The sequence below is a fragment of the Maylandia zebra genome, linkage group LG14 (genome assembly GCF_041146795.1).
Source record: "Maylandia zebra isolate NMK-2024a linkage group LG14, Mzebra_GT3a, whole genome shotgun sequence".
Lineage (NCBI taxonomy): Eukaryota > Metazoa > Chordata > Actinopteri > Cichliformes > Cichlidae > Maylandia > Maylandia zebra.
In genome coordinates this window covers 38110976-38387149 of record NC_135180.1, presented here as the reverse complement: position 1 = coordinate 38387149, position 276174 = coordinate 38110976, and the positions used below count along the sequence as shown (strand labels likewise).

Below are 276174 nucleotides of genomic sequence, written 5' to 3'. Positions count from 1 at the left end.
AAGGTTTTTTATTTATTTTATTTTATTTTATTTTATTACTGTGATTTTAACCACAGACCAACTTGTTTATGAACCAAGCTGGTGTATCAACAGCAGTATGATAGAGTCAGTCTGCTATCAGATTGCGACTGAATGGGGTCAAGTTGGTCATCTGTTGGTGACGATCCGGTCTTTCAGTGATGATGTATGAATCCTGCTTCTGGGTCCAAACTGCGTTTATTAAGGCTGTTGTGTTTTTAACATGTTTTAATGCTTTGTATCTTGTTCTATTTAATCTGAACAAGCCCCTAAAAACAGTCAGTGATCACTGTTGGCCTCTCTGTTCATTTTAAAGCTCAGTTTTTAAACCTTACGATGTAACTACAGCCCAGCCCATGCAGCAGTATATGAATGACTAACCTCATATTGTGGATGGATTCTCTCAGTTGTTCTCCTGGCTGAAGTTTGGTCTGTTTACAGCATCCTGCCATGCCATTACATTTGTCTCTAACCATCAGGAACCCTCACGTTAACTTTTATCGAGTGGAAAAAAAGTTAGCGTTCATCCTCCAGCGTCACTGTGTTTATGCTATGCTAACATAGCTGTGTAGCTAGCGATCAATCACGTAGCACATCATTATATACCAGCTACACCAACTTCAGTAACCGTACAACGTCACTGCTGTTTAGTTTTCTGTCTCTATGTTGGAAGTGATAGCAGAGCTGTACGTTTTTATTTGTCAGTAATCTCTCAGTCAGAACATGCTATATCATGTTTAGATGGAAGCTAGCGAGCTAACTCCCTGCTAACTTCCAACTCAGTTAAACTTCATGAATCCTGTTTTCTTGGATTTTCATGGAATCATCAAAATCCCAAACCTGTTGGCATCTACATACACAGCCTATGACAGTTTTTATTTTATTATATGTATAAGAATGTAACCAGAATGCAAACAGCTGGAAAGCAGCTGTCCGCTGTTTGAGAGTTGCGTTGCAGATGAGTTGCTCTCGTCAGTTCAGACCGGCTCAGACTGATTGCAACATTTTTAATTTGTAATAATAAATTAGGCAGTCATTGGCAAACTTCACCACTCTTCCTGAAAGTTACTGCAGTCAGTGAAATATGCACATATTACATAGTTCTTTATCTGCAAAGTGCATTTCATGGTCACTGGAACCAGAATATCTCCTGCTTTGTGCTACACCTGAGAAATATCCTCACTTTATCCAGAGTTCATGTGTAAAATCACCCTAATTTTCAACAAATACAACTGAGATGCCTTTATTAAGACTTAGAAATGTGCAGGCATTCATCTAAACTAGAAATAAACAGCAGTGTGCAAAAGTCTTTCTATACTTGCCAATTTCAATAATTCCTGCACATATTTTACAGTTTCTTAGCAAAATATAAAGAATTGAAGGGTGGCCCAAGACTTTTGCACAACATTGTAAACTGCACTAAAGTTAACTCAGCCGAACTGCAGAAACAAACCACGAAAAGGGAAAAGTCTGCGATGGATTCCAGTCGCATTGCAGCTGCGTTCAGGAATGTGAGATATTTCAGAGCATGTTTAGGAAGAGCACACAGGCCATGTTGTTGCATCCACAAACCCTCCTTCAGCCTCCAGGCTATAGATAACTCTGTTCGCAGCTGCTTCCTCGCACTGAGGCCACAGTTTAGCATTTTACCATGCTAACGTTTCTCATTAAAGAATTTTAAACGCCATTCCTTCGGAGCACCAACGGAGCAAATGTAAAGGAAAAAAAAAACTAATTCCTGCACTGATTTGATTTAATTTGTGCTGCGTATGCCAGCTGCTAGCTGCTGTGGCTAATCAGATTTAAAACACACTGAGGTTTTAGTGACGTTTAAAGAAAATTGATGTCAGAGAGAAACATTCCTGATCTAATGGAGATGTAATGGAGTTAGTCTATTAAGTGCTTAAAAACACAAAACCAGAAAAATGCAGCTTTCTTTTTAGGGTGTGTGTGTGTGTGTGTGTGTGTGTGTGTGTGTGTGCGCAGATAAGCCAGTGTGGCTCCAGGCTGGACACACACTCTCCCTGATCTCTAAAACTAATGAACCGTCCAAATTACCATCCTGGACAGCCATCTTCTCGAGGTTTCAGCATCCTTAAGACTCTCTTATCACTTCTGTCCCAAACACATTCTCTGCATTTCAGCATCACAAATACATCCACACAGACGCAGTTTGTTTTTAGTGTATGGAACAGCAGTGGCTGACAGCCAATATTATCATGACTGTGAGAAATATAAACTTTTATCATCTTTTAATTTTTCTACATGAAGAAGCGGAAATGTGAGATTCTTCAGTAATCAAGTCGCCTGATCTGAAGTCAACAGAGCAGCTGTAAAGACAAACCCGCAGCAAAGGAGAAGCAGAGTATCTGACAACGGGAGGAGCTGCACCAGAGCCCTGTACAAGAAAAGGATTGATGCAAAGCTACTCTACTGGAGTAGAGTAGCTTTGCATCAAGAGTTAGTGTGGAGCTGGAAGTGAGCAGAAAAAATCTTTTGGTATGAAAATGTGTGAGAAAGAAATTCAATTAAAAAACCCCCCAAAAAAACCATGAAATCAAGTAGGAGGACGTCATCCTGACCTCCAGCTCAGGCTGTTTAAAGCGCTGCTAATGTTGGCGAGATCACGGGTACGGATCGCTAATAGCGCTAACCATCATCACTCTGCTGCGAGCGTTAATGCAGATAAAAGCATCCAAAGGAGGTTAATCGTAGTCCTGAGCCTGTAAACACACCAATTAACACAGCATTACCTGCACCCATCTGTAGGACAGGTGTGTGTGTGTGTGTTAGTACTGCAGCGCAGGATGAAGTCAGGATGTTCCTCCAGCTAACCGCTTTGGATCAGAGCCTGACAGTGACAGAAGTGACTGACTGACCAACTGGCTGCTGTGGGAAAACATCTGGATCTCTGCCAACTCAACACACACACCAGCTGAGGCAGGAAGCTGGTGGTGGGAAGTGTGTGTGTGTGTGTGTGTGTGTGTGTGTGTGTGTGTGTGTGTGGCAGGAAGCTGATGCTTTTTGGAAATTGAAAGTGACACGCTGGATCCGGAGCATGAAAAGGGGAAGACGTTGGGGTGTTTTTGCTACTTAATTATTTAAAATGAGCCTCTGAAGCAGGGGCGGAGCGTGGGGGTGGCTTACGGGGCTTAAGCCCGGGTTGTTTTGTCAGAAGCCCGGGGTATTTTGGAGTGTAATTTTTTCATAGTTAGATGCCTGGCTGACAACTGTATAAAACAAAAAGTACACACAATATTCGAAGCACATAGTGCACACTGTGGGAATTTACGACTGTGCGTGAATCCCCCCCTGATATTGGTATGATCCAAGCTCAGGCATTAAGCGACTGAGCGAGGGGGCGGGGCAGCTGCTGCCTGTGAGTGCGCTGTTGGAGAGACGGAGCCAGCCATACTAAGGAGAGCTTAAGTTTGACCAGGTACCAAAGCAAATCATTCGTACCGTACAAATAATGTAAATATGACGGTGCATCATGAAAGATTGATATGAAACTGATCACTTGACCAATATTACGTTACTTGCTCTTCAAGTGAATCAACAAATGGCAAAATGAAAAGCCGAACAAATGCTATTTTTTTTAGAGAGTCTTAGCTTACGTGTGTTTATTTCATATTTTCAGTTCTTACCCTCCCCGACTAAATCGGTTTCAGTTATGTACTGAAATATAAGAATGGACATTCGAGGGTTCTTTCAAAGAAAAAACTCAGGTAAATGTTATTTTATATATTATGCTTTGTATGTTGTTCAGTATATTTCTATGCAAAACAAGAGGAATTTCAGTACACAGCAGGATATTCACATTTGTAACCAGATATTTACACTTTAGAGATAAAACATAAAACATTTTTACTGTACAACATCAATTTAGAGTAAATTTTTGTTTTAGATAAATATTGAAATATATTTTGAATTAGTTAAATGTCAGAATAAAGAGAGACAGAGCTATTTTTATCACTTTCATTAAATTTAGGAGTACATGTACACTAAATTTATTGTTAATTAATAAGAAAACTCCAGACGATTCCATTCTGAGCTGAAGAAGCTTCTGATTGGTTCGTAGAGTCCATGTGAGTAAACTGGTGGCACACCTGTGGATGCATATAAGGCAAAACACAGAGCCTGTTTCTTTGACATGGGAAAATCAAGAGATGTCAACCAAAACACCAGGAAAAGAACTGTGGAGCTCCATAAATGTGGCTCAAGTTTGAATACAATTTGGTGCCATTTACAAATACAGATAGTTTCTCTCTTTACTCTTAAAGTTAACAAATATGTTTTTATATTTATCAATCTAAAAAAATAAACATTTAGTCTGATTTGATGTTACAATTATAAAAGTGTTTTTATCTGAAGAGTAAATATCTGGTTTCAACTGTATATTTGATGATTGTCAGCACAAAGAGGGAGAGAGAGGAACAGAGATGAACAAGAGCAGGTGAGACACACATGTTAGTCAAATGGTCGTTTACCAAAAGTATCACCGTATCACAGGTCCTCATGTATCTCGTACCTCGTGTTTCTTTTTAGGTTTGTTATTTTTCAAATTCTATATTTATTAAGTTCTGCAGGCTTGTTTGCACAACAAGGCTAAATAATTATATAAACTTTTCTCAATCTAAATATTGGACTTTGATAGAATTAAATAAATAAGTGTAGTGCAGGTCTATGATGATTTTTAGTGCTATCATCTAGTTCTGATTCTGGTTCTGTCTTGGTTAAGTCCTCAGTAGTCCTGATTTTGAACTGTTGTAGTCCTGTTTTAATTCTGGATCAGTTCTGGGTCTGGTTGAATTGGGGTTTAGTCCTCATGTCTTGATACAGCCCTGACCTTGTTCTGCCTCGCTGCTTAATTAAAAAACTAGTTTAAGGTGTCCTGCATATGTGATATATATTTTTCCCTATATGAAGTCATTCTTTTTTGAACAGAGCCTATTAATCTTTTAGTCATTTCTACACCCCCCCCAAAAAAAAAAAAAAAAAAAAAAAATCCCACATGCATACTACTCTTTGGGCTAAGCCCCGGGTGTTTCAAATGTCTGGCTCCGCCTCTGCTCTGAAGCGATCGACACCAGAGCAGACTGACTGGAATATTTAAGAAGTTGATGCTGTAAGCTTCATGTAGCTGTTTAAACACCTTCAATTTCTCAAAAAGTCTTAGAAAAACAATAATTAAACCAGGTTTACACTGAATATTCCCTGTGTCTGTGCTGGAGCTTCATCAGATGGTCCATTAGTACAATTAATACAACTGATCAGAGAAAATCTACCGGTGAAGCTGAGCAGGCAGCTAGCAGCAACCTCCACCTGCAGTCAAAGAGGCCACGGCCCTAATATTTCAAACTTTATCATCCATACAGGTGAGCTACAAAAAAGGTCTCAGTGAGCAGTTTGAAACTGCAAAATGAGCTGAATGAATTAAATTAATCAAACATTTATTTGTAATCAGATTTTTGTAACACTACACATGTGTCTTTATTATTTAAAGCCAAATATTCAGAGGTTTAAACATCACGGTGGGTGGTCTTCAGTCAGCGTCTCAGGGTTAAAGGTCACTGAGGTTAGAGCCTCAGTAGATTAGTATTGACCTGAGTCAGTGCTCCCTCAGGTCCAATCATCTGTCCGCCTGTTAGAGCCCAGCCCCCCAGAGGAGACAAGTGGAGTGCTGCATGCTCACCTGTGCAAGTACTCAGGTTTATTTCAGCAATCATCAGTTATGTTCATTTTTAGTTTTGTGTTCTTTATGTGAGCAGTTAAAATTCTGAGGTCAGAATAAAGACGGTTGAGACAGCTGAGCTGTGGCGAGCTGTGCGGCTCCGTTCAGGCGATCTAAGACGTTTGTTCTCCACCTGAGCAGCGATGCCTCGCAGGCTGCCAGCTTTTTATTTTTGAATGACTTGACATTTAAGTGATTTTGTACGGAGGTGAGCTGTGTGTGTGTGTGTGTGTGTGTGTGTGTGTGTGTGTGTGTTCACTGTGGAAACACATCACTATCTGCCTCTCTCCATGTCTCTCGTCCCGAGGGTCCACTCAGTACACCAGTCAAACCGCTATGAGTTCACTCAACCACCGCTCCCCTGGGGCATTATGGGTAAACTCACAACATTATGTTCTCTATTGACTAGGTGAGTGTACTCCAGGGACTGTGGACCCAGAGCAGTTACACACACAACTGAATCATGCAGATGTACACAAGTGCGCTGTGCTACATGCATCAGGGGATTGATGCTAAACACACGCACACACACGCACACACGATCAGGTGAAAACATCCTCACACATGGGGCGTTGTCTGTGCTCGACTATCTGAGTGACAGAAAACAGCTACGCCCTCTTCCTCAGTACAGAGTGGTGACACGCTGCGAGCTGTTGAAGACTCGATATGTCTGTAAAAGCTGGACGAAGCCGCCATGACATCACCAGGTGGGTTTGTGAAAAATGAAACACCACGTAGGTTTTTTACTGTTGTTGTTTTTGTATTTAGAAGCTGCATTATTTACATCGGTGTTATCATCGAATGTTAGCCAGCTCACATAGAAAGCTGAACTGCAGAGACTCGGATAACCTGCAGTCAGACTAATGAACTCCTCGTACTTCTTAGATGATCTGTTAGTTCAACCAACCACACAGCAGGCATAACAGGCTCACTCACTGGTGCACCGTTTCCCTTCATTTGTTCAGGTGTGTGCGAAGTCCCCTTGAACTGAACGTTTTCACTGTCACCATGCTGAGGCTTTGGAGCCTACGACGGAGCCTCAGGGCCACATTAGGAAAAAATATTATTGGTCAATTTGAGAATGATTCCAGTTACTGCCAAGGCTGCTATACCCTCTACAAACTGCGTTAGTGAAAGTGCACTTCATCAGTATGAGGATGTTGAAAAGACTGTGCAGAAAACTGCGTCTGGTCAGAAGGAAGAGTTGGCCTGATCTGTGCAATGTGAAATGGTTTGTGACGGACAGATCTGAAACTCAAAGGTCAAACCTCGGAGCAAACCACAGCCTGATCGCTGAGACAGCTGCCCACTACCGCCACCTCTCCAACCTCCTAACATGGACTTTGTGCTTCTCTAAAACAATCCTGTCATCTGTTGGCGGCTCACACATCAATGCACAAATGCCAGAGACAACCTGGTCCGTCTGACAAAATGGCATCATGGGGAGGTGGGGAAGGCACTGACTGTACCCCGAGGCGTGGGGTCAGTAAAGTTTTGGGGCTCACTCCTGCAAGCTCGCAGTGAGTCACAGAGAAAAAACAGAAAGAGGAAAAAACTGTGTTTTTAGGGCAGTCTGGTTAAGATGTGACTGTCCCAGAATATAGAGCTGACACTGTGTGTGTGTGTGTGTGCGGTACACTCAGCAGTAGGTCTGCCTCTCTGGGACAGATCTCACTAGGAGCTGGAGCAACAGTGTAGAATAAATCGGTAGCAGTGAGCCGGGCTCTGTGTCGCGGCTTCTATCAGAGTACGTGACAGAAACTGCTTCCGATAGATTCAGACGTCCATTCATGAAGTGGGTGCAACACAAACAAAGCTCAAATCAGACCACAGCAGGTGAAGCAGAGGAATTTAACACAGGTTGGTGACTTGTGGTCTAACGGTGAGCACAATTTAGTTCACATGCTTACTTATTGTGAGCTAAAGCGATGACTTGTAAATCTGCCCTGTTGTCCACGCATTGGCCAGTTTCAAACCATGTTTACTGCCACCAGATTAGCCTTTAGCCTGACTGTACAGCTGATTGTTGGCAAGCCAGCAGACTGGTTACGCTGCACAGCAACAACTTTCCTGCTGGAGCCATCAGGTGTGTCACAGGTGAGGTGAACACCGACCACTTTGTGCGTATCACATATGCTGCCCTACATTTCCAAATTTTCCAAATTTTAATTCTCAAGAATTATGGATGTGCTTTTTGTTTGGCTGAAACAGTAATCCATGTAAAAAACAATCAAGTTTTGGATGATTTGGCTCAAATCCTCCAGACAGAATTTACTCCCCTATAAAAGTGCACATATTTTATTTTTCTTTCTCTTAAACGTCAAAGTTTAAACGTAATCGCTGCGAGCCAAACCCCTGCAGACCGCTCGAAACCCTCAGCTGATTAATATTTTCTCTGCATGTGCAGAAATCTTGTTTTTCCTATTTGATTTAAAAACAGAAAACATTAATTGCTCTGTGACCTTTTAATAGGTCACAGAGCAATAGCAGAAAAATCAAATATACCTGTTTGAAGATTATTTTACATTTCCGACCTGGTGTTTGCTGCTGCTCGCTCTGAATATTAAGGAATAAAAAAGAGCAATAAAAGGAAAGATCAGTCGATGAGTGAACATTTGTCCCTCTTCACCTCTTTCTGCTTTTCTTAATCTCTTTCTCCTCCTCGTCTTATCTTGTCCTTCACGCTGAGTTTTCTGACTGACCTTTATTCTGTGTTCGCCTCTGTTATCTTGGACTTCCTGTAACAGACTTTTGTTTCTCTCTTTCATGTTTACATTCACTGTGCAGTAGAAAAGTATGTTATAAAGAGTTTCTAATATCAGAGGGAGAAGGAAAGGCCACGTTATTACTTTCCCAAACCTCAGTCACCTTTTGTTTCTCTCATTTTTGGTGAATCCTGTCAGGAAAATCATTTGCATCTCTCATCATTCCTCCAATAGAGATGCTGATCATGATTTCTGATACTGATACGTTTCCCCTGCTCAGCTAGTACATGAGCAAGTCATCATCACAGGTGGTTGAATCTGGCTACTTTGATAAACTGAATAAACCGGATTAGCAAATCCTGGTTGAGCAACTTTATCTTGGATCTATTTATCCAGTGGGTGAAGTTGTGACAGATGTTTACGTCCATAGACAGTGGTGTTTCAGCGAAAACCATCCGGTCCTACACAGCTGTGAAAGATTTAGTCGATCTCAAGAAGAACCAGCGCGTTCAGTTAGTTTCTCCATTCTGCACAAGGCGTCAGGCCTGGTCTCACAGTAAATCATGAAATCATGAAAGAGCAGAAAGAAACAAAAGAAATCAGAGCTTTAAAAGAAGCGACAGCTATTATTTGAACTCAAATTTGAGCTCTTTATAACACATCTCGAGTCAGGCACTTTGAATGATGTGTGAAAGTCTGTGTTTGATGTGAGCGGTGAAACGATTTGCTCCACCACCAAACCCTCCAACCTTCAAGTGTGGACTTTTTCACCTTTTTGAAGTAGAAAACATTCTTTTCATGCACACAGACATGAATCCTGTGAGACCCGACAGGAACACGAACCAGTGATTCGATTTTATTTAGACGACATATTTTATCAGGAAAAGACACAGAAGCATTGCTTTCAGTCAGATTCTGTTTTTTGAATTCTCAAACATAAACCAGACGAGATGGGCAAGAAGCACTGCTCAGACATGACAGTCACAGGGTAACAGGGTGTGTCCTGGTAACGTCCTGGCTCTGTGTTTATGGATTTGTTCTTTTCTATGCTGGTTTAATTATTATTATTTGACTGAGTATTTATCTGGTTCCGGGTCTCTGAGTTGTTTTCTGCTTGTGTTATGTTTGTATGCCTGCTCCCACGTGTCTTAGTCTTTGTCTCCATGGTTATTGTACATCCTGTTTTATTTTGACAGTCTCTCCTGTGTTCAGTGTGTTAGGTCTGTCTCTCGTGTCTGATTAGTTCCCTCTGTGTTCCCTCGTGTTTCCCATGCTCTTGTTATCCTGTGTGGATTTAATTTTATATGTCATTTCTAGGCGTTCATCATCATTCCTGCAACAAACACCAAACAGAGTCTGATCGTATAAATTTGGTGCCAGTTCAACGCAGCACAAAAACCTTTTTTCTAACTCCTGGAAGCAGCACAACTCAAATCTGGATCCTCGTTTCTGCTGCAGCCCGATAAAAACATCCAATATGGCCGCCAGCAGGTGCGTTACATCACCTGAAAATCCTTCTGTTCTTTCCCCCACCCCCACTGCTAGCCCTCCTCCCCTCCCCCCAGAGTGGGTTGGGCTACATAATGAGATCATGCCAGCTAATCAGCAGGGAGGCTTCCCATTGGCCAGTCTGGTTCATGGCGGGAGGTTGGCATGACGAGAACACTGATTGACACTGACAGGTCGTTGCTACACATAATGGGATTATGGAGGGACAAGGGGTGGAGGGATGTGAGAGGGAGGCTTTGTTCCCCCTCTTTGCTCTGACAGGGTTTGTGTCGGTGTGCGTTGGATCCAAAGTTTATCTGCTGTGCTCCAGCGTTTTCGCATCACAGCTAAAGAGGAACACGACTGCCCCAAAGGTTTGTTGCCATAGTGACGGGAAAGCAGACCCCCACCTGAAAAAAAGCCTCCCACCCTCAATAACTGATACAGGTCAGAAACAGCAGTCAGTCCAGAGCATAAGGCCAGCGAGGGCACGACATCACTGTGTTAATGTAACTCACATATAAGGCAGCAGAAACAGCTTCATTCAGCTTCATTTCTTCATTCTTGGACTCTGCTACAGTAGCTTTGTATGATTCAAAGTTGGAATCAGTTATTTTTATTCAGAAAAGAGTAAAACACAAGGTTGAAACAGGATGGCTGACAAACCTGTGACATTTAGTCCAACAAGAACTGAGCCAAGGTGTACAGAAGAAGCAAAGGAGTAGTCGTATGAGGCTGACCTCATAATCAATAGTAACAGTGCTAAATAAGTGTCTCCAGTAACAGAAATAACCGCAGCACTCCTGGCTCATAAACTCAGCGGTTCACACATGCACAGCAGCCCTGAACTGTTCTACGATGTGGGAACACAAATGTCATCAGTCAGACGTGTCCTGCACTCATCACGTCCGCTTTCAAAACACCAACATCATGTAACTTCATGGTGGATATGGCATCTATTTTCTTCACTGTGTGTAATCGCAGTGGCATCAGGCTAAATACGTTAACGTGTTCTTCCTTGGTCTAAGCCAGGGGTGGTGGAGCTCCAGGCCTCGAGGGCCGGTGTCCTGCAGGTTTTAGATGCGTCCTTGATCCAACACAGCTGATTCAAATGGCCAAATGACCTCCTCAACATGTCTTGAAGTTCTCCAGAGGCCTGGTAATGAACTAATCATTTGATTCAGGTATTTTGACCCAGGATCTAAAACCTGCAGGACACCGGGCCTGGAGTTTCCCACTTTTGGTGTAAGCCATTCCCTCCAGCTTATAAACCTCTGTAGCCCGACTCATCATTGGCGCTAACCACAACCGTTAACTATAACAGGCAAAAACAACAATAGTATGAGTGGGGTTTTTTGTTTTGTTTGTTTGTTTTTGTTTGTTTGTTTCCTGACTGCCAAGATTCAGGAGAAGAATTTAATAAAGAATAAAATGACACATTCTGAGTGCTCAGTGTTAGTTTAGGGTTGGGTCTTACAAGGTTAATGAAGAATGGTATTATATTTCTAAGATAGAGCGAGCCTTGAATACCTGTACAGATGTGCCTTTAACCTGCTAACAGCAGGCAGGTTCTGACCTGTCCAGGGTTAGCCAAATGCTGAAATGGCAGTTTTTATACAGCTGAAGATGTGACCATTTAAATAAAGTCACGCACATTAACTTTGGCCTTACAGTTGACTTTAGATTTCAGTGTTTGAAACAGGCAGAAATAATATTAAAAGGGGGAGGAGCTTAACTTGGTTCAATCCAGAACCTTTCCTGGGTGGCTGTTGGTCAGGTTAAAGGTGAGCTCAGTCATCCATCAAAAGGGACGTGTCTTCTTTCTTTATTCACAGCTCATGACCAAAGGTAGGGAGTGAAACTGTAGACTTAAATGTCCTTTTTTTCTTATTAGACCCACTTTCACATCGGGTCAAAGGTCAAGATCTTTGGTAGTAGTAGCCTTCTGATTTCCATTTGTAGTCTGAGTGGAGTCCAAGTCCACCAAAGCAGAGTGGGCTTTGGTTTCATGTTTGAGTTTGGAGAGCAAGCGAAGGACTGAGTTACAGCAGATTACCTACATTCATAAACAATAACTGGAACCCGGACTTGAGGTCTTGGTGTGGATCTTTGTCATGTTGCTGCAGTTAAGCAAACACACATACATGATGTTCATGGCTGTTTTTCTTTCATACAAACATGAAATATGAAGTTATTTTCTTCCTTTCTGTTGAAATTATGCTTCTCTATCAGGATAATATACCCAGTCTCCAACTGTGAAGCAGTCATAACTGTAATGAGATTAAAGTGATAATGCAGCACATTCCTACCAAAATTAAACCCAAGACAAGAACACATCACTATAAAAATGATTGCCAGGTTTCTTAATATTCTGCACAAAACCCAAATATGAGTTTCTGCTATTTTATTATGCTTGCAGCATAAGAATTTTCCAGACAAAACAAGAAAAGGGCAAACTAAATAAACTCAGTTCTTATTTTCTGTCTGCAGCCGTCCTGACCCTGTTTGTCCTCCTGCTGCTGCTGAGGTTTCAGGGCTGTTTGGGGATGTGACCCAAAGAGGTGAAAGACAGCAGACAGCACTAGTCAGCACAGATAACACACACACACACACACGGGCTGAGCAGCCAGTAGGACTTGTGTTTGAGTGCTACCAGCCTGACTGTCATGTCAGCCCCTGCAGCTCTGCCATGAATCAGCAACACAGAGACAGATGGAAACAGGCCACCGAGACACAGAGAAGGACAAACGGATGAAGAGCTGGAAATACTGCATGTAAACAAATCAATTAAGCGACTTCATCATTTTATCTTAAATATGTGCAAAATTACCGCCCACTAAGCACAAGAGCTTCATGGGGGGTAAATTTTGTACCAAATCTGGTATTTAACCCTTTATAAGATTTATTTTCATGTTCAAATTCTATTTAAAAATCCATCCATCTATTCAACCATCATCCATCTTTTCATCCATCCATCATGCATCCATCCACCCATCTATTCAACCATCATCCATCCATCCATGCATCCATTATGCATCCATCCATCTATTCAACCATCAATTTATATAGCACTTACAGAAAACTCCCAACTGAAAACAAAGTGCCATACACTGCGATACATTTAATACATGCATCCATGCATGCATCCATCCATACTTACGCTTATCCAATTCAGGGTCCTGGGGGGGGCCTACCCCCCGTGCCACAGGTTGAGAGGCAGGGTTCGCCCTGAACAGGTTGCTAGTCTGACACAGGACTTGGTTAAAAAGTGAAATGTTTTGAAGACATAAACATCGGCATCAGCTTCAGGTATTGAGCTCATTAGCACACTGATACAGCAAACTACAGCTGTGTCTAAAATCATGTACATACTCACATGCTAACTATTCTGAGGACATGCGTGTCTTCACACCATCGACTACTACCTCATAAAGGGCTCTAAGAGTATGTGACAGGTCAAAAAGCTGGATGCTCACCATCTTGGCTTCGGAGAGGAAACAGAAAGATCACAAAACATTTTTCAGCCAGTGGAAGCAAGAAATGAGGATGTCAAAGAATCCAGCGTGAATGGGGCTCTGTGAAATGTAGACTTTGTGGGGAAAACACTTTTCTTCTGGAAATTTTCATCACATTTTTGACAGAAGGGGCTGAGATAACAGATATAGTGGAATTTTTAGATTGTTTTCGACTGGTTTCTGTTATAGTAAAATACCTTTCTGTGAGTATCAGGAATGTTTGAGCACCACGAGCCGAAGCATTTGGTGAGCAGCAGAAGATTTTTAGCTGCAGCCTCCTGATGGTATCCTCTCCAACCACCACGACCAGCTGCTTCTACACACATGGAAGCTCCTGCTGGGCTTTAATTGCACCTTAACGTGTTCTAGTTATTAAAGTAAAACCTTACCTGGTCAGTACTTATTTTTCACAAAGTTGTCTAATAATTTTTAACTATGGTTTGTTCAGAAGTTGGCATCAACTCATAAACATATAAAAGATGGACCAATCCACTTTGACATCACCCACTGGTGAGTGAATTCACAATGATCCACCTTTCTAACACAATGGCCAAAATGTATTTTAAAAAAATGCTTCATGTTTCATTCAGTAAGACCTGAAACTCGTGACTGAGACCATGAACCCATCAGGGAGGTGTTGACAGGCGTCACGGCTCATGGTTGTTTGTCACACACACGTCTATAGGACTGGAAATCTTTTGCAGCCACAGCTGGTAGTTTCACTTATTTGATTCTGCAGTTTTATGCTGGATGCTCTTCCTCACACAAACCCAAAGGAGATTTAAAAATGTTTAGTAGACATCAAGATCAAACCTCGCCTTTGTTTCAGAAGGTCAAAATAATACCACATTTGACTGACATCTGGGGAGATACGCCGAAATTCGATGTTCTTGTGATGAGTACACACACACACGTATGTAAAGCTTTGAACTTTGTGTGTTCACCATTGGTGTGCTTGTGCTCGGGTCAGTTAGGTAAAAATAGGCCAAACGTTGTGCTGAGCTGCAAACTTGATGTTGAATCAAGTGACACTAATCTCAAACTCACTCCTTTATCCAGGTTAAGGCTTAAGTAGAGGTTATTTGATGCCTCCAGCAAGCAGCTGGTGGCTCCTTACTCCTTTCATCTCAGCTCCACCTGGACTGAACTTTGGGTTTTTTTGTAAAGATGATAGAGCGAACAAACCCGAATTCCAGGATTCACGGCATCCCCTCAGCTTTTCCCTACAGTCTGCAGGATTTAGAGATGTTACAGATAAACAGCTCTCTGCTTCTACTTACAACAGCACAAGCTGATGCATTTATGGAGGCCAATAAGCAGATACTCACATGGAGGATTTTCCTCATCCCTTCATATTTTCCACTATTATGGTAAAATAACAGTACAATGTCACTAAGCTTGGTGTGAGCATCTCTATTCTTCAGCATAGCTTGAAGTCTCTTCTTGTTCTGGTCCCTGTCCGGATGATCCCACACCGCTCCAGTAATGTTGAGGTTCGGGCTCCAGGGACACCGATTCATGACTGATAGTGATCACCTTGTGAAAACTGCCACCTGAGCATACCCGAGACCATTTCTGATGAGTGAACAGTAGATGGATCAGATGCATCTCTCAGGTCCTGTGTCAGGTCTTTGCTGGATGTTTTCCTGGTTCTTAACGACATGACTTTCAGATCCTGTTTATCTGCTGTGGATAGTTTTTTAGGCCCTACACTTTGGTCCTCCACTCGTCCAGTTTCCTCAGCTCCTGCACACCGCGCTGAGATATGTTTTCAGATAACAAGTCTTTAAGAATGGTGCAGAAACGCTATTTTATGTCTGTCAAACGGTCTTATCCTCGATAAAGGAAATGTGACAGGCCATTAGTAACAAAGCGCCTAAATGTAGGCAATTTGTTAAATGATGTGTTATGTGTGAGTCTCTTTTTCATGCCTGAATGATTCATAGGTCAGTATTAAGTGGCTCAACAAGCAAATGACTCCTCTGAAAGCAGTCAGATACAACGACTGGAGTGAAAAAGCAGCCAATGTCAAAAGAAAAAGGAGAACTGTTGCTCAAGACTACTTTAAAACATCGCAAGAAAGCCTTTGATTCAAGATCAGCACTAGACTTCAACCAGAACATGGCTTATCAGGTAACTTCCTGCTGACTTATTCAGTTAACCCTCTTGGATGCCCGGCCACACTGATTGGTTATCACAGCTGAAAGAATTTGGACTGTTTTTAACTCTCAGGGGAGCCTGGACGTTTGTCTGAGGGAGCGTTTGGACCTGGTAATGGATAATGACGTCAGACTTAACGAGCAGATAGGTAGCGCATTGGTTTGTCATTATCATGTTAGCAAGGTGACATTAGTGTTCGACCCAGTGCAGCTTTGTAGAGCTGTGACTGCGGGCTTGTAGTCTTGTTCCTTGTTTCTATCCACCATGAATAATTAAACTCAGTCCTTCCAGGTTCTGTGTGAACGGGGCTCCAGAGATTTAGCCAGGAAAAAGAGAAGCTGGAGTTTGTAGAAAAGCGGAGGAAAAAGGAAGCGAATGATGCAGAAAGAAAAACAAGAGAAGATACAGAGAGGGAACGAATGAGTAGGAAAGGTAATGGAAAATTAAGAGAGAAGAGGAGGAAATGTAGAGGAAGAAGAAAAGGAAACAGAAGAGGAAGGCCAAGGAAAAAGATAAGAGGAGGAAAGGAGGTAAAACAAGCTTCGAACCTAATTACACAGATTAATGTGGCGTGGAGAGAGCAGTTACCCAAATGGACTAAAAAGACAGAATGAGAGAGAGAGCGGGTGAGAGAGAGAGACTATTAGACTCCATGATGCTCCAGACTCTAATGTTAATAGATGACTTCCCAGCTCGCTCGCTCTCTCCGCTTCCTATACCTTTCACCCTCTCTCGCTCGTTCTCGTTAGACAGCATGTGTCAGCACTATACTTTATAATCTCCCTCACTTTTTCTAATTTCTCCTCTCCCTCTTTGTCACTTCACTTCAATTCGATGGGTTTAGTGAAATAAAGCGCAGTTCAGCGTGTGGCATGGCCGAACAAAATAACACCTCGTGGAAATGACTGAGCCCGTCCCGAGTGGGCAGATTTTCAGTGGCTTTTAAGGACAGATTAACACGTTTCCATTACACCGTTTCTGAAACAAATCACTGACATCACCAAGAATTGGAACTAATGAAATTCGAGATCCAGAGAGTCCCGTTTGATGGATTGATGTGTGAGTTTGAAGGCTGCACAGAAACAGTTTTACAACTCCGGAGAGTTATCACAGCGACGGCTGCTTTATCGTCTGTCTCACTGATTCTGAGGTAAACAGTAAATTTGGGAGGTTTCCGCCTCCACTGCTGCAATTTTCACCATTCTTTTACAATCCCTCAACTTTATGTTTATATAAAGTGCAACATTAAATCATTGCAGAACTTTCTGAAATAACTTTTTCCAGTATTTTCTTATTGTTGACAGACAGCAAACACTGGGGAGGGGCTCCACAGACAGAACAGCTGTTCTTTCAACATCAGTAAACTTACAACGTCTGCACAATATGATCATCTTATTAACCTGTTGGCCTGAACACATCATTTATAGTGCATCAACAGGTTATAGTGCAGAACTGGAAACTGCTTATTTTCTGGCACCTTTCCTAACTATATGGTTAAGGAAAGGTGAAGGCGGTTACCCAGGCAACTTATTTCAGGTAGTACATTTGGACTGGGCTAACACCTCGTAGAAATAGTCCTGAGTGGCCTGATTTATGGACAGGTTAACTCACTTCTATTACCCTCTATATTAAACATTTTTTTCTGTTTAAGTTTATTTATATAATGCCAATTTACAACAATATTCACTTTAAAAAAAGGGCTTTATGGTGTGAGGTACAGTAAATGGTAAATGGACTGGTTCTTATATAGCGCTTTTCCACTCTTCTGAGCACTCAAAGCGCTTTACACAACTTGTGCATTCACCCATTCACACAACTGACATTCACACACATTCATACTCCAATGAATGCATCGGAGAGCAATTTCGGGTTAGTATCTTGCCCAAGGATATTTGGCATGCAGACTAGGGGAAGCCGGGAATCGAACCACCAACCTGCCGATCAGTAGATGACCTGCTCGACCACCTGAGCTACAGCCACCCAGTATTGGAGAAAACCTCCTTCCAACATTCAGACAACCCCCTGTGGGCAAGCACTTTTAGATGGTGGGAAGAGAAAACTCCCTTTTAACAGGAAGACACCTCTGATAGCACAAAGCTCAGGAGGGAGGAGCATCCATCTGTCATGACCAGCTGGACGTGAGGGGAAATTACAGACATTAAGAACTGGAACTAAAACCTCCTCGGTTATGTTTAAGTAACAAAACTATTTGATGAGCTTTAGATCAGTGATGGAATATTCCAGATTACTTTGGTTGTGATGATGTGAATTCGTGGTTCTAAAACATCAGGTGGAGTTGTGACCATCATAGCATAAAAAATGTAGCCTGATCTTTTTGAAATCCTATCCGATGAGTCAAAGCCAAACGTCAGGGTGAACCAGAGTGTCCTGGGTAAAACTCTTAACCAATGAGTTTCATTCTTTGTTTGGTGTTACTGTACACTTCCGTCATGGTGTTTTTCACTGTATGGTTGAGTTTAGGCACCAAAGCTGCAGAGTTAGTTTTACAATAGCAAGTGTTTCAAATCCTGGTCAACTAAATCCCAGAAAGATGATTCTGTTTGTCTAGATGGAGAAAAGACTCCGCTGGCTGAAGGGTTCCCCAACCCTATGAAAGTACATCTGTATGATGACCTGCAATCCGTTTATAAGTGATGACGTATGAACAGTGTTGGGAAGGTTACTTTTAAAATGTATTCCACTACAGGTAACAGATTACATGCCCCAAAATGTATTTTGTAACATATTCCGTTACGTTACTCAATGAGAGTAACGTATTCTGAATACTTTGGATTACTTAATATATTATCATGCTTTTTACAACTACATGAATGTGATTTATTACTATTACTGAAGGTCCGCGGCACAGAACCGTACTAAAGGGACCTCTGGCTAATACGTCGGGTTCGTGTTGGCTCGTAGCCGAAAATTAGCTTTACTTTGTTGTCTGGGTCAACTTTGAGACAGAGAGAGGCGTTGAAAGGCTGCTCCAACGGAACTTATTGTTTCAGAGGGAAACACGAACACTGTACAGTCGAGTCTTAATAGCATACTTACAACTGGGCTCATCAGGCTCTCTTCTTGGCTGCAGTGGTTATTATTATGTTTAGACCTTAGTGCAGCATTCGATACTGTCGACCATAATATCCTATTAGAGCGATTAGAACATGCTGTAGGTATTACAGGTACTGCGCTGCAGTGGTTTGTATCATATCTATCTAATAGACTCCAATTTGTTCATGTAAATGGAGAGTCCTCTTCACACACTGAGGTTAATTATGGAGTTCCACAGGGTTCAGTGCTAGGACCAATTCTGTTTACATTATACATGCTTCCCTTAGGCAGCATCATTAGTGCCCGTGGCACTGACCTCCCACATCATGAAGACCCTGGAAAGGCTCATCCTGGACCAGCTGCGACCCATAGTAAGACCACATCTGGATCCCCTTCAGTTCGCTTATCAGCCTCGTCTCGGAACAGAGGACGCCATCATCTACCTGCTCAATCGTGTCTACACCCATCTGGACCAGCCGGCGAGCACTGTGAGGGTCATGTTTTTTGACTTTTCCAGTGCTTTCAACACCATCAGGCCGACCCTCCTGGGTGATAAGTTAGCAGCGATGCAGGTGGATGCTTCTCTGGTGTCCTGGATTGTTGATTACCTGACAGGAAGACCACAATATGTACGTCTCCCACAGTGTGTGTCTGACAAGGTGATTAGCAACACAGGGGCACCACAGGGGACTGTCCTCTCCCCCTTCCTCTTCACCCTCTACACCACAGACTTCAGCCACTGCACAGAGACCTGCCATCTTCAGAAGTTTTCTGATGACTCTGCGGTGGTTGGATGCATCAGCAGGGATGATGAGACAGAGTACCGGGCTGTGGTCGACTCCTTTGTCACGTGGTGTGAGCAGAATCATCTGCAGCTCAACGTGGCAAAGACCAAGGAACTGATCGTGGACTTCAGGAAGACCAGGAAACACTTGACCCCTGTTTCAATCCAGGGGGTCAGTGTTGACATTGTGGAGGACTATAAATACCTTGGAGTACACATTGACAATAAACTGGACTGGGCTAAAAACACCACAGCACTTTACAGGAAGGGCCAGAGTCGTCTCTATTTTTTGAGGCGACTGAGGTCCTTCAACATCTGCCAGAAAATGCTGAGGATTTTCTATGAGTCTGTGGTGGCCAGTGCGATCCTCTATGCTGTTGCATGCTGGGGGAGCAGGCTGAGGGTCGCAGATGCCAACAGACTCAATAAACTGATCCGTAAGGCCAGCAATGTTGTGGGGATGGAGCTGGACTCCCTCAAGGTGGTGTCGGAGAGGCGGATGCTGTCCAAGATAAAGACAATGTTGGATAACACCTCCCACCCACTCCATGACATGTTGGTCAGTCACAGGAGCTCGTTCAGTGAGAGACTGAGATTACCGAAAAGCACCACTGAACGACACAGGAAATCATTCCTGCCTGTGGCCATCTCCCTGTACAACGCATCCACTTAACACACTGTTTGCTGCTACAACTACACATGTTTCTTTTCCAACTATTTATTTATGAGTGACTTATGTATGTATGTATGTATATATATGTATATATTGTACTATTCTTAGTTAGCGTATTGTCTGTCTTGTCTTAATGTTGGTTTAAAATGGAGCACTGTAACAAAAAATAATTTCCCCCAGGGATCAATAAAGTATTCTGATTCTGATTCTGATAGAAGACATAGCATACATTTTCACTGCTATGCTGATGACACCCAGCTCTATCTGTCCATGAAGCCAGATAACACACACCAATGAGTTAAACTGCAGGAATGTCTTAAAGACATAAAGACCTGGATGGCCGCTAACTTTCTGCTTCTTAATTCAGATAAAACTGAGGTTATTGTACTCGGCCCTGAAAAGCCTAGAAATATGGTATCTAACCAGATTCTTACTCTGGATGGCATTACCTTGGCCTCCAGTAACGCTGTGAGGAACCTTGGAGTCATTTTTGACCAGGACATGTGCTTCAACGCACATATTAAAAAAATATGTAAGACTGCTTTCTTCCATTTGTGCAACATCTCTAAAGTTAGAAATATCCTGTCTCAGAGTGACGCTGAAAAACTAGTTCATGCATTTATTACTTCCAGGCTGGACGACTGTAATTCATTATTATCAGGAAGTCCTAAAAACTCCCTGAAAAGCCTTCAGCTGATCCAAAATGCTGCAGCAAGAGTCCTGACAGGGACTAGAAAGAGAGAGCAGATTTCTCCTGTTTTGGCTTCCTGTTAAATCCAGAATTCAAAATCCTGCTCCTCACATACAAGGTCTTAAATAATCAGGCCCCATCTTATCTTAATGACCTTGTAGTACCATATCACCCTATTAGAGCACTTTGCTCTCGCTCTGCAGGCCTACTTGTTGTTCCTAGAGTATTTAAAAGTAGAATGGGAGGCAGAGCCTTCAGTTTTCAGGCCCCTCTTCTGTGGAACCAGCTTCCAGTTTGGATTCAGGAGACAGACACTATCTCTACTTTCAAGATTAGGCTTCAAACTTTCCTTTTTGCTAAAGCATATAGTTAGGGCTGGACCAGGTGACCCTGAATCCTCCCTTAGTTATGCTGCAATAGATGTAGGCTGCCGGGGGATTCCCATGATGCATTGAGTTTTTCCTTTCCAGTCACCTTTCTCGCTCACTATGTATTAACAGACCTCTCTGCATTGAATCATATGTTATTAACCTCTGTCTCTCTTCCACAGCATGTCTTTTATCCTGCCTTCCTTCTCTCACCCCAACCGGTCGCAGCAGATGGCCGCCCCTCCCTGAGCCTGGTTCTGCCGGAGGTTTCTTCCTGTTAAAAGGGAGTTTTTCCTTCCCACTGTTGCCAAAGTGCTTGCTCATAGGGGGTCATATGATTGTTGGGTTTTTCTCTGTATCTATGAAGCGCCTTGAGGCGACTTATGTTGTGATTTGGCGCTATATAAATAAAATTGAATTGAATTGAATTGAATTTACATGCTTCCAGCTCCCGTTTTTGCTCGATGACAGCTCGTACTTTTCCACTCTCATTTTTCTACCTCCTCGCGCTCACAGACACATAACGGGTATGGCAGTCCATTCTCCCTGCAGCACGGACTACACTGCCCATGAGGCTACATTCTTTAGTGTTATGCCTGTAGCATTCTGCCTATTAGCTTAGCACAACAACAACAACAAAAAGGCGCTCTCTCACCCAGGAAACACACAGTCGCAGTTTGTTCCGTTTACAGCATCCTGCCATACGACTGCATTTGTCCGTAACCATCAGGAACCCTCACGTTAACTTTTATCAAGTGGAAAAAAAGTTTGCGTTCATCCTCCAGCTTTACTGTGTTTATGCTATGCTAACATAGCTGTGTAGCTAGCCACCACATAGCACATCATTATATACCAGCTAGCCCAACTTCAGTAACCCTACAAACGTCACTGCTGTTTAGTTTTCTGCTGTTTAGTTTTTCTGTCTTCATTTATGATTTATGATAGGAGAGCTGTACGTTTGAATTTTTCATGAATCCCTCAATCTTTAGATGGAAACTAGCGAGCTAACTTCCTGCTAACTTCTAATGCCGTTAAATCTAATAAATTCTGTTTTCATGGATGCCTGGATGTTAAACTTAATTGTTACACCTGGTAGAGCAGAACGCTGATCCTTTTATTAAAGATGAAAGAATTTAGACAGTTTGTAGCTCTCAGACTTTGACTTTGGGACCTAAAGCGGAGTTTGGAACGGAAAACGGCTAATGACATCAGACTTAAAGAGCGGACGGTTGCAGCAATTCCCCAGCTCTCTGTGAATGCAGTCATGGTCATTGATGAGTCTTCACTACAGTTTGCATGTTAATGATCATGAAACTGACCTCACAGCTGAAGGTTACTCAGTGGTGCCAGTTTTGAATCAACTTTTTGAGACTTTCCTTACCTGGATCATTGAGTGCGATCAAAACACAGACCGACTAAACTTATTCCATGTTGTGCCGTGAGATGCGGTAAGTCTTAAGTGATAACTCTATAGTGCACGTTGTGTGGAGCTAACAGTTCAAAAACTGGTTTACTGCACTATCAGCAAAAACACTCACACTTTACATTTAGCACCTACACATTTGTGCACACAATTTCACACACAGTTAATGAAGCCTTGAGAAAAATGGTTTTATTTTTCACGGTTTTACTAATATCACAAGTTCACAAAGCCCTCTCCATCTGCTGTTCCAGCCCCCAGCCTCTCATTCATTTCATTTTGCTGCCATTACCTCACCTCTGTGTGAGCGTGTGTGTGTGATGAGTCATACTTTTATTTTGTGGCGGTCTTTAGTTCCAGCCGATGGCTTGGACCGCTCAGGGTGACAATGACACACACACACAGCCTTTAATTCATGTGAATGGGGGGGTTGTGGGATATTTGGGGGCGGAGGACGCTGACATGCATCAACGCACAGCCACTGAAAGGAGACCAGCTCCTCCTCATTTTCTTCCTTCGTACCCCCTTCTCTTCTACTCCCTTTCCCATGTCCTCCACCTCTTCCCCCTTCCTGCTTCCCTCTTCTTCTCACTGTTATGCTACCAGTCAACATTGATTAGATATTGAAGTTAATCTCGGCTAAACTCCTACACTTACAGCCTGCACGTTTCAACCAGTCAGAGACCAGCTTGCTGCTGACTGGAAATCTAAACTGCATCCGTATTGGTCCGCAACAGCTGCATCCTGCTGCACGTGCGCACCGCATATCTGAAAATAAGCGAGCATGATAAGCGAGCGGGAAATTAATTTGACGGGTAGCACAAAGAGCTTGATGACACACACACACCCCAACCCTCGACGTATACATGAGCTCACTGATGAGTGCACAGACATGTAGCCGAGCGTGAAGAGGCCATAGGTTTATAATGTACGCTCTCACCGACAGCTCGGTCTCACAGCTGAAAACCTGTTTGCTCATCTCCACAAACACAAATTAAGTGTAACAATGTTTCCGTTACTTTTTCTTAGGACGCATCACCACACCAAGCCAGAAAATACAAAGGTCTGAAAAAGTTTCTGTTATATTTTCACCTAAATTGTGATCTCTGTCTATCGCTGAACTTAGTTTTGATTGATTAACCTGACAGGGAAGTTTTTATTGTCTAAAGCTTCTTCTTCTTGTTTCGGCTGCTCCCTTTAGGGTTCACTACAGCGGATCATGCTCCTCCATTTCACCCTATCCTCTTTGGTCACATCGACCCTTTCCGTGTCCTCCTTCACTTTGAGGTCTTCCTCTTTTCCTCCTGCCTGGCAGCCCCTCTCCCTCCTCTGTCCAAACCATCTCAGCCTTGTCCTTCTAACTTTGTCTCCACACCGCTCAGCCTGAGCTGTTCCTCTGGTGTCCTCATCTCTAGTCCTGTCCATCACTCAGGGTAAAGATCTTCAGTTCAGCTTCCTCCCCTTTTGTTGGTTCCTGTTATGGAAATCTGAAATAGTAGTCCACGCATAGAAAATCCAGAAAGGGTCAACCCTCTTGTCTCTCAACGGTGTGAGATTAGAGGCTGGAAAGCCAGCCTTCCAGGACGATCAGTCACCACCATGTAACCTCTCTTCTACCTGCTTCCTGCTCTCACTGGTCAAGCAAATAGTTTATCTGCCTAAACTTAACTAAGTAGTTATTACCTAAAGCTACCCAATAGCTGGTATCTATTAATGCAACAAGAACCAGACTTTCTCATGAGGTCTCTGTGGTCTTCCTCTTAGTCCCAGTGTTTAAAGTTCCTCCTCTCACTTCCACACTCTGGTGTTCCTTCTCTCTCGTTGCCTCCTAACACACCTTCCTCTTCTCCTCTTCCTTTGTCTTTGGTCATCAGCAGCACAGTTTCCACCCTGCTGGCCACCAGTGAACCCGGGCGGGTGGTTCTGGAATGGAAATCTCACTCTTGATGATCCACATCATTGAACTGGCAAAGATTTTATGCATTTCGCCCTCTCTGACCCAATCCTAGGTTCACCTTGCTTCGTGCCCCCTCTTTTAGTTTGGGACGTGGCGTGTCAGTGCACCTTAAATCTTTTAGATAAACATCAGTGAACAAATCTTGAAACCAAATGTCACTGAAATCACGCCAAAGTGCAGAATTATATCCATCAAAAGATTTGAAGGTTTGCAAGATACTGCATAACTGTTGCTTTTTGCCACCAGTTCAGCTCCACCCACATGACGTGTCATCTCAGCTTGTAAACATAAAAAAGCTCTACGCCAGAACAGTGTGGTGGGAGGGGCTTATCCAATTACTTTTCCTAACAGTTTGCCATCCCTAGGACCACTGACCGTCCCTAACACCGTTTATCAAGCCTGTCTGTCTCTGTGTCTGTCTGTCTGTCTCTCTGCTGTATCCATTTCTTTCCTGACATCCCAATGACTGTTATTTATTACCCGGCAGTGTCGGCTTTACCCGAGCATGCCAAAGCTGGTCGCTCTGTCCTCAGGCAAACTCTCTCCCTCTTTCATTACCCATCTTTCTCACTTTATCGATGCCTCCCTCTCTCCCTCTCTCTCGTTTTATGCCACTGTCTGGCACATTCTGCATCTCATTTCTTCTTCCTCTGTCTTGCCGTCTGTCTGTTGTTATTCGCCTGTCGTGCTCCATCCTCTGTTTGTGTTTTTTTCCCCTCCATTGGCATCACTGTTTGCACACATACAGACACAGACTGCTGTCACCAGAGGCAGGAGGCTCTCTCCAGACACCTCTCTGTCTGGTGACATCCAGACGACATTGGATTGTGTGTTTGCTACGGGTGTGTGTTCACCCCCCTCTCTTTATTGAGATAGATAGATAGATAGATAGATAGATAGATAGATAGATAGATAGATAGATAGATAGATAGATAGATAGATAGATAGATAGATAGATAGATAGATAGATAGATAGATAGATAGATAGATAGATAGATAGAGAGAGATGGTATGTGGTGATGAAGAAATCAAAGAATGGAGTCAGGAGGTGGTGAGTGAGGGGAAGCGAGATGAAGTTCATGAAAGGGGGGATGAATGTGGAGGTGTGTGTAGAGGGGGGGATGAGGGCAAGTAAAAGAGAGAGAGAGAGACTTGAGATGGAATTAAAGATGAAACCATGTTGGCATGTTTGTCAACTTTACCCTAAAGCTGTGTATGAGTGTGTGTACAATTACAGCCACTTACAGCTGTGCAGCCCTAATTAGCCCTCAACACACACTCATTAGTCTACAGTGGAAGACCAAAAGAAGGATAATGTGGGCCAAAGTGGGATGGTCCCCTCACAATCACAAGGTCAAAGTGGGAAAGTCTATTCTCCTCTAGAGGGGAACATCCTAAAGAATGTAGCTTCAATTAGGGAGACTTTCAGTTACGGTGTGCCAACCAATCCAGACACATCAAACATCATCCAGAGGCTTCAGGCTTGACCAAAGGGAAGCTGAATTATTAGGATAACAAGACACTTTTTCCTAAAATCATCTGTTACAACACCAAAATCAGACAACTGCTTGAGGATGACATGAAAAGGACCAAAAGCATCAGCCTTTCAGCCAAAAACCAAAAACTGGTTTCAGTCATTATGCAAATGTACTGTTTATAAGGTTGAAACCTGCAGTCAGCTGAGACTGAAGACGTCACCTGGATGAGTGACGAAACGTTTCTCTCACAAAACGCTACGTCCAGATGAACAGAATCAACTTTTGGAAAAACCGCAGTTCCTCTAATGTCCACATGAGGCTCCATAAATGTCATTCATCATTGCAAATATTCACCACAGTTTTAATCTTCGTTTGTAAGTTGTTCTCCTTCCAGCCCACAATAATACAAGCCCAAACCTCAACAAACCAACTTCATTACAAATACATAAACACCTCGGGGACTTTCTTCGCCCTGAAGTCATTTTCTCAAACACAGTGGAGTGCCAGACTGTGTGTCTCCTCCAGCAAGTTCCAATTTAGCTCTCACCTTATTTACTTTTCTTACCGAACCCCTTTATCGATTGATTTGGCTTCTTGGGAGCCAAAGCATGAAACCACCCAAAAATGTTGATTATTTAAAGTCATTATTTAAGAAATAATCTAATTCTATTTTTTTTCTTTTGCTTTGACATACACTTGAAATCTTCCTGCCGCTACTATAATTGTAAGAACCTTACCTGCGCACCAGTGAGCTTGTTGTGATCATAGACATAATGTACTTTACACAGTAAAGGATTCCCTGTTTTTTTTGTCTATTTAAACACTAATGGAGACCATAACTGAAAACAAAAACATCATGTTGTATTTAATAGGGCTTTAAAATATACACATACCCATGAAGGAAGTGTTTGCTAATGGAATAAATCAGATGAGTTGTTGGGTAATATTTTTTACAGGCTCCTATACATTTTTTTAAACAAGCAGAGGAGTCACCCCCTATTAAAACTCTTAAGAGTAGTTTTAGTTTACTAGTTTTAATACTTAAACTTAAAACCACAGTAGAACAAAAGGCAAAGTCAAAAACAAGAGCAATTAAAAATTCAAATAAGTAAAAAGAAGTGGTCCAGGTGAGAGCTTGAATTCATGCGATTGTGAATTCTTCCACCCAACTTATCTTTTAGTGCTGACACTTTTAGATTATTGTTGTTCCTCACAATTAAAAATCAGCGATGAAAAGACACAAACGCACTTTTTGAAACCAAAGAAGTCGTCCCCTGCTGACCATTACTGAGAAAGGATGTTAACGGTGCTTCTAGCTTGGCTGCATTTTTCAGACCAGAAGCCATCTTAGCCTTTGTACTCAGAGTTTGCTTTTAATGCATATTTTAATTATGAAGCGATGTTTTTGTAATTTTAGTGTCTAAATGTAACCAGACAGACAGAAAATGAAAAATGGTACGTTATAGCCAAAGGAAGATACGATAAAAGGTTATACAAAAAAGGTGATTAGTGATTAGTTTTACTTTGAAGGTTATGTGACACAACCAGCTCTTAACATGTAGATTTTGTTGTGGCTCACATGAGAAATTAATTAAATTCAATTTAATTTTATTTATATAGTGCCAAATCACAACAACAGTTGCCTCAATGTGCTTTGTATTGTAAGGTAAAGACAAGCTTAAGGCTCTGCCTCCAACTGTACTTTTAAAGACCCCAGGAACCACAAGTAAACCTGCAGTCTGAGAGCAGTGCTCTGTTGGGTGATCTATGAGGACTTTCAGATAAAAATGGCCCTGATTATTCAAGATGTTATGAGAGGGATTTTAAATTTGATTCTTGATTTAACAGGAAGCCAAAACAGGAGAAATCTGCTCTCTCTTTCTAGTCCCTGTCAGGACTCTTGCTGCAGCATTTTGGATCAGCTGAAGGCTTTTCAGGGAGTTTTTAGGACATCCTGATAATAATGAATTACAGTCGTCCAGCCTGGAAGTAATAAATGCATGAACTAGTTTTTCAGCGTCACTCTGAGACAGGATATTTCTAATTTTAGAGATGTTGCACAAATGGAAGAACGCAGTCTTACATATTTGTTTAATATGTGCGTTGAAGGACATGTCCTGGTCAAAAATGACTCCAAGGTTCCTCACAGCGTTACTGGAGGCCAAGGTAATGCCATCCAGAGTAAGAATCTGCTTAGATACCATATTTCTAGGCTTTTCAGGGCCGAGTACAATAACCTCAGTTTGATCTGAATTAAGAAGCAGAAAGTTAGCGGCCATCCAGGTCTTTATGTCTTTAAGACATTCCTGCAGTTTAACTCATTGGTGTGTGTTATCTGGCTTCATGGACAGATAGAGCTGGGTGTCATCGGCATAGCAGTGTAAATGTATGCTATGTCTTCTAATGATGCTGCCTAAGGGAAGTCAAAGGAGCTTGCAAAGAAAAGCGTCTGGACTTCTTTAAGTTGCTTGAAGACGTTTCACCTCTCATCCGAGAAGCTTCTTCAGTTCTAAGGTCAAATGGTGGAGAGTCCCAGATATAAACCTAGTGGGAGTTTCCCCCCACAGAGGGACAAAAGGACCCCCTGATGATCCTCTAATCGCCTGAGCCAAGGTGGGAAACTGGGTGTGGGTCCCAATCAGCCAGAGTTTCGGGTGTGTTCATTGTGAAACCTGGCCCCACCTTATCATGCGAATTCCTGAGGTCAGATGGTCCAGGATGTGAGTGGGCGTTAAGGCGTCTGGGAAGGATCTCAAAACTGGATTATAGATGGCAGAGAGTTGGTGTCGTAAACCCCCGCCTCTGTTCAAAGATGGTCGCTCACAGTGGACATAGATGGCTTCTTTCACTCCTCTTTCAAACCATCTGTCCTCTCTGTCCAAAATGTGAACATTGGCATCCTCGAAAGAGTGTCCTTTATCCTTAAGATGCAGATGGACTGCTGAGTCTTGTCCTGTGGAGGTGGCTCTTCCAGACGCTTTTCTTTGCAAGCTCCTTTGACTACGATGACCTGGATGACTGAGAACCTTCACAGACATACTGCCTAAGGGAAGCATGTATAATGTAAACAGAATTGGTCCTAGCACTGAACCCTGTGGAACTCCATAATTAACCTCAGTGTGTGAAGAGGACTCTCCATTTACATGTACAAACTGGAGTCTGTAGCCACTTTTCCATAAGTACCTAGTCACAACACTCGAGTTGGATCGACTGGTTTTCCATTACAATCTGGTACTACCTAACATGTGTGGTTGTCATCATAGCAATGTGTCCAAGCATCATGCAACACGAACGCTACAAAACAGGTGGATGTCGAAGCAAGAATATACCTGCTGCTCGGTCTGTGGCTTTTCATTACACTCGGGGAAAACGGCGTTGTTTCTTGTTCGCCGGGTTTCGAAATGGCCGTTTTAATTTTCATGAATGAGAAACTCTCATGAGTAGTGAAGCTACTGACCAGCCAGTCGGTGGCATGCAGTCTGGCAACATCACATTTTAGTACCTGCTTGGATCGCCTGGAATCCTGGGCGGGTACTAAAAAAGTACCTGGTACCAGGAACTGTGACCTAATGGAAAACTGTGGCCAACTGTGCTGAGTCGATCCGAGTAGGTACTTATGGAAAAGGGGCTTGTTAGACAGATATAATTCTAACCACTGCAGGGCAGTGCCTTTGATACCTACAGGATGTTCAGATCACTGTAATAAAATATTATGGTCTGGTTGCCGTTAGACCGACTGCAGATTTCAGTTGCTTGCTTTGCGTTTTACTTCCCCAAACATAAGACACAAAATCTGTGAGCCCGACACACAGAATCAGACTCTCAGATTTTAAACCAGGTAGACATTTCTGCCATAAACTGTACACGTATAAGTAGGACCTCCACACGTGAAACGAAACGAGCCCATCCCTCTGCTCTGAGGAATCCCACGGAGCAGCTGTGAATGGAATTACACGCTTACCTGAAAGCATCAATGCATATTTATGTGTGTGTCAGTGCTCCTGGTCTCAAAGGCTCATTAGGTGAGCATATGGAGTGATGAGTGAAAAAGGTCTGCCGGTGATGGGGAACAGAAACAAGCCTGACTCAGCACTCCGGCTCTGAATTACAGCTCGACGGTTTTACCTCTCTGCTTTTAATACACCGCGCTGAGTAGAACACACTAAAACTCGCACGACTTACCTTCGAATATCCGAGATTTGTTTTATTGGTCCGCAGAGATTTTATGCAGTCTTTAAAAAGGTAGAAAATGATTTTAATTTGCCTTTTAACCTTTTTTTTAATATACAGACAGGAAGTGTCCTCTGAGAGGGACGGACCTGTTACTGCTGTGCAGGAGCAGTCAGGTGAAAATGATTTTTCCTCGGTTCAGTCGGGGATTTCAGCATGCTGTGACCCTGCAGGCAGTCTGAACCACTGGTAATAAAATGGAGACACATTAATTCCTGAAATGTTTCGAGATATCAGAGCGTGCAGTAGAACATCAATATATCATTACCACTTAAATGTCGAGACAGCAGTGTAATTACTGCAGACGAGAAAGCTGCCAGCCTCTATCAGTTCAGGAGATGTTTATATTCCCTCATGAAGATGCAGGATACTGAGAATGTGCTGCACATTTTAACCCCTTAAATCCAGCCACCGCTGATGATACTGAACCTGTTGTAGAGGTTCTGGACTCCAGATTTGATGCAACAAAAAACAACAATATTGCAAACGTTCCAGTCACAGCGGTGTTAGGTGGTAGAGTGTGCCTCACAGATTAGCTTTTTTGTTTCCTGTCAGGCTATTTGACCGGTAAACCAACATCACACTAATGACTTTCTCATCGGTACACACTAATAAGACAGTGTGTCACTTTGACTGCGAGGTTTATTTCTTGTTAGCCGACATATGAGCCAAAGGAAAAGGCAGCTAACATGATGAGTTGGCTAAACTTTAAAAATGTAAACCAAACTTGCCAATGTAGCTGCCATCACCAGTGTGTGAATGTGTGTGTGAATGGGTGGATGACTGGATATGTAAAGCGCTTTGGGGTCCTTAGGGACTAGTAAAGCGCTGTATAAATACAGGACATTTACCTTTTTTTTTTTTACCAAACTTGCTACCTCAAAAAAGACTGACTGTGTAGGACTTCAAATGGATACGTTAAATACACTTAATATAATGATAATATAATATAATGAATACAAAACGTTACCTGATGAATCGTGCTTTATGCTGAGACATTCAGAATTTGGTGATGTTGTCATGTCAGTATGGACTAAAAAGTTTACTTTGTTAGTCTTTTTCTGAATAATTAAGAACACATCAGATACACTTCATCTCCATCTATCTATCTATCTATCTATCTATCTATCTATCTATCTATCTATCTATCTATCTATCTATCTATCTATCTATCTATCTATCTATCTATCTATCTATCTATCTATCTATCTATCTATCTATCTATCTATCTATCTATCTATCTGTTAACTTATGTAACATTTTTTTAGTAAATAAACTCAGAAATTCAGATGATTAAATGTTTTCTATAAACCTAAGCCTGTGAGTCCACAGTATTTAAATTATGTTCTAACTCTCTATGATCTCACACTTTGCCTCATTCACATGCCCCATAACACCAGTTACAGAAACACTACTTTTAATTAACATTTAATCATTAACCCTGAACACGAGCACTGTTGCTGGTGGCCTGTTGCTGCTCTCGCTCCAAAAAACACTGGAAAGCACTTCTCATCCACTGGAATGACCAGTTAAACACATAAACATGACTAAACTAAGGCAGGTAAATATGAGTATTCTGTACTTTGAAAAACCAAGTACAAGTCACTGACTCAATATGAGTATAAATAAAGTTAAAGGCAGTCCACTGTGTGCATTTACAGTGTGAGGTCCTGTTTGCTCTGCCGGACTTTATATTGCTCACATTATGGCATGTTTGGCATCGTTAAAAAGACTGTCACGTTTTTTATGGTCAGAAGATGTTGTTGTGGGCTGAGACATCTGCAGTCATGTTTTAAGTCTCATTGCTGCCAACGTCCAAAAACTTGGAACATTTTTTAGAACATCTTATCAAAATGGCCAGATGTGCACCCCAGAAAACGGGGCTAGATCAGATTTTATGAGGGATACAATTCATGTGGAAATGTGCAGTCAAATAATACGTCTTCATCTGGTGACTTTTCTTAAACTATGAAAAAACAAGTTTGATTTCATCCACTAGGATCCTCTGTTGAATCTCCTTTGTTCTCTCCTTGGCTCTCCTCCTTTGCCCATCCACTCCTTCCCCATGTCTCCTCTCCTCAGAGGCACAGAGGGGGGATGAGGGCAGAGCAGAGGTAAAGGAGGAGCAGGAGAAAAGGAGGCTGCTGGCTGTCATGTCAAATCATCATCAGCATCAGACTGCAGAGTCAACGGCACGCTGAGTGACACATCCCTTTTCTGCTCGCTCACTCTCTCGTCTTCTTCGTGTCTCTTTTAAGATCCTTTAAGGGGTCGGCGTTGGACCGCGCTGTGTCTGCACGCGACAATTAACCCAGTCCCAGATGCTTTAGGCTTCAGAATAAAACAGCTACATTTCTTCTTTGCTCTTTAATGATCTGCAAACGAATGCACTGCAGTGTTGGGCAGTGGAGCAGACGTTTGTTTTTAAACTGGACTTATTTTTCTCATTTCCAGCTCCTCATTTCAGAGTAGCTTTGCATGATCTTCTGTGGAAAGCAACCCATGTGAAATCTTTTTAGAATGAGCATGAGCGTTTCTGGTGGGTCAATAGAAACTCTAAAAATTCATGCAGGGAAATTAAAAATCTTAATTGACACACAGCAGGGTCACTGAGTTGGGATAAATGGGATCAGTTGTAGTCAGTTCCAGCTCTATATTTTCATGCTCCTGCTAATAGATTTGCTTTGCATGATTCACAGTTCAAAATGATCCTTATTTGAATATACTGGGCCTTGGTGCAGCCCCTCAGTTTATCAGCTGTCTGAAATAAACCGTTTTAGCCCCTCCCACTTTAAGCCAACAGCTTTTTTAATTGGCTGTCCCGCATAAACAACAAGTTTAAACAACAGGTGGGTGGAGCTTTGTGAGATGATCAGATTATGGATGGTCTCACTTTGTGATATCATCCAGAGCTAAGAGCAAAAAAACAAATAAACATAAATCTGTGTTTAGAGCAATGTCCAACAATATTCAGTTATATCTGTTAAGATCCAATGAATGCAGCTTATTGAACAGTTGGCATGGAGTGAATGTTTAGCAGAGACTGTGATTTGGTTTGGTCTGTGCAGAAATTCAGAGTTGTGTTATCAGTTAAGTCTGTGAAGCAGCTTTCTTATGACTCTCCTACATAAAATAAAGCTGGTGTGTCACACTACTGCAGTAGTTACAAGGAGTAAAGTGCAGTTGCTGTTTATTGCTCTACAAACACACTTGAAATGCTGTAAAACCAACCGTATCATCCGTTGCTGCTGGACACTCCCCCAAAATGTCACATCAGGACAGCTTCTTCAGAAGCAGAGCGCAGTTAAAGGATGAAGATTATTAGACTGTGGTTGTGCCAAGTCTGTTCAGGTACATTAAAAACTAGAAATTTCGTGCCCAGAAACAGAAATGTGAATCTTTTGTCCTGTCTTGCTCCCCTAAACCCCAACTGCTGAGGATTCTTCCTGGTAAAGGGGAGTTTTTCCTTCCCACTGTCGCCAAGTTTTTGCTCATGGGGGTCATTTTTCAGTTTTCTACCTTTACTGCTGTTTACTGTAGATGCGATTAACCGCTATCTAAATAAAACTGAACTGCCTTGGATTAGTAAATTAACACTTGTGAATATTTTACAAACTGCTGTGAGACTGTTATTATCATAGTACAGCCAAATATTTTTGACACTGCCCCCTTATGACAGCAGATCCTCTCTGCAGTCCGTAGCTTCCAGCGAGCTACCAATGAGCTGCCTCCACTGAGCTATCATTTCCCCTTAAAGTGGACCTCAGAGCAACTGCAGTTCTGCAGGTTTCCAGTTGTGCTGAAAGAAAAACTGCAGCCATAATGTACACACAGTGAAGATGCAGTGTGGACACAAAAGGAGGAAATCCAGAGAAGATCTGAGCTTTTTGTGCATATTTCAAATTTAGGAGGAAGGGGCCACCTCGCCCTGCACCCTTCTCTCTTTTTCTTCTTTTCTTGCATTGATGCTTTGCCCCCATTGTTCTCCGGCCTACACACACACACACACACACACACACACACACACACACACACACACACACACACACACACACACACACACACACACACAGATGGAAAACAATGCGTGAAGCGTGAATGGAGCAGCCACCACAGGGAGAGTTGTAAGCTGCTGGCGCACAGAGGAGCGCCGCTGACTATCTCACTCCATCTGCTCCCTTTGTCTCTCACTCATCTCTCTCTCTTTTAATTCAAAGTTTGCACGCGCATCCCTCGCACGAGGGATGGAGAGAAAAATCATTTTCACATTTTCTCAGAAACATTTTTTTTGGGCAGTCTAAGGAGGTGGAGTCGGGTGAAGTGATGGTGGTGAGGGTGGAGATGATGGGGCTCCTGGACAAGGGGCGCAGAAGGGGTGGTTGCTAGGGGCAACCAAATAACGTTGAGAGGTGAACGGTGCGTGTGTGTGTGTGTGTGTGTGTGTGTGAGAGAGAGAGAGAGAGAGAGAGAGAGAAGAACCTGCCAACGTCCCGCTGCTCAACCCCTCGCGCCAATTTCATCTCACACAATTGGCTGAGCGAGAGAGAGAGAGAGCGACGACGCAGGCAGACGCGCGAGCGAGCAACAGAGAGAGAGAGAGAGAGAGAGAGAGGATGGCTGGTAGGATTTAGCCCCGGCAGCGTCTTTTCCCGTCCAACACAACAAGCGTATTACCTTTCTGTCCACGCGCCTGGAAACGGATTTACGCACACGAAAGGAGGTTTGTTTGCCTCTTTTATTTCTGCATTTCTCCACTCTGACCATCACTCTGCCGAGTGGCACATCTCTGGCGTCTTATTCATGTTTTCCTGCTCACCTCTTAATGAGCGGAGGCTTTTATTTCGGCTGCAGTTGGAGGCTACAGGTCGCAGGAGTGTGTTTAATGGCGATTAGCCGGCGGGTAATTAGCCTTTAACGGTCATATTAACCTGGTAGTAGTAGTGGTGGAGGAGGTGGTGGTGGCGTGCGGGGCAGTGAGGGTGTGCTGATCTGGGGTCCTCGTGCGAGGGCTTGTTTTTGTCGGCGGTGACGGTTGCGGAGGGGGACAATGAGCGGGGGCTGTTGTTTGGCGACGTCGCGCGCGCTAGTGCCCAAAAAGCCTTTGATCCAATTGCGTCTGTTTGCAAAGAGACACGTTTATATATATTTATTTCCATAGATTTTTTTTTTCTTTAATTGAGTTGGGGGGGGGGGGGGGGGGGGGGTGGAACACAGGATGGTTGCCGTGTTTTTGTGACGTTATGGAGCCTCACAGGAGCTGTGTGTGATAGGTGATGATACTCGCGCGGGGCTTGCGGTTGATACTTTGATGTCACACGGAGCTGTTAATGTCTCTCCGTGCTTCCACGCGGCTCCAAGGGGCGTTTGTTGCTCTCCGGGACGGACGGTTAGGTCGGTCCCTGTGGCTCTGACATGTGTATCTGTCATCACCTACTTGCGCGCGCGCGCGCCTGTGTGTGTTTCTGTTTTGAGCGCGTGCAGTCTGGAGACTATCCTACCACAAAAATAAAATCAGTGAATTAGAACAAATAATAATAATTTAAAAAACAACCCGTCGAGGCGCGTGAGGTTGTTTACGCGCCCGGGCAGCAGCGAGCGCAATAAACACAGAATCTCAGTCTGAATGCGCGCGCAGGAAGAAAAGAGACTGGAAAGGGGGCGGGGAGGGGAGAGGGCGCGTGAGGGTCTTTAAGCCATTTTCGATGAAGTGCGTGTTTAAAAAAAAAAAATGGTGCGCACATGGCGACAGACAGAATCACATCACAATCAGAGCCCAGCGTGCACGTGAGAAACGTAAACGAGGTCAGCGCGAGGAAAGCGGGAAAACTCGTGTATGTAGTGTCACTATCGGCTGTTTCCCGTCCTGTTGGCCCTGATGTGTCGAGGCTGGGGGTTAAAAGTGAGAAGTATGCCACTCTTTTCTTCTTCCAACAATAGACAACGACGTGCTTGTTGGGAATCTGGCGCTTCACTTGTTTTGCTCAGTGATGGATTCTCTGCGAGCCCCCCTCTCTCTGTTGTTGTTGATCGTAAAGCCATGAACCCCTCACTCATTTGCTGCTTATCTTGATTATGATTAAACTACCAGGTGGTGATTAATCGATCATTTAGCGGTTGTTTTGGGGGCCCATGTGCCGTCCATTGTTCCCTGTATAAAGCTTTTCATAAAGACACATTGAACTGTGTCGAGTTGGAGCTGAATGCGAATGTTTGCGCTGATATTTTTCTGTCCTTCCTGCATCGATGTGAAGTGTGTCTGCAGCAGGTGTAGTAAACACTGAAGTCTGCTGACCTTCTGCATCATCATGTTTTTATCGCTTTGTTCATATTTCTGCAGTGTTTCAGCTCTGATTTGGATTTTTTTACTACATAACTTACAGAATTATCCTTTAAAACTGCAACATGGTGGTAGGATTTTAAGCGTTTTCCCCTCCTTTGGTGTGTTTGGGAGGAAAGACGAAGGGGCACACGATTTAAAAACATGTCGCCATATTAGAAGCTTTTTTTGCCCCCCAAAATGGAGGGGGGAGGAGGCTCAGAGAGGAGCTCATTAGCAATGCAAATTAGTTTTTTCCCCCTCTTCATCGGGGGCTCGGGCACCTGCTGTCTCGAGCATGCGCGCGGCTGGCTGGCTGGCTGGCTTCCTCCCCTCGTCGTCCTCCTCGGGCCTCGTGTGCGCGCCTCCCTCCCTCCTTCCCTCTGCCTCCTTCTCATTAGACTTATGTTCCATTTTCCACTGCGCGCACACGCTGCAGGAGCTTTGACGGATAAAGAATAAATAAATAAAATAAGAAGGAGGAGGAGAGCTCGTGCACTCCTCTCTCTCTCATGCAGCTTCTAGCAGAACATGGTGGAAATAAACGGAGGAAAAGAGGGGAAATAAAAATGTGGGAGGACGGTTAGGGTTCAAGTTAAACTAGAAAGGGAAGAAGGACACAGAGCTAGGAGAAAGGAAAAAAGGAAGGAAAAGTGAAGAATGAGAGGTCACCTTATTTTAACTCAAATTTCACATTCACACAGGATAAAATATAGATAGTTGTGGTCTAACGCACATGTAGGGTTGTTTTATCTGCTTGGAAAGTCTGACGTCATACATTTACAGGTCCAAACGCTCCTTCAGGTTCTAAAATCAAACCAACCCTGAGACAGCACTCCAAATCCTTTCAGCTCCCTCTGACTGAAAGATGCTAAAAAAGAAGAAATTAAAGCATACAGCTGTGCTACAACAGTATTTTTATGTGATATAACACTGTTGCCTATTGTTACACCCATTTTTATGTATTTTGGGGTGCCATCAGGTGGTCTGGTGCACTGCTCCTTGCTAAATGGCGCTAGGAGAGCCAAGCGTCTCCTCGTTCAGACGGCTCATGTCTGAAATGACTGATTTGTCACAGCAGCAGATTAAATTTAGAGTTTGGTGTTTAGACTCCGGGCTTGCTGTTTTTTAATGATGGATGTAAACATTGGTGCATGATGAGTAAACGTCTGCCTGGAGGCTACAGGTGGATGCTGGGGTGGTGGAGGGGTTGAAACAAGTCAGAGGAAACTTTCAGTGTGAGTGTTTTTGGAGTTGTGATCAAAGTGAAGTGTGTTGTGACACAGGGCAGTATTTTTTATGTATTTTGTACTAAATTTAGCTTCCATAAGTTTATTAAGTACATTCAGTTTTAGTTTAGTTTTTAATAGATTATTAGAATATATATTGGTATTTATCAGGGAAAAAAATGTAGTAGTTACTTTAGTCTGAATATTAGTCATAAACTGAATTCTCACATAGTTTCTCCTGTTTCTGTTATATTTTTCTTTATATTTCTTATTTAATTTAAATGATACTCTTCTTATGACACATTGTTTAGTTTTATTTTGTTCACCTTTAGTTTAGTTTCAGTTAAATAGATTAATCTTCCTCACACAAATGCGTCAGTATATCCGTCCAACATCTATAGATTTATTGATTTTAGCGCCTGATATTTACCTGATGTTGCCTGGATTTTGTGGCTTTATAATATTTTCACATTACATAAAGAAAGAAGTAGAAGTGGAAAAACTAGAAAACCAAAATAAACATTAAAAATAATCAGAACTCAACAGTCAAAGTCAAAATATCAGCATCCAACCCAAACTCACAGTGTTTACATTTTACAAACAGGTTTAGTTTGCTTTTGCCGATGGGAGGAAACTGTTGTACATACCAGTATGAATAAATCTGCAGAATATTTGTATGTTTGCTGATATGGTTAAAGAATAAAACTGATGTCAGAATCTGACATTTATCACATAAATTTTTCATGAGATAAATGTTTAAAGATCTGAAAAAGCTAAAAGGCTGCAGTTTTTACATAACGATCAAAGGGAGGAAAAATGTCGCCATTAGCTTTGGTTGTTTTAAACATCGATGCTGGGGCAGAATTCATAGTAAACACTGATTCATTGACGCACAGAAGATGGAAATCTGGACTAGAGCCCCGTGTTTTGATCGGTATTGGCCTTGTCCACTGACATCGGCACAGAATAAAACGGCATTTACTGAAGTCAGAGCCGATGTCAGTTGCGTTACATCAGTTTTTCACCAAATTAATGGCATTTAGTAAATATTTATGATTAAGATTTCTCTGTTTGTCTGCAGGAAAGGGGGATAAATAATAATCACTAATAGAGAGAGAGAGATGTCAGCTATTGGTCCAGTTGTGATGTCACACCCAGTTCTGATTTTTCTTACAAAAATCTGTGTATAACATGTCGAACGTTTAGTTTGACCTTTGACCCTAGGCTGCTCATCGTTGCACAGTCAGTATAACGTTTAAAAACATATTTCAAGTTTTGACTCAGTACCAAGACGATATGGTCACCTTCAGCACACACGCAGTCCCAGCTTGTGTCAGAAAGAAGACTAATTAGCTGATAAGCAAAGGTTAATGGGCTGAATGATGAATGGGAGATAAATGAACGAACGCAGGAGACGAGAAGACGGGACGACGAAGATGAACGATAGACAAAAATGACAAATTATTGTTGGGGTTAAAATGGCGAAAGTAAGAAGAGAAATGGGCAGGAAGCAATGACGAGGAGCAAAAGGATGGATGATGGCTTATACGTGGAGGAACATGCATAAAGGAAAGGAGAGAGCGATGCAGAGGATGGCACGGCAAATTAAAGAGACAGAAAAAGAAGAAAAGGGTAAGAATGAGGAGAAGAAATGAGGTTAAGAAGGAGAAAGAAGGCACAAAAGGAAACAGGAAGATGTTAACAATGAAAGATGGAGCAGAAGGATATTAGGAGCCAAAGAGACAGTGAGGAAAGGAGTGAAGAAATAAGAGAAGGGTAATAAATGGAAGGAAGGGAGGAATGAGAAGTGGTGAAGGAGGTCTCATTTAGAGGAAGATTAAAGGAGACAAAATAGTTGAGGGTGATAATGATCAATCAGTGAGTGAAATATAAATGACAGAAGTTTTGTGGGAACCCAGGACGCTGTGTTCAGCATCACGTATCGCAGCTAACCGCGAACAATCAGCGAGGAAAATGCATCTATAGATGCCGAACGCGGCGAGCGCAGAGGAGGGGATTGTTTCCTCTGGTCACGCGTGGATCATGTGGTTGTTTTAAATTCAGTGAAATGCACAACATGTGCAAAGTCTTCGCTTTACTGTCATGCAAGACTACGATGGATCCACGAGTTTCTCCGTATACGCTCATCTTTACCATTAAAAGGTCACCTGTTTAGCATCGATGGGAAATCATTGGGATACGGCTAAACCCTGATTTCTGATTAGCTTAGTCATGCTCATTTTTTAAACTTCTCACCTTACAGCGTATTCTTTTTCAGTATGTTTGATTTATGTAATGCTCTGCATGTCTGCAGCGATGTATCTGCAGCATCGCTCTGGTAGGTCAGGAACAGAGTTTAGGATGTGAAGTGTCTGACCAGCGCTGCGTTTCTGGGTCGGATGCTGATTGATTGATATATTAGCTTATGCATTGCTCATTTTTTGGTATTAGCATTGTGATTGCGAGCTAGTTGGCACATCACATACTCCCCCTGAAAGTGTGACATGATGACAGCTTTCGTCAGACATCACCTGTGGCTTAGCAAAGGTGCCAGCTGACACAGCAGCGTTGGATGCAGGGAGACCTGCAAGGTGCACACTGGAAAGCTGTAGTAGTGGTGAGGAAGTTTTGGCTCTAAAAACTGCCTGGTCAGGTGGAGGAAACAGTACTGGGTTAGATTGTAATGTTGTAGGCTGCATATAAGAATTGGACATAAACATTAGAGGACCTGCATTAGCTTCATTTTTCAGTCAAAAAGGTTGCTGTTTGATTCAGATCTGTCCCTTTGATGAAAAATGATGAGTTTGGAATGACCGCCCTGTCACCTTAACTCCCCAGAACGAGAACGGGCTGGTTAGCAACTTAAGGTGAAGACGCAGCTCGACTCACTGTCGTCTGAGCTGCAGATTCCAGCGTGTGCTGCAGATAAGTTAAAGAGTTAAAAACACTGAAGTGAATGGATGTGGATGTGACAGCGCCATTTCTAAAGCACCCCAGTCATAAGGGTTTTATATTGGCACATACTGGATGACACAGACACTCAGGTGTCTGGATTTGGGCTATAAATAAACTGGATTTTCAAAGCTGAAGAATATATGAGTAAGGAAATATTTAACTTAATTTAACTAAAGTCCAAACACGATGTCTTTAAGGAATGCTCTGCTGCATTTTGTTCACATTCCTCTGAGAATTTAACATTTTAAGAAGAGTTAAAATCTTTTGAAGAGATAACATTAGAAAAGGTGCAGAATTAACCAGAAACTCTCAAACTTTCTTTTAATAATCACCCCCTTGTTTCTTTGAATATTTGTGGTTGTTGAGACTGTTCATCCAACAAAACAAGTGATTTGGGGAAGTTTTGAGATGTTCCAGAACAAACTGGGAATAACTAAAAACAACAGCAACCTGCACCTCCGCAGCAGGTTTTGGCTCGTCGAGGTGGCTGTTTGTGTGTTGATGCTGAATGGCTGATATGAAGAGATTATTTGACCAGAAAATAAAATGTGGCGGAAAAAAAGAAAACCTCTGCTGGAAAGACTTAAGAGATAACATCAAATCGGTATTAAGCTACGCAGACAGATAGCGCTGCCATGGATAAAATATTTAGCTGGATTTCCAAATCAGCCTTTCCCCCCCACATTACTCTGAGAGTGTGTGTGTGTGTGTGTCTCCCCCCAAATCCTACCCAGCATGCCTGCGGAAAACAGGGTCAGGCCGGAGAAAAAAAGAGAACGAGAGCGAGCACATGATGGGCAGATAAAGGCTCGTCTGTGTCAGAGGGAGAAGAGAGCAAGGAGGAGGAGGAGGGCAGGACGATGAAGGGGCCTCTCTGTTGAAGGAGGGAGTTCAGGCTCTATAGAAATCTCCCATGGCGGACAGAAACAAGGCATTTAGTCTGTGAGTCGGCCTCTGGAACGCCATAATAGGCTCTTATAATGATGCCACTATGGACAGGGACGAGAAAACACAGAATGTCCCTTTAAACTGAGCTTTTGGTGAGAAATGCCTGTAGTGTGAAGGAGGTGGATGAGCTGTTGGAGGGCCTGCAGTAACATGGACTCTCTGTTAAAGTCGACTTATCCTACTTTTCCTTACTTCATGGGCAAAGTTTTGAATACTGAGGTCAGAGTATGTACACGTAATCCCTGAAACCGAAGGTCAGACTTCTCTCTGCTCCCAGTGCTCAGTGTTTTACTCTTAGATGTCACAGACAGCAGATTTCCTCAATATGGTCATTCACGCAGAGAAGCCACGCCCACCTGCAGTATAGACTTGCTTACGAGGGGCAGCCAATGAAAGGAAAATATGACAGATTTTTCTCCCAGGATTCAAAGTTTAAAAAAATATGTGAGTTATTAATTATGGGTGCCTAATGAATGGGTTTTAAGAATGCATGGTGAGTAAAAAGTGGATTGAAAGAAATTGATTAAAATCCCCAAAGAGGATACAGTCTGAGGAAAAACATAAATCTACCCAGATTAAATTTATCTGTAAGTGTATCAAAGATTAATTTCATGAGTTGTGCTGAAATAACACTGAGCAAAGAAAAGAAAATCTTCCACTGTGACTATTAAATCATTAAATAGACCGAATATGCTTTTCTCTGTGATTTTTGTGAGGCACAGCCAATCAGAAGACAATCGGCTTAAAGGAGGAGGAGCTAAAACAGCTTGTTTTAAATAGAATGAACTGAGTTCCCTCAGAACTGAGAAGGATTATTTTGAGTTGTGAATCATGCAAAGCTACTCTATTAGGACTTCCAAGCATTGTTTGGGGAATTTGGTTAATGCTCACACGTGAGTTCTCGTATATTCACTTAATGAGCAACTGGTCTCTTTGGAAGAGAACTTAATTGGAAGTTAATAAGTGTTAACTGGAAATGTTATAGGTTTGCAAAAATTACATATTAAGTTTGGATTCCTGTGTTGAACCTTGAATATAAATCATTCTGTCGTTAAAGAAGAGAAGCAGGGCTGATGGTTGGAGAAACTTGCCTATTGTTCAGATAATGTGGGAAGTAGTTTCACAGTTGGAATTACAGTGGATGTTTTTCATTGTCCACGATGCATCTGTGCTTCCAGTCGCCCACGCTTCCTTCACGCCAAGCTTCAAACAGAAGATGCTGTCGTTTTGGTCTTTTCTGCAGCTTCGAATTTGAACGTAAAATAAAAGGCTGACTTCTGAGAGAACGTCACATCTGTACAGCCTGGATTTCATTTTGACTTCTATAAAGAAAAACCTTTATTCTTCTCAGACTGTCAACAAATATCTGACCAGATAGAGGAAAATTCCTTCTTCCCAACTAGTGAATGATATGTTTTATTAGGACGAGCAGACAGCAGCTTCAGATCCAGGTATCCATTTAAATGAAGTCAGGAAATATACCGACTTATTATCAGTCACGTATTTCATATGTGAAATATCGTCAACACTTTTCACAGGATTCTACATTAAATGTGTGTTTGTAACATGGTGAAAAGCTGTTTTCCTATTTAATTCAATTCAGTTCGGTTTAATTTACACGGCACCAAATCACAACAACAGTCGCCTCAAGGCACTTTACATTGTGAGGTAGACCCTACAATAACACATACAGAGAAAAACCCAACAATCATATGACCCCCTATGAGCAAGCACTTCCAGGTGTGCCTCAAGATTTTATGACATATTCATTATAATGCATTTTAAAGATAATGATATATGTATAGAAAACATTGTTTAAATCACTTCTGTCAGAGGGAAGTTTGGTCTGTTGGTTCACTGGTGGATGGTGGGAATTATGGGAGGGTAACACACATGCTCTGAACCACAAATAAGGTGCAGATGATCCACTGCCTAAAGAATAGAAAGGAAGTAAGTCCACTAAAGTGGAATATTAATGCTTTGATTGGACATTTGAATGGGATATCAGTCCGATCCTGTCTTAAAAAGTTGGTTCAATTGACATTATTTGATTTCGTCACCTCGGATCAGCTCCACAACGTGTCTGTGAGGAGCAGTAAAGGAAGATAAACTCCGAGTCAGAGGAGGAAAGTCAATAACAGCAGTTTCCTAATGACTCTCAAAGTTGAAATCAAACTATCAAATTTGTTGAATAACATTAAAATATTTTTGTTCCTAGTCTCTGCTTGACAGTCGGGGTTACAGCTTTTTAATTTGACACCATTATTACAGAACCCAGCATGAGCAGATACCAGAAGCAAAGGTATCAGTATTGGACCTGGAAAAAAATTGGATTGGTGCATCCCTAACTTGGACACCAAACACCCTTTCTATTCATAGGAGGGCTGAATCTGAACCAGACACAGGAAGATTGTTAATTAGACTGTGTCAGAGTGTGAGGTGATGCAGGCAAAGAGGAAGGCATCAAATCTGAATTTTGCATATGTGAGTACTGGTGTGATATGGTCAGAAAAGGTTTCACCTTTGTTGTGTTTAAAATATTGACAAATGATTAACAGCAAAGACGGAAAACACCGGGTCCAAATTCCAAGAGGGTCCATGCAGAGTGTTTGAGTCGGCCTTTCAGCTCTCCTGTGAAGGACTTCATCAGCTTCTAAAGCTGAAGATGCCGTTCAGATGAAACTTTTGCAGAGGACATAAGTTTGTCCAGTTTGTCTTGAGTCAAGCATATTAGCCCATCGTGACCTGCATGGACCTACACACATATGTCTACAAGGAGAACCTCACACAGCTCTAACAGATCAATACAAACAATGAGCCGACAGCTCTGTTTCTTTTTTGTCTCCCAGATTGTGTGTTCATACTCTCCGGGTGTGGTGCAGATAAAATAAAACTCCTGATTTCAGCTTGTAAGAGAACCAGGAAGTAAAAACAGACCTTAAACTCTGACTTCACTGTGCATGGACAGTTTGGCCTCTGAGACTTCCTCCACTTGGCTAAATTAATGAATAACTTTCTCAAACAGAAACCGTCACTGTAGTTCTTCAGTTAAAATGTAAACCGTGCTGTTAATCAAGCTGCAAGTGAAACAGCAGAGTCCAAAGTTACAGCAGTGCCCCGGAGATATAAATTAATCTTAAATACTGTCCTTACTCCTTGCTTGGCATCAGCCCAAATTAGTCTGGATTAGGACTGCTGTCTCCATCCTTCTTAAGATGGTGTGACAGAGACTTCCCCCTTTTAGGTTTTACTGGCTGTCAGAAGATTTTAGTGAGTTCAGACTCTAATGTCTGTGCCGTCTCCAAAAACTGCATTTTTCTTTTAGTGGGTGCATAACAGTAAAGGTAATTATTCAGTTAGCTTTACTGGTATTCAGTTATTCAATTCCATATTTTTATTCATGGACTGTATCAGAGCAGCTTTGCATTATTCACTGTTCAAAATAATCCTTGTGTGTCTTGTACTCGGTCTAAGTGCAACCACCCAATTCATCTTCTGTCTGACAGAAGTTGTTCTAGTCCCTCCCCCCTTTAGGATAACTTTTTTTCTGATGGGCGGTTCCATTCATATCTACATACCTGCCAGTCCAGACGATAGAGTGGTTGAGCTGATGTATCAGTATGTCCCGACAGCTAACATACAACAAAAAGTCATTATGTCCGCTTTTCTTCATCGAGTTCTTCGCCTTTCTCAACAGAACTCCATCTGGAACTGATTTAAACACAGAATGACTACAAGTTGCAGCTTTTTAACCTCTAGTGTCGAATCACTGCAAAACGTAAACGCAGCACGACACAGATTTCTGTGCCATGGGTCTGAGTCTGGACACTGGTGACATTAGTTTGACTCCACTGTGGCCTTTTCTGCTGCTACCAGGGTCACAGCTGCCACAGAGGACTTCACGTTCGTGTCCTCTGAAAGTTTCTGGCAAAGCGAAAATGATCCATCGAGGTTTTTAAAGATGGTGAAACACGATTAAACAAAAGGCATTTTAGTGTTGTCCGCTTTGAAGATGAGCCCCTTCTCACCAACTTTTAACCAACCTGCAGGCCCGAAAAAGCCAACACTGAAGTGCAGTTTCTCTAATGACCACTAGAGGCTGCCTCCAAATCTTCAAAATGCTACCCTTCAGCCTTCTAGTAGTTGCACCTGTGGTATCAATTGAAAGTCCTTGGTAACCTTAACACAGCTGAAGTGCTAAAGTTCAAAGTAATCCTTATTTACCGTCACATTAAAGGCTTTAATGGACCTTCATGAACTGCTGTGAGAGTTTGTTGGAATGAACCTGCTGCACAAATGTTCAAGAAAGCTGAGCAAGAGTCACATGTCAGATGATTTTCGGATACATTTTGGATCAATTGTGTTTGTTAGACTTGATTTTGATTAAACCAGCAGAAACTGCTGGTTCTGCTGCAAATCCATTTAAACAAGTTTTTATGTCAACACTGAAGATGTGTGAGGGAAGTCCTTCACAGGCAAACCCGTGTGAGGACACTGTGTGTGGTCTCTGCTGCTCCTGCAGATGGATCTAACATGCTTAAAGCATGTGCCGTGTCATTTGAAACTTTATGGCTCAGCGAAATCGTCCTGTCTCTTGACCCTCTGCACTCTGTGGTCAGAGATGAAGGTTAGTGTCAGAGCCAGACACCTGCCTGGAGTTGAACTGTTTTACCTTCGGCAGACAGGGTGAAGGTGACGGTGGTCCCGCGGCCCCACCGTGCATCAGGGTAGCATTTTAGATCAGAGAGCTTGTTTCATGGTTTTAATTTTAACGGCAATAAGGTCTGCGCTCAGTGGCTGTAAGGCCGGTGGTGGGGTATAAGAATAAGTCTGTCCTTTCTACTTCAGGTTCACCGGAGGCTTTAAAAAAGATGGTGGTCTGGGTTAAAACAAACCCCGTGTCACAAACCAAATCGTCCATCTGTATACGTGTGGTTACACATGTGCAAAACAGCACTAGTGTAGCTTTTTAAGAGCCAGTGTGCTTCATAGACGTTTCAGTTCAGTTTTATTTACATAGCACCAAATCACAGCAGCAGTCACCTCACGGTGCTTTACACTGTAAGGTAAAGAACCTGCGATAATGCAGAGAAAGCCCCAACAATAAAAAAGGGGCTTCCATTGAGCAAGGCGACAGCGGGACAGAAAAACTCCCTTTTAACGGGATACACCTCTGACTGAACCAGGCTCAGGGACTCATCTGCTGCGGGACAAAGGACACTAAACATATTCTCTCATATCTTCATTTTCTTTGGTAAAACGTTGGCTCTGCTGTGCAAAACTGGCCCTGCCTTCCTGGATTTGATTATTTCTCACTGAGAGGCGTTGCTATCAAATCCAACAACCTTGAGTTTCAGGGCAAACTGTTTAACATGTCAGCATTCGGGGGATATTTACCCTCTTTTGTGGGCTCTTTTAAACTGAAGGATGAATCAGGAGGACAGCGGTGTCTTGTCTTTCTCTGCTCTTGTAGTGGTTGAATGGGTTGCTGTGTTGTTATTGCATTTCTGCAGATGTCACGGCCCTGTGGAGACTTAACACTGTACGTGTGATCTGTTTTTAATCCACAGTAGTAATGTGTTTTCCCCCCTCTCTCTCTTTATCTGCCTTGTAGCTACTCTCCTTTTTGCAGCTCTTTGGCAGATTGAGCTGAATTAAAGGGTTTTTGATTCAGCATTGTGCCCTCATTACCATGCAGACCTATATTTTCAAAATACAATTCCCTAATTATCCGTGCTGTCGTAGTTCTGCATCAGGAGCAGGAGGGGTGCTCTGAAAAGGCTTTCATGTGCAGCGCAGTGAGGGTCCCGTTATTCTCAACTCCTTCATCAAAAAAGAAAGAAAGATTTGTGTGTGCTGGTTCAGATGAGAGCGTTTGTTCCTGGTTATTCAGGGAAAGAAAGGGCAGGAAGTCTTGCATTTTTGGGAGGATTGTTGAAGAACTGCAGCTGTTTGGTTTTTTTTAAAGGACCACCTATGAAAGTACAAATGAACAAGGGCCCAGCCAGCGGTGCATTACATGGATGGATGGCACTAAAAATTGATATTTAGGTTCAAACGGTTAACTCATTGGCCAAGCTTCTTCTTCTGTAAATGCAACACCCTGAGAACTTTTTCATTTTCCTGACACAGGTGGATGCAAGGCTAGAAGATGAGCAGCCAACTGTCCTGCATGGTGGTGTGACCCTTTAAAGTTTACCCAGAATGCATTTTTTGAGGTGAAAACAGATTGAATTGGGTGACAATGCTTGTTTCTATTCCTTTGCAGACATTAGGGGCCAGATTTACTAAACGGGGCAAAGTATCACAAAAAGCCCAAATAGTTGTGATTTTATGGGGGATTTAAAGAAATTGTGCCGTTGTCTAAATCCAGGTACTGTTAGTTCACTTCAAAATCAACAAATAAGTATTTAAATCAGTCTGCACACTGGATTTAAATATTCTTCCCCTGATATTTCGCAGCTTGAGAAAGGAAGTCCCAGAAACACACATCCAATAGGGTCAGCTGCAGAAAGCTCTGAATTCTCAGCTCTTACAGTCTTGTAGCTGCGCTGTCTTTGTAAATACAAACTTCTGCTTTTTGTCCTGGCACAGTACGCTAGGAAATCCTAAACATTGTTCTTGTTTAACTGCGTTGTATAGCACTAAATTTTGAAAGACCAAAACCAACAGTGTGCTCCTCTGGTATTCACAGGAGAAAGCCCTGCAGGTTTTCCTGTTGCTTTTCATTCTTGCTGTTGAATTTACAGACAGGACGTCACCACACATATCCTTACAGTCAAATATTCAAAAACAAAGGGGAGATAAAGACATAAATGGAGGCAACTCTCAGACAGCAGCAGAGAGACTGTGTGGTCCCATGGGCTGAATCCAGTTTAAATTGGCTGCTTTCCTCGCTCAGGATTAGACCTGGACTTAATACCTTTACACTAAAAGGCCTTTCCGTTCTCTCCGAGGGCAATCTGCTGCAGGAACACACCCGGCTTTTAATCCACAACAACAACAAGTGCGTGGCTGAAGCTGGCGGAGGCGAATCGCACCACGACAAGCTCAAAGTCTAGTTTAAAAAATAACAGAAATCTGGGAAATTATTAGACAGAGTAAATCGGTTCTTATGCAAACGAGGAAGCGGTTTCTGTTTCTGGCAGCCATCTTTGTTTTGGTCAAGGAAGGTGCAGCTTATGGGGAGCTTTCAAGTTCTTTAACAACAACCGGACACGGGAGACTGGTGCCAATTAGATAAGTTCATTGACACAGATTGAATCAAGAACTGGTCTAAAAGCAGATTATTTCTTCTTCTATGGTTCTTTAATGTAAAGGTGCTGTTTTCCTCGCTGGTAACCGGAGTATCTTTGGATTTTGGTTGGATAAAATGGAGAATCTGAAGACTCCAGTTTGTTTTTATTTGACTTTATGATTGTGTCATGCAAAAACACCACCATGTCCAACTGTAAACCCCCCAAGACACAATCAAGAAGAAACTGCAGCCATGCTATGAATATTACAGAGTACTCACACAACCTGCATGTTTGTAAATCTGATGATTTTATGGGTAAGAGGAAGGATTCCTGTTACAGACCATTATCTTATTAACAGCTTGCCGTAACGTCATGTTCATGGCTGAAGTTTTACTTGATCCAAGTACGTTTGTTATGTTGTTAAAAAATATTTCAACAAGTTCTCTTAAAACAAGTCAATAACTTTATCCTAATTATGTTTCATTTTAAATTATTAACACACTGTAGCAGAGCAGTAATGTTGCTGCGATTCACGCTCAGCTCCCAGGCGACCTGTGAATCCTCCAAAAAAATAAAGACTTGCTGTTTTTAAATGTTCATATTCATACAGTCGTGGGCAGCAGCCTGCAGTTAATTGCATTAGTGACTAGTGACGTGAACTAGCCTTCGAAACATTTCAGAATCGGTACGAAGCAAGCGAGCTCTGCTGAGCTTAAGTCCGAGTACCGGAGGAAGCAGTGCAGTAAAGCTGCAGCAGTGCAAACTGAAATATGACTGAATTTTTATGTTTTCATTTGATAACTCAGAAAATGCATATTTACACTTTTCTGTTTGGTCCTAATTGGCTGTTAAGCCTGTTTGAACATGGGTTGGAAAATGTGTTTGTCTCTTTCTTGTCCGTTTATCGCAGAGAATATTGAAGCTGCATTTCACGTTGAGCTTGATCTTCTCCATCTTCAGGCTGTCGTCCGAATCGCAGCAACTGAGCTGGTTTTTTGCTGTCATAATTTTAGTGGTTATGATGTCTGTGAAGCGGGCAGCACTCAGTTATTTTGCAGGTGAGCAAAATGATGTGACGTCCTGCTGTTATGTGAGCGTGCTCAGAGCCTGAGCAAAGGTTAGCAAAGGAAGCCGATGCTCATGTTTGGGGTGCCGTCATCTCTGACTGGGTTTTAGATTTCAGCAGCAAACCAGTGTTTGAAATTATTACTGAATATATTACCAAAATTATTCAGACTAATTATCATAAACAAATAGTTTCAAATGTATTAAATTAACCAGTAATGCTAATCCAACCAAAGCACCTTCAGACAGCAGAGGCAGGGTTCACTTTCTGTTCAGACTCACAGGAAACACCTCTGAGGAGCCTCCTTACCTGTCCTTAAACCCTCCCACTGTGAAATCAGCTCCTGGCTTTACAATCAATCAAAATGTGCTGCTTTGCGTTTTGCTTTGATCTGATTGGCTCACAGTCTCACAGTATGGTGGCCAGCAGGGACAAACTTTACAACCAGCAAGGAACAAAGAAGTAATTAGTCTCAATCAAGTAATCAAGGCGATCAGAGCAGCTGATTGAATTTAAATTCTTCTGTCATGTGTTGGGACGCTGTGTGGGATTTTTGGGCTCTGATTAATCCACCAAATGCTCTGATGTTACCTGCCGCCACACGAAACGAGGCAAAATGAACTCCTGAGGTAAAGTCCATGTTTTTGTTCAAATAATCCATTCGAGATTTTGGTTTCAGTTTCCCTGGTTCTGTTGAAATATGGCTCAAGTGTTTGGGTGCAACAGTAAGCTGCGTATTTGTGAAGTGTGATACGTTTGCTGCTCTGAAGCCAGAAATGAAATGACCACATGTGTGCCGGAGCCGGTTTTATACACACTGAAGACGGCCGCTGGTTTAAGCCCAGGTAGCTTCGCTCTGTGGTAGCTTTCAGTCGTTGTGGACTACTTCTATATTTTCTCTCTTGTTTAACAAGTGGACAAAACAACACTTTTATTCTGTTTAATATAATAACAATGAAAAACAGTTTTCAGTTCTTTATCTGTGGTGAAAACACAGAACAGTTTCTTTCTTCCACGTGATCCCAGCATCTTCCTCCGTCACACCAACCCTCAGCACGTCCTTCATCACTACATCCATCAGTCTTCTCTGAGGTCTTCCTCTTCCCTCCTGGCTAGCTGGAGTCCAGTATATCCTCTCTCCCTCCTCCGCACATATCCAAGCCATCTCAGCCTCTCCGACTTTGAGCCGTCCCTGTGATGGACTCATTTCTGATCCCGTCCATCGTGGTCATTCCTAATAAAAATCTGGACATCTTCAGCGCTGCCTCCTGTCTTTCTGTCAGCGCCGCCATCTCCAAACCTTCCCTTTCCTTTTCTCGCTGCCAGTCACAAATCACCCGCTCCACCCTGCCTGCATGCTCTTCTTATCTGAATTTAAAAATTCAGTTTTCCATTATTTAATATTTTATCTACAATGAAAACAGAGGAAACTGTCTGGTGTTTGATGGATGCGTGGTTAAAAACGTACACCTTTTTATTTAATGGAATACTAATACCATTAAATCCCACCTTATCCTTGGGTTTTTAATGGTATGCGTGGAGTGAAAATACAAACCTATACATGCCTGTGACGATACGAGGTTTTTGCATGAGGGACAAATCCACAGCCTTTAATTTTGACTTTACATGTTCCCTCTGTAATCTGTCATCCTCAGGCTGTTGATTCAGCAGGCGCCGGAATCTGTTGTCAAATGAGGTTGAATTGGTTTTGTCTGTACAGCGTTCAGCATATTAAAGACAGAGTTTTCTGTTATCAAGGTTAGTTCCTGATTTTTGCCACTTTCAATGCATCACGCTGTGTAAAGGCTGCTGTCCTGGGAAACCTGATCATCTCTCTGTTGTCGTCGTCCAGCTGTTTGTCTGAAGGCAGTTAAATTGTGAATGCTTTTGCCTTCGTCTCAGCTGCTCGGCCTCCGTCTCAAAGGTCACAGGTTCAATTCCCTCGGCAGCTACTGTGTCCTGGAGGAAGATTTTGGCTCGTTATCGCTGTACTTCTGTCAGCTCTGTAAAGTGGACCTTTTCCTGCAGGCCTGGTTTCATTTAATGGTTTTTATTACAAAGCGCTGCAGACTGCTGGAGTTCAGGGCTCGATATTTCATGAGTGTAACCTCACATCACCTGGAATGTCACCTTCACCGGTACTTTCACACAGTGAAGCTTATCGCTGTTGCATGACTTAACCTGTGAATGTCTGTTTGCTTTGTTATCTGTTATACTGTTACACATCTGGCTCCTCACAAAGTTTCAAGAAATCAAACCGTTTTTTCCCCTGTCCCTGCAACCTGATAACTTAGACAGTGGATTTTACTAATATGGTCATCTGAGACCCAGAAGCCCCGCCCACCTGTTTTCAGACTGGACAGCCAATCAGAAGAAAGCTAGCTTTCACTAAGGGCATGTTTTATAAGAAGCCTCTGCTTTTTTTTTTTATCAGAAAGTTTATTTTTCTACCCCAACACATCCACTGGACAGTAACGAGTCTGCACCACGTGATTCTGAAATGTTTTCCAATGAAGTCACTCTGCTGGCATCAAACTGAGTAAGCAGAGGTTTTTACTTCTAAGTGTGTGCTAACGTCGCGCTGTCAGACTGGGCTTTTGTCACTTTGGACTGAATAGTGTGGTGTTTGTGAGCAGCAGGAATTGTGGCCTTCAGCTGTTGGAGATGTTTGTGTGTTGGACATTTTGCTTCACATGCAGCTTAAACCAAATTAGAGTAATTTAATTTGCTGTAAAACCAGAAATAAAATGAGGTCGGGGTAAAATCTACTCAATTACTAACGGAATTATGTAAATTAGCAGTGTGACGGGTAAAATGGTGGCACATCTTATTTTTGCTGTTGTTGTGCTTCCCTTTAACAACAACTAACCTCCACAAAAGCTTCCAGGTAAAGCGGCGACTGCTGAGTCAGTTATTGGACAGGAACCTGTGTTTCCATGTCATCTGTGACTTACTAAATAGATTACCCACAAATCCTCTCTGATCAGGCGTTGAGCTGTGGACCATCTTTGTCACCGATAACTAAACAATAACCAGACAAATAAGAGCGCGAGCGACGAGCACCTGTATAAATATATTTAAAAATCAAAGTTAGGTTGTAAAGTCTTCAATGATCAGCATGTTATTTGTTGAGATTATACTTTAGAGATTTCCAACATAATGTCCCAGGGACAGAAAATGAATGAATAAAACATTACTTTATGTTAGGGCTGCAGCCTTCAACTATTACAGTAATTCAGTATTATTTATTCTATCAATGAATGAGAAAGCAATAATAACTATTAAAAAGAGAAACACAAGCCTTTTAACATCAATTAAATAGTTTAACTGCACATAATAGATGTTAAAAGCAACTAAACCTTTTGTTGTTACTTAATATTTTTGAAAGGGAACATTTTCATAAATGCAAAAATAATGACAAATGCAGTAAAATGAAATGGCCATTACTTTGTCTTCTTGGAGAGCTTTCTTACTAATGCAGGAAACCATGATGTAGCTCATCAATGGGGGGGGGGGGTGTGTGTGTGTGTGTGTGTGTGTGTGTGTGTGTGTGTGTGTGTGTGTCATGAATATTTTATATTAATCTAAAAATTGCAAATAATGTTACTAAAGCCTTGAAATGAATCCAGTGCCCCCCGTGCCCCCCTTTAGAAGCTCCCCTGATTATTGGAGGTATGACAGCGATGGAAAGTGGGACGGCTGCTGATTTAAACACGTAACAGTTCATCTACATACATGCACTTATATTCTACTGTAGGTTTACTGTAGAGTTTTCACTGTGTAAAACAAACAGTAACGTGTACACAGACTCAGCCTCGACATTAAACTAGTTACAAGGTGACAACTGAGTCGTTTGCATCAAGTTTTTAAAAAAAATTTTTTTAAAATAGCTGAGTAATTCAAGTCACACGACGAGTCATTGGAGCCTTTTTTATATACTCAGCTTTATGTATAACATTACAACATACTGTAGATTTATGTCGCCTGTTTAATCTGTGACACAGCTTTATAATAAATGTGAAGGCTACACCGCGCCCTCTTTAGAGTCCCTGCTGCATGCTGCTGTCTTCTAGAAAAAGAGAGGAAGGACATCTGTATTCTTACGTTTACAAAAAATAAGATCAACTTAAACTAAACCAGCAGTTTATCTGAATAAGCAGAAGTTTAGTTTCAAGTTTTACTTCAGGTTTGCCGTCTCTATAAAAGAAAGCAGTGCTGAATGTGAAGCGGCTCCACCAGAAGCTTCATCTGCACTGCTGCTGTGTTTTCAACCTTTCTGTTGAGCAAAACAAAGACTGCTTGAATCTTAGGATACGTCCTGGTCACACATGTGCCCCTCAATACATGTAACGGTCCATCTGGTTCAAATGTGAGCGACATGCTGTACGGCCCTGAATCATCAGCATCGGCTTCCTGCTGTGTTTTCTGCTTCACTAAGAACAGTCTCTTTATTTCATTAACCTCAGGCATTTCCTTTAATGTGACAGCAGGAAAAATCTACTTGTTAACAATGAAACTCTACTTAAACTTAACGTTGAATTTTAATTTTATATAGTGCCAAATTAGGACAACAGTCACCTTATATTGTAGTGAAAGGTACAGACTAGGTTATGCTGACAAATCAAATCATAATCAGCAATCAAACGACTAAACATTTGGCGACAGTGGGAAGGAAAAAACTCCCTTTTAACAGGAAGCAACCTTTGGCAGAACCAGGCACAGTGGGCGGAGCCATCTCCTGCAACAGGGTGGGTGTGGACTGAGATTGCTATGCCTACTTAGGCGTTGCAGGTTGGAAAATGTCTTGAAAGTAAAAGCTGGTTTAGTCTTTGTGGGCAGTATTTGTGTTGTTGATCATGTTCATACAGATCAGAACAGAATCGGAGTGAATAGCAGCTGCAGTGAACCATACTTTTGTCGTTACTGGAAGTAAAAGTATCCACGAGCGCTTCAGTTCCTCAGAAGGTTTAAATGTGGAGCTTGACAGTGAGTGTGAAACCTGCGAAGGGTTAGGTGAGGAAGCTGAGTGCTGTATTTGTGTGTGGATGCAGCACTGAGTGTTTTTATGTGTCCATGTTGGTATCAGGAAGGTGTGAAGAGGAGGGCTATTATCGCAGTGTGAAGTGGAAAACTGTGATTGGCCATTCTGACGCTTCCCCATTGACCCCCATTATAGCTGCATTAACGGGCGTCCTGCAGGATTAGATTGCCATCACAGAGAGTGAAAACACATGCAGCTGGAAATGCACCCGAGAGACGCCGAAGGCCCTCGCATGATGACAAAGTTATCTGCGCCAGCGACGGTTTACCTCCAGAACTTTCAAACTTTCTAATATGAACAGAGTAAATCTCTGCAGACAGGTGAGAAGGGAGACGATGGTGTTCACTGTAGGGCTGCCACAAACGATTATTTTGATAGTCGACTAGTCACCGATTATTTTTGCGATTAGTCGACTAATCAGATCATCATCCATTGGACGTAAAACTACAGCTTATTGCATCAGCAGCATCTGCTCTTATATAACTATCATTAGCTTACAGCTTTAAGTCTTTAAGGTCTGTGCTAACTAAAAATAAAGACAAGATGATGGTTTATTAAACTTCACCGAAACAATCTGCAAATTTCATTAAAATTTAATAAACTCCTTGCTATCTAAAATATAACAGGACACCGGAGTAAATTCTCGAGCATCTCACACTTCTGATGACCAGCTGTCTGCTTGATGTTTATTCAGCTGTGTAAAACCTATAACTTTAATCTCAGCCAAACAGATTTACTCAGGAACAAATAAAACACTGAAAAAAGCCAAACAATAACATTTTAAGTTATCTAAGTGACTCATATATCATGTTTAACCTGAGTAGCGAAAGACGGCGGTGGGTTTGAAAACGATTAGTCGGGAGTCCGGTGTTCTCACGGCTCTAGTGACCTAGCCCCCGGCTAGCTATTGAGCTGGTGGGTAACAGACGTCTCCGAAAACGTCGGAGCGCTTTTGAAAATATGCGGTGTCTTGATAAACTGAGCAGATATTTGAAGTTTACACAGCTACATTCTCGCCTGAAAATATGTTAAACGTTTATTTTGTGACCCAGAAAGAATAATAAGAGTAATATTAAAACTAACTAGCTGTTGGAAACTGCGCTGGGCCGCGCTATGAATTCTGGGACACAGCTTCTTCTTCTTCGGGGTTTAACGGCAGCTGGCATCCTTGTACATGCAGTGCTGCCATCTTCTGTTTCAGTCCGTTATTACACTCTTAAATCCTGCTATTATTCCTGCGTCTTTTGTGATCTTACAAAGCTTCAAACGACGCGTCGACTATTAAATCAGTCGTCGACGATTTTGATAGTCGATGTAATCGTGACTAGTCGACAAATCGTGGCAGCCCTAATTCACTGGTACATAAATATTAGATTTCTGCTTCAGTTGGCGTAGATGATGGATTAAATGTTCCCTTTCTGTCAGGTAATCTACAAAATGTACATACTGAACATTGACAGAGCCACTGATTAGTAAAGTCCAACCTCTGACTCCTTAACTGAGCATTTTCACAGCCGCCATGTTTGTTTTGTGGTAATCTAAACCAAAATGTGTAAAATGAGGATCATGTTGTTTTAAATAAGACTTGAAACCATAAACCAGGCTTTACATAAACCTTTGGATTATTCATTGATTGGTTAGCGTGAGCGTCTTACTGCTTTCAGTTCGAGTCACATGGTTTTCTCCTTTCCTGCTCTCAGTCTCACTGCGAGCACACCTCCGTGCACAAAGAGTGGAGCAGATTTTAATCACAGTGCAAGAAAAGCTGTTAGCATGTTAGTGTGAAATGCTTTCTAACTGCTGATGCTTTGCTGTTAGCTTCCGTCATGCACTGTTAGCTCTCCTCTCACCTACAGCATAATCATATAAAGCTACAGAGGCAAAATTGATTCCACTTTTGTGTGGACACGTGTTTAAATGTTGCGTCCGGCTATCTTACCTTAACTGTGCATCGAGTTGGCTCTGAAATAATAAAGATGTTTGTTGCAAGTTGCCAAAGACTGATGGAAAACAAATCAAGTAAATTGCTAGTGAACACTACGCAGCTTTCAGATGTATTCATTAAAATGTTTTCTCATTACGTTGATAAAAATGAATTCATTACATCCTCCCAAACTGTATTTGCTGTTCCAAATTGGTAGTTCATGAATTAGAAATATGCTTCAGCTCGCAGCAGTGTTGCTGTGTTTACAGTTACGATACAAAGAGGTTTCGAGTCTCATGCGTCTCACTCAGTCAGTGTTGTGCTTTGACTCCACATATTACACATGTCCTAAGCTCTGACTGTGCAGCTGTGCTTTTGCTTTCCATTGGAATTGAAGTGCAGTTGTGTGCTTTCGATCTTTTGCATGAAGTTAAACTTTGACTCCCGGCCGTACGGTGCTCACAGACAGACTGCATCATAGTGAGTCTGTACCAGCCCGGCACAGAAGGTGACTCATCCCAGCTGCTTCGTGTGCCTAAAATGTATTATTATCGACAACGCTCAACTTAACTCACAGCTGCACAAACGCAACACATCTTGTTGGTCCTTTGAGTCTTCACTTGACCTTGACAAACTACACCACATCCACTCCCTTCGTTTAAACCTTTCCAAGATGCCAGCGTCACGATAGCGGTCGTTGCTCATGTTAAACGAAGATGGTCGTTTTCTCGTACCAGTCAGGAGCAGTGTAATCAAAAGAGATTTTATTTTTTCATATTTCCCCAAGACCTCAGAGCAGAACGAGGCAATGACGGCAGATATTATATTTATAAAGTCAGGAACAATATTTTAAAAAGGGAGGCTGGGGTGAGGTGGGCTGCACAGCTGGTTGCAGATGTGACTGTAGGTTAAATTAACATAAATAGATCCCAACTGTAGCAGGTCTGAACCAACACTGTGGTCGATTCCATTCTCTTTACTTCATTAGACCAAATTTTAATTATTTCTTCAAATACTTTCAGGAGACTCGAGCTTCAGGACTTTTCTCAGTTTCCAGAACTTGTGGTGTTGAGTTTTTACGCAGTAGTGTGGTGGTGGATTGCCAAGCGGCTTGCAGAAGCAAATGTAGGTGGTCTTAAACATCTTGGCTCAGTGTCCTTTATGATATTTGCCATTGATATGTCTAGAAGGAAGTCTGCTAAACCACCAGATGATGTGGGCTGAAACCAGATGAGCTGATCTGCCGAGCTTGACTTCATGACCTACCTGAGTGAAGGTTATGCTTGATTGAATCAATTAGATTTTAAATGTTGCTGAAATGTGTGGCTGACTCCTACTTCCTGTGGCAAACATTGAGGACATCAGCATTTAAATGTATCATTTGACTAGTTATGGGGACATGTGCTCTGTTACAATAAATAAAAATGGTGAATTTGGGTCTAACAATCAGAAAGATGAATATAAAGCTGATAAACCGGGAGAGATGAAGACTGACAAACAGGTTGGAGGAAAAAGATCAAGTCAGAGATGGAGAGACATGGGAAGGTGAACGAGAACAAACGTGATACAAAAGATGCCGAAAGAAGAAGCTGGCATCGCAAAAGACATGAAGGCAAAAACGAGACAGTGACGGCAGGAGAGACGGAAAGAGTGAAATGAATAACTGAATGTGGCTGAGAGGAAAAAGGAAGGAGGATGAATTAAAGTGAAAAGGAAGAGACAGAAGAGAACACAGCATGAAAGGAGAGGCAAAAACACCCAAAGACAAAGATTTAATGAGAGGGAGAGAATAAAGACGAGTGCAAGAGAGAGGAAAACAAACGAGAACGAAAGAGACGGACGAGAAAAAACCAGACAGACGGAGGTGAATGGTAAGAGGCAAACGAACAGAAAGAGCGGATTCACAATCAGCCCATGTCTGCGCCACTCCTCCTCCTCCCCTTCCTCGCTCCCTCCCTCCATTTTGTCGTCGTCCTCTGTCTGATGCTGTTCCAACACCTCGGGGCTTCAGCCTCACATCCACCATCCAACACGCTAATGCTCCTCTGCTGCAGCGTAATCAGACGCCAGCAAGAAACACAACAAAAACACAATCCATCCAAAATAAAGAGCGACTGAAACAAAGCCCCAGCTCGTCTCGTGTGGGCGAACGTGCCTCAAACATCGAGGTAGAACCCAGCAGAAAGTTGGATCAACTGATGCTATAACGTCTGTTTAAAGCTGCAGTGATGAGGATTTCTATTCTCCTGTGTCGCCGTGCGATTAATCCTTAAATCCCGTTTAATGAATCCGTGGTTGAGATGATCAGTCACCTCTAATTCACAGCAGAGCAACTTTTTCTCACCGGTCCTGTTTTATTTGAAGCACTTGTCCGCTCTCTGACGGCCTTGGCTCAATGCTGATGTTCAGTGTTCTTTGAATCAGTTTATTAAAAATGTAAAGAACGGTCTGTTAGGTTATGTCAGTTTTGAAGCTCAGCGTTACGGCAAATGAGGAGCGTGAGACGAGTTTCAGACTTTGTTAGAAGCTTTAAAGACGGGATTGAAACGGCTTTCAGATGCAGACATGAAGGGTTAGGGTTACCCCTCTCTGGTCTGCTTAAGCAATCAATAAATAACAATTAATGTGTGGCCCAGGTGTGCCCCACATCTGCATTTCTGGTAAGTATTGAGACCTTTGTGCCAGACCTCCCTCACACAGGTAGATCCTGTAAAGTCCAGCTCCTGACTTTTTAGGGCTTGTTGGACCCTCGTGATACCTGCTGTATTCCAGCTCATGAAATCTAGGGCAGTGGTCCCCAACCTTTTTTGCGCCACGCACCGGTTTATGCCCAACAATATTTTCATGAACCGGCTTTTAAGGTGTCGTTGATAAATACAAAATAAAGCTAGTACCGGTACCGAAAAAAAGATTTATTCATAACACACGTGAAAAGACCCAGGAAAACAGAGTAAACGATAAAAACGATAACAAAATAACACTAAAAACCGCTAAAACCCCTGAAAACCATACATTTTACACCTGAGCCTCAACTCTCGCAGCCCGGTACCAAACGACTCACGGACCGGTACCGGTCCGAGGCCCGGGGGTTGGGCACGGCTGATCTAGGGTAGGGGTACGTACCATAACCTCATGTCATGTCACAAAACGCATAAATAACCCGGTAGCCTAGAACACAAAACCAGTGGCTGACACTACTACTCTTTGTTTAAAGTCCAGTGGATTTGATTCGATCCAAAGAACATCCCTAAAATCCCACAGGTCTGATTCTTTGGTAGGTTTTGTAAGACTCACTTAAATGATTAATAATGATCAATATTAAAGTGAAAACAGCCAAAACAAAGCAGCCTGCAATGGAAAAACAGATGGTGGTGCCAGTGTCCATCAGTCTGTACGACTTGTTGTACTTTGGCATCAATCAGCGGCACATCAATGAAATTATTCTATTTTTCATCCTGTAAAAACGGAACTGAAATGACATACCGAAGTAAACCCGAGTCGACGTTTGCTTGGGAAGTATTTTGATGAAACCAAGCCCATCGGCGTCTGAATTATTGATAAGCAGAATATTTGATCAAGAGCTTCTTAATCTCTGTCCAAACTCAGCTGCTAATGTGATGTTTCCAAACAGTCTGAGCGAACGCGTCGCCAGATGAAGGAAAGAGGCAAACAAACCAATTATTGGAAGAACGGGACCAAGATGGCTGATATTTGACAAACCGTGATGAAGTCCAGTGAGCTGGAGTTAAATCAGTCAGCGCCAGCTGGGGGGGGGATAGTATAAAGGTGAATGCATGTGCTGAGCGTCATGTGGCTGCTAGCCTAATTTGTGTTTATTTCGGCTAAATGACGCAGTGATTTTAATATTGTGTGATAGTGGCGGTGTATGTGTTTCTATCCCTAGGCTACAACCTTCAGGGGCTCAGAAACCAGCCACATGGTCACATTTATTTCTGCCAATGCTTTTATTTTGTCTCTTGGATTTTAACTCTAATGTTGCTGCTTTTTCCAGTCACTTCATATAATTTGTGTATATTTTTTGTTTTTATTAAATGCTGCCCTTCTTTAAAACGCACCAAATAAATGAATAACAGCCAGTCAGGCCCATTCGTGTGCTTGACATTGGTAAAGGTGAAAAAATATTCACCATTTGAGCTTCCAGATTCAATAACTCAGACATGAAATGATACGAAACCTCTTTCTGACTGCGGTAAAGTCCAGTACAGCATGAAAAACACGAGTAAGAAGTGACCATTGTGGCTAAGGCAGCCACGGCTATAAAAGTATTTATTCAAATATATTTTTGCATAATTCAGGGCAGTATTTATTACCCGACTGTACGGCCCACAGCTGCACACACAGTCTGGTTTCAGGTTTCCTAGCTGGATAATTTTGATGTCGATTGTTACAGCTTGGACATCATAGTCAGACTTCCAGGTCTGAGGCTGGAACAAGGCTGATTGCTCCCTCTTGGTTAAGGAGTTGTTGTCCCAAGCAAGGAGCTGAAGTATCCTGAGTTCTTGTTAATGAGTGATGGGAAGGAAGGTGCAAGACCGGACTGACGTGCCATCCAACGTTCGCAGTCAGTATATTTGTGGCAACGAGAGAACTGAGCTGAGCTCACACGACCACCAGCTGTGGGTCGCGGCCAAAAGAGTATAATCTCAGTTAAGAGTGCAAGAAAGGAGCTTCCTCTGAAGGGCGTGAAGGTGACTCTGATGAAGGAGATGGCGAGAGGAGATCCGGGCATCTCTGCTGAGACTGCTGCAAGCAGCAAAGAAATGATGCATGGATGGAGCACTTCGACGCCGTCCTCTGTCACCACAATCTTTTATTACAACGATTAGTTTAGCAAAAAAAAGGGCTTTTATCACCTGCTCTCACCAAACCTTTGAAGCGTCAACACTGGCAGGCATGAATATATAAATGAGTGAGTCGGTCAGGCCGGGACACAGCAGTTTGGGGCAAAGCCACATAATGTTGGTATCAAATGTCACAGCGAAGGTAGTAAAGATAACACGTCATTTAGATGTGGCACTATGTCGCAGGGAGCTCTTTGCTCTTCCCACAGATTTCCTCCGAGCAATGTCAGCGAGGTCTGTCGCAGGTGTGCAGATGTGCACACATCACTCAGTAACTGCTCTCTGTGATTGCCGTCCATTATATCTGAGAGCCCTCGTGGTTTTTTGCTGCATTGTTTTGTTTCTAGTTATTGTTTCTGCATAATGACGGGGTTTCGCTTTTTGTGTGCGTAGGTATGAAATTGAACTTGATTTGAACTAAAACCAGCAGCAGTTTATGTCATTCACTCCAGAGTAAGATGGTTGTAACAACGTGCAAAGGTAAAAGCAGTGCTGTAAAATTAGTGATTGGGGTGGCCGGGTAAACCAAGCGTCTAACACAAACGCTTCGTATCGTCCTCACCGGGATTTATTTATGCAAATCCAAATCTTTACTACAGAGGTGTTGAACAACAAATCAGACGGCCCGTAAATCTGCCTCTCGCGCCGCTCAGCCATCACGGGATAATGAGCGCAAATCATCCGTCCCATCAGCAAGCCAGAAAGACAGGCAGTCGACCAGTAAGCCATCCAGTTGGCCGGTCAGTCAGTTGTGGCAACAGCATAGTGTGAGATTATCTGGAGCATGTGATGTATGTGTTTACACCTCGCTCCCTCCGTCTGCCTCTCCTCTGTGTGATTGTCTCTCCACCCGAGTGCCTCTCCATCGGCGTCTGACTCACTCTTTTCACCTTCTCCTCTGAGAGTGTGCGACTGTGCACACTAAACGTCTGGACTCTCAGAGCTGAAAATTACTCTGCGTCGGCACTCGTGTGTGTGTGTGTGTGTGTGTGTGTGTGTGTGTGTGTGTGTGAGTCATTGATCTGCTGATTCATTCATTAAACTGTCAAAATGTGTTACAACCGAGGAATGTTTGGAAGCAGCAGTCTGGTCGTGTTTTATAGTTTTCCTCAATGAAAACAAACCACACCAGCAGCACACTGATCTCACCAGCAGGTGTTTTATGTGCGTCTCTCAGAACAAGACGGACAGTGTCTAATTGGTGCCACGTACCAAACATATAAAATACACGATGATTACCCAAAATGTACTTTTGCTGAGTCAGTGCTTGTGTTCTTATACATCATAAAGAACACAATTGGTGTCAATATATGATTGAAGCTAACATCCCGTCCCACTCTCCTGTGATACTGATGGAGTTGTAAAGAAAAAATAAATCGTGCTGAACGACAACAAGCAAAGCAACAAATGCTTTACAAGATCCTGTGAGCGCGACAACGAGGCCTTCCACTTCTGTGTAGGTTTTGCATTTCATCCTTTTCAAGGTGTGTTGCGTGTATTTATATCTTTGTGTGGACCAAAAATTGCAAGTTTACTGTACTTATAGGGACCAAAATCCAAGTCGCACAAGTTGAAGGAATTTTAGAGACAAAATATGTGGTTTTAGTGTCAGGGTTACAGTTAGGCTATGTTTAGGGTAAGGTTAGTGCGTGTGCGTGTGATTAGGAAACATGCCTGTATTTTGTGTCCTGCTGAGATTCCTTATCATGTTACACTTCATTCCTCATTCGGTGCAGACCAGACCAGACTCATTGAGCGCCTATGGTGTTGCTTCAGACTATTAACCATCTGTCTCTCGCTCTCTCTCCCTTTTTTTTCCTCCTGTAGGAGTTTGGAGGTCTAGTAGGATGCTGAGTATCTTTCCTCCTCGCCACTGCTCTCAACCCTGCTCTCCATGACCTGAGAGTGCCACCACAGCGGGAGGAACGAAACACTAGAGAGAGAGAGAGAGGAAGAGGAGGACAGAAGGCCAGGGAAGAAAGGCAGGCCGGAAGGAAGAGACTTTTTTTGTTGTTATTGTTTGGTTTCCCTTTCTGAGATGGCGGCAACGGAGGCCAGCACAGCACCAGTGCTCCAGGAAGATGGAAAAAGCACCGAAAATAAGCCAGCAGAGGTGGAGCAAGCGGCCAAAAACGCCAACACGAGCTCAGAGACTGTCAACGACGAGGCTGTCGATAAAGACGGCACAGCCGTCAACAGCGAGGTTGTCGAAAACAAAGAGACTGTGAATAACGACACAGCGGTGGCGGACACAGTGGGAACTGAGGAGGGGGGAGCCACGGCGGCAGGCGAGGATGCGCCGCCGCCTCAGAGCTGCGAAAACACCACTTCCTCTGAACCCAAGACCTCGTTCCTGGACTCCTTCCTCAACAAGAGTGGCCTGGGAAAGGTGATGGGTGGAAGGAAGAAGAAAGAGCAGAGCGCCCCTGCAGCTGGAGGCGAGGAGGGCGCAGCTGAAGGAGGGGAGAAGGAGGCCGATAAAGGAGGGGAGGAAGCTGCAGCAGCAGCAGCGGAGGGAGGAGCAGAAGGAGGTGCAGAAGGTGAGGCGGCGACAGAGAAGGCTGCGGAAAATGGAGAGAAGGAAGACGAGAAGAAAGCGGAGAAGGGCAAACCAGCGGAGGCGAAATCCACAGTTCGAGATTTGATCAGGAAGCCTGTGGCGAGAATCTTCTCCCATCGCAGCACTGAGAAGAAGGAGGGCGCCGCTGCAGAGCCCCAGAAACCAGTAAAGGTCCGGTCCAAGTCTCTGGACCGGCTGGAAGATCCCGAAGCACTTAACACCACTGCAGACTCCATCGTAGAAGAAGGAGGAGCAGCGGGAGGTGCAGAAGGGGAACAGAAAGCCTCGGCCTCTTCAGCAACCACTAAGCACATGAAGCGCTGGCACTCCTTCAAGAAGCTCATGGCTCAGAAGGCACACAAGAAGACTGGAGGAGGTGAGGATGGGAAAGAGGAAGGAGCAGAGGGAGAAGGAGGTGGCGGAGACTCCTCCACACTTGACTCCAAAGAGTCAGGCCAGAAGAGGTGGAAGCTCAAACGCTCCTGGACCTTCCAGGGCTTGAAGAGGGACACCTCCATGTCCGGCATCAGCGGCAAGGCCAAGGGCTCCGACAAAGACTCCGCTGAAAACGCCAAGCCCGAGGAGCCTGCAGGAGGAGCTGAGGGAGGAGAGGAAGCAGCTAAGGCAGAGGGAGGAGCAGAGGAGGGCAAGACAGAGGGAGGGGAGGAGAAGGAGAAAGCAGAGGGAGGTGAGGAGGAGAAGGCGGCGGCAGCAGGTGGAACGGTGACACAACACGCCAACGAGATCTGGACCTCCTTCAAGAAGCGGGTCATCCCCAAGAGCAAACGCACCAACACGGAGTGCCACCCCGGAGGCGAGGAGGAGGCGCCTGCGGCCTCGGGTGAGTCAGCGCAGAGTCGAGCGCGCGAACATAACTGGTCTTTACGAAGTCTTCATCTGACCTCAGTCACCCTGACGTCAGCCAGCCAAAGCAGTTGCAACCGTCTTTATCCAGGCTGTCAGTGAAGCATGTGCAGGTCCAGTGGCTGCAGGTGTGTAACCGCATTCTGCAGGTATGTGGGCGTTAATGTGGGAGGAGCCAAGGCTGATAATGTTAGCCACACTCGGCAGACTCTTGCTTTAATTTAGGCTTGTTTTACTCATAAATGCAGCCTTTTAACGGCTTCAACTCTGCACATCAAGATGTTCTTCTAAAGGACAGGGTGTGGGCATCCGTGCGTGACGAGTGACCGTGTTGGTGTTACGCTCATCAACTCTTGAAACTTTAGAGGTTCCTCTTTAAAATCCCTCCATCCATCCATTCGCTTCTGCTCATCCAGTTTTTAAAATTATAACCAAATGAAACTCATTTAATATCTCGCCAGTTATCACATGACCTGCACTGGGGGTTTGGCCTTTAGATTGAGAATCGCTGCACTTTGGGCGTCGTCATTTCCAGGTTTCTGCTTCATGATCTTTTGGAGGAAGTTAAAGCGAGCAGAGATGTATTAAGAGTCTGACTGCAGGTCTTAAGCGTTGCTGTGTTTTTTGTCAGCGCCACAGTTGGACACCGTTTAAAAATTCAGCTTCTGAAGCCGGCAGCTTGTTTGCACTCGTTTCAGTCTGTCGCTCTCCACCAAGGACACGCAGGAGTTAAAGGCTTGCTAACTCTGGGGGAGGTAATGTAATTGAACATTGTCCCAAATAAAATATTCAACGGGTGATGTGAAATTCAAATTACAGCATAACTTAGGTCAACAGAAGAGACTAAATTAAGCTTTACTTTCTGCTCTTTCTTCACAAGAACACAGCAGAGTGAAAATGAGAGATTTGTTTCTTTAATGGCTGAGAAAATATTCCACCTTCTTTGGTTCAGAGTTGAAATTTCATGTTTTAATTTTAAAAATAAAAGTTTGTTCTTGTTTTTTTGCTTTAAGATAAGAAAAACTTTATTCATTGGGAAACATGGCAGCTCAAATATTCACCACAACCTGAAAAAAACTTAAATAACATGATGTCATTGTTATCCAAAAGGGCTTATTCCTGTTCCTGCCTTTCACAATAAAAGACCTCAACAGAAACAGTGTAATGATCCTTGGATGATCTGATATCGTCGTGTTTGTGTTCCCAGATCATCATGAAAATGTTGTTCCAGGATCAACATTGCAAGTGACCAATCACATTGTTGTGACGTTATTCTTTTGCGCACCAAGCCATTCGTTCATTTATGAAATTCCAAATTTTGCAAGTACAATATCAGTTCTGCTTACTGTTTACCGTTTATTAAAGGGTTAGGGTCAGGGTCCGTTGATCGGCGGACAGAAGCGGTTTCTCGCAGCTTAAGTACAGTTTTTTGTTTTACGGCAGTTTTTCCCGAAGTCGCAAAAGTATGACGTCACAACATTCTGATTGGTCACTTGCAATGTTGATCCTGGAACAACATTTAATATGATGATCTGGGAACAACACCAACACGACGATATCAGATTGTGCAATGATCCTTAACGTAGAAGAAGGAAAATCTTAAAAAAGAAACCAAACTACAGAAATATGAGAAGCACTTTACAAAATAGACTCGACAGCTTGTCTTTGGTTTTACAACTTATCAACTGTTTTCTTAAAAAGGAAATGAACATTTGTCTTTTTGTTTGAAGAACCTGATTGAATGAATTTCATGAATGTTTGCCAAGTGTAAGAAAGGACCACATTAGCAAAATTAATGAAATCATAAAACAAGAAGAAAGAGAAAACAGGGATGTATTTGATAAGACGTGATATGATAAGGACTTACAGTCTTCAGTGTAATTAGATTAAATGTTGGCACCGCGCTGGGTGAGCAGCGGCGTGAATACGATAACGTGAGAATGAGGATTTTTACATTGATGCCATAGGTGGAGCTACTAAAAATATCAGACAAGTTAGAAGCTTAGAGATCTGGACCTCAAGGACGAGGTCAGACTCTAATATTTTTAATCAATAAATTTGTTTTTAGTAATATAAATATTTGCTAACACTTGATGAACACTTCTTCCACTCACCCGCTGTAATCCTGTGCGACTAATTGATGCACACCCTGATGAACTTTAACCTCAAATGCTTTTTTCCACTCCAGGTGAGGAAGGCGCCACAGAGGACGGCAAAGACGGAAAGTCGGCCAAAGCCAAGCGCTCACATTTTGGCCGTGCGGTTTCCCTGAAGAACTTCATCATGCGGAAGGGCAAGTCCACCAGTGTGGACACGGGCGAGGGCGCCAAGGAGGAGGAGGCCACAGAGGGAGGAGAGGCAGCGGCGGCGACAGAGGAGGGAGGTGCTGACGGCGAAGCTGCCGCAGCGATCGCAGAGGCCAACGACAAAGATGCAGCGACGGCAGCTGAGAAGACACCAGCGGAGGAGAGTGGAGCGGAGGTGGCGAAGGAGCCGGAGAAGGAGCCGGAGAAGACGACGGCCGAAGCTCCGGTGACCAACGGGGAGAACGGCTGCTCCAACGGCACAGAGGAGGAGAACGCCACACATAATCACCAGGAGGAGGAGGAGAAGACGACGGGGAGCAGCCCCATGAAGAAGAGCAAGGAGGCGGGAGGGGTGAAAGATGAGGCCAACGCCAAGATCATCAACGCCACGGCGGCCGTGAACAGCGGTGAGTTAGAGCACGCCGACCGGGACTCTGACGAGCCTCAGAACAGCAGCAGCAGCAAAGATGGAGAAGCTAACGGCAAACGGCAAGAAGCGCTAATAAACGATAGCAATAAACGCGCCGCACACAGGGACCGCCAGACGCAGATAGCATTAGCTGTTAGCGGGGAGAAGGGGGAAGGGCAGGGGGTGGCGGAGTCTCCGCAGAATGGAGGTTGTCACGATGCTGAAGATTCACATGACCAGAGAGAGGGTGAGGAGGAGGAAATGAGGAAGAGGGATCTAAGAGAGGCGGCCGTGGTCATTGTTCAAAACGTGATGTCAGCAGCAACCGACCAATTAGAGAAGGAGCTGTGTGTGGACAATGGGTTAAACGGGTGCTATGATGCTGATGCCAGATACTAGGAACACACGCACGTGATGCAGTGAAATGTGACAATGTAAAGTAACACACACGTTAGCACAGATTAGCACAGACGTGGTGATCATGGAGCTCTGAGGGGAGGAGCCTATCTTTGTGCAACGACTGAAAGCAGGAGGAGGAGCAGTCTCCTCAAATGTCACAAATACAAAAAAATCTGATTCAGAATGAAAACAAATGAAAAGCAGGAAAACAGCTGACGCCTGCAGGCGCTCCAGAGTTTAGCACTGAGATGTAAACTGAACTTTGTCTGCGGCCGAGGTGACTTAACAAACATGCAGTTACTGAATTTGAAACAGGATTTCCTTTGAACTTTGAAATTCAATAAGAAGACACGATTTGAAAGAATTGAATCTAATTTATTTAGTTTAAGTAATACATTTTTTGGTGATTAGACTCAGATGAAGCTCCACAGCAGGTCAGAGTCCTGGTGAAAGATTGGCCTGGAGCAGAGTCATGAAGACTTGGCTGAGTTTAATAGTGTGGTCAGAAGAGACGATGTATAGTCTAGCAGCCCAAACACCTGAGAGCGCAGGTAGATGAGTGAATACAGATGTTTCTTACTGAACCTGTACAATAAGAGGTTAAAGAGCTGAAGGTGGCTGTTTGAAGCCCCAATCCAAGCAGCTGCTGGCCTCCGTGGTGACAGAGACCTGCACCGCAGCCGGGGTAAAATCTAGCTTATGGTCACCGTTTGCGTTACACTCTGATATCACCACAGCCCTGTAACACTGGCGCTCGACTCACTGCAGTCTCCTGCTGAAATACAGGTGCGACGGCAAACTCGAGCTGCTGGGACTGATGGTTCAAAGCTGTTTGAAAGGTTACAGTTTCACCCCGCCTGCATTCAGTCGTTAAGCTAAGCTAGGCTAACCGTGACCAGCTCCATATTCAGCCCACGCACTGACTGACGCTGTTTACTTGTACGTTGAAAGGTGCACGCACAGAACCACGCACTGTATTTATAGGCATGCCAGCTTTTCTGGGCGATTGCTCGGTAAACATAACGCAGTTCTTCCTGAATCCCTTTAAGTAAGTCGTAGAGTAGATGTTTGCTCAGCAGCGAATCACCTGCGAGTGTTCAGCAGAGAGAGAGAGAGTTCATGCACAGATGAGCAGCAAAAAGCCATCAACGGTGACCGGGACTCAGGTGGCGAGCGCGGGAGGAAGCCGGCTGCTCGTGGACTTGTATGAAAATGTAAATATCAGATCATCTGCTCTGCGGCACATCGCGTTAGAGCTAATTTGATGTTGAAGTCGCTTTGGTAGGTTTTGACCCACACACGAGAGGATCGAGGACAGGCACGAGGAAGTGTGACGATGGAGGTGAAATTTAGCATCTCCTGACATTTGGAGCCTTTTCTCTTCTTTACGTGGGGGCGGTCTGCTCCGTGGACTTGCTCTTTTCCTTCCTGTTCCCACCACTTCCCCCGTTCCCACCAGGGAGCCGGCAGGAGCTGCTGGACGCTGATCAGTAGGAGGTGAAGTGCCTGCGAACCAGAAGGTGCTCTGTTTCCTCCTCCATTATTTATCACTTCCAGCCTCCTCTTCATTCAAGCGCTACGTGAGGCTCGGTGTCCAGCGAGCGCCTCGCTTTGATCTCTTGCAGCCCGGCAGATGCTCGCAGAGAGGATCGCAGCTCCTCCTGCTGCTGCTGTGCCGTTCACGGGGAGTCTCTTTGAAGCTCCAAGTCTTTTGCTAAAATGAGCTCGGTTTAACGCCCAGCGTTTAGGACAGTGTGCCGAGCTGTCTGCGACACCAGCAGCTGGGCTCTGCTGAAACGCTCAGTAAAGGGTTTTTATTTGGTGGCACAAAGAACCAGCATGGAAATAAATGCCATACCAAAACAGATGAAAATTTCAGCTCTGATAATTAGTTTAGATTTTTGGATGAAGCATCTAAAATTTCACTCAGCAAAACTGGAGCTCAGACTTCATGGACCGTCTGCTAGCATGAATGACCTCACAGCAGCCGTATTATTGATCACATGATGCCATTAAAAATACTCCAAAAGGCTCAAACATCACAAACGCAACCCAGAGGTCCAGTTCAGGGACTCCAGTTAGCTGAGGTGAAGCCTAGCAGACCACTAGCACCTACAGCCACCTGTGTCACCGTCCACCTGTCAGTCAAAGAGGCCACGCCCCTAACCCCTAATTGGTGGTGAGACCAGTGTCTGTATCAGGCTGTAAACGTGCTTCTTTCTGATGTAAAGTTGCACATTTTAACACCGACTCTGTTTTTGGCACTTCGGCGTTGTGCTTTCAGTTTCCAGCCCGCTAACTGGCTGCTTGGTTGACATACTGGTGGAGCTTCCAACTGAAAATGCTGCAGCAATTTGGCAGCTTTTTAAGGCTCAGTGTGTGATGAGCAGAGAAGGTGAGAGGTTTGGAAACCAAATAAATGATGTGGCACAGCTCTTAGAGAAAGACTCAGATGTCTTTACATCTGTAGTAACAGAATTACCATGTTTGTGCATTTAAACCTCCTTTCTTCTCCGGCCAGTACAGAGTTGGCTTCTGTTATTTCCCATATGGATGCTGTGCAAGTCCAAACTGCCTTCGATAACGCAGGAAGATTAATTTGTGGAAACTCTCAAGTTCAGTGCATGAAGTGTTATTGTAACCGTCACTGCATTGATAATATAAAAACGCATCTTTTGGGTCTGAAGTGAAGCCAGTGCACAAGTGCCTTAAAGCTGCGTTCTTTCTGCAGGGAGCTGCAGCTCACACTTTGGGAATCAGTGATGCAGAAATGTTTTAAAAGCCTTTTAATGTTGGCAAAATAAAGCAAGGAGTTAATTTAGTAAATTACGGCCATGTTGGACTCAGAAAAGGATGTTAATCCAATGAGCTTGCAGTGTGCTTCAGTTTGTGTGCTCACGCATCACATCCGGTCTCAAAACGCAGAGGTGGCGACGGTGAAAAACGTCTCGAGGCGTTAAACAGGACTTGATGTGCTGAGTCCGTCTTTCGGACGTGTGCTGGATTCGGATCAGATTGGATACCGTGCTGACTCGCGGCTCCATCTTGTGGTTCAAACTGGAATTACGTGAAAACGCAGCTCCGTGATCGCACAAGCTCCTGTGCTTCCTGCTGCTAGTTTTACACGAATCACGTTTAAGGCACCGGTTTTGTCACAGCGCTTCGACCTCTGACCTCGATCCTCAGGTGGCTTCTAGCTCTCACTAGCTGTAGCTGAGACAGCAACGGGAGAGAAAAGCTGGGTCTGGACAGACTCTCCTCCCTCACTCGCTCTCGGAGGGTTTTCTGTGTGAGCGAGGCAAAGACAGGCTGCAGTGGGTGGTTGGGTTTATTTACTAGAGGGCAAATCTCCTCCTCAAGGTCAAGAGCACAAAGAGCACAAGCACAGGTAGAGTAGCTGTCACGTGATCCTCCATGCTGTGACGACTCATTGTTGTCCTCGTCAGCTGTCGTTGTGTTGTGTTGTTCTGCTCTGTGTGCGTCCTGTGAGACCAACCTCCTCGTACTAAACCACTGAACACACGTGCAGCATTTAACCCTTTTATGTGACTGTTGCTTCTTCTTTTTTCCAATTTTTTAATCCTTTTTTTCGATCTCTTCTGTTATCATTTACCAGACAAAAAGGCGGGAAACGTGTGAGGCCACACAAAGAGGATTAGAACTGCCCGGGATTCGCTGAGCAAGGAGCTCTGAGCCCCACCCCCACCCCCCAACTCCTCCACTTTCTTGTCCTCTTATTTCCTCCCCGTCCTCCTCCTCTCTCCCTTCATCCCTCCCAATAAATGGAGTAATCACGTATTATCAAACCAACATGAGAGACGGAGAGAAAGATGCAATTCATGTAGATGAGAAGAAAAATGATTACTCGGAAAGCAATAATTCAAGCCCTTCTTTTTGTCCATCCATCCATCATCCATCCATCCTTCATCCATCCATCCTTCATCCATCCACCCCCTCTGTCCGATACAAACATCCAGTCTTTTTCTTTTCTTAATCCTTTCTTTGCTTGTCTGTGAGATTTTATATTGTCTACGAGAGAAAATGAAGAATAAAAAATGAAAATCGAGACATTCCACTTTCCTCCCCCTTCTCTTCCCGAAGCTCTGCCGACTCCTGATTGGTGGATTACATTAAAAAAAAAAGAGAGAGAGAAAAAGACTGTTAGTTTTATATCGACGGCCATTTTGGTTTGTAGTCCCCCCTCTCCTCCTCCTCTTCCTCCTCCTCTTCTTCTTCCTCCCCATCTTTGCCCCCCGTAGATATTTGACAGTACAGCAGGACCATGTTGCTTCCATATATAAACCGCCCCAAGGACTGCCACTTCCCCACCAACACTGCAATGTCTTCAGCTCTGTGTGTTTAATGTTTTTAGACTGTTATATTGTGTACATGAATTTAAAACAAAGGAAAAAAAAAAAAAAAAAAGAAAATCCATCATTGAATATTAAAGTCAAACTGTTTCTTTTTGTTTGTTTTGTTCCCGTTTGGTTTCAATTCTTCTTTTGTTTTTATTTTTTAAAAACATCTTCTCACTATTACCGACGATTATGCTGTAATTAAAATAATAATAATGATGTTTTGTTGGTCCAAGTTTTCACATGTCCGCTAGCAAATTGTCAAGAAAAGAAATAGTACAATAAAGACTAAAATCTAACAACTAAACTGCAGGTTTCTATTTTTATCTGCACGCCTGAAGGCTCCTATGGTTTGAGGGGAGGGCGGGGCGATATGCTGAAATATGATTGGGCGCTCGTTAATCTGCATATCGATAATCTCATCCTTTTACGTAACGGGTGGAATAATACGAGATTTCTTTGTATTAAAGTAGATCTGCGTGTATTATCTGGCAGCAGGCGGCTGCTGCTTCCTGCGGACGGTCCAGGACGTCCGTATGCCGGACGCTGGTGTCGCACAGGTGGCTCAAAACTTTATAAAGGACTCGGCGACCTCTGCAACATCTTCATTTTAAATAAAGCATCATGTTTGTGCAAGTAGAGTGAAAGCAGTCCATGCTGTCAGTAGCCATTTAGCATATTCATTTTAGTTCTAGTTAATGAAGTTGGGCAAAGTTTAACTGTCACGTTCCCTCAGTTACACAGAAGGGCCTCATAGTGGCTGAAATCCAGGAACAACACACATCAAAGACGCAGGATGAAGCAAGAATGCAGATCATAAAATAATGTTTGTTCATGAACAACAGAAGCAGAATGAATGTGTTTTATATAAACTCATCAGGTACCTACACAACAGGTGAGGGCTTGCAGGACCTGATACCATCACACAACAGGAAACAGGCTAGTTCATGATCCTATCATTTGGGGCTTGATACCCATTCTCAGGGTGGGGGTGATGGCGTCTCCCCCCTGACCTGCCGTCCTGGCTCCTCCTTGCCGTAGCGTGATGTCCCTCATCAATCTCTAGCCGTGAGAGTGGTCCCCTCCTCCACACAGCTGGAATTGAACTTGCAACTCCCACTCCAAAGGCATGTAGTCTTACTACTACACTATCCAGTAGGATCCAATCGGTTCACTCTGAGGGAAAACTAAAGGACATAAATGTAATTTTCCATGGATGATAACTGCAATAAAATGCAGGCTTTGGTGTTTTAAAACAGGAAATCATTTTAGCTCCATTCACTCATCATCGAGGATTTGGTCCTGCTGAGTTTCAGCCAATATCTGAGCAACATTTCTAAAAGAAAGTGGAATGTCGGAGCAGCAGTATACATCCCCTTTGTAAGAAAAGCATTTGACTTGCCTGATGTTGTTACTCCTAAATCAAATAGGTCTCAAAGGGTGGAGGGGAGGGGCTAAGAGACGAGGGCCGTGCAGCAGAAAATCGTGTGCTGTATATATGTAGAAGGTTTACTGGTGGAGATTAGAGAGTCGAGCTTCCAGTGTCCGGGTGAAGGTCCGCGGGCCAAACGTTGACGCTCACGGCAGCAGTAATAACACATGTCTCGCCGTCTGTGAAGTGTGTGATGATGATAATTCCCCGCTGTCAGTTAAAATCGGCAGCATACTGTCTCGCTGTCAGGCCAAATCTCTGGGATTATGTTATTATAATGTGGGAGTACAGTAGCCGAGCGTGCGCACACACACACGGAAACACCCTGAGGAAAACTGCTGCTTTGTCATTTAAAGACATCTTAATGGACGGCGTGTGATAATACCGCTCATGTTGGGAACAGCTCTGAATAGCAGATGGAGACGATGTCGGAATAACAGCTCGGTGGTTAAAGTCGTCTTTTTCTGAGTTCAGGTCAAAGACGGAAAAAAACAGGCCGAACAGACGGATTACAAATCGGGATTATAACGCAGAGACACCAGCTGCTAATTACAGAGCAACACCTACATGAACGGGGCCCACAGGCCTCTGCTTTTAGGATTAAAGTAACACCAGCGCACAGACTAACATCCAGGCTCCAGCAGCCGTCCTCAAGTTTGGATGAATTCTATTCTTCATTTCATTAAAGACAGATAACGTAACCCAAATTTGAATGTTTTATTTAAAGAAACCCTTTCTGCTCATGCTCAGTGCCAGTTTTTCATGCTTGGAGTCTGGAGCAGCTTTGCATGATTCACAGTTTGAAACTAATTGAGGCTTTACTGGCTTTTTAAAAGTGTACTTGGACACAAATTCTTTAGCTTTCTTAGTTCAGACTCTGCTAGAGCAGCTTTGCATAAGTCCTTGTTCAAAATAAACCATCTTATTCTGAGGCTCAGTGTAACTTTTTAGTTCATCGTCCAGGTTCTCTGCGCCAACTGTGCCAGAATAAAACAGAAATAGCAGACAGCAGGAATAAATGACATACAGTGTAAATATATACAATCAAGGAGGAAACAAAATAGTTGTACTTGGAGGCGAATAGAGTCTGAGTGGCCTGAGTGATGATTCGTGGGTGGGTGGAGAGGGGTGGGGTTTGTTAGCAGTCTGATGGCCCAGGGGAGGAAGCTGTTAGTGAGTCTGGAGGTGTGGACCTGACTGACCTCAGGTGCATCGGGTCAAACAGGCGGTGGGCGGGGATGCCAGGGCTCTGTGATGGGCCTGCTTTACCTGAAACAGGAAGATGGCAATGGTCCAGGTTAGAGCAGGGGGACATGGCCAAAAATATTTATCACGATATACATTTGAAAATTTGCGATAACGATATAACTGACACGAGACAAAATACTTTACAACGCCACAACTTTATTAGTGCAAAAAAAAACATCAGTGTATTTTCACTTAAACAAGCAGCTGTTTTTTATCTGCATTAAAGTTATATAAAAACATAACAGTGCAAATGCAAACTCCTCGCTGACAGTTTAACCAAAAGGCATTTCCAGTGGAAACTGGCCGACATGTCCTCAGCATAACCATGTATCATATCCACAAAACTTAAAAAGAGGTTATACACACACAATATGGTAATATCAGGGGTAGGCAACCCCGGGCACGCTGCAGCTGGCACACAAAGGGTTAACTGATGGCACGACCATAGCTGGACTGTGATTTTTCGTTTTTATGGGTCAATGATTTTTTTATTTTATTTTATTTTTGTAACGGTATAAACAGTGAGAGGTGGTGGATTGGCCAGATGCTGGTCGATGTGTAACAATAACTCAGTTGTTTGGTGGTGGCTATGGCGGAGCTTCCACTGAGGCAACAGGTGGATGAGGGAAGGGGAGGCAGGAGGAGGAGGAGAGACCCGAGGCGGCCGCCAGTCCGAGTGTCAGGTGAACTGAACTTCGGGTAAGAAGTTATGACCTGCAGTCTATCTGGGTCAGATATAAACCAAGTTTAGGTGGAGTTTATTTTAGTTGTGCTGACTTTTTACCGTCAGTTACAATAACTCGTACTGCGTGAGCTAGCATGACGGAGTTTCTATACAGCTGGGTGGTGCTATGATGTCACTGATAGTGAACTTTATTTTATTCATAAGGTCAGTTAGTAGAGTTGCCAACCGTCCTGTACAAAACGGAATCGTCCCACATTCAGAGAAAATATTACTCGTTTTGTGTTGAGCTGAGAAGGAACAGTTTGTCCCAGGCCAGGTAGGATGGATTCCCAGAACACCGGACTTCAGCTACAATGAAAAAGACACAAAGCTGGATTTATTCTGTGTTTACGCTGCACAGATGCCTCTTCTCCTCTCTCTCCTGTTACTGCGGTCAAGTGAGCCCTCACTTACGAAGTCACAGTCAAGCTAGCCGCTCCGCCAGCCGCACCGAGAATGTGGTTGCACTACTCTTACGTATATTACGGTATGAGTGAAGACTGGCTTAGAAACGCAGTGTTTTGTGTCCTGACACTATTTTACTTCACAATCCACTCCCAGTTTTAGTGTATCTCCACTTTCCCCCCTGTGATCCACAGCCCAAATTACTGTATGATTCAGAGAAAATTAACAATAAAATTTACGCAATTTACTCAACTGTACTTTTATTGTCCTCGTCTTTGACCTCAGATTACAGGAAAACTGTAAGAGGTGACGCAGATATTTCACTGGATTCTGACTCTGGGTGACCCCCACTCTGCACCCTGTGATCCACAGCAACAATTACTGTATGGATTTCTGATAAAATTAAATCCTATTCCATTACCAAACAAAATGAGTTCATTGAAGTATTTGCGTAACTACAAGAAATTTCTTTCCACACACAATTTAAATTTTTCAAAATGTCATTCACACACCACCTCAAGTAGCAACTTTAGTTTTAGACATTATTTATTCAGTGCTTAATCACAACAATAGTCACCTTAAGGCACTTACATAATAAGTTAAACCTTACAATAATACATCATATGACCCCCTATGAGCAACAGTGGGAAGGAAAAACTCCCTTTTAACAGCAAGAAACCACCGGCAGAACCAGGCTCAGGGAGGGGCGGGGCCATCTGCCTCAACCGGTCAGGGTGAGAAATTACATTTCTCAGATTACTGATTTCTCATATTACTACTACACAGTTTAGATATATTGTTATTCATTATCTGTCATCACACAAATCAGTCCAAAAAATCAAAAAGGAAATACTTGAAGTACGAGCACAAAGCAAGAATGTTATACACATTGTGTTTTACACATGTGTTCCTCAAAACACCAATAACAACTCTAAGCAGATTATTCAAGTAGCTTTCACTGCGTGTGGAATTAGGTTACACAAAGCACACACTTCCACTCTGTCTTCTGAGCACTGCTGAGCTGTTCATTTGTCATGTCCAGGCCTTCAGAATGGAACCAGCGGTTGCAGTTATCACACTGGATCTGTAAACAAAAACATGAACTTTCATAAACACATTACGTAAATAATTCTATGTTTTAATCAATTACAATCCTTAAAGACACAGAGTCAAATACTTTGTTGTAGATAACATAAAACTATTTAAAAAAATACTATACCCAGTCAGTGATGGAGGGTCCTGGATTAGGTGGTTTCACCGTTGCACACATGGCACAGTTGTTGTCACTGTCAAATACTAAATATATATATATATATATATATATATATATATATATATATATATATATATATATATATATATATATATATATATATGTGTGTGTGTTAGTGTTCATCAGTTTGACACAAATAAATATGTCCATTTGAAGAAGATATTACACACCGGAGGCCTCAAGTATTGTCTGTGCAAATGTCCTTCGTGCCTGGGCCATCTCTTTTTTTGTCGTCAAAAATGTCATTTCTGGTTTATTTGGGAATGCTTCCATTACTACTTTGACCATCTGAAATAAAAAAAACCCAAAAACAATTAATTGAAAACATCTGCAAACACTTCCTGTTTACACAATTTAACCTTTTAAGATTATTTTAACTTCCCCCACCCCATCTTCTTATCTAATTTCACAGAAAAATATTATTGCGTTAATGTGGTGCCATACCATGATGACCATTACTCCGCAGCTAAAACCATCCCGTTGAAATGGATGTGTCAGTACTCCTCCTCGAAGTCTCACATTCACCCAGTCTGTTTTGTTGTAGCATGTCCTCCTCATTTTGAAGTATTCACTTTGTGAACATAACATATATCACATTTATATAATAATGAAAGATAAAAGTCACACAGAAAAAGACACATATAGTACAAATCACTGTTTTTAATGTGTCAGAAAGCCCTGTGCTCTACATTATGTTAGATGAAGTATCAAACTTATTAACATGTTCTTTTAAATCTACAAATGTTAACTGTCTCAAATGTATCACTGCTTAAACACTGTCAGTGGTTTTTTTATTATTTAAAATTACATATGTGAGTAATTTTGAATTATTTTTTTAAATTCTTTAAAGAACTGATAACCACAGATTTTATTAAACTTTCATCTACAACCATACGTTCACCTTTAGAAAAAGACCTCCTAAGTCCTCCTGTCACTTCTCTAATACTTCATGTTATTATATACATGTAATGACGCATAATTACCGGAATCTTTTGGCTGCACGGTCAGACTCTTCCTGCTCCAAAGAGTTTCTTGAAGGATCGACCAAATACAGACAGCTGTCATCTGCATTTATGTACTGCGATAGATATATAAATTTAAAAAGTACATAAATTTTCAATAATGTGTTATTGAAACAAACTGTTTTCACAGAAATGCTGCTCATACTAACCAGAAACTTCCAGTGTATATTTCCAATGTTCACAAAGGATAAAACGGCTCTGTAGTTGTCAAAGTTCACCTGTGACATATTAGGAATTAATTACAAATTTGCAACAATACCGTTTCCATTTTGAGACATTAATTAACTTTTAAAAAATTAATTCTAGAATATATAAAAAAATTTTTTTACCTTGGACAAGCTTTGTCTCCTGATTAGTTCTCTCTCCATAGAGGATCACACCGCTCGTGTAGTGGTTCATAATGTAGATATTATTCCCCTGATTTAGCCGAATGACCCAGTGGTGCAGGAGACTTTCAATGACCTGAGGAGTATAATAAATAACCTTTTATTACTTTGTAAACATGATAAAGTTTTGGAATACAAAGTTTAATAAAGATTTTTTTTACTTACGTATACTCAGTATTCAGTCATGAGGATATGCCTGGAATGTCGATCTAAAGTAGTACTTACTGAATGTGTAGGGAAAAACTAATGTCCTGCCCCAGCTTTAACGTTAACCTTATGCAATACTTTTTTTTTTTTTAAATAACTAGTTTACATACCTCTCCAACAAGCCAGCTGTGTGGTCTAAGGGTCAGGAACTCACTGTGACGTATGACAAAGTTGTTACCTCTAATCTGAGATGGGACCACAGAAACAACAACTTCCGTTTCCTGTTGTTTCCACAAATATGCGACCTGTGTTTCAACAAGACAATAGTAACTAAATTCAAATAATTCTTCTTATGAGAACATTCATTGTAATCAATTACAACGGTTTTAAATCTAACTCAAAAAAGTATTTAGTCAGCCACCGATTGTGCAAGTTCCCCCACTTAAAATGATGACAGAGGTCAGTAATTTGCACCAGAGGTACACTTCAACTGTGAGAGACAGAATGTGAAAAAAAAATCCATGAATCCACATGGTAGGATTTGTAAAGAATTTATTCGTAAATCAGGGTGGAAAATAAGTATTTGGTCACCTCAAACAAGGAAAATCTCTGGCTCTCACAGACCTGTAACGTCTTCTGTAAGAAGCTTTTCTGTCCCCCACTCGTTACCTGTATGAATGGCACCTGTTTGAACTCATCATCTGTATAAAAGACACCTGTCCACAGCCTCAAACAGTCAGACTCCAAACTCCGCCATGGCCAAGACCAAAGAGCTTTCGAAGGACACCAGGAAAAGTATTGTAGACCTGCACCAGACTGGGAAGAGTGAATCTACAATAGGCAAGCAGCTTGGTGTGAAAAAATCAACTGTGGGAGCAATCATCAGAAAATGGAAGACATACAAGACCACTGATAATCTCCCTCGATCTGGGGCTCCACGCAAGATCTCATCCCGTGGGGTCAAAATGATCATGAGAACGGTGAGCAAAGATCCCAGAACCACACGGGGGGACCTGGTGAATGACCTGCAGAGAGCTGGGACCAAAGTAACAAAGGTCACCATCAGTAACACACTACAACGGCAGGGAATCAAATCCCGCAGTGCCAGACGTGTTCCGCTGCTGAAGCCAGTGCATGTCCAGGCCCGTCTGAAGTTTGCCAGAGAGCACATGGATGATACAGCAGAGGATTGGGAGAATGTCATGTGGTCAGATGAAACCAAAGTAGAACTTTTTGGTATAAACTCAACTCGTCGTGTTTGGAGGAAGAAGAATACTGAGTTGCATCCCAAGAACACCATACCTACTGTGAAGCATGGGGGTGGAAACATCATGCTATGGGGCTGTTTTTCTGCCAAGGGGACAGGACGACTGATCCGTGTTAAGGACAGAATGAATGGGGCCATGTATCGTGAGATTTTGAGCCAAAACCTCCTTCCATCAGTGAGAACTTTGAAGATGAAACGAGGCTGGGTCTTCCAACATGACAATGATCCAAAACACACCGCCCGGGCAACAAAGGAGTGGCTCCGTAAGAAGCATTTGAAAGTCCTGGAGTGGCCTAGCCAGTCTCCAGACCTCAACCCCATAGAAAATCTGTGGCGGGAGTTGAAAGTCCGTGTTGCTCGGCGACAGCCCCAAAACATCACTGCTCTCGAGAAGATCTGCATGGAGGAATGGGCCAAAATACCAGCTACTGTGTGTGCAAACCTGGTAAAGACCTATAGTAAACGTTTGACCTCTGTTATTGCCAACAAAGGTTATGTTACAAAGTATTGAGTTGTATTTTTGTTATTGACCAAATACTTATTTTCCACCCTGATTTACGAATAAATTCTTTACAAATCCTACCATGTGGATTCATGGATTTTTTTTTCACATTCTGTCTCTCACAGTTGAAGTGTACCTCTGGTGCAAATTACTGACCTCTGTCATCATTTTAAGTGGGGGAACTTGCACAATCGGTGGCTGACTAAATACTTTTTTGCCCCACTGTATGTGTCAAGCAGGTACACAGGCCTTTTGTTTTGCATATTATTTTATTTCCACTTTAGGGAAGCTGTTGGCGTCTTTTTGTTTTAGTAATGTCTTTGATCTGGCTCAGCCGCCCGGTTCTCGTCCCCAACATTTTTCTTTTGTTAAGCTTACTGTTATCAGGGCATGGTAAATGAACAGTAAACCTTGCCTTATTACTAATCTTCCCGTTTCCCTCTCATTGATTTATTTGGGTTGTCATGGAAGAAGTATTAAACAATGCCTTTTATTAGAACATAAGCATTGATATGCAGTAATTGTATTTGAATTAGTTAAATATGAGTGGGCAACTCTGACCATGACAAGACTGCATTTACTTTAAGGAAAAAAAATGTAGACATATTGTTGTCATTATTTTTACTCTTCAATTTGATGTGTTTTTTCTTTAAGATGGTATCAGAAGTTGCTCCTCCACCATGAAAAAAAACCAGCTGCATGTATTATTTTACTACATCCATGATTCTCCTCTGTGGTCTTCCTCACTCATCCTGTTTGGAGCTTAATGTTCAACATCCTTTATCTATTAAAATTACAGAAGTAGAAGAAAGTAATTATCAGAGCAGGAATCATGATAAATGATAAATAGATTACCAGTACATGAAAACATAACATTTGCATAATTTCTCTGATAACCCTGCATTGGATGGGTTTATTAACGGTGGGCTGAAATTGTACTACAGTCTGCAGATGAGGAACTTTTTTGAATGTTGAATTAAATGTCCTCCACAATCTGTATATGAATTGTCATTAAAACCATAGAGATTCTTACTTATAACGGAAAGAAAAGTGTGACAATGCCCATCAACATATAGTGTATATTTTTTGAAACATTACAAAAATACATGTAATTCTGAGTTCACCTGAATTACAGATTAGACTGGTGGACAAACAGAGATGCTGTGTACAACTGGTGACAGCATCAGTGACAGGGATGCCAAAAGGAAGAACAAATTAATCAACAAGGCTGGAAGCAGAATTAGGAGGCGTCATAGTCAGCGAGGGTCAGACATCAATGAACAAATTTCCCACTTTCTTGGATAATGCATCACCCTCAAAAGGATTCAAAATTTGGGCCATGAAGAACAGTTCAGGAAACCTCTTTTATTGTTTCGTCTGTGAAACTGTATAAATGAAATGTAAATTATGTTAAAGGCAAACACATTTGTAAGCAATAAGAAACAAACATGCTTTGCATTATGTCTTTAACCCCTGGAGGGTCCTACATTTATTACAATATTTATATTTATAACAATTTACATTTATAACAATATTTATTAACTGAATTTAAAAACATGTCTTACATAGTGGGAGTATTTCTTTTACTGATGATATTACAATGATATGTATTTTCTATGACTAAATAATGCTCTAACACATGGCAATAACAGCAGATGTGGCAATTTTGTAATTTGTTGTATAACTTTGATATTATTTTAGGCATTATTTTTCTTAGCCTTTATCATACTCTGTCAACACAGCAATCTCAGAAACCGTACAGTATATTTGGCTGTGGATCACAGGGTGAAGAGTGGAGATGGCCCAGAGTCATAATCCAGTAAAATATCTGCGTCACCTCTTACAGTTTTCCTGTAATCTGAGCTCAAAGATGAGAATATTAAGAGTACAGTTGAGTAAATTGGGTAAATTTTATTGTTAATTTTCTCTGAATCATACAGTAATTTGGGCTGTGGATCACAGGGGGGAAAGTGGAGATAAACCAAAACTGGGAGTGGATTGTGAAGTAAAATAGTGTCAGGACAGAAAACACTGCGTTTCTAAACCAGTCGGCACCGATACCGTAATATGCGTAAGAGTAGTGCAACCACATTCTCGGTGCGGCTGGCGGGGCGGCTAGCTTGACTGTGACTTCGTAAGTGAGGGCTCACTTGACCGCAGTTCTCCTGTTGCTACTTCAATCATGAAACTGATCAATGATCAGCTGATCGGCTTTTCTCTCTTGTTTGTTTATCGCCCACTTTGCGCCAGAAAGAGGAAACCAGCGGATGTCGCGCTAAACAACAGCAGCACGTTTTAGCTTGATCAGCTGTTGTTAGAATTTATTTAATATTAATTTCTAGTATCAGCTGATGTTTGCTGGAGCCACAGCTGTAAAAACTGCGGGCAATAGCGCACTGCTGGCACGTCTCTGCGCACAGAGAATCTGCGTTGCGCACAAACAAAATCTGACCTGAATTGAAATTAACATTAAAACTTTAACAATCGTGTTTTGCAGTGTTAGTCAGTGAGTGACTGGCTGCTCCTGTATGGGATTAGAAAGATGCCATCTTATCCCACAGACGCAGCTAATCAACGTCGTTGACAGGCTGTGACAGCGTCCTTATGTGCGACACCGGTGTTTTAGCAAAGCGGCTGATGTGGAGTGAAGCCACGTTAATGACAACGTGTACAACCATTGGAGATGTGAGCAGGACAGACGGAACAACTGACGGGAAAAGTGTGGACTTTATACCAGTTTTTAAATTGTGTTGATCGGCCACGTAAAACCAGAGTTATGATAAAATATCTGCAATGTTTGTTTTTCTTCCTGAATACTGTCGCTGTTTATATTTGGAAACCAAACCCCCGCCCAGCCTTTCCTATTGGTGGAAAAATGTACCACGTGGACCAATCAAAAAATGATAAGGCAACATGGTATTTAGTTGTTTAGGGAGGGGGAAGTTTTAGGAGTGACGGCGTGTTTTGAGATGTGAGAGATTTGAGACGTTTAGCACAAATCTTGTGTAGTTAGTGTGTAGTTAGTGTGTAGTTAGTGTGTAGTCAGTGTGTAGTCAGTGTGTAGTTAGTGTGTAGTGTAGTCAGTAGTGTTGTTGTGTGTCAGAACAATGAGGCGCCTGCTGAGTGTTACAGGTGTTACAGCAGTGACACATCTGCTGCTGTCAGGCCTGCAGGTATCAGGCTGTTGTTCTCCTTCATCTCATAGTGGACAGAAATTATTTTTTGGAGCGGCACAAATAATCTGTGTGGCATCAGATTTGATGCAGAACAGCTGATTGTTCTGTAAATAGTTTGAAATGTTTGTTTAAAAAACACCTTGGCTGCATTTTTAGGTAAACAGCTGCAAAACACTTTGTTGTTTGCATGACTCAGTAACTTCTTTGAAGAAGTAACTATATAATTAATTGCCCAACATTGCTCATTATTTACTGTATGTTGCAGACAGAGTTACAGACTCTCTCCCAGACCACAGACTCATACAAGTCAGAGCTTTATTTTTTAAAAAAAGAAAGAAAGTTGTGTTTTCAAAATTGGAGTTCAAGTTATTTTTCCTTCCAGTAGTGTTAACATGCTACAGGTCAGGAACTAGATTTGTTTAAATTGTCATTGTAAAGCAGTTAATTAAAAGTCGTCTAACATAAATGTAAATGCTGTAATGTGATTATTTTAATAAACATGTAACTTGGATGCTGGCGTGACCACAGTGCACACGTCTGCTGTTGCTCACAGTGGTCCAGGGGACGCTCAGGGAGTTTGTGTGTTTGCTCAGACACATGAAACATTAGAGGCAACATTGGTCATGATATGGTTTGGATATCTGGTGAGAGGGAAACATGAAGATGAAACCAGGAGATGTCCTTACTGAACCATCAGAGCTGTGATGGAGAAACAGGTTTACCTTTTAGGTGACATGGATGAGTTGAAGTTATGAACTGTTTCTGAGAGACAAATAACACCAGGATCCTTTTCTAAGTAGCTGACAGCTGGTAACTGTGCAGGGGCGGGTCTAGCAAAGTGTTGCCAGGTAGGGCAGGTAGGGCATTAACAGGGAGAGGGGGGCACAAAGAAATACTTTTCTTTCTTATTCTCATTTAAAATATCTCACTTTTATTAAATAATTATCTGAATCTTACAACCAAAGTTTTTATCTGATGTAAAATGCATAGAAATCATACATATACCAACAAGACTGTACATCACTGTCACAACAGCGTTTGCTTTCATTCAAAGGCTTTATGGCTTTAATGCCTGGTGGGCCGGTCTCTAGTCAAAATGCCCATTTTTTTTGTCCCAGTCCAGCCCTGGGCACGACACGCAGTGAATCAATCTGAGAGGTGCATTAAAAAATAAATGGCCGGGCCAGCGATGCACATCGCAAATCAGCTCGCATAGACACATTAGTTGTGCCGCTTCTTAATGACGATATCTTAGCTAACAACCCCAACTACCAGATTCAACTTGTAATTGGCTAAAAATAACTGAGCGATGAAATTTCCACATTCCAACACTTCAAATGCTTCAGCATCTGTCCGCTCAGCGCAGCATCAGCACCACGGAAACACACGGATACATCCGTAGACTGAGACAGAATTCACAATGTGTTTTCAGGTGTTTGGACCAATGTTTTCTTTTCTGATCAAACCAGAAAGCTTCAATGAGCAGCTGGTTTGTCTCACATTAACTGGCTGAGTTAATGCCAGTTAATGTGACATCGAAATGCAGCTGATTGAACTGAAAAGCTCGACTCTGTGGGGTCAAAGTTTGCAGAACTACAGACGCAGCTGGAATCCACAGCTGTGCGTGTTCATGGAGCTGCATGTTCACCTGCTGGACGTCACTACCTGACAAGTTTAACTGTCTTCAGAACATTGCAGAGGCCTTATTGACAGTATTTGGCTCTACATGTCTGTGTGAGCAGATTTTCTCTCACATGAGTCCTCAGGCAGCCTCTGAATGCTGGACACTCTGAGACCTGTGTCTCTGAGTGGGAGACCAGAGATCACAGTAACATGTGTGTCTCTGTATTAACAAACATGCCATATTGGCTCATTTTATTTTTCTTATCATTGTTGTGAGGAGGCCATAAATAGCATTTGCATTTTCTGTTGTACAGTTCATTTGCTGTTATGGATAAAGTCTTTTTTTGTTGTTTCAAAATAGCTGATAACTATTCGCTGACAGCTGCCAACATCTGCGAACAAATATAATTCTATAAAGTTGTTCTATATAATGTGTAACTGTTAATATAGAGCATTATTAAATTTATTGCTAAAGCAATCATATGGCACACTGACTGCTGAGCAAATTTTAGATGCACTCGTCATCAGAAAGGTTGCCGACCCCTGCGGTAACATTATGTTGAAGCACAGCACGTATCACTCCGCGAGGCTCCGCCTACGATGCCGTAACGCTCCGACAATCCATCAAGCGGTGCGGCTTCGTAGCTCAGCAAAGTCGTACTGAAACATCTGACAGATTTTCGAGCGCCGTGCACATAAAATCGTTTCGAGGTCAGTAAACACAACCAGAGTTCATACATAAGGCACACGGGATTATAAGGGGCTCTGCCGACTTTCAGAAAAATCAAAGGTTCATGGTTTCATTCAACGATCCGCTTTCTCCGCCATGTGCGTATGAAAACAAAGGCACAGCGCATGCGCGTTTTACCCAAATTCTATCGCCATATTTCATTTTCTTATCGTTGCCCAACATTATACCGTGAACGGTATGATATGGCCCAGCCCTACACCAGGTGAGGTCATATTCCACCTGTTCTCCATTTACAGTGAGAGTTGAGTGGACCTGTCTGAGCCTGCTGACACCCATTATGAGACGTCAGCTTCAGGTTATTCTCTTTGCAGCAGCGGGACAAGTTCTCTACCTCCACCCTGTACGCCGTCTCATCTCAGAGGGGGCAGAGAACGCAGCTCTGCAGGGGTCCGGGAGGTGCGGGCCGAGTCGGGCTGATTGAGGCCGGTTTGTTTGGAAGATCCAGGAGCAGATGGTGGTGGTGGTGGCATCCTCCATGGAGGACTACCCGGTTATCCCCCTCGAGGGAGGGGGGTAGACGGGTAGTCTATTCTGTGTAAAAGTCATTAGACAACCAATCAGAACAACCAATAAAGCCAATAAACAATAAATGTCATAAGATGCAAATATCAAACACATAAGAATTGAAATATGTGAGTAAAATCAGAATTTAGGGGCAAAGCTCATAACTTACTTTTTATTAACAACTTCTGATTTTTTTAAAAAGCAAACGGCAAAATAATTTTACAGACTGAAGTGGAAAACAAAGTTTCTCCCCAACATCACAGCTGATACAAAAACACACTTTTCACAGAGACAAACGGTCATCGCCGCAGACGACTGAGCGACTCCTGCGTCCACAGTTCAGCAGGAACAGATGTTTGGTTTTTACTTTTCATCTAAATTTAACGGCCCCGTAATCACACACTGCTGCGCGAACGCTGCGCACATACTCCAGTGTAAAGCTCAAAGCCTGCATTACATGGATTTTATTTATGTGACGCACTTTTCATCTGTAACAGCTGCTGCTCGCTGGATTTAAAATGAGACAATGCTCGCTGTCAGACCCGTCTTATCTGCTCGGGATTTGCTGTAGGTCCACTTTATGAGAGCAGCTGCATTATGTAAGCAAACACAAAACACTGAATATGACTCGGGATCAGCAGCCCTCCAAAATAAAAGTCCAGCCTCAAACCTCACTGAGAAAAAGATGAAAGTGGAGCTGATTTCTGTGAAAGCGAGCGAGCGCTGCAGGCTGATGGGAGCGGGCAGCACACAGGGAGAGTTTTCCTGCAGCTGATCCGGGCGATTCATGGAGCATTTAGTCCATCCAGACAAGTCAGCGTCAACACTTAGACTGAAACACACACACACACACACACACACACACACACACACACACACACACACACACACACACACACACACACAGGGCTGTGTAAAGTGTGTGTGGCTGAGAGAGAAGACACTGCAGGCGGCCGAACAGACAGATAAAAAGATGGTGCAAAGTTTGAATAGGAGACGTTTTCCCGGGGCTGAAGCACAGACTGGATATCTGGAAACAGGAAGAAGCCTCCAGGGTTTCTTCCTGTTAAAAGGGAGTTTTTCCTTCCCACTGTCGCCAAAGTGCTGCTCATAGGGGGTCATATGATTGTTGGGTTTATCTATTTATGTATTATTGTAGGGTCGACCTTTCAATATAAACCACCTTGAGGTGACTGTTGTTGTGATTTGGCGCGGTATAAATAAAACTGAATTGAATATAAAAGATGGATGCAGCCATTGTGACATCATTAACCAAGTCCTCCAAAAGCTGCAGTTCCTCCAGGGTCCACTCGAGGCTCCATAAGTGAGTCAGCGGCAGTTTTGTTTCAAACACTTTGCCTTTAAAAAAAAAAAATTCTCTTATGCAGTGAAGAGTAACCAGAGGTAATTTTACCGGCAAACAAATCAATTTGAAATATACTGAAAGAATCCTCAGAGACCGACTTCCTGCAACTATCCAGGAACAATCTGCTGACAATCTGTGCACCTTCCAGCATGATGGAGCTCCATGTCACAAGACAAACATGATCTGAAGTTTGCAGAAATCTTGAAACTTTGGATTCATGGGCAGGAAAATTCCCGTATCGTAATCTGACCCAGAATCTTTGGTCGGTGGTTGGACGAGGAGAAGCCGACAAAGCGACCAACAGGCTGAAACGCTGATCGGGCAAGAATGGATCTAACAAGTCGTGACAGTGAACCAAGTGTGGCGACTGGACTGGTTCTTAACTGCACACTCAAAGGGCTTCATCCAGCGTCTCACTGACACGAGCACAGTTTCTAACATTCACACTGCCGTGGATGCATCTGAGAGCACTTTGGGGTTCGGTGCCTTTCAGAGGAATACTCTGGCATCCAGACTATCAACCTTCCAGGTAGATGACCATAAATTTGTCGATACAACCCGAGTTTGAAGTATTTGCTACTTTGGTGTGTCTGAGTGTTTGCCAGGTTCTTTTAGACTTGTAAAAAATCGGACAGGGGCTCCGCGGGGCTGTGATTCATACATTCAGTTGGCAGGAGAAAGGTCGCTGGGTCAAGCCAGAGCCACAATTCCCCTGTGAGGTTGCATCAGGAAGGGAATCCAGCGTAAATCTGCAAAATCAAACCACCTGCTGTGAAACCTTTTATGGCAGAGGATCAGCAGAACTAGCTTTAAACTTCTCACAGTCTGACAGAAAACACTGGAAGGAGCCGAAACAAGTAAATCGACAAGTTAAAAACTGCCACAGGCAGCTCCAGCCTGGCACCTCGGGTAATTCCAGTCCCTGAACTGGACCTTGTTTGTACCGTTGGAGCCTTTTTAATGACATCATCTGACCAATTATATGGCTTCTGTGAGGTTACTGTAGTAACCATGAAGTCTGAGTGAAAGTCGAGGACTTTATTTGGATGTGACTCAGCGCTAATTAGCAGGTATCTGTGATGTGAGCGTGTTAGCCATGTTAGCTAATAATGCGGCACCTCAGCTCTCATCCAAATACAGTCCCCGCTGGCGCCAAAGCGCCAACATTTAGGAAAGCATCTTTTATATACAGTCTATGATTTTACCCCCAGCCAGACTCTGAGGTCTGATTTTTGGCGTTATGATCGAATAATAGACCTAAATTATCACCAAAGACAGACCGCGCCGTTTTGTTTTCCTGCTCCTTTCTGTGCAGTAATGAAACCCTGTGCGTCGGGGCCTCGTCGCACGTTTTACGGCATCTGAACCGGAGCCTGCAGAAGGCGTCAAACTCAAACAAGCCGTCTCAGCACAGGAAGGACGTTAAGTTATGAATTAATAATGAGAATTAAACGAGCTCCACGAAAACACAAAACTGGCATGAAAGACAAACTTCAGCTTCATCAGAAATACTCCATGTTTACTCACATTTTACTTTTATGATTCACAATTTAAGTCTCTGCAGGTTGAAGAAATCAAAACACAATTTTTTCATTCAGCTTAAAAAACCAAACAAACCAAAAAAGCCCCCAAAACCCACTGCGGTGAGGAGACAGACACCTGCGCGTGTAAACGTGAAAAATCCAACAAACACAAAACATTTAACGTTAAATCTGTCAAAATATACTGTTTGTGTATGCAGAGTATACAGAGAGGCGTATAAGTACAAACAGGAAATAAAAGGATCTGAGCATCAACTCTGCTCCCAGCGTATGTACAGGTCAAGGCTTACAAAGCTCATAAGTTCAGGGATGAAATCACACGGCGACAGTGAGCTCTCGCTCCCATCGGTTCCCTCCTTCATCTCTCCCTCCTCCTCGTCACGTGGGCGTACCTCTCGGTGATGCCAGTCTCTTGTTTTTTTTAAAAAGCTTCTCTTTTGTGCTTCACTCCATCTTGGACATCTCAAACTTGGTCGTCATCGTTTCCTGCAACAGAAAACACAGCAGCACGTTTATAGTTTCAGGAGCTTTAACCCACAGACTGTTGAAGCGTCCACCTTAGAGCAGACGCACGGCCTCAGAGCTCCTGAAAATCATCTATATCATATCTTACAGAAAGACAGATTTAGGAAGGATTTACATCCTTTTGACTCGACGCTGGAATATCGTCTGCAGGCTGTTCCACTCCTGCACGGCCACACGGGGAATTTTGTGTTTTTGTTAAAATTACTGGAGTTGACCTCACTGAAATTGCACCTTTTGCAGACTCAGCCCGGCGAGCTGAACTGGACCCTCTGGTGGTTCTGGTCCCACGTGACCCCTGCTTTACATTCTCAAGCAGTCAAAATGTTTCCACAGCAGGACAGTGGAGCTCAGCGTGGACGTAAACAGCGATGGTCCTGAGTGGATCTACAGCCTAAACCTTCTGCTCAGAACCGGCCTTTCTGACAGCTCGGTGCACTCTCTGAGCGACAACCTGCAGAGGTCAGCACCATTTACAAATATTAAAAAGCTCTTTTACATCAGGTTATTTCAGGCTCGGGGATTAAGGAAGGTCAGAGAGCAGCTTCTGTCTTCACCTCCGTGTTTTCATGAGAGACACTGAGGAGCGTTTCAAACAAAGCAGGAATCTTCACACGCCGGCTCAGCTGCCAGAATCCAGGTTAACAGGATTTATTCAGGTAGCAAAACAACACAAAGCGTCGGGGTGACGGCAGGTGAGGCAGAATTTCCTCCTCGATCGTGATGAATTTACCATAACAGGCAGGTTGGGTTCAGATTCAGCCCTCGTTTATCTCTTAAATAACAAGAACGCGTTACATAATCTACCAAAAGGAGGTGACGAGCAGGGAGTTAAAGGCATTATTTCCCCTTAATTTAACCCTTTGATGAGCCGGCTTCGTTACGTACACGTCCATTATCCTCGCTGGCAGAACGAAGCCCGCTCGCCCTGCGGGGAACAGAGCGTGTGCACACTTCATATCTTCTGTGGGTTTTAATACCCCTCTGCGTTCATATGGCCGCTTATGTAAGAAATTGATTTTACATAAGAGGCACTTTGTTGATTGCCGGACGCCTTAAAGAGGCTCGGTTTGGAGACGAGAGAGTAAATAATTTGGAAAATGGTTTGAATGAACAGCCAACAGAGGACACGAGGAAAAACACAGACGGATATTAAAACGAGCGCGGCGTCTGCTGGACGTCAGTCTGAGGCCACGGGAGCATTTTTACTGATCACACAAACAATGATGAGAAAAAATACAAATTTGTTTTTATTCAGAGGATCATTAACAGCTGCAGCACACACACACACACACACACACACACACACACACGCATCTGTCGCGTCACATCTTTCTGCTCACCATGACAACACAGAGGACGATAAACAACAGTATGACGTAACCAGCAGCACAGGGTGTCTACTGTGGATCTGCTGCCCCCTGCTGCTCGTAAGCTGTGTGTGTGTGTGTGTGTGTGTGTGTGTGTGTGTGTGTGTGTGTGTGTGTGTGTGTGTGTGTGTGTGTGTGTGTGTGTGTGTGTGTGTGTACCTGTGTAGAGATCTTTGTGGGGACCAACAGTGACTTATGAGGACAAAAGTGGTCATTAAACACATCAGAGCTGCTTTTCCACCATCCCTGGACTCGCACCAGTTTGCATACAGGGAGAACCGGTCAACCGAGGATGCGATCGCCACAGTGCTGCACACATTACTGAAGCACTTGGAACACAGGAACACCTATGCACGGTTCCTCTTTGTAGACTACAGCTCGGCTTTTAATACCATCCGGCCATACAAACTCCGTCCCAAACTCCACCAACTGGGACTTAACTCCTCTCTGTGCAACTGGATTGTGGACTTCCTCACTAACCGTAGACAGAGTGTCAGAGTGGGTAAGAACACCTCTTCCACCCTTGTGGTCAACACCGGTGCCCCTCAGGGGTGTGTTCTGAGCCCTCTGCTATACACTCTCTTCACCCATGACTGTATTTCCTCCTGCGCGTCCAATCTCATTGTTAAGTTTGCAGATGACACTACAGTGCTCGGACTTATATCCAACAATGATGAGACAAACTATAGGACAGAGGTGCAACAACTAGAGTCATGGTGCCACGACAATAACTTGGTCTTAAACACCAAAAAGACCAAGGAGATCATTGTAGATTTCCGGAAGAGGGGTCATAACAACCATCTGCCTCTCTTCATTGGCAGTGAGGCGGTGGAGAGGGTGAGCAGTTTTAAATTCTTGGGGGTAACTGTGACCGAGGACCTGTCCTGGGGCAACCATATCACCTCAGTTGTACGGAAGGCCCAACAGCGCCTCTACTACCTGAGGAGACTGCGGAGCGCACACATTCCCAGATCTCTGATGTTGAACTTCTACAACTGTGCCATCAGCAGCGTTCTGACGTATGGATTTCTAGTGTGGTTCCCCAGCTGCACCAAGGCCGATCAGCAAGCACTCCAGCGGGTGGTGAAAGAAGCTGGCAGAATTATTGGAACAAGTCTGCCAGAGATCAGTAATATCTTCCCCACTCGCTGTCTGAGGAGGGTGCACAGTATCCTGCGGGACCAACATCACCCTGCGCGCCACCTTTTCCATCTGCTGCCCTCAGGGAGAAGGTACAGGTCTATACAGGCCAGAACATCCAGACTGGCCAACAGCCTGTATCCACAGGCTGTGAGGCTCCTGAACTCTCTGCCCCCCTCTCACGGACAATAACCATATCCAACTTCTTAATAGCAATGAACTGGTCTGCATTGGTGCATCATATCTTTATTCTCTTCCCCCTCCTGCCCCCCCCCCACCTCTTTCTTAAATAGATAACTATCATATCTGATATCATATCTCACAGTACAATAATATTGAATGGGTTGCATTGTTGTATTTTGTCATGTTTCTCAGGTCTTTGTCTGAATTTCTACGAACATTATTGCTAAGGATTGTCTTATTGCATTGGAGTCACACTGGGTTAAATATGTACACTTGGGTTTTAAGGGGTATTTATTATTTTCTTCTTTTTTTGGGTTGTATGGAAGCCCCAAACGCAATTTCATTGTTCTTGACAACGACAATAAATAAATAAATACTACATACTACACAAAAGTGGCCGTCCTCACGAGACTGAGGGCATTTTTGAGACTCAAAATGTGGTTTTAGAGTCATGGTTACAGTTAGGTTATAGCTATGGTTCAGGCTGATGGTTAGGGTTAGCAGCTAGGGAAAGCATTATGTAAATTAGATGTCCTCACAAACAAAACATGAAAACGAGAATGTGTGTGTGTGTTTCTCAATAAGTTCGAGTTCGTTCACTGAGCTCTCCGAGTAAACTCAGTAAGACTGCAGGTGCGAACAGTTTGACGCTCTGTGGTCTCCAGAGGGAGATCCATCCAAACCACCACAGCTTTACTTCACAAATGAATATAAAGTGATAATGATGATAACGTGGAGTTTCAGGGTGAATCACAGAAATGAAAACACTATTTAAACCCTGCAGCTTCGTTCCACTGGTTCAGTTTCTCTTTTAAATGCAAATATATTTAATATGTTAAAGTTGATTTTTTCAGCCCTCTATAACAGAAACATAGTTTATAATAGAAACATCTGCTTGACTTTGCACCTGATCCCAGAGGAGTTGGGCACCTTGTCCTCTAAAGCATAAAAGATGTGACCTTTAAAAATGATATATTCCTGTGGATTTCAAAGTTTTACAGACTTCAGAATTTCAATTAACTGGAAAAGAAACAGTTTATTGACATTAAATGAGCTCTGATGGCTCAAATGCGATACCTCGCAGCCCATGAGGGGACCCCACACTCTCTGGGGACCTTTCGGGACTTCTCATGTCCAGAGACACTTCCTGCATTTCTCTTTAACGCAGATAAACAGACTCAGGTGATAAAGCTGCGTGCTGCTTGATTTTGTTGTTGTTACCTGCAGGTTATTGTCAGTAACGATGACGATCTCATTTATTATTTATCTGTTAGCGGCCTCAAACACAATTTTCAAACTGTGATAAAGTTTAAACTTTAATAACTAAACCATCAGCTGGTCAGATCCCACTGAGTCTACTCCGGGTACCATTTGTGCCTTTGTGCTCTAAATTCTCCACAGTGTTTCAAAGTTTCATTTTACGTTTGAAGTGATGTCAATTTTTTCCAGTGAAGTGAAAGTTTACCTCGTCAGAGTCCAGCAGGGGCGGCAGGGCGCTGCGAGGAAGGGAAAACACGTTCAGTGTCACGTTTGTGATTTACAATAATCAGCAGATTCACACTGATTAACGCTCGTCACGACTTACACATCTGCAATAGATGACGGGATGTTCTCCTCAACCCACTTCAGGTCCTCATCCTAAGGAGATTAAACATGAGGGATCATGCTGCATGATGCAAATAGAAGATTTTCCTTTGAACACTAAACATGGGTTCATCAGCTGTTACAGAAACTGTGACTGAATGCAGTAAAATAAGCAGCTACCACGACTGAACAATAATCAGTTTAGTAAAAACTTTAGTGAGTAAAGTTTAAAAAAGGATATAAAAAAAGAAAAATAAGTTTTAGTTTCTAATCCATTCAACGGATCCAAAAAAATTAAGATAACGCTGGAGCACCAAAAGCTGCAGTTCCTCTGACGTCCACCGGAGGCTCCAGCTGCTGACAGTCATGTTAAAACGTTACAGCACAAATGAAGCACGTTTACAGCCTGATACAAAGAAATACGCTTTTGTCTCCGCAGCTAATTTCCTCCTTTATTACTGTAATTTTTTTAAATAAATCATTAGTTCACATTTTATTATTTTATTTTTGTATTTCCTTCATATATCTGTACCTGAGCTGAGGTGACGCAAAAATTTCCCCGTTGTGGGATCAATAAAGTCTTATCTTATCTTATTGAGCAACTTTTCTGGACTGTGTTTGTGCTGTTGGTGCCTTTAGGACCATTTTAATGCCACAATCTGACCAGTAACACGGCTGCTGCGAGGTTCCTGTACAAACCACTAACACGGGCTGATGTCTGGCGGTGTTCAGATTCCTCTGACTCACCACTTTGTTAGCTTTGGCTGAGCCGTTGGCCTCATTCTTCACGCCCCTCATCTTCATCCCCTCTGGAGACACAAAGGAGTGAAAAACAAACAAACCGTGAGAAAAATAATAAAACGTAGATGATCGTTTACCAGAGGTACCTCACACATGTGCAGCATGGCTCCTGTTTCAATGATGGAAACGTATTTAACATCGTTAACGTGTTAAAAATGAGTTTCTAATAATGAGGTCACAGCTGCTCCTCAAAGCTCTTGTTAATGAGGGGCATCCAATCAGAAGAAGGCTGGTTTAAAGGGCTAAAAGCTAAAACGGCTCGCCCTAGACGGAGGATGGACTGAGTATCAGATAACGGATTATTATGAAGAGTGAATCATGGAGCTGAAGAATAAACCGAACGAATCCACTTTAATGGATTCATTTCATCTCAGGCTAAACAGAAAGAGGAGAGAAGTGAGGCGGGTGTGCATTCTGACCAAAAGCCTCGTTCATCATGGGCTCCTTCTCCTCTTCATCGCTCTCTTCATCCACCAGAGGACTGAAGGCGTACCTGTTACAGACACAGAGGACACGGCTTTACTTTACAGACACAAACTGGAGACTGGGGATTAAAAAACCCCAAAACAACATCCCACCTCTGGTTATTGGCTGACGGTCGCCATAGAAACATAATGACCAATAGGATGATGGAGAACAAGAAACGCCAGAAAGCGTCATCTATCCACAGCTCCCTCCAGTCCTGCAGAGAGAGAGAGATTCAGCAGTGAGGTAGAAAAAACAAACTCGGTTCAGAGAATAAATCGAATTAATCGTAATTCTTCTCATTTTTGCACTTAAATATTCTCCAATGAAATTTACCAACCAAATGAAAGCAAGAAATGAAAGAGAGAGAAGCTGGAGAGCAGCTTTAACTGAATCCAAGCGCTGAAGCACTTACAGACTGACATTTGGACATCCTGAAGGTCTTCGTGGTCCAGATGATGAAGATGACCGACGCTGAAAAGCACACAAACATCCTTAAAACAAGGACATGAAAATAAAATGTTAAACACAAAGAGAACTTTGAATACCTATGACAGCAAAGATGAGCGTGTTGGTGAAGTGTCTGTAGAGCAAGAGCTTCACCACGTTCCTCCTGAGGCGCAGCAGCTTCATCGTCTGAATCAGGCTCACAAAGATGTGACGACACGGTCAAGGAACTTCACCAAGAGGAAGGCTGAAACTTGTCATGCAACATTCACTTCACACGCAGGACAATTTAATACTTTAACTCTGTCCCACTCAGCTAACATCCACTCCCTCCCTGCCACTGCACAGGTAGGAACAACCCAACAGCAGACGCACCTGTCGGATTTTCTCTGTGCCGATCATGCTTTGAGTTCTCCTGGTGCTTCAGGGTAACTCTCAAAACGGACCCTCTGATGTTTAAGGACACCTCTGATTCAAGGGTCCATGTATCAGTTAGCTCTGGCTAAATATGTAACAAAGCAGCAAGGTAGAAACAAGTGAAAAAGAAAGGGAGAGAAAGCCAAACTTTCACTAGAAAGGGGGGAAGGTGCAGCGGCGGATATCCACCAGCAGAGGGTAGAGTCGAGCACAGCCAGAGGAATAGCAGCCAGGAGCACTACATCATCTTCAGCCTGGAGACGGAAAGACAGGAGAAGACACGGAGGATGAGGCGAAGGAGACAAAATGAAGAGGAAGAGGAGGGACGCAAGAAAGCAGGAAGGGAAGGAAAAGAACGGAGGAAGTAAACAGAAAAGAGAAGGGTGAGAGGAAGAAGAGAAATGCACACACAGCCCACCCACACGCAGCACAGCGAACAGCTTCTGTTCAGTCTAAAAGGTTTGTTTTGCTCATCAGGGTGCAGCAGGTGGGTGGAGTTTATTCAGCATCCCTCATGTCGCTCCATCATTGGATATTTTAGTGGGTCGGACGCATTTACATCCCCCAGCAGGGAAAAACAAACAGGAAGAGACAAACAAGAGGACCCGGTGTGTTCAGAGATGTATCGCCCTCTGGTGGCTGCAGCTGAAACAGCCGCTTCGTTTGGACTTTAAATTTAGACTTAAATGTGTCATAAAATATTAAGTCAGTTGAATTCTGTGGTTTTTTTGCTTTGCTGAATTTTTTATTATAAATTCAGTTTTTACTTTAATTTATGCTTATTTTAGTTTATTGGATGGTCCATTTTTACCTCATTGATGTTTTCATTTTGCTTATTGTTATTTTTATCTGATTGGACTCGTTTCAGCTATTTCTTATACATCCGGTGTGTTTTACTTCATTTTGACTGCTGTAACTTTCCCCCCCACAGTCGAAGACTTTTGGTGACCTGCCACTGACGAGGGCTCAGGCTTCTAAATAAAATAAAATCTTGTAAGCAATGTGTTTGTCCAAGAAAAGGCATGAAACGGGAAAAAGAAACCTTCACTGCCGATGCTCCCTGGATGCATTTGACACCTAGTTTAGGTCCGTGTAGCTCAAATGTGCAGAGCAGAAACATTTGGGGCTCAGCTTTAAGCCTGCAGAGATTTACAGGACCGAACCAAACCTTTGGCACGGAGCTCGCAGCTTTGAGCCGTCCACTCAAACCAATTATGCACGGACACCTCGCTCTGGCATTTCAAATAAATTAACGCCCCTAATGGAAGCTAACACAGCCACAACAGGTGCAAAAGAGACTCTTGTCTGCATTAAATTAAGAAAAACCCTCGGTATGATTCATTTCAATACTCTCCTCCCAAAACGATGACTCTGAGAGGAAAACCCCTACAAACACAAAAAGATGCCTCCCCACGCCGATGCCTCTTTATTAAATCCTGACAGTGTGGTCATTAATACATTCTTCAGTGATTTATGTGCACTTATGTGTGACGGATTTTATTTAGTTTTCAAAAGATTAATTAAGCGTGAGAGGATGATTCTCTTAATACATGTTAAAGGATATCCACCAGACAATACAGGAATCAGTGAAGGCCAGCACTATGTCACACAAAACTCTACTGCTGGTGTCCCCTCGATCCTGCAGAGAAAAACATGTCAGACACACACACACACACACACACACACACACACACACACACACACACACACACACACACACACACACACACAGTACTGCAGCGCTCTTGGGACTCACAGCGTTGACTCTTAAGAGTCCCTCGATGATGGAGAAGATCAGGTAGAGCAGACCAACGCCAACGACTCTGTGCAGCAGAGCGCCGAGTCTCGGCCTGCGGGAGAGAAACGAGAAACGTCACTCTGTGTGTGTGAACTGTACCTGGAGATAATGACCGCTATATAAAATGAGTTGGATCAGGTGGCAAGGGATGGCGCTGGACAGACCTGTCACGCTAAAATGTATAGTGAGGGTGTGTTGGTAACGCCTAGCAGAGGCCCAGTCCGCGAGATCTTCAGCTTCAACAGCATTCTGAGGGAGACTGGGGACATTGAGTCCGGATGGACCATGTTCAGCATCTCCACTGTCGAAGCCGCTGCACTGAGCTGCGGCCGCAAGGTGGTTGGTGCCTGTCGTGGTGGTAACCCCCGCACCAAATGGTGGACACCAGATGTGAAGGAGCCACCAAGCTCTGATAGGAGTATGAATGCATCGGAGAGCAAGTGGGGAGCAAGTGTATTCGGCATGCAGACAGGAGCCAGGAATCGAACCACCAACCGATCAACAGATGACCTGCTCTACCTCCTGAGCTACCCCAGTTGTATTCCAACTACAGGGGGAATCACACTCCTCGGCCTCCCTGGGAAAGTCTATGCCAGGGTGCTGGAAAGGAGAGTTAGTCCATTAGTCGAACCTCGGATACAGGAGGAACAATGCGGTTTTCATCCTGGTCATAGATCACTGGACCAGCCCTTTACCCTCACAAGGATACTTGCGGGTGCATGGGAGTTTGCCCACCAATCTACATGTGTTTTATGGACTTGGAGAAGGCATTCGACCGTGTCCCTCGGGGGGTCCTGTGGGGGGTGCTCAGGGAGTATGGGGTGTCTGGCCCATTGCTACGGCCATTCAGTCCCTATACAACTATTGCAAGAGATTGGTCCACATATCGGCAATAAGTCAGACTTGATCGGGAGATCGACAGACGGACTGGGCAGCGGCCGCAGTGATGCAGATGCTCAATTTCCCGGTTGATCTACGTCCCTACCCTCAACTATTGTCACGAGCTGTGGGCAGTGACCGAAAGAACGAGGTTGCCGATACAAGTGGCAAATGAGCTTCCTCTGAAGGGTGGCTGGCCTCTCCCTTAGAGATAGGGTGAGTACGGCCATCCAGGAGGGGCTCAGAGTAGAGCCACTGCCCCTTCACATCAAAAGGAGCCAGTTGAGGTGTTTCGAGCATCTGACAGAGATGCCTCCTGGGTGCCTCGTTCCGTGCATGTCCCACCGGGATGAGGCCCCGAGGCAGACCCAGGACACACTGGAGAGATTATATCTCTTGGCTGGCCTGGGAACGCCTTGGTCTTCCCCCACACAAGCTGGAGGAGGTGGCTGGGGAAGGGGAGGTCTGGGCTTCTCTGCTTAGGCTGCTGTGCCCTCGACCCCGTCCCGGATAAGCAGAAGAAGATGGATGGATGGAATCAGAAACACTTTCAGTGGATCTCAAAGTTCTTTCAGTTCGCCGCTTGACTGCATTTCCACAGTGGTGATATTAATAGAAATCTATGGGAGGATTCCCCATCTGCAAACATGGCGGTTATCCCTTAAACCGCGAAACACAAGCAAGTTCTGGGATCTGCTACAGAGACTCTTATCTTCCTCCTTGTTTAAAGCTGGAATCAAACTTTTTTTGTTTAGTGAATGAAATTTAAAAAATGCAAAGAGTATGCTTTTGACATGACATCGATTCTGAGCCAGGTAAACAAACAAAAACCTGTAACCCAATCAGGTAGCCGCACTGATCTGAGGATGGAGTTGTGCGCCATTTCTTTTTGGGTTTTCTAACTTTCCTTGATGAATGATATAAATTTTAATGGAGTCCGTTCAGTCCTCTGGTTGGATCAGCAGAACTGACGATAGCATCAGCGGTCTGCATTTAAAAGTAATGTCATGTGACGCTGCACAGAACAGAAAAGGGAGGAAATCGTATTTTTGAGCAAAGTCAGCAAAATGTTTTGATTATTTTATGAGACTTGACTGGAGACTCGACACAAGCAATTTTTATATCCTATTATTATGTAACTAAAGGTAAGACTTTCTCCTTTATGTCGAGGATTCAAAATAATACGAAGCACTCTGGACCCATCCAGGACTTCATAGATGTAGTTTCAGGGCTGAAAAGTGACACCCCTAAAGACCAGCAGGGGGCTCCTCTGGTTCCAAAGACTTCTGATTACATAGAACAGCGTTTCCCAACGTTTTGGAGCCACAGCCAGTGTTGGGACTAACGCGTTATTAAGTAACGCGTTACAGTAACTACGTTATTATTGTGGTAACGAGCACGGTAACTAGTTATTATGCCAAAATCAGGAACGCGTTAGTCGTTACTGGGATTTAGATAGGCTCGTTACTCGTTACTTCGTGTGGTGGCATCGCAGAGCTTCCACAGATTCAGTAACATTAGCAAGTGGTGGAGGCAGCAGGTGGATGATGGAAAGGGGACGCAGAAGGAAAAGAGACCCGAGGCGGCCGCTGGTCCAAGTGTGAACTGAACTTCAGGTAAGAAGTTATGACCTGCAGTCTCTCTGGGTCAGATATGAACCAAGCTTAGGTGGAGTTTATTTTCGTTATTCTGACTTTTTCCATACTGCGTGCTAGCTAGCATGACGGAGTTTCTATACAGCTGGGTGGTGCTATGATGTTACTGATGTTGAACTTTATTTTGTTCATAAGTTATTAGAGTTGCCAACCGTCCCGTCTGGTATTCAGAGAAAATATTACGCGTTTCTTATTGAGGTGAAAAGGAACAGTTTGTCCCGTAATTCAGCTACAATGAAAAAGACACAAAGCTGGAGTTATTCTGTGTCTTTGCTGCACAGCTGCCTCTTCTTCTCTCATCCTCTCCCCCTCCCTCTCCCGTTTCTACTTCAATCATGAAACTGATCGATGATCAGCTGATCGGCTCTCTTGTTTGTTTATCGCCCACTTTGCGCCGAAAGAGGAAACCAGCGCTAAACAACAGCAGCACGTTTAAGCTTGATCAGCTGTTGTTAGAATTTATTTAATATTAATTTCTAGTATCAGCTGATGTTTGCTGGAGCCACAGCTGTAAAGCTGCTGGTCATGATGTCGGTTTGGATATGTGGTGAGAGGGAAACATGAGGATGAAACCAGGAGATGTCCTTACTGAATCATCAGAGCTGAGCAGGTGATGGAGAAACAGGTTTACCTTTTAGGTGACATGAATGAGTTGAAGGGAAGTTATGAACTGTTTCTGAGAGACAAATAACACCAGGATCCTTTTCTAAGTAGCTGACAGCTGGTAACTGTGCAGGGGCGGATCTAGCAAAGTGTTGCCAGGGGTCCAGGTAGGGCATTAACAGGGAAAGGTGGGCACAAAGAAATACTTTTTTCTTTCTTATTCTCATTTAAAATGTCTAGCTTTTAAAAAATAATTATCTGAATCTTACAACAAACGATTGATAGATTGATGCATATATACCATCAGAACAGTGAACATCACTGTCATAGCAGTGTTTATTATCATTCAAAGGCTTTATGATTTTTCCTATATTGGTGGGCCGCTCTCTAGTCAAAATGCCCGGGACGATTTTCTGTCCCAGTCCAGCCCTGTATGCAGCTCATCTGCAGTCTGGTGTTGCCTACATCTTCCTATTCAGAAGGCAGAATTTCCGAGTTCTGAGTACAATCGAAAGCACCACGACTGCAGTTTTTGTGTTGGATGTAAAAGGCGCACATGACGCTGTGACGTAGGCTAGAATCATGGCAGCAGTCAATGACGGTCCAGGCGTGGGATTTCTCTCGTGGAAATGTGCACATTATCTTTTCCTGTCTATTGGTAGGTGGCACAGTGCACTGTGGCAAGTAAGCAAGCTAGAAGACTGGCAAAGTTATGGAAGCAACACATTAACAAGGGAGAAGTCTGAGTAAAACCAAAGTTACTTTCCCTAGTAACTAGTTACTTTGAAAGTAACGAGTAACTTGAACTGAGTTACTTTTGAGAGAACTAGTAATGTAACTAAGTTACTATTTTAAAGTAACTTACCCAACACTGGCCACAGCACATATTTCACATTAGTAAAATCACATAGGACACCACCAGACAAAAATGTCACAAAAAGCATTTTTGTTTCCCAGTACACCTTTTTTGCAACAACAACAAAACAATTTCCAGGCCTAAATTAACATTTATGGTATTTTTCTACGATGATGCTGGGCTACAGCTCCATCTGGTGGCAAACGGGTGCATAACATTACCGGCACTAGGCTCGTAAATCTGCTAACTGGCTTCAGCTAAGCTGCTGGGTTTTTAACTGCACAGCTGGAGGTTTTCAGACACATCAGCCTCAGAGTCGGTCCTTCCTTCTACTACAGAGGAGGTTCTCACAGTGGAAACATATAAAGCACCTGCCAGCCGTCAGTAACAGCTGTGAAACTCACTTGACGATGCCGTATCCCAGACTGGCGATGATGACCAGCACTCTGGCCAGAGTTCTCTTCACTGCAGAGAGCACCTCAGCAAACACCACCGCCCCGGTGACTGCAGGAGGACACGTGACACAGGATATTCATCACAGCTCTGTCACGAACCACGTGGGCCACCACCTGTGTGCGTCTTTGTCTACCTGACACGCCTTCATATCTGAGGCTCTGGAACTCGGCATAGTAAACGGCTTTCTCCAACATGCCCAGGAAGATGACACCTCCGATCCAGAACTGAATCCGGAGCAGGTCCCTCCAGTAACACGCGGACAGAACCAACCAGAGCACGGCGAGCAGCACGTACACGATGCACATCACCATGTAGAACTGGAAGAAAGGAGCGACAGGAAGTAAATGACTTATTGCTGCATTTTAAATACCAGAGCAAATAAATATCATTTTAATTTCTCTGCGTGCACGTGTTTGCTCTTACCATCATTAGAGGCCATTCGGACGCCGATATAAAGCCATGTGGACCCTTCATACTGATCTCGACTGCAAATGCAAACAGAGTGGGTATCAGACGGTGACTAAAAGCATTATATAAAGTAGCCTCTGCTCACTGAACATCAGAGCAGACCATCCAACTCCTCTCAACATAGCTCCATGTTATAGTCCTCTACTCGACCAATCAGCCTCCTTTAGCAAATGCTAGCTTTAAACACAAACAAACAAACAAACAAAACCCCAAAAAAACAGGCAGAATCAGCCTCACTCTAAAACAAACTGAAGGACATGAAAGTCATTTTATTTCAGTTTGGACGTGTTATGGATGCTGGATTTGAGAAAAACCAAATCAAAGATGTTCTTTTGTTGTACAGAAGCAGGTTTAAATGGTTGTTTTCCACCAGTTTAGTTTCATTTACACCAGGGGTGTCCAACTCCAGGCCTCGAGGGCCGGTGTCCTGCTGGGTTTAGATGCGTCCTTGATCCAGGATGTGGATTTAGATGTGATTCAGGAGTGTTGACCCAGGGTGAGATCTAAAACTTGCAGGACACCGGCCCTTGAGGCCTGGAGTTGGACACCCCTGATTTACGCCTTTGATTGAGGACCAGCTCTCGAGCGCCCCCTGCAGCAACACCAGGTGAACTGCAGTTGATGTTTCTCAAATTCGCTCTGATTAGACTTCACTGACACGCTGGTTGAAATGTTTTATTTAAAAAGCCTGTTATTGTGATTTTGAATGATTTCATTATGAGACACAGACTTAACATATTTTAATTACAATTGTAAATCTCATTGATTGTTAACTAATCCTGAGACTAATGCAGACAGCTGTCTGTGTTTGTGTTTTATGTATGCGCGTGCACTGACGCTTCAGGTTCCATGGATTTTTGGCACTAGACTGCTGGTTCTTGTCTTCGATTTTGAGGATGAACATGTAGGGTCCGTCATCCCAGCTCTGAGCCACCGCATCGAAACCAGGATTCCCAGCCTGAGCAACAGCGGAGAGACAGCAGCTTTTACATCAATTTAAAGAAGCCTCCACCTGGATGTCCTGGGATCACAAGATAATCTTTCAGGAATAGCAGCTGACCTGTTTTTGATCTTTGACGGTGTCGTTCGTCTTTGCTGACTGTGAGACAAAGAAGAACAACATTAGTTAAACTGACTCAAACACTCGACTTCGTCCCATGAAGCGTTTCGTAATTTGGTCCAAAACATGCACAACAATGACATCATTTCCTATTCTTCCATTAACTGAAGACAACAGATAAGCAAACACACAAATCAGAACATCACAAAGCTTTGTTTGCTGCCACAGCAGAGAAAGTAAAGGTACTTTCAGCTGCTCCCACAATTATTTAAATTTATTATCAACATAATTTCCTTAAATGTTAAGGAGCCCTGGTTCCAGACCGGGCGGAGACAGAAGCCCAGGCTCAGAGGGGCACAAACTAGTGTAGCTCTCATACTGATCCTAGATGAGGAACAGGAGCGTGGGGTTATAAAGGGCGTGAGGTAGGGTGCACAATCTGTGGAGGGTGAAGCTGAGAGCAGCAGCTGTTTTTACGAGCGTGGAAAGAGCTTATCTCAGCTTCTGCTGTTCGTTATTTTACACATTAACGCCCTGAAATTCAACTGTTGGTCTGACACTGTGTATTTATGCAGGCATGCAATTACATTTTCTGCATGCTCCCCTTTATGCTCAGTGAATGCGCATTCATATCTTTGTGGGGACCAAAATCCTTGTCCCCACAAGATATGAATACCCAACGCGTGTGCATGATGTGCTCACCTGTGGCTTTGGAGCCTCTCTCTTTCGTCTCCCTGAAGCGTTTCCTGTGCTTGGCTGAAATACAAACAGCAGCTTAAACCAACCGGACAAACCAGAAAAGGTGTGTGAGCAAAGCGGCCATGATGATTCTCATCAGACACGCAGAGCATGTAAAACACGCGCAGTCTGAGACACACCTCTAAGGGTCAAACCGGGAGTACAGTCAGTACACAGAGCTGAAGCTAGCTGCCGAGACAAAGGGCCGTAGTGCTTCGGGTGTTTGGCTTTTTTGATTGTGAAGAACAGAAGGAAAAAGCTCACCTGTGCCTGCTGCAGTGGTTTCAGTGGATGTATCGCCTCCGATTGATTCAGGTTGAACTGAGTCATAAAACAAACACGCCCGTCTTAGCGTTCAATCACCACACAGACACTTCATTCAGTATTTGCACTGTATGTGCGTGTGTGTGTTCACCTTGGGGTTCTGATGGTCACAGTGGATTGTATCATACGTGTGTGAAGAATAGGACCCAGTTCCTCCTTCTCTCTCGACGCTCTCGGACATGGAGTACCCTTTTGCCAGATCTTCCTGCAGATGGCACACATGTGATCATTTGACATGTTGGATCCTGAGACGAGACTCAGTGTTGTCACACTTATAGCAGTCCGAGGATTATGAATTTAAAAAAACAATTAAAACTGTGATTGTTGTTATTGCATTCAGTGGGAAAGCAACTAGATGACAGAAAAAAGAAAATGAAACGTGAAAACTGAATCCTGATTGTTTGGGAACGCTCCTGTGTGGAGTGTAAACAGAAGGAGGACAGACGCAGCGAGGCCCAAAGGTTTGGGGAAGGGCCGCCATCTTTGTAGTCTTTACCCGCAGACCATCAGATTACACGTATATGTGGGGTGTGTGTGTCAACTCAAGCATATCAACATTCTCTGAGGTTTGCAACACTTCCTGTTGGAGAAGTGTTGCATCAACTCGTCTGCAGCAGAGCCAAAGTTTTACTGCCCTTCAAAAAAAGCATTGTGTTTGTATTTTAAAATATTAATGCAAATTAACTAATAGAATATATAATTTCACTTTAAGTCAGAATGTTATGACATCCTGGAAAGAAATATGGTCTTATGCACCCCATGCCCACCTTTAGATTCACCCCTGCTTCTTGCAGGTATCACTGCCGTAGACAGTTTATCATATCAGAAGAAGTTTACAGCTCATCTGCATATTTTAATGCAGCTTCTTTTTTCTCTGTGTGGATGAAGCATCTACAGAGTTCTCCTTCCTTCACGCTGAAGCTTGTGGATCAGGTGCTTTGCTTTAAAGGTGACTAGAGGAACAAGCACCGCTCGCTTGGATCACCTCTGCTTCCTCGCTGTGTTCCTGTGTGTGTGGACAGACTCCACATTAACCTGCTTGCTGATAGGAGGTCATATAATTGGTGGGTTTTTCTCTGTACATATTACTGTAGGGTCGACCTTAAAATATAAAGCGCCTTGAGGCGACTGTTGTTGTGATTTGGTGCTATATGACAACATCATCCTCACTGCTGATGTTGTGTTATCAGTGTTGCTGTTAAGAAACTGGAGCCTGTGTGGTCAGAGCCGTAAATAAAGCACAAAAAATGTGCATTGAAGATCCTTTTTTTTTAAAAGTCAAGTTATACATCACCTCCTTACTGATCCTGTCCCGTTATTTGTATTATTCAATGAATAATGGTTGGAGTTAATACATCTGTTAAACCCTTAAAGCTGAACGTCTGCACTTCACGTGACTGTCTGACTCGGGCTAGTGCACAAAGGCAAAACTGTCCACAAACTTCCAACCCTAACTGTTAATCAGTAATGATGTTCGGACTCTGTGTTTTTGAGCGTCTGTGTGCGACAAAGTTACAGGTTAAAAGAAAATACTCAGATCATCTGTAGAAGTTTGCAGAAGTCCAAAACATGGAAGTAGTGAATACTCCAAATAAGCAGTTTCCAGAGAAGAAAGCAGAGCGTCTTACGTTCAGGTTGAAGACTTCGTCGCTGCAGCGCGAGCTCCTCAGATACCAGGAAATGTTCAGGATCGGGTGAGAGGTGGTGCAGTCTTTTGATACAACTGCACACACAAACAAACCAAATTAACTCACTTCTAGGCCGCAATGCTGTTCCACTTGTTATTTTCTTTATTTCACTTCATAATTTTAACCTGACCCAGTGTTTCTAAACCAATGCTCAAAGTCAGCTTTCTTCTGATTGGCTATCCTTCATTAACAAAACGTTTGAAGAGTGGGTGGGTGGAGCTTCTGTCCTCTCAGACAGACACACAGGTAAACCTGAAAGTGTCTGCCTACATTTAATATGAACACGTGATATGTTCTGTAAAATAAAGTTTAATAAGTCCACTTTAAGTAAGCTTTTTCTTTCAGAATGTGAGACATTAGTTTCTGCTTCTGCCTGCACAGCAAACATAAACTGGACTTTTTGGACAAACCCAAACGTTATTATCCAACTCTGTAAAATAAAGATTTAAGAAAGAAGAAACATCTGCTTACATTTGATACTGATAAAGCTGTTATTGAACAGAGTTTTACTGTAGAAGAAGTACGTGTGGTCCTTCAGGACAGCCTGAAACAAACAAAGAAAATCCATTTTTATTCTCTGACAGTTAATTAAGTCACAACTAGGGCTGCCACAAACGATTATTCTGATAGTCGACTAGTCAGATCATCATCCATTGGACGTACAGCTTATTGCACCAGCAGCATCTGGTCTTATATAACTATCATTAGCTTACAGCTTTAAGTGTTTAAGGTCTGTGCTAACTAACAATAAAGACAAGATGATGGTTTATTAAACTTTTAATGACATTTGCAGATTGTCTCGGTGGAGTTTAATAAATTTGTCCGTCTGTTCTTTCTATCTAAATATAACAGGACACAGGAGTAAACTCTCGACCGTCTCACACTTCTGTTTAATCAGTTTTCTGTTTGACGTTTATTCAGCTGTGTGAAAATTAGAACTTTAATCTCAGCCAAACAATAATATTTTTAAGTTATCTAAGTGACTTCTATATCATGTTTGAGTAGGCACAGATCTGAAAACCATGTGCCGGGATGTCGCTGTTCTCGCCGGCTCTAGTGAGGCTTGAACCTGAGCTAGCTACGAGCTGGTGGCTAACAGACGTCTCCGTGTGTTTCGTGGACGTTGTCGTGTTTGTCGGGGAGAAAACTTACAAACTTACAGTACAGCACTACAGAGTCACACTGCTGGTGATTGATGTACTGTACAGGAGAGACGGCACGGAGGAGATCGACAACGATCTACAGCCGATCGGGACGCACAACACAATGCGCTTTAAAAAAAAAACAAGCATGCAAAACTGCACTAAAATAAAATCAGCGAGACCGCGAAAGGTGAACCGCGTTATAGCGAGCGACTGCTGTAACTGTGAAGATAAGTCACAACATACCCTTCATAAATACTAACATGTAGAGACCCTGACCAGCAATCATTCATGCATTTTTATATTCTGTGGCTTTTAAACACTTTGATCACTTGGTCAGGACCAGATATCTGTTTCATTCTGTTCTGATGTGAAAAACCTCACAGCTAACACAAGGTGGGCTTTGTTTTTACATGACTTGTAAAATGTGTTGATTAATTATGATCTTTACTCATCTCCTGGGAGACTAAAGCCTGTAACCTGCAGGCTTATTGTTTGTAAGCGGTCCCAGTCCGATATTTCCAGCTGCCCACACAAACACAGTGCCCTCCATCTAGCCGTGGTCCCTCCCGAAAGTGAATAAATTCAGGGTTTTTCTGCATACAAGTTCCACCAAAGGAAAATCACCAGGACTGTGATAAAACTATTTCGCTATACTCCTAAAAACACTCATTTGCAGCCCCGTGTGTGAAGCATTAAAGGAAATACAAATTTCAGCCCCTGAGCTGGGAGATGCCTGTTATCGTGTTACTCTGTGTTAACCGATGATCTGAGGCCTTCGCTTTGGCAGTTGATAACAACATCAGTGGTTCATGTTCCTGTTTTTGGAAAGGTGGCTTACAGTGTTCGGGAACTTTGTGTATTTAATTCCACACCACTGCTGGTTGTGCAGATTAAAAACAGTGGTACAGTGTCAAGGCTCGCAAAATTTCTAAATCCCTGGCAGCCCTTTGGGCCGGCACTCTGCAGTTTTTGGTAAAAATAAATTCAAGTAGCCCGAATAAAAAAAGAGCATTTTTTTATGTTTTGTTTCCGTTGTAACAGAAACAAAAATTAATCAAAAAATTGTTACAATATAAATCACAACAACTGTATAAAAATGACAATCATCAACTCAAATACTTGGCTCTCATTGAACAGAAATTTCTATGAACTTGTAAGAACTGCGTAGGACATGAATCTGACATTTCCACTGGAGTCACTGGTAAGAGGCAAGTGGAACCAACATCTAGGACGTTTGCTTTTTGAAGTTTGCTAAATCTGGCCAGTGGTAGGTCACTCTTTGCTACACAGCACGCGGCTCTAAACAGCTTTGTCAGGACTTCTTCTTGTGCTCGGTTCATTTTTAGAATGTTTTTTGCAATTGCTGTTCGTTCTGGGAAAGATACTGCAGACTGGGCAATAATGCATTTGTCATGGGTTCTAATGGGGTCTTTCTTAAAATTACTGGTCCCAGTAACAAAGGCGCTTGTCGACTCACAACACACCTGCAGAACATCATGTTATTTAGCTCGTCATGTTCCAGCCACAGAAATTATTTTGTCCATGAAACCATAAAGCTGCACTTTCTTTTTGCCTTATAGTCTGATTTGTCATAACTTTTCCGTTTTGTGGTAAGCTTTTCTTTGGCTGTCACTTCTTCACCCTGACCTGTCTTATTTGGCTCAGCAGAACTACAATTAATATCCTGATGCTTTTACACACGTACTCACATAAGCTCAGCGATTCTCTGCGCGATCAACCTCTCACATGTTTAAGCTGCGGGAGATTTCACTTGTCATGTTTGCGTAGTAAGCTAATGAGTGATAAGACGATGTCAGAGGAATTGGTGCACAATTAATCGTCACTCACAGATCAGTGCTGTCGCTCTCTACACGCCGTTCGCGCAATCGCAAAGTGAAAGCAAAAAACAAGCGCAAATTCAAACGCGATTTCAATATGTCACATAGTGACAGTGGCTCACCCATGCCAATGACATAATTACTCAGATACATTTTCCAAAGAATGCAAAAGCACTGACATTTTCCTATGATAGGCCGGGACGTCGGGCTAGCGATTTTGCGAGCCCTGACAGTGCTGTCTTTGTGCATCAGCTTTGATATTTAACCCGCAGCATTGATGACTCTGGTTTATCATTAACCTTCATACTGTAAGTCTGGGTTTCCAGTGCACAGTCACAGCTTTACAGTCTTCTGCAGACTAATGCATGTAACAGGTGGACAGACTGTGCTTACAGCCCAACCAATGCAGGATCTCAGACCCACAGCGATTAAAAATCTGATCTATCAGCAGATATTGTTTCCTTTAAGACACACAAAACTTCGTCTCCTCAGACATGTCCAACACCCTCTCATACTTCTCTCACCTCCTCATTCAGGTCTTCTGCATCTGCTTTTCTGGCTCCACAGACTCAAACATCACATGTGTGGAGCTGTTTCTCAGCATGAAGCCATACTGCTGCTCGCTGATTATCACCTCTCTTTAACCTGCTCACGACTCTTTCCCACACTTTTTATTGGTTTGCTCATCAGCTGTATTCCACTGTAGTTACTGCAGCTCTGTACATCGCGCTTGTCCTTGAAAAGTACCAGCACCGCTTCTGCATTGCTCAGGCATCTTCTCATCCTACAGGACTGTGTTGAACAGTCCGGTTAAAAAGCCTGCTGGCCTCCACGTGTGTCATCTGAAGCGTCCACTTGCAGTCTTCAAAGCTGCCGTCACTGTCTTTCTTACCAATCCTCTTCCTGATTCACCAACTGTCCTCCAGTCTCTCTTCATTCACGATAACTCAAAGTACTCCTTCTGTCCTCTCAGCAGTATTTTTTTTGCCTGTCCCGTTTGGCTCTTTTGCCATCAGAATTATTGTCTAAAGGCAAAGAAAGATGCCCAACGGATTTCTCAGCAGAATCTTTAAACAAGGCTTCAGCACCAGACGAGCGGCTGGTATCGGCCTGTTTCACATATACGCGAGTAACTGGTGATTTTATTGATATCAAACGTCTTCATGGCGCAGCTGGTTATCACAGGATCGTTCGTGTTGAGTGACGCGCCACTTGAATACTTTCACTTTAGCTAACGTTAGCCGTTAGCGGCGTAACGATTATGGCGCAGGGCAAACAGAGCGGTATTTTAGCGGCTGCTTCGCAGCTGAAACACGTTTTATCTGCTCAAAGCTCCTCTCCGCTCCAACCCGTCCATCACAGAACCTAAACGAACCATCACAGAATCACAGCGGGAGGTACGAGCAGGAAACTCACGTTATTGATGTCCAGGTCCCACTTCCCCGGTTCCGACACGGCCGCCACCGGCCAGCTCGCTTCCGCCAGCATCAGCAGGACCAGAGCCCAGCACCAGAGTCCCGGACCCGTGAAGCTCGCCATTTGAGCCAACAGGAAGACGAGACCGACAACAGCAGCAAAGCCTCCACGACAACTCACAAGCTCCTGAACACTTCCTGCTTCCGGGTGACGTACACGTAGCGCAATGACTCTTCAGGGGAGACGTAATAAAATAAACTTAAATAAAATAAAATAAAATAAAATACATTTGCATTGTTTCTTTTCAAGAACGCGTTGTTGTTTAGGACAGGGAGAGATATTTTTTTTACTTATCCGAGAACATTATTTATGAAATCGTAATAAAATTAATTAATTAAAAGTTAGAAATTAAGAGAAATGACTACAAGAGAACGTAAAACATCCCAACTAACTGGTAGCGACGAGCACTACAGGGCAGCCTCAGGCATTGTTGCTGTTGCTGTCTTACACGTGCAGTTCTTTACTTTCACCACTGGAGGGCAGTGAAAGCTCTTTCATTACCGTTTTGTTAAACAGCCGATTGGTTCATTTCCCTTACAGACACTGGATTGCCCAATCAGATCTCTATAATTCGCTGTGCGCTCAGCAACTTGTAGACAAAGTTTGGTGTGGAAAAAGTTGTGAGAAGGTGGAGCTGAAAGCTAAGAGCAAACAATACAAAGAAACTAAAAATAGATGCAGTAAAATGTGTCAAATTAACGACACGTTAGCTGTCGGTGCGGCTGCACCCTGAACAGCAGTACCAACAACAACCAGTAACTGATGGCAACCAGGCCTCCCAGTGACAAGAGGCTGGAGCTGCACCGGCTCTGGAGAAGCGAGAAACATCCGGTTATACCGCATGAAGAAATCATTTATGCGAGGTTTACACTTCATGTTATCACCGCCAAAGGATACAGACATAGTTTTAAACGCACAATCATAAAAATGAAGAAAATAAATGTGATAAAACATAATCAATTTATTAATTAAACAGAAAATACAATTAAATAAATAAAATGCTATTTTCTGCTAAACTTCCTCCTTAAAAACCACAAACTTAGATAAAATAAAACAAATGCAATCAACTATCAACAATACAATAATATAAAATAAATATTTATAAAATACAAACACAAAGTAAAATAATACAAAATAATTAAATTATAAATGCATTAAAATTTAATAACTAAAGTCAAATGAAAAGAACAAAAATAAATCAAATCATAAAACCTTATAAAATACATAAACAGCAGAGGATTCATCTAAAGAACTGTAGAATAATTCAGTGCAAGTTATTCCAATCCACACTTCTCTGCTTCAGAGTAAATAATGATAGTGATGCCTTTAATAATGTCTCTGTAAACGTGTGTTTATGAGGAAGTCTTTGTCACGATGTCAGCTGTAGTAACATCAGTAATGATGTGATCTTCAGTTCTCGAAGCTGAGACACAAGCTGAGCTCCACAGAGAGGCTGGAGCTGTCAGAGGAGGCGTTTAAAGGTGGGAGACGTAAAACAGGTCAGCCAGCTCTTTAACAGACACACCCACTGAAACAGGAAAGATGGAACATATCTGAAATATTTCTGGCAGTAATCAGCTGATGGATCAGTGGCTAGAATGTTCCTTTTACGTCCCACCTTGTCCAACATGATCTTTTTCCTGAAATCTGAAAAGTTCCAGGTCTGAAGTCTGTGAGTCAAAAGAAACGCAGACAAAATTTACCAGGTTATCAGAGGATAATAAACCACCCACATCATTTCACATCACGTCGAATATAAAAACATTAACGTGTTCATCTGCCCCGGGCAGGAAAGGCTGACCATGTCCACAGCAACACTCAGGTAAGCTGTGGACGATGCTCAGTTGGACCCAAAGTGTGTCAGGATAATATCCCCCACACCACCACACCACCAGCAGCCTGACGTGCGTTTACAGACAGGCTGAATCCACGCTTCCAAACTCTGATCGTTGAAACTCATCAGAACAGCTAATATGAGGTGAGGTCTCCTCTGTTGGTGATGAGTCATTTGACCTGTGGGCCCCTGAACGCACCACGTATTTGAACTCTAGAGGGCGCTATGATCTGGCGGCCTGCCCGTGCATATGTGCGTGTGTTTGGGGAGGGGTTGATGACGCATTGAAAAAGAACGCTGTCAGTGGGCTCGCCCTGCAGTTCCTCCGTGTCCGTGTTCCCCGCAGTCCGTGATCGTCTCTGTCGCCGGCTCCGCGGTCTCTGCCTCCGTCTGTCCTCAGCTGAAGCTTCTGTAAGTACCACAAAGCTCCTCTGTGTCCTGTGTGCTGGCTTTGCCTCAGCTGTGTAAAAGTGCAGAATTGTGCATGCTGTCCCACCCACCCGGTGGAAATTTACAAAACAAGGTTAAAGTGGAGAAAACAACCCAGCGCGGCCAGAACACGGAGGCATGGAAAGATTACCGAGGGTGGGATAAGACAGGAGCTGTGAGCCTTCAGTACCGACGGAGCCTCCTCCCGCCGCTGACGCTGCGCTTTATTTAAGAAAACATGGCACAAAATGGACAAGTGTGTGTGTGTGTGTGTGTGTGTGTGTGTGTGTGTGTGTGTGTGTGTGTGTGTGTGTGTGTGTGTGTGAGCGTTACTAATATGTTTAATACTCTTGTTTGAATGAATCCAAATACACTTAAAGTACAAGTATAATCGTTACTACTACATAAAAGTTACTACATGAATTACTGATTCATTCATATTTGATTATCGGTTAATTTGGTCAGATTACTCAGACTGGAAAATTGTGAGTTCCCTTTAAAAAGAAGAAAAATGTCTTTTACATTTGATCAATGAGCTGTGAGTTTAATTCGTCTGAGAAAGCTGAATAAAGCGAATCCAGCGGTGGGAGGGATGCTGGGCTGAATGGAACCTGAGAACTGTTCCAGACACAATCATTTCATTTGAATAATAATCGTTGAGTTTGTTGTTTTAATAATCTCTGAGAGCCAAAATGAGCTCAGTGGATAAACTACATTTACTCATGAACTGCTCCAGCTTCACGTATAATAATAATAAGCACTGTGTCTTTGCAAGAGTCAGCAAAATAAGAAGTAACAGAAGCTTTAAAGTAGAATAACATAGAAATACTTGAGTGAAGTACACTAAAATATTAGATCAGTAAAATGCTTGAGTACATGTACTTGGTTAGATTCCAGCACAGGTCGTATTCGTAAGACTGACAGTAGCGTTTCATGTTGAGTTCATATTCATATTTCAGGAGGGGTGGTGCCACCACGTGTCCCCTCTCTGGACACGGCCCTGCCTCTGAATGCAGTTTGGAGCCTGATGAGTTAGTTGAAAATATTTAAAGCATGTAGTTTAATGAATCAGTGTTTGTTCTCTTTATATGATTATTTCTCCATGATGATGTTATTAATATGAAAACGGGCTATTATCAGAAGTATATAATCATATTATCATATTATTATTATTATAATAGTTATTATCTATGACATCATACTGATCAAAGAGTATAAAAACGTTAACTTTAATGAAACGTTCGTTAAACTTCTGCGTGAGTTTGTCTGCAGTCGGCGGTTTCTGTCTCGGCCTTGGTGTTCAGGTCATTTACAGCCAGTATGGTGAAAAACCTCCCGCAGATTTCACGTATCAGTGTCGATTAAATCTTCGGTCTTTTTCAGATCGACGCCAAAATGTTTCTGTTAAAAGGAGTGATCGGGAGCGTCATCAAATCTGTGACGTGAGCACACTTTTTCTATCAGTTTCTACTCGAGTGTTTATGCTGAGCTAGGCTAACCGAGCCTGTGATTTCTTCCCCACAGCGACATCGACCCGTCTCAGTTCATGCCGTCAGACCCTGTAAGTACTCTGTAAAGTCTGTCCTAATGCAGCCTCCAACATTTCTAATGAAAGCACAGGTAGATTTGCGTCAATGAGAAACGGGAAAAATAGATCCCAGATCAAATTTCTGCTTGTGTGCAGCACCTGAATGTCGATGAACAAGTTTTAATATTTAATGTAGCAGAAACAGAAAGATTTTTTGTCTTGTTCCTGTTAACAACTGATGACACACAGTGGATAACTCTGAGCTTATGTGCATCGCTTGAACCTTGAACTGTGTGACTGAAGCGACGCCCTCTCAGTGGAAGATTTTATGTGCAAACAAACACACAAACTGTCCAAACACAGTTGGAGGGAGGATGTGTGTGAGTGTGTGACCTAACAGAAGCTTCTTCTGTGTGCAGCCTCCTCCCCGCAGACCTCTGCAGTTCGCTGAGGCCAATGAGAGCGAAGAGGAGAAACAGTTTCGGAGGGTTTTCAAACAGCTGGCTGGAGATGTGAGTGCACCTGTGTCCTGATGCTCTTCTCTTTAAACCAGGCTTAAAGCATTATTGGGGGCGTGGCCTCTTTCACTAAACTTTTAAAGTCACTGGGGTGTCTGCAGAAAGATCAGCGGCCCCTTAAATCAGCTTGTTCTGGTGGGTAGAAAGTGTATTTAGGCTCATCTGCATAGACTGGGTAACACCTGTGCACTCTGTGTTTGTGCTCTGGTGCCTGTTTGGAGCATTTTTAGTAGAAACGGTGAAGGAGGACCTGCAGAGGGTTGGCGTGACAGAGGAGGACGGTAAAGATGGAGCAGATGCTCTGCTGTGGTGACCCCTCATAGAAGGCGTAGAAAACCTGAAGGGTGAAGTATAAGTAGTCAAGGTGAGAAAATGGACAGGGGACCGGACAGACGGGATGAGGGTTGGAGTATGAAAAGCAGGCAGACAGGTGTGGTGAGGTGTGATGGCTCAGGTGAAGCACAGACACTGACTGAGAGAGAGAGAGAGGGCCTACAGCTGCCGACTGTGCACAGCTGTATGTTTAGCATCTGTGCTAGCAGCATGCTACAGTACGATGCGCTGCTTGCTGTGAACCAGGAAGAGCTCCTGTGTATTTTTACTGGCTTGTAAAGCTGTGAAGCAGCCTTGTTGACAGCGGTGTGAGAAAAAGTGTGACTTTCAGAGCTTGTTCTGTTCATAAATATCTCATAACATTGTAGAAAGGCCTTTTCTGGATATCGGACCTTTAACAGAAAAATAAAAACTGTGCGCAACGAGCTCGAACCAGCTCAGCAGCTCTGGAGTTTCCACAGCAGTGAACTAACTGTCAGTTTGCACTTCTAAACTTCAACCGCCTGTTTTTGACCCGTGAAACGAGAAACTCCTGTAGCAGGGCGCGGCTGTACGCTCAAGTATCATCCCTCACAATAAGGACAGACATGGTTTCTGTGTGCTCTGCAGGTCGTATACAATAGAAGGATGTGTGTAGATGGGTGCATGCTTTATCTGTGCATTTACACTAGAAAATACTAAATGCACTTACAGTGCTTCCATCTGTATTGCTGACTAGAGGGTGCAGTATAGAAGCAGGAAAACTACAATATCAGGAATCAATTGTGTGTCGTGTAAATCTGCAGTCACAGAGTCCAAAGATAAAAACACAGAGCTGGAAATCAGGAGCTTTAAAGAGTCGCAATTTGGTCGTCTCAGGAGCACAAGGGGAAGCCGACTCTGTGCGGTTGGTTGTGTGTGAGTCCCCGAGTCATGTGGGCCCCTGACTGTAAACCAGGCGCAGATGTGCTTGGATGTTACAGCTGCAGGTTGAAGCCCTGAGCCACAGAGTGCAGCACTGAGACGTCCTCGCACCATTACAGCCAACCGGGAAAGATCGTTATTGGTCAGATAATGTCATTAAAAATGCTCCAACAGCACAAACACAGTGCAGCTCAGGGACTCCAACTAGCAGACAGACAGCAGCTACCTGTGCCGCCATCCACCTGTCAGAGGCCACGCCCCTAATAATGCACACTTTAAGCCTTAATACAGTTTAAATGGGTGAACTCTAAATACATTCAGCCCCTGTACCTGAGGGGGAAATTATCTGTGGAGACCAAAACTTCCAAACCAAAGAATCAAAGATGACTGAAAAAATAAAGAGAGCTGGAGGAAACTGAATTACCCTTAACATCAGTGACTTCAACGTGATGAGGTGAAGAGTGTTTCCTACTTTTTTATCGAAGCGAATGTGTGTGTTGGTGTGTTTCCAGCCACTGACCTCACCGTATCCATGTCAGAGAGCCTTAAATATGATTTGGAGGTTTGTAAATGAAGTTAGTGAGAGCAGAGAAAGCTCCAGAGCTGTTCTTATTGTGCACTAGTGATTGTCTTTAATGCGCTTCTTCCTGGCCCTGCTGTACAGTCTACACTTCCACTCTGAGATGTGCTTTCTTTGGTTATCATAATTTTGCTGTATTATATTTTAATCACAGTGGAGTGAAAGCTCCCTCTGGGACTGGATCAGGAAATGCCACCGGTGTAAAATTCAGCCAAATCAAACATGGAGCCGCACTCTGTGGAAGGCCTGGTGAATAAAGGAGCAGCTTTTTCCTGCTTTTTAATTATAGCGTGCGGTTCTGTCGCAGACATAAACAGTGAACTCGTTCGGTGAATCCTCTGACAAACATGTGGAAACTGCAGTTCGCTGCAGGGCGTGTTACACAGAGAACTCCCTCTCTGCATTCCTGCCATTGTCTGGCACAGCCGCAGTCATGCTGTGTGTGTGTGTTTCTTCTACTCATCTGATGGGCGTGCGCACCAGTTAGACCAGAACACAGCCGGTTCTCGGCTAAACCAACAGCAGTGATAACTGCTGTGACAGAGGCTTGTAGTAAAGTATGCTCCTCCCATTTGCTTCAGGCGGGTGGAGTCAGGAGGCTGTGAAAGGTGAGTACTTTGTGGAAATTTCCAGGAGTTTAGTTTACCCTTAACATCACTAAGGGGAGCCCGTCAGGTGACCGGGGCTGATGCTGTCGATGAGTTTGCAAAGCATGAAAACTTTGAGAACAGGCCTGGTTGTATCTGAAGAGGAGGAAGACCTCGACTCAGAAAGGAAACGGAAGAAAGGATTTCTGTTCTGAAGCTTAACGTTGGGCCCAGATGTGATGAACACCTGCAGCTTTGTTAGGTCTGCAGGGCCACCTTATAAGGCCCAGTATACTTGCTGTAACACATACTGGGCCCACCTAGTTATCTTTGGCTCACAGAACAGTTTTTAGTGCCATAAATGCTCCTTATTCAGTACAGTGTTTGTCACGTGTGGCTTCTTCGTACTTTTTTACAGTTAGATGTAAATAGTGGAAAAATGAAGTAAAAAGAAGAAGGAAAAGAGATTGAAGTGACTCAAGTGGCCGTGACTAAGAGTTTAGAGCTTCAGAGAAAGCTCGGGAAACATCCCAGCTCACTGCCGGATGAACATTTGATTCGAAGTCGAGGTTTGTGAGCCGATCGGCCAGCATGTGAAAATAAATCTTTCCCGCTCACCCCGTGGCCTTGGAGCCCAGCTCACAGCTACAGGCTTTCATCGCGTGAAGAAAAAAAAGAGTTTTTGAGGAAGCCGCGTCCGGAACTTTTAGCGCTGCTTCTGTGTTTTGGTTGCGTGTTGTTGGCAACAGTGACTGCAGTGAGTCAGACGCTCGATCGAAGGCTTTGGTTTGAGTCATTCTGTGAGGCTGTGACTAACTCAGGGGACTTCCTGTGTGGAGAACTAATACGCTGTGTGTGTGTGTGTGTGTGTGTGTGTGTGTGTGTGTGTGTCCAGGACATGGAGGTGAGTCCCAATGAACTGATGAACATCTTGAATAAAGTGGTCTGCAAACGTGAGTCCGGTTTCCTTCTGCAGCTCATTAAATCATTCTTATTGTTATTTTCTAGTTTCAGTGTTTTGTGTGTTTGCAGTAAATTTGTATTTTAACTAAGCTGAACTGAAGTTGTGGATCTGTCGTTCAGATGGGAAGCTGAAGACCGACGGCTTCAGCAGTGAGTCCTGCAGGAGTATGGTTGCTGTGATGGACGTATCCTTCCACAAAACATAGTGCAGACTGAACACAGTAATCTCAGTGGTTGCAGAATTAGTAGCAGCAGATCAGAAAATCAACCGTCACGGTTCTCAGTGAGTTCTGCTTGTGTTGCTGAGTTTGACCTTTGACCTGGCTCCCATCAGAGTGACAGCACAGGAAAACTGGGCTTCCACGAGTTCAAGTACCTCTGGAATAACATCAAGAGATGGCAGGTCGGTCGGGAGCAGCCGTGCAGACGCACTCTGACGGTTTCCACGCTGGTTTTATGTTTGTGTTGTTTATTATTTGTTGTCTTGTTTTCAGGGCATCTACATTAACTATGACACCGATAACTCAGGTGTGATCAGCGCTAGCGAGGTGCCTGGTGCCTTCAAGGCTGCAGGTAAGAAATGCTGCTGTGTGTGTGTGTGTGTGTGTGTGTGTGTGTGTGTGTGTTCATACATTTGTTGGGACCAAAACCTGGACGTTCACTGTACTTGTGGGAACCAAAGACGTTTGAGTGTGTGTAGTTTCATACTAAGTGTGTGTGTGTGTGTGTGTGTTTTGCAGGCTTCCCGCTGAATGACCAGCTCTACAAGATGATTATCCGTCGCTATAGTGATGAGAACGGCGATATGGACTTTGACAATTTCATTGGCTGCCTGGTGCGACTGGACGCCATGTGCAGTGAGTCTCTCTTCACCCTGTGATTTCAGATATGCGTGCACTCGGCTGTCCGACCGTCTTATTTTCAGCTTTACGTTTCTGAACACGTAAAGTTTGTATAATGATGTGTTTAACTTTCCTCACCTGTGAACAGCTGTACATGCTGTACATGACGTGTTGTCCCTACTTCTTTGTCTCTCTTATGCATAATAGAAGTAGTTAGTGTATCTCCAGTGTGTTGCCGCGTGGGGTGTGGTGAACCCATTTGCACGAGTCTATTCTCAGAGGAGAGACAAACCCAGCCTCAGGGGGTCAAAGCTATTGTAGCTAGTGGACCAATCCCAAGCCCAGATAAACAGGAGGGCTGTGTTAAAGTTCAAATCTGTGCTACACCAAAACATGTGGATCCGTCCACTGTGGCAATCCCCTGGGAAACAAGGGACCAGCCTGAAGCACCTAGTTCATCTCTAACCTACACCAAACTCCTCCTCCCTCCTCATCCACCCAAGAAACAAAAAGCACAGAAGAAAATTTTTTTTATATCAATTTAAAATGCACAACGTGTGTGTGTGTGTGTGTGTGTGTGTGTGTGTGTGTGTGTGTGTGTGTGTGTGTGTGTGTTGCAGGAGCGTTCAAGACGCTGGATAAGGACAACAGCGGCACCATCGATCTGGACGTCAAGGAGGTAAAACCCAGACTGGTTCACTTCAGAATGTTTTCTAATTCTCTCGATTCTGAAGTTTAGACACTGAGTGGACGAGTGTGGTAAAAGTAGGAACGTGTGTGTCAGCTCACAGGGGAAAAGATCCAAACACAGGAGACGAGGGTGCATCAAATTCATCAAGGGGCAGGCAAGCAAAATGGGTGGGGGTCGGGTCAAAGGCCAAAGACGAGAACGAGATTAGAAATGCACGGAAACAGTCTGAAGTAGGAAAAGAAAACATGATTAATATTTTGCAATGATATGGAGCAGAAAAAACATGAGGTGGAGACGGATTTACTGACTGTGAACCACAGGAAAAAAACAACTAGTGCCTTAAATCTGTATTTTTTCTAATATCCACTAGGGGGCAACATTTCTTCTTCTTCATTGACTGCGTTATGGTCTCAATCCCTAGTTTCAAGTCTTTTTGAGCAAAGCATCCTTTGATTTCGTAATTCTGGCCTGATGATGAGTGCACAGTCTCCCTCAGTCAGAAATGCTCAGCTCGAGGCTCAGCGAGCAGTAATGGCCACATCGTTCTTTTCTATACAGTCTGGTCTGGTTGGAAATGAACTTGAATCGCACAGAAGTCTGTAGGAAAACATCGGTCAGCTCCTGGGGTGACAATCAAACTGAAACTATAAAACCGAGGAGGACAGAGGACGGCTTGTGGTCACATGTAAACACTGACGGTCTCTTTCTTCCTCACAGTGGCTTCAGCTCACGATGTATTCGTGAGGCGACGGAGGGAAGCCTCTCCACAGCTTCTCACTTCTCACACCTTCTCCTTCCTCTCACTGAACCCGCGATGCGCAGTTATCGTCTTCATCTCTGTAACGGGACCAAAACGCCGGCACTGAGCAGACACGAAGGGAAAGCTCGTGCTGCCGTTGCACTCTCCGGCGCTGCGGCATCTCTGTGTTAAAGATTTCTGTTCTTTTGTCTCTAAATGAATTTTATTAGGCTGAAAGTTTGATGACTCTGAATGTTTGAAAGAATAAACTGACACAGCTGATGCTACAGTTGTCCTTTTCTCTGAGTTTTCATGCACGCTTTGTCCTTGTTCATGCACGTGACCACATGTGATGTTACACTCATTCGTCTGATCAGGAATATTTTTTACTGCATCAAATTTCAAAGCTCAACTTCAGCCTGCCGAGGTTCTTCTGCAGCCCCGAACCTTTAGTGGCAGCTCTGCTCGTCTCGCAAGTGAAAGATGAAATATTGCTTTTACGTTTTCATTCATTCATTTTGACTTTTAAAGACACTTTACAACACCTTACTTGTTGAGCTTGATTCTTTTATCTGAATGTGAGACATGAGACAGGCTTAAAATCATGGCTGTTTTATTCTTTCCCTTAAACTGTGAAGATTTTTTGGAAATTTTAAGCGAAGTTACAAAACCTGAGTTGAAATGTCCTTCAGAAAATGTGTTGACGAATCCTAAAAGATTTTATTGTACAGAAACCAAAAGGATGATCGGCTTCTGGATCCTAATGGTGTAACTTATCCTGCAAGTTTAACCTGTGAGATGCAAAACATTCAAAAGGTTTGACATTTTCTCTTCAGCTTATTTGTTACTCAGTGCAGTACCGTCAGAGCCCACCAGGGGGCTTCAGTTCATAAGCGGTCACACCAGGCATGAGCGGCTGAGAGCGCCTCTGGCAGATGTCTGAAAAACAAAAGCTTAATGAAAACTGTTTTTACACAGTCTTCAACTTCAGTTTGAATTTGGTTAAAAGTGGAGGGTCGTCTCTGTCCTCGACACCTGAGGTCCGCACACCTCGTTAGGAAACGATGAATTTGATGTTCAAAGAAACACCATGTGAACCAGACAAAAACTGGTTCACCCAAAAGGCAAAACGCCAAAACACAGACTTAACAATGTGGTGTATGCTGTACAGTGCAGCGAGGAATGCTCAGACCTCTACATTGGAGAGACCAAACAGCCACTTCACAAGCGCATGGCACAACACAGAAGAGCCACCTCCACAGGACAAGACTCAGCAGTCCATCTGCATCTTAAGGATAAAGGACACTCTTTCGAGGATGACAATGTTCACATTTTGGACAGAGAGGACAGATGGTTTGAAAGAGGAGTGAAAGAAGCCATCTATGTCCACTGTGAGCGACCATCTTTGAACAGAGGCGGTGGTTTACGACACCAACTCTCTGCCATCTATAATCCAGTTTTGAGATCCTTCCCAGACGCCTTAACGCCCACTCACATCCTGGGCCATCTGACCTCAGGAATTCGCATGATAAGGTGGGGCCAGGTTTCACAATGAGCTCACCCGAAACTCTGGCTGATTGGGACCCACACCCAGTTTCCCACCTTGGCTCAGGCGATTAGAGGATCATCGGGGGTCCTTTTGTCCCTCTGTGGGGGGTTACTCCCACTGGGTTTATATCTGGGACTCTCCACCATTTGGCCCTTAGAACTGAAGAAGCTTCTCGGATGAGAGGTGAAACGTCTTCAAGCAACTTAAAGAAGTCCAGACGCTTTTCTTTGCAAGCTCCTTTGACTACGATGACCTGGATGACTGAGAACCTTCACAGACACCATGTGACTGACATTTAGACAAGTATAAAGACTTTTTCGGTCATGTTTAAAAAATGATGAGCGCCTGTGTGGCTGTTTGATCACAACTATTTTACAAACATGTCATTTAAAAAAAGTCAAATGTTTGACACACCGCTCAAACCACTGAACGTGATATACGTGTCTGCTAAACTTTCACCTTCTAAACCAACTTCATCCCAGTTTTAGGCTTCAGTCATGTCCAGTGTGCCATTTAGACACCTTTGGACAGGGTTTCTAATGCTTTGTTCAGCGGATAAACGGATAAATGAGAAAAACACCATCACTATGACGTCACTAAGAGAGCATTAACACATGTGTTTGACAAACGCAGGAAAGATGCAGATTTCATGGCGGCAGCTTCAAAACAATCAAAGCAGGATTCAAACTGTTAATTATGAAAATATTTTTTTGTAAAGTTTGCTAAACTGTCAGGATGCGAGCAGAGCTTCCTGCTGACCAGCGCTGAAAACACGCCCATCGTTTACCCTTAAACATGTCGCTGGTTCCTCCACCTTCAGCTGCGTCCTTGGGTGGAGAGAGGCGTTCAAAGCCGCTGCTCTCTGACGTCACGCTCAGGAAGAAAGTTTGGGTTGCTGTTTGTTGGGGGGCGGGGCCTGTGCGGAGGAGGGGAGCGGTGATGCTGAGGAGGAGTAACCGAGGAAGAGCAACAGGTTTCAGTGTGCTGATGGGTTCACGAGGACAGAGCACGAGCGTATGAAGAGGACCGGATGAAAGGTACGGAACACAGGTTCGTATGGACGTCATCTCTGAAAAGAGGCAGCTTCAAAAAAACTGTTTTTATTTCAAATGTAAAAGTTGGTCATCAGAGTGACCCAGAGGTGGGAAGTAACGAAGTAGAATTACCAGGTATCTCTATTTAACTCGAGCGTTTATTTTTCTTGTTACTTTTTACTTTTACTCCCCACATTTTTAAACAAATATCTCTACTTTTACTCTTTACGTTTTAAAACAGACCCGTTACTTTAAGTTCATTCATATTGTGTGTGCTCGGTGTTAAACAGGGCCGGTGTTCCAGATTAACTGGTGTCACAGGTTAACTGGTGACGGTCAAACAGGCAATAAAAAAACAAATATTTCATCTGTGAGACTCCGTCTTTTTGCTCTTGAACAATCAAATACTAAAAACTGTCGCGAGTGTACCTGGTGATATTCTCACGCACGAGTTGACCGCGAAAACGGCAAACAAATATACGTCACCACGCCGATTCACAGGGCAGCACGATGAGGAGAATCCTGTCTTCGTTATCATCCCCATCACTCCGTGTCAGCCTCACAGCTGAGGCTGCAGTTTCACTCGTGTACACGTAAATGAACTGCCATAGCCTGTGACCAGGTGAGCCTGTGACGCACACCTGCACCTGCTGTCACTACAGAACCAGAGGTAGCCAAGAAATCACAATGCGGTCAAAAAACAGTAGAGGAACAAAAGACAGCATGGTACCCGGATGTTTGATTTTAAAAAAAAAATATCCAAAGAGCATTTTTGTGGTAAACTTACAAGAGTGATGTCACTATACGACGGAAGTAGCTGCTCAGAACAGGTTGTACCATATGAAAAGTCTCCTTTTACCTAAATTTGATCCCAGGCTCATCTTCTAAAATAATTTTCTAACGTAGTCGTGAAAAAGATTTTGAATTGATATTAATGCTCTAAACTGACCAGAACAAACAGTCGTAATGAAGAAAAGAAGATTTGGCTTTGTGACACTTGGAGTGGGTGTAAAACAGATTTCAAGTTTTCTACAGATCCTGAAACTGTCACACGACTATCTCATCTACTTAAAAAGTTGTAAATGGTCAAAAATGTTGGGAATAATAATTAAAAAACATTAAATTTCAGCCCGCCTCTGTCCTCTGAAGGCTGTTAATGCAGAAATTATGAAGGTAAAGTCTTTCATGGCTTCATTAAACATGTTAAAGCTGATTGTGACGGGGTGAGGTGGGCAGCACTGAAGAGCCAATATTTAAGGAGGAATAATTAGTTTAGTGTCGAAAACAGATTTTCAGATTCATCTGGAGCCCAGGACAAAAACAGATTTACCACATGAAAAAAGATCTGTGCTAAATTTCAGTTTTCCAAAGTGGTAAAACAAATATTTAGACTCTTTAGTAAAATTCACAATCCCCCTTTAAATAATAGTAAAAAGTTGTAATATGAAAATATGGATCATAGTTGTGGATTTGAGCTGGAGAAGATTTTAATGACTTGTATAGTGCAGGTATCTATCTATAGTAGTACTGTGTAGTACATTAATACATCATATTTTGGGGGATGTGCCATGTGATGCCCCGCCCACTTTTGGGCACTCCTGAACATGAATGCTCATTATTATGCCTGTGATTAGGAAGCAGTGCCAAAGCCTGCATGTTTGTGTGTGTTGGTTATTTGTCTCTGGTCACTCTTAGCTAAGCGTGCATCACTTTAACGTGACAGCTGGAGGAGATACTGGTGATGATGTCAAGCTAAAGGAGGTGACTCTTTTCTATACAGTCTGGTCTGTTACAGAAGTGTTACAGAAAATCTAGTTTACAGTCAACCTGATGAACATCGGCCTTTAAAAGCCGAACACAGTCGTTTTCTTCTCTGTGTTGTGTCCCAGACTGAATACCTCTGTCTATTTTAGCAGTTTCATTTTGTAGACTAAAAGATTTATCAGTTTATGGTGCATAATATTTAAAACTGATTTTTTTAATATCAAGAACATCGTGGCTCATTTGTTCTTTTCTTCTTTCTTGTTGTTCCTCTTCTTTATTCCAACAGGTGGTGATTAGTGGTTGGGGCTAATTATGATGCTGCAGCCTGATCACACAAAGAGAAGTGTGTGTGTGTGTGTGTGTGTGTGTGTGTGTGTGTGTGTGTGTGTGTGTGTGTGTGTGTGTGTGTGTGTGTGTGTGTGAGGACTCAACACCTGGTTAGAAGCTGACATTGTGTGGACTCCTAATTACAGAGGAGGCAGTTGTTGTAAGAGTGAGGAGGGATTCGTTTTAGGCGCTTGTGAGAGCCGACGGCCGCACTGCATTCATGCAGATACTGTAACACTTTATAACTGAATTGTGGTCTTTTCTAAAGAGCCTTTGTGGGAGTTGTACGAAGACCGTGTGTCTTGCCATCACAAGAATAACATCCAGTGAAAGAGGACGAAAATTCCTACCATTTCATATTTGAATGATATATGCAGAGAGAACGATCTGAGCAGGAAACAACGGGAAAGCAGGTTAAAAAGAATATGTGTGTGATGTCATCACTCTGCAGGGCAAACTGAAACTGGAGGTAAAAAACAGAGATTCACTCATATGAGCTTTGTTTTAGATGAAAATAATTTTGACTTGATATTAATGCTCAAACTAAGTCGTGCTTAAGAAAAGCAGATTCAGAGTGGGTGTAAAACTGAGCACTTAAACCTGAAAATGTTGTGTGAATATATCTCCTCTTCTTCAAAAGTTAGAAGAGCTCCAAAGGCTGAAAATATAACTAGAAAGCAGCCAGTTTCACACCCACCCCTGCCCTATAAGGGCCTGTATCTGTGGATATATAAGTGAGTAATGACTCTGATTAACCCCCGGATTAATCGGAGATGGTGGCGGTCTGGGTGTCTCTGCTCAGACCTGCGTGACTTGGACCTGGATCAGCAGCAGAAACTATGGATGAATTTAAGAAGAATGACGACAGGGACAAGAAGGAACCCGACAGTGTGCTTCAGTGCTTTTTACTGGCACACATTAAATGACTTATTCAGACTAAGCTAACCTGAGAGTTCATCCTTCTTCCTGTTTGGCCATTTGAATTGCTTGTGGTTTTAGCTGAAGATGATTTTAGTGTAATTTAGTGTGTTAGGTGTTTATGAAGAGCAGTGAATCACAAATAAGCTAGCCTTTAAGGCTGGAGGAAGGAGCTAAGAGAGCTTGTTTTAGACAAGAGACGCTGTATCAAAGCCCGTGCTAGACAAAGAAGGATTATTCTGAACTGTGGATGTTTCAGAACTATTCTTTTGATAGGAAATGAGTATTATGGGTCCCCTTGACCTTGAAGTATCACATTCATGTGTGCAAAAGGCTGCTGCAGCTGATGTTTTGAGTGCTAACTGGATGACCGTTGACAGTTACAGTAACTGCCATTAAAACGAAACAGTCTGTTGGATATAAAAGTAACTGCTTCTTAAAAAATAAATGTGGTTATCCTGAAGCGTGTTTGTGTAAGAGCCTGTGCTGCGTGTCTGCCTGCCTGGCGTCTATTGTCAGTCATGAAAAATAATCATGGCCTCGCTCTCACCCTCTCCAGCTGTTAAAGACACCTGATGCTGCAGTCTGATCCGCTCACCTGGGATTGAACACACACACAAACAAACATGGCTGCTAACGCACGTTCAGACCCGCCCATCCTCACAGAGCAGGAGGAGTTACAGAGAAGAGCCAATCAGGTCACAGATGAGGTAAGAGGATTATGATGGTAAATAAGTGTTTTATCAATTATTAACAACCACACATAGAAATGGCCGTTTACTTGTTACCCTTGTATCCAGTGCACATTAACCTGATAACAGCCGTTGACTCACCTGTTTGTGTAATTTACCTACTTTTCTCATGCCTAAAACCCTCCTGTGATTTAAACCGTCAACGACGGTCCTTCACCATTTTCAGTCTTAAGCCTTTTCTCCCTGACTGAAAGAAGATTTTTGGTCATCTCACCACGTCCTTAGTTTCCTTTGACTGGACAAAACATGTGCTGCAGACATGAAATATACTTCCCTCTTGTAAACGTTACTTACAAATTTGTGCCATCTCAAAAAAATTTCACAATTCATGTCCATGAGCATGAACAAATAAACAATATATCTCACGACCCGGCTGTAAATCCAGGAGCAGGAAGTCAACAAACGTGACAACATAAATGAAGGTTTGGAGGAAAATGGAAGCGTTTGGAATTCTGGAATTTTGTTGTTTATAAAAAGTGAAATAATTTCTTGATATCTTTTAACCTCTTTTGTCCCAACGTAAAAAGTTGTTGTATAAGAACTAAAGGACCAAACAAAGTTGTTCTAGTTGTGTCTGTGTAGCATATGGCTAAAACACAACCATATCTGTGAAGTGTATAACTCGAGCTGTGGTCTCTCTGTGGAGGCGAAAGGACTTCCTCAGCTCCACTAACCTCTAAATGTGGACACAGATTAGTTCGTATGAGACGGCACATCTGAAACATCAGGTTCAAGGACATGAAATTCATTTCCAGAATCACAAATGAATAAATTGGATGTTTGGAGTATTTCATAGACTGCCTTGAATCAGCAGGGGGATTTAAGTGATTCTACTTAAAAATAAAAACGTATTATTTCTTTTTTATATAGTGAATTTTATCAGGGATGCCAAATATTTCCTTTCAGTGCAGCCCACCATAGGGAGAGCAAAAACTGCGAATAAAGAGGGGCTATAATACACTTTACACTGTATTTTGCTTAAGGAAACATTATGTTGCAAGTCATTAATAATGAATCAGACTGCATACCATGACCAGTTATGGAGTATGGAGCTCCATACTGAGCCTGGGCTGTCTTTGGGCTCTAGGCTGGCTTCAGAAAAAGAAAAAGTTTGAATAATACATACAGAGAAAAACCCAACAATCATATGAACCCTGTGAGCAAGCACTTTGGCGACAGTGGGAAGGAAAAACTCCCTTTTAACAGGAAGAAACGTCCAGCAGAACCAGGCTCAGGCCATAAAAAGACATGGATAAAGACATGCTGTGGAAGAGAGCCTGAGATTAATAACAAGTATGATTCAATGCAGAGAGGTCTGTTAGCACATAGTGAGTGAAGAGCAAACACCCAGTGCATCATGGGAAATTCCCCAGCAGCCTACACCTATCCGGTTGTTCAGTGATGACGTGACGAATCCTACTTCCGGGTCTAAAGTAGTCTGCGTTTAATATGGCTTTTGTGTTGTTAACATGTTTAATGTTATGTATTTTCTTCTATTTGATCTCAAAAAGCTCCTAAAACAGTCAGTGATCCCTGTTGACCTCCCTCGGCTTTTATTACCGCTAATCATTTATTTAAGATCAGTTTTTAAAACCTTAGGATGTAGCTACAGCCCAGCCCATGCAGCAGTATATGAATGACTAACCTCGTATTGTGGATGGATTATCTCAGTTGTTCTCCTGGCTGAAGTTTGGTCCTTTTACAGCATCCTGCCATGCGATTACATTTGTTCCTGACCACCGAGAACACTCACGTTAACTTTTATCGAGTGGAAAAAAAATTAGCTTGTTTATATTATGCTAACATAGCTGTGTCGCTAGCGGTCACGTAGCACATCATTATATAGCAGCTAGCCCAACTTCAGTAACCCTACAAACGTCACTGCTGTTTAGTTTCTGTCTTCATTTATGTTGGAAGTGATAACAGAGCTGTACGTTTTAATTTGTTTCCAAAACCCCGCAGTCAGGACATGCTATATTGTATTTAGATAGAAGCTAGCGAGCTAACTCCCTGCTAACTTCTAACTCCGTTAAATGTCATAAATTCCGTTTTCATGGATGCCTGGATGTTAAACTCAATTGTTACACCTGGTAGAGCAGAACGCTGATCATTTTATTAAAGATGAAAGACTTTAGACAGTTTTTCAACTCAGTAATGCCATAGTGATCGTTTGATATATGGAGCTGCAGCGGAGTTTAGGTCCAGACACGGCTAGTGACGTCAGACTGAACAACTGGATTGCAGCATAACTAAGGGAGGATTCAGGGTCACCTGATTCAGCCCTAACTATATGCTTTAGCAAAAAGGAAAGTTTTAGGTCTAATCCAACACGTTCTCATCCCAAAGCGTAACATTTTACGCTAGGTGACAAATCGTCAACATATTACGTTTTCGGCCACCCAACGCGTTCCTAAATGACGACATTAGCAAAATGAGGAAATATGAGAACTGTTTGGACACAATCTACACATGTTTGTTCATTTTCTTAAAAACGCTTTTCACGTCATTAAACTACTGGTTAAGGTTAGGGAGAAGGTTAGATTTATGGATTTCATCCATAACCCGGCACGTAGCATTAGAACGCGGAAGGTCTCCTTTTGCGTTCCTCAGGAACACCGCAGGATGTGACAAAACGTCGGCATGTTACGCTTCGGGAGTGAAAACGGTCTGTCTAATCTTAAAAGCAGAGATAGTTTTCAACAGTTACCTCACGGAGCATTTTGTTGCACGACCTTCCAATCCTACACTATATCATCATGACTACAAGTAACAGACTCTGAATTCCCAGTTCCAGATGTTATAGCTCCTCCCCTTTAAGGCCATCTTCCCTTTCTTCTGACTGGCTGCTCCTGTAAACAGAAAACGGGAGGAGGATATTGGGCCATATCCACTTATCCCCCGTCTGCAGTAGAAAAATGATGTGAAACTAAGCCAAGCCTGAATGTTCGGCACATGGGAATTACGCGGATTCATCTTCTCCTTTGACACTTTTGCCATGTTTCATATGAACATGGTTTTACATGTGCGTTACCCTTCAGCTAACTCGGCCTAAAGAACGGATTGTGAAAGTGTCAGACCAGAACAGTGTAGTCGGGTATTTCCTTTGCCAACACATTTTTGAGGCTGGCAAGGAGCAGAGAAAAATACAATCTAACAGTGGTGATATGGACGGGAGCGAGTCACAGCAGCATCCTCAGCTTATACCCCGGAGAGCGTGTCACACTCTGTGTGTCAGTCAGAGAAACCTAATGAGGATAATTATAATTAGAGCATCTCAGCAATAAAACCAAGAATTCATAATAAACAAACTGGCAAGAAGAGTGACGCAAACTACTACACAACCTGCTGAGCCACAGAGGACACAGCCCTGCCTGAGGGGAGGGCCTCTTCAAGGGCACCTGGCTCACCTGGTTGCCTTGGAGACAGCTGGTCTCCATGTGCAACTGTCTGGCACAGATGAGCTCACAACACACACAGACACACACACACACACGCGCACACACACACACACACACACACACACACACACACACACACACACACACACACACACACACACACACACACACACACACACTCCCTGGTGTTTAAAGGCTACTGCAGGTCAGAGACATGTGTCACCCCATCATCCCATCAGTGGGGAAATCCCAGAGGACTGATATGATATTTACACAACACACACACACACACACACACACACACACACACACACACACACACACACACACACACACACACACACACAGACCTAGGGGTAGATAAACAGGCAGCTAGCAGTTTCTGCACATAACTGATGTAGACTGTATCCTCCTACTATAACCTATAATAACTCCTTAATGACACAAAGACGATTTTGATGGAAAGTTAAAAGTTCTTTTAACTAGAAATGACTTTCTAAACACATCAGATATCTTACTTGTTCCTGCTCCCATGTGTCACCCTTTACATTTGGAGCTGAAACTATAACACATTCCACAATACTGATGCTCAGAGATGGTTACTGAACAATAGTGAGGAGCGAGAACAAGTTGTAGTTTTAGATTTTCACACTTGGTGCGAGTGTAAAATGAGTTTGACTGCATTTTTGACAGAGCTTAAATGTGTTTTTACACCCTCAAGCTTAATATTAAAATGTAGAATATTAACTTACTACCAGCTGCTGTCATTGTTCAGATGATGATAAGAAATTGCATCAATATCTGGTATAATGGAGGACGAGGTCTATCTCACCCCTGTAGGCGGCCACGGGTGCGCACGGACCGGTTTAGGTCCGACAGTATTTTCACGGACTGGCCTTTAAGGTGTCCCGGATAAATACAACAAAATAAAACCAGTGCTGGTACCAAAAAGAAATAAGATTTAGTCATAACACACGGGAAAAGACCCAGAGAAACGAGTTAACGATAAAAACCTGGTACCAAACGACTCATGGACCGGTACCGGTCTGTGGCCCAGGGGTTGGGGACCACTGCCCTACCAGAGGCCTGGAAGCTTGAGCTTCCTGTGTAGTGTGTGTTTAAGGTGGTGATCCACACCACTGACAGGACCATTAAGACCACCCTCCCCACTTTGCAGGACAGCTACATGAAATGATTCACCTGCATCGTCTGCTGAATGAGGAGCAGCTTCTGACCTCACACCATCACACTGCTAAATCAGACTGAAAGACCTCCAAGACTCAGAGTCACTCTTGCACTTCTGTTACTGTCGCACCGTTTCTTATGTTGGTTGGATGCATTTAATGTATTTCTTTAACTTATGTGTAGCTGCAGAGGGGAATTTAAAGACTTCACTGTAGGTTGTACTAAACTTTAACTGTTTGTATAACTAAGAACAAAATTAAAGCTACAAAAATGACTTAATGGGCACGCAGTTCACAAGCTCATGTAATGTGTTGAATGTTAAATATTGAAGCAGTGATTTTGTGTCTTTCAGTCACTGGAGAGCACGCGGCGGATGGTTCAGTTGGTTGAGGAGGTACACACACACACACACACACACACACACACACACACACACACAATATAATCTAACGAAGACCCCCACAGTGATGGAGTGATAAAGCACAAACCTCACTGTGAACTTTGTCATCATCATCTGTAAATTAGCCTGCTGTGTTTCCACATGAGGAAATGGCCAGAGATCCATGTCAGGATGACTCTAACAAAGACGGATGCAGTGTTATGATTAAGTTTAAGCTCCTGGAAAATGATTTTGGACAAATGACGGCCGGGAGAGCAGAACAGTGAGGAAAGCAGGAAAGGATGTTTTTTCATTACTCCATAATGCACAGCATTCATGTCAAGTGCTCATACGTCCTTTATCCATAACAGCCATTTGTTTACTTTTAGTCACTGTGATCAGGATCGAGGTCATGTGATCTTACTGCAGATAAACAGTTCAGGCAGTCTTACCTTGTTGGCTTTTTACCATAAATCTAAAATAGAAAGAATTTAAAGAAGTGAGCATGAGCTCAGTGGATCGCCACGTGGCGTCTGCAGCAAACGTCTTTAAATCGATTTCCATATGTGCAATAAGAACCTGTTTGGAAACGTCGCTGGGGCTCCTGTCAGTAACGGGTTGTTATGTGTTCCATCCTCCAGAGTAAAGATGTTGGGATCAGGACTGTGGTGATGTTGGATGAACAAGGAGGTAAACAGGTTTTTCTTGGCTTAAATGTAAAGACTTGTCTTGACCATGAAATTTGAAATTTGCTGGGTTTTTTTGTTCCTCAGAAATTTGTGTTTATTCTTAAATTTCTCATTGTATCAAGTTTTTTTCTCATAATTTAGCCTTTTTGTGTAAATATCTCTGATTTGAGCTTTTGGTTTGGAAGCCTTGCCAGTACACATTGTGTAAACATGCCCATCTCTGTATTGATCTCTGCTCCTGCTGTGGCAACACCATAAAACTCCCGTTCAAACAGAGCAGTTGGAGCGTATTGAGGAGGGTATGGACTCCATCAACAGGGACATGAGAGAGGCAGAGAAGAATCTGACAGACATGGCCCAGTGCTGTGGCCTTTGTATCTGGCCACTCAGGAAGTAGGTCCAGGAACCTGCGTCTTTATCCAAACAGGCCCTAAAAAGCCCCGTACTGGTGCCCAGTTCCATTAAATGTGTTGCAGTGTTTATCAAATGTGATTAGATTATCAGACTCCTTCAGCAACGATAATCGTAATCAGTCGTCATCATCATAATAATCAGGGGCTTAAATTACTCGATAAGCCATCCTGACTGAATGATGTCACTCTCTGCTCGTTTCCTTTTGCCCAAGTATTAAACTCAAAGTTTTTTTTAATTTAATAATTAGTTTTAATTGATCCATTAAGAATAAAATAATCCCAAAATACAAAGAATGCATGTTTTTACTAGTAGATGTTCAGTGAATCAAGATCTGAATGATATATATGAACAAACTATTTGGTAAAAGCCTTCAGGATGTGAATAACTACACGTTTGCTGTTTCTGAAGTAGAGATTTTTTGGCTTGAAGGATCAGAAAAATCTAATTTATAGACAAAGGCCTGTAAAAATGAACTCGATATAACAGATAAGCTCTGCATCTCTTGCATCTGATGTCTGTTTATAGCAGAACGGTGACAATGAAGAGTTTTCTAACTGCATGTGACTAAAAATACCTAAATTTGGATTTAGAAGACATATTTGTATAAATGTTCCTTAAAATCTTCTTTAAAAGAAGCACAGATGCAGAAACATCCTTCGTACATAGCCCGAGAGAAGAAAACAGAATGGAAGTGGGCACCGAGGTCAAAGGTCGTTGGCTCTGCACCGTTTGGTCCAGTGTGCTGTTAGCATTTAGTGCAGCGTGGTGGTGTTCTGTTTCACGTTTCTGGTGGCTGGTTTTTCAGTTCATAGTGCAGCCGCGTGGAAATACTTTGTGATTTTTTTCTTTTATTCCACCTCCCTCCTCCTCTTTCTGCCTCCATTCTTCTCGTTACGTTCCTGCTTTCTTTCACCTTTGCTCTTCCTTCATCCTGCTCCGCTGCATCCTCTCATAGAGCAGTTGGAGCGAATAGAGGAGGGCTTGGATCAGATCAACTCTGATATGAAGGAGGCAGAGAAAAACCTGACTGACCTGGGCAAGTGCTGTGGTCTCTGCTCCTGTGATAAGTAGGTGGAGATGTGTGTGGCGTGTGTGTGAGTGTGTGTTTGTCTGTAAACATTATCCAGAGGTAAGTATGTGAGATGTAGTCATAAGAATCTATTTGTAAAAACCTAAATTATACCTGATTCACAGCCCTGGGCCATGTTTACTGCAGCGGCTTCACCACAAACCTCAGATTTATACAAAAGGCACTTTTCCACCATATCAAAGCGATCTGTCAGCTCGGTCCTGTTATTATAATGTTAATAGAGTTGAATTGGTCCTGTAAGGTCAGGCTGCAACATTCAAACACCATCACAATGAGCAGCCATCTTATTCACCAGTTTTTTCTGGCGATTTCACACTTTCAGGGCTCGGCGTTGGTGTTATGGCTGCTGCCGTGTTGGAAGTGACCATATTTGTAGTTTTTGGCACTTCTATGCCCAGACGTTACTCACAAAGACAGAAAACCAAACATAGCAGGAAAGCTAAACTGAGTGTTCTTCTTAAAGAAACCACTCTGAAGTGCAGATCTAAATGTGATATAGTTCTTGTTCTTCCCCAAACGCACTGATCAGGATGATCCCAGTGATACCAGTGAGCACTGGAGGTAAAATAGATGTTTCCAGTAAGGTGCTTTAACATACAGTGCGATGCTGACAAGGAGCAAATAGCCTCGTGAGATTTAAACATGAGAAAACTCTTCAGATTTGGTTCATTAGTTGCTTTTAGCTTTTGCTGTCGGCTTGCTTTGCTGCTCTGATTTGCTCTGAAGTCGTCCAGCGCCATGTTTGTCGTGTTTTATGGTATAAATGGACCCTTGGTGTACCCGTACTGTAGCTGCAGGAGCAGTATGGGTACGCTGTGGTTCTCACGTTTCACGTTTAACAGACTTATTAAATTGACATCCATGGGGTCATCACTCTTTCTCTTCCAGACTAAAGGCTTTTGAGGAGAGTGGGGCATACAAGGCAGTTTGGGGCAGAGCCTCAAGCCAGGATGGCGTTGTAGCCAATCAGCCGCCGTCATCTCGGGTCGTGGATGAGAGAGAACAGATGATTATGAGTGGAGGATACATACGAAGGTAGGGAGAGAGTGACACACAGAGTTTAGTGGAGTGTGTTATTGTGTGAGCTGAGAGACGGCAGCTGCATACACGGTTTGTGTGTGTGTGTGTGTGTGTGTGTGTGTGTGTGTGTGTGTGTGTGTGTGTGTGTGTGTGTGTGTGTCTGTGTTTGCTCTTCTTTACAGCAAACTGACATCTAATACTTAAGCCATCGCACACAGGCAGCTGGTCAAACACAAACACAAAAACTTGCACACATCTTTGCAGCATTAATGTTTTCCTGCTTTATTCCTGCCCGTGTCAGGGCGACCGGCGACGCCCGCGAGGACGAGATGGAGGAGAACCTGGCACATGTGGGCAGCATCGTCGGAAATCTGAAGAGCATGGCCCTGGACATTGGCAACGAGCTGGAAACACAGAATTCCCAAATCGACCGCATACAGGGAAAGGTACCGCCGTCCTGTTCTGCATGTACACCTCAGTGTGTACTAATCAAATAAAATTCATTTCACCAGACTCTGTTAAATGTAACAATTTAAGGGTGCTGGTTTAGCTCGCTGGGATGAACGTGCAACCATATGCCGGGTTTGAATCCGACCTGTAGCCTTTGCCGCATGCCTTCCCCTCTGCTTTCATGTCACTCTTTGATATATCGCTCAAATAAAGCCAGATAAAGAGTAAATAGTCGATGATTACTTTTACAAGATTCTCAAAGCACCTTGTAGTAAACTCAGGTAGGGATTCGGAAGAGTAGGAGGCCAAGGAAGACATTAAGCGCTTAACTCCCACCAGGTCAGGGTTAGAGTTGGATTTTGTTTTAGCCACATGATGAATACACACATTTTACAAAACTGGAGGACTTTACATAAAAGCTTTTCCTTTGACATGTTCTAGACCGGTGAAACTCTGTGAAAACAGCCACACCTAGAACATGCCAGCAAACCTCAGACTCCTGTATCTGGTTTTGCATCCAGTTCTCCAAGAACCCAGTTAAAAAAATAGCATGGAGCTCATGTAAAAGACAGCGTTATAAAGAGAAGAAGCACTAACAATGGTAAACAGTCAAACAAAAGAGCAATAGCTTCTCAAGACTATACCTGAATAAAAGCAACTGAAAATAGGTTCATCTTCAAAGTTGATTTCACAGGTTCTTATGTAGGAGGGCCGACTATTCCAGAGTCTGGAAGCAATGAGAGCGTGGCCTGGTCACCGTTAGGAGAGAATTCCCAGAAGTTGTTGGGATAATGATGGAGGCAAAATAAGCAGTTAACAGACCTGAGCAGCCATAAACAGGAGTGACGTGCTGTCTTTTCTTTGTACCAGTTAAAAGTCAAGCTGCTGTACACTGAACTATGTGAAATAGAGAGTGAGAGTGGAATTAGGCAATCTTATAGACAGAGTTGCAGTAGACCAGCTGAGAGGTAGGTAAGGGGGGGAGAGCTGTTTCCAGATCCTTTAGTCAGACGGAGTTCCGTGAGTTTCACACGGATCCATCTGGGATCTTAGTGAGGAGAGAAATGAGGAATTATGGCAGTTCATCTCAGGCTTGTGCCCAGAGAGGGAGATGAATGAAATCAATAATGTGGCTTCTTACCTGACAGAAGCAGTTTGTGCTCTTCCCTTTGAGTCAGAGATGAAAGCAGCACAGGAACTTGTGCTAACAGCACTAAAGCTAAGAATTCTTATCTATGAACAGTTCCTTCTGAGCAGGAGGTGTTTGATTATATTCACCCTACTGTGTGTTGTTGGACTGTAGAGCTTGCCGAGCTCTACAGCCTTCCTTTGATTAACCAGTGCAATTAAGCAAACCTGAAAGTGAAAGATAGATGGAGAGCACAGCTGTTTGTGCCTGCCTACCACATTCTTGTTAACACTTCCTTGTTCTTTCTTTTTTCCCATCCTCTGCAGGCTAATCTCAACGTTACCCGAATCAGCGCTGCCAACCAGAAGGCTACCAACCTCATGAAACGATAGAAGTGCTCTTCCAATCTTTTTCTATTAAACTGTGCTTTTGCGTGCCGTGCCAATATGCTGACCCTGTTATTTTAAACCTCCCATTTCTCACTTTTGACAGTGAAATGTGCTGTAAAACTCATCTAGAGGCCGTAAGGGGTTTAAAGTGGAGCTCTTTATTCCGTAACCCGTATTTTAACATACCTGTTTGTTCCCCAAATATCATAATAGAAAGTCGTAGTTTTGTTTATTTGTATAAAATGTGACCTATGATTATTATAAGTCAGTTTGCAGTGCAATGTACGCTCTGTTTTACCCCTCAGCGTGGCCTCCTTTAGCTCTTGGGAACCTTTAATGGTCCCTGTGGGGAAAAAAATGGGTCACTCCAGCAGCACCATCACTGCCAGCAGTAGCAGTAGAGAGCACAATCACACAAATACGTCAATTTGTGTGAAGAGCGGCTGTCCCTGCTGTGGTGTTATGAAACATGAGCCCATACATCGCCTTTTCCATCTGCCGGACGGACAGGAGAATAACGGCATCTGTGCAGCAAAATGTTCTGAAAAGCAACCAGTCCAGTCCCAAATTACACAACCCTGTAATTCCACTTTCTCCAAAATCTGCCACTGTGGATGAAACACGTATGTGACGGCGCCCTCTGTCGGCCCAGTCGGGTATTGCCCAGAAGAAGGAAATACGTATTTCCCCACAATGGAGGATCTCTGGCGACACCAAGCGGACGCAAGCGGAACATGCATTCTTCCTGGCCTCTCCCATCTTCCTTCTGTCTCCATGTTGATAGAAAATGGTGGTGACACCAAGTGACGTTGTTGCTGATTTTACGACCCTGTCTCTCAGTCGTGCACATCAAAGGTTTGCTGACAATGCCAAAAGTCACCATATCCTAAATGATTTGTACTTGATGTCTGTGTTTGTAATGTTAGCCAATCAGGGAGATCCTTAAGTAAACTATGCTGTCTTTTTATTAGCTGCTAGGTTTGAAATCGTCCATTGGGTAGAAGCTGTTTTTTGTTTAATTATGTACTGATGAGTAATATAGTACAAATCATAGAAGTGTAGATGATGCTGACCTATGTTGACCTAAAAAGGCCTTCATGTGCGTAACTACAAGGTAACTACTACAGCTGAGGCTCACTTGTGTGTGTTTGCTACGATGAAATGTTGAAATGTGAACGTAATGAATAAAAAAATGTGCGCAGGAATATAGCGTACGTGATTTTGGGACTAATTAATTATGTGAGGCGGGAGGAGGGGCTGTGAGGGTGATGGTGGTCATTAAATATTCACCGTGTGGCTGAACGTGCAGACTTCGTGAGTTTGGTGACTGGTGTGTTGGGAATGGGAGTGACTGGTGCATACGCTTCTGCGGCACATGGGGGCGCGCAGCGGCCTGAAAATGTTGCGCGTTCGAGGAAGAAGGAAAAAAACCACACGCGCTGCGTGAATAGAGTCTGCGCAATTCGCTTGTTCGCGTCACTCCGAACTTTCGGGAGAACCACGAAGGAAGGAGGGGAGAACAACGCCATTTGCCTGGTAATTATTTACAGCATATGCGGCCTTTTAAAAAACACTGCACGTCACGCGGAATCCGCAATAGCAGCCCGCACGGGCGGCGTTTTCGCGCAAAGCGTACGAACGTGCTACAGTGCGAAATAAAAGCGTATCGCCGAGCTAGCAGGCGTCTCCTCCAGCTCTGACACCGACAGTTGGAGCGCAAAGACACTGCACAGCTCCGCTTGTAATGTTCGCGATAATCCGGCTCGTGGTTACGGAAATTCGCAGGATTCGCACGTTTCGTCGTTTTCACGCAGCACCGGTTCAGCCCCGCGTAGCTAACAGACGCGGAGGAGTCTGGTGGGCAGCTCCCCGTGTGAACCATCAGGCACGAGCTCAACAAAGACACAGCACGGTCGCAGCTGATTGGTTCGCGTGGGTCACGTGGCCTGGTAGAACGCAATGTTTATCAGGTATTTAATGAGATCTGGAACATTAGTACGCTCTCGTGGATGTTTACAGCCAGCCAATCAGCGCCGGTCCGAACTCCGTGACGTAAACAGAATTCAACAGATTAACTAAAAGAAACAAAGTAACTAATAAAAGCTGCACTGACATGGTTACTTACTTTGTAACTGCTTGATATATGGATACACACATACATGTGTATGTAGAGGAATTTCCTACACACACGTGTGGGTGTCTTTAGGTTTCCTCAGAAAGTAGAAAAAGAATAATTTCTGAAAGACAGGAAAACAGTCATCTATCAGTGTTCGTGTATGTTAAAGTCCAGCCAGGAGGGGGCAGTATGGGGACACGAGCTGAAGGAAAAACGAGATGTTCTCGTCCACAGCCATGAAAGCGGCCCCTGTCCAACACTGCAGGTGGTTTTCCTGAAATCTGCACTGGCTGTTTATGGTTCAGTCACCCTGAAAACAGTCCACAGTCTGCTACGCATGCAGCACTTTTTGTCTGTGTTGCTAATTAAAATTAAGTTTTCACAACATAAAATCCATTTCTCAGAAGTCTTGTGTGTCAAAGGAGGAGACGTAGGTTCGGTTCAGCTGCACAGCTGTGGCTCAGGTGATAACATCTGTGAAGTCCAGTTTTATATGAATTCGTCGCAGTCGCTAAATTTGTATTTTTTTTTTTGAAAGTATGTAGAAGGATTTTTGAGAACATAATTTTGTAACCTTTAAATTGTGAGCTGCGGGTACATTTAAAAGTGCCAGTGGATGACTGGACTACCTGCTTCTGCAGTCATTTTTAAAATTGGGAACATACTTGAAACATGCATGAAATATTTATGAAACTGTATGAAGAAAGTTTTGTCTCACAACTTGTAAAAAGAAAATGCCAAATTCTATATTCATCACTTCAAATATATTTGTTTCAGTGGATCAGTTAGTGCCGCTGGGACCAGAAAATTGGTCCAGTGAATAAAAATTTTTGATTTTTTTTTCTTTTGTCTGAAGAAATCTAATGGCTTCACAGACTTAGAAGAAACAACAGCTCACAATAGGGGAAAAAAACAATATTGCTCAGATTCCTACAGAAACTACTCACTCCACAGCTTGGTAGCTTGTAATATGAACGTATTAGGTGTACCAGTGCTCTAAATGCTCACTAGAGTGAGCCGATGGCGCGATATGGCAGCCTCGCTTCTGTCAGTCTGCCCCAGGGCAGCTGTGGCTACAACTGTAGCTGCCTCCACCAGTGTATGAATGTGAGAGTGAATGAATAGTGGTATTGTAAAGCGCTTTGGGTGCCTTGAAAAGCGCTATATAAATCCACTCCATTATTATTATTATTATAAACTTGAGTGGGCAGATATACTTGGCTGGCCATTAACATACAAAGCTTGGAGGAATGGGACTGCTATCACTTCCCGTGTTCCAAGACAGTAGTTACGCCTCTTTTCCGCTGGTATCTACTCGTCTTAACTCTGTTGTTAGGTTTTTCTATTAGGTAGTAGTACCTGGTACTGGTTACTTTTTTAGTACCTGTTCAGTGGGGGTTGCAAGTAGGGTTGGGTTTAAAAAATAGATTTTCCGATTCAAATCGATTTCAGTTTGAATAATGCGATATGGATTCATTAAATCCTGAGTCGACTTAAATATAAATGTATTTTTCCAGAAATGCCAGAATCTCAGGTTAAAGCTAACGAAACTATTTCAACAACCACCAACAGCTAAAACCGCAAACGATTAAAAAGCAGGTAATCCGATAAAGATGTGAACCCGACGGCACGCACAATTCACTGAACCAGCAACAAAGGAAGATCAAAACCGCTTCACGTTTAGAAACATCGTCATGGATACACTCTTGTTTTGGCAGTTTTGCTTCCACCACGATAAAATTACACTTCCTGCACAGCTCTCGCTCTCTCTCTCTCTCTCTCTCTCTCTCTCTCTCTCTCTCTCTCTCTCTCTCTCTCTCTCTCTCTCTCTCTCTCTCTCTCTCTGTACTCAGAGACCAGTTTAGCATCAAAAATCTGTTTTCTGGATTATTCGCTAGCTTACTACACACCAGTCTACCGTTGTGTACAGCGCTGTCTGCCACACGTGACCTCCGACAAGAAGCCTCGTTTGTGTTCGATCCTAAAGAAATGTAAACTTTTACAAATGATGTCAAATTGCAAAACCCTCAGTTGTGTCTCTCATCAAACCTCTGTAACTTTGCTCTGCTTCACTTCAGCAGCATCAGGTCATGTTCAGATGTTGATTCATGGTTTTCTTCAGTTTTTTTTTCTACTGCAGAATATTTTAAGGTTTTCTGCTATAAAAAGCCAGGACAGGAAAATCTGCTTCATGTTTTTGTGTTTTATCCTCAGTTACTTTGACACAAAGGCATCTGCTCACACCTTGACGATAACCAGCCCTAGTTGCAAAAATGTGACGTCGACAGACTGCATGCTGGTGACTGGCCAGGCTGTGGCGTTGCTCGCTGAGTCATGAGATTGTCTCCTTCAAAGAAATCAAAACTGCTGTTTTTGAATCTCGGCCACAAATAGCCACACAACATCCAACACTCTGGTCCCCGAGTCTGACAGAAAGCCAGAGACTGAGCAGCAGGTGTAGCATCACCTCGAAATCCTCTTTTTGTGTTTGTGTCATATAAACATGACATCACAAGACTTTCAGCCACGTTACTTTGATGACCACATGCACATTTAGGTGGTGCTCGTTTGCAGTGTAAATCTGATCAGTCAAATCGAGTCATGGAGTCCATCCGACCCAGGCCTGCATCACAGCATGGGAAAATATGAGACAGGAAGCAGCACAACTAGCTGATTAGCAATGACTGAATTTTCAGAATAAGAGCGAGGGTTAGGAGACTGTTGAGTGTAACTCAATGATGTTATTATCTTACATGGATTAAATCTCACATTAGTCAAAATGTACTCATCTGTTTATGCTGAAATTTAAAGTTATTTTGTATAAAATGAAAAGATAAACTTTGATCTGCACAAAAGCTTATTAAGGAGCTTATTTAGAGCAATAATAAGGAATAGTTTTTAAACGGAGGGAAATATTTTGTATGCTTATGAAGCAGAGATGCTATTTCTGCCTGCTTATAATTCATTTTATCCTCCATATTTCTTTTCTTTCATCGTTTTTTCCTTTGTGTTTTTTCTGCAGGTCCTGTGCAGTCAGCCAGGCGTGTCTAGTCCCGACTGGCAGCTGGATCAGGATCAGCTAGTCGTGGAGGGCGGTGAATTTGGACTCGGTCTCTGTTTTAGTGGGCCGTCCGAGGCAGCGGTGGAGCCATGTCAGCCACGTGGCGTGAGGACGATGAGGAACTGAGGGTGGGAGGAGTAAAAGGAGCATTGAAAGCCAAAACGAGGTTCTCCTTCACTGAGGTCAAGCTGCTGCTGGAGGCGGTGAAGAGGAACAGATACATCATCCTCAGTGAGTAGGAATAAAAAAGTAGATTAGTTCTTTTCTATTTAGGAGGAAAGTCTTTGAGGAGCTGTTCGTAATAAAACGTGTGCCGTTGAGGCCATTCTGGTAAGACCTACTGACCGTCCTGTTGGTCGTGTTTATCATGCGAGTGTTGAGCTCCTCAAATCTCTCATCACATAGGCTGATGGATGCCAGCTTCGCCACCTTGGGCTGCATTTGGTGACAGTGATCTGTATTCTGCTGCAAAATGCACTCCAGCCGACTGGCAGCAGGTGGAGAGCTGCTTCTGATGCTGCTCTGTCATCCTGCTCAGAGAGGCTGCAGTCAGAATCCCTCCATCCTTTTGTTTTTGTCATCACGGCGTTTGGGCAGTTAAAACACAGAGGGACATTTTTTAATATTGTTTAGTTCAGGAACCCCTGACACCACTGATACAATCAGTCAGATGTCAGACATAACATTTGATTTTATTGTGAAGTTACAGGATGTTTTACTGGTCAGTCTGCCCTCTCTCTGTTTTTAGTGCACTGTGCTTTTAAAGATCCTTACCAGCAGAGGGAGCACGTGGGTCACCTTTTACAGCACTGCTGTGATTTAATACTTGAGACTGATTCGTTCTCTCTGTAGGGAAGTTTAACCAAGGTGTGTCGGCTGAAACGAAGAAACAGACGTGGGTCGAGATCACCAATCAGATCAACGGTCTGGGAGAGAATCACAGAGAGGTTTGTTTTACATCATTCTCAGCTCCAGAAAGTCCTTCGAAAGATGATTTGTGAAGTTGGCACAGTTCAGAGAAGCCCTGATCTGTCCTTCAACGTTTTGTTTTTCTGCATTACGTTATTAATTTATTCAAAGTCATGTAAAAAGAATCAGTTCTCCCAGATGAGCGAATTAATAGATAAGGCCATTCAGTCCTGCCACACCATGCTGCCCTCTGCTGTTTGAACACAAAGGCTGTATAAAACCTTTGCAGTTATACTCATACCAAACTTAACAATCACATAAGCTGAAAGTCTTCACTTCAGGATGCGATAGATTTATTTTTTTTATCGTTTGTGCTTCATAAACGACCGGCGGATTGTCGACAGTAGTTTAAGAACTTGCAGCAGTTGCAGGCAGTGTGATGGATGCGATATGTCACTCAGCACTCCTCAAAGGTTTTGTTTCCACTCAGGTGCGTCAGATCATGAAGAAATGGGCAGACCTCAAATGTGATGGGAAGCGACGCATTGCAGCGCTGCGGGGTCCCAACGGCACAACCCTGAGGAAGAAGAAACTGGGCCCCGTGGAGAGGATGGTCCATAAGATACTGATGATGAGTCCTAGAGGAGGTGAGGCGAGGCATAGAGCAACACAGGGTTTTTTCAGATTGTCCATTTTCTTTCTTGGGAAGGTTTCTAAGTGAGTGAAGTGACCCAGAAGTATCAGAGTTTCAGCCACAATAACAGCTGTTCAACTCTCCAAATCCGAAGGAAAGGCGCTTCACTGCTGCCTCCTTTCGCAAAGGATGCACTAAAATCCATCCTTTAGGAAAGGAAACAAGATGATGCCATCCAGCCCGTGATGAAAACACGTGTTAGTTTAGTTTCACTTCACTGCTTTATAAATTCTTTAATGTAATAGTCCTTTTTACCTCATAAAAGGCTGATGTTCTTCAGAGATTAGTCTCACCCCAAGCTGCCGTCATGTCACTGCACGCGTTGGCGTTTCAACCAGACCTCATTTTTGTTTGTTTTTCAGACGTTTGTCTCGACTTCACAGGTTTCTCCTGGTTTTTCTCACTGTGCCACTCAGCTGTCAGTGACCCAGCACCTGCTAGTGAGGTGATCTGTTGTTCGACAGCTTCACGGCGCATTAACGCCACCTTCTGGCAGCAGAGATGCTCTGCATCCTGCTAGGTGGCTGTAAAAACTGGTCTAAATTCGTACAGCTGATTTTACAACTAACTCGAGTTACAGCGTCGTGCATCACTGACACTGGTGTATATTTCATATTGCTGTGGCTTCAGTGTGTGTGTTCTGTTGTTTATTTTATTACAGATTTAATGTGCTGTGTACACAAACTGTGGTTAGAAAGTGTTTTTATCAGCCTGCTGGGGGCTGTGTACTTCCTGGGTCAAGTGCTGAAAGTCTAGAGAAGCGTTGTGCTCAGCACTGCCCCTAGAGGCTAAGGAAAACACTGCATGCACAAACTGACTTCCTGAACTAAGTAATCTGTCTGATGTATTCTTTGCTGCTGCAGCTGGAAGCTGATCACATTACTGGCAGCCAATCAGCAGATGCGCTCTGTCCGCTGCCTCTCAAAGGCATTTCACTTTGCAGGATGGTGCTGCATTGTTAGCGTGGTCAGTGTAAAACTGAGAGAGGAGGTTACAGTGATATTTAAAAAAAGGCATCAGATATATCTATGAGGATCCGTCCAGTCAGAGTATCAGAATTTACTCAGATTTCATGTGTTGGTTTTCAGACGGCGACAGCGACCTGGACCTGGGAGAAGACGACGACTTCTCAAAGATGTGCAGTAAAGGGCTACCCTCCAGCAGTTCCCCCTACTCCTACCTCAGTCTGACAGACGGCACTCACACTTTATCAGGAGGACCCTCTTTTGAAATTTCACCTCTCTCCTCACCTGAAAAAGAACTTGGTGGTGAGTAAAGAAAAAGCTCTGGCAGCTCGATCGAGGGTTATTTGGACCAGACTCTGAGGTGTAAACCATGGAGCTTCAGGGTCCTGTTTTCCATTTAATATAAATATGAAACGGTTGGTTGTGAGACTGATCTCCCATCGTCACCGACGTACAAATCGATTGTTTAAGAAGAGAAAAAAAAGTTCTTATATCCAGTTCAGATGTCAAAGCCTTCTTGAGGCCTTCTTGGACATTTTCATGACGTTCTCATGTTTTTGCAGGAGATCCTTTCCACTCCTCGTCTGACTTTGACCTGGGTGACGATGGAGGTAAGGACACTGTTGATACTTATTTTTTAAACCATGCAGTCCAACGTTTGGCTGCAAGTGTTAAAAATCATACATAATGTGCATTAAATGAATATGAATCAGGCATGACGTGGGCGTTTGAAAATGTTGTGAGGTCCTGTAAACTTCCTGCTTTCATTTGGCACAAGCATGAATGTCATACCTGAGCCTCGGCCATAATCTGATGGAGGCAGTGAAGTGAGGAATAAGAAATGAAAACCCTGAACATTCATCTTCTAGATTTGTGCGTTTCTTAGAAATTCCTGTAAAATGTGGAGAAACAAAGATGGTTTACTGCGTGTAGAAACACGATGTAAACATCTCAACGGTGCGGTTTCTTCTGTCCTCGTTTTAATCTGGTGACAGCATCAATGACAGTAATGAGAGTTTGCATCACCCTGCATGTTTCAGTGCTGCTCCTTTAAAGAATAAACTGATCCTCCTGTGGCGTTTGTCCTTCACAGAACAAATGATGGATTTTGATGAAAACGACGACTCCATGTTCTCCTACCCTTCCTCCGTCCGGCCACCCCCCACCTCCCTCGATCCTCTGCCCGATAACGCCCTGATGAGGGTGAAGCCCGTCTACACGTACTCCCGAAGCAGCAACGGCCAGAGCCAAACCATCCAGAACTCCTCCTCCTCCAGCAGACCTCCACCCGGACCTTCCTCCTCCTCAGTGGCTTCCACGTCCTCTGGCTTTCCTTTGGCTTCTGATTCAGAAGCTGCTTCATCCTCTGCTGTCCCCCCACCATCACGGTCCCCCAGCACCTCCAACAGACCTGGCTCCGCCCTCCCTGCTCCCTCTTCATTCCCTCCTCCATCATCTTCCTCTGCACCTGCTGCAGCCAATGGTGCTTCCTCTCACCCTCGACCTTCTACCTCAATTCCACCACCTGAAGCTTCCTCTGCGTTCTCAACAGTCACCTCTGCCACTATTTCCTCTTCTTCTCGAAGCCAGCCTCCTCCCTCCTCCTCCATCTTTCCACGCAGTGCTCCCACCTCAGGCTCAAGCCTATCGGACCCTCTCCCAGCTGGAGCGTCCTCACGCAGGGCACACGAGCAGGTCGCCCAGGTGGCGTCTCAAAGCCTGCAGCAGCAGCGGGCCAGCAGGATGCTCCTGACCTCGGTGTCTCAGTCTCTGGAGACGTTGGCTCAATCGGTCCAGCTGCTCGTGGAGAGCCAGCATGAGTTCGTGCAGGAGTCCCTGCAGCTCCAGCGGGAGACCGTGGACATCCTGAGGGATTTCTCCAACACTGCACTAACCATGCTGAGAGACAAGGCCAGCAGCGGGCAGCTGGCCCACCATCACCACCGACATCATCCCGCCTCGCACTTCTGAAACCCAGAGGGAGAAAGGACAGGTTTGAGCAGTGCGAGGAGCTTCTCATCAGTCGGGAGTCTTTCTGGTGGGTGTTCCTGTTTGCTGCACACAAAAGCTGCTTTCCACTGGTGACTCGAGCACACGCAGATTTAGGCCCAGAGCTCAATTTTATTTATGTGCCTAAATCCTGTTTTGTTGTTTTCCCTTTTTCTAGTTTTATTTGTGTCAAATTCTAAAAGTTTTCCACACTGTAATAATCAGCATTTCTAAAGGTGCTGAGCTGCTGTAGTCTCACAACCGCCGTGAACATTTCCACACAAACCCAGAGTGACCGAGCGCATTTACAGGAGATGATACACTACGTGGTGCAAGGACACGATCTGCAGTTTGATAATTCTGCTTCCTGTGTGGACATGAGAGGAGAACACTAACCCTGCATCTGATCTCCAGAGCCAGGCTCAAGAGTCACGGCGCTCTTAAACTCAGACTGGCTCCATTTCAGTTTCCTGAAACACCAGAGGAGCAACACCTGGGGACAGGTGGGACAGGTGCTTCATGTCTGTAGTAAATTAGGATAAATTGTTGAGCAGAAGGAACCTTTTTTTGGGGGGTTACTGCTGAATTTCGCTGCTGCTGATGAAACTTTAGCTGTAATTGACCAATAGATGAACTGAATCTCTTTCCCTCATTAAAAACAAACAGTTCTCTTTTGGTAATCTGTGTAATCTGCTTACAGAATGCATTCATGCACAAAATCAGATAAACTTCACTGTAGACACAAACAACACACCCAGAGCGTGCAGCATAATAAAGTACCTAAAACAGGAGGCAGCAGATATTAACGACTGATTCACAAACTGGTTCCCTTTAACCCAGTCAGGGTCTAAGCAGCCGTGCAGTTTTCAATAGAAGCTCCGCCTTTTATTGAACAAAGCTATAAAATTGCAAATGTGCAACCCAACAGTATTCAAAGTTTCCTGACTGTAAACCATTACAGGAGGATTAACTGCTGCAGGTGACCGTGACACCGCATCATAATGTAAATGGGAAAAACAAATGTGAGCTGACAGAGTCTCTTATATCTTTATAAATGTACTTTTGCAGCCTGGGCACCTTCTTTGTGTGCTTCCTGAAACTAACATAAATCAGATATTGTAACTCTGTAACTTGTGCTGTGGCTCACACGTGAATCTTTAACTTATTTGCCTGTTTTAAGGACGGAGAAAAGCAAAGTTTCACAAAACGTTAAGAAGTCCAGTCGCTTTTCTTTCGAGGCTCTTTAGAGTACCGTGCCTTGCACTTAGGGAGGAACACCCTTCGACTGGAGTATGAAAATCAAGAATCAAGGAAACTAGCAGATTATAGAAACCATCTCCGTTTCCACCTAAGATGCACACAAAGCAGACTTATTTCCAAGAGTTTGCACCTTGGATCCACGGTGAGGCGACACAGAATGGCGTTGTTTCTGTGGAGAGCACAAAACCAACTTCTAGGTGAAAGGATGGGACGGGTCACTATAGATGCACTCCACAACAAGATCAGATTCTGCAGGAACTCAAACCCATACTCTCTCCTATGTTAGAAGACATTTTTGGGTTTGTGGACAAGGCTAAGCTCACATTTAAGGAAAAGTAAGACAACTCCAAAAATTCCATACTTCCCTAACACAAACTTATATTTCCCAGTCTAGACAATACAAACAAGAACAGGAAGACGTCACAGCCGAGGACAGTCAGGAAAAATGGGTGACGAACTTTTCAGGCAGGACTCTCACTGAAGCTGAACAGGAGATGCCAGCCAAACGACTCAGTTTTTGCCATTTCTCCACAACAGCTGCCCGTAGTGGATGACATCACAGCCACGGAAACCGCCATAAGGATTAATAAAGTAACAACCCGAAGCAGCGAATCAGGGTGAAGGTTTCACCCACCCTCTCCACTACAAAAGTTCCTCCATCTAACCTCACGATACAAGAAAAGAAGGCCGTCGCTGAGCAAAGATCAACTTCAAGAAACTTTAAGAAATCCAGTCACTTTTCTTTCCAAGCTGCTTAAAGTCTGTTTTCTAAATGCTGGGTGTCCCCTCTGTAAACCTGCACCAGGACGTGGCTGTAGTCCATTTATATTTATAACTGCTTATAACAAGCAGAAGTGGGCTGAGGACAGAACCCTGTGGAACACCTGTCAGAGGTTACTTTTCATTATTGGAGAACAACATCACGTTTCCCAATTAGATACGATTTAAACTTATTTTTTCTAATAAAATCCTGCAGTAAGCTTAGAAAGTTCATGTCATGGGTTAATGTGTCAGATGCCTTTTTAAGACGGAGAAAAACCAACACACGATTGAAGTTGTTCAATCAGAAGTGACCGTCTCTGTGGAATAATGAGCTTTCTGATTATTCCACTGATTCCCACTTTAGATGCAAAGGTTAGGAAGTTGCAAAAAGGAAGGCTTTACTTCCTGTGTCAGGGCACGTTAACGCTGTAGAGACGGTGCCCACAGTGTTTTCGCTGTGGGGTGGTTCTCACCTTTACCTGTCATTTAAAAGGTGGAACTGGGAGGCATCAGCAGCACAGCTGCAGCTTAAACAGGGGAGAACTTGAGCCTCCTCGTGCCAAAGCTCACTTCCTGTTAGACGTCTACTATCAACTATTCTTCTAGCCCAGATTTAATTTAGATAACAGCGCAGTGTCAGTCGTGCCCAGTATTTAGATGTTTCCTATGGAGTTATTGTGGATTTAAATCCCAGCTACAAAGATTTAAACGTCTGAATGTCTGCATTTCCAGCCGGTTGTTGGCAGGTGCTGTAAATCTTATTTAATGTAGTTCAAAATCCTGCTTTCTTTAAACTTTGCATTCCCAGGGACTGTTGAAACCTTTACTCGATTTTCTCCTTGACATAAACCAGTGAATAGAGTTGAGTTGATAAACAATATTAATAAACTGTCTTGTAGCAGTATTATTACTCTTCCATTTTCTGGAAAATAAAGACCGAGCTTCCACCTTAACCATCACTTTAAAGGCTCAGTCACACATCAGCACTGAATCAATGCTTGATGAATGTTCCAGGCAGTCAAACATCTCTGCTAAATTTCTCGTCAGCCGTCGTGGCCTTTGCACGAAGAAGTGATTCTCTCTTCTGCAAGAGTTTATTCCACTAACACCAAACTTCTTTGCTTATACTGGTTTTCATTCTCCGTGTGATTATAGTTTATTCTGGTGTCCACTCAGTTTTTCAAACTGCTGCTGTACCAGAACAAAACACCTACTGCGGCTTTTTAAGTGGTATAGATGTAAAATAATGTCGGCCACAAGTAGAGTTGATGGACCAAAAAATCCAAAATGAATGAAAGCAAAGAACAAACAAAACAAGAAATTCAAGAAACATCCAACAGAACCAGGTCAATAAAATAAAATCTATAAATGAGTAAAAAAAATTGCTCGTTAAACGTTAACATGTTAAAATATTTAACTTTACAGCAGAAATAAATATTTACAGCCAACTATAGAAAACAGCTTTTATCTTTTAAATAGGTGACGTACAGCTGGCTCTGCAGAGGAGACCGACTGAGACGTCTGCTTCAGTTTCAGTCGGTGAAATTCTTGCATTTTGTAATTCTGTTGCTCATCACTAATCAGCTGGTGTTTGTCTTTGCATTCTCCAAAACAACAAATCTTGAAAATGTGGAGATCAGAAAGCAGCGAGCGTGGATGTGACTGTCCTGAATATTCAGTCTGTAGCAGGACATCAAACTTGTTTTACACTGTGGGCCACATGAAGCCCAATTTGATCTAATCTGGCTTAATAACCTGTAAAAAAAGATTAAGGATGAAATTTGTAGAACTACAGAAAAATCCCAGTCAGCTCGTTGCCCAAAACACAACTTCTCTCAATTTTTTTTTATAATACTGTGGACCAGCTGCAAGAAATAGAGGCTTTATTATTTAATGAAATATTGTCAATAAAAAAACAAACAAAAGAACTCTATCATATAATGACTTGTCTTTTACTTTAGTGTATGGCAGGCTATCATCTTTGTCAGTAAGACGATTTAAAACTAACCGAACTTTATCACCTTCTTTGGAATTTTAGTTTTTTGGCAGCTTCCAGGCGGGCAGATGAGGCCCTGTGCTGGTCTGGTACTGTGTGTTTGACATCCATGTCTACAGTATGCAGCACAAAGTTCAAGCAAAAAGTTTTTAAGGACGAAGTTGTTGAACTAGAGAAGATTTAACAGATGATCCGGGCAGAGGGAGTGGGAGGAAGAAGAACAGCAGAGAGTCTGAAGCAGAAATAAAAAGAAACACATGGACTCATCACTGAACTACAATAAAACTCGAGCGGTAGTCTTTTAGTTTTCAGGCTGTGTTCAGTACGATCTCACCTGGATGTCACCAGATTACAGACGGCAACAACGTCAGGTGTTTGAAATCAATTATGCTGAACCATTTATTTTGACCTTTGTTTCTTTGCATTATAAGTGTGGACCACTGCTGTCCTTGTATTTATTCATCAGAGATCTGTCTGTTAGAGCCTGAATATTCAAATCAGTTCAGACCCTACAGTAATGCAGAGAAAACTGACCCTCCACGTGTCAACAGTGGGAAGGAAAACCTCCGTCAGAACCAGGATCGAGGCGAGGAGGCCATCTGCAAAAATCTGCCTTGATATAAGAAGGAAATAAGTTCTAACAGTGACCAGAAGAAAACCACTCCTCTCACACTGGAGTTATGCTACACAAGAATTGATCTTTTCCAGGTGGATTAGTGGGCTGGGAGTGGGAAGCCCAGGACACCACGGAGTTATCAGATCAGCTTGGTTATAGACGAGAAAAGGTGGGTCACTCAGAGGAATGACATCATCAGTCTTGCATCTTGTTAAGAAAAAGTTTTCAACCACTGTAACACTCCGCTAACACAAGGCCCAGCGTTAGCGGGGAGAGACCTTCCTCCTGGGAATGTTCCTCCTCTCCAGGTCCTCCATGCTTCCACCAGGCTGGCTGCTTCCTAATTGCACAGTGAGCTTTTCCTTCTGAGACCCACACAGAAACAGGTTCCCAGTGCACACATGACCTGATTAAAAATGGATCCTCCTTCCAATGATGAGTAGATTATTTAAAAAAAACAGAAGCAGTGAGTCTCAACACCGGTTTCCTGTTTCCCCTTTCTAGAGAAGGGCCGCAAACCCACAACATTCATCTACCCCGGTACTCGACTCCAAATAGCTAGCAGCTGGATTAGAGGAGAATTTTAACTCCCACATATCTGAAAACACGGATCCAGTGTTTTGTAGGAGATTGGGAGATGGCTTAGTGGGTCAGCATTCAGCAGTGATGGAGCACTGGTACCAGTACAGACCTTACTGCACGCATCGGTAAATGGCAGATGTGACTGCTGTAACCACAGATTCAGTTTTCAGTCAGTGAACATTCATATATTCTCAAACAGTTTTTAATTTTCAGGGAGGTCCTTACAGAGCGTGTACAGACAAGCAGCACGTTAGCTTCTTTTCCCGATAATAAATCAATGTGCACAAAAGCGCAGGTGAATGATCAATCAGCTTCCTCTGAAACATTTGTAGAAGATTCTACGGAGCTCAATTGGATAATGAAAGGGTTTCTACAGAAGCCAAAAACAGTTGCTGTGAAAATAATTGTTAAAACTGCATCCACTTAAACCTACAGACCAGTCAGTGACCCTGGCAACCACTGGTTGCTGGGTATCAGTAGAGTTAAACTGGCTGTTGACAGGTTGCTGTGCTTTTATGTCTTGTCTGCAAATACTTGCAAACTACTCACCAAGTGTTAGTGAAACTGTGAAAAGTACAACTCAAACAGGAAATGGAGAGTGTGACCTTCAAAGTAAAAGCTGTGTCCTCTGGATCATGTTAGATTAGATTAGATAAAACTTTATTAATCCCTCGGGTGGGTTCCTCTGGGAAATTTGGTTTCCAATAGCACAGCACCGACAGAAGTTACAGAATGTGAGCAGAAATATACCATATATACACATATGTAACTACAGAGACATATATAAATACAGTGTACAAAAAGAAAATAGAATAAATAGGAGTAAGAATACAAGGGAATTGCACATTTCAAGTATTGTGAGTCTATTGCATCGTTAGATATTAACAAAAAGTATTCCACAGTGAAGAGGCACTACAGCTTAGTTGTTCCCCCCTCCTTTGTCCTCCTGTTTCCCCTCCCTCTCCCCTCCAGAGAGGAGTTAAACAGTCTGATGGCGTGTGGGACAAAGGAGTTTTTAAGTCTGTTAGTTCTTGTCTTGGGGAGAAGCAACCTGTCACTGAACAGACTCCTCTGGTTGTTTATGGCTGTGTGCAGAGGATGCCCAGCATTGTTCATAATGTCCAGCAGTTTCTTTAGTGTCCTTTTCTCTGCCACTGTCACCAGAGTGTCCAGCTTCATGCCGACCACAGAGCTAGCCTTCCTGATTAGTTTTTCCAGCCTGGATGAGTCCTTCTTTAGTTTGTTAGTTGTTAGTTTTACATTGAAGGCGAACGCTCTCCATTTCTTGTTTGAATTGTAGTTTCTTGGCGAGCAGTTGGAGAGTGTTTGTAGACAAGTCAACATCTTCCATACAAACCACAGGTGACGATGACTGTTTGCTATTGACCACACCAGTCAAAGAGGGTTTCTGTGTAGCTACCAGTTAAGGTCATTATTCCCTAGTGACCAGTGGTTACCAAGCAGCACCTAGGCTTGTGACACTGAGGCCTTAAATTAGGGGTGAGGGAACTCCAGGCCTCAAGGGCTGGTGTCCTGCAGGTTTCAGATGTGTCCTAATAGTGTGAATGCCTCACAGGCCTGGGGTTCTCCACCCCTGCCTTAGCTGTTGGATTTGGGAGGGAGGATGTAGTTACCATTTTATTTAGTGGATTCGCTGAAAAAATACTAATACCCCCATGGTTGTATTTTAATCTTTTGCCTTAATTACTGCTAAAAGTAGTTGAGCAGTCAAACAAGAGCACTGGGGACCCGACCCTGTAGAATCAGTACCATCAGAGTGGGGCGCCTTTGTTGACCATAATTTCAGAATTTATACAGGAGATAGTTTTAAAGGATGCATCATTGTAAGGAATCCCAAAGGGCATCAGAGAGAAATAACCTTATAAACCCGAGGCTGTACTGGATTAGAACTAGATTCTTTTCCTTTGATGCAAAAACTTGATGTATTACTGATTTGATTGGGGAAAAGTGTAGGAAAGTGGTCCAAGTACGTAGTTCTTCTCTTTAAACTTGGTGACAGATTCTGTTTCTTCTTTGCTCTTTTCTGCAAAGTTGTTCAAATGAGTTCCCTGCAGATGAGTATTTTTGGAAAATTGGGGGGAAATAGGGACCCAGAAGTCAGTACTGGGGATATGAGTGTTGAGGCAGATGAACAGAAAAGTGCTTTAGTAGCAGCTTTTTCCAGTACGAGCGGTTAGATATTACTTTTCCTTCAGGAGGCACACAGCGGTCGAGATAACAAGGCAGATTAATGCTCGTGTAGAAGGGTCAGCATATCTTTCATCATGGGTCCCATTTCAGTGCCCGAGGAAGCTGTCGAGAGCAAAGAGGCGTTAGCCGGGGCTGAGAAGGAAGATTGTTTTATTCCTGAAATGAATAACTCTAATTTGGGTGGTTGGAGCTTCAGAGGAAACCTGCAGTAGGTGTTTATTGAGAAATAAGAGCCCCGAGACACATGGATGCTCCTCCGGCTGTTCGGGAGTGTCAGAGGCAGCAGATGGGGAGTCTCTTTCTTCCAAGTACTGATCCAGTTGGAATGAGGGCTCATCTGGTGGCTCAACCACACCTGCTGAAGTGTGATAGAGCTGTACTGATTAAACATGCATCTACACACATTTCTGTCAGAAATCTGGTTTTGTGTTAACGTAAAAAAGCAAACAGGGCAGGAAACTGTGTGGCTAGGGTTGTGAGGAACATGCATGAGTTTGTGCAGCTTGCTAGCTAACACCAAACCACAGGCTGTAACTTTTAAAAGTTCTTAGCAAGACCGCCGTTATTGTTCTCACACTCGAGATAAAGAACCCAAGCAGAGAAGAAGCACTGTGTGTCCTGTATGTGAGGTCAGCCTCGCCCACCTCCCTGCCTGAACGGGGACCCAGTGTGGGCCGGGCCGTCGGTCTTTAATCCGCAGAAGATTATAAACAAGATGAATCAATGGCTCTGTCTGAAGATGCCCTCTCAGCTACTCAGTGACTGTGTTAAAGTTTTGAACCACACAGGGACAAATCTTACATATCCTCAACCAAATCCTCCCTTTTTAAAATGATCTATCAAATATCTAAGGTTCATATTAAACATGGCCACAGTTTCAAACGATGGTGTCAGTGTATGTTCCAGTAATCCCAGTGAAACGACTGCTCAGGCTGCGGCACTTTTTTCTAGTCTTGGCTCTGTATGACGCAGCAGCCCGTCCACCATGTGCCAAACCTGCTTGTTATGGGCTGATCCAGTGAAAGCTAGCTTACAGAAGCAGCTAATGTTTATATAATAAAGATTACAGCGGGTTTTGTTGGATTTGTAGTGCACATATGTAACATTTTTGCACTCATGTTATAAGGCCCTCACTATGTGCCTGTGATTCTGTTCATGTGGACGTAGCGTTTTCAGTGGGAAAAACGTCACTGACAGAGGCCCCTCCTCCATTCAGAGATGGTCTTTCCCTTTTCATGTAAATGGCCTCCTTGACTCCGCCCTCAAACCAGCGTTCCTCCCTGTCCAGGATGTGTACATCCTCATCATTGAAAGAGTGTCCACTGGCCTGTAGGTGTGAATAGACTGCAGAGTCCTGGCCTCATGAAGTGGCTCTTCCGTGTTGTGTCATCCGCTTCGCCAGAGGTTGATTGGTTTCCCCGATGTATAAAACCTGCCTGTGACACTAACTTTAACTGTGTTATTTATTGTAGGCTGTATTCTCCCAGTGATGAACAGAATCAACGTTCTCGGGCTATTTTTCTTCTGTATCCTGCAGCTCACCTGGTCGTCCACCCGCCGGCGGCTTCAAGTCAAGCTCGCTCACAGAGACTGCAGCCTTTCTTGCCATAAAACTGGATCAGAACCTAAGACTTGAGTTGAATACATCAAAAATTGTTTTGGCTAAAAAAACCAACCCAAACCAAACTTTGGAACATTAAATTTTTATGCAAATTGGAAATGGTCCATCAGAACATTTTCTTTGATTCGCGGTGGAATGACACATCTTTGTCCTTCATGTACACAATGTGTAAAACGTATGTTGGACTAATCTACCCTCGGATCTCTCGCTCTCCCCGTCTCCTGCCTTTCAACCTTTTGTGTTCATTTTCATTTGGAAAATCCGATAAAACCAACAGTCATCGTTTCCCTTCTTCTAAAACACATAACTCAGATTTTGTGAATTTAAGGCATTCATAAACTTGCCTCATCGGACTCTGATAAACCTTTTCTTTCGACAGAAATGCTAATAATCAATCGCTCCACCACTCTCTCCCTCTCAGGGTCTCTCTGCTCCAAACAGTGATAAAGTCTCCTGCTACTTTCCTTTGAAATGTTCAGAAAACCAAATGTTCCTCTTGAATTCTTCACAGGCTCGCTGACAGACTCCATGTTTTAATAATTCACTTTGTTTCTTTATCTTCCTCCAGCCTCCATTTGTTCCTTATTGTCTTCATTTTCTGTATTTGGTGGAGACAGAAAAGACGAAATGAGATTTCTTTTCTTTAAATCTGTCATTTCCGCCTGTGACACCTCCCTCAACAAACCGCTGATAATACAAAATTAAACCAAATTATGATGCTCATTCAAAGCTGGTGAGTAACTTGTGTCCTTTGTGGGTTTCTGATAACACTACTTTACAACATATCAAATAACTATCTGGATTATTTTTCTGTTCAAAGTCAATACGCTGTATGACGTTTACAAAATTGTTCTCCAGCTGGATCTTGAACAGAAGACGCTGAATTTTACAGTCATTCCCAAAAATCTGTCGCAATAACGCACAACTCTCAATGCAGCACCCTGTGCACTAGTGTGGAATAATGAAAATAGCCCAGCATGTCTGCGGTATTATAACTGATCTAACTGACCACTCAGAGACTGAAAGCCACATTCAAGTGTTCTAACCATTCATGGCCAATAACTGGGTTTCCTGGGAGGAGCTGGCTGGAAGTTTTCTGCGTCTATATTCAGACAAACATGAGGTTTTTGTACTAGAAGACCACGTTTTCCCTATAATGACTTTTCTGCATTGGCTCCCTGTTAAATCCAGATTTGGATTCATAATCCTTCTCCTCACATGCAAACGCTTTAATAATCAGGTCCGGTCATAACTTAACATCCATTACCTCGCTGTTGCACTCCCCTGGAGTATTTAAAAGTAGAATGGGAGGCAGAGCCTTCAGTTTTCAGGCCCCTCTTCTGTGGAACCAGCTTCCAGTTTGGATTCAGGAGACAGACACTATCTCTACTTTCAAGATTAGGCTTCAAACTTTCCTTTTTGCTAAAGCATATAGTTAGGGCTGGACCAGGTGACCCTGAATCCTCCCTTAGTTATGCTGCAATAGACGTAGGCTGCCGGGGGATTCCCATGATGCATTGAGTTTTTCCTTTCCAGACACCTTTCTCACTCACTATGTATTAACAGACCTCTCTGCACTGAATCATATCTGTTATTAACCTCTGTCTCTCTTCCACAGCATGTATTTATCCTGCCTTCCTTCTCTCACCCCAACCAATCACAGCAGATGGCCCCGCCCCTCCCTGAGCCTGGTTCTGCCGGAGGTTTCTTCCTGTCTTCCTATTTTTATTACAAATTATATCAGTAAGGAAGCTGACTAAATATTCACTGATAATTTATGGCAAAGGGGTGGGATTAAATAAGTGTATACTTCTTCCCACTCCCTTTCAACATGTAAATTAATCAGAATGTTTTTTTGTATGTAATTTGTATAGTATTTTTTTTCTCTCTTATTTCTTTTCTAAATGTACTTGTATATTGTTCACATGTTGAAATAAATTACCAATCAATCTCAAAAGGGAGTTTTTCCTTCCCACTGTTGCCAAAGTGCTTGCTCATAGGGGTCATGTGATTGTTGGGTTTTTCTCTGTATCTATGAAGCGCCTTGAGGCGACTTGTGTTGTGATTTGGCGCTATATAAATAAAATTGAATTGAATTGTGCAGAAAAAGTGAATGTATTGTCCATATCCACACTGCAGACTGCGCCACTATTTTCCTCTTCCAGGCACACAAACTGAGGAAGGCAAAGAGAGGAGGTGAACCCAACTGGTTTTCCTGGGTCATGGAGAACAAATTACACCCAAACATTCCTGATGATCTGTCCAGGTGCATCAAGATGATGTATGTTCAAAGAAATGAGCACTGATGATGAAAGACACACGCACACAGATTGTGGATATTTATTCAATTCCCTTAGGCTGAATATTTGCATACACAACTTGTCTCTCTCTCCCTGTGTGTGTGTGTGTGTGTGTGTGTGTGTGTGTGTGTGTGTGTGTATGTGTGTGTGTGTGTGTGTGTGTGTGTGTGTGTTGGATTGCCACTAAACAAACAACAATCAGCTAGCAGGTTGTTGCCTGCAGGCAGCTTGTTGTAAAGTCAATACCTGTGAAATTGAGAGTCATCATTTTGCTGCAAGTATTTTATCTCCACTGACACAAAGAAACAAAATGACTTCATAATGTGTGTACAAGGCAAAACACACACACACACACACACACACACACACACACACACACACACACACACACACACACACACACACACGACAAAGTTTGTTGCTTAAAGCTGAATAAAATCAAAAGTATGTGCACTTGTTAAAACTACACACTGGAGTTGTTTATATTTTTTGCCAGCTTCACTGATTGTGTTTTTTTCCTTCTGCTTTACATGGATCTATTATAAGGTTCATTTAACTGAACTTAATTACTTTTGCATTGTTTTACTTGGATTGGAGGCGCGCGTTTCTCTCCTTGTGTTTGTGTTGTTTTTGTTTCAGTCTTATTTCCTAATTTTGTTATGACAGATAGAAATGTAATTATTAGCATTCCGCTTTAAGGAAACACGTGTGCTGCTCTCAAGTATTTGTTGGGAGAGCACATTATAGATGCTTTCACATAAGAAAATATGAGGAGTTAAGCTGAGCCAAATCTGTCCTTTTCCACATGACCCACCGCAGGAGAGTGTTCGTATCAGACGAGGTCACACTAGTGGAAATAAATGAGGATGCTACGTCTGTTGAACTTGCAGAAGGAAGGAACCAGACAGAAACCCTCTGAGCTGAGAAATGAAGCCAGCAGGGAAGTGGCAAAAGCTGCAGTTCTTCTAATGTCCACTTCAACTGAATGCAAGAGTGAGTCCGTCCCTACAGACTCTCGTGCATAAACACCTATAAAAGCAGATTTGGCCTGACGGTTTGCACCTTCGTTACAGCTGAGCAAGGTCAGATGTTTTTATGACTCACCCATGTGACGCTGTAGTTTTGAATGATGGGTTTTCTGAGAAACACCTGAGAGTGTGTTTGTTCTCTTTTTTGATACTTTATTCAATTTTAGTTTCTGTTATGACCATTAGAGCCATTTAGATGTTATTAACACTTACAGTTAGGTCCATATATATCTGGACACTGACACAACTTTTATTTTTTTTGCTTGTTTACTGAAACATATTCCAGTTATAGTTATATAATGGACATGAACGTAATGTGCAGACTCTCAGCTTTTATTTGAGGGTGTCCACACTCAAATAGGATGAAGGGTTAGAAGTTTCAGCTCCTTAACATGTGCCACCATCTTTTTAAAGTGAACAAAAGTAATTAGAAAATTGACTCAAAGACTATTTCATGGGCTTTTGTTATGTTATTATAGATTAAGCAGATAAAAAGCCTCATTTCCACACTAATAAGAAACCCTTTCACAACACCAGGAGGAAGGTGTATCGATATCCAAGTCTACAGGAAATAGAAGACTGCATGAAAGTAGATGCAGAGAGTTCAGTGCAAGATGCAAACCACTCATAAGCCTCAAGAACAGAAAGGCTAGATTGGCTAATAAACATCCAAAGAAGTCGGCATAGTTCTAGTAAAACATGCTTTGGACAGGTGAAACCGAGATCAACCTCTACCAGAAGACAAAGGTATGGTGAAGGCGTGGAACAGCTCATGATCCCAAGCATACACATCATCTGTAAAGCACGGCGGAGGCAGTGTGATGGCTGCCGTGGCACCGGGACACTAGTGTTTATTGATGACACAGGACAGAAGCAGCCGAACGAAGTCAGAGGTGTTTGGAGACATCACATCCAGGTAAACGTACAGTGGTAACATAAAGAACCAAAAAAGAACCAAAATGATGACTCTGTTCCCTCTGCTCTAAATCTCATTCATGCGACCTGAATCCTTTCACATCTCCACCCAATCAAAGACCCTCATCCAAGTCTCCACCTGCTTCATCTCTACAGCCACCAGCCCGTGCTACTTCCTGTCATTGTTGGGGTCCACCTTGATACACAGCGTCGTTGGACCTATCGGGCTAATTGCTGCAGTTATCACTCAAACTGCACTTTAGAGCTCAGGTCTTGCAAATGCTCTCTCTTTAGTGGAATACAGTAGTTACAAAGCTGTGCTGACTGAAAGGAAAGCTATTCGTGCCATGTACCCATAAAAAGGAGGTTATTGATATTTTGCCATGTGAGTGAACTGGGTGCTGTAACAGGTTAGAATAAGCATGATCAAGAAATATATACTTTACATAACCATTTAATGAGTCCTTACTGCACTGCTTCACAGTGTTATACAGCTTCGTGCATGTGGTCCGATGAAGTAAGAGAGGGAAATGAAACTGAGGAAAAAGTGACTCAGATCAGAAAAAAGGGGGAGGAGAGAAAGAGAGGCGCACTCGATCTATAACCAGACACCGTACACATCACTACTGAGCTGTGACTCCACATGAACCTCTGCTTTTCTTCCACATAATTGGCTTCTAAAACAAAGCAGAGGTCTGGAGGTCATCTAAGATCATTTATTATACAAGCAGATGCAGACTCTCTGGATATTCACTTTGTGTTTTCAAACTGGTATTCAAGACATCAGAGAGCAGAGAGAATGAGTTTGCATCTCTCTGCATCTCTCTGCAGGATCTGTTTGTGTGTTGTTGTTTGGGGGGCAGAGTTCCTGCATTATGCAAGAGGTGGGTGATGAACCCTCACGAGAGGGCGGCTGAGACTCCGTGACACGTTTTAGGAGAGCATGCATTATACAGCACCGGTCCTCCGACTTCTTCTCTTGTCTAAGCTGCTGCAGTGCTGAAAACATCTTTTAAAAAAGTGTCTGTCACTGGGGAATCAGTCCAACCCTCAGCTGTTGTACTGCTGTACTCCCCCACTCATGTCCTAAAATACTCACTTCAGTCACAACAACTCATCCAGAAAGCTGTCTCGTCTGCTGCCTCCCCAACATTCTCCTGTGTCTCCCAGTTGTCCTAAACTCCCCTCTCCTGGCTCACTGTAAAACCTCGTGTCAAATCTGAAAAGCTAATGTTGGTCACGCCTCACATACGTTCTGCAGATTCAAGCTTCACCACATTTAATAAGAGTGTCTCTTTTATTCAAAAATGAGAACAGAGGCACAAAAATAAAATGGGAGAAAACCAGAAGTGTTTATATGTAAGAAATCTAGAAGCAAGCACTAACATTTAATTTTAACTTGTTATAACTTAACTTTTTTTAGCTGCTGTTGAGCTGCAGAAGTTCCTGCCCTGGCAAGGTTGGAGTTCGAATTCACTTCGTCAAATTCAAACTTCCAGACTGACAGAACTTTGCTAATGGTTGATTTGTGGAACCACATTTTTGCAGATCAGAATGTAAACTGGGAGCATGTAGCGCGGTAACTTTGAGGCTTTCACTGTGATAAAGGTTCACGTCTTACTGTGGTACATTGCCACGGTAACTCAAAGATGCTGGACTTGCTTTGTAGTTTGGTTGAATAAAGCTGCTGTGCTCACAGGCAGAGCCGTGTACCACAATTAGACACGCCCCCTCCCTACGTATCAAGAGTAGAACAAAAACACCTTAAACTGATATCTACAGCAGGAGTGGGAACTCCAGGCCTCAATGGCCGGCATCCTGCAGGTTTCAGATACGACCCTGGGTCAACACACCTGACAGAATATAAGACAGCATCTTCTGAGTTTCTGGAGGAACTGATTTTGAAGAACACAAAGGTGTCACTGAGGACAAAACACCTCCAGTTTAGGTAACTTGATTAATATTTGGTGAAGCCATAAACATCAGCTAATGCCTGCCTGGCCTTTTTAACCAATCTGACAGAATTTAAAGTGTATCCTGATATAATCCCTTTAGAAATCCTTCCTCGCTGTCACCTTGGCTCTTTTCTAATTTTAAAAGTCGTCTTTGTTGTTACTCCTCTTTCCTAGTTCACTCAGAGGTTGCTCACATCACTGCTGGTTTACTGAGATAATGACTTACTGAATATATTTAGCCTTTGCGTGACCAGACATGCCTTTCTGAGTCTGAGGGTCCATCCATCTCAGCCAGGTTCAATGATATTTTATATGAATATGACTGTGCGATGTCTATTTTGGCCTGTCAGCAACACAGATGCTTTTCCTAAAACACACATAAATCAAACAGGCAGCCAGGAAAAGTTGAAGAGCCCTGCCAGCTTCATACAGTGATGTGTCAAAAGTGCATGTGCCAGGATGAAGATGAGCTGAAATATATTGGCAGCTTTTGGTTTTATGTTTGGATAATACGAAAACGTGTGCCACCCTTAGCTAATAGCATCAGTCCATATCTGCCTGCACACTTCTCACTCTTCCTCAGACCATCGTGATCTCTGAGGGCTCACAGTCGAGGCCTCCCTCCTCATTCATCCAGCATCCTGACATACAGGATGTTACACAGCACTACTGCACGATCCCTTCATCTGATTTACATCACTTTACAACCTAGGTTTAATTTGCAGAAGCTGGGTAACAGAAATCGTACATGTGATTTGGTTTCATAACCTCCAACATTTGAATATTTGGCCATATTTAGATTTTCCTTTTCATGTCTTCTGTTTAAAATGGTCAGACTAAACTGGTAACACGAGCAGCAGGTACACAAGCACTGGCTGAACTTTGAAAGGAAGACCAGAATCCTACCTCTTCTATTATCTTGTATCCTCCGAAGTCATGACACAAATCATCAAGAGAAGATGTCGTTTTTATGTCTTCTAAAGACGTTTGTCGCCTCTTACCACAAGAGAGATTCATGTCAGGGAGGGAAAAGTGACGTTTTCATGATTGACAGATAGACCGTCCTGTGGAGGGATCATCCTCTCCCCAGCCACCACCTTTAGCTCTTCTGAGGTGTATGTAAGGCAGGTATGACTCAGGTTCTCCTCTCAGGCCGGCTGAACTGGCTCCCTTCGATGGACCCTCCTGAATGACTCGAGTTCCTGACCCCATCTCTGAGCCTACACAGCCTTCTGCAGAAGCTCATTTCCTGCACTTGTATTGGTGAGACAGACCCTGAGTCCAATGATGGAATAGCCTGCAACAGTGGTGTCGATACCCAGCACTCACGAAGAGCCAGCCACGGGAGAACCTGCAGCTGAGTCCAAAATGTACCAGAAAGAAAGACTAAACAAGCTGGAGATTAGTCAGATGATCTAAAACAATCCTTACTTTGCTCTCGCTTTATTAATATTTGCAGTTAGCTAGTCTGCCAGCTAAATTACACAATAACAGTTAAATTGAGCAAAAATCTTTGCTCATATTTTAAATGCACGTGTTTTGTCATTTAGCACATCTACTAAAAGCTAAGACTAAAAGAAATTAAGATTTTATTATGATGTCCAATAAAGAATTTTAAATCGAACAAAATTTGAATGCTTCCCTGTTATTTTTTCTTCATCACTTCTTTGGTCAAAGGTCAAAGCAGATAATTGTTAAATTGGTCTGATTATCTCTTTTCCTCCAGCTTGTTCACTTCCTACCAGGCATCAGCTAATGGAGCCCAGAATGAGGTTTTTGTGATACTTTGTAACACACACACAAAATACACAGATCTGTAACAGATTTGGAGAGAAACCGCGCTTTCCTCCAACCAGACTAACTCCTCCATTTATCTCTGTCTGGAGGCCACTCCAGTTAATGATGCAGGACGTTTCCTAACGAGGTGCTTTAATGAGCTGACCTAACAATGAGGCATCCCTTCAGTCTGATGGCCTCGGCTCTGCTCTGTCAGGCCTGACGTCATTTCTCGTCTTCGCGTCAGAAAGCAACATAGCGTGCAGTCCAGTCATCCTTCAGTCTCTGTGGGCAGGACTGATGACTTTTCGTCTCGCTGACCGGCACAGAATCGTTCCAACGTGTCAGCGCTGTGACCTTAGAGCTCAAAGAGGTGTGCATGGGACGGAGCAGTCACTGGTTTAAAGTGGATAAATCTGAGCAACTTTGTGTGTCTGTTGTGTCTCTGCACGAAGCCCCGAGTGAACCCTATGCTTACACTAAAACCTTGCTGCCTTCGACAGAAATACAAGCCTGTTAACCAGTCATATTTTATTAAGGCACTGTTGCAGCTGATGGTTGTAAGCAACCTGGACGAGATGAAGCTGCTCTCTCGTACGGGAAGAGGCAAGGGTATCGTGTTTAGCTCTGCACTGAGGACAGATCTGACAGTTTGGCCAAGTGTGTAATCATCTGTAGATTAGTCACATTCCCATCCCACATTTGAATTTTCTGGACACAGCGGTGTTTCTGTTCAGAGGAATAATAACTGTAAGGGTCTGAGTGTGCGCGTTTGGTCAGGGCAGGGCACTGGAAGCTAAAAAACAGACATCAGTTCAAACCTAACACAGTGAAAGCAATCCCTCTCCTCCTGTCTTAAGGCACCGGTCAACCCACCAGGATGATCGCTTTGCTCACCGCCATCTTGTCTCACAGCCACTTGTGTTTTTTAACGCCATAAAGGTGCAGGAAGCGGCGGCAGTATTCTCCTGAACGATAGGCGTCACCACTCAGAAAACATTACCACATAAGTGCTGATGTAGGAGAAGAAGAAATCAAAACCAAAAGACAAGACTTTGAAATCTCCTTCTGTACATCTGGATGTCTCTGTATTGTACACTTGAATCATACAGTCCTTACTTTGTTATGATGAGGCTATTGTAGACCTGTGTCAACTTAGCTGGGGCAACCACAGCGCACCAGAGCGCACCACACGCCACCAAGGCTGTGCAACACATGATGTGACATGAGAGCATAATGGCTCCATCCTATCAGGCAGCATCATTAGAAGACATAGCATACATTTTCAGCTCTATCTGTCCATGAAGCCAGATAACACACACCAATGAGTTAAACTGCAGGAATGTCTTAAAGACATAAAGACCTGGATGGCCGCTAACTTTCTGCTTCTTAATTCAGATCAAACTGGGGTTATTATACTCGGCCCTGAAAATCTTAGAAATGTGGTATCTAAGCAGATTCTTACTCTGGATGGCATTACCTTGGCCTCCAGTAACGCTGTGAGGAACCTTGGAGTCATTTTTGACCAGGACATGTCCTTCAACGCACATATTAAACAAATATGTAAGACTGCGTTCTTCCATTTGTGCAACATCTCTAAAGTTAGAAATATCCTGTCTCAGAGTGACGCTGAAAAACTAGTTCATGCATTTATTACTTCCAGGCTGGACGACTGTAATTCATTATTATCAGGAAGTCCTAAAAACTCACTGAAAAGCCTTCAGCTAATCCAAAATGCTGCAGCAAGAGTCCTGACAGGGACTAGAAAGAGAGAGCAGATTTCTCCTGTTTTGGCTTCCTGTTAAATCCAGAATTCAAAATCCTGCTCCTCACATACAAGGTCTTAAATAATCAGGCCCCATCTTATCTTAATGACCTTGTAGTACCATATCACCCTATTAGAGCACTTCGCTCTCGCTCTGCAGGCCTACTTGTTGTTCCTAGAGTATTTAAAAGTAGAATGGGAGGCAGAGCCTTCAGTTTTCAGGCCCCTCTTCTGTGGAACCAGCTTCCAGTTTGGATTCAGGAGACAGACACTATCTCTACTTTCAAGATTAGGCTTCAAACTTTCCTTTTTGCTAAAGCATATAGTTAGGGCTGGACCAGGTGACCCTGAATCCTCCCTTAGTTATGCTGCAATAGACGTAGGCTGCCGGGGATTCCCATGATGCAAAGTGCTTGCTCATAGGGGGTCATATGATTGTTGGGTTTTTCTCTGTATGTATTATTGTAGGATATACTGTGCAATATAAAGCGCCTTGAGGTGACTGTTGTTGTGATTTGGCACTGTATAAATAAAATTGAATTGAATGATCAGCATCCTGTCCAGTAACGGCTCTCCTGTTGCTCATTTGCATCATTTTTGTAAATTCTGCCATCTTCTGGCTGCAGGTGGCGCCTGTCTCTGTGAGCGAGCTTGACTTGAATCTACAACTTTTTTTTACTTTCCTTGCTCCATTAACAACAGCTAGACCTGTGAAGCTGAGAGGAAAGCTACTTTCTTTGGTTGTCATTCTCACCGTTAACCCGAGGTCTCTGACCGAACACTGATGGGAGAAGGAGCATGCTGCGGTCACTCTGCAAACATATGACTTTATAAATATGATGCATTACATCAGATTACAGCAGAAATATTCATCTATTTATCACTGATGGACATTTTTCTGAAGAATAATTTGTTTTTAGGTATTTAAATAAACATTGCTACTAGTACGCAGCAGTTAGGTGTACTGCTGGTTTCTTAAAGAAAGGGTTCTAGAAATTCCTCCACTGCTGGCAACGTTTTGATGATGAGATAAAACATCTATGAAACAAATCCAAACAGGAGGGAGAACAGAAAGCTGAAGATGTGCAGGAGACGTGGAAATCATGAAACACCATGTTTCAGTCTCAGACTGAATTATTTCTGCTTGCTCTTCTGAAAAAAATCCAATCATCCATATTACGAGTTCTTGTTAGCACGGCACACTTATTGCTGGCTGTGATCTAGTGTCACTAAATCTACTATAGTTTATAAAATGAACCAATGAGACAGCCCCGTTCTTATCACTTCATTTGAAGTATGAGCTAAAGGTAAATCACGGCATTGTTAGATGTCACTGACAACATAAACAACAGATTAATTTGCCTGCCTTTGTGTTCTGGAGCTGTCCAATGAGCAGTTTTTACAGTCAAATGCTGTTCCTGGCTTTAAGAGCTCCAAGCTCTAAATAACACACTGTCAGAGCACATTACCGAGAGCAAAGCAGATGAGGTGTATAAGAGAGTGCCCGCCCTATGGAAGACATCCTGCATCGTCCCGGTCCCTAAAAGGAACTGGCCCAATGAGCTGAATGACTTCCGACCGGTGGCACTGACGTCACATCTTATGAAGACTCTAGAGCGGCTCTTCCTCAACCTCCTCCGACCACAGGTACAACATGCCCAGGACCCACTACAGTTTGCATACAAGGCGGGTGTCGGAGTGGAGGATGCCATCCTGTACCTCCTACACAGAGCCCACTCACACCTGGATGGGGGAAAAGGCACGGTCAGGATCCTGTTTCTTGACTTTTCCAGTGCCTTTAATACCATCCGGCCCTGTATGCTTCAGGAAAAACTGAACAGGATGGAGGTGGACCCCTGCCTGGTGGCTTGGATCTCCGACTACCTCACCGACAGACCACAGTACGTCAGGCTGAAGGACATCACGTCTGACACTGTGGTCAGCAGCACAGGAGCACCACAGGGAACTGTGCTGTCCCCTCTTCTCTTCACCCTGTACACCTCTGACTTCTGCTACAACTCTGAATTATGCCATATTCAGAAGTTTGCAGATGACACGGCCATCATGGGGTGTATCTGGGATGATCAGGAAGAGGAGTACAGAAGTCTGGTGAGGAACTTTGTCGCATGGAGTCACACAAACCACCTGCAACTCAACACCTCAAAGACTAAGGAACTGGTTGTGGACTTCGGGAGGTCCAGAGAAGGTCCACTGCCGGTTCAGATAGAGGGGGAGGAGGTGGAGGTGGTCAACAAGTACAAGTACCTCGGGCTGTGGGTGGACAATAAACTGGACTGGTCATGCAACACAGAGCACCTGTATAAAAAAGCCCAAAGCCGACTGTACTTCCTCAGGAGGCTGAGGTCTTTTAACATCTGCAGGAAGCTCCTGAGGATGTTTTACCAGTCGGTGGTTGCTGGAGTACTTTTCTATGCTGTGGTGTGCTGGGGGAGCAGCACAGCAAAGAAGGACTCATGCAGGCTGGAGAAACTGATCAGGAAGGCTAGCTCTGTGGTCGGCATGAAGCTGGACACTCTGGTGACAGTGGCAGAGAAAAGGACACTAAAGAAACTGATGGACATTATGGACAATGCTGGGCATCCTCTGCACACGGCCATAAACAACCAGAAGAGTCTGTTCAGTGACAGGTTGCTTCTCCCAAAGACAAGAACTAACAGACTTAAAAACTCCTTTGTCCCACACGCCATCAGACTGTTTAACTCCTCTCTGGAGGGGAGAGGGAGGGGAAACAGGAGGACAAAGGAGGGGGGAACAACTAAGCTGTAGTGCCTCTTCACCTCACTGTACAATACCTTTTGTGCAATACTTTTGTAAATAGTCAACAGTGCAATAGACTCAATACTTGAAATGTGCAATTCACTTGTATTTTTATTTTTTATTCCTATTTATTCTATTTATCCCCTTCGTATATTTTATGTGTGTGTGTGTGTGTGTGTGTGTGTGTGTGTGTGTGTGTGTGTGTGTGTGTGTGTATATATATATATATATATATATATATATATATAACAATTCTGTAACTGTAACTTCGGTCGTTGCTGTGCTTTTTGGAAGTCGAATTTCCCAGAGGAACCCACCCGAGGGATTAATAAAGTTCTATCTTATCTTATCTTATCTTATCTTATCTTATAAGTGAAACAATACCCGGATATGAGGATTTATTAGGAGAAAATGATTTGGAGATGACCGAAAACCAAAGCTGCCATCAACAGTGAAAAAGAATCTGTGACTCTGAGTTAATGGAGCCATTTACAGCACATATGGTCGGTCAATAAAAGCCTCGCAGTAAGCAGCAGAGAGCCAGCACGACATATGGCTTTAAATAGCTGGTTAGCTAGTTAGCCAACAAGGTTGTATTATGACAGATGGTTTGGTTAAAGCACAGTAGCCCTGCGGCTCGTTGGCTGAAGAGAGCTTTACAATTCCAGTTTCTCCACTGAATCTGTTTTTTCTTCACGTTGTGTCTCCTTTGTTTTCCATCTAAGACACATGATGGACATTCCTGAGTGAACGTAAAGAATCAGTCTGTTCATGGTTTTTCTGCTCTTTGTTTACAACAGTCAAACGTTTTTACTCTTTCATTTTTGTCTCTCTTAACTTTCCTCATGAGTACACGCTGCTGCCCTTTGGCCAAGCTCCTGTGGGATTGTACCAAATGGGCTAGGGAAGAGGGGGAAATGTTTGGAAGATTCAAATTCAATTCAATAAAACTTTATTGATCCCGAAGGTTGACTCTGAAGGAAATTGGGTGGGAAGATATGTTTCTTTGAGTAATTTGAGATGGTGTAAACTCTTTTGGATGTATATAACAACCGAGCCATAACAGGAATCCAGCTCTCTCCTTTTTAAGGCGTGGCTGAGCTCACCCTCACTGTGCTACAGCCCTGTCACACACAGATCCAGGTCAAAATGTTTGCTTGTCCCAAAGTAAACAGTTGGTCCAAATACTGCATGAAAAAGTAAGAAAAACTTTTTCATCTTTGAAAATTTCAGCTCAGTAAACTTGACTGAGAAATGCATCACTCGTGTGTGACATCAAGTTTGAGCTTTTGCAGCGCACAGAAGCATTTATATAACACCGCATCCATTTTTCAGTAGTTTGTCTGAGAGGTCATGTGGACGACGTACTCGTGCTGACGTTTTCAGGAGAGTGTCACAAAAAATGGCCGAAAAGCTGAGAGCTGCATTTTTTATAAAGCGAAAGACATTAAATGTTCATTATTGTCACAAACATGTTGCAGCCACAAAATGTTTGGGTAGTCGATTGTTAGAAATTCATTTGAATTAAACATAAAAGCATATATATGTTATATATTTTCTTAAAGGTCAAGTCAAGTGGCTTTACTGTCGTTCCAACCATGTGCAGCGGTACAGTACACAGAGAAACGAGACAACGTACCTCTGAGACCATAGTGCTACATATGACAGACCAACACAGGACTACATGAAGTGCAAGTGTGCAAAAAAAGAAAACAAAGACAAAGCAATACGACATTTTTGGACAGCTTTATAGTTGTGCAGGATAAATGTGTCAAAGCTGTAATGAAAATGCAAACTTAAAGTAGAAAACAATCAGAAATAGTCGGTGAGAGTCACGTGTGGCAAAAGATTTCATTGTTTATACACATTAGTAATGTTGGTCGGCTCGTTTAAACTTATAGTAAAGAGACCAACTAAAATATTTATTAAGTTTATTAAATTATGTATTTAACAAAAAATGAATCAAAATGAAAATTGCGTTCAAAAAACTAAGCACACCCTCGGTGTCAGTAGCAGGCAGGTGCTGCTATAATGAAACTAACACTAACTGTGTGAGCACTTCTATGGAGGTAGAAGAACTCTGGTCTGAAGTTTTTAGGTGAGATTTAACACAAGTCAGGACATCAGCTGAGAAGCAACCGTGCATCAGCCTGGGAAAGGTTATGAGGGCATTTTTCTACAGTGAAAAACATGATTTACACGTAGAAAACATTCAAGAGAACAGCTAATCTTCCCACGAGTGGATGTCCCAACAATTTCTCCCCAAGCTCCCACTCTGGGATGCATCAGCTGCAGCTGTCAGCACGGCAGTGGAGGGGAACACTGCAGTCAGTGATGGGACCATCAAGCTTGGACCAAACTGGGTCATCAACAGGACAACGATCCAAAGCACAGCAGACAACTAATTGGACCATTGCAGCAAATTAATTCTTTCCTTTTTCAGCCAAAGTCCAGACCTCAGGTTAAATAAGATGATGCGATGGGACCTTCAAAGAACTGTGCATAAATCAGTGCATGCAAATGCAATGAACTGAAGGAACGCTGTCAAGAACAGCGGGCCAGAACTCCACCAGAAAGATGTGAGAGGCTGATGAAGTCATTCAGGAAACCATCGCTGCTGCTAAAGGAGGTTCTAAAGATGCTGGTACAGCGGAGTGCATCTTCACTTAGAGTTTGTCATGACACAGTGGACTTCATCATGTTGGTCATCTCAGGTTGTATTTATCTCATTTTAAGACCTGCTGACTCTTTTAATAGAAAAACAACCCCTGAGACTGACCCACAGATGATGCACTTATATTTAACTCAACATCTTCAGGATGCACTGATGTGGTGATAATGAGCTCCACAAATACAGATGATAAGACACGAGGGTGTGAAGCCGATGAATGTATTGTGTGTTTAAAGCCACTGTTGTGTCTTCAGATATGCAACACTGGCACGATGAGCTGTGTTGAGAATAGATTCCTGAATATACATCAGAGTCAAAGAGAATATCGTTTGGGATTGCTTGCAACATTATAATATTGCGGGTGTAAGAATACAAAATAGAAAATAGGTCTGGAATGGGAACAAAGAACTGGGGTGCAGGACAGGAGGGGCAGACAAAGGGCAAACGGACACTACCTTAAAAGGAGATGGGGGGAGGAGACCAGAGGTTCTTTAGATCAGCCTTTAGCATGGACGCAGTGTGCTGATCTCCAGATGCATCTGTAAGAATAATGTGTAATAAAAGGATTGAGTGAAACATGGAAACATCTCAGCGTGATCTCCACCAGGACCAAAAGAATCGCAGAGACCGCCGTTGTCTCTACAGCTGTTTGTCACAGTTTTGATAAAACGTGGATTAGCCTGTCCGCTTAGACAGAAATCCAGTTAGCTTTTTTGTCTTTTTAGACATGTGGTGAAAGTGTCATAAGGAAGTAATCCCTCAAAAGTGTGACAGTGACGTCTTCTAATTTAGGCGGTCATTGGTTGGTTAATTTTAAAACGTGATTTGATGTAATTAAAAGTGGCACATGCTGTAAAGGAAGCTAGGTGAAGACTGCGATATATGCAAACGGCCTATTACAGATATGACAAATTAGACTATTATCCTGATTATCAAGTACACGCGAGGCTTCACAGCACGAGTGTGTATTGTACGAGTACACGAGTGCGCATAAATCAAGTCGTCTTCCGCTTTACTGTGTTTGTGTGTGTCTGTCTTGCTTCTTCCATCCTGTTAGCATCAGTCCCATCAACAGATGATGTGTGTTGTCAATCACACAAAGCTTTTTACACGGTTTACACAAACCCACGTAACTGAGCCGTGTCATCGGCAGTTGTCGCGTGAAGCCATGCGTGCACGTTAATAACATCTGGAAGACAGCCAACACTAAATGTTTCTGTTATGCAAATACCCCACAGAGTACGTTTCATTCGTTTCTAAGACGTGTGAAAGGCTAATCTGGATTTCACGTCATGTTTCTGTGCGATGAATGACGGCACGCGTGTATGCTGCATATGGATCGCTGATTATTTTCACTTCCTCAGACTGTGGGTGACAGACACAGGCATGACACGTCTCTCACCAGGACTTGCTCATTAGTGGCTGATGGAGGGACTCCTCTTCCACGCATGAAGGTTTGGCACATGCGACACACACACACACACACACACACACACCCACACACACACACACACACACACACACACTGCAAAGAGTTCAACCCAATTAGAGTTTCAATTACGATCCGCTTCGGGGTCATCGTCACTTTGTAAATCTCATTACATCTAGCTGCTGTTCACCATCCAAAACAAGTGAGCAGGTACTTCATTTCTGCTGCATGTGGGTGAATAACGTCCCTTTCCTATAAACTCTTGTTTAACTTGCTTCATTCACACTGCAAAATGGCAGCAGGGCTGTCAGCCCAATGTGTTCCCTTTCCTTTTTTCCATTCGAGGTGTTCTTCAGCACAGCGCTGAGGTTTTTCCGTTTTGGTCAGCACTTTTCTCTCCAAGCGGCTGCACTGTGCCAACAGCTTTTCTCATCGTGAAGCTCGAGTTTTTATCACCAAACACCGGGAAGAATCAGCAGCTCGCAGGATTCACCTGCTGCCACCCGCAACCTGGAGACAGCAGGGACATCCGGGACACTTTGACACGTCTGAGGAAAAACAAACTTGGAGTCTTTTTGCGTGGTTAATGTGTTTGAGCAAAGATGAGAACGCAATTATCACACCTACAGGTTACTGCAGCAGTTTCACACACAGGTGTCGCAGCTCTATGTCTTTATCTAATGTGTGAATAGAGCAGAAAATAGGTGGGATGGAGGATGTAAGCACAGGAGACCCCAGCTGGCAGCCGGATACTCAAATCTTATTGGCTTATTTTTAGGAAAAGGTTGTGGTTTGGTTTAAATATTCACAACATGAAGCCTGCACAATGAAAAACGTTTTAAACATGATGCCTTCGGGTCCTTTAAAAATGTCTCATTACCGCCTGACGTGTCCCAGCACTGATGCCAAAGGATACCTTGTGCATATATGAGACATCGGCAGTTTTGACACTTGCAGCATGAGAGGCAGCTGAAGCTCCCTGCAGGAAAAATCAGATCTCAAACTTACCCACAGTTTTTGTGGGAGCTACTTTATTCTCTACATCCCACTTGTAATACATTTGATTATCTTTCATTTTTATGCATTTCTGTTAAACAGAATATTAACGTCAGACAACGCAAACAGATGAAACGCAGCTGCTGCTTGCTGTGCATCCTTCAACACCGTCGAGGTGTGGAGCGCACGGAGGAAAAGCAGAGCAGTACACGACACAGTGGCACACTTTTCTCATATATTCAATAAAACCACGTTTGACTTAATGTTTTATGAAGGCGAGGAGGAGAATCAAGACCTTAATAAATGTTGTATCTGCTGCTCATGATCAGGAAAACACAAGCTGAGTCTTCTTTGCTCTGCTGCTGTGACTACTAGCACTTTTGCATGCTTTGTGCACTCTTTGCCCCTTGAGCTGCTGCATGTGTGGAAGCTGTGGAGGCTCGTGCATCATGGACATGATGGAAACCGCTGTGACTTCATGTGTCTCCTGGTCCACACAGATGTATGGGAGTTTTAGCTCTCTGCTGACTTTATTATGTTCTTGCATGCATTTCATACTCAGCTGATCTTTTCACATTTTCTGTAAAGTCCTACATTAGGCAGCTGTACCAAACATTGCATTGTCTTCAAAAGTGAGTCGCAACAGACAGACCAATCTCCAACTTTACAGCAGAAATAAACATGTTTAGCTTGCCACTAAAAGTTTTGGCCTCTGCAGCTGTTTTTGTCCTTCGTAACAGCTGCACGGGTTCAGGTGGACACTGATGAAGCTTAAAGTTGGGGGTGTGGCAGCTTCAACTAACAGATAGCTTCTAGCCGGGGCTTCACCTCCTCTAACTGGAGCCCCTGAGCTGGACCTCTGGTGCTCCGTGCTGTTGGAGGCTTCTGGAGCATTTTTGATGCAATTATTTGACAAATCCTATGACTGCTGTGTGATTAATTGCACAAACAGACTATCCAATTAGTCTGTGCACCAGTTTTGTTCAGGTAAATGTGCAGATACCTTACACTTAACCCTGCTATGTAATTATGGTGCTTCTTGCTCCAAAAGCAGAAATGGCTGCAGTGAAAATGCTGAGAACCGGTGCTTAAGAATGAGATGCTGTGCTGTTTGTCTAATACATGCAGTGTGTGGTTGTGTGCGTGGCTGCAGCAGTGGACAGAATGTCAACTACGGCTATTTCATTTAGAAAAATGTGTGGTGTAAACCGCAGGGGGCTAACGGTCATCCTCGTGGAGCATCTTTATCAAAATTTTAGACACGTGATTTGCAGTCATCAGTGGCAACAGTTAATGGACTCTAATCATCTCATTAATGACACTCGAGATCAGAATGGCCCCTAACTGTTGCTCACTCATTCACGATGAGCACAGTTCCACCCTTTTCCTCCTCTTTCCATCTTATGCAAACACGACAGAGACGCTTGATTTTTATATAGCTGCATGTTTGCGTAAAACAAGATGAATTATCATTAGGGCTGAATTTGCTGGAGGCAAAATAATAATGAAAATGAACAGAGGAAAGCAACATGACTCTCTGACCTCTGAGAACCACTTTGTTTGTTAGGTTATAGAACAATGAAGACAATATTCAGGATTAACACCCAGGTGTGTATGTGCAGGTTCACTCTGTGCCAGGAAAGACGCCGGTGCCTCAAGATTAAAAACGACCGCGCACACCTCAGGGAGTAAAGACATGTGTGGCTCTCCAGCCTGAGCTTTACTTAAAATGCTTCTCAACAGGACAGTTCTGGGGGCTCTCTAATGATAACCGCCCCCTGGGGTGCTGCCTGGTAATGACATACCTTTAAAGGGAGTGTAATTAGATTTTCTCATGCTGTTAGTACACTTTCCACCACTAGGTGGCAGTGTTTTATCAGAAATTGTCAGTGTAGTTGCCCCTGTAGTTATAAACAGTAAAATGAGATATTTGCCCTGATGCTGGGCAGCGGTTAGCACCCTCTTCTTACTGCAGGAAGCTTCTGATTTTAGACTTCCTGTGCAGGTTGGACGTTCTCCCACAGGACAAAGACATCGTTGTATGTAACTGGAGAGTCTGAGTTGGCCATATGTGTGCCTGTGTGAAGGTCCTTTGATGGACCGGAGCCCAGGCTCTCACTCTGTGACAGCTGGGATAGAGTTCAGCTCTAAAGCGATTAAGAAGATTGATGGTCTAAAATCCTCCAGTGGACAGTTTGGGAGATGGCTAAGAAGTGCTAATCACACACGGCAACTGTATCGTTACTTTTGTACGTTAACCCCGCACAATCTAAGCACTGGGGATCTTTTAATAGACAAGAACTACAACCTTTAATGAAAGGCTACTGTTGAATTTATTACATGGTATTATATTCTTCCCCCCCAAAAATAATAAATATTTGACAAGAATGGAACCTCGTGGAAAATTTACTATAGGCGGTTTTACCCTTTGAGCTGATGTCTGTCCACTTGTGTCCAATAATTAATCACAAGTTAATCAGGGACAAATGATGGAGCATTATTAGCTACCAACTTGTCATTAGCCGATGCTGTATGATATTGTATGACCCAATATGAGTGCATGAGGAAAGTGTTCACTAAGGTCAGGCCCGAGGGGCTTTTTCTTTTTTCCATAGGACCTGAAGTCATGTTGTCACAGGTATCGCCCCCTGGTGACCAAAAAAAAAAGGTAGGATGGAGGTTTAAGGTATCTGGATGCTGACTTGATGTGTCAGACCTGGAAGCTACAGCTGCCCTAACATTTCCTCTACCTCTCCTGATGAACCACTGACTCTCACCATCCAGTGGTACAAAATCCTCTCATAATAATGTCACAGCGGTTGTGTCCTTACATTCTGTTGATAGCATGCTTCATCAGGAAGGCTTTAAACGCTTTATTTACCTTTACAGGCTTTTTTTGGTTAAATTTGCACTGCCAACAGGAACTCTGACCAGCTGGCAGCTTGAATTGCTAATGCCAACATCATGGAGGACGATATGATCAAACTGCTTGTTGCCTGTTGTGCGAGTTGCAAAGGAGAAATGATTGCTATTTTCTTTATACGCCGAGTATACGAGAAACTGCCATCGGCTGACCAACACGTTGTTTATTTCAGCCTCAGACAGTAACAGTGCTGCGAGCACTAAATACTGCATTTCGTACTGAAACTTAACACATACTTTGGCAACAATAGTCTTGCTCTACCAAAGTCACAGGTAAGCTAGAAGTAACCTAGAAGCTGAGGAGGACTGAAGGAGGAGGAAAAGTCAATTTGCAGCTGGTTGATGATTAAATTTAGGTTCCAATAAAGGTAACTGGCTTGAAGATTACTTGATATATGAAATGTCAAACTCCAAACTGAAAAATGTCCGCGTGGATCTGGTGGAAATGATGACAAATTTACCAGCAAACTACTTTTTGGATCTCTGAGTGTGAATAATGATTGCTTTATACTTCTGGACTTATTGCATGATGGATAACTGTGCAAAATCCACACCACCCACACCTTCCCCAAAGTTGGAGAGGCTGTGTCTGTGTCCCACAATCTGATTGGCCAGCTGTGTGAAAGACATTGTTCCTCTCGCACTTTTCTCATTTGCTGCACGTCCCTTTGTGTCACTTGTGTTGGAACATTCTTTGATTTCCAGCATCAATATGTTGTGAAAGCCCATAAACCCGCCCCAGTGCTAACTATAAACCAAAGTGGGGAATAGATGCATGAATCAGCACATGAAAAAAATCTAACTAGAAGAAGTGCACTTCACACAATGACAGCAGAGCACCAAACATGCAGGGCTGTTTGGAGAACTTTTTTAGCAGCCCCCTGAGGAAAATGCCCAGTAGAGAAGTCTCCTGAGAACTACATGCATTTTTATTTTTGCATTTGCATTGTTAATGGTTCAGTCACACCAGGGTCAAAATAGGAAAGAAACCTCCACTTGTCTCCAAACAACTGTGATGTGATTCGGATTAACTGCAGTCGCTCTCAGACGGGCTGGAGGAGGTCTGCAAATAACTGCAGCCTAATCTATAAATACAGACAGATGGGCAACTTGTTGCAATTGTGAGTGCAGTTTGTCTGTGACGCTTCTCTTGGCAGGAGGGGATTGGACTTAACTGGCTGTATTCTGGTTGTATTTTTATAGACAAACAGGGCTATGAGCCCCAGAGTCGCTTTGCAGTGAAATCAGTCCTGTATGTCACGATTTGGGAGGTCAAGGTCAAGTTTATTTATATAGCACATTACCAAAAGTCCATGCTGCACAAGGTGCTTAACAATGTGAAATGCCACTAAAATAAATAAAATGCACAACAATGATCCAGTAAAGACAGTTAAAACTAAAATGTTTAGATCGATGTGTTTTAAAAGCCAGACCAAAAAATGTAACAATTTTAAATGTTCGAGTGTTTGTGCAGATCCAATATTAAGAGGAAGACTAGTGTAGAGTCTGCCACAGAGCGGCTCTGTGGCCACAAGGCTTAAGTTTAGTCCGTGGAGTAGTTAAGGTTAGTTTTGACCTGGACCTCACAATTCTTTCTGGAGCATAAACAAATAGGAGCTCAGACGGGTAAGAAGGGGCTCGACCGTTAAGTCATTTATGAACAAAAAGTAAGATTTTAAACTGGATCCTGTAAGGAACAGGACGCCAGTGTAGAGAAGCCAAGCCTGGGGTAATATGCGCCTTCAGTTTTGTGCCAGCAGCTGCATTTTGGACCAACAGTAGACGATGCAGAGAGGCCTGGTCCAAACCAAAGTACAGACCAGCAGTAGTCCAGTCTGCGAGTCAGGAACAGATGAATGACATGGGAGGAATTTCTGTTTATATAGACATAAACAGATTTGCAGATTTTGTTCATTTCTCACCAACAGGAGTAAGTACAGTAATTGACAACCTGACCCCATAACATGCAGACTGATAGTGTTGTGAGCTGAAAATCTTTAAGGAGGACACTGATTTAATTGTATTTTATTTTTGGGCACAGTGAATTATTAGAGTTTTACTGTTTCCGGGAGGTTAGAGTTCTGACTGGCTCATGATGTCATCAGTAAGCACAAAAAGAAAACAAACAACAAACAGCGCGAGACGAGAGAGTATAGGCATTGATGGGATGCTACGTGTAGTGGCGATTCCTTTTGTTTGACCAACCAAACATCCAAAAATTTAAATTTCACAAGCCACTGCTGCACTGAGATAATATTTTGTACGCAGGTAAAAGAAGTCCACGGTATAGGACCAGCATGCACTGGGGTGGGCCTATGGTTTTTTACCAGATCTTGTTGTTGCTTACCAAACTGGATAAATACACCATAAAGCGCAATTTTCAAGTTTGGACAGTGCTTTATTTATAGAAAAATGGCCTCACAGTTCTTCCTGACTGACTTAACAAGATAAACAACAAAACAAAACAATGAAACAAGTATTACCTACAAATATAACTTGTGAATAACCCCCAAAATATAAGTAAACCAACAACAACAAACTTTAACAAATTTCAAAATAATAAAAAGAAAGAACAAATAGCTCCAACACTGTGCTTCATGTAAACTCCAAACCTGAACTGAGGAAAATAGAAAAAAGTTGCCAAAAGCAGAATGGAGTCCTGTCTCTGAGGGTGCAACAACAGCAGACTGATGGCAAACTAAAACCACCGTTAAACTCACAAAAAGGAATAAAGACTCTGAAAGTAAGACGTGAACGAGCTTCACTGCGTCATGCTACTCACTGATTAATCTTCTTCCCTTTGCAGAACAATTACATGCATGCATAATCTTCAGTGCCACGCGCTGCTATTTTAGAAGTCCCCTAAGGATAGTTTAACGTTGTTGCTATTTCAGATTCAGAGAGAAAGTCTTCATCGTATGCTGATGTTCACCCTCACTTTTGCAGCTCTGCACATTAAAAGGCTCCATGATCCATGTGAAACAAACAAAAACAGCCGTGCCAAGATCGCCCTCTTTCCTCATAAAGAGCCCCAGGAGAGGTTTGGCAGGATTCACAACCCAAAACATGACTCATTTAAACTCTGCACATTCCCGATGGATGTTGGACTTCTAGGTGCAGACGTGGAAAGAAAGCGGCCATATTTGTTGGTCTCAGGATCTCATCAAGCAACGACCTCCAGCTTTCAGAGGCTGGATAGTTGGGTGAGAATGAACAAATAGGCGAGTGTCTGTCCCAGGTTGGCGGATGACTTACTGCCCTGAGTGAAGGAGTTCAAATATCTTATGGTATCTCTTGTTCACAAGTCGGGGGAGAAGAATTGGCAGGCAGGCTGGTGCAGCGTCTGATGTAATGGCTACAGTACAGGTCTGCTGTAGACTCTCCTGGTGATTTTTGTGATCTGTATTCTTATGCTTATCTATGGCCACGAGCTGTTACTGTGACTGAAAGAACGAGATCGCAAAAACAAGAAGCAGAGAGAAGTTTCTGTAAAAGGATGTACCAAAGACACGGTGAGGAGCAGGACCATTCAGGAGAATCTCAGAACAGAGCCACTCCTCTACATGAAAGGAGGTACATCTTGATGGATGCCTCCTGGTTGTGGTGTTTTGTGCTTGTCTGACTGGGGGACACTCCAGGGCAGATGCGGGACATGCTCATGTCTCACAGTTTGCTTGGAGACATCTCGATGTCCCCCAGTCAGAAGCCACTGGTTAGCTCTGCAACCCTAACCCGGATAAACAGGTGAAAATGTACAGATGGAGTATTTTTGGCAGCAGGGATGCTAAAACACCTAAACACGCAGGTGTTCAGTCAATTTAAAGCATGGAACAATATGTACTGATGTACAGATTTGACTAATACATCACTTAGCAGACTGGTGGCTCCAATGAAGCTGAGCAGTAGGACAGATGCCCCCACAGTTTAGATGCTGGTGGGTGAGCAGATGGCAGGTGGAGACTTGAATGAGGGTCTCTGAACATCCAGGATAAACTGGAGAACGTTAAAGAAATGAGAGTCTGAGAGGCAGAACGAAAGCATGGCAGTGAATTTTAAAGAACAGGAGGATGTCTGTGATTGGTTCATAGAGATGATTATTGAATCAGAGTGATGACAGCAGAACTGTGTTTGACAGCAAGGGCAAAAGAATGAACGCAGGAAGGCGAGAGCACACAGAGAGCTCCGCCGAACTTCAGTTCAATTATAGCTTCATAAGAGAGAACATGATGTAAACCCCTCAGCTTTATGACAGAGGAAGAGGAAAATTAAAATCTTACAACTGGCTGCTTTTTACAATCCTTCAGCTGTTTTCCTTATGTTTTTCCTGGCACGGATATCAGAAAGAAAACTGAGCAACCGTTGCTGCCAAAATTTGTGACAAAAAAAAAAATCCAGTCCAATAAGCACCATGTTCACTTAACTTTCTGAAGGAAACCTACCGCCACCTGTGGTCACGAGCTGTGGGTAGACTAAAAGAACGAGATCGCAGATACAAGCAGCAGAAATGAGCTTCCTCCGAAGGGTGGCTGGCCTCTCCCTTAGAGAGAGGGTGAGAAGTTTAGCCATCAGGGAGGGGCTCAGAGTAGAGCAGCTGCTGCTCCACATCCAAAGGAGGCTGACAAGGATGCCTCCTGGGTGAGGTGTTCTGGGCATGTCCCACTGGGAGGAAGCCCCAGGCCAGACCCAGGACACGCTGGAGAGATTATATCTCTCGGCTGGCCTGGGAACGCCTTGGTGTTCCTCTGGACAAGCTGAAGGAGGTGGCTGTGGAGAGGGAGCTCTGGGCTTCTCTGCTTAGGCTGCTGCCCCACGACCCGGCCCTTGAAGAAGATAGATAGATGGATGGATTTCTAAAGGAACATATAGTTTGATAAAGTCTTGCAGGTCCCATCATGGAGACATAACTAAATCAAACTAGGAAGCGGAGACATCAACAGGGTTTCCTCTTACCCATCCTCCGGGCGAGGGCATCAGTGGACACAGCTCTGGACTCTGGCTCAGTGGAAACCAGCTGAGTGAAGGCTCAGAGCAAAATCATGATTTAGCAAACACACGGCTTTCATGTTAGCATGTAAAGCACATCACGTGATATTATCAACGGATTTTGTAAAGACTGATTGAACCTGCAGCTTTCTGCGAGAAGGCTGAATCACGGCATCATTATGTGAGTATTAATCAGTGGAGCTAAACAGGTGGCCCCTGATCAGATTTGTCAGTTTAATTTGCTGATGGCTGCTCATGATGAAGCTGCAGCAATGAGCTCAGATCTGACTCATCAGTGGATAAAACAGGGAACTCTATTTGTGTTTTTATTCCTGGTGACACAGCTGTGGAAAAGCTGCAGGTAGTGGGAGAAACGGGGGTGAGAAGGTGAGATTTTGGTCATTTAAAAAAAGGAGAGGAAGTTAATTAAAGACATAGGGGTGGAGGAAGGGTGAGGGGCATGTGGAGAGGAAAGAGGTGGTGAAGGAGCGGAGATGGAAGGGAGGGGTGCTAATGAAGACAGGGAGGAGAAAAGAATTTTCTAATTAACACTCCTCCAGTTTGATTCAACAGGAATTCTCCCTCCAGGCATCCTGATGTTTCTCCGCATCCACCCCTCTATCATCTCTCCTCGTAGCTTTTAGCTTAGCCTTGATCTTTTTCCCTCCGCATCTGTCCATCTCCTTTTCTCCACCATTTTGCCCTTTCACTAGAATCGCCTCTACTTTGTGACATATTTCCATTCCTACCTTGACTTTTCTAAACCGCCTGCCTCCACCTCTACCTTTTTCTTCCTTCTATTATTCCTCCCTCCAGCCCCCATCTTTTTTGCATCCTTTCATTCTCTCTCCTTTCCTTCCTCCCTCCTGCTCTTTCTCCTCCAGGAGATGACAGGCTGAAGCAGGTTGTTATTAGTCCAGCCCGTTCTCCGTGGGTTTGTACAAGCAGACTGACAGGAGGAGTCTCCAGGAGAAGGCAAACACTCCCAGCACTGACATACTGGGCGAAGAGGAGAGGCAGAGAGAGTTAAGGAAGGAGGAAAGGTGAGGAGGTAGGAAAGAGTTATTTGGATCCCAGGTGGAAAAGGGACAAAGGAGATGAAAGAAGGATAGCAAGAAGGAAGAAAACTGGTAAAAACAAGACCAGGAAAGAATGATGATTGTTCGACAAGTATCTTTAATTTTAGGCATTTATGAGTTTCAGGTATGAAACTAAGCCTTTACTAAACACCGGCAAGCAGAGTATAGCAAGAGCAATGCAAGGTTTCAGCCTCTCTGTTTGCATGTGTAAATCAAAGATTGGTTATGGACACCTGTGCATCACTTCATGTCACACTGATCCTACATTATGGAGTGTACTTGCACTGATATATCACCTTGTACTACTTTAAACGCCGACAGAAAAACTTCTCATGGTGGGCATCAAATAAAGCTGCTGCCCTTTGGGAGATGCACTCAAGACATGCTTTGGTGTCGGAGCTGCAGCGTTATTAGAGAGTGTTATGGCGCTACAAAGGCCCTCTGTGATTTTCCCCTTGTGGGTGTGGCTTTACTAGCAGCTAACTGCATTCATTAGCTAAAGACTACTTAAGGTTGGGGAGCAGAGAGCTCTGAGGCCAGCAGGGAGTGAACCGTGTGTTTGTGGCTACTGGCTCCTTAAGAATAGGAGCATATTTTGGGTTAAGCCCAGTTTATGGTTCCCACATTGGTTGCTGTACATGCAACAAAGGACCTTAACTGTCAATACTTTTGCTTCAGGTGCACCGGACTCACTGAAGTCTTGAACGCTCGGTGTTGCAGCTCATCAGAGCAGAAGAAATCAAAACAGGAAGCAAAGCGTTTGAGGATTTTTATCCAGAATGTCTCGTCTTTTCAGGCTGCAGCGTCTGCCTGTCTGCGATCTGGGAATCTCTGAGCTCCAATTTATCTATCAATTTAGTCACTTTAGTATAGTAAGAGCGCTCCTGTCACCAGTTTGTATGCTTGTGGAATGTGATCACAAGTGGGGCCCAGGTTTTATGGCACCTTCACAGCAGACTCATTTTCCTCTTGAGGGCTCTGGACATCCTGTTGTAAAGGAGGTGACGGTTGGTCGTCTGTGTCTGCGTATATAAGATGTAAGGGCGGTGGCCACAATTCAGAGATCATCCTAGTGTTTGGCTGGAGTCATTTCAAAAATCATTTCAAAACGCTCAGTGGGTGTGTTGCAGGTTATTGTTAAAATTTCCATAACAAAACTCATGCATCAGGTTCCAAAAATCGGGAGTTGCATGACGTGCAAAACGACACCAACGTGCGGTCAGCAGTTGTGACATCACTTTTGGCGTACGGGAAACAAGGGCAGCGTAAACGGGCTGTTTCTCACTTTGGTTTGGTGACCGAGTGTTTCTCTGTCTCTAACGTAATAATAATGGCTTTTTGGTTGCTTTTAGTTCAATTATCTGTAAAAGCCTTTAATGATAAAAATAAAAGTCGACCTGGAAACTTTTACTGTTACTTCCCAGAATCTCCTGATTTTCTGGGAAATGCAAAATGCTTATGTGGGATGAAAAAGGAGGCGAGCGAGGAGGGTAGTATTGCGGCAGGTTGACAGTTTTCTTTGTTTCTTTCCTTTATATTAACTCCATGTGTGGTGAGCTGGAGGTCGTTTCACCAAAGCAACAATGAGTGCAAATAGTGCCGACGTCTCATTTCACCAGGAGCCGACACTCAAACTGCACTTTCACTTCTAAAGTGTTTCCCCGATGAGATTAACACAAAAGAAGGTGATCTCCCATTTCAAGTTACAACTTGCATGTTGAAAATGTATGAAATGATTTGAAATAGAGATCTCAGAAACAGCTTCTCTCTGAAGCAACTCAGCGTTTAGTAAAATCTTTCCAACAGTTTCATTGTTTTCTTCTGCAACATCTGAGTTTCTACATTCTGTCACGTGTTTGGTGTCACGAACTTTCAGTGATACAGACAGTTTGAGTCTCCTCTGTTCTTTTCTTCATTCATGCAGAATCCTCCTTTATTGCTCACAGTGTCAAACATTAGTTAGACTCAAAGCTTAATGCTTTTAAATCCTTCTTTAAAGACCTGGTTTAACCTCTCGAAATAAAAATGTGTTGTGGGCATACCACACAGTCGAAGCCTCTCCAGCTGAAAGGAGTCAGCAATGTGTTTCACGTGGCCTTGTTTTGCTCCGACACCTAAACAAAGCGGAGCACCTTGGTTTTCTTTAAGAATCTATTTGGTTGCTTTCTGAAAAGCGCTCAGATGAATGTTTAAAACACGTCAGAAAATCCATTCTGACAATTTCTGCAGTGAAACTGTCAGAAAGCAAATTTTATTTTCTTTAAGATACTTTTAACGTGGACGTGAAGGTTGCCCTGATCACCTTGTTAGACTTGTCCATGAACTGTTTTCTACTGTCTCTGTCATTATTCCTCAATAGTAAGAATGAGAAGGAAAAAACCCTCATTGGTTATAACCTCTGGCCTTTGGTGCTACTTCCTCTCCTACTGAGCCAACTGTCATCATTGTTGTACTTTTATGAGTGAAGCATTTTGTTAGTTCTGCTACTTTGGTCTGTTTTGATGCAAAGAGAGCTGAGCTGGACGGTGAACCTTTCAGTTTGCGCTGGATAATCTGCTCCCTACTATCACCCAGCACAAGCTGTAGGGACTGAAAGGAAAAGATCACAGATAGAACTGAAGGGTACGGTGGCCCTGAGAGCTCAAACACTCTGCAACTTAGGAAAACACGAGCAAAGAGAAACACAATGCAAAAGATGAATAAAATACAACAAAAGTAGAAAAACACAAATCTCACCAAACACAATGAAAGTCTAACAGCTGCTAACAGTAAACCGCTAATAGTAAAGCTTCTGTTTTGTTCTGGAAGGATCTCTGGGCTGTGCTGAGAGTAGATCCACTGAACCCCAACACTGACAGAAGCCAGCTGAGGGGATCTGGGAAAATGCCTCCTGTGGTTCAGAGGTGAGGAGTGTTGGACATGTCCTGAAGGAGGAGGAGACCGTGGGGTGGACCCAGGAAACACTGGAGAGATGATCTCCTGTGGCTGGCTTGAGAACACCTGTGTGTCACTGGGAGAGCTGGGGGAGGCGGCTCCACCAATTTGTCATCTTTCTTGGTTAGAAACCAGACAGACGGCTGTTTAAGTCCAGTAAAAATAATCCTTTTTACCTCCATTTATCTAAATGTAATTTTTACTATTCATACTCAGGGCTTACCTTTACCTTTAATGGAATGAATATTGTGTCTCATGTTTTTTGATGGTAAGAACAAAAGAAAAGAGGACGAGTTACACTGAAGACGGGCTGTAAACTGTTTCCTTGTGACGCAGAGGAGCCTCGCAGCTCCTCACCCTTTTTCTCCCAAGGCCTCTCTTCTGCTGACACAAACAAAGGGAATGATATGAGGATGGTTAATGGGGTCCAGGTGCCACATGTTGTTATTGGGCTTCTCCTGTCCTGCTGGACACAGAGGTCTCTGGTGTGAAGCTGAGACTATATGAAATAAAACCAGAAGCCAGAGAGTGAAAGGGCTGAATCAAAGCTCTTTATTAGCTCTGACAGTCTTTCAATAATCAGTCTTCCAGTTTCTGGAATAAAAGCACCACATCACCCTCTGTATTCACCTGACAAAGTGAATTTCCTCTTTAAGTCTTTATAAAAAAAACCCCAAACAACAAATGTCTCTGAAGCTGCGTGAGCTGAGCGTGAACCTCGAGGACGTTTCTTTGTACTGTGAATGTGATGGGAAGGAGGGCAACGGCAGAGCAAAGCAGCTCATTCGTTACCTCAAACTTTGGTGCAGGGTGCCAATTTATCTGCTTAATTCAAGATTGAAGACATTTAATAAGCTTTTGTAACTTCTTAGAGGTGCAGATGAGAAGGAGAATCCAAGCAGAGCAACAGAAAAAAAACTACTCAACAAATCAAACGTCCTCCCAAATATCACCGTCAGGTTTTGGAAACTCTCACAGACTTTAGAAAACAAATCTTCCACCACATGGAGCAGAAGTACATATTCATATTGATATACTGTACCTGTACATTGGATCCAAAATGCAAGAACAGATGTGATTACACATCTATTTTGCATTAATTTGTGGATGTAATGCTATTTCATTAGAAATGGTAATATGTAGTAGTCTAATACTCCTTTAATCTCAGGACAAAGTGACAGCATGTTCAGTGTGTCTGAAGGTTCTCAGTCGTCCAGGTCATCGTAGTCTAATGAAACCATCTCGACTTCTTTATGTTTCTTGAAGATGTTTCGTCTGAGAAACTTCTTCAGTTCTAAGAGCAACTGGTGGAGAGTCCCAGATTTTAAGTCCTATGGGAGTGTCCCCAAGAGGGTCATGAACCCCCAGTTGATCCTCTACCTAATCACATGAGCCAAGGTGTGAAAACGGGTGTAGGTCACACTCAGCCAAGGTTTCAGGTGAGCTCATTGTGAACCCTAGCCCCACCCTATCATGTGATTTACGGAGGTCAAGTGGCCCCGGATGTGAGTGGGCGTCTCAGACGGATCTCAAAGCCAGATTAAAGATGGCAGACAGTTGGTGTCGTAAACCACCGCCTCTGTTCAAAGATGGTCGTTCACAATGGACATAAATGGCTTCTTTCACTCCTCTGTCTTCTCTGTCCAAAACGTGAATGCTGGTATCCTCGAAAGAGTGACCTTTGACCTTTAGATGCAGATGGACAGCCGAGTCTCGTCCCGTTGAGGTAGGTTGATGGGGGGTGGGGCTTAGACAGTGTGTTCTGTGCAGAAACCTTTGGCTTCACACCGTTTTGAATGGTGGGAAGTGCAGACAGTCAGCATTGCTTGGTCTTCTGTGATCTTCGGGTAGATTATTATTTAGTTAGTATCATCAATACATAATACAAACAATAGATGCACAGCACACTGGAGTCAGGGCAGAGAAACAGGACAGGAGAACAGAAGAAGAGTTAACAAAAAGAAAAGAACAGCGGTGGGTGGGAATGAAAAAGTGACACTGAGTAGGATGGATAAGTGGCCCAAATGAGTCGAGAGGAATGCGGCCAAGTTTTAGTCAGAGAGCAAATGTTAATTTATGCTGTGTTCAGAGATTCTTTCAGGAGGGCAGAGCTGCTGCAGATTAGACAAAACTCAGTAACAAAGGGAGTATAAGCACTCCATGAAAGATCTCCTTTCAGCAAACAGCCGGCTTTTTAAAAATTAGGACAGTGTTTCAAGAGTAGAGAAGCTTTGTGCTTTCTTTTGTTTAATCCCAAATTGTCAACTCTGTGTTCCTTAAATAAGCTGCTTTACCGTTCACACTTTTCCTCTTCAGTATGAAGATGCTGTTAGAAACGAATGAGTTGCGCACAGCATCACCTACATCAAAATGCAATATGTCTGCCCAGCACCTCACTATTTGCTTTCTTTTGTACCTTTTAAATGTCTTTGCTGCTTCTGAAAACACTTGGCAGGGTCTAGAAATTCATGCATCCAGACGCCCGGACATGCTCGGGGTGGTATGACCACAAGCACACCACTGTGAATTTGCATGATGCTGATATGTGATTGTCCTGATGTCAGGTTGTATTTTGGTGTATTTTAACTCACTCAGCTTAAATTTTATGTAATATTTAATTGCAAATTTTATTCTTATGAATTCTATTTCATTTTTAAATGTTACTTTATTTTATATCTTTGTATGTTTCTTCTTTTTTATATATGTATTTATTTTCTGGTCTTTGCAAAGTTTTAAAACTTTGCAGAGTAATTTTTAATAAAAAATAAAGTCAGAAAGTAGGCTGCTGTATGTGTCTCTGACTGTGCCTTTAAATTTTAATGATGGATTCAGAGCATGAGGGAGCTGACAGGTTCTGCAGGGAGAAGAGGGACGCCTGCTGAGAAGGGCTACGGTGTGTGTGTGTGTGTGTGTGTGTGTGTGTGTGTGTGTGTGTGTGTGTGTGTGTGTGTGTGTGTGTGTGTGTGTGTGTGTGTGTGTGTGTGAGTGAGAGCTGCATGTAGACGTAGACACTCTGGCAAACATACACACGACACTTGGATGCACTCAGAAACAGACTCATACGCAGATACACGACACATAATCTGACATGCCTGAAAGTTAAGCATTAGCTAACCGCCCTACCAGCCTTTCATCTACGCGCATGTTTCAGTCTTGCTTTCTAACTTTTCATCTTTATGTGTCTCCCTCTAAACTAATTAATCTTTATCTCTTTAGATGGCTGTAATTGTGCTGCTTTTTTTTTAAAGTGATCTTCGTTAGCCTGTTAGCACATCAGATCCAAAAGGCGTCTGCTCCTCTGAATGACATCTGTCTGAGAACGACCTGCTGGGTGTTCCTGCGGGCAGGGCGAAAGTCTCAGGCAGGATGTGAGAAAGAGGGAAAATCGCAACATGACATGCTCATTTCACACGTGGTGTGTGTTTAAAACAAATAGCAGGGTGTCTTTTTATCCATACGTTTATGCTCACAGCAAAACTGTCTCAAGCAGAGATCAGTACTCTGAATGAACAGTCACTATGGCAGGAATAAGCAAACAAAAGATGGAAGGTTAATAAAGTCAACCTACAGATTCAGAAATGATGCTGCTGGGAACGTAAACGTTTTCAGGCGTCAGTGTTGAATCTGCACAATGTTTTTAGACTTTAGACACAAACTGAAGACAGTACGTGGCCTTCATGATGACATGCTAGATGTCAGCGGAACATCCATACATCCGTCTAGATATAGATATATCTAATTTTCACAGATAAAAATCACAAAATGCTTCACAATAAAACAAGAAGTATAATGTATCACAACAATGTAAAGCAGCAGAATAAAGTGAGTGGAGTCTGTACAGCGTAAAGAGAAGTTTTTACGAGTGAGTGAGGCCAGTGGCCAGCTTTCTGACCCGATGACCTGCGAGCTCGGGAAGAAGAACGAGGTTTCAGCAGGTGAGAGGTGTACAGGGGAGCCTGACCATGTAGGGCCCTAAAAGTTCAAACTACAATTTTAAAGTGAAACCTAAAATTTACTTGTGAAAGGAGGCTAAAGGGTATGCGATCTTCTGTTGGTGCTAGTTAAGTCTTGCTGCAGTATTCTGCACAGTCTGAAGGCCATCCAAAGCTGGCTTGTTAAAACAAGTCAGAAGATCACAGCAGTAATCCAGACGGGAAACGATAAAAGCATGAATAATCATCTCAGTTCGGCCTTTTGAAATACCTCTATGATTGAAAATGATTTAAAAATCTTCTAGTTCACGTCTATATTTTACCCTGAAGTTTCTCTCAGGTTTTCACAATTTTCTATCCCAGGACAAACGTGAGTCGCCCGGCAGCTGTTAGTAGCTCCAAACACTAGACTGGCTTTTTCAGTCCTTTCTTTCACACTTACAGCTCTGAAACTCTGGGACAGCCTACCTCTCCATCGGGGGCCTGCAGTAACCAGTGAGTTCAACGTACCCACGCTCTCTTTGCACTGTGCACGTACCCCTGAGGACACTGAGGATAAGCAGTCTGATGGTTAACAGCTTGCTGAGCAAACCCAGGGTTCAATTTAGCTACAACTGAGTTCACGTGAAAGGGACAATGTTTGCAACAAAATAAAACTAGACGACGTAAAACACATAATACCGACTGAAGCAACACAGCTGCTGCAGTCAGGGTGTGTGTGAGAGGAAAAGTGCTGCACAGCAGTGCGATATTAAGAGTGCTGTATGAATGTGTGTGTGTGCTTCGTCCGGTGGTTGAGTAAGGGAGAAAAGTGGAGGTGTGAGTGGTGGTCCGAGGTGGTCAGACGGGCAGACTTGGCCAGTGGTCAAAAGTGAGTGGATGCACGCCGGCGCATCATATTTAAAAAGGTAAGACACTACCTGTTGAATTATTTCCAAAGTGTGTCAAATTGGGCTGTGAAAATTAAAAGTCTACTCACTGCAATTACTGGTGCATGTCTGTTTTGATTTTGATGAAAATTTCATGAGTTGAAGCAGTTAGAGTTCTGCTAAGAAGAAATGAAAGCAGTAAAGTCTGCTAAAGCAGTTTGAGTCTGCCAGGAAAAGTTTAAATATTGGGTTGAAGTCCCAAAGAAATTGAGTTAGAGTCTCAAGTAGTTTGGTAGGGAATTGGTTATTGTGTTGGTTAGAGTCCAAATTTGGTCATAAGAGTGGACCTGAGCGGTCATTTTGTGAGTTGGAGTCTCCATTGACCACTAGGTTGTACCTGCCTCAGTTATACACTTGTTTTGGGTGTTGATTGTTGTTTCAAAGTATTATAAATTATTCTAGAACGGCAGTTCGAGTCTGCTAGGAAGCGCAGTTCTCGGAGGTAACGCTCCCTCCCGGCCAAGGACGCTTGGCCCTGACCTATCGGCGAATAGGGTTAGTACGGTTGGCAACCGGGGAGAACTTGGGAACCTCCAAAATAGCTAGGAGTTAGAGTCTCCTTACCGTTTGGAACGGTATCTGCGCTTTTTTGGGTAGCAAAGGTTGGACCTTGGGTGTTGGACACTTTTAAATTGAGTTAGGGATTTTAGAAATGAGGCCAGAAACAGTTAAAGTCTTGATACTGGTTAATTGATCGCAAAAAACTCAGGGAGTTTATCGGTTACACTGTTATGTTAAATTTGTCGAAATTCGATAGGTGTTAAAAGGTTTAAAATCTGTGCAGTTGTAAATATAAGACGTCTCTGTAATGAAAAAAGATCTCTGTGGGTTGAGTCGGCAATGCACTGACTTCCTGCTGCTATTCTTAGATGAAGAGTGTGTGTGCATGCAAATGAGGCAGCTGATGCAGAGCGCATGAGAGGACTATGCTTTCGGTTTTGTGTGCTATTCAGCTCTATAACTATTGTTTGCAAATGTGGATAAATGTCTGCGATTAAAATGCTGGCTTAGTATATAATAACATTGTAAATATATGAATGGTGACAGCGTTTCAAAATAGAATATAAGAATTGTTTGTGTTTAAAACCAACGTTTAGGTAAGAAGATTTAAGGTGGATTTGAAGGCATAAACAAAAAATAAAAGGGTTACAGTCTGCAAGTGTTGTTAATTCATGAGCTGACTGGATGCAGAGTAAGTGGAGTGGTCATCCTGAGAGGATTGAATGATGCTCTAACTCTGTGGTCAAGTCAGACATAGGCTTTAAGCAACCATGAGCCACTAATAAGCGTGACAGATTAATGAGTATGTGTAAATTGAACTTGTTAAATAGCTTTGATAGGAGTAACTCAATGAGCACGCAATAAAGTGGACTTTTTAGGGGTAGTTTACCACTGATACCATAAAAAGCAACTTAATTAGTAGTTCAATAACAAATTTTAAAGATAACCTTTGTTATTTGATAAGAGAGAGAAAATTCAGGTTACATATAGTGAATAAATAAGGAAATGTTAATCTCTGCGTCATTCCACACTGAAATTTCAATTGTAGGGGATCATTTGGAGGTGAATTGTGTAGGACACGGGGAGACAGAAGAATCTCCCCATGAGTTTTCAGTGTGCATAGAAATTGAGGAGGCTGAACTGGAAGCCTGCCTGGGTCGTTGTTTTTGTTTATTTGAGGGTCTGCTGGAAATTTGTGAGAACGACCACCTTGATATGTGGGAGCCTTCTCGGGCAGCGATTTTTTTGTTAAACATGTGGCAGGCTGTGCAAAATGGAGAAAGCTTTGACATAATGACATAAAGGTGATTTCTTGGTTTTAGATTTATTAGTACGGGATGCTTGAGGGTGTGTTGCTGTAAAGTATATAAGGGACGCGCAGCGCCGTTAATGGGTTTAAAATAAATGAAAAAACACTAATCCGAGGAACTATTGGAGAGGTAAGTATACGGAGGTGAGCGCGTTGCGCATAAGGGTTGCTGGTGTCATATATTAACACTTTGAGGGTGAATAATTTTGATTAAGTGTCAACGCTTGAGAACGCGAGGACAGCGTCTAAAGTGCTGGGTTAAACTTTGTGTGTCACCGAGCAGGGGAAGAGGAGCCAGTGGTTGCGAGAACAGCGAGACGAAGACTGAAACCGAAAGTTAAGCGTGTCTGGGTGACCTAGACCAAGAGGGTGGAGTCGACCAACGCTATTGGAAGAGGTAAGTCTGTGTTTCAGAGAATGGCTGACAGCTCGGGTGCGACACCTAGTGGGAAAAGGGGATGCAAACCTCTGAAGGATCAGCTTGAACAGCTTAAGAAAGCTATTCGTTTGGCTTCCCCTGGAGCTTTAAAAGCAGCAGAGAAAGAGTGCCAAGCGATGGAGGTTGAGGTAAGCAAACTTATTACATCCCAACAGAAAGGGCTGGGTGATAAAATAGCTCTGAGCCTGGTGTTAAAAACTGAAGGAGAGAGATGTGAACAGAAATTGAAACAATTTGAAGAAGAGTCCAAGGGACATTCAGTGAACAGGAAAGCCAGAGGAGAAATTAAGGATCTAAAAGAAACTCATGCCAGGTGCTGTAAGTGGCTGCTCCTGTGGAGGGCAGCCTCTTCTTGGATGACTGAGGAGGAGGATGACACAGGAAAATCAGGAGACATGGTGAGTATAATGGAGTCTTTGAAACATCTGAAGGAGGAAAATAAAAAGCTAGAGGCCCAAGTGAAGGACTTGACTCCGAAGGTAGAAGAGGCTAACAGGAATTACACACCGAAACTATATCCTTGGCCTGAATTGGCACGTTGTGCACCACCACCACCATATGTCATGCCTGTAATGACCCTTGGAGGGGGACAAGTTCGTGGTCCTGATGGACAGACTGGAGTTGTCCTTGGCGGAATAGCAGATGTTGAATATACTACTACTCCCCTGAATATCCCCGAAGAAGGGATAAGGGCAGTGGAATGTCAGTCCCAAAATGTGGGAGGGACAATGATAGCCTCAGCTGCAGATGAAGGCTTGACCTCGCCTCCCAGTTTGGTGGATAGTGGAAACATGATACGGGCCGAAGTGTCTACAGTGGAACAGCCAAAGCAGGACGGGGAGGCCAAAAGGACCCCTAGAATGAAGGACAAAATACCACAAGGAGTGATAACCAAGGGAGAACATTGGGAAGGAGAAGTGTATGGACAAATGCATGAGCCCCCACGTGCGTTAATAGAGGCATTAACGGTATTGGAGGTTATAAAGCAGAGAGTAATGCAGGGAGGGCCAGAAGAGGAGAATGAAGACCGTGCGACGTCATCAGAAGAAGAGGACGAGGAGGAGGACAAAGATGGAGGACCTGAGCCCGAACCAAGTACAAGCCTAATTTTGAGGAAAAGAAGTGTGAAGAGAGACCAAGCACAGAGACAGCCCATATTTAGGAGCTCAAAGGGAAAGGGAAAGTCGAGGAAGAGTAGAAAAGTGAGTTTTGAACAAGGAGCTCCTGACCCTGGTTTAAATCTGCCTCTAATAGCAGGTCCAAAGAACGAACCAGTTTATCGCGCCTATAAGGTGAGAGATTTGGAAGCATTGGTTAAACAACTTCCACCAATAACTGAGGGAGGAGCTAGCTGGTTGAGAAGGCTGGGCGCGTTGACCGAAGGAGAAGAATTAGCGCTGGGCGATTTTCGCGCTTTGGCCGGACGTTGTATGCTGGGTGGTGGGTTAGCAGATGTAGAGCAGATAGCTCAAACAACCAGATATGCAAATGACCTGCAATACCATGAGGTGCAGAGTGACTTAGCAGATGCAGTTCGGGAGAAGTACCCAACTCCTAACTCTGGAGCCATTCCAAAAATTATTTGGGATCCCAGAAACACACCCAGAGAGTTTTTAGCTAAAGCAAAGGAACAATGGTTGTTAGAAACAGGAATACATCCGGGGAAGGAGGGTGAAAGTAGAGCGTGGTTTCGTTCGGCAGTGCTGGCAGGGCTGCCCAACCAGGTTGCAGTTGACTTGGAAAAGAACCCAGATTTTGCCGTTGCAGACTCGGTGCAGTGGGAGAGACATGTGACCCACAGACTTCAGCAGGAACAGGATTTCACGAACAAACAAAAGAAAGAGTTAGATGAAGCACAGGCGCAGCTGCTTAGGCTGCAGCTGGGTGAGGCTCGCGAAAAATATAATGCGAAGAAAAAAGAACCGAAAGAACTAAATAAGACTATAATGGTGGCAAGGCCTCAGCCCGATCCTGTGCCTGGCTGGTCAGATCAGGATCCGGGTCTCTACCCTGATGACCGTTGGCCCGCCAATGCACCAAGGCAGCGTCAACCCGTAGGGAATTGGGGGACCGGTGGACTGCAGAGAGGGCGTGGTGGATCCATGAGGGGAGGACAAAGGGCTCGGAATCCAGGGAATCCTAATAATGTGTCTTGGACTGGCTGTTACAGCTGTGGAGCAGAAGGACACTGGTCCCGAGAATGCCCTGAATCGCAGCGAAATTATCAGAGGCGAGGCTATCAACCCCAGGCACGAGGAGGCCCAAGACAAAGAGCTGGTTACAGGGGAGCACATCAAGCTCCAAACCCGAATGCAGCACCAGTCGCCCAGTACCCAGTAGCTGACTGGGGCTGGGAGGGGGAGCAATACTGACGGAGCCCGGAGAAACCAAACAGCGTGGGGTCGGCAGAACCCATGCTGTTAATGACCGTGGAAGGCACTGAATTGCCCTTCCTGGTGGATACTGGAGCAACATACTCAACTTTGAAAGACACACCAGACAGTGCAACACTCTCCTGTCACACAGTTAATGTGGTAGGCTTTTCCGGGATTCCAATGACACTGCCATTGACGGATCCAGCATTGACAAAGCTGGGAAAACAGACTTTGAAACACCAATATGTGGTGTCCTCACAGGTGCCTGCAAATCTCATGGGCAGGGACCTGCTTGTGAAACTGGGAGCTACAATCATGTGCTCACCAGATGGACTGATTGTTACTCTGCCTGGAGGAAAAGAATTCCCTTGTCTGGGATCACCTTCAAAGACTCAATATCTAGTCCAGAACTCTGAACAACCCACTGCCGAAATCTACTGGGGGAGGCTAGTGGAAGAAGGCATTCTGAGACATTATCAGCTATGGAAACCCTGGATAATGAGCCTGGCCGTCTATTCCCCTCCGCGAGATCCTTTCCACGTTACACTCTTTTATGATAGGGAAGATAACGATATCTATCGGGAACAATTCCAGTCTGATCTTGAGGGACAGACGTGGAATGTGCAAACACATAACATTTATGTTGGACCAGAAGGTGTGGCCGCGGCTGTGAAATTTACTGATGAACAACTGCCTTGGTACAATGTGGGAGAGGATTCAGCCCCTCACATTACATTGGCGGTCCACGAGGGTCATGGGCCAAGAGATCTGGGACCGATGGTCAAGCGGGCGCTGGACAACGCATGCTGGCAAAGCACCCAAATTCCAAATGTCTGGTATGCACCAAAATGTAAAATATATCGCATAACTTGTTTGTCCAACGATGCAGTGATTTTAGAACATAAAGAAATCTCGAGAATACATGGCAGGGAAAGAATGGATCATCCTGATGCAGTAGCTGAGCTCTCAAAATTGCCTGATACTTTGTGGTCCGCAGGGCCCACAGATGTAGGTTTAGCTAACTGTTCGCCTGTCCTGTTCCAGCTGAAGTCTGACATACCAATTAACAGACCACAATATAAGCACAAAACTGAAGCAGAAGAAGGTATAGCTGAAACCATTGAAGGGCTGTGGAAGGCAGGAGTGCTTGAGCCCTCATGGTCATTTTGGAACACACCTATTTTGCCAGTGGAAAAACATGGGACAGGGAAGTACCGTATGGCACATGATTTGAGAGCAATAAATGCCATACTGAGGACTGACACTGTGCCTGTACCAAATCCCTACACGGCTCTGACCGAAATTACTGGGGACCAAAAGTGGTTCACATGTATTGACCTAGCGAATGCATTCTTTTGTCTCCCACTGCACGAGTCACTCAGAGACATTTTCTCATTTACATACAGAGGCCGGAAATTTAGGTACACACGCCTACCACAAGGCTTTGCACTCTCACCAGGAATTTTCAACCAGGTGTTGAAAGAGGCATTGTCCCCATGTCAACTGCCAGAGGGCTGTACATTAATACAGTATGTTGATGATCTTCTTATTGCAGCCCCGTCAGCAGCGGCCTGTACGGCAGCATCGCTCGTGGTGTTGAACAGATTGGCAGAGTGTGGCTTCAAAGTGAGTAAAGAAAAACTGCAGTTGGTCCGGCCAGAGGTAACATTCCTGGGCCGGGTGATCGCACACAGATCAGTGGGGTTAATGAACACACACAGAGACCAAATTCTGACACATCCAAAACCAAGAACTGTGAAGGAGTTACTTTCCTTTCTTGGCTTGACAGGTTACAGCAGGCAGTTCATTCCGAACTATGCGGGTAAAACGGCCCCTTTAAGGGACCTGATCAAGAAAGTTGGTGTTCGAAATCTGAAGGCTGAATTGCCTTGGACGCCGGACACAGAGACAGCGTTCATCTCGCTAAAACAGGATTTGTCAAGAGCCACAGATCTGGCCACACCTAACTATGATGAGGCATTTTATCTTGATGTTTCAGAAACAAAGGGAGTTGTGAATGGTGTGTTGTTTCAGAAAAAAGGGGGAGGTAGGGATGTACTTATGTATGTTAGCATACGATTAAATTCAACAGAAGCAAGGCATCCCACATGCACACAACACGCAGCAGGAGTAGCAAAGATAATTCAGAAAACAGCACACATAGTGAGGGAACACCCACTGAAAGTGCTTACCACACACAGTGTAGTGGCCTATGTGAACTCACAGGCATTCACAATGACTCCACTGACGCAACAAAGGTTGAGCAAAATTTTAGAGGCGCCAAATTTGATATTCACACATGAAGGAATAAATATGGCAGACCTAATGGGGTCAGGAGAACCACATGACTGTATTAAGAAAGCCCAAGTTGAAGGAAAAATCAGGGAAGACCTGAAGGCAGAGCCCATATATGGAGCTGAGGATTGGTTCACGGATGGATGCTGCCACAGAGATGAAGAAGGATTGAAAGCGGGCTATGCAGTAGTCTGTAGAGTAGGAACTGAGTTTCAGGTGAAAGAAACAGGAAAAATTGAGGGACAACAGTCGGCCCAGAGAGCTGAAGTGATAGCCCTAACTCGAGCCCTGAGGTTGGCTAAAAACATGAGAGTGAACATCTACACTGACTCAGCATATGCGTTTGGAGCAGCTCATGTGGAACTGGCTCAATGGAAGAGAGCCGGGTTCAGAACGGCCACTAATGCACCCATCTGTCACAAAAAGGAAATGGAGGAACTGGAAAAGGCCCTGGAGGACCCAGACGAGGTAAGTATTATAAAATGCAAGGGCCACTCACAAGCAGACAGTATGGTGGCAAGAGGAAATCAGAAAGCTGATGAAGCCGCAAAGGAAGCAGCAGGCTACAAAGGACAGAGACAGCTGGTGCAGGTAACCCCAGAAGAGGAGGTTAGCACTAACAGCATGGAAGAAGTTAGACAGGCTCAGGAGGAGACATCCCCAGAGGAAAAGGGGGTGTGGGAAAACAAAGGAGCCTGGCAAGATGGCGGTTTGTGGAGGGGGCCAGATGGGCGTCCCGCTTTAACGGCCAAAATGGCGGAACAGAAGGTGAATGAGGCTCACGGGCTTGGTCACGTGGGAGTGAAACAGATGGAGAGAAATTTGTGCCGATGGTGGCATCCTGATTTGAGAAGGATGATACTGGAAAAGGCCAGAACGTGCCTAATTTGTGGGGCACACAACCCAAAGCCGGCAGTAAAACCTGAAGCTGGTAAGTTTCTCATGCCAGAAAGGCCAGGAGAAGAGGTCGTGATTGATTATACCGACATGATTGATACAGGCCCAGGTGGGGTGAGGTATTTGTTGGTGTGTGTTGATGTTCTGACTGGATGGCCCGAAGCGTGGGCGACCAAATGTGAAGACGCGAAAAGCGTGATTAAGTGCTTAATCAATCATTACATCCCAAGGCATGGGTTTCCCAAGAGAATTAGGTCAGACAATGGTACTCACTTCAAGAACAAAGATTTGCAAGAGGTAGAGAGGATGTTGGGAGTGCAACATAAGTTCGGGACGGTCTATCATCCTCAATCTCAAGGAAAGGTAGAGAGGATGAACCTAAATTTGAAAAACAAGTTGGCTAAAATCTGTGCGCAGACAGGGCTAAATTGGGTCGCAGCCCTGCCCATTGCTTTGATGACCATAAGATGTTCTGTTAACCAATCCACAGGTTTCACCCCTTATGAGCTGCTGACTGGGAGACAGTTTCCAGCACCCTGGACAGTGGTCCCGGTGGAGCAGCCCAGGACAAGCAACAGGTCTCATGCAGAATATTTTAATGAGTTGAAGGCTCTTGTGTCCAGCTTTACAAAACAGGTCACTTGTGAGAGACCCACGGGGAACGGAGAGGTCCCGGACGCAAAGGCAGTGTGGCTGAAGGTCATTAAGCGAAAGTGGAAGGAGCCCCGCTGGACTGGTCCGTATGAGGTGACCGCCCGGACGGCTACAGCAGTCCAGCTGAAAGGGAAAGGCGACACCTGGTACCACTGGTCGCAGTGTGCACCCGCACACGAGAGCTTGGTGGAGGAAAATTCAAAGAACGCAGGTGTCAAGAAACAGAGGCAGAATAAACCTCTTCACCTGTGCAACGGGCCGACCAGTAGTCTACCTGGAAGGCCGAAGAAAGAAGAGCAGCCTAGGAGGAGATCGCCGCGCCTACAGAAAGGAGTGGTAACAAATTGAGAGTTTGAAAAGGGGTGGTTCAAATAAAAAGAGTAAAAAGGGAAAGAGGAAAACAGAAACAAAGTTTTAAAATTTATGCTAAGTACAAATATACATACAACATACATACAACACAATGCCATCCCGCGAAGCGGAGATTCGTGAGGAGAAAGGACTGATTAAAATGTTGCTTGTGATTGTTAGTTTGATGACTGTGATGATATTGATAATGGCCCTATGTTTGCTTGTTTATATTTTGCAGGAAGGCCCCCGCGAACTGTCTGAACACTGGGGCCAGTTGAATCCAGCACCAAAAGAGAAACCGTTTATTGAAACAGGGCTAAAAAGGAGATCAAAACGCGAGGTTTCGGGAAAAAGGGATGAGTGCCTGAGTACATATGGTGGTTTAGAGTTGAACTATGTTAATGGGTCCACAACTTCATTCACCTTTGACTTATGCGATGTTTTAAAGTGTGAAGGAGCAGATAGTAGTTGGAGAGGATATAATGTGTGGGTTTGTTGGGATTATGCAGTAAGTACACATTGTGAAAGAGGGAGTAGGCCCTTTGCAAACTGGTGTCGGAACTGGAATCAGGTAAAGGGTTACACTGGGGAAAATGGGGAAACGTCAGGACAAGGGTCAGAGAACGTGTTAAAACTCCAACGAGATTATAGTCCATCTAAGAATCCTTTGACTATGTCACTGGGCAATTGGCGGCGTAAAAACTCTTTGTATTTAGTCTTGGGTGTGGAGACTGTGGGAACTGACCCGAAGGGGTTAATTAAAATTAACTTTCTTGAAAAAGCCAATCCCGTAAATCCCGTAGAGCCAGTTAGAGAAGAAAAGGAAATACACATGATTAACAACCAAATAAACGCTGTTGTAAATTCTACAGGAAAAAGGGGAAATGGGCCGTCATATGTGGTACCAGAGGAACAGGACCTAAAGGATAGACGAGTCCTGGCAGTGGACTACACTAGACTAAAGCCTCAGGATTTAATTGAGCGCGCCACTGGGTTCAGTGACAGTAATCTCTGGCTGGACTGGATGGCTCTAAATGCTAGGGAACAAGAGGTATCCAATTGTGTTGCTTGTGCCTCTGCTAGACCACGGCTGTTCACAGAGCCCGCTCCACTCCATCCGGAGGACAAGTGGGGTTATGATTGCATGTTGCGAATGACTAGAGGAGGGGTGAGTACTGGAGACTGTACTGTGTTATCTAGTTTGTTTCCTCCAGTTGATAAGCGGACAAAGGTAGGACCATTTTTGCCGAAAAAAGGTAATTATACGTGTTTTAAGTTCTCCACAGATAAAGTAATATATAACGTGGGAGAAATCGACCCAAGTTGGTGCGCTGTTACCCAGACGGGAAGAACCACAAACAATGTAAGTGATCCCAACACTTTAATTGGGACTTGGGCTAGAAGTGGACTTTATTATTATTGTGGGCACAAGACTCTTTTGGCTCGTGTTCCTCTGGGAAGTGTGGGGACGTGCGCGATGGTGAGGCTAGGAGCACCTCTTATGCTAATTGGAAATCAGGTAAAAAACATTCCACAGCACAACACACGCACATTGGCAGCTAGGCGGAAGAGACATATCCTGTCTAAAAGGGGGATTGAGGGAACACACGCTTATGACCCTAGGCTGAACTCGCCAACCTGGATTGACTCAATAGGGGTCCCGAGAGGAGTTCCGAATGAATATAAACTCGTAGACCAAATAGCTGCGGGTTTTGAGAATCTTCCAATAATTTCTGCTCTTTTTCCAGTGACCCCGAACAAAAATGTAGACAGAATCAATTATGTTCACTATAATTTGCTGAGGCTCTCTAACCTTACCAGAGACGGGATGGAAGGGTTAGCGGAGCAAATGGGTCCGACCTCATTAATGGGAGTCCAAAATAGAATGGCCCTTGATATGTTATTGGCGGAAAAAGGGGGGGTTTGTGCGATGTTCGGTGATCAGTGTTGTACTTTTATCCCGAATAACACTGCTCCAGATGGCTCGGTGACGCGAGCCTTGGAGGGGCTAAAGAGTCTCTCTAGGACCATGCATGACCACTCGGGAATTGACAACCCGCTGGAGAGCTGGATGACCTCAGTGTTCGGAAAGTGGAAGGGGCTTGTTCTGTCAATTATGTTGTCTCTATCTGTATTGGTGGGTATTTTGGTGACCTGTGGTTGTTGTCTCATTCCTTGTGCCCGAAGGTTGGTAGAGAAGGTGATTGTAAAGGCAGTGGACCCTGGGGCGGTGGCCCCTATGTCCATGATGCCGATGATGGATCTGGAAGTAGTCGAGTGGACTGAGGAGTGAACAGCAACCTATGTATCGACCTCTGGTGTGCCAGAGGTCGTAAGGGGGGAATTGTGGGGATGAACAAAAAGTATTTTACCAGCATAATATAATCTGCAGTATGATCATTGCTTTAACAATGTAACAGATAGCTTTAAGATGGCCTTAAGATGTTTATGATGATGTTAACTTTGTATTCCAGGTGCAGTTATAACTATTTTATACATATTGCATATCTGTGCTTATTTGAGTTGATGTTCAGGTTCATTAATGGTTGTGAGCTTCATCCAGTGAGAGTGTCTAGATGATCCATGTTGAGGGAAAACTAGAACATAGAAGGAATTGCAGTACATGCTTACACAACAGTTCATTTTAATATCTTTTATATGTTCATATTCTTGTATTAAGCTTTAAAGTAGGGGTTCTTGATTAAAACATTTATTTAGTAGAGGACACATACATAGTTTCAGTTGTTGCATATCAGAGTGGCTTCTGTCTCTCTGTCTGGGTAGAGGTCAGGAGCTAGTCGCGAGGTGAAACAGGGTGCAATTGTGGTTAGCACACAGACACACACTTAGTTAGAGAATCATTTATAGGTGAAAGTTTAATCATGTTTTGCTGAGGTGTCAGGATGACAAGCGAGCATCCGGCAGTGACAGGAAGCACCTGTTGTGAAGATAGGAGACAATTGTTCTTTTAAACGGTGTCAAAAGTCGTTGTGGTTTTGATTTGATCTATGTATAAAATGTATCTGTGACGTTGAAGGGGCGTCATTAAATTTAAGCCCTGACGGTATAAATATCTGTTTAATGCTTTGAGTAAGTTGAAGATCAATTGCTGTTTCCTTTGATCTTCCCACATGTGAATTAAAATCTTCGTTTGACTTCACCCGGCCGGACCAGTGTGGTTATTTTTCGATCACCTCTTGTACCCTTCCTCAATTTTTGAATCTTAACACTTGTTAAAACAAGTCAGAAGATCACAGCAGTAATCCAGACGGGAAACGATAAAAGCATGAATAATCATCTCAGTTCGGCCTTTTGAAATACCTCTATGATTGAAAATGATTTAAAAATCTTCTAGTTCACGTCTATATTTTACCCTGAAGTTTCTCTCAGGTTTTCACAATTTTCTATCCCAGGACAAACGTGAGTCGCCCGGCAGCTGTTAGTAGCTCCAAACACTAGACTGGCTTTTTCAGTCCTTTCTTTCACACTTACAGCTCTGAAACTCTGGGACAGCCTACCTCTCCATCGGGGGCCTGCAGTAACCAGTGAGTTCAACGTACCCACGCTCTCTTTGCACTGTGCACGTACCCCTGAGGACACTGAGGATAAGCAGTCTGATGGTTAACAGCTTGCTGAGCAAACCCAGGGTTCAATTTAGCTACAACTGAGTTCACGTGAAAGGGACAATGTTTGCAACAAAATAAAACTAGACGACGTAAAACACATAATACCGACTGAAGCAACACAGCTGCTGCAGTCAGGGTGTGTGTGAGAGGAAAAGTGCTGCACAGCAGTGCGATATTAAGAGTGCTGTATGAATGTGTGTGTGTGCTTAAAACACTTTGTTAACATAGCAGCGCTTTACCAAAGTCTAGTCTATATGAAACCAAGAAGAAAGCCGGCAAACATGCCGACTGTATGAGTTAACGGACTTTTCAATATCACAACTCTATCGTTACGAAACGGGAGAATCTGAGGGATTATAACTGATATTCTACTGAATTAATGTTTGTGTGTGTGAGACAGTTTTTAGTGCCTGAGCTGCAGTCCGGTGGTTTTTAAGCGCTCGATAATGAAGAGAAAGTAGAAAAAAAGAAGTCCACAATAACTGTCACGTGTGTGGCAGGCAGGAAGTGGACCCAAATGCAGGACTCAAACACAAAAAGGTAAACTGAGAACAGAAGCTTTAGTCACTGGGAAAAAACCCTGAGTAAGAAACTAAGAACAAAACACTTGGAGACTAGAAGCGTGGGACTAAGAAAGAAACAGAAACACGAGACCTACAGTGGTACAAAACCACAAAGGGCAAATGGAAACACAAGACTTAAATACACAAGGGAGTGACAGAAGGGAAGCACAGCTGGGACTAATCAGATATAACGAGAGGTGGAGGAAGCAAAACGGAATACACTGAACACAGGACAAGGAACTATCAAAACCATTCACAAAGATGTGGACCTTACACTGAGACAGAGACATGTGAATCACTAACTTGTGAGACAGAGGGACAAGAGGGCCTAGACGAGGAACACGGCGAAGGCAGAGCAACAGAAACCTAAAGTAAGAATATAACACAAGCAGAAAACAAAGGGAACCAAAACCATGAATCAGAGAATAAAAATGATCAAAAAACCACAAACACTGAGTCAGCAGACTCAAGACCATGACAATAACAAATACGTGCTCTATTTTAGGAAAGTATTTTAATGCTTATAGGAGAGAAATAAGGGGAAAAACCAATAAAAGACTAAATCTGGATCTGAGAGTGAATGTTAGATAGAATTCCACTGAATAAAACCTGTAAATGTCTCAATGACTGTGCACGTGTGACTTTTCAGACTGTGCTAATAAATCACCATCTGTTGGCTGACTGATGAAACAGCCTGCAGCAGTGTGGCTTTTACATCAGCAGATCAGAGCTCCCCCATTGGCTGGCTCTCTGTTTGTGTCCTTTGAGCTTCCTCAGTTGTGTTCCCTGCAGGCTGAAATCCCAGTGAGTTGGACCACAGAGACCTGTGTTTCACCCAGATCATCCCCCAGCACACTGATTCTGGGTTTTTCTATCATGGGTTTCTTCTCATGAAATCTGCTTTAAGTCAGCTTCAGGTTTCCTTCAGTTCAGATCTGTCCACCTTGGTAAGTCTGTTCCCTTTCGCTGAGGATCGTATTGGGATTATTTAGTTAGTGTAGTTTGAAAGGGAAGGTAGACGGCTGTGATGGTGTATGAATGCTGCAAAAAAGTTGGATCTACCCACTGTTGTATCACAAATTATGTGGAACGACTGAGAACATCCTAAAAGTTTAAACCATTGAGTTGTAAAAATGTTTTTCGAGGGGCATTCCCTTTGAGAAAATAAGAAAAAACTGAAATAAAATACAGTAATCTTCAATTACCCAGTTTACTTTTTCCAAGGATATTTTTTGAATCAATGCTGGCAGTTTGCAGCTACAACAAACAATGTGAGGAAAAGCACAGCTGGGTTCAAAGTCTTTTTCTGGCAGGTTTATCCATGACTGCCTTCCAGATTATACTAGCAGACCAAAGACATCTGGTGGGCTGTCACTGAAGGACACAAACTCGTCTGATACAATTGCGGTCAAATCAGAATTGGTGTTTGTAAGAGAGCCATCTGATGGTCAGAAAGTTGCATTGCAGGTGACGGTCAATATGCATGACATTAAAGGCAGAGTAAGGGAAAAACTAATTGTGCACATTATATGGGATGTTCCGGCTAAAACGGTGCATGGTGGCAACCCTTCTTATATCAGACATTAAAAAAACTAATAAAAATCTGTTTCTTTGATCAGATTTCTTAGTTTGTTATCAGAGAAATTGAATCTGTAAGTTCTGTCAAAGTTTAATACTTTACCTCTACTGGACTCGTCTTTAACTCCGTCTGCATCTGAGTCCAGCTAATGCCACCAGAGGTCTGAGTGTAGTAAGAACGAGAGCTTGGAGAAGTAGCAAAGGAATTATTAGCTCACTTCTTACAATAGGATCAGGTTGGGGTACTGTGGGCAAGCTGCTGAACAGGCAGATGAGTAGGCTGGCAAGGCAAGGTGATCCAGGTAAATGATGCTATAGGAAAGGAACTTGCTGACAGTGAAGCCAGAGGTATCCTGACTGTGGTTCTTCTAATAACTCTTTATTAAGATTCTGCAGAAATTAGACAAAAAGAGAGAAAGAAAAGAGGGAGGGAGAAAGAAGATTGACCCCCAGAGATGGTGACAGTAAGAAAAAGAAGGGCTGATGTTGGTCTGGCATTAAATGTAAATGTAAAACTGATACAGCAGCTGAAAACATTGGACTTTTCTTGTGGTTGGACTTTAGGACAGATTTCTGTTGGTGTTCTTTCTTATATCCCAGAAGTGAAAAAACTTATTTCATACATTTGATTCTATTGCTTTAAACGCAACTAATAATTAGATTTTCATGATCTTGGGCTTGAGCCATTGCTGGGATGTTTGCGGGCAGTGTTGACTCACTGACTATGAAACACACATGTCGTAGATGGTAACCGTTTCTCCACCCAAAAGCCATCAACAGACTTCTCTGCAGACCTGCTCTGGACTTTTAGAAGAACGAAGCTCCAAATATAAAAAACTGCTTCACACTTGGTCATGACTGAAAAGTTATTTGTCCAGTGTGCACCGATGAAGCACGAGAGCATTAACTTCCTGCTGTGTTCTTCACTACCTGAGCAACCACTTAACCTGACAGCAGTGTGAAGGTGAGTAAAAGAAGCACGAGGCTGGAAGCTAAAGTTAGCAGGAGGTGGTGGCCTTTCATGTATTATAGATACAACATTTGGTAACCGGCACACAGAAAAACAAAGCTTGACACTTTGAAAAACAAGACTCTTTAAGTGAGTGTCTGAATGAAGCTGGACAAATGGAGAGAAATGACTGTTTCTCATTTATGCAGCCAAACACAGTATAGATTGTTTTAACCTTAATCCTCAAAACCTGCTTCATGACCAGAGTGGGTCCTGTTCACCTGATCTTGGAGTCCCTTTCCAAACCCGAGCAGTCATGTACTCTCCAGCTCCTACACCTACACTTGTTCAGGAGTACCCATGCTTGCAGTGGTGGTGTAAATGGTGCCAGGTGTGGTGACGTCACTGTTTGCACATGACACCGTTGGTGTGGCCATAAAGGGCCCTTTAGAGCTTTGGTTTAGTGCATGTGTTAATGCTTTAGAGCCAGAAATCGCCTTATATGCATAAAAACATGTCGTGAGTAATGCACTTGCTTCAGCTCATTAATAAACAGCATGGGTGTAACTCTCAACCCAACTGGTAGTGGCAGATGGCCGCCCCTCCCTGAGCCTGGTCCTGCTGGAGGTGTCCTCCTGTTAAAAGAGATGTCATGGTCCTCCGGTTTTGCCGGGGGTTGCTGTTTTCCCCTCCTCCCGCCAGGGCAGCATCTGGTTTTCTGGCCTTCTGCTGTTCTCCACACCTGAGACTCATCATTCCTGATTATTCCAGCCTGTTTTTAAGAATGTTCCTCGCTGGATCATTGTACTTACCTCAGGTGGTGTAGCCAGGCTCTCCTCAATGAATTCCCTTGTGTTCCTTGGTTTCCTTCTAATGGTTGTTTCTCCTTCTCCTTGTACAGACCCCCGGGGGCCCTTGCCCGTTTCCCTTGGACCCTCCTTGGACCCTCCTTGGATGAGCGTGAGTGAGTCACTACATGAAGTATATCAGATCACTGTATATATGTATGTATTTCACTTGGTATTGTAAATAAAGTCCTGCCTCCCCCCAAGGCAGTTTTTCCTTCCCACTGTCACCAAAATGCGCACTCATAGGGGTCATATGATTGTTGGGTTTTTCTCTGCATGTATTGTTGTAGTGTCTACCTTACAATATAAAGTGCCTTGAGGCGACTGTTGTTGTGCTTTGGCGCTGTATAAATAAAATTGAATTGACTTGAAGTAGTGATAAGTAACATCCAAATAAAATCCTAGAATTTCACACACAAAACTGGAGCCCAGACTTCTTGGCCGGTCTGTTAGTGTAACTACCTGCACAACAAGTTGAATTATTTGTCAGATAATCTATTAAAAATGCTCCAAATCCAGTTCAATGATCCAGAAGTGGTGGATGAAGTCTAGCAGACAGCGACGGCGCGTCCATGTTGGGACAAACGCCAGTCAATGTAACAGCGACCCAACCTGTAGTACCCAGGTGGAAGAGTTATAAGAAAATTCCCCTGAATAGGATTGTTATGAAAGCAAAGCTATCCAAACGGCCTTTTGCAGGCGGCTGTAAATATGCTTTATTTCTGTGGTGAAGTTGGACATTTAACACCTATGCAGACCGACTCCAGGCTCATGTGGACATTAGAGGAAATGCAGATTTTGGAACTTAAAGAATTGCTTCATTTTCAGCTCCAATCGTTGCCCCTCGGTTAAAGTGCATGTGTGCATGCTTCAGCATCCTATGTGAATAAAAAGGTCTTTACAGTGTCCACAATTATCACACACATCAGTATGATTGAGAGTCATTCACTGATAGGCTTCTGAAGCTGTACCTTAAAGCAGACACCTAACCAGCACACGCACTTTCTCAGCACTGGACATGAGCCCAGGGTAAAGCAGCTGAAGCCACATGGACGGCTCTGAGGCAATTACACCATCTACACTGTCTTCTGTCAGGGAAGGAGACAGAAGGCCGTGAACTCTTCAACCCACCTCTCCACTTTGATTTAAAAAAAAGAAAGAAAAAACAAGACAAATGTATGGGTGACGTGAGAATTGTTAAAGTTTAATAAAGCTCCTGAAATCCAGCCTTGGAATATCAAAAGTATTGTGACAGGAGGAAAGCAGACACAACACGGAAAACATTCAGAGACTAGACAGCCCTGGTGCTTTTGAAAGCAGCACTCCTTTTACATATCCACTTAACGGCTACCCTGAGGTACCCCTGAGCAAGGTACCGTCCCTACACACTGCTCCCCGGGCGCCTGCTTAATGGGCTGCCCACTGCTTCACTGAGTGAATGGGTCAAATGCAGAGAAAAACAAGTAATTTCCCCATGGGGATCAATAAAGTATCCATTATTATTATTATTATTATTATTATTATTATTATTATTATTAAAAAAAGCTGATTTTAAATCTGAGAGGTGGATACTGCTTAATCCAAAGGGCCGACTAACAGTGAATTAGAAATGTGGAACCTTTTGGTGTTGTGCTGTAATGAGATTTTATTCTTATCCGGATCCATCGGTCATGTTCTCACCTCATCTTAAACCAGAGGTCTCACACTCATTTTACTTTTCACACTTCAGTCCAATTTAATCTCAAGTGGGCTGAAACAGCAAAGCCAGTGCATAATAACTCACTGGTTTTTTTTTACATTTATCCCAAGATGTCTTTAAAATACATGTTTTTTCTACATCAGTGTGCTGTCATGTGGATTATAATCTGAGTACACAGGAAAGCTGGAAAAACCCTCACGTGTAGAGAATTTGGGGTCTAAACAGCAACCTTGCTTTACTTCCTTATGATGGAAAGGCATTAACTGTCCATACTTCCCATGACTGAGAATAGCAGTGAATGTGCTGGAAAGAAGACCCCTGAATAATTAATGACTTTTCTACAATTTTCATTCTCTGTAGAGCCATCCAACAAGCAGGACTGAACCCTTCTGTGGGCCTGTTGCTGCAAAAGAAATGTGTCCAGTTGGCAGTATTAATAAAGCAGTCGCTCATTCTGAAGGTTTCTCTGCTCAGGTTTCATTTCCTGCTTTGCTCTTTTATTGTGGCTGTCATGCCGGAAAAGTGAACCACAAATCTTTGAACTTGCACTTTTTGGAGTTAATATAGGTTATAGGCTTTATATAAAAGATGGACCTATACTTGCTGATGTCACCCTCTGATATGTGAACTACAGTTTTTAGGGGTGACCATATCCAGCAGCATCCAAGTCACATACGATGTCCCTTTTTCATGCTGACAGACTTCTTGGATGTGCGGTTTGTGCAATTAACTTCATAACAAGCTGCAGTGTGTCTGAAAAAGCTGCATTAAAATGCTTCAACAGCACAAACACAGCTGGATGTTTCAGTTCTCTGATTGCACCATTGCCATGAAGCATGCTGTTAGCAATGGAGACCATCACAGTTTTTGCATCAGGCTGTAAACATGTGTATTTCTGCAGTAAAATTCGACATTTTAACATGGGAGTTTATGGGGACTTACTCAGTTTTCGAGCCAGCCTCTTGTGGCCACTGATGGAACTGCAGTTTTTTAAAAAAAATTTTAAATTTTTTTTTTACCTTTAACCTTGTTTTTATTCATCTTTGTCTCATTCTTTCAGAAGTCCATCTCACCACCAGAGCTGCATCTGCTGTTGAAATACAACCCTCTAAGCACCTTCCTTATATTTCTATGACTTAAATGATGTATTGGTATTCTTTATTTCTGAAGCATCGGATTTTGTAGCTTTTCAGGAGAAAACTTTTTGAAGGTGACCATTGCACAAGTTACAAGTGTCAGTTTTTAATTACATTTTTGAAATCTTGTTTTGGCCTTGTGATGGAGACACGGATTTATCTGCAGCGTCTCTCATCCAAAGGGACCAAGGATACCGATTGAATTTGGAGATGTTTTTCTAAAGTGGAAATTTCAAAACATGTTGTAACTCAGGGGCTCACGGGATCAACTTGTTAGATAATTAGATAAAAAGTGCACAGCTTTCACCTCTTTGTCCTTCTTCTGCCGTTTTTTTAGAACAACATGCACTGATGTGACAACATTTACCGAGAAAGCTGCTCGGAGGTTTAGGGCATGAGTGCAGACAGTAGAGGTGCTGAGTGGTACAGATACTAACATTGGGTGTTTTTGGTTAATTTACCTCATTTTACCTTTTTAATTTTGTATATCCTTAATAGATCTATCACCACTGAAAAAAGTGTCTCTTCTCGCCTGTGTAGGAACTGTAAATGATAACCCTGGGTCAGGTAAAAAAAAAAAAAAAAAAAAAAAAAAAAACACACACATGGGGGCTTCTGGGCGCCATGACAGGTGTCCTCCAAATGGACCCTGAGGTCACCTGGATCCAATGTGGCTGTCTGTGATGGACCATTATATTCTGTAGGGGCAACACACTCCCCATGCCTAACATGTCCTTAGATGGCACAACACCCATCCATCTCTGCAGGTTCCGAATGAGTCTTCCAAGCTCATTTGCTCAAGGTGCTCCATGTGGAGGCAGGTCCTGCCATGAAAACCTTCATGAAGTGTGACCGTTTCACCCTAGCTGCTATCTTTGCGCCTCTGGGTACCCAACTCGGGAGAAATGCTTTCTCAAGGTAAAAAAGTAGATCTAGGATCTTTGCAAATACTGGAAGTGGAAGTGCAGAATTCCCAGTTCCAAAGAGACATACCAGGGCTACTCTCCAGTCTGACTTGCAAAGGCTCATCTGCCCAACAATCAGCTTCATCCTCAGTCATGCTATAATGATGGCTACAGATCCAATAATTAACATGTCTGCAAAAACTTATCGCTGATGCAGGAGTTTAACCTTTTCATTACCAAACTGTAGGTTTTAATTGTATTTACGGTTATGAAAGTATATTCTCGCTATCAGAAATTGTAAACAATGACACATTTACATTTTAATATCAAACCCTCTTAGTTTATATTGTTGACTGACAATTATGAGACAATGTGTTTCAGGTCATTTTACGGATAAATGTTACTTCTGATTAAGTGACATACGGCATTACTTTTAAGAAAGAGTTCTGTGTAATATGTATAATTACTACTGAGTAATGACCCCAAACAAAGAGGAGAAATGCCTCCAACATGTGCAAACATTTGAGCACACAGCGTGGAATTATTCTCCATGAATGCAGATTAAGATTGAGATGGTTAGTGATGGTGGTGACTCTCAAAGTGGAGCCAGTGAGAACCCAATGAGAGCCAAGAAGAGAACTGATAATGGAATCAGATTCCATTAGTTCTTATCAATCCTCTCGCAGAGGAAGGAGGATCTTTTATGAAGAGAATTAGCCATAAATGCGCAACAGCCTTACACAAGCCTGGACCTTTCAATATTACGCTACACGATCAAACACCGAAGAAGCTCGCTGACTGTCCTGAAGTCACTGTTTGACTGACAGGCAATTTACTGGAAATCCAGCACAGAATGTCGCCAGCAATGAATCCTCTACAAAAGTACTTCAGTGAAATAGAAGTCCACAATGTCGAAGTTTAACTGTACTGAAGAGGAGCGAGTGTACTGGTATCTTGTGCTTAGTAGTGTGTGAGTGATTCTTTACATGGAAAAGAGCTGAACAAAGACTTCACACATGCAGATCGATAAATAGGAGAGTGATGAAAACGTGTCGTTGAGCAGATTTCTTCTAAATTAAAAAAGAAGAACATTTGCACGAGTGTTTCCTTCTTTTCTTGTGTGTCGGGAGCTTTTGTAGATTTCTTTCAGTGATATATATTGCATGGCATTCTGGAAGTGCAGCTTTCTAAACAACTTGTTCTTTTCCTGAGTTTAAAATTCAGCCCTCAGGCAACAATTTACTTCAGCTGTAATTTCAGCACCGCAGACAGAAACACGCTCATCACCACTTTCCCTCAAGAGTCTCTCCTGCAGCACGGACAGCAGAGTCTCGCTGCACTAAGCTGCTTTATGTTTTCATCCAACTGCTGAAGTGAAGTTTATACATTGCATACTGGTGAAGTGTTTTTGTTACATAATCCTTGTCATTGCAAGTACTTCAGTTCTCTTAAAGGCCAAGTCCTGCATTTCCCATGTTGGGTTTTATTCTAATAATTGTCCACTCTGGTCTTGCCAAGTTTGCATAAGCCACTCAGACATCAGCAAACACTGACCTTGGCAGATCCTCGCAGCTACATAACAGCAAATCCATCTGCCCGGTTGTTTACCTGTATTTACTTTAGGTCGTACTTGGTAAAAGTATTGGTAAAAATGAAAAGCCAAAAGTTTTAGAAGGTATGAATGATTGCCCAGGTACACGTTGTTTTGGTAGAGTTTGCATTTTTCCAAATCTCTTGGCGACAAATCTGGAGTGAAGGCCCTCCGGCAGAATGTGGTGGGAAACAGTACAACTAGAATTTATGTACCACAGAATAAGTGGAAAACAACCTGCAGCTTCAGTCCAGCTCTACCTTATTTTTTAACCCAGCTTTTATTTCTTTATAAGTTCCTTTTATATATTAATAATAATATTTCACAAAGAGAATAACTAAAACCAAAGCACATTGCGTAATTACAGGATGCATAGGTCTTGGTTAATTTGTGATAGTTTCTTGAGAACATGGAGGGAGTTTTGCAATGTTTACAGTCTTGTAAAAAATTAAACGCACACTAACTATTAGGCCTTTTTTTTCTCAAGGTCCAGGTCCTCAGGTGGGAGCGGCAGAGGTCCGGCCAGTCCCTGCACCTAGACCAGTTCCCTGGGTAAGGGCAACCAGGAGCCAGTTTTTCCCTGCACTCGTACCAGTTCCTCGGGTGGGGGCGGCTGGTGTTCGGCCAGTCCTAGCACCTGCACCTGCTCCTCGGAGAAAAGCAACCAAGCTTCAGCCACAGTCACAGCCGGAGTCGAGCCCTGCGCAGCCTCAGTCAGAACGTTGTTCACCCGCTGGGGGTTCAAGAAAGCCCGCCCAGCAGTTCCCTGTGTAAGCTGGGGGTTCTTTTGAGGTCCTGCTTGCCCCAAACAGCAACATATGACAACTTTAACGTGCTAACTGAGACCTGTAGAATCACAGACGTAGCTCTTGGGGTTTTTGCAGTTGCTGGGACGTTGACTCCTGGGAAGACTGCCTTGAATGTTTTCCACTCGGGAATAATCTTTCTCACTGCAGAATGATGGATTTTAAGTGGTTCCCAGACTCACAGGCAGCAGTATTTGCTTCATGAAGACCAGTGCTGATGTTTTTCCTCCTCATTGTGTTAACACACACCTGAATGATCCAGATCAACAAAATGCCAGAACTTCAGCTTTAATGGAGGCGGACATGTGACACCTGGCTGCTACTTTCCCACTTGCTTGCCATGGAAGTAAGGCATACTTAGTGCATCTGTATTTTGGCTTAATTTTATTCAAATATATTATATGTGGTTGTTCATCATAAACTCCCAAAGATAAAGGTCAGCGTCACACTGAAACAAGGCTCACATCAAGTTTTTTTTTTTTTTTTTTAGCTATTCTGCAAACAAACAAACCAAATCAGTCACATAATGTCCTTGGTGGAGGCAACAGGTGAGCTTCAAATATTGGTGTTGGTGTATTCGCTCTTTTTGCGTTGTGCCCTCATTGCAAGTGTTAAATGACCCTTTCAGAAATTTTTAGAAGGTAAAAAAAAGTCAGAAACTTCATTTTAGTTTTACTTGAATAGGTAGTTTTTCTCCAACACTTTTAATACTGCAGGAAGACCGAATGGTGAAGCCAGTGATTATAATGGCCTATCCCAGGCCCCAAAGACATACAGATAACTAAATGGCCCGTCGGCGTCCAGATTTCCCCATTAGACTCAAGACGAGCTACCAGGCAGGAGCAGAGCGAGCAGTGCCTCTGGGTGCAGGGATACATTATGTACTCCTAGTTTGGCGACATAATAGGCTCTGTTGCAGAGACATCCATCCCTCAGGACTGTCTGTACATCTGCCAATGGGTCTCTCCTACCTGCTGCTTTGATGTAACAGCTAGTATTGCTTTTGTAGTGATGATGTTCATAGCCCTCTGTCTGTGTACTGTAAAACACCCCGAAGAATAATCCTGCATGAAATTACACATCTTTATTCACCTCACAGGTTTGTGTGGAAGGAAGAAGACCAGAAGTACATCAAATATATTCTTATCAAATAGACCGACTGTTGGATACCAGTGCATTTCTATCAAACATGCTTCCATTATTAATAAGATCATTTAATGACTTGGTTCAGATCTGAACAAAACTCAAGACAGACAAGAGCAAAGCAGAGAGTTCTGGCCATAACGCACATCACCGGGTTTGGAAAAATAATCAAGATATTAAATCATGATGTGTATTTAGTTTCTAATAGGACTGAAAATGTTCGTTCTGAGATGACTGTAACTGGACCGGACAAACACAACGCTTCCTCTCCCAGTCCCGTCACTCAGCCCTGAGGCCAGAAAAAACCAAACATGAGCCTCTACTGCATTTTGAGTTCTTTATTTCTGATACCTTCACTAATAGTTTCTGTGAAAAACAGTCTAGTGACAGTTTGCATAATAGTAATGACTTCCAATCTGTTGATTCATGCACAGTACACACAATGAATGTGTCTGTACTTTTACAGGGCAAAAAAAGTCCATATTTAGTGAAGTGAATCATTTTGCCACTCAGTTTTGAGTTGTACACATCACATGTTTTCATACTTATTTGGCTCAGTACGGTGGCCCTGAGAGGCCAAAACGGACTGCAACTTAAGAACCAGCAATAAGAAAAACAAAACAAACGGAAATAGGAAAAAGCAGATTTCCAAAAGCACAGGGGAAGTGTTTCTGGGGAGACAATAACCTGAGGGACCAGTTGCAGGAACCCAAAACATGGTAGGTGTGTTTTATCATGATTCATACTGGATTTTTAGGCTAATAGTTAGGCTAACACACTTATCTCTCATCTTTTCTTTCCTCACAAAAACGATTGATCCTGCACTTCTTTTAAGTGTCTCCCGGCGCAATTCTTAGCATATTTTGGTTCCTGCAACTGGTCCGTCGGGTTATTGTCTCCCCAGAAACACTTCCCTTGTGCTTTTGGAAATCCGTTTTTTCCTATTTCCGTTGTGTTTCGTGTGCTTTTGCGGCGTTTCTCTTATTGCTGATGTTTTCTTTAGTTGCAGTCCGTTTGGCCTCTCAGGGCCACCGTGGTTCAGGCATTAAAACCACTGTGTTATGTTTAGAGAAATGTAATATCATGTTATCTTGGTTAAAACGTTTCAGAAGCTGATGATGTCCTAAAGTCAGATGGACAGACACGGACTCACCCCGGAAACGTCTGTCAGTCTAAAGTCGCTGAAGTTAAAACCACCCAATAAGCACAGGAGGTCCACTTCATTTCAAGGTGAGAGGAAGAATAAGCAGCGGAACAGCGGTTTATATGGATCACATGTGTAATATCCAGGATATCCACGCGGTCTGTCACGTGATCGAAGCAGCTGCAGTAATGTTTCCAGGAAAATGTAAAAGTTCAACCATCAGTGCACAAATGTAAGTCATGGAGGCAGAGTCGAGGTTTTCAAGCTGTTTCCAAACAGATGATCTAAAATGTAACACCACTTTACAGCCCAGCAGAGTCCAGTTTTAGGCTCCTATACATCTTCTGAACAACAAAAATACTTAAGACAAGCTGAATAAGAGGCCAAGTGAGAAGGCACTTAAATATAAATCTTTAAGGCTCTTTTGATGTTAAGTCAATATAAACTAAAGTTCACAGAAAGATAAACAGCACAAGTGTTAATGTGGGCCTTGGCAGGAGTCTGAATTAAATCAGGAGACGGTTACCCTTCCTAGAAAATCCTGCAAGAGCAAAGAAACTCTTATCGGTCTATCGCAGTCTGAGTTCAGCTGATATCTCAAGTGTCTGAGAGACTGTGGTGATCGATACGGTGGGACTGCTAATATATTCCTATTCAATAACATTATTTTAATCACATATTATTAAAGAAATGTGGCCTTGCTCCAGCTCTGCTTTGCTTCAGTCTCTCGCTTTATTTCGGGTTCAGTGAAGCACAGATGTTGGGCAGAAGCACACGTGGAGCCCACAGTGAAGCTTTCTGTAGAGCACAGGAAGGCTCCCGACTGCAGGCGTGGAAGCGAGTCACAATAAGCGCTGTGCGTAAGTAATGGCACCCGTGTTTCCATGGTGTGAGACTTTATCCTTCTCCTGTATCATGGGCTTTAACTCCTCTACCTTCTTCTGCTCATTGAACAAAAGAACAGTTTTATGTTCTCATTTAACTTCAAACTTTGATTCTTTGCTGTTTTTAACTTGAAGCAAACACTTTTCTTCTGTGTCAGAAGTGTTGATGTTCAGTTACACGCACACGCGTGTTAAGAAGGATGCTCAGGATGGCTGCTGTGCTCTGTTATTTAATTCTCCGAAGGCCTGCGCCGCTTTCAGACTTCTCATCTGTTTCGTCCTTTAGCTCTTTGTGTGTCTCCTTCACTTTCTTGTTTTCTCATTACTAGATTTGTTCTCTTGTTAGCTCAGCTTATCGCTCTTTTTGTGAAACTTTTTTTTCCTTCAGGTCTCTTTAAAAAGAAAAAAAGAGGCTAGATTAGCACGGCTTTATTATGAATCTTGCAGGGAAAAAAGGAGGGAGATTGAGTGTCGGGGTGGTGAATAAAGTTTTTGCTCTGGCGTCCCTCTGAGATTTGCATGAATTACAAAGGACCCAGTTATACAAGTGCTTGATTTTAAAGGCTGCACTGAAGAAAGGAGTAAAAACATGGATGGAAAATGTGCAACACCTAAAGGTTTTTACAATTTGATGCCATTTGGGAACTGAAGCCCGTAAAAATACAGCGATACAGGAAAAGAAACCAGTGTGAAATCCAGAGGAGGTTTCCAAGAACATTTTACTTCCTCTTGGAAAAGCTTCTTTTGTGGCTTTGAGTGTCTCCTTTGCCTTGAACTCGGCTGTTTTGAACAATAGCTGGATTAGTGAATCAACTGCTGCACATAAGGGTTAATGAGAAATCTGCTGTGGCACACTTGCTGCTCTTTCATTGGCCCTCTCACATAAACATCTTTAATAGTCACATTTCATCATGACTGAGTGCAAATGATTAAAGTGATCGACTTTATTATGTTGCTGAGTAATTAAAATTGTCCCATTAGCTTCAGCAGGTAATTCTTCCCCTCATCACTGTTTCTCAACTGAACTTTATTAGCAGTCAGCGTTTATTTGTCCACACGGGACACGGGACATGTTTATTACCAGAGTTAATGTCAAGTATTAATAATATCATTTATTCTTTACAGCTGACATCAGCAAGAGAAGGTTGGAGGACATCATGTCTGATCATTCTGAACAAAATTATCAGGACATCAAAGAACAAAGCCTGAAAAACGACAATGGAACGAACACACACACACACACACACGAACACACACACACACACACACACACACACACACACACACACACACGACAACGAGAGATTTCTGGTGATGTTATCAAGACACCGATGACTATCTGTGACCTCAGCATCTGTGATGTCATGAGCAACAGACGATGAAGATGAATCAATATTTTTTACATGGATATTTGTGGCTTCCATTAAAGTGGAACTATTCAGCTTTTCCTTATTTTCTATCATGGATCTGCTGTTCTATTGGTGGATGTTCATATTAAATATGGCAGAATAAAGGTCAGTATATGTACAACTAAACACTTTAAGCCTCTAGACTGCTTTAAACACTCAGTTTTACACAGTTTTTTCTTCTCTTGGCTCTGCGTAGAGCACAGAGAGAGGAAATCGGAGGGGGGAGACTAAATGACTCATTTCAGACAGATTATGAAGTTGAGGCTGGAAACAGCCCCAGATTAAGACAAGATTATTCTGAACTGTGAATCATACAAAGCTACTCCAGTAGAGTCAAAGTCTGAGAATGAGCAGCATAGCTGCCTCCTCCCGGCATCTTTATTTACATATGTTTAATAAAGGTGCAACAGGGAAAAAGACACACTACACAAAGGAAAGTGATAGGAAGGACAACAAAAACAAGCAAACAAGAGGCTCGAGGGAGCAATAAAGAGAAAGGCGAGGGGAGCAAGACACGAATATAGATTGTGATTGTGGTGATTTATGAGCGAGGACTCATTCAGCCAAACCCCAGAAACCCAATTATGTCTGAAAAGCCTTTAATGTCCTCTATTACACCGCGGGCGATGCCGTCATTCAACTCATTTCTCCAACACGTTGTGAATATCAGCCGTGGCTCCGTAACACCGAGCGACTATCAATGTCCCTACACAGCAGAAATGTTCCGTCGCCCTTCTGTTCCTCAGAGAGCCCAGAGTTTGATGGATGAGTGGCCATTATACAGTTATTCTAAGTCTGGAACGACACAAGAATGGAGACAAGAATGACAGTCAGCTATTTGTCAGACAGGGCTCACATGGCTGTCTGGACAGCTGCTGTTTTAGCCTGAAAGAGGTCAGGAGCCACTAAAACAGGTCCTGCAATGATTTATGTGACTTAGAGTTTCATGTGCTAATTGCTAATGAAGAGATTCACTGGAGTAAATGGCGTCTTGTCACTCCACACAGGTTCATTTTTATCACTGGCTACAGTAACATGCACACACTTTTTAAAATGAGCACCTGACGTGTGATGTGACTGCACCGTTTATTGTCATTTATGCAAATGAATCAAATTTTGGGGCCTCAGATCAAAAAGTGGTAAAGTTTGCACAGGAGTGGTGAAAATGAATCACTTTATTGCTTTATGCACACAGAGGGTGCACAGTGTCTCCATCAAATTTCAGCAGCCCCGCTGCTGTGTATGAAATTTGGTACACACCTGTAACGTCCAACAATCCTTTTTTAACCTCGTTCATGTAATTTTGAGTACATTTAGTTTGATGTATATTAATCTCAGCAGCACCATGCAAGTGATACATCCTGCATTTGTTTCCCTCACTGTCTAGAGCAGGGGTGAGAACTCCAGGCCTCGAGGGCCAGCATCCTGCTTGTTTTAAATACCTGGGTCAGCACACCTGAATCAAATGATTGGTTCATTAGCAGGCCTCTGGAGAACTTCAGGACATGTTGAGGAGGTCGTTTAGCCATTTAAATCAGCTGTGTTGGATCAAGGACACGTCTAAAACCTGCAGGACACGGCTATGTAATGTTTGTTCAGTGCAGTCATTGCTCTGTGGCGCTTTTTCTTTTAGGAATTTCAATAAAAAAAAACAATTTTTCCGCAGAGGACCCGTCCTGTACTCGAAGTCTTAACAAAATTCAAATTGTTGTATTATTTTTCTAAAAGATAAACCCTCTGTACAGCTGTCATGAAGGTAGAAACTATGCACCAATGCCAAAAACATTTCTATTTCAAACATGGATCCCCATGGAGACTGAGTCGCTTGGAGTCGGCTTAAAGTGGACAATTAGGTGAAAAACTGTTTTTCATCATGTTTTTGCTGCTTATCGGGCTCAAAGGCTGGTGTGTGGTTATTTTACACAACAGGAATTTTGGTGGACTTGTCATAATTTAGTAGCCAAGAGGATGTAAATGCAGACACAGGGTCTAACCACCATTTAAGTGTTTTATTTTACAGTGGCACAGGAACAGCACACTAAGGGCAATGTTCACCAAGAACAGGTTTCAAGCTGAGACTGGAGTGTGCAGGCAGTACTTTGTGAGGTAGAATCTGTATTTCCTGGTCTGAAGAAAAGCTCCAGACAGGTAGAGAGATTCCAATCCAGCCTCTGGGATATCCAGAGATGCATCCTGGGATATTTGGAGGAGAGCTGGTGATGTAGTAAAAACTATTTACCAAAAACAAATAGAAATTCCACAATTCTCCTGCACAGGCTGGAGTGTCGGCCTCTGAGTCTGGGCTTGCGTTTGAAGGAAACTTGGAGCAGGATAATACAGCGTGTCAAAAATGAGAAGTTTCACTAGAACTAGTTTGATGAAAATGACAGTTTCTCTGGTGGACTTCAGTGACCTCAGTCAGATGTGAATCGAGCAGAGCACCTTTCACATGCGGTAGAACGAGAGATTTCGCAGCCGACAAATCTGCAGAAACGATGTGATGCAACGCGGAGCAGGATATCAAAGGAATGTTTAAACTTCTTGTGAATTCATGACAGCAAGAACCGAAGCTGCTCGAGAGCAAAGCGGAGATGTGATTTCAGATGAACTGGCACGAGCAGCCCAGTTGCCACGATATATATCCGTGGAGCAGAGCGAATGACATTCTGGCCAGATTCAGTGTCAGCGCTAAGCTGGAAGTGCAGGCGCGGCTGACAGTGAGCTCGCCTCAGACAGACACCTGTCCTCGGCCTTCTCGAATATTCGGCACATACCTATGCTGTTTATTTTATCTCATTTTTATATTCAGCCTCTGATCTATAATGGATCAAAAAGCCCAAAGAGAAAAACCACTCAGCACATGGAACACAGACATGCACATACATGAGTGCACACATTTCTGTAAATAATCATGTTTGATGGCAGCATGAAATATAAAAGGACAAGAAAAAAAATCCCCTTTAATGTTATCTGAGCAGCAACTTAACATTTGATCTACAAGAACAGACCTCACAGGGCTGTTTGGCTCTCATGTTTATAAGTTCACACTTTTTCTGTCCTTTCATTTTCTTCTGTAACACAATATTGACACTGATACAATTTCTAATCTGTGAGGCTGCTAAAGAAGTCCACTCTGTTTAATGCAGCTGAAATCTGTTACAAGTCATCCTTCGCTGAGACAACACTGAAGGATGTGGTCAGCATGCCGTCGGTCAGCTTTATGTTACTGTTTCATAAAATTGTCTTCCAGGTCAATAAACTTTTGACTGGCCATGAGAGTGACTGACAGCGTTTGATTGTGTTGTTTATGGGATAGAGAAAGACACTGGCATAGATTTAACAGAAAGACATTAAAAAAAGGTTATCCTGCATTTTTCTTTTTGTGAGAAAAAATTTCAAGACCTGGCAGACAGACGTAACTTAAACAGTTTTAGTTCCTGGCAAACTGCTGATTGAACAATATAACAAGCAGAGCTGAACTATAGCAAACTAACTGAAACCCCAAACCCTGACTAACAAACAGACACACAACAAGAGGCGATGACAACATGACAAGGAACAGAGGAAAACTAAGGACCTAAATACACAGGATAACGAGAGGATGGGCAACAGGTGGAAAACACACCTGGAACAAATCCGACTAACAGGGGGAGCACAATAAACATAACGCATGTGAGACCAGGGACTGTCAGAATAAAACAGGAAGTGGCAAGCACACTGAGACTCAGACTCAGACGTGAGCTTGATACCAGGACAGGGAAACAAACGACAGAGAGAGAAAAGACTGGGCTGGAAATGGGGAACAGACATGAAAGCAAGCAAAAGACAAACTAGAACATAAGAACCACAGACGACACGGCCAAGAGACGGAGAGCGAGAAAGACACCAAATTTTGACAAATATAAACAGACAGGACTGAGTGCACACTGGGGACGCTGAGGAGGGAAGACTGGAGTAGACTGGAGATGAAAGGGAATTGAATCAACAAGAACTAGAAATGTGACAAAACTCAGAGGCTCTCTGAAACTGAACAGCAGAATCTCAATATTCTGCAAAAATGAACAACAAGTCCAAACGAGTCAAAAATCAGGGTCTAAGGCCTTGAACCAGGACAGTTACACTAACAATGAAATGTAGAAATTAGAGCTTGAAGCCTCTCATCCTGCAAAAGCATTTTTTTTTAACTGAACTGGAGTAACTGAGGATTGTAATGGGAATTTTGGGACATTTGCTTAAGACCACCACCTCTGACATTTATGAAACGGTACGCTTATTTAAGCATCTCTTCTTCTGTTCTACTTACTGTGGAGACTCCGGGGTCTGGGCCTGGCTGATTAAACCCTGCTTCTGTTTGGGCCTGCAGATACACCCAAAGAATTTTTCAAATCTGTCGTGGTGTGAATGAAGATAATAACACAGCAGTCGGGGGACACTTTTCTCTCTGCAGCACGTGTGTGTGTGTTTGCTGAGCGAGTGTGCGACGTCTCAGCGCTGCGTGTGCACATGTGTGTCTGTGTGCATGTACAGTGGGATTCGTGTGTGTGTGTGCTCCTGGAGGTGTAAGCCTTCCTAAGATAAGCTATCTACAGCACCCAGACACTGTAACACAGAACTGATAGACACTGGTTATCACTGCAACAGTAAACCCCAGGGAGAGAGAGACCTGCAAAGAAAGAGGAAAGGAGAAAAGAGAGAGTGGGGACATTCAGATGGCTTTGGGAATTCAAGCAAAGGAGGGAAAGACATCAGAAAGAAAATTTAAAAAAGAGAAAATATGTGAAAAAGCAAAGAAGAGAGGCACAAGAAAAGAATTGTTGCTTTGCCACATCCATCCATCCAAACGACTTTCCTCTTGCTCAGGTCGTCCATGGCTGGACTCCAACGTGTTCCCAAGTCAGTCGAGGCCAATGTTCCCTCTAAGCTGTGCTCGTGCGCAATGGCGCACTGCTGGCACGTCTCTGCGCACAGAAAATCTGTGTTGCGCACAAAAAAAATCTAACCTGAATCGAAATGAAAATTAATACTTTAACAATTTTGCAGTGTTAGTCTGTGAGTGACTGGCTGCTCCCATATGGGATTTAAAATGTACCATGTCGACCAATCAAAGAATGATATGGCAACGTGGCATCTAGTTGTTACTCTGTATATTTTTATATATTTTATTTATTGTTTACTCTATTTAATTTGTAAAATATGTATACACACACACACACACACACACACACACACACACACACACACACACACACACACACACACACACACACACACGTGTAGAAAAATATTTAGTATACACATCCAGAAATGCATATACTATTATATGTTGTACATATATTTATTAGTTTCAGATGTAGCCATTCTTGTATTTTGCTTGTTTACATTATTGTATTTTGCACACCTCTGTTGCTTGTGAAGCTCGCACACAAGAATTTCACTCACATGTGCTGTACCAATGGACCTGCACATGTGATGTGACAATAAAAGTGATTTGATTTGATTTTTTTGATTTAAGAAATGGGGGAAGTTTTAGGAGTGACGCGGTGCTTTGACATGTGAGAGATTTGCGACGTTTAGCACAAATCTTGTGTAGTTAGTGTGTAGTTAGTGCGTAGTGTAGTCAGTAGTTTTGTTGTGTGTGTCAGAACAATGAGGCGACTGCTGAGTGTTACAGGTGTTACAGCAGTGACACATCTGCTGCTGTCAGGCCTGCAGGTATCAGGCTGTTGTTCTCCTTCATCTCATAGTGGACAGAAATTATTTTTTGGAGCGGCACAAATAATTTGTGTGGCATCAAATTTGATGCAGAACAGCTGATTGTTCTGTAAATAGTTTGAAATGTTTATTTGGCTGAATTAAAAAAAAATAGCTGCAAAAAACTTTGTTGTTTGCCAAACTGAGTTACTTTTTTGAAGAAGTAACTATATAATTAATTGCCCAACATTGGTCATTATTTACTGTATTTTGCAGACAGAGTTACAGACTCTCCCAGACCACAGACTCATCATACAAGTCAGAGCTTTATAAAAAAGAAAGTTGTGTTTTCAAAATTGGAGTTCAAGTTATTTTTCCTTCCAGTAGTGTTAACATGCTACAGGTCAGGAACTAGATTTGTTTAAATTGTCATTGTAAAGCAGTTAATTAAAAGTCGTCTAACATAAATGCTGTAATGTGATTATTTTAATAAACATGTAACTTGGATGCTGGCGTGACCACAGTGCACACGTCTGCTGTTGCTCACAGTGGTCCAGGGGACGCTCAGGGAGTTTGTGTGTTTGCTCAGACACATGAAACATTAGAGGCAACATTGGTCGAGGCTTCTTCTCCAGCATGTCCTGGAGTCACCCCAAGGTCTCATCCTGGTACATGTGCCTGAACACCTCACCTGTATTGGAGGCACCAGGGAGGCATCGTGATCAGACACACAAACCACCTCGACTGGCTCCTTTCAATGTGGAGGAGGAGCAGTGCCACTGTGAGTCGCTCTTGTATAACTGAACTCTCTTCAGTTTATTTTCCCCTCATGACCTCATTCTTGTGCACCAAATCCCAGAAACAATGCTCTCAAAGGGCTTCATATTGTAAGATAAAGACTGCACAATTTCAGAGAGAAAACCACGATCATCAGATGACCCACTATCAGCAAGTGCTTGGCGAAAGTAGGAAGAAAAAACTACCTTTTAACAGGAAGAAAACTCAGGCAGAACCAGGTAAACTGATCATGTCGCACTCGTGCTCATCTCCAGCATCCTCATCACTGCAGACAATGGCTGTCGGTCTTCTGCTCCTCTTTAGGGCAACAACTCTTCACCCACCCTGAGTGGGTGAAGCACTCCACCCTTCTCTGGCTGAGAACAATGGCCTCAGACTGGAGCTGCAAATTCTCATTTCAGCTGCTCCACACTTGGCTGAGAAAGCTCCAGAGCCAGCTGAAGGTCACCGCCAAATATGAATCCAAATATGTATTTTTTGCAAAAAATGAATTAAAAATAACTCTTGTTCATAATTCTGTTATTCACTTAATCCTTTTAAACTATAAGCTGTGGGAAACAAAGAGGAATGTAGTTTAAAGCTGAAAACATGACAGAAATGTGCTGGTGTACCAGCATCCAGCAGATTTTAGTGAGAAATCTGAGAACCCATTAGGAGCCACAGTCTGTCTGACTGCAGCAGCTGATACTGGGAGAGGTGTGGAGAAAAGCCTGGACACGCTGCCAACAGTATGAAAGGATGCACTACAATATCTGAGTTTCAAACAAAGAAGAAAATCCAGTTAAGTTGTGGCAGCAAAACCCTTGTTTGCATGATGTGTCCTCCAGCAGATATAAGCCGTGTCCCAAAACGTCGGCTGCATCCTCCGGAGGCCGCATTTGAAGGCCGATTACGTCACAGCCAGGCGACGAAGGCTGTCCCAATTCGTCGACTCCTTCAAATGCGGCCGACAAATGCGTCCTTCATTTCCCTGAATTTGAAGGATGGGACGGGTGTGTCCTTCGTGGCCCACCATATCCCAGAATTCATAGCGCGGCCCAGCCAATTCCAGTTTCCAACAATGGCGGCTGCTACTAAGTTTTAAAATTACTCTTATCAATCTTTCTGGGTCACAAAATAAACCTTTATCACATTTTCAGGTGAGAAAGTAGCTGTGTAAACTTTAAATATCTTCTCGGTTTATCAAGACATCGCATATTTGCAAAAGTGCGCCGACGTTTTCGGAGACGTCTGTTACCCACCCGCTCGATAGCAAGCCGGGAGCTCAAGGGTCACTGGAGCCGGTGAGAGCAGTGGACTCCTGGCTTCATTGTTTTCAGACCCCGCTGTCTTTCACTACTCAGGTTAAACGTGATATATGAGTCACCCGGATAACTTGAAAATGTAATTGTTTGACTTTTTCTGTGTTTTATTTGTTCCGGAGTAAATCGGTTTGGCTGAGATCAAAGTTATTAAATTAAATAAATCCATCGAGTGGGTTCCTCCTTTTTACACAGCTGAATAAACGTCAAACAGAAAACTGATTAAACAGAAATATGAGACAGTTGAGAATTTACGGCAGTGTCCTGTTATATTTTAGATAGCAAGGAGCAGAGGACCGAGTTTATTAAACTCCACCGAGACAGCGGTGATGCTAATGTGAAGGCGAGACCGTCCAATTTCACAGCCTCACACTTCTGGCCTTCTTCTCTGGCCCACTGCGAAGGCTGCGTCCTCCGAGGAATGCAGCCTACGTTTTGGGACACAGCTATAATGACCTCAGAAAGGACGTAATGGAAACTAACTGGAACTTAGATTCTTTATTTATTCTTCCTAAACACTCAAAGTGCCTTTGACATCCACCCACGCATTCATACAGTCATGTATTCTTTACACTTTATCTATCAAATTACTTTAATAACATGCAGATCTTTGGAGTAGGGGAGGAAACCGATGCAGGAGAACATGGAAACTGCCTGGCTCACCACACAGATCCTTCTAGCTGTGTGGGAACAGTGCTAACCGCTACTACAGTATGGTTACTGACAACCAAAGCAAGAATCTGAGCATGTGCAGTTACACAAAGAGACAGAAGATGATGGGACATCTTAAACCCACATAAGGATTGTGCAAAGTTCACCAAGATACTTGCCAAGGATGTGTCAAAGTCCCCTGCAAGTAGCACCTTAAAACTTTGCACAGGATAGAACTCGTATGTCTGAAATCAATAAACACATCAGAAATATGATGCTGTCCCTGCACCTCACTCACTGTATAACTGGAGGTCAGCTGTCTGGTTTTCAGGGAGAAGAATGCAAATACGGTGATGCTGAAGAAAGCTGGAAATTGAGGAAGAAATAAGGAGAAAGTAAATAAAAGAAGGGAGCGAGAATGAATGATGATGAGAAGATGAGGTGAGAGCGTTGAAGGCGATACTCAACAAAAGACGAGAAGAGAAGGCTGATGAAAGGAGGGGAGACGAGGAAGTGGAGACAACAGAGGACTTTTGGGATTTGGAAAGTTGAAAGTCAAAAGGAGAGAGCAGGTGATGTAAGAAGATGAGAGAACGAAGACAAAACAGGATGATGTGAGGAGTAGACAGAAGGAAAAGAAGTGAAGGATCAGTGAGGTCAAGGAGAGATGAGTCTAGTCCTGAGACGTGTTTCTGATGAAAGGAAAGTCAGAACATCTCTCACAATCAGCTTTTCTGTTCATTTAAATTGATAAAAACAACTTTTTCATCATCGGAGAATAAAATCATTTTAAGCTCCATGTTCTGATCCTTTTAATTTAAACGAGGACACACTGATATCCTTCCATATCCTCGTGATGAACTCGTAGTGAAATAATCATTTGTAATGTGTTGAAATCCTTAAGCAACAGCAGCTGTCTTACATTAATGCAAATTACATTAAAGCAGAAGCAGATAATTTATTGCATTTTACTCCTTTAATTAACTGAATCTGTATCGTGCAAACTTAGCAGATTTGTGCAGATCAGACCCGACTGCTATTTTTAAAATGTGAAGTGGAAGTCCTCAAACCCTGACTGCTTGCATTTTCACTGGATGTGTCCACAGTCGAAGCCTGAGAGTCAGCCACGCCAGCTTACCAGTATAATAACGAATATCTAAAATCACTGTTTCTTAATGCTGCTCATCCCACCGAACGACAGTTCAGAGTAGCTGTGTGGAGTGCTTGAGGCTGCTCCACCTGGTGAGAGTCGTCCCAGTAAGACTGGGAGACTTCCCTGGAGATCTTCAACTCCCTCCTCCAGCAGAGCTTCGACAGCATTTAGGTGCAGACTGGGGACATTGAGTCTGAATAAACCATGTTCAGCACCTCCATTGCTGAAGCTGCTGCACTGAGCTGTGGCCGCACGGTGGTTGGTGCCTGTTGTGGTAACCCTGAGACAAACCAAGCAAACTCACAGATCTGTTAGCGCTGTCCCAGTGCCAGACACCACAGAACACCCACATTACAGCTCTGTTGGGGATGGTAAGTGTGCATTTCGTGCTGACATCATCTTCCATCAAACTGTTACATCTTTTTTGTTTTTACCTGTAAAAAATACAAACACACAAAACCCAAAGCCAAACTGGTTTGATGGATTTTTTGTTTTAGTATAGAGACAATTAACTCATTCACTGCCATTGACGTCTATAGCCGTCAATGGCAGTGAATGAGTCAATGGGTTTAACTCATTCACTGCCAATGGCTGGCAGTGAATGAGTTAAGAAAACCCATCCAGTCATAGCCTGTCATTGATCCTGTGCTCCTTTCAGACCGCTCTGTCTCTGTGAGCGCTGTTTGTCCAGGTTTCAGCCACAGTTGGTGAGTTTATTGGATAATTTTGAGATGTGATGTTATGTTGATCCCAGCCTCCCCCACACCCCCGCCAACCCACACCCGTATATCGCTTTCCTGTCCCCCTCTCTCTCAGTCACCATTTCATTTTTCATCCCTGCAGTATTTCCTTCCTCACACCTTCCCCAATTATCCTGTCACATCTCCCACCAGGTGTAGGTGTGTGTGTGTGTGTGTGTGTGTGTGTGTGTGTGTGTGTGTGTGTGTGTGTGTGTGTGTGTGTGTGTGTGTGTGTGTGCGCGCAGCAGCTTCACAGGTTCTCTGACATCTCTATCCTTACAGATAATTGGATGTTGGGTCACGACATCAAAAAGCTGCCAGGGGAGGACATGTATGGGGAGAGTGACAGAGAGAGAGAAAATGGGAAGGGAGAGATGAAGAGAGTCATGAAATAATTTTGAATTTCCTTGCAGATCAATACAACAACTCACAACTAAAACACGTCTGACACGTCTGTGTTTTTGGGATTAAAATGAAGCTGCCGGTGGCACATGGTCACAGCACAGCTTGAACCTTTTAATCACACCTACAGGAAGGTATTTTATGAAGAGGCTGCTGGTAGACATTATAGCACATATGCAGTCAGACAGAGCACTCATCCAGGGAGGAGGGAGATTGTGACAACGAACAGGATGAGATGCAGACATTATACACACAAGAGGGAGTCAGGGCAGAGAGGAAACATCTGGAACACAGGTGAACATAGACTGATGGCACCGGGGAGGTAGAACAGAAGATGATGCACGCAGGACGAGGGACTGACAAAACAGGAAGCACGAGAAACTGAGAATGACTGCATAGAAAGAGCGAGGGCACAGAGGAACCAGATTGGGGAAACAGAGGCTAATAAACATGGAGACGAGACTGACTGCACAGTAAGACACCAATAATAACACTGGAAACATAAGAGGACAGAAACCTAAAGGCTGGATAACAAAATATAAATATTAAACAGAGGAATCAACATAAACCTGAATCCAAAGTCACAGACCCAGCACCATGAGTGCAGTGCAGGTCTAATGTTAGTGTGGTTGATTTGAGCAGCCATGCTCATATTACTGGTACAGTGGCTCCCATTTGTGAAAGTAAGCCAACACTGGGGTGAAATGCTGTGTCACTGTTTTAACACCTGTTTCACATCTGACCACAACCAGCATCACAGCGGGGTTTCATAGCTGAGAGGCGAGCTCTGCCCCGAGATACACCTGTGCGTCACTGCAGCAAGGGCCAGAGTTAAACCACTGATGGTCAGAGAAGTGAGATTTTGAAGGATGCACAGTTTTTAATAATGACTTGAAACATAAAGATGACATGTCCACAGAAAAATGATTGGAGAGGCTGACTGCTGGATTATGGTCTCAGCAGCTCTGCTCCATATGCAGGATTTAAGAACAGGAGTAATGTGTGAGTTTTAGTTAGCTGCTGTGTAACTGCAGATGGGTAGGGAGGACTCAGACATACTGATGTAAAGCCACTATAATAAGACGGGGCGAAATTAAAGAGTGTACTAAACGCTCCAAATTACTGGGTGACAGAAAATGAATTGATAGATGAAAGAAACACGACTGGATGAGCGTGGAGATGACTTTAATGAGGAGATCTCAGTGCCGCGCTGCACAGCATCCCTGCATGTGTACACTAAAGAGAAGCACTGTGCTCCAGCAAGGCAAATTCTGTCCACCCAGCATCAAAAGTTTATTTGAAACAGAGTTCTAAGTGTTGCTCTTGAGAGACAGAAAAACAGAGAGACCCGCAGAGGGAAGACGGGAAGGACAAAATGGCCTCGTTCTATAAGACTGAGTGCTGCGGTCCACACAGGAGCACCTCGGAGCAGCTCCAGCATGTTCCTAACCCCCACAGTGATGCAGCCCCGAAGAGCAGCAGAGCTGAGCCAACACAGACATGGTTTCCCTATTAGTTCACTAACCAACAGGCACGCTCAGCTTTACACTGACGCACACTGGGGGATGAAGCTTAATGCAGTACATGCAACACAGTCCTGTAAAGGCGAGCGGCGTTTCATGCTAGGTCAGATTTTCGACACAAACAGACACACATCAGGCGACTTATTCCACAGATTGAGCCTCAGAGCTGAGGAGCTTCTTAAAGCTGAATTATTCAAATCGTTCTTTTTCTTATGATAAATGGCATGAGACCACTGAAAGGCTTTTTTTCTGCATTGCTCTGATGTATCAGTGTCCTTCCCAGCGTTAAAAAGGGGAAGGGGTTTTTATAAACGTCAAGGGGCTCCTCAGACGGCAGCCACAGGGAGACTCCAGATTGTTCTTTGATGATGGCTACGCCTTCTGTTCGTTGGCCCTTTTGGTAGAAGAAGAAAGATGGTCAGGACAGAAGTTTGCAGCCTTAGAGAATGTGTGAACTGCATTTAAAATGTACTGAAGTGCATTAAGGACAAGGTTTTATGACATGATCCAGTAATTTACGAATGTTAATGACTGGAAGAAGAGTTTCAGCTTTCAAAGTAAAGGCATGCTTTTCTTGCCCTGACTAAGGGCGGCTGAGACAACATGAAAGAGACTGAGCTTCCTCCTAAGCAGCCACAGAAACAGTTTGAAGTGATGTGTTGTGTTTACAAAAATGCAGGAACTGAAACAGGACAGATGGACACAACAGACATGTCAAGAAAGAAAACCCCCACATGCACCACCTTTACCTCCATCATGTTACGCAGTAGGGAAAACAGTGGTGGAGACTTTGGTGCTACCAAAATTATTGTAACTGTGTGGATTAAACTTGTGATCTCTCTACCTTTGAAATGGCTGCTTTTAAGACGGGGACGAGGTCTGTGATTACTCAGTGTTGTGTCGAGTTGGTGATAAAACGGAAGAAAGAAAGAGAAATCTGCTATCAGTGTGAAATGGAATGGGACCAAGCTGGCAATTAAATGCAATTGTTTGTGTTAATTAACTGTGATAATTCACATATGGTGACATTGTTGCTGCAGGACTGACATTTAACAGCAAAATGACACAGACGCTTCTACTGTATATGGGAATATAACCTGAATACAGCTAGTTGACAGCAACTCTAGCCAAGTTGCCTGTTGCAAAGAGATGCATTGCAGAGAAGTTGGTGAGTCAGGTTGATTGCCATGTGTTGACAATCTGTGTGTGTTCAATAATTAGGCAGCAGTTATGTGCAAACCTTTGGCAATCTGTCTGAGAGTAAATGCAGATGCTCAGTCTAATGAGCACACAGCCAGGGTACACTGCACAGCAATAAATACATACCAGTCAACACATCAGCAGTCTGTGTTATCATTGAAATAAGCACAAGAGTTTACTTATGACATCCTCAAACCAAACCAGGACGACGGCAAACGTGTCCAGTATCAAACACGCCGGTCCACGTGTGCATGCAGAAGCTGCAGGACCAGCAGGGGGAGACAATTTATTATTAGTGAGCAAAAATGTATTAAGCACATTCCAGCTAGGCAGCTAATAACTATATACATGTAAATGTGTTAATGGTGCCTATTTAAAGACTTTCCTAGGATTATTTTTATGTTTGCTTTGAATAAAATATCTCCCTCTGCATCTGTGTCCATTTTATGCTTTTGAGATGGACACGGTGGACCAGCGGGTCTATTACCTGCTTTGCCATGACACCAGGTTGCTCAAACTGCAGTGCATCAGGTTCTCTCATACCATAAGCACTAATACATGGTTGCTATAAAATGTGGAGTTTAGGAGGCCTGAATACAAAAAAGAACAAGGAGCTTGAGTAGCTGCAGACAAGTTCATAATAAAGGTCCAAATGGGTAGAAAAACAGTCCAAAAACTCAAAGGGGAATTACACAAGGCTGCACATGTAACACAAACACTTTGACAAAGAACAAAGGCAAAACAGGAAGATGTATACACAGAGGACTAATTACTCAGCAAGGAAGAGGAGTGAGCAGAACACAGATGAAGATCATTAATACAGGTGAGAAAAATTAGAGGATAAAAGAGACAGGAAGCAAAACGAACCTTCAAAGTAAAGTAGGAAACAGCCAAAAGAGTTAGAAACTAAAATGGAGACAAAAAGAATGACACTAAGACAGCGGTCTCCAACCTTTTTTGCGCCACGGACCGGTTTATGCCCGACAATATTTTCACGGACCGGCCTTTAAGGTGTCGCAGATAAATAAAACTAGTACCGGTACCGAAAAAAAGAAAATTTATTCATAACACACGTGAAAAGACCCAGGAAAACAGAGTTAACGATAAAAACGATAACAAAATAACGCTGAAAACCGATAAAAACCCTGAAAAACATACATTTCACACTTGAGCCCCCAACCCCCGGGCCTCGGACCGGGGGGTTGGGGGCCGCTGCATTAAGAGACAATAAGGCACCGAGGGGAGGAAATACAAGAGGCACACTGTGTCATGAAGTGCTGTGTGCAGGCAGGAGGAGAGGACCCAAACGCTGGACTCGGTGAACGGAAAGAGGCAGCTTTATTGCGCTGTGGCAGAAACTCCAAACATAACTCAAAATAACAACCCTAACTGCAAACACAAAGCTACTAACAAACACCTGGAACCAGGAGACAAAAGACTGGAAACATGGAGGCAAAACACACAGCTTGTTGAGGGTACGACACAACAGAGGGCACAGGAAATCACAGGGCTTATATACACAGGGAGGGAATGAGAAACAGGAGGGAGTCCCAGCTGGGAGAAATTAGGCTAACGAGACAGGGGAGAAGTAAACTGAACACACTGACAACAGACTGGGACTATCAAAATAAGACAGGAAGCAACACTAGAAACACTGACATAAGATGTGAACCTTCACAACAAAACAGGAAATACAACGACTGAACTTACACAGAATGAAAGAATAAAAGATACATCATGAAATCAAAGATTAACAATACAAAACACTGGGTCACAGATCCAGGACCGTGACACATGGTCAGGAAACAATGCTTAATACAAACCAAGAACTGAGACTGAAACAGGAAGGCCACGTAAACAGATACTGAACGGGCACCAGGACTCACAGAATGTAAAGAGGACAAATGCTCAAAGGACTAGAATTCAAAACCTGACCTTCAAAGCACTAAAATAACAGTAATATGCAAACACAAGTACAGCCAGCTGATAGAGAATTTAAAACTCCAAACTGCAACAAATGAACTCTGCCTCGAGGGAGCGATCCAAATATTGTGCTGGAACATCATTTCAAAGGTAGATAACCTTGAAGAGTTTGGGAGACCTTTTTAAATCTTTTTTTTTTTGCTTTCTTTTTGATAGCAACAAGTATAATTCAAGTTCTGGCACCAACCCAAGCCTATCAACTGAGGTTGTAGAATTACTAAAAGAATTTCTTGCACTTTTTCTCTCAGTTATTCAGATACACTCTGATGCAAGCTGTGACAGCAGCCTTTGGAACAATATTCCTGTATTGTCGAGGCTTTTAAAATATGACCAAATTTGGCAAAAATATGACAAATACATAAAATCTATTCAGTTACAGGAAACCACAGACCAGAAACAGCTAACAGGTACATCTAGTTAGCTTTAGCACCAAAAACAAGCTGACAAGAGTTTAATAACCTGAAGCTGAACACTGCAGATGAAATGCTCTTCATCATCTTCTACAGTGGGGCAAAAAAGTATTTAGTCAGCCACCGATTGTGCAAGTTCCCCCACCTAAATTGATGACAGAGGTCAGTAATTTGCACCAGAGGTACACTTCAACTGTGAGAGACAGAATGTGAAAAAAAAAAAAAAAATCCATGAATCCACATGGTAGGATTTGTAAAGAATTTATTGGTAAATCAGGGTGGAAAATAAGTATTTGGTCAATAACAAAAATACAACTCAATACTTTGTAACATAACCTTTGTTGGCAATAACAGAGGTCAAACGTTTACTATAGGTCTTTACCAGGTTTGCACACACAGTAGCTGGTATTTTGGCCCATTCCTCCATGCAGATCTTCTCGAGAGCAGTGATGTTTTGGGGCTGTCGCCGAGCAACACGGACTTTCAACTCCCGCCACAGATTTTCTATGGGGTTGAGGTCTGGAGACTGGCTAGGCCACTCCAGGACTTTCAAATGCTTCTTACGGAGCCACTCCTTTGTTGCCCGGGCGGTGTGTTTTGGATCATTGTCATGTTGGAAGACCCAGCCTCGTTTCATCTTCAAAGTTCTCACTGATAGAAGGAGGTTTTGGCTCAAAATCTCACGATACATGGCCCCATTCATTCTGTCCTTAACACGGATCAGTCGTCCTGTCCCCTTGGCAGAAAAACAGCCCAATAGCATGATGTTTCCACCCCCATGCTTCACAGTAGGTATGGTGTTCTTGGGATGCAACTCAGTATTCTTCTTCCTCCAAACACGACGAGTTGAGTTTATACCAAAAAGTTCTACTTTGGTTTCATCTGACCACATGACATTCTCCCAATCCTCTGCTGTATCATCCATGTGCTCTCTGGCAAACTTCAGACGGGCCTGGACATGCACTGGCTTCAGCAGCGGAACACGTCTGGCACTGTGGGATTTGATTCCCTGCCGTTGTAGTGTGTTACTGATGGTGACCTTTGTTACTTTGGTCCCAGCTCTCTGCAGGTCATTCACCAGGTCCCCCCGTGTGGTTCTGGGATCTTTGCTCACCGTTCTCATGATCATTTTGACCCCACGGGATGAGATCTTGCGTGGAGCCCCAGATCGAGGGAGATTATCAGTGGTCTTGTATGTCTTCCATTTTCTGATGATTGCTCCCACAGTTGATTTTTTCACACCAAGCTGCTTGCCTATTGTAGATTCACTCTTCCCAGTCTGGTGCAGGTCTACAATACTTTTCCTGGTGTCCTTCGAAAGCTCTTTGGTCTTGGCCATGGCGGAGTTTGGAGTCTGACTGTTTGAGGCTGTGGACAGGTGTCTTTTATACAGATGATGAGTTCAAACAGGTGCCATTCATACAGGTAACGAGTGGGGGACAGAAAAGCTTCTTACAGAAGACGTTACAGGTCTGTGAGAGCCAGAGATTTTCCTTGTTTGAGGTGACCAAATACTTATTTTCCACCCTGATTTACGAATAAATTCTTTACAAATCCTACCATGTGGATTCATGGATTTTTTTTTCACATTCTGTCTCTCACAGTTGAAGTGTACCTCTGGTGCAAATTACTGACCTCTGTCATCATTTTAAGTGGGGGAACTTGCACAATCAGTGGCTGACTAAATACTTTTTTGCCCCACTGTACTTATCCAGGTGTACGTGTTTCCATGCCAGCCACTATCATCTCTCATATCATCATCTCTCCACTATGTGATGGCTGTGCTCAACCTGGAAACTCAAACTAGAAAGATGGAAGTAAAATGTGGAAAATAAAATGTTCCAGATTCCAACAAAGAGAAAATGTGTATGCAAACAGACAGGAACACAGGGTTATCAGTGGATATCTGCAGAGCTTCAGGATTCCAAAAATGACAATAAATAAAGATAAAACCATTAAAAATGTTGCTTCTCTTGACACAAACGATTTGTTAACCGAGTGATGATGAAACAGATTACGATATTGTGTTATTGCGCGCCTCGATGAGGAACACACTGAAACTCACTGAGGAAGTGATGCGAGTTGTCGGGTAAAGTCAGGCCATCTAAGCACTCCAGCTGTCTGATTGAATATAGGCAGTCTATCAAAAGTAATACTTGAAATCCAGAACTTTCAACAAAGAATCAGAGGACCATTACTACAGTTAGCCTGCAGACCAGACATGCTCTGTTCCTGTAGGGAGCAGAAAAAATTGAAAAACCGGAGGAAAGAAACTTATCAAAAGTGCCCTGGGCCTCTTCACTAAAGGCTAATCTCCCCACTGCGCAGCTCTGCACTCTCATCTCCTGCAGTGCAGCAGTAATCACTCACCTTGTGAACACAAACCAGATCCTGATGTGTCATACCTTAACCTGCTCCAACAAAGAGCTCTTTAGAGAAGTGCTTCCACGTTCCTTGGGTACTTTAAAACCCTCATCAGTCACTCCCTGTGTGGTCCGGCCCTAACTCACCAGTCCCTGTGGTGTATTGTAAGCCCCTTTACTTCCCTGTGGTCTCATATCCTATTCTCTCTGTGCCTCGTGCAGTAACACTCAAGCATTTCAACCAGTCTTGTTTCCACTTTAATTGATGGTAATTTTTTTGACAAACGGCCCGATTTCTTCTCCTCTTTTTTTGGTCTGTGTGCATACAGAGTGAGATTACAGGGGAGTCCTTGGAACAGACACGAGCTCGCCAGATCTCAAAGGTAACATTCACACAGCAGCTGAAAGCTTCCCAGTGCAGTTTCTCATCTTTTCTCCTTCACATTGGAAAACATCCTCCTGCACACAAAATGCGATGGACCCAAAGACCACCTATGGTGCTAATGGTACACGCTCTTCAAAGACATATCCACCACGTTTACGGCATGTTTTAGCTGTCAAAGAGCTGTGTGCTGATTGTTGGATCACTGTCCCACCGGGAAGTTGAAAATGATCTGTACAAACAGAACTGAAGGAGTGTTGTGATGGAGCATTATGTGCTGGACACAGCTTCTGTGGCCTCAAATTGAAGCGATGTGGAAATGTCTTAAACCTGCATTCTTTCTAATGACCAGCAGGGGGTAAATGCTTTATTCAAGGCCTGAGAGAATGATCCTTAGATTCTTTGGATTTATGACCGACACAAACATTTTCCGGCAGAGCTTATGGCTCAGTTGCTACTTTCAAGTCTTTTTCACAACAACATAATGGTCACTTGTGTCAGTGTCAAAGATGATCAAGCTGGGTATGTCAAGCCTTCTGGGTTCTAACAGTGTTTCTACAAAGCACTGCCTAGCTCTATGTGTTACATACATAAACCTCCAGTATGGATACCCGGTGTGTCTGCACAGATCTGAGCACTAAAGATAAACAGCATTTGTTCAGACTGGAACCGTGGTCCTCACTTATTCAGCCAGCATATCAGCTCCATCCATGCTGCAGCAGAGAAGATGGTGAAGTCAAATTAGTCTCATTCTTTTCTCTTGTTTCAGGCTTGTGGGTTGAAGCAAATCTTTAAGGTCTCACGAGTGTTTTTCCTGCTTTTATTGCTCTGTCATGACGGCTCTTCTTCCATTTATTTTCATTCATGTTTGCACTTTGACGTGCCCACGCTGAAGAGAGCACTCCAGCTGTGTGCAAAATGATTAAAAAGCTACAGCTGAGATTGTAGGAATCCTGTTGCGGGAGTGTGTTTCGCTGAAAGAGAAACCACAGACCTGATATCCTGACTCGCCAATAAACATTCAGTTAGAATGAAATGAGTAAGAAGAAACTACATGTGTAAGTATAACCACTGCGGTGCTGTTGAAACATGTATGCAATACTAATCTCTGGGCTCTATACTACAATGCAGGAGTAAAGGTTATCTTTTGAAAGCTTGTGGCAACAGCGAGAGGGCCCAAACCACTGACATAACAGCCTGTGTCATTCATAAATGACATTAATATTTATATAAAGTCCATATTGGTGCAAACGTTTGCTGTCCGCCTCCCCTCTCTCTCCTCGGACACTGCTTTACTGAATCGCTGCTTAAGCTACACAACTGTAGCATTAAAGCTGTATTCTATTTACCACCCCAGTAATAAAGCTTATTAATTTCTAATTCCCAGCGAGACCGAGGTTTAACCAGGGATTTGGGTAAAGCCAGCAGCCTGCTCACAGCAGCATCGGGAGTTTCGGGGGAAGATTACCGCAGTGTTATTTCAGCTCCGTCCAGCACGTGTGTGATGAGAAATTGATTTTGTCATCGTGTGATTTGTGTTTGTCACTCTTCTGTTTTCTGTCCCAGTTCTGTGAGTGGGTAAGGTATCAGTATGTTTAGCTTCACTCCAAACTGTCTGAAAGGCCAAAAAATCATTTTCTCTCTGTTTTCTGGGAGTGTGAGTAAGCTGTCCATCACTGAGATGCGGCAGACTCACCTGTCAAGGAAGAAAATACAGTCAAGGCATTTAATAATTATCCTTTTAAAGCAGATAATATGGCAATGATACCTGCTTATAGGACGATTCGTGATCTTTTGGCAACTTTGGCATCTGAACTCATACATCTGCAGATACATCAAATAGAAACTGGAAACTCAAGCCTACAGGTGGATGCTGACGTGGCAAAGGTTAAAATATCAATACTACAGTCTAACTATCAGGAGAGCGAATCAATATGCTTTCAGATGTGTGGCTACATGTTGGTGACGTGGTTGAAGCAGCTCACTGTGATGTCAGAGGGAGTTTTAAAAGAGGACTTTTGGTCTATGATGTCAGGAGAGTGAGGCACATGTTACTTACCTGAGTCTTTAGTTCCTTTAATACCTTTAATACCACAACTGCTGTAAAACTCATTAAGATATGGCCAGTGGCGTGTCTAGAAAATTTTTGTTGGGGGGGCCAGGTAGGGGCACAGATTTGGAGAAGGGTGGCAGATTTAATTGGCAGATAATGTTTAAAAAAAAATTTCTACCAACCCTTAACCATAATTCAATAATCCTATAAACCTAATAACCAAATGCACTTTTAACTCTTATTAGAATGAGATTTTAACCACTACGGTGCAAAGTTTTTAGATACTGCGTTGATAAAGTACAAGAGATACAATCAGTGCTTTGTCAGTGTTTACTCAGCATTCAAGGACATCAATATTTGCATAGTATTTTTACTGACATATAGTGCACATATGTTTTGGGCAAAAACATTTTTGAAAATTAAAATACGAACATTTGTAACAAACAATTGACAAATTAGCCAATGCCAATGCAAAACTTTATCTGCCTGTTAAAAAAAGAAGATAATCTTCTCACAAACTGGTGTTTGATTTTGAAACAGGAAAAAAGTGGAGAAACAAATGAAAAGACTAACATTTGAATAAAACCTGAAAGCAAGTAAATACTTTCTATGCTGCCTTATGGTAAACGTTGGTAATATTGATAAAGAACAACACTGGCTGATGATAAAATACAGTCAGCTGGCATGGTGACACTGCCAGTATTAACCTGCAGGGCTGGACTGGGACAAAAAAATTGGGCATTTTTACTACAGACCGGCCCCCCAGGTATTAAAGCCATAAAGCCTTTGAATGAAAACAAACCCTGTTGTGACAGTGATGTACAGTCTTGTTGGTATATGTATGATTTCTATACATTTTACGTCAGATAAAAACTTTGGTTGTAAGATTTAGATAATTATTTAATAAAAACTAGGTATTTTAAATGAGAATAAGAAAGAAAAGTATTTCTTTGTGCCCACCTTTCCCTGTTAATGCCCTACCTGGCCCCCTGGCAAAACTTTGCTAGACCCGCCCCTGCACAGTTACCAGCTGTCAGCTACATAAAAAAGGATCCTGGTGTTATTTGTCTCTCAGAAACAGTTCATAACTTCAACTCATTCATGTCACCTAAAAGGTAAACCTGTTTCTCCATCACCTGTTCAGCTCTGATGGTTCAGTAAGGACATCTCCTGGTTTCATCCTCATGTTTCCCTCTCACCACATATCTAAACAGACATCATGACCAGCAGCTTTACAGCTGTGGCTCCAGCAAACATCAGCTGATACTAGAAATTAATATTAAATACATTCTAACAACAGCTGATCAAGCTTAAACGTGCTGCTGTTGTTTAGCGCAATATCTGCTGGTTTCCTCTTTCTGGCGCAAAGTGGGCGATAAACAAACAAGAGAGACGATCAGCTGATCATTGATCAGTTTCATGATTGAAGTAGCAACAGGAGAGGGAGGGGGAGAGAATGAGAGAAGAGGCAGCTGTGCAGCGTAAACACAGAATAAATCCAGCTTTGTGTCTTTTTCCATTCTAGCTAAAGTCCAGGACAAACTGCGTCTCTTCTCAGCTCAATACGAAACGCGTAATATTTTCTCTGAATGAGGGACCATTCCATTTTTTAAGGAGCCGTTGGCAACTCTACTAACCTTATGAATAAAATAAAGTTCACTATCAGTAACATCATAGCACCCACCCAGCTGTATAAAAACTCCGTCAAACTGGCTAGAACGCAGTATGAGTTATTGCAACTGACAGTAAAAAGTCAGCAACATGAAAATAAACTCCACCTAAACTTGGTTTATATCTGACCCAGATAGACTGCAGCTCATAACTTCTTACCTGAAGTTCAGTTCACCTGACACTCGGACTGGCGGCTGCTTCGGGTCTCTCCTCCTGCCTCCCCTTCCCTCATCCACCTGTTGCCTCTGTGGAAGCCCCGTCATAGCCACCACCAAACAACGGAGTTATTTCTACACATCGACCTGCATCTGGCCAATCCACCACCTCTCATTGTTCATGCCATTACAAAAAAAATTAAAAATAAGTCACTGGGGATATGCCCGGTATGCCCGATGGCCAGTCCAGCTATGTTAACCTGCAACCAAATCTGCAGCTCCATACAGCAATGTTACGACTTAGATTATATCTTATAACTCATAACTCTTATGTTAGCTGCCCTCAGTAGCATACTGTCTGAAATATTCCACAGCTGCAATAATTCTTTAAGTGTTATTTTTTCCTTGGTATTCTAATTTCACCGAAGTTTACTAAACTCAACAAACTTAATATTACTTACCGGGACATTTATTCTGTCCTCATTTTCTTTCACCGAAAAATTGTTTCCTGCAGTGACGTCTTTCGTGCTTGGCTCTCCTACCTTTGCTAACGTGATGCGCATAGCGCAGAAGCGATGCTGCATTCACTTACACTCGGATATCTGAGCGTCACCGTGAAAACATAATCGGACATTTGATATTTGATTGAATTTTATTGTTTTGCCTTTGGGGTGGCACCAGGGGTGGCCAGTCTGGTTTGGGGGGTGGCCTGTGCCCCCCCAGGCCACCCCGCTGGACACGCCATTGGATATGGCCTCCAGAAAATTCCTGATGATATTAACCAGACTTCAAATTAAAATCACCAATTAAGTCCTTCCAGTACTGTGGGAGCTAAGTACTCAGAGAAAACCCACAGAGGTGCATTAAGAACCTCTGTGTTGAGCTCGAAGAGTTTTCTTCTTCTTCGGCCATGTTCTCTTAATAATGCATACACTTGGTGGTTGATTACTTTTCCCGTTTCTTTTATTGTTAACAACACAGGAGGGGAAAACCATACATTACTTCAGCAGTTCGCGCTTCGGAACAATAGGAACAGGAAGTGAAGTAATCTATAATCACCAAAATAAAATCCTTTTCAAAATAAAATGACAATCAGAAAACTTCTTTCACAACATAAAATAAATTAATATATTTACTCATGAGAACACAAATCTAACACCCCCCCTTGTTCTCATGCTGCTAGCCCATAGCATCTTATGCATTTCCAAAGAACCATTTTTGAAACTTTCTGAGTCTCACTCTTGTAACTGGTTTTGTTAGTATGTCTGCAGCCATTTCTTCTGATGGACAGTGTTCAATGCAGATTTTCCTTTCATTTACCGCTTCACGAATGAAGTGATATTTCACATCAATATGCTTTGACCTCTGTCTGTTCACTGGGTTTTTACTCAACGCAATGGCCCCTTGGTTGTCCCCAAACAGTTTAGTACATGTGTACCTTTTTCTGTCCATGCCGTTTAACAGTTGGGTTAAGTACATGCTTTCCTGAGTAGTGGTTGCAAGACCAATGTATTCAGCTTCACATGTTGAGAGTGCCACTGTAGGTTGTTTCTTTGTTTTCCAAGATATTACTGGTCCCTCTTTAGTAAGTGCAAAACAGTAGCCTGTTGTACTGCGTCTGTCTTTTACAGAGGATGCCCAGTCAGAGTCACTGTAAGCAATTAGATCTAGATTCTCACTGCTTTTCTTAAAGATCAGTTCAAAGTCATTTGTGCCTTTTAGGTATCTGAGGACTTGTTTTGCCATTACTAAGTTCTCTCTCGTGGGTTGAGCTAGTGTTTGAGATAGTCTGCTAACAACCCAGCTTATATCTGGTCTCGTACACGTCATGGCATATATCAAACTGCCCACTATTTCTCTGTACTCTCTTGAGTTAACAGTCTCATTTGCATCACTTCCTCCACATGTAGTAGTGTCCGTTTTTAGTTCACACGGTGTGGATCTGGGTTTGCATTCAGACATCCCAAAGCGTTCCAACATTCTTTGAATGTACCTCTTCTGATTCATCCTGATTTCATTCTCTTTTTGTATAAACTGTATCCCAAGAAAACTGGATATTTTCCCCAGGTCTTTCATGTTAAACTTTGACCTCATTGTTTCTTTGAATGTGTTTAACAAGTTAGTATTGCTAGCCGCAATGATCAAGTCATCTACCCAGATGATAACGAGTAGAGTTTCATGTCCAATGTCCTTTCTGTATACACAGTGATCAGAAAGGTTTCTTTCAAAGTCATTTTGTTCAAGGTAGTCATTCAAGAGTTTGTACCAGTTTCTACCTGATTGTTTTAACCCGTAAAGGGATTTCTTTAATTTGTACACCAAGTTTTCTCCTGACTCTGTTTGCTCAAAACCTTCTGGTTGTTCCATGTATATTTCTTCCTCAATGGGAGCATGCAAATATGCAGTTTTAACATCCATTTGGTGGATAATAAGATCATTCTGGACTGCTATTTGCATTAGGGTTCGCACAGATGTCATGTTTGCTGTTGGTGCAAATGTCTCTTGGTAATCTATTCCTTGTGTCTGGTTGTAACCTTTTGCTACAAACCTGGCTTTGAATATTTGTCCTTGTTCATTTTCTTTGAGGGCGTAGACCCATTTTCCTCCAATGGTATTTCTACCAGTAGGTAAAGTAGTCAGTTCGAATGTGTCATTCTCCTTCAGAGAGTTGATTTCTTCTGTCATTGCCTGTTTCCACCTTGGTGCCTCTGGTGACATCAGCGCCTCTTTATAGGTTTGGGGGATTCCACAGGTTGCTCTGTAACAATAATCAACACTTACAGGGGTTTCATTTGCTAAATCTTTGCAGTTAGATGTGTAATCCTCTAAATATTTAGGAGGTTTCCTTTCTCTGTTAGGATAGCGCTCAGTTTGGTTTTGCTCATCACCCTCATTTCTTTCTATGTCAGGGTTTGGTTCATTTGTGTTGGTTTCCTCTTCTCTAGGAGGTATGTTCTCTGCTGCATTTTCATTTTGTTGTTCTGTACTTTCTTTTAAAGGCACTACATGTTCATAAGTCTGAATTTCTGTGTCATATTCATCAGTCTGTGTTTGTTGTTCAACAGTGTTCTTCTTGATAAATCTCACGAGTCTGTGTTTTGACACTTTTCCTGTGTGAGGGTTATAGACCAGGTATGCTGGGCTATTTTTACTATAACCCACAAATATCCCTTTTTCACATCTGGGATCAAGTTTCTTGTGATCATGTATGTATGCATAACAGTCTGACCCAAATATCCACAGTTTTGAGAGATCTGGTCTTTTCCCTGTTAACATCTGATACGGTGTACTTTTAGTTCTGTTACTGTAGCATCTGTTGCGGGTGTGTGCTGCATTTTGGATGGCGTAAGGCCATAATTCTTTTGGCAGCTCTTTTTCTAGTAAAAGACACCTCCCCATTTCAAAGAGAGTTCTCCATTGCCTCTCAGCTGTGCCATTCTGATGGGGAGAATATGGCGCAGATGTCTCATGCTTTATACCCTTTTCCCTTAAAAGAGACTGGAAGGAACTGCTTGTGAACTCGGTGCCATTATCCGATCTAATGCACTTAACACTGCCGTATGGTGCACAGTCAGCTAGAAACTTTGCTGTGGCCTCTGTGGTGTCACTTTTCTGTTTTAGAAAGTAAACTGACACTGCCCCTGAAAAATCATCTGTAAATAATATAGCGTATTTATGACCACTTTGGCCACTAGGTTCAATGGGGCCCGCTAGATCAGTGTGCACCAACTGTAATGGGTCACTCGCTTTTGGGTCGCTTTGTCTGTTTCTGTTGTTAGTGAATTTCCCTTCTGTACACACATTACAATCTAACATGCCACTGCCTGTGATTTTCATGCCATCTACAACATCGGGTAGCTTTAACACATCACTAACATTACAATGTCCTAAAATTCCGTGCCATGTTTTCACATCACAAGCCAGATTAACAGTGTCACAGGACATCATGTCATTGTATGATGTTTCATTGTTTACCGTTTTCAAATAGTAGAGTCTGTTGTATTCTTCGATGGAGAAGACTGTCCCATCTTTGTTCACCAGTTCATTCTGTCCCTTCTTGAAGATCACCTGTGCTCCATAGTTTGTAGCTGCCTTCACTGAAAATATGCTCTGAGGGTAGGATGGGATGAACAGGGCGTCTCTCAGTGTGATGGTGGTACAGTGTCCTTGTATGTCCCGTAGAGAGACGTTGGCATCTCCCCTCTTGAGTGCGACGTTGTTTGTCCTGGATCCATCAGCGAGCTCCATGTAGTGTTTCTCAGGATCAAAAGTCTCATCAAACTTTATGAACTTGTTCTTCTCTGTAATGATGTGTGAAGTAGCACCACAGTCCACCATTAGTCCTTCTCTTATTATGTCAGTAGGCAGAAGTCTTTGACTAACTTTAAATACAAAAGTCTGCTCTTCTTTCTTGTCCTCTTGTTTTACTACAGTTAGTTTCGCATCATCTCTGTATTTGGTTTTTCTTCTACATGTCTCATCACTGTGTGTCGAGCTTCTATGGTAGCTACACCACTTAGGTGTTCCCTTTTGGCGACAATCTTTTACAAAATGTCCTCGGTTTCCGCATCCATGGCAGGTGATTGATGTTAAATCAACCTTCATCACATTATCCGCTTTTACTTTGTTGTCGAATTTCTCGGTTTCCTCATAACTTCGTAGGTTGCTTTTGAACTGTGTGAATGTTAAATATTCACTGCTTTGAGTTGTGTGAATAGCAAATGGCTTGTAAGCTTCAGGAAGCCCCTTTAGAATCATAGCGATAATAAGTCCATCACTGATGACTTCTTTTGCATTTCTTAGGGAGGTCACTGCTTTTTCAGCCCGGATAATATAATCTGTCACTGTCTCATCTGGTTTCTTCTGTAAAGACGTCAGCTCTGTGTACAGTGCGATGATTCTGGGCTTGCCTTTACTATCGTAGTGGTCACGTAGTATTTTTAAAGCTTTTCTTCCGTCGTCAGTCGCATCTCTCATTACCAGTGAAAGGCTTTTATCATCAAGAAACTGTATCAGTTCAGCGTAGCATTCAGCGTTCTTCTCTGCATCTGGGTTAGTGGCTGATAATATAGTGTCCTTTAGACCAATGATCCGCATGTGGCCGAGAAACTTTGCCTCCCAAAGTTCGTAACTGTTTTCGTCTCCGTTGAACACTAACCTCTGCCATCTTCCTCCTGTTGTGTCACGCCTGGGCCCATAACCTGTTGAGCTCGAAGAGTTTTCTTCTTCTTCGGCCATGTTCTCTTAATAATGCATACACTTGGTGGTTGATTACTTTTCCCGTTTCTTTTATTGTTAACAACACAGGAGGGGAAAACCATACATTACTTCAGCAGTTCGCGCTTCGGAACAATAGGAACAGGAAGTGAAGTAATCTATAATCACCAAAATAAAATCCTTTTCAAAATAAAATGACAATCAGAAAACTTCTTTCACAACATAAAATAAATTAATATATTTACTCATGAGAACACAAATCTAACACTCTGTTTATACACCTCTCTGCATTTAATCCTCAGTTATTATTAATCTCTGGCTAAACTGGCTTTTGTCCTGTCCCCACCCACCCACCAGATGGCCCCGCCCCTCCCTGAGCCTGGCTGTGCTGGAGGTTTTCCTTCCCCTGGTAACCAAAGTGCTTGCTCATAGGGGGTCATATGATTGTTGGGTTTTCTCTGTATGACTGTAGATTCTCTGCGTTACTGAGGCGATTGTTGCGTCGCCTTGAGGCGATTGTTGTTGTTGTTTTGGTATAATTCAAACTGAATTGAATTATGTTACAGTATCATACTGTTGCAGGTTAACTGGCTGTCCTTTCTTACCTTTGGTAGGTTCTTATCATTGCATGATTCCTGCTTGGGGTGCGAGAGATCGTGGGTTCAAATCCCGGACGAGCCCCCACTTGTTGCTTTCCCTCACCCCCTGGACCTTTTTAGGGGAACGTAACAACATGTGTGGTTTTGGAGCTGCTCAGCTGTATTTGTATCGCTGCTTATTTATTAAAAGCCTTTAGCGACTGTTCTGTTGACCAAATGACCAGGGCCGTGCAGAAACGTTTAAAGGGGCGGGTGCTCAAAGTTAAAAAGGGGCACATTGAACCATTCACTGTGTCACTGATGGTTATTAGATGACATTCATATGTTAAATATACATACAGATCTAAACGTGTGTATTTTTGGGTGTTTTCGTTGCTTTTGAGAGTTTCTTACTTTGACGACTTTCTGATATGAACTTCCTGTTTAGGCTGTGGGGCATATTGGCACTTTAGGAGTCACGAGGGGACAGATGAGGAGGTCATGTGAGGCTCCTGTGAAGGTGAAATCACTATTCTCAAAAAGGAACCGAATGGAAGGCAGAAGAAAAATAGCGTCTATACAAAAGGAGAACTGTGAGAAATAGAGCAGAGTGTGCAGGCTTCATAAGTTCTTTAATGGACCAAATGCTGCTGACTGACACATTTTGTTACACAAGGACTCATCTTCGCACTGCACTGCTAGGACTGATGTAAAAAGAGCAATAAAAGACTCATGAAGAGAGGAAATTTTCTTCTATTGCATTTGTCCTCTGCTAAAGATAGAATGATGGATGGACATTAATGTTTGCTAATGAAAAGTCTCATAAAAACACAGCGGAAGAAGAGAAACTACACAGGCTGAATTCTGTTATTGGGAGAAACAACAGCAGGAAAAACAGTTGGAGCTCAGCGTTCAGGTATTAAGTATTCAAGCAAGTCGACATCACCTTTATGAAAGATTAAAATAATCTCAATTATGTCATCGCTCTGTTCGAGAGAGTTCTCCATTTGTATCTCACAGTTACTTAGTGTACAGAGAGCACTTTCAGACAGTCCATGCCGACTCTTCTTCCCACCTCACACTCAAACAGACTCTACTCCATCACGTGCACGACAATCCAAACAATCTCTGCACAGTATGAGGAAATGATGCTGTATGCTCCTCTTTCCTCTCAAACTCACAAACCGTTTACAGCAGATGGCTGCTCCACTCTGAGCCTGGTTCAGGCAGAGGTCTCTGCCTGATTATCAGCGCCGTGGGCTTCTCTGTAGAAGATCTTTGCTGAGGCACATAGTTCAGTTCACAAAACAGGAACTTTAAATTGTAAAAACCCGTCAGTATGAGAGAGAACCCCAACAATCAGATGATTCTCTCTATTATTGTCTTAATATGACTGTTGTTAATAACTGAAGGTTATTTTTAAGGTCTAGGTGTGAGGCCAAGGTGTCCTGAGTCATTAGACAGAGGGGGCTGTGTCTTTGAAGGTAGAGCAGGTTCTCTACTAATCTTCAAGGTCATGTGCAAGGTGCTAAACTGCCTGTGATTCATCCATGTGTGTGTGTGATAATAGAAAACCAGTCCCTTTAGGCAAAGGTAGTTACTAAAATTGACATCTTCATATTAAATGAGTCACATACTATGCCTGTTCTAATTTCCCATTTACAGTTTAATCCACAGGTGTAACAACAAGCATGTGGACTGTAGGGTGATGAACCTACTGCTGGACAGAGCAGTTAAACAACGAAAGACAATCGTTTTTATTAGGCTGTGAGGGAACAACGAGAGATCCACAGTTACAGCAGGAATCAGGGAACACCTGTCAGGAGGCTGAGTGTGTTTTTCTTTTGGCTTTCAGGTGGGGATGTGGATGAATCCTGTGTAAACACCCATGGGCGGAGTGGCATTTTCCCAGGCTGTTTGCACAAACCTGCAGTCTGTCATCATCACGATTGTGTATTTAAGGACCACCACTGGCTGCGATTCTCCAGATTGCCACCGTCCACTACAGAGGTACATCGGCTCCCTGGTTTGTAGCTATTTGTTGATTCTTCCTAGTTTGTATACCCGTCACCCACATCAAGACCTGCAATGCTGCTTGGAGTATAAGAGTCGTAGCAACAATTCAAGCCTGGGAGTGCTCTATGGATATTAGTAACCTGTAACCTACATGCATGTCCACTCTCCAACGGCAAAACCAGCCCACTCAGCCTGCCTGCTTACAGACCCTCCCAAGACCATTCTCCATTACCTCTAAAACTCTACCAGACGCCGCATCAGTTCTCCACTGCCAGCTGTTACTGAAAGCGTTTATAGTAAATAGTTTCATTTGTTTAAATCAGACTTTTAAGCTTCATGTTAGTTTGTGTTTGCGTTCTTTCCAGTCATTAGGAAACCATAAGACAGGAATGAAACACAGAGACACAAACACCAAAGCAGAAAATGATAATCAAAGGAACATAAAAGGAAACACAGAGGGAACTGAAACTACTAAATACAGTACTGCACAACTCAGCACTACAATAACCATAAAGTAAAAACAGAAAAATCCTTAATATAAAAGGAAATAAAACTCATTCTACCAGGATAACAGACAATAACCAAAAATCAAAATCACAAACACTAGAAGATCAATAAAACCCAAACTGGGACAAAGACTGTCCCATTCATCATCACCAGGCTGATGTTGTTCTTTTGTTTCAGACGGAGCTGCACCCTGTTTATGCTCTAATTTACAGCTTTGGCAGAAACTTTTTTTATTTCTTTCATTTTCTTTTGATTCCAATCCTTCCCGACGATAGCAGAAACGGAGACTTACTGCATTAAAATTCCAGCAGGTATCGAGCCGGCCAGTGTTGCTGTGTTTGGCCTCACAGCTGCACAACGTTTGATCTGCCAAACATTTTTAAAATGCCAGAATTAAGACGTTAACACATGAGTAACTCTTCATTGTCATTAGTAAGCTCTTACCTGCTGCTCCATTTCACACAGGGTAAATGTTTCCCACGAGCAGATTTCCTCTTGCCCCATCATTACTTTACAGTTAATTTAATATCCAGCATGCATCATTAGATGTGGTTCACTGAGCCCCAGTTTCAGGTCAGCGCTCTTTGTGTTCTGGCATGATGGTGTCTACTTGCTGATGCCTGTCTTCCAAAACCAGCATGATGATTACCTGCACAGGTTCAAACACAATTAATGCAGGTCGCTGTAAGATAGACAGTTTACTTTAAGCCATTAACTGTGTCTCCTAAAACTTTACTGAAAAACCTTTTTTTGTTTTGGCAATTTATTTTGTACAGTTGTTGGAAATAACTGCTCATGGGATACACTGGTTATGGGAAGCACAAGAAAAGAGAAAAATGCTTCTTTAAGGGCTTTTCTACAGACAAGCGCCTCAAGCTGATGGCAGAAATATGGCAGCTCTGAACCACATGGACCTTCCTCCTTTTCAAAAACTGAACAAACAAAACGTGACAGCGTGCCGAGTACCCGCCATCTGCCAAGCAACGTGTTTTAAAGTCAAACACTTAGCAGGAAATGAGCAAGTGAACATGGTGAGAAGAATCTGCTTACATACAATATTCAGTTTCACCAGCATAGACATGAGTGAGCGCCTCCCGGAGGACAAAATATGCACCATTCACACCAGTGTTGGTCAAGTTACTTGAAAAAAGTAATCAGTAACTAATTACTGTAATCCCCCAAAGTAATCCTGCTACTTTACTGATTACTTATTTTCAATTTAATTACTTACTTAGTTACTTTTTAAAACATGATTTATCCTAAATAGGATATAAAGCAAGATAGATCTTTCAGCCCAATCATACAAAATGTAATCAAATGGAAAAGTCTCTTTTTAAAACTTGTTTTATTAGTTTTAATCTTTTAACTTTATGCATCAAGCAAACATTAAATTATGCAACATTTTCTGACTGGAAGAAATTTGTTGAACATTTAAACCTATTTCCTGCACATTCCAGCACATAAAATAAAATAGGTTTTTGTGTTTACACTCACTCTTTCAAATAGATGCAAGTAAAACACAGCAGAAAATAAATAAAGTCAAAGACTCAGCGGTCCTGTTGCTCTATTTTCACCTGTATAGCAGGAGTGGGGCAGGCGGAGGTTTACCCTGGTGCAGGTGTGTTGTAGCGGTCAGTGGAAGAATCTGGAAGTTTCAGATTCCCGTGGCAGCGTACTGTCGGTGCTTGCTCAGAAGTTTAGGGGGGTTTTCGCTGTAAAAAGAAGTTTTCTTCCCACACAGTGAGCAGCGGACACTAATGTTTTTGTCACTTTTTATGGAATCAAACTCAAAGTAAGGTCAGTACTTCCACGCTTTAAACGCTGCACGCTCATACTCTCTCTGCACTCGATATGTGATCCATTGTTGATCTGCACACAGCTGTTGTCATTGTCATGACGCACTCTCGCAAACGAAATCAGTTTAGTAACGCAGTAACGCAGCATGCTTACCGGAAAGTAACAGCAATCTAATTACTTTTTTGCAATAGTAATCCCTTACTTTACTCGTTACTCAGGAAAAGTAATCAGATTACAGTACAATAATTACAGTAATCAGATTACTGCCCATCTCTGATTAACACTCTCGTCTCTTCATTACTTTGTTTTATTGGCTGTTATAAATACTGACACCAGCAGCTAATGGCCGATAAATCGGTCTGGCTCAAGAGCACATAAGTAGGATAAAGTAAAAAGTAAATCAAAGTCAGAAAAAGTTGATGCTGTAAACAAACAGCCATCCTTTGTTTGTGATACAGTCGTTCATTTCTGAACAGGGCTCTTCTTCAGGTCATTTGGTGGTGGGATCATAACCGGAGCAAAGATCGCTCTGAGTTTTTACCACCAGGAAATAAAAAAAGGAATTAGCATCTCTGTTGTTTTTGTTAAATAGTTGTCTGCTTTGTTGAAAGTACTGCAAATATGCACAGAATGGAAAACGAATTATTTTCATTTTCAAGAGAAATTGTATTTATTGGATTTTTCTGGCAAAATAAAATGACTGCACATGGGATGTGAGTTTGAAGAGAAAATTCTTGATGAATTTATGAATGGTAAACTACAGAAATGACAAATTTTACAATAAAACAATAATGCAAATATTGCTGCAGTATTGCTAACAGCCTGCTGCCAACAGGGCTGAATGCAGCGTGCATTAGTGCAGCTTTAAAAGGCCCATTAAATCTCCTCTAAGAGGGAAAAAGGAAAAACCTTTGTGTTGTTTAACTTTTCCTTTGCTGTCTGACTCTTATTCATTTGTTACATTGGGCCTTGCAAAAGGAAATTGAGCCAAAATAGCAGAGAAGCAGCCCATTATTTTTCCTGACAAGGCTGCAGTGACATTTTATTATTATCCAATCTGCTGGATTCCTCGGCCGGTGTTCACGGAAGTCCTGGAGAAAATATTTCCCTTCTGCAGGCAGCCAGCTGACGCTTCAGATTAGTGTGGCTTCCTCTGGAAGCTCATTGGTATTCTGCCACTTCACGACTGTGGAAGCAGGGACAAATATAATGAAACTTGTGGTTGTTTTCAGGCATAATGAATGAAGCAGGAAAAAATGGAGGAGGGTGGAGGAAGAGAGGGGAAACAGAGGAAAAGGAAATTAAGGAAATATAGAAGAGGAGGAGGAAAACAGAAAAACCAAAATGACAAAATACATTTAAAAATGGTAAATGGGAAGTAAATGCAGGGGAAATGAGATGAAGGAAGGAAAGAGGAAGCAGTGAAGGTGAGGAATCTTGAATGAGGGGAAAAACACAAACTATTAAGGAGAGAGAGAAATATGTGACAAACAAGGTGATTTTAGGAAAAAAGAGGAAGGAATGGGATTAGGGATGAACAAGGAAATGGGGTAAGAGTAAAAAGGACAGAAGAGAAAAATTAAATATGAAAAAAGAAATGAAAAGCAAATAAGATTCCCAAAGGAGGAGAAAAGAAGGGAGCGAAAGCACAGAGATGGGATGTGTGGAGAAAGCCGAAATGAAAGATGGCAAACGAGCAATGAGAAAGCAAGAAAATGAAACAAAGAGAGATGCAGGTGCAAAAGATGGACGCAGAAAGTGGAGGAGGAGGAGGAGGAGGAGTTGGCCTTGGCTCGTGTCCTTGCTTCCTTGTTTCTTTCCTGCTGCTAAATAATTAATGGCAGGGTTTAGCTTTCTATTACCTGCTGCTGCTGAAACATGCACGCACGCCCCCACATGGAAACACAAAGTGAAACACACACACACACACACACACACACACACACACACACACACACACACACACACACACACACACACACACACACACACACACACACACACACACACACACACACCTTTATGTCCCCCAAACTGAACATGGGATGAGACATACTTTACACGCTTCATGTGAAACAGTGGTCATGTGTTCCAGTTGCTGGTTAATCACTGCTAATCTCTTTAACACGCTGCTCCCAGCACTCCTGCATCCTACCCTTCCTCACACACGAATGCCAAATATTACATAGAGGAGACTAGCAGCCTGATATAAAAACACACACACTCAAATATCTATGCACTTCCTCCGTGAAGCGGTGTATGTGGAAGCATTTCAAACTGCTCTGCTGGCGAAGAGGAGGAGCTAACACAGGCTGTTTCAGCACCTTAAACCTGCATACTCGTTAACAACCACAAGGGGGAGACTTGTGTAGATGCAGGTCTATGGGAGCTTCCTATAGACTTTATTTGCACCACATTAGATAAAACACAGAGTTCATTCTGTAAATTATGGTCACAGTAAGAGTGAAAAAGGAGAAATATCTGGGATATGCTCACTGACTGATGAAGTGCGACTGACAGATCGAATAAAATGATTTCATAGTCAAACCCAACCTTTGTTCATCCCATTTGAAGCTCTGTGATGGTCCCAGCAAAAACATTCAGCTCACTGCTTCACACCACGATCTCACAAACCAGTGAGTGATGCCATGCTCACTGGCTGGACTGACTTGACTCACTCATCATTTTTTCAGCCTTTTAACCCTTAACTGGGACACCTGAGCTTTCCATCTTAAAGTCGGACAAACATGAGGCCACTTTAAACATCCTGTTTGTCTGTGCATTGCAGTAAGTCTCTTTGCCCCCATAAACAGACCAGGGTTCACTTCAGCAGATCATCTGCCTCCATCTGGGCGTATGTAGTCACTTTGATCCACGTATTTGATTTGCTCTGCCAGATAACCTTCCTGATTCAGCCCCCATCATTTATTCTGGCTTGGGACCGCCATGGGGAGTACACTGGCCGGCAGCCCACTCACGGCGAGGTTGACAAGCAAGACAAATATCAGAAAAACAACAAAAAATGAACATTTTTACCTCCGTCTAAACAAAACTGCAGTAGAGTCTAAGTTGTTAATGTCCCCTTTTCTTATGTACTTCCCTCACATATCTGTCACTTCACTCTTCTGTGAACATTTCCAGGAGCGTCGCAGGAAAACTGTTTGTTTTAGCGCTTCAGCCGACTGACTGCCGGGTTTACTGATTGTTTGTCTTGCAGCCAACAGATTCACCAAAATGATAAATGCTTTGCTTTGACAGGTTTTGCTTTGACACTCCCTGGATGACTGTAAACCTGTGTGTGTGTGTGTGTGTGTGTGTGTGTGTGTGTGTGTGTGTGTGTGTGTGTGTGTGTGTGTGTGTGTGTGTGTGTGTGTGTGTGTGTGTTTGTGGCAAATCCAGTGCCGGGCAGATCTTTGGCAGCCCCTTCTTCCCAGTGGAAATCACTCCTAACTCCCATTCGTATATAAACTGAACAGCAGTTGATCTCCTCCTCTCCCGACATGCCCATGCACAGCTGGCAGTTAGGTTTCACCTTAAACTGAGAAACTCTGAGTTTAATGAGCCTTTTGTGGATTTCATGTCCTATTTTGATGCGAATGTTTACTTTTATCTTCTCATCTTTGATCCTTGATGCCTTATAAATAATTTATTGCTTTCGGACGATAACTGTCGGTTTAGAAATTGAATAACCAGCATTCAAGAAATATCATTACACTGCAGATGTTCCAGACTGTTTATTAGAGGGTGTATCTGATAAAGGGCATCAGTGGACTGATGCATTGGTCTATCAGCCTCATTACCATTAACACAGAGAGAAAGATAAGTGAACAGAAATCATCTCTCATTTCAGGCTTAATTAATTATTTGGAACTCATTCTCACATCAGTTCAAAGTCCACTCTCTCCATTTAGTCATCATTAACCTCCTCTGGCTATTGCAGACTTCTCTCCAAAACCTTCCTCTTGCCTTTTCAGACTTTCTTCTGCATAAAGAGTCTGAGTGTCCCTGATGACTGAGGCCAGTCAGCTGTGTTTGCTGCTGTTTGTGTATGAAAACAGGCAGCTTAAAGCGTAACCTCTGACCTCAGAGAGCTTTTAAGACTTTTTACAGTTTTCTTTTCCCAAAGGTTTGTGTCAAGGGATTTATTCAGTGCTGCTTCATGATGAGCTTCTGTGTTAGAAATATACTTTTTTGAACTGAACTTGTAGGTTTGGGGAAGTTCTTCATTTAAATGGCACAAAAGTCCATTCACACATGGTATTACGCATGAATGCTGATGCATTTTTTAAATATAATTACAGTTTATTTCATTCATATGGACGTTGTACTCATCACATGAAACAACATGATAATAGGGGCTGCAGCTTCATAAAAACAAGCGCAGTGTTTGAACTGCCCACTCATTTACTACAGAGCCGCACTATAAGGAGTCTGTTTGTAAAGCTTTTCAAAATCTCAGTCGACGGATGGGCGTGGCTTTCCAATAGAAAAACAAAGACGATGCTAAAAGGCCACTGGACACGTTCCTGATGACTTTAGAGTTCCAGCGAAACTCCACAGGCTGTCTTCATCTTGTTTTCCTCCCCTCACCCCAACCAGTCATGCCAGATGGCCGCCCCTCCCTGAGCCTGGTTCTACTGGAGGTTTCTTCCAGTTAAATGTTAAAAGTAATTTTTTTCCTTCCCACTGTCGACAATCACTTGCTGAAAGGGAGACATGTGATTGATGGGATTTTCGCTGTTGTCTCTGTGTTATTGCAGGGTAGCTCCACTAATTGGAATGACTGAACTGAACCTCTCCACCATATTTTTTTGTTTTGTTGAAGATTTGTTTAGAATTATCTGAGAGATCAGATGGCTTTCTGTGTGGTGCAGACCATCCAAGCACTTTGTGTGTTGTTTGTTTGTTAGCACGAGTTTATTCAAATACTGCAGCTTGCTAATCATGCTAGTGTTAGTTGATACCTTAGCGCACAGGTGTCGAACTCCAGGCCTCGAGGGCCGGTGTCCTGTGGGTTTTAGATGTGTCCTTGATCCATCACAGCTGATTTAAATGGGTAAATGACCTCTTCAACATGTCCTGAAGTTCTCCAGAGGCCTGGCAATGAACTAATCATGTGATTCAGGTGTGTTGACCCAGGATGAGATTTAAAACCTGCAGGACACCGGCCCTCGAGGCCTGGAGTTTGACACCCCTGCCTTAGTGCTTCACTCCCTCATCCAGATATGACTCCAAAAACCTCTCATGGTTGGGGCCTAAATGCTAATGTTGATGCATAAATGTGGGGTCCAAACCCTCTGGGTAATGTTATAGTGGTTGCATCTTCTAAATTTTCATTGGTACTTGGCAATGTTTAAATATCTAGTCCCCTAAATTTGTTACAATGTTTTACAGCAGTTTTCAAGCTAATGACGAATATCAGCACATAATGAAAGTAGCAGCGGTGCATCTGTCTAATGTCTGCAATGTGTGCTGTCTGCACTATTTAGCAAACACTGCACAGTGGGTGAGTGGACAATTCAAATTTAGCTGTGATGTTTACATGAATCAATTTATTTTAGAGTCTGAACTAACACACACATTAGCCACCAACCTGAGAGCTCCACCTGGGGATGCAGCAGCATTTTCAGCCACAGGTGTGTTTACACGTGTGGGCCTGAATTTCTGGAAACTCCACAGCCCACACAGTTTACCCAGTGGACTATTATGAGCACACCCATTTCAGGTGAATTTGATTCATTGCAACAGAATCCACAGGAGCTACATCAAATGGAAACAGGGACACGAAGGGTAAAGGCAGAGGGAAAAGGACAACAGGACATCCTGAAAACTGGAGCTGTTACTGCACTAGACATGTCTCCATTACAGTGACCGAAAATCTGCACACACACACACACACACACACACACACACACACACACACACACACACACACACACACACACACACACACATCATTATTTCAGCACTCCCAGCACTTCACTGAATGGACACTGGACACAATATGTGTAGACAGGCACATTCACACTCAAATTCAAATAGCTGGCATTTCTTCATGGGAACGTAGACACACATTTGTCATTCAGAATTCTCCAGTGTTCATCTCCTTGGGGTTTCTTTGTCTCTCTGCCCTCATTAGTCGCAATGAGGCGGAGAGATGCCACAATGGAACGATAATTAGCTGAACCTCGCCGTGTCAGGTGCATTTAACTGCTGGGATCTGAACCAGCACATATTTCATTTTCAAAAATGAAAAGTAGAAAAAAAATATGGAGACCGGTGAGCGGATACATGAAAGGGAGGAGAGCACAGACAACACTGTAGGAGGAGAGGTAAAAGGCAAAAGAACAGTGGAGACTAGAGTGTGAGTGAAATTTGTGAACAACAGTAAAAAGGAAATTCGAGCAGTTGCTGAGGAAAAGTGATGGATGAGTCAACGAGTGAGGGAAGCAGAGGAAGAAGGGAAAAGAAAAACTGAAGAAAAAGTTCAGATGATCAAAGAAGTCGCTGTCAGGGTGAGGCGGACGAGAGCGGTGAAAAATCAAACATTAAAATGCCATTTAGAAGAGAGCGAGAAAAGAGAGAAACAAACGTTTAAAGAGCACTTATATACCTGAAGACGAGAGGAAAAGAACTCGACATTAAAACGGCACTCATACTTCATAAACAATGTGCAAGTTAGAGAGAGACAAATGGCTACTGACATTCAAAGAACATTTTCAATCACACGGCAAGAGACGAGAGCGGATGAGACACAGGAAGAACAACAAAGAACAACCAAATGCCTCATGTTAAAAAAACCTTTTAACCATTCGAACAGTGAGAAACGCAGAAACAGAGGAAAGGAAGAAATCCACAGAGGAAGCTTTAAACAGATGATTTTACTTAATTACTTTTGCTAATAGTGACAGGTTAGAAAAAAAGCAGTAACAACTATTAAATGCTAAACATGCACATCGTTCTAATTCCTCACACACCCACCGTCAGCCTGGTAGCCTGAACATGTAAATGAGCAGCACACCAATTTCCTGAAGCCTCCGAGGTCCAGGGCATCCTTGGTGATAACCCCCAACCTTAAGCACACGAGTTCTTCTTTCAAAGGTGTTTCCTCTATCAGCTGATTATAAGTCCTATTTAACCCCTCGTGGGGTTGTTATCTTGGTGGTTGTTGACCCATGTTACAGATGACTGGTGGTTGGTATTATCACCACCTCCCTGTTCAACGATTGTTATTCAAGCCTGATGTGGATGGCCTCCTTTATTTGTTTCTCTCTAACCATCAGTCTCTGTTCCCGTCAGTCCAAAAACATCCCAGTTACCTCCAACTTAAGCACCAATGTCTACCATGACCCCGAATCTACAGAACCGCCCTTATTTTAGAGAAGTGCACTTTTTTGGAAAAAATATACTGTTTTATGTGTGTCAGTTAAAATGTTTATTTCCTGATTCCTTGATTTTTATTACCTATGTTTTTTTTTTAACCTTTTTTATTTATTTTATTTTATTTTTTAATTTTTTATTTATTTGTTTCTCACAAACATATCAAAATGATTCAGAAGGCACAGGTCAGCCCAGGGGTGTGAGCATTTTTCCTTAGAGGACCAGTGCTGAACAACTACATTGAAATATGACATTTGACATTTCATGAAATACAACATATAACAACTGCTGAAAAATCGGTAAAATCCATGAATTTGTAAACTTTTATGTCATGGGTTAACAGACTCCAACTCCATCTTGGACTGGTGACCTAGTTCTGATTTGTCTTATCGTCTGTCCTGGCGGATCAATCAGGACCTGAATCTGGTGGAAAACTGGTTCAAATGTCGCTTGTTTAGTCACTAAACAATGCTGCACAATTCTACACAACGCTGCGAAGCAGGACCAGGATTTGCTGCACATGTTCCCAACATCCACCCTGTCGCTGGGCAGCCTGTGTTAGATAGATAAATGATCAATAGATACTCTATTAAAAGGGGAATTGTTGTGTTACAGCTGAAGGATAAAGAATAACAATCATACAGTCTGCAATAAACAACAAAGGTAAAGTGCCAGAGGCGTTCAGTGAGGGCCTCATACTACGAGAGAGTGCAAAATGTTACTAACATTAGTTTAGTGGAGTGTGTGGTTGATTCACGGTCTACTTCCTCTTTTGTTTGTTTTTGGCTCCCATCACCCTGATCTGTGTTCAATCTTTGTGAGTAATTATGCTTTCATTATTAAAAGGTTAATGAACTGTGGCAGCATTGTGCCATCTTATGTTCGGTTCCTTTGAGCCATGGATTTAGAGACTGTAGCACTGGAACAATCAAACACAAAAGCATAAGAGAGCTGAAGGACCAAAATGCATGTGTGAGATTTCATCTGAAGGGTAAAGTCTTTTAGTTTCTTTGAAATATGTTGGTTTGACATGAGGCTAAAACACAAATTAACTCCAGTTGTGTTACCGAAGACCCGGTAGATGTTAGCAGAGCAGGTAACTGCACTCTAGCCCTCACCCGTGTCCTTGCCCTTAACCATTTTTCATGTTACTTTCATGCAAACAGGCAAACAACTGGAGACACTGTATGGAATAAATCCCTAGAGCAGCGTGTTTTATACACAATTCCATGACATCAGGTAATGTAAAGTTGCTTTCAAAGCCAAGCCTTTATAAATAGCAATCAAATAATGTGGAGAGCCTCTAGAGGTCACAAGCTGTTTGTGTTGCCTGGCAGTAATTCTATAGTCACTCTGATCCATTTCTTCCCAGGAGGGATAAACTGCACAGTGTAGGTGGAGGAGATCACAGCCTGACAAGTCCTTGTTGTGGTTGTGATGCATCCCAAAGATCTGATGTCATATTTATAGATCCTTCCCTTGAAAATGACTCAGGTGACTTTTATTTTGAAAGACTGCTCGCAGACGAAACAAAACCTCTGAGATGGTGCCTCTTTTTTCAGCACTGGGTCTTTTTTTACTCCCAGAATATGAATATGAATTAGGAGCTCATACAACAACTGGATCTTTGTGGCAAGCATAATTATCTCCATCACACACAAACAGACTCACAAGGTGAAAGCAAATCCAGCTTCACTCATGCAGCTGGTAACAAACTAACAGCCTGGTGACAGCTGACTGTCCCGTGTATGAGTTCATTAAAGGAATATCAGGTCATTTAACCATCTTGCTTTTCTTCATATTATTTTTTCAACTCACATCATCAGTGCAAACATGGCAAAACTCAAGCACCGCCTCGAACAGTCTAATAACCTGTGCCTAATAAATGGGCAGAACTCTAAAACTCCAAATAAAGTCTAATAAACACTGTGCAAGAGAGTCCCAGCATCATCCAGATGCATATTAACAAATAAAACACTCATAAAACAGCGGTCTACTTAAATGTTTTCTTTGTCACATAGACTATAAAATGAATGAACGCTGTTTTTGACTACGCCTCAGTATAATGGCTGCCATCGTGTTGGTTTTCTGGAGCCAGAGGTTACCATTTCTGCATGACAGGGTCACGTGCTAATGCTAACAAGCTCTGTTAGCAAGCTGTAACAGAGACAGTAGCTAATTAGTGCTTAAAAATACTAGAACTGAACTTGGACAGGCTGTACGTCACAGGAAGCCATGTTATCTTTTGACATTTCCATCAAAATGGCACAAAAACATTCAAGAGCAAGCAGCAGCACCAGCATTTTGTAGAGGACTGAAAACACATTTATTTCTGCTGTAAAGTTGAGCATTTTAATACTGGAGTCTGTGGGGATTGACTTACTTTTGGAGCCTCAACCTGCCTTGGACGTAGTCGAGATGATACACAGAAGGCAAGAAATCACATTGAATGACATTAACACCTACTTTTATGTCAAGTATTGTCTTTACCAGCAGCACTGGTCACTGCTCAGCATAGTCGCTATGCTGTGATCACTGCTGGCAGCTATTACTCCTGTCAGATGTCAGAAATACGTGGACTAGAAGAAACAAAAGTATTGTTAATCCCCCAAAATGTTTTAATCTATATAAACTCCATCATCCATAATCTCTCTCCTCCTTCACTGACTCAGTAGTCCTGGTGAGCCCTTGCAGAGATCAGGTTCTAATAAAATAATAAAAGGAGGCACTGCTGGGTAGTGTGCCGTGTTTAATAGTGGCTTTGTAAAGTACCCTGCAACATTTACATTGTCAACAGAAATGAGAATCGTTACACACCTGCTTACACGAACTGCTTCTGGAATCAACACAAAGCTTTCACAGCACTGCGATGCTTCACAAATATAAAAACAGGTATTATTAATAATTTAGTGGGTAAAATAAACGTAAGCCCGAACCAATAAGCGCGGGCCCCGATGTAAGACAAGAGCAAAATCCATCCTGTCGGGTTTTGTGTTTTCATATTGAGCTAATGCATCTCCAGCAGGAAATTCTTCATTCTGCAAAAACAACAAACACAACAAACGCTGAAAATTACAATTATTGAAAACATCAGAGAGTTTACACACAGAAGGAGAAACTGACAGCAGTGTTTTCCCTCTGGCATCTCTCAGACTTTATTTTACAGTTTCTCCTAAAGTAGAACCAAATCCTGATGCAGCAGAAATGCATCACATCAGCAGGGGTGTTTTAAGTAGCTGCTGCTGTGCATTACAGTGTCATGCCAGTGCTGTCAGGCTGAATTCCGGTTCCCGTGTGCTCCTCTGAACCCTGCTGGGGTTTAAAGCCAGATCTGAGCTCTTCAAGCAGACTGGATTGTATAACAAGTCTGCCGAGCCTCTAAAGGCTGCTGCGCAGCTTCTGTCTTTTTCAAGTCATCCCAGAATGTCCCTGCATTGTCAGGCTGCATTTATGCATCTCAAAGGTTCTTAGCACTCACAACTTTGAAGTTTTAGAAAAGTGTCTTTTCTCTTTAGTCCACAGCCAGAACTGTGGTTGAACACATAGCTTTTGTCAGTCAGGCTATGTGAATGTGGACGTTCTTCAGCTTCTAATCTATTAACAGAACATTTTAGTGTCGCCTTCACAAATGTCAACATATACTGGCATCACTGTCAAAATGTCAAATGTACAATTTCTGTGAAAAATATGAATTCATTTTAGTTCTGGTTCCATATTTTCATGCTCTCCTTTTGTTTTTAATGACGAGATATGGCTCTAAGCACCGTAGCATTAAAGTTCCAGAGTTTAGATGCCACGACACATTTATTTTATTTCATTTGTTTATTTATTCTTCTTCTTTGCCACTCTCTGCACTCTCAATTGCCCCCATGGGGATAAATAAAGTTATCTGAATCTGAATAATAGAGTCTGTAAGGAACAACTCCATGTTGGAGTCCAGCTGTTGCCAGGTACTTTGAACTCACAGTACCTAAATGAGCATCAGCTGTCACGAGCAGAGATGGGCAGTAACGCGTTACTGTAATCTGATTACTTTTTTCAGGTAACGAGTAAAGTAAGGGATTACTATTGCAAAAACGGTAATGAGATTACCCTTACTTTACCGTAGGAACGCTGCGTTACTGCGTTACTAAAACCGTGATTTTTTTGCGAGAATGTCTCATGACAGTGACGTAAGCGAGTGTGACGTCAACAGTGGATCATATATCGATTGTGGGAGAGAGTATGAGCGTGCAGCGTTTAAAGCGTGGAAGTACTGACCTTACTTTGAGTTTGATTCCATACAAAGTGACAAAAACATTAGTGTCCGCTGTGCGTGGGAAGAAAACTTCTTTTTACAGCGAAAAAAAACCCTAAACTTCCGAGCAAGCACCGAGTAGCTACGACGTGATGGGAAACTCACAGAGAAACTCGCGGATTCTTCCACTGACCGCGGCACACCTGCACCAGGGTAAACCTCCGCCTACCCCACTCCTGCTTTACAGGTGAAAATAGAGCAACAGGACCGCTGAGTCTTTGACTTTATTTATTTTCTGCTGTGTTTTACTTGCATCTATTTGAAAGACTGAGTGTAAACACAAAAAATATTTTATGTGCTGGAATGTGCAGAAAATAGGTTTAAATGTTAAACTAATTTATTCAAGTCAGAGAATGTTGCATATAATTAAATGTTTGCTTGATGCATAAAGTTAAAAGATTAAAACTAATAAAACAAGTTTTAAAAAGAGACTTTTCCATTTGATTACATTTTGTATGATGGATTATGTAGAAAAAGTAGAATTGGGCTGAAAGATCTATCACTTTATCACCTCTTCAGGTTGTAAATCGTGTTTTTAAAAAGTAACTAAGTAACTAAGTAACTAAGAAATTAATTACTTTTGAAAATAAGTAATCAGTAAAGTAACAGGATTACTTTTTTTGGGAAGTAATCGGTAATTAGTTACTGATTACTTTTTTCAAGTAACTTGACCAACACTGGTCACGAGTTACTGGAAAAGTCCACGATGATCTGCTCTTGGTGGCTGTGACACACCTCTCACATGTCTCATGGGTTTATAAATGACTTTCAGACTCTGTAGTTCTGTGCTTGGATGCAGCGATCGAGCACAATACTGCACACGTGTGCTGCAGCTGGACTCAGGCTCAGGACATTGTTCAGGCCCCGACATCGAACCCTAAACAGAAGAGACAGAAAGGCTGACCGAAAAATACCTGGTGCAGACACCTCCAGGCAGACATCAAGAGGATAGACCTTACCTGGAGCTAGCTTGAGGCAGGAGCACTGGATAGAGGAAAATGAAGGTCTCTTGTCACCGCCTGTATTCCAAAGTCGGCTCTGGGGAGGGCACCGCACAAAATAACTGAAGTTTGGGTATAAAACATGCAGTACAGCACACACTGCCTGAGTGTGCTCCAGAAGTAATCAATAAATCCTTAAAATCAGCAGTAAAGAAAAGTGATATAATGTCAAGGCTCGGCTGTGTGGCAGGCAGGAGTAGGACCCAAAATGCAGGACTCACAGGCACGAGGGAATGAACTCAAAAGGCAGCTTTATTGCTGAAGAGGCAGAACATAGGAAATACAAAACTAAACTGGGAAAAGTAAACTAACACTCGGAGGGAGAGACACAGGGAACTCCACGCAGCATGAGGGACGACGTCACGCTGAACAGAGGGAGACGCAGACAGAAATACACAGAGGGTTAACGAGGAAAGTGGGAGCACACGGGGAACACAGGTGACACTGATAATCATAACGAGACAGGGCAGGGTGAACTGAACACTGACGGGAGAGGTGAAACAGGAAGTACAGAGGTTCAGACAGGAGGAGAGAGAGCACGAGTAGGACACCAACGTAACAGGCAGGGGAGACACGGAATAAACACGAAAGGGGACGAGGGCTCGTAAATACATAGAGGGCACACAGGGGGAAGAGAGAGCACGGGGAGAACTTAGACATAATGGGCAGGGGAAGCATGGAATAAAACATAAGGAGAGACGAGGGCTCACAGATACACAGAGGGGCACACAGGGGGTAAGAGCCATGAAGGGAGAACACTTAGGGAACAACACAACAGGGCAACTCAGAAAACATGGCCTAAGCAAGGAACAAAATACAAACATACAAGAAAACTAAGAACACTGGGCCAACATGGCCCAGGACCATGACATATAATGTGTCGTGCAGTAATTTCTAGCTGTTTCCACGTCACGATGAGGGGTTGGTGTACAAACTTCTGCACTGCTGGTCCTTAATGTGGCAGCAAACATTTGATGTCCACCATCTCTGGTGCAACATATCAGGCTTTTTAGCTGCTTGATGTTCTGCTTCCTTCACCAGCTCGTCTCGAACAATGTCTGTAATGGTTTTATTGGCACTAGTGAGCTGAAAACGGCGGCCTGCTGATGCTGGAAACACCAAGACACTGAGGCAGACTGTGAGTGAGCCATAAAACTGACACTGTGAACTAAAAGAGGTGTTTTTAAAAAGCCACTGCTGAGTTGCAAAGGCCGTAGAAATTCTTAGTGAGGTCAACGCAAGCTTTCACCCTGCTAACATTTACTTGGTGGTAATCAGATATTATTCACTAATTAGTAGCCTTGGTGACGTTTCAGTATGCAGATAACATTTTATTTACTAATGACTTTAACCAGACGTCCAAACAACATTTAGAGATCAAGGGCAGTCGTCTCTGGTGTAATTGTGCTGTGTATTTTATTATATTTTTAACTGTTACTCATAATGTTCCTCTGTCAGAAATGTTAATCAGTGCATTCACACTGAAAGGCTAAATCGTTAGCCTACAGTAACAATACCACAGCTGTATGCTTTGTGTAATGACAGTGTTCAATCTCTTTACACAGCGATTATGCTGATGGATTTTGTTATTAAAGCATATTTTGTAAAGCCCTAATGAGATTTGTAATCAAATGAGCACTGGCCTTATTTAACAGGCTCCACATCAATAATTTATCACAGCATCTGAACATCAAACAGCTCTTTGAGCCAGTGTTGGTAATTCAATCCTCCTCCTCCTCTCTCACACTCCCTCCTTTCTTATTTTAGCCATGCCACGACGAGTTATTTTCTTCCCAGAAGAGGAAAAAAATAACATCAGCGAAATTTTCCAAGGCTGCGATCAACAGCAGCCTTCTGGAAAATGTCTCCATCCTGGTGTTTTCCTCTCTTTCACGGGCTAAAGTGTTTGCCCGTTTTCCAGCTCATAATAAATCCATTAAGAAGCATAAGGTCCGCTGAGTTCACAGCACCGGGATGCTTCTGATGGGTCTCATTTCCCCAACCTCTATCATATTCCACACATCCAGACGGTTTGATTACTTGGAGAGAAAGATGAAGGACAGCAGCAGTAAGTCTCGTGCTTGTTGTAGGCGGTAATAATCATTTCGCACAGGACACACAACGGCTTTTGTTTAAACGTCTACAACAGTGGGTTGTTTTTCAGGTTTGGGCTCAGCCACTTAGTTCCAGTGAAAGGAATTCGTTTTGCTTCAGCAAACCAAGACATTGTGGACAATTTCATGTTCACGAGCACATAAAGCAAGGTCCATAAAGACATAGATGAGTGAGTTTGGTGTGGAAGAACTTGACCGGCCTGCACAGTCCTGATCCGATGGAGCTAGAGCGGAGACTGCGAGCCAGACCTTCTCATCCAACATCAGTGTCTGACCTCATAAATGTTCTTCTAAAAGAATGGTTAGAAATTCCCATAGAAACTCCTAAACTTTGTGGAAGGCCTTCCCAGAAGAGCTGAAACTGTTATAGCTGCAAAGGGTGGGCTGATATCATATTATCCCCAGTGGATTAGGAGTGCGATGTCACTCGAGTTTATATTAGTGTGAAGACAGATGAGCAAATACTTAATAGGTTGCTTGACGCTTGTAGGTGAATCGATGGAGCAACTTTGCTGTTCCAGCTCATGGCACCAGTGCCGTCTGTGAATCTGGCACAGCTGTCTGAGGTGATCATCTTCCTGAATTTCTTGCTGGTTCATGTGTTTCCACTGGCTCAATCGCAGGTGCATTTCCATGCAGTTTTTCTTCCTTCCCCAGTGAGTCTGTTTTTGCCAGAAATGCTAAACTCTCTGAACTGTGAAATGCATGAGCCCGTGTAAATATGTTGAATTATACAGACTGCTGTTGTAGACTTGAAACTACAACACAGAAAAATGCACAAATACATTTAAATGCATGCATTTATTTGCATGTATTTCACAGACAGTATAAGAGATGAACGTAGTGCTGAAATGGAGAAGCACAAATGTGTGTGTGAAGTGGGACTGCAACTTTGCTCCTCTTTTGTTGTGCACAATAAGCTAACTGGCAGGAACATAAAGGCAACAGCAAGTTAACATTTGCTAAATATCACTGACTTCATGGAGAAATGTTCTGAATCGCTTCAGTGCGAAGGCCCCTCATTTGTACCGGCAGAGGTAAATTATTGTGCATACACAGGAAATCTGCTCTGCATTTGTTCAACAAATCAAAGCTGATTGTGTGACTTGTTTTTTTTATGTTCAGAGATTGTATTCTAGAGTCCAAACAGGAATAAACTTTTCTTTAGAAAATGTCAATCCTGTTCACAGAAAGCAATCCACAACACGATCAAGAAAAAAAACACAATTTCTTTTCAAGCAGTGGTGAAAATAACCATCATGCCCTGCAGCTGGGTTCTACTGGTCAGGGCAGACTTTGTCAGCTGAGTCAGTTCAGCTCTGTTTGATCTAAATGAACTCAGAAGTGCCTTTTAGCAAAACCATATTGCTCGTTTGTTAGCACAGATGTTTTGGGGAGAAATGCGCACGTTACTTGAGTTTGTAATAAATCATTAATGTCTTTGTAAACAGCAGTGTAATAAAGCAGCTAATGTCCAGGGAGCAGGCCATTACGGCAAAATCAACCCCTTCAGACCTCATGTTGGGTACTGAATCAAACTGTCAGGCCTAATTTAACCGTAATGACCAATGAATTGCACAGTTCTCATTGCATATACGATAACACGATAATGAAGCAAGATAGGAGTTTCAAACTGATACAGTAGGTGTACCTACCAAGAAAAATGTAAGAACACCCCACGGCAGTACGTACTCACCTCTGGTCACTCTCTTGCCTTCCTGCCCTGTCGTTTGTTGCAGAGCTCCCCTGTGTTTAAGCGTTTCTCCGCCGTTGACTGTCCTCGGCTCCACGTCCCCTGTTTCAGTTTCTAGCCACATTTCTTGTTTAAGTTCACATTTTTGTAAATAAAACTTTGTAAATAGAGTCTGCACTTGGGTGATTCTCGTATTTCCACCAGTTTGTGAGAGATTGATGGATACAATCTTTAGTTTTAATCTATTCAAGTAGCTTTAATGCTCAGTTCAAACACCAGGCAAGGGAAAAATTTAACACAAAGTAAAAGTCCTGCATGATCCAAACCCCAGGATTCAGCTCACTCTGCTAACAGACGTTACTCCATGTGGACTTATTTGGCTGTGGCATGTTTCTAGACATTAGCTAAGAAGACCTGGCTTTCTGCGACCTAATGCATTCCCCTAGACACATGAGCAAGAATGCATTGAAGTTACATGGAAACAGAGCTTTTCCTTTGAAGTAAAAATAAATCCATTTGTGTGTCACGTGGTGTCAGCAAGCTAACCATCAATATATCAGTCAAGAAAACAGCTCAAGGCTTAATGTGTGAAGACATTAGAGTCTCTTCAAACACGTAGATACAAACAGCACAGACCCGTCATAGTAGCAGTGCAGAGTTTAATTACGGAGCTTGACAATAAGAAGGAGCACTGGGGGGACTTTAGTAAGGAGGAAGCCTCATGGGAGCTTTTAGACTCATCACAGAATGTATCATCTGTACAGACTCAGAGATTTTAACCACAGCAGGGTTCAGAGAAGCACACAGGGACCAGAATGCAGGCTGACAGCACTGGCACGACCCAGTAATGTACAGCAGCAGCTACTCCTAACACTCCAGCTGTGATGCAGTTTGCTGCGTCAGGAGTTTCTTAAAGCAGTAAAAAAATAAAAATACGTGTTTACACCAGAGCTGATTCTACTCAGATTAGATTTTTACTTCTAATGTGTGCAAACACAAAATAAATGTTATTTATTGATTGGACAGTGGACAGACACACAGACACACAGACACACACACACTGATCTCAAACTTTATAATTACACACTGTCATAACTTCCTCATTATTGGAGCCCCTTTAATTTTAGGCTGTCAGTCTGAAATTAAAGGGGTAATTAATCTGGCATTGATCAGCTTGTGTGGCAGAGTGGGAAGCAACAAGTCTGCCCTTCAGTCCTTTGAAACCTGCAGTTATATATTCTTGTCATCTAAAACATGTTGATTATCACTGGAACTGATTCTATTAGTACTATTATTGCCAGCAGTAATATTGAATTATTTGCTGAAATGGATTTATAAACATTATATAAAGTCAGACCTTACACAAATATGAAAATGATATTTCATCATACACATGAGGGCATTCATAATTCTTTCATATAATAATACTGTATGAGAAAATATGGAAGGTTTGAGGCGGAGAGGAGGTGTTTTATTCACCAGCATTAAACATGGAAAACACAGAAACAATTGAGCTTCTTTCTGCAGTGAGAAAATTGCACCTCAGTTTCATTGTTGAGCGTTTCATTGCTACAGTGACAATAACGCTGATTTTGATTGTAAAGATCACGCAGACCAAACCCTCACTAAATAAACTCTAGAAACACAATTGAAATGTTCCACCCATCAGCTTATAAACTCGAAGCTTCCTACTCGTCACTTCAGAGAAAAAATAAAAAATAATCATGTTTGACTGCCAACATGGAAACACTAATTATTAAAGTTAAATCTCTGTGTGCTTGTATTCAGTGTGTACGTGTGTTGGAGAAATTATCAATGTGCATTTTGTGTAAGAAGACCTTCATTACAAGCATAATTTCACAGATGTTGTTTTATCTCCTTAATTTGTCATGAAACGATAGGAACACTAAACCGCTTGACAGCTATTCGTCCGACTGCTTTGAACCTGTGAAATGGAGCGACAGCGTAAAATGGCAAAACAATTGTTTTGGCGTACAAAGGAGGAATGACAACAATGATGTCACACCCACCGAAGGACCAGAGTGAAAGTATTCTCTCGCTCGGCAGTTGCCTCGGAAATATTTGTCAAAATCAAAACAATGGAACTCAGTAAGTGCTGCGAGTCCTCCAGGCCTCGTGTTGGGTACCGAATCACACTGTCAGCTCTAATTTAAGCATAATGTCTGACATACTGGAACAAGTGCTTATGAGCTTATGTGCATATTTTCTTGTTTGTCCTGCAGGAATAGAGGGTTCCCCTGAACGAGTCACTGTGCACTCTGTCTGCGTGCACAGGGGTAGAAATGTTTAAGTGACTTTAAGTGACTTGTGGAACAGTTGACGTATTGTATGATTTCTTTTTCCAGATATTAATGATTGGAACTGAAGTAAGGATAACTCAGACGCCTGAACAGTCCAACATTTCTGGCCATTTTCTTGCAAATATTCCAGGATAAAAAGAACATTTTTCATTGGATTTCATCCTGCCCCTGTCTGTCTGACAATCATCATTCTCTCTCCCTTTCCCTGTAGTGTCATCTCCTCGTGTCTACTGTGTACCCTCTCATCTGTGGTTTCTCTCGTTTCTTATTGGTATATATATCCTTTCATCAGGAACTGATCCTGTGTACAGATTTTGCAGTGTTGTATTTTCATTTTTCTCATTTGTAGTTTTCTAACTTACTGTTTGTTCTGCAAAAAGAAAATTCCCTTCACCACGAGCTCTGCGACAATGCAGAGATTAATAAACCTGAGGTTATTAATTTCATGCAGCACAATCAGGAGCTCCACTCTCGCCTCCTCACCCTGTTTGGAGTGTGCCTCTGTGTGCCTCTGTGTGCCCTCCTGCTTTACCTAACTCAAATATATATTTGAGATATGCACATTTTTATGTTAATGCATTTGTGGGGAATGTGTCCCTTATTTATAGCACTAGCTTTCATAAGTGCTGATAAGCAGAATAAGTTCAACGCATCAGTAAACACTTGTGTGTTACGTGCATGTGTGCGTCCTTTTGTATGTGTGTCATACTAATCATTTTAATAAGTTTTGCAGCTCCTGATATACAGAGTGGAGAAAAAAAGCTGGTTTCATTACGTTTGTGTGCAGATATTTGTGTGTCCTTCATACAATAGTGCTTATTTTCACTGCCCATGATAAGCATAATAAAATGTCAACTTATCCATAAATCCTGCTTGTGTTTCCTGTGTGCCTGCTGAGATAGCAGCAATCACACATGGGAAATACGTGGAGTGAACAAAGCGGCTGAGGTTTGGATCGCTGGGCTTTTTCTGAATAATGATGTTAACTGGGGATAATTTTAAGTCGTAAACAACTTGCTCATAGAGGAGAATATGAAAATAAAGATGAAGTTTTCTCCTTTTCTGTATGATTGACTCCCCACAAGACAAAGACATAGATGTCAGATTGTTTTTGCCTACTCTTGTCCAGTTTGACTGAGATGCCAGACTAGTCTAATTACCTTTTGAGAACATGAAGATTTTAAAGGACGATTGAGTGCTCATTGTTCACGATGAAGTTCTGAGAGCCTGATCCTGTCACAGTCTGTGGAAGCAGACTGTATGGAGTGGGGAGGGGAACCCAAGTGCAGACACGCCAAACTAAACTTGATTTTAACAGAGGGCGAGACGTTTATTGGAGGCTGATAAAACAGTACGGAAACAAAGGCAAAGGCGACACTAAGCAATAACTAAACTGGGAGATCTAAGTCTAAACATAGAATACTCTGGAACACATTGAAATATTAACTAAAATGCCACATAACCATAAAGTGTAGTATTAAGTGGACACGGCCCTGAAAATAAAGGCATTCGACTACGTGTCCTTGGTGGGTAGAAAGCTGTAGACTCTCGCTCGAGTAGATAGTAGAAAGTAGATATAGAAGTAGATAAGAGGGGACCATCTTTGAGTGGAAAGTTACTGAAACACTGTTGTTTAGACTAGAGAGGGACCAGCAGATTGATTGTTTGATTGTAATTGATTGTTCATTTTGAGAAAAACAGGAATTGGATATTACACTGTTTTATGATGCTTGATACTGCTGATTGATAAGAAATACTGTTTGCAGAGAATCATGGCCTCATTTGTCTGATTAGAAAGAACAAAACATACTGCACAGGAAGCCAAGGTCATAACTTCGGCCCCCCTCCAAACTAAGCATTCACAGTCTTTCTCTCTCTCAGTGAGCTATAAGAATGTGAGAAACGGTCAGACACTTCGAGATATTCTAGGCACATCAGAGTGAGGAGACCCCGATCAATCTAGTCACAACAAGCCAAGGGACAACTGGAACATGCGACTAATGAGAAAGCTACTTAGTTTTACTCCGCTGCCATCAGTCCAGATGTGAATTAGCAGCGGGTAAATGAGTGGATTCAACTTTAATATCAGATATTTTTTGAGCTAGATAATCTCTCTGTCAGTCCAGCCAAACATGCGTTTGTCCAATCAGCTGTGGAGAGGATTTATTTTGATGTGAGTGAAACAGCCTTCATCTGTTATGTAGCCTTCTTGAAATGATGCCTTGTCAAATCGCAAAGAGAAAAGTGAAAATTGAAAGGTAATCTTCTAGGAGTTGCTCGAAATCTGCCATCTGTCTTCCTCGCCTCTTAGACCTCATGAATTTAGATTTAGGCTGCTGTGAGGAAAAACTAAAATGCATGAGCCTCCTTCAGAGTTTAGAACATGCACATTAAAACTTCAACGTTCTTTAGTCTTTGTAGTGTGAGTACAAGAAAATAATTATTATAATATGATGTGCTAAATTTGTTTAGATCAGAGGAATAAGGAAGGATTGGTTTGTGTTTTAGTTTGGCTTAGCTGTAGCCTGAGTGAGTGTAATTGTTTAGAAGGAAAGGAATTTATGGACACTGGGTTCTGCTGTCATAAAAGGAGACAGGAAGCTACAGTTGGGGGTTGCTGATGCTGATGCTTGTACCTTTAATAAAACTCATAATTGTTATAAATGTAAGAAGCAGGTTTGCAGGAGACTCTCCACCTGATCTGTAAATGTAAGACAACAAGAGGCCACTGGCCCAGTGGATGCAGAGTGGGAGTCTCAGTGTTTCTAATACGTTAACTGTGTTTTCTATGTTGTGTAAAGGAATCTGGTGTAGCTTGGGTGAGGAGATTACTTTTATGACCCCCAGGAAGTCACGTATACAGACACACACACACCTACATGCACACTCACTCACGTGCACACACATACACACGGGTACGCGCACACACAGGCACTCACGTGCACATGCATACACACACAAACACAGAGTTTGCAGCACACCGTGGGGGTTTTATGATGGGGTCACTTCTATAAAGCTGACTGTAACAGACAAAGGCCTTGCACGTCTTCCCTTCTAGAAGATGCATGCTCAAATGAAGATAAATAAAGATGAATAAAGGTTTTGTGAAATGACTACTGAGTTCTGGTGCCGTCTCTGGATACCCGAGGAATAAAAAGAACTTGGGTGAAACTGATTTCGCAACAGTAGTTATTCTAACATTTTCTTTATTTAGGAGCACTTCTATACTACAGTTCTATTTCATCTTCCCTAACATGCCGCCTCAGTTGTGTGTGAATGTTTCTGCCTCATTTCTTTCCATGTTTAGGCGTTACACAGTTTCTCCATACTTGTGTCTCGGGGGTTTGGTCCTGCTGTGTGTTGGGCTGTGCTGGATGTCTCTGTTTCGTGTCAAACTTCAGGATGCAGTGAATGTTGTTCTGGGATCAGAGAGCACATTATTAAAGCTTCTGCTTGTGTGCGAGGAAACATCACAGGCATCCATGAAAGCGTTTAACATTACTCTGCATGAAATATTAAAAGTATCACACACAGGTGATTTTCTCCATATGTGGCTGTAATTTTGGAGCCATTTCCTTTCCTCTTAGAGGCAGCGCAGAGGAAGAAAGAGCGCTGACATTTTTAATAAAGACCTCCTCAAATCACACAGTCTCACATGAAATATTGAACGCTAAAATCAATACAGCATTAGAAAAAGAAATGAGTTAAGAAATATTGTGAGGTCACACTGTGAGGGTGACCAGTGTTTGTGTGTGACACATTATGAGAGCTAAGAAGAACATTTTTCATAAAGCAAACTTTAAAAAATACATTATGGTTTCCCGAGCTTCCTCTCTGAGTAAATATGGTGAGCATAAATAGAAAGTGAACGTTTGTGCTTGTGCTCAAATGCAGACACTGTGGTGTATTCCCTTTTCCTTAACTCCAACCATTAACTGTAAGTTTGTTCTCGGTGGCTATCGTTGGGATTCAGTCGTATCTCGGCACATATTTTCTGAGCCACACAGTGAGTTTCTTCCAGGAACCCAACTCCTCCCTCCTCCAGAGGGAGCACAGGTGGTTCAGTATCCTCCCCCATCCATCAGGGAGGGACGGAGCACTCAGGGTATTTTAAACCCTAGAATTAGCCCTGCAAAAGATTGGCAACCAACTGGTGTAGCCCACCTCTCACCCTATGGCAGCTCCAGCCCCTCCATGACCCTGAATTGGATAAGTGGAAACAGGATGGGAGGATGCACTGATTGAGTTTCGCTTCACATCTTATTGTCTTTGTGTAAAAGTTACAAGTAACTCAAAAGCAAAACCCACCGTCCCCACGTTGCACTAGCGTCACACAGCAACTCTTCTTATTTTCACCGTCTGAATTGTGTCGTGTGTTTGTAGGAATTTGGCTTTTTGGTCAACTAGTGTGACATCAGGTGAACCTGCATGATAACCATGTTCTGTGTGTTCTTCTTTGAGCTTTAGAAAAGTATCTGTCCTGCAGTGCTGACTTTTGAAAACGAGAGGCAGCCGAGGAAGGACACATTAATTCAGCCACAGTGCTGCTTTGAATACTCACCTGATCTCAGTTAATGCAGGAAATAAGATTTTTTTTTTAACTCTTCCTCTGATATTCTTCCACCTAGCCTAACTAAATATGTCGGTAAAGCCAAAACACCATGATGTCCATGGCAAAAACACCTTGTAACAGGACTTCTCAGACCGCTGGGTGATGTCATAGGGGCCAAGTCCATCTTGTATACTCGTTACTCTTTTCTTAGGTTCTTCAGCCCACAGCAGCTCTCTGTCGTTTGTGCTGAATGCTCACGTGGTAAAGTCGAGAGAGATGACAGCAGCAGTCACACACATACAGCTCAACCCAGCTCACCTCTGAGAGATTCGTGTGATTCTTTACAGGTAGGGGGGAGAGAGCACTGAGAGGTGGGAGGAGATCAGAGGAGACAGAAGAAAGACAAAGGAACAGGCAGGAGGTAAGAAAACAGGAGAAAGAGTTTGCAGCAGTACAAAGAATGAGGGCGGCCTTAAACAACACTGAGGTTGAAGCTGCAAAATGAGTGAGATCAGGTGAAGGGCTGAGTGTAAGACAAATAAGGATCATTCTGAACTGTGAATCAAGCAAAGCTACTTTCAGTAGAATCCAGGGGTGCAAATGTGGAGCTTGAGATCAGCATCACTGTCCTCTTTAAAACTGTAGGCTGTAAACCGACGCTCTCCTGCTGCAGCACTTAATCCCACCTGCTGTTACCATGGAAACTCCAGGTATAACCAATCAAACAGAACTGAAATATGAAAGATTAAAGATTTATTAGAGAAAATAGTCTTATTTAATGACCTGTTTATGTCCATTTACTGAACTGCTTAACCAAAAGGAGCTTAAAGCCAGCCGGAGAGCCTCTGGTATGTGTTTTAGTGTTTCCCTCTCACTCGTCCCCCCGCCTTGGAAGGATGATGAGTGAGAGGAGATTATGGACCCACTGTTCTTAACATTGGCATTGTTAACTGTAGTTTTGTGCGTGGACAGCTGAGACCTATGATGTGGCTGCTGAGGTGAAGCTGGTAGCTGCAGCACAGATGGCACAGCAACAACTACGCTGTTGGAGCGCATTAATAAAGCACAACAAAGCTGTTGTGCGGCAAACAAAAACCCTATTCAAAAACTACAACCGGCATCACAGTTAATTTTCCAGGCTGCTGCTATTTTAAGTAGAAGAAAGGGCTGGCTGAGCAGTGACAGAGGAGCTGGCTGTGTGCTGCAGCACAGCTCAGACGCACGCCAGTTTGCTGTGTCTTTGTGCAGCGCATGTTAACGGCGCCAGATTATCTCACAGAGACGCTGCACGTGAAGATAAGTGACGAGTGTTGTTTCTCAAAACTTTCTCAGCCCAGGAAGAAGAGGAGGAGGGCATGACTAACCGTACACTTAGCAGCCTGGAGATCAAAAGTTGCGTTCCATATCTGTGAAGTCTTACATCACTGACACTGTAAACAACCCAGAGAGGACCGAGGGAGGGGTGAGGAGAGATGAAAGCACGACGCG

The 276174-nt window shown here is 43.0% G+C and overlaps 8 protein-coding genes and 1 long non-coding RNA gene across 17 annotated transcripts; 5 read left to right on the top strand and 4 right to left on the bottom strand.

The window, feature by feature from the left end:
- Positions 1–34824: 34824 nt before the first annotated feature.
- On the top strand, positions 34825–73054 carry si:ch211-137a8.4 (uncharacterized). Of its 3 annotated transcripts, none has more exons than XM_004565037.6 (4): positions 34825–34995; positions 63682–65255; positions 67467–67991; positions 72009–73054. In XM_004565037.6, the coding sequence occupies exons 2-4, from the start codon at positions 63893–63895 to the stop codon at positions 72029–72031; spliced, it is 1911 nt and encodes a 636-aa protein (XP_004565094.1). In that variant the 5' UTR covers positions 34825–34995; positions 63682–63892; the 3' UTR covers positions 72032–73054. The 3 variants fall into 3 exon arrangements, with proteins under 3 accessions (XP_004565094.1, XP_004565095.1, XP_004565096.1); XM_004565038.5 differs by lacking the exon at positions 34825–34995 and adding an exon at positions 50499–50656; XM_004565039.5 differs by lacking the exon at positions 34825–34995 and adding an exon at positions 52545–52566.
- A 4035-nt stretch (positions 73055–77089) lies between these two features.
- Positions 77090–79789, bottom strand: LOC106676904 (uncharacterized). Its single transcript, XM_024804858.2, has 7 exons — positions 79181–79789; positions 79001–79069; positions 78813–78907; positions 78274–78400; positions 78000–78117; positions 77776–77852; positions 77090–77640 (listed from the first exon to the last, which is right to left on the bottom strand). Exons 1-7 carry the CDS (start codon positions 79217–79219, stop codon positions 77527–77529), a joined length of 639 nt encoding a protein of 212 aa, XP_024660626.2. The 5' UTR covers positions 79220–79789; the 3' UTR covers positions 77090–77526.
- Positions 79790–90071: 10282 nt separating this feature from the next.
- zgc:162698 (Transmembrane protein 87A-like) lies at positions 90072–112451 on the bottom strand. Of its 5 annotated transcripts, XM_024804910.1 has the most exons (22): positions 112420–112451; positions 111968–112199; positions 108040–108112; positions 107509–107603; positions 105972–106085; positions 105821–105877; positions 105521–105574; positions 104819–104857; positions 104596–104716; positions 103714–103775; positions 103424–103607; positions 103239–103338; positions 98800–98893; positions 98608–98682; positions 96728–96836; positions 96595–96653; positions 96293–96396; positions 96134–96207; positions 95661–95722; positions 94915–94967; positions 94795–94825; positions 90072–90600 (listed from the first exon to the last, which is right to left on the bottom strand). In XM_024804910.1, exons 2-22 carry the CDS (start codon positions 112088–112090, stop codon positions 90559–90561), a joined length of 1725 nt encoding a protein of 574 aa, XP_024660678.1. In that variant the 5' UTR covers positions 112091–112199; positions 112420–112451; the 3' UTR covers positions 90072–90558. The 5 variants fall into 5 exon arrangements, with proteins under 5 accessions (XP_024660678.1, XP_024660679.1, XP_024660677.1 ...); XM_024804911.2 differs by lacking the exons at positions 98608–98682; positions 112420–112451 and adding an exon at positions 97229–97297 and having other exon boundaries at positions 111968–112197; XM_024804909.2 differs by lacking the exon at positions 112420–112451 and having other exon boundaries at positions 111968–112195.
- Positions 112452–114113: 1662 nt separating this feature from the next.
- Positions 114114–122261, top strand: capns1b (calpain, small subunit 1 b). Its single transcript, XM_004565041.5, has 11 exons — positions 114114–114272; positions 115674–115732; positions 115815–115851; positions 116238–116330; positions 119635–119692; positions 119823–119887; positions 120037–120105; positions 120197–120275; positions 120443–120559; positions 121165–121223; positions 121953–122261. The coding sequence occupies exons 2-11, from the start codon at positions 115686–115688 to the stop codon at positions 121977–121979; spliced, it is 651 nt and encodes a 216-aa protein (XP_004565098.1). The 5' UTR covers positions 114114–114272; positions 115674–115685; the 3' UTR covers positions 121980–122261.
- A 2037-nt stretch (positions 122262–124298) lies between these two features.
- Positions 124299–139666, top strand: LOC143412509 (synaptosomal-associated protein 25). Of its 3 annotated transcripts, none has more exons than XM_076873484.1 (8): positions 124299–124560; positions 128126–128276; positions 133254–133295; positions 133922–133970; positions 135339–135450; positions 136362–136508; positions 136795–136939; positions 138399–139666. In XM_076873484.1, the coding sequence occupies exons 2-8, from the start codon at positions 128193–128195 to the stop codon at positions 138462–138464; spliced, it is 645 nt and encodes a 214-aa protein (XP_076729599.1). In that variant the 5' UTR covers positions 124299–124560; positions 128126–128192; the 3' UTR covers positions 138465–139666. The 3 variants fall into 3 exon arrangements, with proteins under 3 accessions (XP_076729599.1, XP_076729598.1, XP_076729600.1); XM_076873483.1 differs by having other exon boundaries at positions 124299–124573; XM_076873485.1 differs by lacking the exon at positions 135339–135450 and adding an exon at positions 134245–134362 and having other exon boundaries at positions 124299–124573.
- A 134-nt stretch (positions 139667–139800) lies between these two features.
- Positions 139801–159341, top strand: zgc:113149 (uncharacterized). The gene is made up of 7 exons (XM_004565042.5): positions 139801–139997; positions 143600–143869; positions 144491–144585; positions 145038–145194; positions 146330–146509; positions 146770–146817; positions 147300–159341. The coding sequence occupies exons 2-7, from the start codon at positions 143728–143730 to the stop codon at positions 148175–148177; spliced, it is 1500 nt and encodes a 499-aa protein (XP_004565099.1). The 5' UTR covers positions 139801–139997; positions 143600–143727; the 3' UTR covers positions 148178–159341.
- Positions 159342–193862: 34521 nt separating this feature from the next.
- LOC143421987 (uncharacterized) lies at positions 193863–200453 on the top strand. The gene is made up of 3 exons (XM_076892051.1): positions 193863–195957; positions 196055–196213; positions 197257–200453. Exons 1-3 carry the CDS (start codon positions 193863–193865, stop codon positions 200451–200453), a joined length of 5451 nt encoding a protein of 1816 aa, XP_076748166.1.
- Positions 200454–242125: 41672 nt separating this feature from the next.
- On the bottom strand, positions 242126–246628 carry LOC143421974 (uncharacterized). The gene is made up of 2 exons (XM_076892023.1): positions 245189–246628; positions 242126–243971 (listed from the first exon to the last, which is right to left on the bottom strand). Exons 1-2 carry the CDS (start codon positions 246449–246451, stop codon positions 243942–243944), a joined length of 1293 nt encoding a protein of 430 aa, XP_076748138.1. The 5' UTR covers positions 246452–246628; the 3' UTR covers positions 242126–243941.
- Positions 246629–261390: 14762 nt separating this feature from the next.
- Positions 261391–264340, bottom strand: LOC143421973 (uncharacterized). Its single transcript, XR_013101573.1, has 4 exons — positions 264228–264340; positions 263965–264043; positions 263741–263882; positions 261391–261746 (listed from the first exon to the last, which is right to left on the bottom strand). It is a non-coding gene; the product is annotated as an uncharacterized LOC143421973 (long non-coding RNA).
- Positions 264341–276174: the final 11834 nt, after the last annotated feature.

Coding starts and splice junctions, on each gene's coding strand:
- si:ch211-137a8.4 (XM_004565037.6), top strand. CDS start 63,893: ATGGCGGCAACGGAGGCCAGCACAGCACCAGTGCTCCAGGAAGATGGA. Junction 65,256..67,466: donor GGAGGCGCCTGCGGCCTCGG/GTGAGTCAGCGC, acceptor TTTCCACTCCAG/GTGAGGAAGGCGCCACAGAG. Junction 67,992..72,008: donor CACGGCGGCCGTGAACAGCG/GTGAGTTAGAGC, acceptor ATCATTTACCAG/ACAAAAAGGCGGGAAACGTG.
- LOC143421987 (XM_076892051.1), top strand. CDS start 193,863: ATGGCTGACAGCTCGGGTGCGACACCTAGTGGGAAAAGGGGATGCAAA. Junction 195,958..196,054: donor CGTAGGGAATTGGGGGACCG/GTGGACTGCAGA, acceptor TGGCTGTTACAG/CTGTGGAGCAGAAGGACACT. Junction 196,214..197,256: donor AATGCAGCACCAGTCGCCCA/GTACCCAGTAGC, acceptor TGTGGTCCGCAG/GGCCCACAGATGTAGGTTTA.
- LOC106676904 (XM_024804858.2), bottom strand. CDS start 79,219: ATGGAGAGAGAACTAATCAGGAGACAAAGCTTGTCCAAG. Junction 78,118..78,273: donor GCGGAGTAATGGTCATCATG/GTATGGCACCAC, acceptor TTTTTATTTCAG/ATGGTCAAAGTAGTAATGGA. Junction 77,641..77,775: donor GACCCTCCATCACTGACTGG/GTATAGTATTTT, acceptor TTTTGTTTACAG/ATCCAGTGTGATAACTGCAA.
- LOC143412509 (XM_076873485.1), top strand. CDS start 128,193: ATGGCTGCTAACGCACGTTCAGACCCGCCCATCCTCACAGAGCAGGAG. Junction 134,363..136,361: donor TGTATCTGGCCACTCAGGAA/GTAGGTCCAGGA, acceptor TTTCTCTTCCAG/ACTAAAGGCTTTTGAGGAGA. Junction 136,940..138,398: donor TCGACCGCATACAGGGAAAG/GTACCGCCGTCC, acceptor CATCCTCTGCAG/GCTAATCTCAACGTTACCCG.
- zgc:113149 (XM_004565042.5), top strand. CDS start 143,728: ATGTCAGCCACGTGGCGTGAGGACGATGAGGAACTGAGGGTGGGAGGA. Junction 146,510..146,769: donor ACCTGAAAAAGAACTTGGTG/GTGAGTAAAGAA, acceptor ATGTTTTTGCAG/GAGATCCTTTCCACTCCTCG. Junction 146,818..147,299: donor TGACCTGGGTGACGATGGAG/GTAAGGACACTG, acceptor TGTCCTTCACAG/AACAAATGATGGATTTTGAT.
- LOC143421974 (XM_076892023.1), bottom strand. CDS start 246,451: ATGGCCGAAGAAGAAGAAAACTCTTCGAGCTCAACAGGTTATGGGCCC. Junction 243,972..245,188: donor GACTCTACTATTTGAAAACG/GTAAACAATGAA, acceptor TTATTGTTACAG/AGCAACCTGTGGAATCCCCC.
- zgc:162698 (XM_024804910.1), bottom strand. CDS start 112,090: ATGGCGAGCTTCACGGGTCCGGGACTCTGGTGCTGGGCTCTGGTCCTG. Junction 96,397..96,594: donor GGATGTCCAAATGTCAGTCT/GTAAGTGCTTCA, acceptor CTCTCTCTGCAG/GACTGGAGGGAGCTGTGGAT. Junction 95,723..96,133: donor CATGATGAACGAGGCTTTTG/GTCAGAATGCAC, acceptor TTGTGTCTCCAG/AGGGGATGAAGATGAGGGGC.
- capns1b (XM_004565041.5), top strand. CDS start 115,686: ATGTTTCTGTTAAAAGGAGTGATCGGGAGCGTCATCAAATCTGTGAC. Junction 120,106..120,196: donor ATAACATCAAGAGATGGCAG/GTCGGTCGGGAG, acceptor TCTTGTTTTCAG/GGCATCTACATTAACTATGA. Junction 120,276..120,442: donor TGGTGCCTTCAAGGCTGCAG/GTAAGAAATGCT, acceptor TGTGTTTTGCAG/GCTTCCCGCTGAATGACCAG.